General features: G+C 42.3%; 1 protein-coding gene across 9 annotated transcripts; it reads left to right on the top strand.

Annotated features, from left to right (window-relative positions):
- Positions 1 to 122,393: 122,393 nt before the first annotated feature.
- FAT1 (FAT atypical cadherin 1) lies at positions 122,394 to 264,823 on the top strand. Of its 9 annotated transcripts, none has more exons than XR_012435283.1 (30): positions 125,231 to 125,431; positions 139,881 to 143,163; positions 187,181 to 187,495; positions 212,908 to 212,969; positions 215,782 to 216,111; positions 216,493 to 216,703; positions 218,877 to 219,016; positions 224,245 to 224,520; positions 224,641 to 224,851; positions 229,958 to 234,025; positions 234,535 to 234,731; positions 238,100 to 238,253; positions 239,066 to 239,299; positions 240,676 to 241,065; positions 242,258 to 242,472; positions 242,735 to 242,872; positions 245,755 to 245,898; positions 247,688 to 247,885; positions 248,282 to 249,083; positions 249,230 to 249,361; positions 250,821 to 250,978; positions 251,890 to 252,352; positions 254,105 to 254,258; positions 254,440 to 254,550; positions 255,065 to 255,696; positions 256,728 to 256,865; positions 257,349 to 257,399; positions 259,786 to 259,832; positions 262,214 to 262,249; positions 263,388 to 264,823. XR_012435283.1 is itself a non-coding variant. In XM_005556489.4 (29 exons), exons 2-29 carry the CDS (start codon positions 139,899 to 139,901, stop codon positions 264,014 to 264,016), a joined length of 13,863 nt encoding a protein of 4,620 aa, XP_005556546.3. In that variant the 5' UTR covers positions 122,394 to 122,733; positions 139,881 to 139,898; the 3' UTR covers positions 264,017 to 264,823. The 9 variants fall into 9 exon arrangements, 6 of the variants coding, with proteins under 6 accessions (XP_005556546.3, XP_073897007.1, XP_065401853.1 ...); XR_012435284.1 differs by having other exon boundaries at positions 259,786 to 259,845; XM_005556489.4 differs by lacking the exons at positions 125,231 to 125,431; positions 257,349 to 257,399 and adding an exon at positions 122,394 to 122,733 and having other exon boundaries at positions 259,786 to 259,845.
- The last annotated feature ends 23,535 nt before the right edge of the window (positions 264,824 to 288,358 follow it).

Genomic DNA, 288,358 nt, shown 5'->3' with positions numbered 1-288,358 from the left:
ACAGTTAGACAATGAAGGGTTGGCTTTGAAGTGGTCCATTCTTTATTAAGCTAAGGGAGAGCCTGAATCCCTAGCATATTTTACTTAATCCAGGTTCTTAAAAAGTTTTGGATGTGATTCAGATATGGTGAGCCCCTAAGCTGAACATTTCCACAGCTGACGTGACTTCCTGGCTGGTGAGCTCGGCATTAGAAATGTCTGCTGGATACACTCCACGGTGGCACGGCACAGAAAACCGGCACTCCTCCCTCCTCTTCCCAGGCTCCTGAGTGATACAATCAAGAGAGAACTGGGATTTGTAAGAAAGAAACAGAATCAACCTGCCGTTGTGAATTTAGCCTCTAAGTCAGATTTTGAGCAAAAGTAAAGCAACAAAAACAAAAACAAAAGTGCCAAGGAAGAATCCAACCCTTTGTGCAGTTTCTCTTTCAGTAAAACCCCTTCCCAGCAGGCTTGGTTATCACAGTGAGAAGTTAGAGACAACAAAATTCGCTATCTTTGAGAGCTACGTATGTTATGATATATGAGCCAACTGAAAACTAATCAACGGTTAAAAACCATTAGGTTATGGCCAGGCACAGTGGCTCACACCTGTAATCCCAACACTTTGGGAAGCTGAGACAAGGGGATGGATCACTTCAGACCAGGAGTTCAAGGCTGCAGTGAGCTAGGAGCACTCCATCCTGAGTCACAAAGTGAGACCCTGTCTCTAAAATAATAATAATAATAATTAAGTAAATTGGATGTATCAGTATGTAAAAAATAACCAAAAATAATCAAGACATTGAAACATTAAGTGAAAAAAGCCAATTTCCAATTAGAGAAGATAAAAAGATAAAAGATAAAAATTTTTTTTTCACTTCTGTGAAAAAAAAAATGTGGAAAAGCTACACATACATATTTTAAAATTTCTGGAAGAATATGCAAACCATCGTAGTCACTTTGGGCCAGGGGTCCGCAGTAGAGGCACTAAGATCACTCTGGCCCGGATAATGCTTTGCTGTGGGGGATTGTCCTGCGTGTGGTGGGCTCTTTTGCAGCAACCCTGGCTGTTCACTAGACGCAGTAGAGGCAGTTCCCCGCAGATGACCAGATGTCTCCAGACATTGCCAAACGTCCCCTAGGAGGCAAAATCCTCCCCAGTTGAGAACTACTGCTCTAGGGAATGAGGCTGGAAGGATTTTACTTTTCATCTCTCTTCCTCTGACTCATTTGATTTATTCTTGTTTGTTTGATTTTACCCTGAACATGTACTACTTCTATAAGGAAAAAATTCTTGTTTTGAAAAAAATGCGGGTGGGGAGGAGTTTACAGATCTACCTCCGAACTCATATATAACTTGGACAAAATGAACTAGATAACCATAAAAATACTTCATAAAGCTGTGTTGTCAGTTTGATTTATTTAGTAGTTTCATGTGGTTCATTTACTCCAAAGACCTTAAGGCTCTGTAAAAAACACACATTTCAGAAAACACATTCTAACATTTTTATCGCCAAAGAATGACTGCAGCAAAACCAGTGGGGAAAGGGACAGCCAAATCAGGCTATTTAATGCATGCCACCAGCATTCACTTCCGGGGTGAAGAATTCCCTTCCGGCCTGCGGAACCCGCCCTCACAAAACTGCAGGCGAGTGAAGCGTGCTTCAGCCCCTTCCTCCCCCTGCCTGTCAGTTCATCACTCATTCACTCAAGCATGCTGAGGACCAGCCAGATCCTGGGTTCCTCGGGGCAGTGAGGGGACAGATTAATCTATGGCTCCGTCCTCACCTAAGTAATCTATGGCTCCGTCCTTACCAGATTAATCTATGGCTCCGTCCTTACCTAAGTAATCCTTACTTAGGATGTTCAATAGCACTTGAACATCCTATTCCAAGACAGAAAAGTACTCACGGGGTAGCTCCAGGAACCAGCGGTTCCGGCAGGGACCCTCAGGGAACAGGGCTGCCTGCCAACTGGGACCCCAAAGGCCACTGGTGAGCCCGGGGCAAGGCCACTGCACCTATGCCAGGGATGCTTGAAATACACCCAAAGGGGACAGCCACGTGCTTCCCATCAGCGGTGGAGAGCCCGAGTTGGGTGTGGACCTCAACACTTCCTGAAAGTGAAAACTGAAAGTGTTTGGACAAACTGAGGAGAAAGTCACCCACACACCAAAAAGAGCGGAGATGGGGAGGGGAGAAAGAAGGGAGGAGAGAAGGAGTGGGAGGAGGAAAGGAGAAGAGGGAGGGAGGGGGAGAAGGAGAAGGAGGGGGAGAAGGAGAGGGAGGGGGAGAAGGAGAGGGAGGGGGAGAAGGAGAGGGAGGGGGAGAAGGAGAGTGAGTGGGGAGGAGAAGGAGGCAGAGAGGAAGGGGAGGGGGTAGGAGATGGAAAGGGGAGAGGAGTGGGGAGGGGAGAAGGAGGCAGAGTGGGAGGGGAGAATGAGGAGGGCAGAAGGAGAGGAAGGGAAGGAGAGAGACGAGGAGAAAGGAGTGGGAGAGAAAGTAAATGTGGGGAGAAGAGGTAAGGGAAGGGAGGAATGAGGTAGGGGAGAAGGAGGCAGAGGGGGAGGGGAGAAGGAGAGGAGAGGAAGGGGAGGAGGGAGAGGGGAGGAGGAGAAGAAGAGGAGGAGAGAGGAAGGCAATTAGCATGTGTAACTTTCAATAAAGGAGGGGGAGGGAGGAGGGGGAGGGAGGAGGAGGAGGGAACGGGGAGGAGGATGGGGAGGGGTCAAGAGATAGCAGTAGGAGAGAGAACAGTCCAGAAGGAAGGGTCCTAGGGAAATGGGCATCGCAATGTCTCCTGGCAGGAGGGCGGTGGGTAAGAAATTTCGACAGTGGACTTGGATAGACTGGGAAGGGCCTCAAGGCAAAGGGTGTTTTCTTAAATCCTGGAACAAGTGGTGAGTTGTAAGGACAGGGTTGATAAACTCCCACTCAGGAAAGTTAGAGACATGAATAAGTAAGTTCCACTTTAAAAAAAAAAAAAATCGTATTTCTCTTATTCAAGTCACCCTATTTTAATTTCATAGTGTCATCCATTATTCCATCTCTGCTTTCATTAGCCAAGCAGTGACTCTCCCTGTCCCAGTTCCGTGGGTGGCTGGGGTCATGGGGGTGTTCTGTGGCTTTGCTCCCTCTCTCCCACCCCTCTCCTTTTGAGAGTGTGGCCGCCTTTGCCCCACTCCATAAAAGATACTGTCATACATGAACGCCGTCTGTGTGTGGCCCTGGAGCCCCTCCAGCCAGATAGGAACAGCCGCAGTCAGAAAAGGCAAAACATGGATTATAAACTTCAGTGTTAATGTTAGGACTAGCAGTGGCCACGTTGCTTAGGCTATTTCTTCTGAAACAGGAACAGAAAGAATAAATGTTCTGTGTTTTTATGAAATGAGTCATTATTGGCAAAAATTTCTGTTCATTGTATTGCAAGTCATTTGTATTAACTTCTGAAAATATGTTTTCTTAATACATGAAAAATCATAAAGTCAAGAATCTGCCATTAAAAAATAGACAATACTTTCCCTCCCCTCTTTAAATCCTATTTATGGTAACATTTAAATGACTTAACCACTAATTAAAGTGTTAAGAATTATGAAATAGCCAACTGGAGGCTCCCTATATCACTGCTCCTATTCTGAAAGAAATGGAGCTCCTTAAGCCATTTTCAGTATTTCTAAGAGTTAAACAGAAATCATAAGTTCACTTTCAATAAACTTGCACAAGCTAATTGAAATGTCAAGCATCTTTGATTCTGCCTGGGATTGTATTAATGTAATGTGGCAACACCGGTTATCTCTTGCAGATCAAGATTTCTGTTAGAGAGAAAGGAGAAGAGAAGGGAGAAAGGAGGAAGAGAGGGAGAGAAAGAGAAAGGGAGCAACATTTAGCTCTAGATTTGAGCCAATCTGTTACATTAAGCAACTTTTAATCTCAGTAGGTCTCAGTTTTCTCATCTGTAAATTGGACACAATCCTGACTTCATGGTGCTCCAGTGACCTTTGGGAATAATCCATGTTAGCACTCATAGCGTGGAATTACCAACATTTTTTGAGTGCTTACTATGTCCTAGGCACTGTTCTAGGTGCTTTTCATGGATTCATTTAAAAAATTATGAGTTTGGCACAATTATTATCCTCCTGTTAGGATGAGGAAATTGAGATACAGAGCAGTTTGTAAGAACTTATATATAAAGCCACACAGCTAATGAACTGGGGTTCTGACCAAGGGAATCAGGTTAAGAGCCCATGACTCTTTGCTACAAATCCATGTCCTTAACCACACTGTATTGTTACCTTAATAGGAGAAATATGAAGCTGTTGTGTGATCACTCTGTCAGTACTATTATTCCATGTCATTTTTATTCAAAATAAGAAAAAGAAATTGCTATCAAATACATATATCATGTTTAGTAGACAAGCTTTTTCAAATCTCGGGATCTATGGTGGTAAAATGGTTTGTAATCATTGCACTGTAATGGGGAATTTGACATTTTATGGTCAGTCATTAGTTACTAGGATGACTTTGATATAAAATGGACTTCCTATCATTCATTCATTTTTCAATCATTCATTCATTCACCAGCTACATGTCAAGCACTACACTATATGCTGTTATGTGAACAGATTACTACGCCATCAAGTCAAATACAGTGTTATTCTGAAACCACAATGTACTTGTAATTTATGTTTTAATATTCATTAAGCAACAAAACATAGATTCCTAAGTGTATGCTCTGAAATCACAAATCCTGTATTTGATTCACTTTTCCACTTAGTTTATGTTACTAATTTTTACTTACATGCCACTACACATAAAAATGTATTTTCTCAAACACACAAAAGGTCTCATGCTTCCTCTGAAAAGATTTAATGAAGTAATGTATTACAGATGAATTAATGTAATACAAATAAATAAGAAAAAATTATCCACAAATAATCGTTACATACAATGGATTTTAAAACAAAAAATATATAAGGCTACATAATATCCTTTTTCCATGTCCTAATACACAGTTCTTATAAATCAACTTGGAAGAAGATTTTTTTAAAGTCAAAGAATTCTAACTACAACCAATTAGAATGCAATTAGCTACAGTGGGCAGCACATTTCCAATTGTCCAATAGTAAGTTACTCGGTTGACAGGTTAACCATGCTCCTCGTGCTACCATTTCTCATTTTCTGCCTCCCTGAATCTCTTCCTTTAGCCTGGTGCCTTTCATTAACGTGTGAAGTAAGAGCCTGCAAGAACAGAGTTTCGAGGCGGAATTTTGGACACTTTGGCTCCTCGTTAGCAGTTCTTACAGGAAATAGCCCAGTGAGTTACTTTAGGTTTCACATGCCAGAGTGACGCCTCCTTTCAGTAGTTAGGTTGACTGTATATGACGTCTTTACAGCTTGTAAATGAATTCCTACCTCCATACTTAACAGATCATGAACCTGCAGCCCAGACAAGGTAGGTGACTTGCTCAAGGTCGTTCAGTGGGAGAACATCACGGTCAAGGCGAAAACCTAGGCTTTGCTAGTGCCCCACCTGTTCTTTCCCCTACTTTATAATATTTATCCAGATGCATCTTCCCAGGACATTTTATTTCTTCCGTATTTCATTGCAGTGAGGAACTGAGTGACTTCGCATCAATTAGTATTATTAGCAAACAAGTACACTAATGATTATAATAAAATTCATTTATTCAAACAATAGTTTTGATTGTTTTTTTCCATTGATGGGGCAAACCAGTGTTTATCAATCGTTTGCATATAAAGTCCTTCCAATTATTTTAGCAAATAATGGCGAACTAACACAACAGAGAGCAAAAGTTCACTTTTTCCAAGAGCATTTAGTATAAAGCAAATGACTTGAATCTTTTTGGAAGGAGACTTAAAATAGGAAAAGAAAGGTAGGAAAGAAAAAAAGAGAGGGAGGAAGAGAAAGAGATGGAGGTGCTAATTGTATCATAAGGATTCAGTTCTTCAAGGAACTGATATTTGAATTCGCTGGAAATGATTTTTATTATAGATTCTTAGTGTTTGTCAGGAAACTTTATAATATGCAACCATAATCTCCATTTACATTGATCTAAAATACGTTATTTAATAGATTACAAAGGCAGACTCTCTAAACTGACACACTTATAAACTATTATTTATGTGAGACCATCAGCTGCGGAACAAAATTAGTTTCCCAAAGTTTGACCATTAATTTATCTCTGCTTTAGGGAGTATAGTGTAAATAATTCAATATTTTTAAATTGCCTGCAAAATTCTAGGAGATAAATGATTAAGATAATTTAATGTAATTTATGTTTAGAATTATACAATCAAATATATCCTACATTCACATATTATCTAGGGATCTGGTGGTAAGACTTTTCTAATACATTTTGTTCCATTCATCCTTGGCCTACTTTTATTTGTTCATTTTAAAAGTTTGATCATTCACTTCACTTAGATCTATAATTTCTCTAAATTTGATACATATAAAATCTCTAAACGTCTTCAGTTGCCAGTGTAACAAACATTGCTTCAAACATTGTACCTCTAAGAATTAAAAGCAGCTAATTCTTTTTATATATGTTAAAAGTGTGAATAAAAATCGGAACAAAAGATACACTTCATTTCTTATACATAGTGGTAAATTAATTGTATTTTCAAAAATAAAATTGTTAATGTCCAATAAAGAAGCCAAAGAACATTTAGTGCATTTAAACAAACTTTTTTCTGATAAATATTTTTTTGTACAGTTGCTTTTAAAGGTGCACAATTCGGTTTGTTATGCAAATTTTTATTTTTCCTGAGCTATTCAGCTACTTTAAAATATGCATATAAGCTAGCTAGTTATTTTGAATAAAAAGAAAAATAAATGGAGAAATTATTATGATAACACTGTGAGTGTTTATGCCTTTTGAAAATAGAATAAATGTCTAAATATTTGAATTTAGTCTCTGTTGACATAATTTCAAAGACTAGTATTTACGTAGTTTATTAAGTTATATTTCTGGGGACATGAATTCATAGTTCAAATTCAGTGATCATTGTTTTTCTTGAGTTCAGCTGTGGCGTACATAAATGGAGAAATTTTTAAAAATAGTTAAAATAAGTTCCAGCCACTCTGCTGAGGGGTTTTCATGCATTACTTGTTTATTTTCACAATTCTGTGGGGTATAGCTTTTTTAATTTTCCTCACGTTACAGGAGAAGAAACAGGTTTACATGAACAGCTTGCTTCACAGCTCAGCTTACAGGTGTCGGAGCTGGGACTGGAAGCAAGTTGTGACTCTCAGTTCTGTCCACTAGTAACATTTGACTACACAATATATATGTTTACTTAAACTTTACTTTATATATCTATCTAAAAGTCAAAATTCTTCAAACTCTGCATACCCATGCAAGAAAATGGAAAAGATCATTCTCTGGATAATTGAAGAAAATGCTTCTTTCACCTAAACTGACTAGGTTAGTTGGTAAGAAGTTTGATATTACTACCTGGATTATCCTCTTTGCCACCTCATCTTTGAAACAGGTCACCGAATTGGGTAATAAGACTTTGTGAGCATCACACTAGGGAAAACTGGTTAATTTGATCAATTCAGTGATGTAATTCTGTTTTTTTTAATCAACCAAGTTGAATATCTGAAGTTAAATAGTCAAAAATAAAATTTTAATGAGTATTTTTCTTATTCTCACATGCAGCTTTCAACATTTAAAAAAATTTCTGGATTTGTTTTTTATTTGGTTTCCATACTAATACTGGATGCCTTCTACTGTTTTTGTCTTTGCCAATCATAATAATCTCTCTCTCTCTCTCCACACACGCACACAAACACACACACACACACACAGACACACACACACACCCCCCTTCCATCTTTCTTTTGCATGTCTTATGTTTACTTTGTAATCTCTTTTTGTAAATTAGGTAAAATAACCAATTTTTCATCAGATGTTTAACATATTAGATAACCAACATGCTTTGCATAAAAATAAAGAATTAGAAGTCAGAGAGATGGAAGGGTGTGAGCAGGAGGAGAGGAAAGTCACACAGTATTACCATAGGAACACAAGCCATGTAACATTAGCCTGGGATAGAAAATCAAACAGGAGACTTCTAGAGGAATGCCTAGGATAGAACTTTTAGCTTTTTAATTGCTGTAGCAGTATACTCAGCCTTCAATAAGATCTTCTACACACACATATATTGGAAAGAGTTTGGACATAGATTAAAGAAAAATGCTGAGCTCCATGTTTGGGTCAGCAGGAACCTCAAAACCAAAGGGCACAACAGTGAAACAATCCTGAATAAAGTCATTTAGTGGAGACAGAATGAGGAGTGGAGGGAATATGAGAATATATAACCAAAGGAATTTTCAGAAATCTTAGAGATGGCCTTGACCTTTCAATTTTCTCTGGAAAGGAGGAATTATATCAATTTTATCTATATTTTAAGGGGCAAAATGTCCCCAGCTAACTTTGGAATTACCATTTCTTTCAAGAATAATTCATCCTAAAATGAATCAATTGCTGAGTTTTTAGGCAAAAGAAGACACTGAGATTTTTTTGCTTTGAGAAGCAAATATTGTCACAGTAGTCCTCAAAAGGCCAAGAGAATAGTTCTAAATATATAAACTCCCTGCCAAACAAATTTAACCCCTAAAAAGACAGACAAAATACTCTATGGGTATAATATCTCTAGAAAAATGTTTTAGGCTATTTCTTCCTGCTAATATCTTAGAACGGGCAAAAAACAAAATCTGTTTTGACAAATATTTTTCTTTTTATTATGGACTATTTCAAAGTCAAAATTGCGTATATGACCTGGGTTATTACCCTGAATTTTTTACGCACATCAGGAAACGTGATGATGACAAGTTTTCTCTCCACTTTCCCTCCAGTCACCTGCCTCCTGGACTCCCATTGCACACACACAGACCTATTTATTTATTTGCTATTAGATGCTATCCAGGACGAAGAGTGTGCCCAAGAGAAGGAGCTGTCAGTTTCTCCCTATACAAAGCTGGTTGCTACACAAATGACTGGAGTGAGCCATGGGCCAAGAGAATGTGAGGGCACAAGAATGGCCAGACACAATCCTCTCCTTGCATTCCCCAGACCCACTCAGGCTTTCCATTAAAACTTGTCTGCCAAGAACCTTCAGGGCATGAGCCGACCACAGTCTCTTCCACAGACTTAATACAGGAAGAATATGGGAGGAAGAGTGGAAGAAGCTTCCGACCCACTTCTTCAACTGATCCCTCCTCCAGGACTCATTCTTAATATCCTCATTCTTGGCTACCACTTCAGCAGGTCCAGGCTGATGACCTGGTGAAGTAACCCAGGTCTTCATCTCTAAGAATCAGAGTATTTAGTTGCCTTACAATTGTTGGGCATTTATAGTTATTGAGGGCATGGAAGTATGGAGACATCTCATTGAATTTCCTGGCTTCCAGACACGTATCTTCCTGCCTTTGTTATGTAGCAGCAACTCTGACTCTCTGTAGTAACAAACACGAAACTCCATCTTTGTCTGATGATCCACTGTCATGAACTATTCAAAATGACCTGGCAGTGATCATGGTTTCAAGTTCAGTGGTATTCTTATCATATCATCCAGAAATGCATCCCCACCCTTACCCTAGGAACCAGGCCCTCTAATCCGGTACAGCAATAAGTTGACAAGAACAAGAAGTACTAATTCTGCAAATGAGTCACTGGGAGTGATGGAGCCAATCTTACTTCCATTCCTTGTTTCCTGAACCTGTGTATTCTGTTAGACAAAGGACCATATATTGATCATTGCTTCAATAAATACAACTTCACTCTGAAGACAGCAACCCAATCCTGTAGAGTGTGTAAAGTAAACTGGTACTTTACATAAGTCTTTAATAAGTCATTTCCTTCTCCTTCTTTGAGGCCAGGTGCTCCTGGGTTGTGTTCGTACATGATCCAGGGGACCTCAAGGTTACATACCCACTGTTGCATTTCTTCACAAAAAAAAACCAAAAGCAGATGGGGGTCCTCAGATCTGAAGCACTGTTGCAAAAACCAATGCTGGTAAACCAGGCATTCTGAAATGCCACCCTAAGACGGTGGCTCTTGGAGAGACACTGCAGGCAAAAAAGGAAAACCCAAACCCAGAGTTTCCATCATTTCTGGTAAAGAAGATGGTTATCCCTGCCAGAGTAGAGGGTTCGATGATCACACCTCAAACAAGTGACTGGTTGAACCCCTCACAGGGTTTGCAGCATTAGCGTCTGTTGCTGGCAGGTTGGGCACTGAGTAGTGGCAGCAGCTAGGTCAGCCTAGGGCCGTGCGTAGTCCCCCTTCCCGCCACTATGGCCACACAGCTCATAGTCCAATTGCACGAGAATGGGGTAGTCAAGGCCTGCGGCTGGCTTGCCTGCATGATCAGTCATGATGCCCAGTGGGCTATTCAAGGCTCTTCTGTGTTGATGCTCTCTGATGGGAATTATCTTAAGACACAAAGACAGACCATTTTGTGCCCACTCCCATTTATGGATCGATATGCCTCTTCCTCAGATTTCCTTATTTCCAGTGTTCTAATTTTGCTCCTTCTAAGTCCTTGACCAACTGGCCAAGCTATTTACCACTGCCGTGAAGCCCATATTTACCCTAAAGCTCCGTATAATACTAGCATTCCAGTTTGCTGCTTGCAGTTTTGTCCACTGGGAGAATCTTCCTTCATTGCGGTTCTGTAAGGCCATCTGTAAGTGAGCGGCAGTACGGCCGCAGTCCACTTATGGCCAGCACCAACATATTGAGCTGAGCCACCTGGGACCCAGGCCTCATTTTGTTCTTCCTCCGTCGATTTGTCATAGGGAGCCCCCATGAGACCATAGCTATAACAAAGGAGTTATAACATAGAGAACAAAGGATTCTGAGTCACATACTAAATGTGCCTCACCTGTGGCTCCTGAGCCTGCTTGGGGCTTATCGGAAATGTACCATTTCCATCCTAAGAGACATTGCTGCTGCATCCACCTGGACTGATAATATCCAGCTCACCATGGACGTCACCCCAGTCACGATGTACCATGATCAAGTGTTCAGTCCCTAGTAGGGCCCAGTAACACTGCAATAGCTACCCTTCCAGCAGCCAGCATTTCTGTGATGCAGAATAGATGGTCTTGTTCCAGCCCTCTAGTAGGCTATGCTGTAACACTCCTCGAGGGGGTCATCATGGATTTTTCTAGCACCACTGGATATGAAAGTTTCTATAAACACTTCCCTGGGAACTTTTGCTTTCCCAGCATTCCTTGATGTGACTGTTGGCCAGCCTGAGCCTGTGGTTTTCACCGAGATCAGTAACTGTGCTGCTGCTCCTGCATGGAAGGGCTTCCCTGACCTGCCGACAGCGGTGGTGCTCTGATCACTGTCTGGCTTGTGAATGATCCAGCTCCTGATCCTCATCCTGAGGATCTGAATTCTAAGTCACTTCTGGTACCAAACAGAAAGCTGTATGCATGTGCTTTATTTGGGGAATTAATCCTAGGAAACTGGTAAGGAGGAGTAGAGAAAGGAAAATAGGCACAAGGAAAAAGCTGACACATGGATGCAGTTTCCAGCTGGTTACAACTGATGCCAGTCGGGCCTTGACAGCTGAGATCTTGAAGGAGCCCTGTGTCCGGCACCTGAAGCACAGAAAGCAGACCTTTAGCCACTGATTCCATCTCCCCAGTTAGACATACTTGAGCGCAAATAGCCCAGGGTCTGGTGTCAGAAAAGTTCCAAGGAAGAAAGTGAGATATACACAATGCAGTGAGGCCAAATTGCTGCAGAGAACCTGTATAACGCTCATTGCAGCAACAGTGGTTAGAGCAAATGATGGACTAAAAGGATAGGAAGTGAAACACAAGAGATGTCCTATGCAGATGGCTCCAAGGTCATTTTGTCCTGCATACACATTGATTTATAATTCACTGAGGTAGAAAAAGATTGTGTGAGAAGCAGGTTTTGGGGAGAAAAGTAAGAGTTGGATTTTGGACTTGTTACACTTGACATGAATGTCAGGCAACCAAACATAAAGGTAAGTAAGCATTGAGACAGACAAGTTCAGAGTAGAGGTCCAGGCTGGAGAAACAAATTTTGGAGTTGACTATATGGATGGTATTTAAAGACTAGCTAAGGACATGAAAGAAGTGAGTGGTCTCAGGACCAAATGCTGTGACAATATAATGTTAAGAATCCAGGAAAATGAGGAAAAACCAAACAAAACAAATTGAGAGGGAGAGGTGGTGAATGCGGAAAAAAGTTGAATTGTGGAGTTCTGGAGGCTGAATGAAAAAGCGTTACAAGGAAGAAGGAGGAATCAGTTATGTCAAATGTTAGAAATAGGTCAAGTAAGATGAGGACTGAGTTGAACATTTAGATTTGGCAATGTAGAGGTCACTGATGGCTCTTTCAAGAAGATTGTTAAGGGTGCCCCTGTGGGGTGTTAAATGGTCGATTAGAGTGGGAAGAGAAAACTGGAAAGGGAAGGGGAGACATTACTGGCAACTCCTTCAAGGAGCTTTAACTGTTCAAGGATGATGTGGAGGGGAACACAGTCTAGAGAGATTTGCTTGCACATTTTAAGATGCAAGAAATAATATTTCATGTGCTGATAAAGAATGACCCAGCAGAGAAGAAAAGCTGATGATGCATGAGAGAGGAGACAATTACGGGGGTTCAATGTCCTTGAGTAAACAAACAGAAGAGAGATCTATTTTCACTCTGTACAGCTACCATAACAAATGACCACAAGCTTGACAGCTTGAAACACAAATTGATGATCTCAAGGTTTCTGAAGCTCTGTAGGGATTGAGAGGACTTGGCTGATGATGCCACAAGGCCAAAAGCAAGGTGTTGAGCAGTCTGAGCTCTTCTGTGAAGCTCCAGGGAAGAATCCACTTGCAAACTCTCTCGGGTTGTTGGAAGATCAGTTCCTTGTGTTTGTAGGACTGAGGTCCCTGCTTCCTTGCTGGATGACAGCAAAGAGACTCCCTCAGCCTTTAAGATCGCCCACATTCCTTATCACATTGCTCCCTCTGTGATAACCAACAATAGCACGGCAAGTCCTTCATTGAATCTTGCTGACTTCCGCTGCATCTCTCTGTTTTCAGGCAGAGAAAGTTTTCTGCTCTAAAAGCTCATGTGATTAAATTGAGCCCACCTGGATGGTCCAGGATAATCTCCCTATTTTCATCTGTAACCTCAATTACATGTGTAAGATCATTTTTTGCCATGTAACAATGTAGCCACAGGTTGCATGGACCAGGGCATGGGGGTTTCAAGGGAGACCTCTCTGCCTACCATAGGAACAACCACATTGGTTTTAGATAGGAAGTGGAGTAGAATAGGCAGTCACCGTATACGCTACAGATGATAATGGAGCAACACAGGGTGGCAGCTGATGAAGTTCTCTTATGACTGCTCCTGTTTTCCCCGTGATGTCATGTCTTAGTCCATTTGGGCTACTATAACAAAATACCATAGACTGGCTTATAAACTATAGAAACTTACTTCTCACAGTTCTAATGACTGGGAAGTCCAAGATTACGGCATTAAAAGAGCTCATTCTCTGATTCATAGATGGCACCTCCTCGCTGCATCCTCACATGGTGGAAAGGGAAACCGGCTCCCTTGGGCCTCCTCTATAAGGGCACTAATCCTATTAATAAGCTACCTAATTATCTCCTAACAGCCCCACCTCTTAACACTATGGCAGTGAAGATTTCATTTGAACATGGGGATTTTCTGGGGGCACAAACACTCAGACCATAGCATGTGGGTGGTAAGGACACCCACATGAGTGAGGTTTGAGAAGAGAGAAGGTGTGAAATAGGAGGAGGGAGAGGTGAGTGGACTAAATGTAGCATTATATCCAGGCAGGATGAAGGGTTTCACTGATTTTCATGGCCAAGAATCTAAAGAGGGACCAGTTATGGCAGTGGTTATTAAGTATCCTAGCTGCAGGAATAGAAAAGCGAGGATCAAGATAAGAAATATTGCAAACTTAACGACTGAATGAATATGTAACGAGAGGGAAAGGAAGAAATCCTATCTAGGGGATGGGTAACATTTTACACAAATAAGGCACACTTCATAGAAGTAAGAATGTCTGAGGCATAGGAAAACTAATTTGGGGAGCATTGGGGTGGTGATAATTCAATATCAGACGTACTGTGTTTGACGGAATGGTGGAGCATTGTCAGTCAAGCCAAGATGTAGGCTTGGAGCTTGGGAAAGGGATAGAGCCCAGAGATGCAAACAGGGAATTCTTTGAGGAGATTGGAGCTGGAGCTATGGGAACAGATGCATTTTCTAATCACCTACATCTTAGAGTTACAATAAGATTATAGATTATATAATAATACAATAAGATTATAGATAATATAGGTAACATAGATAATGACAGTAGATAATGCCCTATACATACTGCCTTGCATACAGTAAGCATTCAATAAATATTAACTCAATTTTATTTTCATTTTTATTATAAAACGGTAGTGCTGAAATTCAAACTTGGCTTTTTCTGACTTCAAATGCTATGTTTCTACCTATGCGACACTTAGGTTAAGGGTAAACAAGCCATAAAACCCATTTCACATTTATATTATTCCTTCTTTGCTTATCTTTTTTAAAACACAATCTTTGTTTGAAGGGTAATAGAAGTTCAAGATATTACTGATAAATATGAAAGGCGCTAATCAAAATTCTGTATATTCAATCAGTACTCCATATAATGACATATGAACAAGTTGAAATAAGCAACTATCATTTCCAACGCAATGTGTTTTGTGCTTTGTTATGTTAATATATAGTATTTGGCATGAAACTATTAGGAATGTCGATAGGACATATTCAAGACTCCTAGATCTCCATTCTGCAAGCCATTTGAGTTTTTTCTCAGTGACTCATACAAGGCATATTAGTAGGCAATGTACTAGCTGAATGAGACATAAAAGCGTGCTTGTGGTGGTCATCTTAAGAAGTGTCACAGGCAGCAAAACAGTGTTTATTTAGAATTTCTCTGGCTGGGTACTAACCACCGAGCCATTATTTATCAAAGGCATGAAACTGGGAAACTGTGATGCCCACAGCAGCTGTGACATCACAAGCTAAACTCCCTCAGCCTGAGCAGCCTTCTCTCGTCCTCACCCTGCGTGCAGCTGGCCTCCATCCCAACAGCAGCCCTTCTCCACGGCTGCCACCACCCCCTTCACAGGGCCTGCTCTCCTTCTGCGGAGATGCCCACCAGCCCCCGATTCCGTCAACACTCCCAACAGCTTCTGTACTCATGTGTCTCTTCCCCCAGCTCCATTAGCGGCAGGTGCAGCCTGCTTGCCCGATGTCCATCTTTTAGTTTAACACAGAAGTATTGTTTCAGACTTGCTAATGTATGGGAAACACATGCAGTTCAATACATTTGCCAAACAGATTACAGCTTGCTTCATTTGGGTGTGTGTGTATATAATCTTTTTTCAAATATTGACCCATTTGCACTTACTGAATTTCTATTTTGACTTTAGTTTTTTATAATATGAGGAAATCTTACTACTCACCCGTAAGCATTTCAGAGCCCATGTGTCAGCGCTGTTACCATAGACCATTGCCAGATGACGGGCAGAGACTTCCTCAGGCACCAGGAGGACAGCGCGGCCTCTAGCAACTCCTTGCATAAGCGAGTTCTAGAAAACATTTTTATTCCTTTGTATGCATTTTAGAAACTTCCTTTATGCAGGAGTATATTTTATCATTTTTATCTGTGAATGAGAAGGAGGAAGCGAGGAGGAGGTGGTGATAATAATGAAGAGAGCAAATGTCTAAATGACCAGCCCAGTCATTTCTAAAACTGGGTGTAAAATCTCCCAGATTCTATTAATTTTTTTTCTAAGAGGTGACTTTTTCACTGCCCTAGATTGTGTGTGTGTGTGCGTGTGTGTGTGTGTCATCCTAACCCCTGCTTTGCCAATATTCTCACATGTCTTTATCTCCTGATCCACACGAACCTCATTTCCAGATGAAACTAATACCGCAGGGATTAAAGTGAAAATGCAAGTGAGAGTCCACAATACTTTACCAAATGCATAATGATTACAAGGCAATATAGATTTATAATGCCTTGGTTTGAAGGCAATGAAATCGATCACCATGTTTATGCTTTAGACCCGTCCTCTAGGCAATAGCCTCACTTAGAGCAGACGAGACCGAAGCTCACGAAGAAACTTGCCCAGAGTTATGTAGACAGCGTCAGAAAGAATTATATATCACTGACAGTGTTCAACCATTCTGAGCTGCAATTTCATCTAGTTCCGCCTGGTAAGGACCCAGATCTCTTCTTCTCATGCCCCCATGCTTGGATTCTTACTGCATGTTATTTTTTTAATGCGATAATAAAGGTAATGATTAGATTGCCACTATAAAGCAGTTAAAAATAATATTTCTAGCAACTTGTTACCTGCCTCAGCCTTAAAATGAACTTGATTACATGGCCATAAGTTAAAAAGCTTTACACACTAGTCAAGGTAAACAGTGAGGGAAAAGGAGGTAAAACAAAACATTATAGAAGTATGTAGGCTTCATAAAACAGCACAAAATTCTGAGTTTAAATATGATGGAAACAGAAATTTCATGACTCACTCTCTCATAGAAATAACAGCAAAATCATGGAATTTAATCCCCTAGATCTGTGACTGGAATGTTTGTTTTGTGCAGGAAAAGAGGTAGTTACTGAGTTTCTAAAAATTGGGTTTATTAATTATTTTTATTTGAGCCTTTCACTATATGCCTTTTACAACTGTAGTAGTTTAAACATTATTTTTACTTAAATTCCTAAGATATTTCATTGTTCTCTGACTGTATTACTATAGTCCTTGTTTATCATTCATGTATCAGCTTGGTAAATAGGAACACATGTACACACACTGGAAAAAGTGCTTACAATTTGTAAATGAGAAACATAAATCTGGTAATGCAGCCTAGGCTACTGTGATGATAGTTAAATTTTAGCTCAAATTATATCACCACCATCTCCCAAAGTAAAAAACAGTATCTTTTTACAGACACTGCAAAGTAATGGTTTTAAGTACTATAAAATGCTAATTATAATAATAGAATATATTACTTCACATGAACAAATAAGAGAACATTTATGACTCAACCAATTTAATTATTAGTTTATAACTCTTAAACAATTTAATTATTAATTTGATTATTAGTTAATTATTAGATAAAGGAGATAAAATTCAATGGGATCCTAAGATTATTGTTAAAATCACTTTGCTAATTTTGAACATGAAAGACAAAGTTAAGAAATAGCTAGTCTAGCCCCACTCCCATTTTGCAGATGAGATAACTGACCATTAGAACACAGATCAAAAGGATTTTACCAGTTCAAAAGTTTACCACATTCTTTGAACTAAATTCTTATCTTCTAGCTTCCTGTATTATCAACCTCTACCATCACTGGAATTTGTACCAACTGAATAGATAGTAATGAGCAAAACTGAATGATTATGACTCACTTTCTTACTTTTTCTTCCTTCTTCCCCTAAAACTATAGAGAGAAATAACCTTGGGGGAAGACTTTTGTATCTCACAGTATTGCAGCAAGAGGTCTAAAACTTCCTGTCATAAAACACGTAAGAGCGGTAGATGAAGTATTAACACCACTCTTATGAATGAATGATTGAACTTGAAAAAACAATAAGGAAAATAAAAGAAATTAAAACATCTTTCAAGATCAGAAACAAAGTTAAAAGCAAGAGTCCTGGGAGGTAAACAGCATTTAAGCCAATAGTCGACCTGGGTGTGTCTACCAATTTCAGGTGACTTTGAATTTTGGTTTTATGTCTGTACAAGGTCTAAGATCCCTGCATAAAACCAGCACTCAAGAAAGCTATAGCATTAATGACAGAGTGAGACAGGTAATGGATAGAATGCCACTTGGTAAAGCTAGACAGCAGTAAACCTGTATTATCCCACCTTGGTTCCAAGAGGAGAGGAAAGAAAGAATATCTCCCTCAAAGTACACAGCCAGAGAATTCAGATGGGTCTGAGAATTTATGTGGGCTTGGAGCGTGAAGTATTATTAATATTGAATCCCCCGGGGGCGGAGCAAGATGGCCGAATAGGAACAGCTCCAGTCTCCAACTCCCAGCGCGAGCGACACAGAAGACAGGTGATTTCTGCATTTTCAACTGAGGTACTGGGTTTATCTCACTAGGGAGTGCCTGACAATCAGTGCTGGTCAGCTGCTGCAGCCCGACCAGGGAGAGCTGAAGCAGGGCGAGGCATCGCCTCACCTGGGAAGCATAAGGGGGAAGGGAATCCCTTTTCCTAGCCAGGGGAACTGAGACCCACAACACCTGGAAAATCGGGTAACTCCCACCCCAATACTGCGCTTTACCAAGGGTCTTAGCAAACGGGCACACCAGGAGACTATATCCCAAACCTGGCCGGGAGGGTCCCATGCCCACGGAGCCTCCCTCATTGCTAGCACAGCAGTCTGTGATCTAACGGCAAGGCAGCAGCGAGGCTGGGGGAGGGGCGCCCGCGATTGCTGAGGCTTAAGTAGATAAACAAAGCGGCTAGGAAGCTCGAACTGGGTGGAGCTCACAGCAGCTCAAGGAGTCCTGCCTGTCTCTGTAGACTCCACCTCTGGGGACAGGGCACAGCTAAACAACAACAACAACAACAAAAAGCAGCTGAAACCTCTGCAGATGCAAATGACTCTGTCTGACAGCATTGAAGAGAGCAGTGGATCTCCCAACACGGAGGTTGAGATCTGAGAACAGACAGATTGCCTGCTCAAGTGGGTCCCTGACCCCTGAGTAGCCTAACTGGGAGACATCCCCCACTAGGGGCAGACGGACACCCCACACCTCACAAGGTGGAGTACACCCCTGAGAGGAAGCTTCCAAAGCAAGAATCAGACAGGTTCACTCGCTGTTCAGCAATATTCTATCTTCTGCAGCCTCTGCTGCTGATACCCAGGCAAACAGGGTCTGGAGTGGACCTCAAGCAATCTCCAACAGACCTATAGCTGAGGGTCCTGACTGTTAGAAGGAAAACTAACAAACAGGAAGGATACCCACACCAAAACCCCATCAGCACGTCACCATCATCAAAGACCAGAGGCAGATAAAACCACAAAGATGGGGAAAAAGCAGGGCAGAAAAGCTGGAAATTCAAAAAATAAGAGCGCATCGCCCCCTGCAAAGGAACGCAGCTCATCGCCAGCAACAGATCAAAGCTGGACGGAGAATGACTTTGATGAGATGAGAGAAGAAGGCTCCAGTCCATCAAACTTCTCAGAGCTAAAGGAGGAATTACTTACCCAGTGAAAAGAAACTAAAAATCTTGAAAAAAGAGTGGAAGAATTGATAACTAGAATAATTAATGCAGAGAAGGCCATAAACGAATGGACAGAGATGAAAACCATGACACGAGAAATACATGACAAATGCACAAGCTTCAGTAACCGACTCGATCAACTGGAAGAAAGAGTATCAGTGATTGAGGATCAAATGAATGAAATGAAGCAAGAAGAGAAACCTAAAGAAAAAAGAAGAAAAAGAAATGAACAAAGCCTGCAAGAAGTATGAGATTATGTAAAAAGACCAAATCTACATCTGATTGGGGTGCCTGAAAGTGAGGGGGAAAATGGAACCAAGTTGGAAAACACTCTTCAGGATATCATCCAGGAGAACTTCCCCAACCTAGTAGGGCAGGCCAACATTCAAATCCAGGAAATACAGAGAATGCCACAAGGATACTCCTCGAGAAGAGCAACTCCAAGACACATAATTGCCAGATTCACCAAAGTTGAAATGAAGGAAAAAATCGTAAGGGCAGCCAGAGAGAAAGGTCAGGTTACCCACAAAGGGAAGCCCATCAGACTAACAGCAGATCTCTTGGCAGAAACTCTACAAGCCAGAAGAGAGTGGGGTCCAATGTTCAACATGCTGAAAGAAAAGAATTTTAACCCCAGAATTTCATATCCAGCCAAACTAAGTGTCATAAGTGAAGGAGAAATAAAATCCTTTACAGATAAGCAAATGCTTAGAGATTTTGTCACCACCAGGCCTGCCTTACAAGAGACACTGAAGGAAGCACTAAACATGGAAAGGAACAACCGATACCAGCCATTGCAAAAACATGCCAAAATGTAAAGACCATCGAGGCTAGGAAGAAACTGCATCAACTAATGAGCAAAATAACCAGTTAATATCATAATGGCAGGATCAAGTTCACACATAACAATATTAACCTTAAATGTAAATGGACTAAATGGTCCAATTAAAAGACACAGACTGGCAAACTGGATAAAGAGTCAAGACCCATCAGTTTGCTGTATTCAAGAGACCCATCTCACATGCAGAGACATACATAGACTCAAAATAAAGGGATGGAGGAAGATTTACCAAGCAAATGGAGAACAAAAAAAAGCAGGGGTTGCAATACTAGTCTCTGATAAAACAGACTTTAAACCATCAAAGATCAAAAGAGACAAAGAAGGCCATTACATGATGGTAAAGGGATCAATTCAACAGGAAGAGCTAACTATCCTAAATATATATGCACCCAATACAGGAGCACCCAGATTCATAAAGCAAGTCCTTAAAGACTTACAAAGAGACTTAGACACCCATACAATAATAATGGGAGACTTCAACACCCCACTGTCAACATTAGACAGATCAACGAGACAGAAAATTAACAAGGATATCCAGGAATTGAACTCATCTCTGCAGCAAGCAGACCTAATAGACATCTACAGAACTCTCCACCCCAAATCAAGAGAATATACATTCTACTCAGCACCACATCACACTTATTCCAAAATTGACCACATAATTGGAAGCACTCCTCAGCAAATGTACAAGAACAGAAATTATAACAAACTGTCTCTCAGACCACAGTGCAATCAAACTAGAACTCAGGACTAAGAAACTCAATCAAAATCGCTCAACTACATGGAAACTGAATAACCTGCTCCTGAATGACTACTGGGTACATAACGAAATGAAGGCAGAAATAAAGATGTTCTTTGAAACCAATGAGAACAAAGATACAACATACCAGAATCTCTGGCACACATTTAAAGCAGTGTGTAGAGGGAAATTTATAGCACTAAATAACCACAAGAGAAAGCTGGAAAGATCTAAAATTGACACTCTAACATCACAATTGAAAGAACTAGAGAAGCAAGAACAAACACATTCAAAAGCTAGCAGAAGGCAAGAAATAACTAAGATCAGAGCAGAACTGAAGGAGATAGAGACACAAAAAACCCTCCAAAAAATTCATGAATCCAGGAGTTGGTTTTTTGAAAAGATCAACAAAATTGATAGACCACTAGCAAGACTAATAAAGAAGAAAAGAGAGAAGAATCAAATAGACGCAATAAAAAATGATAAAGGGGATATCACCACTGACCCCACGGAAATACAAACTACCATCAGAGAATACTATAAACACCTCTATGCAAATAAACTAGAAAATCTAGAAGAAATGGATAATTTCCTGGACACTTACACTCTCCCAAGACTAAAGCAGGAAGAAGCAGAATTCCTGAATAGACCAATAGCAGGCTCTGAAATTGAGGCAATAATTAATAGCCTACCAACCAAAAAAAGTCCAGGACCAGATGGATTCACAGCTGAATTCTACCAGAGGTACAAGGAGGAGCTGGTACCATTCCTTCTGAAACTATTCCAATCAACAGAAAAAGAGGGAATCCTCCCTAACTCATTTTATGAGGCCAACATCATCCTGATACCAAAGCCTGGCAGAGACACAACAAAAAAAGAGAATTTTAGACCAATATCACTGATGAACATCGATGCAAAAATCCTCAATAAAATACTGGCAAACCGGATCCAGCAGCACATCAAAAAGCTTATCCACCATGATCAAGTGGGCTTCATCCCTGGGATGCAAGGCTGGTTCAACATACGCAAATCAATAAACGTAATCCAGCATATAAACAGAACCAAAGACAAAAACCACGATTATCTCAATAGATGCAGAAAAGGCCTTTGACAAAATTCAACAGCCCTTCATGCTAAAAACGCTCAATAAATTCAGTATTGATGGAACGTATCTCAAAATAATAAGAGCTATTTATGACAAACCCACAGCCAATATCATACTGAATGGGCAAAAACTGGAAAAATTCCCTTTGAAAACTGGCACAAGACAGGGATGCCCTCTCTCACCACTCCTATTCAACATAGTGTTGGAAGTTCTGGCTAGGGCAATCAGGCAAGAGAAAGAAATCAAGGGTATTCAGTTAGGAAAAGAAGAAGTCAAATTGTCCCTGTTTGCAGATGACATGATTGTATATTTAGAAAACCCCATTGTCTCAGCCCAAATCTCCTTAAGCTGATAAGCAACTTCAGCAAAGTCTCAGGATACAAAATTAATGTGCAAAAATCACAAGCATTCTTATACACCAGTAACAGACAAACAGAGAGCCAAATCATGAATGAACTTCCAGTCACAATTGCTTCAAAAAGAATGAAATACCTAGGAATCCAACTTACTAGGGATGTAAAGGACCTCTTCAAGGAGAACTACAAACCACTGCTCAGTGAAATAAAAGAGGACACAAACAAATGGAAGAACATACCATGCTCATGGATAGGAAGAATCAATATCGTGAAAATGGCCATACTGTCCAAGGTAATTTATAGATTCAATGCCATCCCCATCAAGCTACCAATGAGTTTCTTCACAGAATTGGAAAAAACTGCTTTAAAGTTCATATGGAACCAAAAAATAGCCCACATTGCCAAGATAATCCTAAGTCAAAAGAACAAAGCTGGAGGCATCACGCTACCTGACTTCAAACTATACTACAAGGCTACAGTAACCAAAACAGCATGGTACTGGTACCAAAACAGAGATATAGACCAATGGAACAGAACAGAGTCCTCAGAAATAATACCACACATCTACAGCCATCTGATCTTTGACAAACCTCAGAAAAACAAGAAATGGGGAAACGATTCCCTATTTAATAAATGGTGCTGGGAAAATTGGCTAGCCATAAGTAGAAAGCTGAAACTGGATCCTTTCCTTACTCCTTATACAAAAATTAATTCAAGATGGATCAGAGACTTAAATGTTAGACCTAATACCATAAAAACCCTAGAAGAAAATCTAGGTAATACCATTCAGAACATAGGCATAGGCAAGGACTTCATGTCTAAAACACCAAAAGCAACGGCAACAAAAGCCAAAATTGACAAATGGGATCTAATTAAACTAAAGAGCTTCTGCACAGCAAAAGAAACTACCATCACAGTGAACAGGCAACCTACAGAATGGGAGAAAATTTTTGCAATCTACTCATCTGACAAAGGGCTAATATCCAGAACCTACAAAGAACTCAAACAAATTTACAAGAAAAAAACAAACAACCCCATCGAAAAGTGGGCAAAGGATATGAACAGACAGTTCTCAAAAGAAGACATTCATACAGCCAACAGACACATGAAAAAATGCTCATCATCACTGGCCATCAGAGAAATGTAAATCAAAACCACAATGAGATACCATGTCACACCAGTTAGAATGGCAATCATTAAAAAGTCAGGAAACAACAGGTGTTGGAGAGGATGTGGAGAAATAGGAATACTTTTACACTGTTGGTGGGATTGTAAACTAGTTCAACCATTATGGAAAACAGTATGGTGATTCCTCAAGGATCTAGAACTAGAAGTACCATATGACCCAGCCATCCCATTACTGGGTATATACCCAAATGATTATAAATCATGCTGCTATAAAGACACATGCACACGTATGTTTATTGCAGCACTATTCACAATAGCAAAGACTTGGAATCGACCCAAATGTCCATCAGTGACAGACTGGATTAAGAAAATATGGCACATATACACCATGGAATACTATGCAGCCATAAAAAAGGATGAGTTTGTGTCCTTTGTAGGGACATGGATGCGCAGCTGGAAACCATCATTCTCAGTAAACTATCGCCAGAACAGAAAACCAAACACCACATGTTCTCACTCATAGGTGGGAACTGAACAATGAGATCACTTGGACTCGGGAAGGGGAACATCATACACCGGAGCCTATTATGGGGAGGGGGGAGGGGGGAGGGATTGCATTGGGAGTTATACCTGATGTAAATGACGAGTTGATGGGTGCTGACGAGTTGATGGGTGCAGCACGCCAACATGGCACAAGTATACATATGTAACAAACCTGCACGTTATCCACATGTACCCTAGAACTTAAAGTATAATAAAATAAATAAATAATTGAATCCCCAAAGACCACAAGTTAATTTCATTTTTGATTGAACAATACACATATACAGAAAGGGGACAAAATAATAGTGAACAAGTTGATGAATTTTCACAAACTGAATATGCCAATATCAATAAACAAACATCAGCAACACACTGGAAGCCCTTTGGGTAGCCCCTTCTAACCACTCTCCTCCTTAAAGGGGAACCACCATCCTGATTTTGCACAACAAAGGTTTTATTTTTGCTAGTTTAAGAACTTGATCTCAATGAAATCGTGCAATGTTTACTCTTGCATCTGGCTTCTTTCTCAACATTCGTTTAATTCATCCAAATTCCCGTGTGTAGTAGATGCTCTTTCATTCTCATTGCTACACAGTTTTCTATGAGTAGGGTGTGTTGCTGGGTCTTGGCCAGCTTTCAGTGCAGGGCTTTGTGATCTCGGCAGCCATGACCTTGGTAAGCGTATGTGTGCCTCCCTATCTCTTCCACTTTCAAGAGAGACTGCTGGATCACAGGAGATGCATATGCAGCTTTGCTAGTTGGTTCCCATCTGTCTCATTTTACCACTTCTGGTAATCAACTGGTATTTTAAATTTAAACAGTAATCCTGCTTGATAGTGCATCCAGATATCTGGCAGAAGCAAATCAAATACTTCCTGGAGAAACATGCTCTCAACTCAAGCAAATACTCAGAAGAAATCTTGTCTAATTATTTTTATATCAAAGTATTTTATAAGGCAAAAAGCATTTTCAGAGAAAAAGAGGATCTCTTTATTAGGACAGAAGCACTGGTGTGCTGGTAAATTGGTGTTCTGAAGGGTGGAGGGAAATAGCCTTGATGTGTGGCACTTGCTAATTTCCATGGTGTACATGCTACCACCAGGGGCAATTTCCAGCTTCCGCCGTGAAATCTCTAGACACAGAGTTGGGAACAGACATGTGCAATCAGCCCTCCTGAGGCAGTGTATGCTGGCCCCACATCACAGCTGCTGGAGACTTCAATCAACCAGTAGCCAACAGCTTCCCTAATTTACGCAGCTAATAGTTTAGCTAAAAACAAAAAACAAGCAAACAAAAAAACTACAAGCAGTGGCAAATTTGCCTTTATAGTGGGAGATTTTTTAATACACCACTCTCTGTGAAAGTATAAACAAAGTATCAGCAAATATATGGAAGATAGCTAATGGACATAGATTCCTTCATCTAACAACTGAAGGATATGCATTCATTTCAGACACATTTACAAAAATTGGTCCATAAAACAAATTGCAAGGAACCATTGTAACACAAACTGTGTTTTCTAACCACAGTTCAATAAAGATAGAAACTAGCAACACCCACAAAAAGGACTAAACGCCACAAGCATTTGGAAATTGAGAACTGACAGAATATCTTCTGAATGACGGCTCCCATTTCTTGAGAACAAAGTTTACTAAATTCCTCCCCTAAAATTTGGTTGCACTGATTTGTGTGTATATCTGTTATAAAGTTACTGTGTGGCAAAAGCTTAATACTGATCTGCCTGTAATTTCTATATGTTTTACTGGTTCTTACTGTAGAAATTCATGTATTTAAAATATAGGAATATTTTTCCAAACACAAATGCAAATTAGGATTTTGAGCTGGGAGTCTTGACATTGTTTTTAGAAAAGAGAGCAAGAAAAGGCAAGCAGCCTTAAATAAAAGAGGCTGCTTTATCTCAGCCAATCACATGCATTTCCTCCTTCACCAACCTCCCCATTATTGTAATTTTCCCCAAGTTGTTCATATACATAGCTCTATTTTCTTTAATGTTCTTTATTCATTGTCTTACCTCCATAGACCTTCTTAAAAAATTAAACTGCAGAGTTAAACTCTACTCAACAGAGGTGATGCCCATCATTAAACACTGTAAAAATGAAATTACTATTTTCTGTAAATATATCCACCTTTGTTCATTTCAATAGTTACTCAGTCACTACAGCCTGCAAGGTCAATTATTTCCATTCATTCACTTACTTCACAAATATTTAATGATATAAACTATGTGTTGGATACATCTAGCCGTAAAAATACAATGGCCAAAAAGATATACACCATCCCAGCTATCATAGAGCTTACTTTGTAGCCAAGACACCCACAATACCTATTTACTCTTTAATCCCATTTTCTGACATGCAACTCCTGAAAGTCTTAGAATCTCTAAAGTGATGTGAGGACTGGCAGGCCCCAGGTAGCTTCAGGATGGGGCTGGTCACCAGAAAGACCACGGCCTGATGAGATGGGAGAACTTTCAGCCCCACCCCCCAATCTCCAGGGAGGGGAGAGGGGCCGAAGGTAGATCCCCCACGGCCAATGATTTAATCCGTCCTGCCTACCAATGAAGTCTCCACAAAACTACCAAAAGGACAGGGTTCAGGGAGCTCCCAGATAACTGAATAACATGGAGATTCCTGGAGGGTAACAGGCCAGTGTGGGTGGGGGGCACGACAGCTCTGGCCCCTTTCCCCATACCGCGTTCTATGCGTCTCTTCATCTGTATTCATGGTATCCTTTATAGTAACCAGGAAACATAAGCATTTCCCTGTGTTCTGTGAGCTGCCCTAGCAAATTAATTGCACCGGAGGAGGCGGTCGTGGGAACTCTGGTTTATAGCTGGGGTGGGGGCCTGGGGGCTCAGAAGTACAAGTAAAACCACCTGTGCTTGCTGACTGGCGTCTGAAGTCGGGGCGGTCTTGTGGGACAGAGCGTTCACTTGGTGGGATCTGAGGCTGTCTCCAGGTGGACGTCGTTGGAACTGAGTTGAATCGGGGGACACTTAGCGGATGTCTGCTGCTTCGTGTGTGGGAGACACCCTTTCCTGTGTGTGGGAGACACCCTTTCCTATGTGTGGGAGACACCCTTTCCTGTGTGTGGGAGACACCCTTTCCTGTGTGTGGGAGACACCCTTTCATGTGTGGGAGACACCCTTTCCTGTGTGTGGGAGACACCCTTTCCTATGTGTGGGAGACACCCTTTCCTGTGTGTGGGAGACACCCTTTCATGTGTGGGAGACACTCATATGTGGGAGACACCCCTTCCTGTGTGTGGGAGATACCCTTTCCTGTGTGTGGGAGATACCCTTTCCTGTGTGTGGGAGACACCCTTTCATGTGTGACAGACGCCCTTTCGTGTGTGTGACAGACACCCTTTCGTGTGTGTGGGAGATGCCCTTTCGTGTGTGGGAGATGCTCTTTCGTGTGTGGGAGACGCCCTTTCGTGTGTGGGAGACGCTCTTTCGTGTGTGGGAGACGTCCCTTCGTGTGTGGGAGACGCCCTTTCGTGTGTGGGAGACGCCCTTTCGTGTGTGGGAGACGCCCTTTCGTGTGTGGGAGACGCTCTTTCGTGTGTGGGAGACGTCCCTTCGTGTGTGGGAGACGCCCTTTCGTGTGTGGGAGACGCCCTTTCGTGTGTGGGAGATGTCCTTTCATGTGTGGGAGCCACTCTCACACATTTGGTCTCATAAGTCTTCTGTGTTGATGATTGCTGTTGAATGAGAGGATAGAAAAACCGCTTTGAGTTTTAGTGTTTTTTTTTTTCTTCACACAATATTTTATACATGTGTTAAGTAAAAACTCAATGTGACAAATCTGTTCATAAATTTAACTTCTTTTCATGAAAAATTACAATATAGAAAAATGGCACATGCCCAAATCTGTATTTACCAAAAATGAACACACTGCCTTTGTATAGGAATAACTGATAGCCTTTTGGTTTCATAATATATAATCACACTGAATAAAGCTGGAAGTCTTTACTTGCTCAGCACAAATGGAGAAAAGGGTCTCTTTAAAGAACATACAGCAGGCTTTTGAAATATGATCAAGGCACTTTATAACTAAAAATGAAGCACCCAGAGAAACAGATGACTCATTCTACTCAAAAGTGTATTTTTGTGCCCTTGTGACAGTTGTTATATGGTGATACAATCTTCCCTAGAGAGAACAAGGAGGGTTCCCCCAACCCAAAGAGAAAAATCAATTTGCACGTACTGGTTATTCAACTGTGACCTATTTGTATAGCATAATTCCCAAGATATTCAATGCACAAATGGGCCCACTTGTTGGATTTGCTGGTTGGAGCCAGTCTTTTAAAAGTTGAAGAAGGAAATCCTCCTGGGGTGTGTGTAAGAGGAAGGGAGACAGAATCTAATCCTTCATGGCCACTGGCTGCCTGCCAACCACTGCAGAGGAATTCAGAAGCACAGAGCCTGGAACGCAGCCCATCGGGAGGCTGTCTGATGACAGAGAGAGCATCCCATCGAGCTGCTGCGGCCCCTTCATCCATCGCTCCCACGAAGCAGGGGTGGCAAGTACCAATTTCCATTTTGACTTCAAGACACCCTGATTTAAACACTAGGAAAGAGGGAGAGAGAGGCAAAATGGCTTGTCTTTGCCACAGCAATATAAGCAAATGATTTATCTTAATTATTTTTAGATTGCAATATGTTGCCTCATATGTCAAATGTACATTAAAGAGCAATTAGCTTAAATGTCAGCATTAAACGATTCACTACTTAGCATTTCAAAAACAGGAGCAAAAATAATGAAAGCAAGTGTCAGTGCACACCGATCTGAAAAGTTTCCATAACTGTAGGCTCTTTTTTTCTGCTTTGAATTTGGAATAAGGCTATCTCACATCCCATTTAGGATGTAGTAACTATTAATACAAAACATGTACACCCACCCAGCCGCCCACAGACACACACACACAGTCACAGTTATAGTCACAGTCATCAATGAACTAAGGTCCACAGGCCATATCTTGCTTACCACCTGTTTTACTGTATAAAGTTTTATTGGAACATAGCCATGTCCATTCATTTACACATTGCAAGTGCTTTTAGGCTATCATGGCAGAGTTGAATAGTTGCAACAGAGACCATATGGCCTGCACAGCTTAAAATATTTGCCATCTGGCCCTTCACAGAAAAGGTGGCTTATAAAGTGTGTCTCTTCCACGAGGTGAATCCTTCGCAGCATGCCCAAGTGCTGCCCAAAGAGAGAATTCTGAAATCCGTAAAGCCCATTGCTGGAGTATTCAGCAGAATAACACTCAACAATCAAACTACCCAAGACCAGGGGAATAAACATCAGAAGGTTAGAGGAAACAGTGCCAAGCCCTACCACAGAAGCAGAAATAGTTCCTGTTTCTATGCGACATGTCAGAAAACACTACAAATCCGAGGCATGGGGTAGATTACTCTCAGAAGGGTGTTGCCCCAGTAAGGGGAGGATTTATTTTTTTAATTCACTAAATAGAATTTAAAAAAAGACTAGGCATTGCAGAAGAAAATATTCAAGAACTTGAAGACAGAGAAGCACAAACTCCTGAAAATAAAACTCAAAATACTAATACTAATAATAAGTAAGTGAAAAAGCATGAAAGGACTGTGGGACAATATCAAAAGGCCTGATATATGTTTCCTTGAGTCCTTAAAGGAGAGGAGAGAGAAGGGGAAACAAAACAAAAAAAAAAAAAGGAGAACTAATGGCCAGAATATTTCCAAATTTGATTGAGTTGTAAGCAGATTTGAGAAGCTCAACAAACACCAAGTTTAAGAAACATGGAGAAAACTATACCAAAGTCATCTGTTTTCATCATTTCTGTTTGACATTATCCTACAGGTTCTAGCCAGTGCAATAATGCAAAAAAAAAAAAATTTTTTTTCAATTCCAGACAGGAAAGAAAGAAGTAAAACTGTCTTTATGCACAGATGACAAAACTGTCTACATGGAAATTCAATGGAATCTACAAAAAAAACTACTAGAACTAATAAATGATGATAGTAAGGTTGCATGATACAAGATTAATATACGATAATCGACTGTATTTCTATATACTCATGATGAATAATTAGAAACCAAACTTTAACAAACAATACTACTAACAGTAGCCTCAAAAATATGAAATACTTTGGGATAAATACCTGTGTACTGCAAACTACAAAATACTACTGAAGAAATTAAAGAAATAAAAGGAGTGACGTGCTGTTTTATGGGTCAAAGGACTCAATACTATTACAATTTGAATTCTCCCCAAATAAAACTATAGATTCAACATCTGAGGAAAAATCCCAGTAGAGTCTTTTGCAGAAATTTACAAGATGATGCAAAAGTTTATACAAAAATTCAAAGGACCTAGAGTAATCAAAACAACTTTGAAAATGAAGAGCAAACTTGGAAGACTTACACCACCTATTTTCAAAACTTCTTAGATGTTACATTACCAAGGCCATGTGCTATTGGCATCAAAATAGACAAATAGATCAATGAGAAGAATAAGATGCAAAAATAGACCCGTATATAGACAACTAAGTTTTGAGAAAGGTGCAAAGGCAACTGAGTAGAGAAACAGTGGTCTTTTCAAATAAATGAGGCTGGAACAACTGGGATATTTATATTCATCAAAATAAACTTAAATCAATATATTGCACCATATAAAAAAGTTAGCTCAAAATGGATTGTAGACCTAAGCATAAAACCTGAAACTGTAAAACTTCTGTAAAAATACTAGGAGAAAAACCTTTGTGACCTTAGACTAAGCAAAAATTGCTTAGACACAACACTCACAATGAAAACTACACGTTGATTAATGTGACCACATCAAAATTTAAAACTTTTACTCCCTGAATGATACCAGTAAGAAAATAAAAAGACAAGCTATAAGCTAGAAGAGAATACTTGTAAAGTATATAACTGATAAAGGACTTGCATCCAGAATGTACAAAGAATTCTCAAAAAACGATAAGAAAGCAAACAGTAACAAATTGGGCAAAAAGTTTCAACAGACATTTCACCAAAGAAGTTGCACAAATGACAAATAAGCACATGCATAAAAACTTAACATTATTAGGCCGGGCACGGTGGCTCATGCCTGTAATCCCAGCACTTTGGGAGGCCGAGGTGGGCAGATCACGAGGTCAGTAGATCGAGACCATCCTGGCTAACGCAGTGAAACCCCGTTTCTACTAAAAATACAAAAAATTAGCTGGGCGTGGTGGTGGGCGCCTGTAGTCCCAGCTGCTCGGGAGGCTGAGGCAGGAGAATGGCGTGAACCCGGGAGGCAGAGGTTGCAGTGAGCCGAGACCACGCCACTACACTCCAGCCTGGGCTACAGAGCGAGATTCCATCTCAAAAAAAAACTTAACATTATTAGTAATCAGCAAAGTACAATTAAACACAGTGAGACACTGCTATACACTCACTTAAACCGATAAAATTTAAAACACTGACCATACTAAATGATGGTGAACATGCAGAAAAACTAAAACTCATACATGACTGCTGGAAATGCAAAATGGTACAACTCCTTTGGAAAACATTTTTACGGTTTCTTAAAAAGTTAAACATATGTATGCTATATGATCCAGCCATGCCTCTCCTAGATATTTACCCAAGAGAAAAAAAGCATATGTTCTTACAAAGACTTGTACATGTTCATAGCACCTTTATTTTTATTTAATTTTTTTTATTTTTTAAGAGTCAAGGTTGTGCTCTGTTGCCCAGGCTGGAGTGCAGTGGTGCAATCAAAGTTCACTACAGCCTTGAACTCTTAGGCTTCAGTGATCCTTCTGCCTCAGCCCCCCAAATAGCTAGGACTACAGGCACATACCACCATGCCCAGCTAATGTTTAATACCCCAAAAAGTGGAATCAATGGATTAAGTGGATCAATGGATTAAGAGTCAGGGTGGGGAAGAGAGGGACTACAAAGAGACAAAACATTTTACATGGGAATGGATATGGTCACGAGTGTTTTGAGTCTATATGTGTATATATACACACATGTATATGTATATCATCACATATCAAATCGTATGCTTTAAATATGTACAATTTAGTATGTGTACTTATAGAAGGTATACTTCAATAAAGCTGCTCTAAAAAAATAATATATGAAGAGCTACATCACAAAAATGAATTTTACATGGAGCTGGGACAATTGTAATTTTTTTTTTTTTTTTTTAGATAGAGTCTCACTCTGTCACCCAGACTGGAGTGCAGTGGCCCAATCTCAGCCTCCCGGGTTCAAGTGATTCTCCTGCTTCAACTTCCCAAGTAGCCGGAATTACAGGTGTGCATCACCACACCCGGCTAATTTTTGTGTTTTTAGTAGAGACGGGGTTTCACCATGTTAGCCAGGTTGGTCTCAAACTCCTTACCTCAAGTGATCTGCCCACTTTGGCCTCCCAAAGTGCTGGGATTACAGGCGTGAGCCACTGTGCCCGGTCAAATTAATATTTATTGAGCTGCTTGTTTTCCAGGCAGTTTTACATACCTTACCACAATTAATCATCATAACATATCATATGAGATAGATATTATTGTCTTCATCTGATAGAGAAGAAAACAAGGTTCAGAGTGTTTTAGTAACTTCCTTAGTGTCACACAGCTGTGTAGTAGCAGTTTGATTTTGAACTCAAAAGTCCAAGCATACTCTCTCAATACACTTTGCCTCACCAACAACCTCCCTTTAATAAAAACTTTTTTTTTCTTTTTTTTTTTTTCTGTAGAGATGGGAGTCTCGCTGTGTTACCCAGGCTGACCTTGAACTCCTGGCCTCAAATGATCCACCCACCTCAGCTCCCAAAGTGCTGGCATTAGAGGCATGAGCCACTGTGATGGCCAAAAACTATTAATAAATATATTAACTTACTACACATCCTAAAAGGTACTGGACTCTCAACTGATAGAAGACAAGCTTAAATTCCAACACTTATAATTCAAACCTACCTCTTAGAAATATTTATTATAAAGGTCTACATATAGCAAAATGTTAGAAATTTGCTAATAATTACAGCTATTTAGAAAAGAGCTTTCTTATGAGGCAGTAAGTTTGTTTTCTTCCCCTATAAGATAGTAAGTATTAAAACACAACTTGATATCTGTATGCAAAAGAATGAAGTTGGACTCTCACTTCATGTCATTTATAAAAATTACCTCAAAATATACAAAACTGAAATGTAAGAGCTAAAACTATAAAACGCTTACCCTAAGGGTAAATGTTTATGACCTTAGATTTAGTAATGGATTCTTAGATATGACACCAACTTAAGCCTACTTTATAGAAATATGTATCACAATTTAAAGTTCCTACTTGTAGGCTGGCTCAGTGGCTCACGCCTGTAATCCCAGCACTTTGGGAGGCCGAGACGGGCGGATCACGAGGTCAGGAGATCGAGACCATCCTGGCAAACACGGTGAAACCCCGTCTCTACTAAAAATACAAAAAAACTAGCCGGGCGTGGTGGCGGCGCCTGTGGTCCCAGCTACCCGGGAGGCTGAGGCAGGAGAATGGCGTGAACCCGGGAGGCGGAGCTTGCAGTGAGCTGAGATCCGGCCACTGCACTCCAGCCTGGGCGACAGAGCGAGACTCCGTCTCAAAAAAAAAAAAATTAAATAAAGTTCCTACTTGTAGCAAGATAATAGAATGAAATTTGCCAATATTTACATCTATTTAGAAACAGAATGGCTGTCTCATGAGGCTATACGTGAGTATATGTTTCCCATAGGAACTGGTAAACAAATCCGAATTTTACACTATATTCCATAACGTTTGGTTTGCTGGAGGCTTCGATCTAGAGGATTGATACCACCTCTTTCTACTCCTCCTTTCTCCCTTCCAGTCTGCCGCATCAGTTGTAGGAAAACAAACTACTGAAATTTTCAGCCAAGTGAGTAGTTGCTTCCAAACTGTCGTAAGTCTGCAAAACCACCCTATGTGTTGGCACACTATTTTAAAGAAATGAAATTTTCTAAGAATTTAATTAGCCTTGCCATATTGTCTAGCCTTATGGATCTCCAAACATGTCATTAGCTGAGGAGTCTACAAAGAAACGAAAAGTGTTTTGTTTCTCTGTTTCACAAAGAAAAAGAAAACGGAAAATGAAAACAAAAGCTTTAGTTTCCACTCTCTACAGTTTCTTATGTAAGTATATACAAAATCAAAGACAGTTTCTTTGGCATTCAATTCTATTATTAGAATCTCTGTCCAGGTATCAACACTATTTTACACACATTATCACAACCATCTGGAATCCAAGCGTTCTGAGGTCTGACAGAACCTGGACAGAGGTCCGAACGCTAGAAAACATGGTACAAGGACGTCTCAGCAAGTCACAGGTTAAATAAATCCAAGATGTCTAACAGGATCATAAACTTCTTTAAGTTATGGCTTATTCTAAAGTGTTGTCTCTTAATCCTGACAATCTTACTGGACATAGCTATTAGTGGCTTAATCGTGTTGAGGTCTACTGCTATAACCTCAATGTCACTTAAAATACCACATTAATCATAACAAATACTGGATGCACTTATGTTCAACAAACGTGAGTGCACAAACAAGCTAGCATGTTTCATGGTACACACAGATAGAAACAGAGCTAGAGTTACATAGGTATAGTCCTGGAAATACAGATGGATTCTGATGTAAATATGAATACAGCGACCAGTACAGATGCGAATTTTACAGACTCTACAGATAAAGGTCAGGATTTACATATGTTTCTTAGCTTGGAAGGAAATGTAAAGATCTCAAAGTTAACTTCTCATCAAATGTAAGAATTCCCTTTCTTTTTTTTTTTTTGAGACGGAGTCTTGCTCTGTGGCCCAGGCTGGAGTGAGTGGCGCCATCTCGGCTCACTGCAAGCTCCGACTCCCGGGTTCATGCCATTCTCCTGCCTCAGCCTCCGGAGTAGCTGGGACTACAAAGAATTCCCTTTCTTTTCAGTGTTCCTAACTTTGGCGTGAACACTTCCAGTGTTAGAGCTTGTGTTTTTTGTTTGGTTGGTTTTGATTTTGGTTTTGAGACAGTATCTCACTCTGTCTTCCAGGCTGGAATGCAGTGGGTGATACCAGCTCACTGAAACCTCTGACTCCTGAGCTCAAGTGATCCTCCCACCTCAGCCTTTCTAGTAGCTCAAAGCACAGGTGTGCACCACCATGACAGGCTAAGTTTTGTATTTTTTGTAGAGATGGGGTCTCACCATGTTGGTCAGGCTGGTCTCGAGCTCCTTGGCTCAAGTTATCCTGGCTGCATCGACCTCCTAAAGTGCTGGGATTGGAGGTGTGAGCCACTGCGCCCAGTGAAAGTGTGTACTATTTCAAAACCACTTGTTCCTTTTTAGGACAATTAAACTTTATAGAAAGTTAATCATTATAGTTAGGTTGAAATCTGCTTCACATTTTTACCCATTGGCCTTAGATCAATCAACTGAAGCTAAAATGTCTGTTCTTTTATGGGTGAAGGAAGGAAGAGGCAGTCTAGTGGAAAGAAAAGTATTAAAAAAAGAGCATGTCGTGCTGTAAAATAACCGTGGGTAAACTAACTATTAATAGGTAGTGAACTAATTTGAGAAGGTGCTTCCAGAGAATAATGACAAGAAGGGTATGTTTCATTAAGCTGGATGTGCCACTTTCCAGGCTCAGGATCTCATGTATAAAATACAATGACAAACCAGGCATGATGGCATGAACTGTGGTTCTAGCTCCTCAAGAGAAGACAGGTGGGAGGATACCTTGAGGCCAGGAGTTCAAGGTTACAGTGAGCTATGATTGTACCATTACAATTCAGCCTGGGTGACAAAGCGAGACCCTCACTCTCAAAAACATAAAAAATAAAATGATTTAACTTGTCAAGGGCTATAAGCTCACATGGTTTCAAGAGGCAGAGAGGAAAATCAATGAACAAAAGATAAGAGAAAGTACTGGGGACTATCAAACAGAGGAGCTCCTGCACCCCTAAAGACATTCCCAGGCAACTTAAAAGTCATCCCACTGAGAGCCCGAACACACACAGCTACACAATCTGGCTCTCAAGTTGCCAGTTTTGTCCCTTGGATTAGACAAGTTTTCAACCTGCCAGGCTTCTTCTACCTGTAACATCTACAAGTTTATGGCTAACTGACCCCTTACCATATTGGTCTTCTCTGAGCATCCTGCTGTTTGCAGTTTACCTGCACTTCAGTTTGCATTCTGAAATGTCATGAAATTTGTACATTATCCCTCATTTTGCCTTTATGCACTTCGCCATCCTAGCTCTCTTCTTATGGTGTGTTGTTCCCATCCTGTAGCAATTTCATTCTCATGATATAAAAAACAGAATCTGTTTTTTACAGAAATATCTGCTGATTCTAACAAGGATTCTCAAGTGGACTCCACTTAATTCAAAGGTAAAGGCTAAAATGGTGACATTCTGGGCATGCCTCATGACAGGAAAGCAGGGTGAATGTTTGGGGGCAGAGGTATGGCTTTCAGTGTCCTGTAGGTCCCATCATGAATGTGGCATTCCAGGTTTTTTGTTGTTTTACTGGTTATCACTGATATCCAGTGATCACTGATATGGATGGAGACAGGGAAGTGCTGGGTAGAAGAGGGCAGTTCTCTGGCAAAGGCCCCACCCTAGAGCCTGAAGACCCACAGCCCTAAACGGAGATAGGCATTACTCTTTTCGCGCCCAACAGGTTGTCTTTTGGCCCACCACGCCCCTGTACTCAAATAAACCCCAAACCCCAAGCTTCAGAAGCAGACGAGAAGAGGCAAGTAGATGAACAGTGCAGCAGAGAAAGAGAGAAGAGAAGGAATGTCTGAACGACAAGAGGAGTTTGGCTGGGGGGCAGTCAGAGAGGAATTTGGCTGCTGGACAGCCAAACTCCAGGGGAAGATGACCTTCCCACTCCATCCCCCTTTCAGCTCCCCATCCATCCCACTCAGTAAAACCCCCACATTCATCCTTCAAATTCATGTGTGACCTGATTCTTCTGGGATGCTGGACAAGAGCTTGGGATATAGAAAGCTGTCACACAGGCCCTCTGCCCTTGCAGAAAGGCCGAGGGGGCACTGAGCTGGTTAACACTTAAGCCATCTGCAGAAGACAGAGCTAAAAGAGCATTGTAATCCTAGGGTCTGGGGTCACATGCACACACCCCTAGAGACTACCACAGGGCTGGAGCCCAAAGTGCTCACCCTGGCTCCTGCATCTGGCCGTCTGTGTGCTCCCTCTCCCACAAGGGGTTTGAGCTCGTGGTGGTCGAATAGAGAGCCGCACCCCTGTCATCCACTCTGTGGAGGTGAGGGGAGGGCAGGGAACTCTCCAGTTTCATCACACTCAAAACCAAGATGTATAAAATTATCACTGGTCTCAAGTCTGTGATTGATATGTACATATCTGCCCATGTGTTTTTGACTATGTCTATATTTATTTGTTAAAAGTAGATATGGTACACAACAAATGTATAGAATTTTTATTTGTTAATTAAGAAGCTGGAAAAAATTACAGTGTGGTATGCAGCAAATGACCAATTGGACATTAGAAAATTAGATGACACAAGGTCTTCCTCTGCGTCTTAGCAGATTGACCTTTCATACAAGATTTAATTGCTTGGACCCTAGTTTCCTAATTTATAAACTAGAAGGACTGATGCACATCTTGCTTAGTTCATAGAATTGCTGTGAGAATACAAATTGAGATGTCATATTTACTTTCTAAAATATAAAGATTATATAATGTAACATATCATTAACATTTAATTTACTTGGTCTTCACTTCTGAGAGGATGTGGTAGGTTATGAGAGGCCAATGCTTCTACTGCAAAAGCAGAAAAAAAAATTTTAAATATTTTTATAAAGATGTCAGAGAGCTATGGAAACAACAAAGAGTAAACCAACTAAAATTCCGGAGATGAAGAACTGTTGTGAGTCATTTCTGACTGTCTGCTGACAGTCATTTCTGTTCCCTATGGGTATTTGCTGATTCTAACCTCAGGCTTACTATAGGGTATGGCCCAATCAGAGATCATTATCATGGAAAAGAAAAGCCACCAAAGCATGTGGCAGTTGCATAGTGCCAAAGGACAAATTGGAAAACTGGAGAGGAGGAGGCAGAAATACATTGCTGTTTTACCTCCTGGGACATTTGTTGAGTGTTGAGGTTATGCAGGAGGCTGTAAAGCTAAGCCTAGAGTCCTCAGAGGCAGAATGGATCTCCTGCAGTTTTACAGTGTTTAAGAAACACTCATGCCAGGGGACAGAACTGCCTCAAGGGCATGATTAGTCTCTCTCAAGGGTTTTGCCATTTCTTGAAGTTTCATGGGAAAGGTGGCCTGAGAGCTGTGCTGGGAACTTTCAAAGTACAGATCTGGATCTCTTGCAGTCTTTTTGGACTAAAAAGAAGAACAATTGACAAATTCCAGTCAAAATACCATGAGGACCACATTTGAAGAAGAGCAGCAAGTAAGATATAGACTGAATTTTACTAACACTGCAACCCAGTCCCAACCCAATTCAATCTCTGATTGAATTGAATTTATAATCCTCTTACTCTATATCTATGTGCCTGCACAGTGGCAGAAGATAAAGTCATCTGGAACTTCTGTAATTATTTTCTTCACAATATACAGCATAAAATCAAAAATTACTAGGCATATGAGAACCAAGAAAATATGATCAATAATCAAGAAGAAAAAATAAGAAAATTGATGCAGCCCCACAGATTATTTCAATATTGGAGTTGGCAAATACTTGTATAATAATTATGATATATATATTTTAAAGGTAGAGATGTACACAAGAGAAGTGCATAGATATATTCACCAAAAAACATGTACACTAATATCTATAGTAGCACTATTCATGATCGTTAAAACTGAAAACTATCCAAGAAATAAAAAAAATAGAAAAGTTGTGATATATTCACACAATAAAATACATACAGCAATGAATCTTAACAATAGAAGATTACTCATAGTAACACAGATGGATCTAGTAAACATCATGTCAATAGAAAGAGTCCAGATACAAAATAATACATTTTCTATAAATCAGCTCATATAAGCTAACAAAGCCAAAATTAATCCATAATTTAGAAATAAAGATAGTGGCTACTACAGGGATGAGGAGAAAAGAAATACAAGTAGAGCTCCTCAGATACTGGTAATATATTATGTTTCTTGATGTAGGGACTGGACACTACAGTGAAAATTGTAAAATTCATCAGGCTGTGTATATTTAGAATATGTGCACTTTAAAAATGAAATTCAATAGTTTTTAAAAATTAATAAATATGTCTATTAAATTCTACAAAAATTCCCAGACTAAATACAGTCAGATACCACATAAAGACTTTCAGTCAAGACAGACCACATATATGATGATGGTCTCGTAAGATTATAATAGAGCTGAAAACCTCCTATTGCCTAGTGACGTGAGGCAAAGCATTACTCACGTGTTTGTGGTGATGTTGGTGTCAACAGACCTACTGTGTTCCCAGTTGTATAAAATTCCAGCCCATACAATTATTATATAGTACATCAACACTAGATACTAATAACAAATGACTATGTTACTAGCTTATGGGTTTACCAAAAAACTGAACTGTGAAACAGCCTCAGGCCCTCGAGGAGGTATCCCAGAAGGCATTGCTGTCATGGGAGCGGACCCTCCATGCGTGGTGGTGTCCTGTTATCACCCCTGAAGCCCTCCCAGTGGGACAAGATCTAGAGGTGGAAAGCCGTGATGTGGATGATCCGGACTCCGTGCAGGCCTGGGCTAATGTGTGTGTTTGTGTCTTCGTTTTTAAACAAAAAAAATGTAAAAAGTAAAAATTTAAAAAAAAAAAAAATTGCAAATGGTCAAAAGCTTATCGAATAAGTATTTAAAGAAAAAATAACCTGGTACAGCTGTACAGTATATTTGTGTTTCTCAAAAGTGTTTTAAGTGTTATCAAGAGGTTTTTTTAAAATAAAAGTGTATAAAGTGGAACAAGCTGCAGCAAGCTAAGGCGAATTTATTACTGAAGAAAGAAACTGTTTTATAATTTAGTGCAGCCTAAGCGTACAGCGTTCACGAAGTCCACTGTGGCGCACAGCCATGTCCTAGGCCTTCACATCCACTCGTCACCCACGCACTGACTCACCCAGAGCCGCTTGCAGTCCTGCAAGCTCCATTTGTGCTAAGGTCCCCATACAGATGTACAGCTTTTTCTTTTATCCTGTATTTTTGCTGTATCTTTTCTATGTTTAGATATACAAACACAAACCATTGTATTACAGTTGCCTAGAGTGTAGAGTCACCGGCTGCACAGGAGTACAGCCCAGGAGCAATAGGCCGTACCATACGGCCGGGTGTGGAGGAGGCTGTGCCATCCAGGTCTGTGTTAAGTGCACTCTGTGCTTTCCACGCCACGGCAAAATTGCTTGATGCTGCGTTTCGCAGAATGTATTTCTGCTGTTAGGTGATGCCTGACCATATATGTAAGTATGTAGACACAGCCTAATTACCCAGAGAACTGACTTATTACCTAAGTATTCTGTGGAAAAACTTCATCTGGAACAAGTTTCCAAAGGCAACATCAGAGGTTTTAATCTACCAAAGCCAGTCATTTTTTCAAACCACAATGTCCCGCCTCCCTTCTAGTTCTCCATTATTTGATAAAAATCTCCCATGACTCTTCCTTTTCCAAAAATGTTTTCTCTTGCCAAGGCATTCCTTTTGTTCGGTAAGACACTCCTTTAGAACTGTTAAAATTTTACAGGAAATTCTAGCTCATGGCCAAATTTGTTTCAGAATATCTAGAAGGTAAATGGCAATACAGAGATGAATTTTTCTCCAAAGTACTTAAACTTCATCATTTTGCCTGGCACTGTAATCCTCAACTAATAGCCTCTAACTGAAAATCATCCACTCGTAACACCGTGAAAGGATTCTGTTACCCCAGTTGCAGCTGGCTTGATCTGGATCTGCAAGAACTTGTTGACACTGTGTCAGAAATTCCTCCTATCAGGGATATCTAACTCTTTATGAGGTCAAAACTTACATTTATTCACTTGTTTTAGGTTAACAATATAGTTAAACCTGAAATGTTTACACACTGCAGCAATTTTCAAAGAGTATTTATATATGTGTGTGTGTGTGTGTGTATACACATATATATAGACAGCCATATACATATTCTACTAAAACATTCATTCCAAAAAAACGAGTGGTAACTCTCCCATAAATACCACCATGTGCTTGTTTTTTCATAAAACACTTTATGCATTTCAAAAAGCTACACTGTATCTTTAATTCAAAATATTAATAGACATGCTTCCACAAAAAAAGATACATGAGAATATTCTCAGACTTAATGTGTATATAAGCCATTTTTCATTACATTGCTTTAAAAGTCATATTTCTTAGGTGGGTAATATTTTAAGGTAAAACAAAATGTAAGTACATGTAAGGGTGACTAGCTGCGGCACGTAGTGTAGAATCTGTATTCTGTTAGCAGGGTCATTGCCAGGTTCCTCTGTGATTAAAACTACTGGCCCATCTCTTTTCGTTCCAAAGCTGAGGAAGATAATTTACTAGGTCATAAATTTAAAGGTCATCAGATCTAAGACCGTACAAATGAGCAAAGGCGGTCAGAAACTCCCTCAAAACAAGCATTGCTGTGATGAGATCATAAGCACACTAGCAAGAGAAAGTGCTGGGGCCGAGTTACGTATTTACAGTGTCATCATTAAACGAAAATACCGTTTTACATCCAAATGCAGTTTTGTGCTGAGGCAGTTTAAAGAACATCTCTGTGAATACATAAACATAATTAACAAACACCCGGTTGTCCATCACTCAGTAATCTGTGTTGCTTGTTTTTTCCATTACAAAAACTGTAGCTCAGGAACTGAATGCCCAAATCACAGCTCTTTCCTGTAGCTGCTATAGGGATAAGTCTGTGGCAAATTACATTCCTTAATCTGTCTCCCATTAGCAGGCTTATTAGCAGATTTTACAAACAGCGGTTATAAGCTTGTTCTCCAATTCCTTTTCTTCCTTCTGTATATGAAAGTATCATTTATCAATGTCGTCCATCTTCAAGTTTTCAAACATCAGGCTTAAAAGTCAAGGCTCATTTGAAAGAAAAGATACACATTGTAAAATCTTTCCTTATGTTTCAAAAATTTAATTTTCCTTTGAGCCAGAACAAAATGCCTATGGACTATAGAGGAATTTTCAACACTTGACACTTCATAGAAATGGGGAAAATGCAAATTGCAAGAGTTAGGTAATTTGTTGAATGTTTGCAAATTGTCTTTGCAACATTAGAAAAACAACATGGACAACTTTCCAGAAAATGTCCTTTGGAAACAAGTGTAAGCTTAAAAAAATATTTTTGCTACCTGGCAAAGAAAATAATCGCTTTGCCCTAATAACTGGAATTCCATATAAATCTCTCAGTTTCAATTAGTCACAACTGATCACTTACAATGTATTATCCTAGTACAACTTACAATGTATTATTCCAATACATCCACTACTGAGTTTGGATTATATTTCCCTACAAACTTAAAAATGCAATAAAAAGTTGCCTTGATGTAGATTCTGCCTTATTCATGGAATGACAAAAATTAATCTTGAAAAATTTAAGAAAATTTTAGATACATATTTTTTAAAATATGAGGCTGAAACAAATAATATTTTTCCTTTTTGGAACACATTCATTTGGGTTTAAATATATCTTTTTTTTTTTTTTTTTAGATGGAGTTTCACTCTTTTGCCCAGGCTGGAGTACAGTGGTGGGATCTAGGCTCACCACAACCTCTGGCTCCCAGGTTCAAGCAATTCTCCTGCCTCAGCCTCCTGAGTAGCTAGGATTACAGGCACACGCCACCATACCTGGCTGATTTTTGTGTTTTTAGTAGGGACAGGGTTTCACCATGTTGGCCAGGCTGGTCTCAAACTCCTGACCTCAGGTGATCCATCTGCCTCGACCTCCCAAAGTGCTGGGATCACAGGCATGAACCACAACGCTGGCCTAAATGTTATATCTAAAATGTATTTTTAAATCCTTGAGACTGTGGAATTATCTTTGTAAGACGTAATTATTTTATACAACTGAATAACCAGTGCTATAACAAAAGTTCATTGTAAACAAATGTAAGATATATTGACATTTATTTTTAATTTCAGACAATGGAACAATTTACACAACTTCCTTAAAGTGAGTTGTCAGCTTCAAATGAATTGTGAGATTTTGCTGTTGTTGTTTGAAGCAACAGGAATACAAAGTTCATGTTTAATGTTACAGTTAATGATTGATTTCCAGTCTTGACAAATAAACTCTTTTCTTCTTGCTCTCTTTTCTCTGGTGTCTCTTCAACTTTGAAGTGGCTCCTTTGTAAAACCAAGTGAAAATGTACGAGGCTTTCTGCAAGTACTCAGCCTCCTCTGGAAGGTTTCTTTTGTTCTACGTGGGACAGTCCATTCTTATCCCTCATTAATTCTAATAAACTAAGACAGGTGGCTGGCCTTCTCAAAGGTGTTGCTTTAAAAATATAACAAAACCTATGTCTACACATACCAAATGAAGTGGAGAATTAAGCTACCTTCCGTTGAACTTAATTAATAGGAGCTGCCAATCTCAATTATTTAGAGAAAAAAAAATGCTTTCTCCCATAGACAATAAGATTTGTCTTAAATTAACCAGATCAGGGGTCGGCAAACTGTGACTCACAGGCTGCAACTGGCCTCTGTCTGTTTTAATAAAGTTTTATTGGAACACATCCTTGCTCATTCATTTGCGTGTTGTCTTCCTTGCTCACTCATTTGCATCTTGTCTAAGGTTGCCTTCCTGATACAATAGCACAGTTGAGTAGCTGTGACAGAGACCAAATTGCCTGCAAAGCTTCAAATATTTACTTTCTAGACTTTTACAGAAGAAAGTTTGCCAATTCCTGATTCTGATAAATGTCTCATTTCTTCACTTCATATTTTGCATCCACAAAAGTAGCCAAAAGCATGGAAATAACCCATTGGGCAGCTTAAACTAAACAGGTTTTTTGTTGAATTTCTGTGAGCCTTTATTTTAAAGAAGATGTGGGTTATATTTTAATATAAGTCCTGATCAAAATGTTTTACCTCTGCATCTTCTATATATTAAAATGAGTCCTGATCAAAATGATTACTGAAGGTGTGTCTACCCATCTGACTCTGGTTTTGCTGGAGCCTCAAAGGGCGCATGAAAACACTCTCCCTCAAAACAGTCCCTGGCTCAGTGAAGAGGATTTGCTGGTTTGATGTGTGTGGGTTTTTCTTTAACTGCTCCAGGGATTTGAACTGCAGGTGAATCAAAATTCAAAATTCTGAGCATTTTGCAAACTTGTCATTATGCATGCTACAGGCAAGTTAGTGGATTTAGTTATGCCAATGATTGTGAAAAGATACATTATTGCTGCATTATAATGCATAAACAGGTTTTATGTTCTTCTGCATAATATTAGAAACTCAAATTTATGGAGTCACAGAGCTGTTATCATCATCCAGGTTTTAAATAAGGTAGCGATTGGTGATTTATATTACACATAAAGAAGTTTCCCTGTCAAGATGCTTGCAGATTCTTGGCATATTATCTAGATAAATGATAGGAGCCTTTGATGCGGTCATTAGGAATTAGTTGCATCCACGGCTTTTTAAAAAGTGTTTTTGTTGTTGTTAATCTCAGGTAACACCTATTCCTTCTGAACAAGTTTTGGTTGTTTAGATTCTCCACTTGAATAGTTTTTACATCAAAACCTTTAAAATCATAATATGTACATGAAGATCGAAGCATTGCGCAGCAACAGCACTAACTTCACAGCAAGGCGACACACCAGCGGTTGGAGGTTTCCTAATTAAACAACACGAGTTCACCTATGAATAAATCTTGCCCAAAAAAAAAAAAATGAACTTGGGTTTGATCTTATCCCTATACACAATTTACAGAAAATACAGACAGCAAAGGAACAAGGTAAATCACCTGATGGGACTGCAACTGCCTGTCTCCGGATTGCTGGCAACTTTCTAGGGTAACCATCCGGTTTCCTAACCAAGTGAATTTCAAGGGGAAAAAGAGAAGTAAAGTAGAACCTATAGATTAGTAAAGACAAAGAAAGCAGGCAATTATAATGTGTATTCCTTGTTTGGGTCTAGACTCAAACAAACAAAAATATATTCATGACATTTAGGAGAATTAGAAATGTGAGGCTTGGCTAGATATACAATGAAAAATTATTGTTAATCTTTAAATGTCATAAAAGTATTGTTGTTGGCATAAAGATATTGTTGTGGGTATGCCGAGTTGTTTTGTTTTTTAAGAATTTTCATCTTTAGAGACACAGCTAAAATTTTGAGGATGAAATGATAATGAATGCTTAGGATTTACTTCAAAATAATAACAAATAATTTAAATACTAAAATAAATAATAAGGGAAGGAGTAAGGGAGGGTAAAATGAAACTAGATTGTAATGAAATAAGAAACGTTGACACTGGAGGATGAGCACGTTAAGGTTTACTATGCTATATCCACTTTTGCATATATGTTAAATTTCCATAATAAAGAGTTAAAAGTATACATAAGGGATACAATATAAAATAAGATGCTTTTTTATTATTGTTGTTGCCAATTGGTAATAAAAGTAATAGGTATGAGTAATTTATTTAAATATAGAATTCCAGTATTAAAGAAAAAAAATTCACTATCTGATTAGCAGTAATCAATAGATTTTTTTTTTTTTAGAAAACGAAACAGTTTCATTTAATAAAGTTTGAGAAGTGTAGGGTCGGTGGTTATTTGTTCACTTCCAGTATGACTTTGTATTTTGCCTATAAAACTTAAAATCCTTTACACAATCCTACATACATTTTATTCAGATAACACTTATTCTGGGTCTTCCGTGTGAAGGGCAGGTTCGCTTGAGTGGACCGAGCTCCACATCTTTCTCCTCCAGTTCTTCCCCAGGAAGGCAAGAGTGTCTCTGCCCGGGGTTTATGCAGAAACCACCGCAGAGAACACACACAGCTCCGTGCTCCACTTCCTACACTTGCATTCTATTTTCAAACCTACTAAACTTTATCCCCACTCCTCTTGCAGGCTGCTTGTTAAAACTGACCTACTATGCAAGCTCATCCTGCCTCCCCTGAGAAAGGTTTCTGTGAAAGTTCTTTTTTACAGTCACAAGGTGAAATAAATCTGTCATGAACAACCACACACCAACAAAATACGTTGACATTGGCAATTCAGCTCATGTCCAATAAAGTCAACTAAAGAGAAAGATGTTTTCATTATTTCAGAAAAATTGTATGATGACAGATTTGACATATGCAAAACAATAAGGAAGGGTTTTTACCACGCTCCAAAATCTAATTAACAAGGATATAGTTATCATGTCTTTCTGTTTCCCATTTTTTTCCCTCTTGTGAACATAACTTTTGGACTTCTCTATTAATCCTCTTGGCCATCATTTTCATTGTTTAAGGTCTAAATCTTTTTCAGAAAGAATCCATCACAGTTAACACAAATGTAAAGCTACAGTCTTCTGTGTCAGGACAAGCAGGTGAGTGACCGTCTGCTTCCTTTGGTCACCTCCAACATCCACGGGGGCCCAGCTCTCCCTTAGCTCTAGCCTGGACTTTTGAAGCGTCTGCCCAAGTAGATCTTCCCACCTCTGGAATGTCTCAGCCATCATCCACGTCTCTACTGGAGGGGTGGTGCTCTTCCTGCTGAAAACCTGCCATTGGCTTCTATCACTCTGTTGGGACAACTAAGTTCCTCTTCAAAGACTCAACTTCCTGGTCATAAGTTGTGAACAATCCTATGCCCTCTCCTGTTAAGCCTAACCGTTTCTTCTTTGTCTTCCCCACCGACCGCCCCACCCACTCTCCTTTAAAACCCGACTTTACCCTATTGGGAAAATTTAAACTTTAGTCATTTGGGGTCAGCTTAGATTGCGCTGTCCAACCCCCACCAGTAGGGGAAGGACACAGAAACAGGAACTGTGTCAGGGTTAAAAACCCCTTGCTTCCTTTGTTCGGTGTGCTCTTGCGATTATAACAGGTGCAAGCAGCACCCTTCTGCAGAAGTAAAGGTGCCTTGCTGAGGAGGAATTTTCTGTCAAAGTGAGGGTTTCTTTTGGCTACACCAAGCACTTATTTCCAACAAATTACAATTGTACCTCTGCCCACAGTCATTCAGTCTCTGCCGTCACCATCCCTCCAGACCCTCCCGGCTGCTTCTAGCCTCTCCCCAACCACCCCAACTCCTGGCATGCCTTGCTGGTTCTCACCTCTACAGAGAGGCTTTGCTTCGTAAACACGTGCTAATGCCTTAATACCTAGCTCAGAAACGACATCCTCTTGTCTAGAAAATCTTTACCATGATCCACGCACTATCATATCCTACGCTGCTGACATATCACGTTGTATGGCAAATCATTGGTTAGATGTCAGCCTACTATGTCAGGAGCTCCTTAATTCCAGAAACCGTATTTACCTTGATACCACCAGTCCCAGTCTAGTTTTGGGTACAGAGCAAACCTTCAGCAAGTGTTTACTGAATGAATAACTGAATAATTTGATATTATAGTTTAGTAAATCCCTGGCTAATACCTTCTGTAATGGTCTGATCAATTATTTAATAAATATGTATTTGGCATTCTATGTAAGATACTATGTCAGGCACTGTTGTAGGCTACAAAACTGAACAAGCTGTGGCAAAGTACTGTGCTTTGAAAGAGGAGATAACTAATATGCACAGGTCACAGCATTCAAAGTATAAAGGACAAAGCCCTACAGGTCCCATAAAAAAAAATGTAAGCAGGCCAGGAGCAGTGGCTCACGCCTATAATCCCAGCACTTTGGGAGGCCGAGGTGGGAGGATCAAAAGGTCAGGAGATTGAGACTATCCTGGCTAACACAGTGAAACCCCGTCTCTACTAAAAATACAAAAAAATTAGCTGCGTGTGGTGGCACACACCTGTTGTCCCAGCTACTCGGGAGGCTGAGGCAGGAGGATTGCTTAAACCCTGGAGGTGGAGGTTGCAGTGAGCTGAGATTGCACCACTGCACTCAAGCCTGGGCGACAGAGCAAGACTCTGTCTCGATTAAAAAAAAAAAAAAAAAGCAAATTTTTCTGCAAATTAGCAGAGGAATACAGAAGGTTTCAGGAAGGAGGTGTCAAACTTTTTAGAGCGATGCAAAATACTTCACCCAACAAGTTGTCCAAAAGCTGGTAAATGATGTTCACGTTTTTGAATGAACCTTTCACTCTTTTTACTATCCTTTTATCTAATGTTCAAAAACGCCTTTCTAATAGCTGAGAACATGAAACTGAAGAAATGCTAAAGATGTGGTAGTCCAATAACCTTATTTATTTAATCTAATTTATGTTTTCAGACTGGGTCTCGCTCTGTCACCCAGGCTGGGGTGCAACGGCACAACGTCAGCTCACTGCAACCTCCGCCTCCTGGGTTCAAGCGATTCTCCTGCCTCAGCATCCCGAGTAGCTGGAATTACAGATGCCCACCACCAAACCCGGCTCATTTTTGTATTTTTAGTAGAGATGGGGTTTTGCCATGTTGGCCAGGCTGGTCTGGAACTCCTGACCTCAAGTAATCCGCCCACCTCAGCCTCCCGAAATGCTGGGATTACAGGCATGAGCCACAGCACCCAGTCTCAACTGCCTTATTTTATGAAGAAAGAGCAGAATTAGAGCTCAGATCTTCTTTCTCTAATTCTATAACTCCACAATGATATTCTACCTCAGATTTTAAGAATTAACTCAATATGTTGTTTTTTGATTTGTGGTAATTCTAGACACTGACCCTAAAATGTAGACAGAAAAAAAAAAATTGAAAGACAAAATTTTGCTTGTATTTAGGACTACATCCTATTAGTATAAGTTTACTTCAAAATTTACTACTCATATAGCTGTCTTTTAAATGTTAATTACAAAAAAAATTAAGATGAATATCAAACTAATATTATTTAACTCTGACAATAAAGTAACTTCAAAATTGTTTGAAATATGGATAACATATCATGTTTTATGTTTCTCTACGGACTTTTAAGCAAATTATAGTTTCACACTGACAGAAAATAATGTATTATTTTAAATAATACAACGCTGTATAGGATTTTCATTGGTAAACGAGATTGATAGAAACAGAATTCATTCAGTCATTCAAAGATATTATTTTGTGCCTTCCATGTATAAGGCGCAGTGGTATATAAACAAAATAATCTTTTAGTGCTTTTAATATCTATGTGAAAATTGAGATTAGATAACTCCCTTTTGCCTGTGATAGTTAGGAATTACATTTTATACTTGGAAATAACATTGTTTACCCAGACTTTATAAATTCATTCTAATTTGTTCATACCAAAAAGAGTCCTCTTCCAACACTAGTATTTGGCAAAATTATGCATGTTATTTGTTTCATTGTGCATTACACTGAACAGCTAGGTAGAGAAAAGGTCTAACACCATCATAATGGAGTGTCTGAGATGGAAAATCCCCACCTCTTTCTGCAGACAGTCAGATTTACTAAGTAATCTTCTGCTGAAAACCAAAGAGAAAAATATACCCCTAATTCAACATAAACCACAACTCAGAACTAAACTTGGTGGTGAAATCCTTCAACTCAGTTTTACTCCTATTCAGATAATTGCTTAAAAATGGAAAGAAGGTGTTCAAAACTTCTCAAGTTTGTGGCTTGAGTCATATTCAGGCTCAGGCAAAAGCATTTGTAAAGCACACATTGACATGAGATGAGAAGCACAAGACTAAACAAATCTGATAGCCTCTTTCCTTGGAGTTTGACCCAAGTGGCAACTATCTTCAGAGTAAATGTGAAAGTACTGAAGCCGTGATGTATGACCATGTGGCAGGGGCAAATGCTGGATAAAAGATAACAGTTAAGTGAAAACTTAAGAGGTGGTGACTTAGCACCAATCTGTTGTGAAAAATCATCCGTCATATCCTTGAAAATATTTCTAGTCTCTGTTGCCAAGTATGTCCTCTCCCAAGGAAATCTGGAAGTAAATATTACAACAGTTATAGGTTTTGTCTATAGTTATGGTTGCCAGACTTTAAATTTCATAGATCAATGAGAATTTAAATATAAATTTGGGGATTAATGTACAGTTGCCGACCTTTAAAGCTTGTGGTCAGGTAAGAACATTTTGAAAAGAAAAAAATCATTTTAGCAATGATCATATTTTTTTAGAAAAGGATGTTGTAGCAAAAAAATAGTGAAAAGAGTACAATGCCAGAATAAAGAACAATCTTTCAAGTTGAAAAAAAAAACCTTAATTTACATTCCACAGTATTATCCTAACTTTCCTTATTTCAAGACAGACTGAAGTCTTCAACTCATTAAGTGGTTAGGAGCTACTGAAGGAAGGGAGACAAGAGAAAAAGATTCAAGGAAAACTTCATTGAGCAAAGAATGAGCAAAGACTATCTTACTTTGGAACAAACATTTCCTGAAATTAGGAATCGGTTTCTTATTTACATGTCTCCTCATTCGTATAAGAATAGCTATAGCTAAGGAAACCAACTCACTGGGCCTAGTGAGGTACTCACTCCTAACTGAAAGCTCTAAAGAAACAGCAGAAACTCCTGCGTGTATGATAGTGTTTATTTTAACATGTTCAGTTTCTCGGCAAATAATAAAACAGGACCTAAGATACATGGGGCTTACTAATGCTGTAGTTTTCTTTATAGAGTTCCCAAGAAAGACTTTCAAAATGTCCTTTCTAAGATATACTCAAGAAGAAAACTGCTGGTGCTGCATAATACTTGATTCCAGGGCATCTGTAATCTTGCTCTCAGGTGAACCCAGGTCTACCCCGTTGGCGTTCTATCAGCACCTATCATGCCAGGTCCTAGGATGCGCCAGGTCCTAGGCGCTAGCAATACCAAGATGACCTGCAAGTGGCTAAAAGCAGATATGCGCACTGAAGTAATCGAGGCTGACAGAGATTTATTTAAAGCCCGATTATGAATATTCCTTAACAATACTGCATAATAGTTTAGAAATACATGTTTGGAATTTAAATCCAAAATCACCTCAATGTTGATCATTTTGTCCCCAGGCCATATTAGGTAACTACAACAACAGTAACAACTGTTATCCTATATAGAAAGCAACATGCTGACCGGGCTTGGTGGCTCATGCCTGTAATCCCAGCATTTTGGGAGGCTGAGGTGGGTGGATCAGTTGAGGCCAGAAGTTCAAGACCAGCCTGACCAACATGGTGAAACCTCATCCCTACTAAAAATACAAATATTAGCCAGATGTAGTGGCAGGCGCCTGTAGTCCCAGCTTCTCAAGAGGCTGAGGAACGAGAATCACTTGAACCCGGGAGGTGGTGGAGGTTGCAATGAGCTGAGATCACACCACTGCACTCCAGCCTGGGTGACAGAGTAACTCCCTGTCTCTCAAGCAAAAAAAAAAAAAAAAGGAAAGAAAAGAGAACAGAAAAGAAAAACCAGCCAAAAGAAAAAAAATAAGTTGAAAAACATTTTGAATATCTAAATAAGACACCTCTTACACTAATCTAGATTTTGAAAGCTTCTCTCTCTCATGAGACCAGTATTTAGCAATGTATAGGATTAAAGAGAATTTACATAGTGTAATCTATATGGAGATTTTCAAGACATCAAATTGAGGACAATGAACACATCTTGAACAGCCGCAAATAATGCAGCCAAAGTAACACTAAACATAAGAGAAACCCGTATGCTCTATTGTTAGTAAGTTGCAGATACATAACTCACTAAATAAAGCTTACATTTGGACAACCACCATAGTATGAATGTTAAGAGATCTTCCCTCACATCAATGCACTTTGGAGTTAACAATAGTGGCTAGTACATTCCATATAGAGTATGAATGTCTCAAGAACACGATGGCAGAAATGGTCCCATTTAGCCTGGCACTCTTTTTGTCCTTCACACATCCTCTGTTAAGAAATAAATTATTGTGCTGAAGAAAAGAGTCTGTGATATTAAATTAACAGATAGAAGCTAAGCACTTCAGTAGGAAATGCCACCTTTGGAGTTATATCTTTTATAAATTCTTATTGGCAGTTCTGAAAAATCAATTTTAACCTTGTACAGGAACTGAGAGCACAGAATCATGAAGTATATGGAGACAGAAAGGAGCCATAAGCCAAAGAAGGGGAAAAAATGTGGAATTGCGAGGGTGAAAACAATAAATCTTAGTTACATTAGTTCAATTTCCATAGTAAATCAACTTTTGATTTTTTTATATTCTATATACTTTTCTACCATTATTAAAACAATAAATAACATCCAAGAAAAGAAGTAAAACTTATTCCTTAAAAATCCAATTTTATTAAAAGGAAATAAAATCTTATTTTGGAATACAGCAATTATTTGGCTTATGTGAACATATAGTGTTGGATGTTTAATGCTAATAATTCACCTAACCCCCAAAAAAGTTAGTTGTTTTATAAGATTAGCTAATGTCCCATTGATCCTCCCTTATTTTTTCACAGAGACACATAGTCATGCAAATCTGGACTCCCATTTTTGAGCCTCAGCTTCTTCACCCAGATAATTATGACACTAGCCCTCACCTCCTAGGATTGATCTGCAAGTTAAATAAAATAATGTATATGAATGCTTATCACCTTCGGCATTTAAAAATATTAATTGTAGTAGCAGCAGTAGCAAGAGTTGTCATGTTAAAGTACATGAATGAGAAAGAGGGGAAGCACCTGAATTAAATTTTTCATGACATTAGGCATGATAATCAGATTCATCAATCTCACAAATAGTATGCTGCTTCCCGTGGGATCAAATAGTCCGTGCAGAAAGACATTCTGGAATCTTTCTTCATTAGGAATGTCTTTGCTAATAGCATAGAAATAATTGAAGTCTGTTGACTAAAGGCTCTTGTCCTTGGCTGGCTCTGCCGTTCTTTTTTTTTTTTTTTTTTTTTTTTTTTTTTTGAGATGGAGTCTCACTCTGTTGCCCAGGCTAGAGTGCAGTGGTGTGATCTCGGCTCACTGCAACCTCTGCCTCCCAGGTTCAAGCGATTCTCCTGCCTCAGCCTCCTGAGTAGCTGGGATTACAGGCACACACGACCATGCCCAGCTAATTTTTGTATTTTTAGTAGAGGCGGGGTCTCACCATTTTGGCCAGGCTAGTCTTGAACTCCTGACCTTGTAATCTGTCTGCCTTGGCCTCCCAAAGTGCTGGGATTACAGGCATGAGCCACTGCACCCAGCCGCCATTATTTCTTTAATTTTCATTTTCTAGTCTTCCAACATTGCCCAATCTCTCTTTTCACTGATAATTGCTACTGTTTTTTTGAATGTGTTACCACCCTCACAGCAGTTAGAGTCTCACAAACTCAAAAGTAATTTTCCTTTCTCCCTGTCATGAAATGATCAATTCACAAGTTGATCTTATAGCTTATTTTTCTAGAGGGAAATCTTTTCCTCTCCATTTCAAGTTATGGAGTTCAGGACACACTACCCTGAAATATGGCAGCTTTAGCATTTGAGGAAACAGCAAAAGCAAGAAGATCTTTCTGACCTTCTCCCACTCTCCTCCCCTGTTGCAGCCATTAGCGAATTCTCGTGAGAGATATACTCTCCTGTACCCAGAGCAAAGGAACGTTCCTATCTCTGAGGGCAGAGATCTGAACAAACAGGCCTCGCTAAGTTTTCCCAGTTTGCTACCAGTAGAGCATACCCCTTGTCCAATCATACTTCTACATGAAGCCCACTGTTCATCAAACCTCAACCTAAAAACATGCATTTTCCTGTTTCTTTGGGTCTTCATTCTGAAATCTTCTGTATCACATAAAACTTATATTGAATAAACGTGTATGCTTTTCTCTTGCTAATCTGCCTTTTATTATAGGTGCCTCAGCCCTGAACCTAATGATAGGTGAGAAAAGATATTCCTGTTTCTACCCTACCCAAGCCTAAGGGGACAGCATACTGAAACCCTCCCAAACTGTCAAGAATATCTGAAAAAGCCAATCAATTTTGCTTTGCACATATTTGATGTTAGCATAGCATGAACCCCAGTTTGAGCCTGCGTTAAGTTAAGCCTACGATTCGACATGGGCCCATGCCTAAGACCTAGAGAAAGGAACTGTGATAGAACAATGTCCAAAACCCAGGGCTGCTTATTACAATCTTGTTCAGAAACAAAGCACGACCAGGCCGAGCGCAGTGACTCATGCCTGTAATCCCAGCACTTTTGGGAGGCCGGGAAGCCAAGGCTGGTGGATCACAAGGTCAGGAGTTCAAGACCAGCCTGGCCAACATGGTGAAACCCTGTCTCTACTAAAAATACAAAAATCAGCCTAGCGTGATGGCGGGCGCCTGTAATCCCAGCTACTCGGGAGGCTGAAGCAGGAGAATCGCTTGAACCCAAGAGGCGGAGGTTGCAGTGAGCCGAGATCACGCCACTGCACTCCAGTCTGGTGACAGAGCAAGACTCTGTCTCAAAAAAAAAAAAAAAAAAGCACGACTAGACAGCACTGCTTTCTCATTTCTGCAAGAGTGTAGTTCAAGTCAAGTGTCCGAATTGTGATGCCCTAGACTGCCGAAGACGGTTGGACCAACAACTGCCGGGAAGCCCAGGGGAGGCCTGGTAGGCAGATGCCCATGAGGAAGACCTGTCCGCCAGTGCCACTCAGCAGAGCCCTCTGCACAGAATTCATCACAATGAAGAGAAAGAACGACCCAGAAGAAAAATCCAAACACCTCATGGAGTCTCCCCCAAGAGCATCCCCCACAGGAATCAAAAAGAATTCGAGCTGGTTGGGATGTCCGTAGCGCGTGCCAGGGAGACGGGAAATCATGACTTTGATTCTGCTATGGTAGCTTTGTTTTTACCTCCAGGCAGCTGTGAAAGAGGTAAATATGGAATATATTAACATATTATTTCAGAAAATTTTAGCCATTTGGCTCAGCTTGCCTGTTTTTTTCTTTGAGACAAAGTCTCACTCCGTCACCCAGGCTACAGTGCGGTGGTGCCATCATAATTCACTGTAGCTTCCAACTCCTAGCCTCAAGGAACCCTCCTGCCTTAGCTTCCAGAGGCGCTGGGACTACAGGCACATGCCACCACAGCTGGCTAATTTTTAAATTTTTTGTACAGACAGGGTCCTGCTATGTTTCCTAGGCTGGTCTTGAACTCCTGGCCTCAAGTAATCCTCCCGCCTTGGCTTCCCAAAGTGTAGGGATTACAGGCATGAGCCAGAGTGACCAGCCAGGCTCAGATTTTTAAAACCATTTCCTCATCCTTCATAATAAGCCATAGTTTGGACATAGAGAGGGAATTCTCTTGTTATGCCAAAGAATATTTCACAGTCCAACCACAAAACCAAGTTAAAGGATTAGAACACAGTGCTCTATTCTTTCAAATTACCATTTTTGTATACATTATCAAACCAGCCAGGTGTCAAGAACTTGGGTGCTAAAATAAAATGCATCTGTTCAAACACCAGTGAAAGCTCTTACACCTGTACAACCCTGAACAAATTCTTTAATTTCCGGTGTCTTACTGTCCTCATTTGTAAAGTGAAGCTAATAATTTTAGCTACCTTATGGTTGTGTTGTAAGGATTAAAAGGGTTAATGCATTTAAAGCACTTAGAACAATGCCAGGTACCTACTTAAGCTTAGCTCAGTAAAAGTTAGCCAATAATGAAATACACATTCATTCTGAGGTAAGAGACCAGCAGGATTTGTTTTCTGGTCATAACCCTGCTGACCAAAACAGGATCTGGTCCACAGAGGAGAAAGTGAAGAGATCAGCAGAAACCAACAGATGGCAAAGAGGCTGATCGCTGGCTGCCCTCATTGCTCAGTTACATAAGACACTTCCACCCGCAGCATCACAGTTTACAAATGCCATGGCAGCAAACCAGAAGTTACCATCCCTCCCGTGACCACCACCGGGAAGTTACCATCCCTTTCCTGGAACATCCTAAATAACCCACTCCTCAATTTGCATTAACCTGCCCCTGAGTTTGCATATAATTGAAGTGTGTAAAAGTGTGTGTAAATATAGCTGCCAACAGCCCATAGGTTGCCGACTCTGGGCCCACTGCCTACGAGTTAGCCCTGCTCCACTAGGAGCAGTACCATCCAATAAAAGATTGCTAACACTACTGGCATATCCTGGAATTCTTTCCCGGGCAAAGCCAAGAACCCTCCTGAGCTAAGCCCCTATTTTGGGGCATCAATTCCACGAGTACTTGTGGAATGCATGTATATGATGAACACTTTTTCACACTGGAGATACGGGAGAGAACAAACTATACAAGATTATCTTCCTCAAGGAGCTCATATTCTAAATATTCTCTAAGTGGATCAATAGCTCAATACTCCAGTGTACATGATTAAATACTTCCATACAATCAGGGATTCGGAGTTCATAGCCTCCCACTATTACAAATAGCATTACTCACAATCAAAATGTTTGCCTAGATTTTGAATTTTTTTAGAATGGATATCCAGAAATTGAACTACTGGGTCAAAAGTTTCCAACATTATTTTAAGGACTATATACCTGGTCTTTAAAATAATTCAGTTAGCATCTATCTGTAAAATATAAAAATGTAAATGTATATCAAAATGTAGTAAAATAAAGTTTAGTGAAAACATTGTTAGTTCATTTTGGAAATCAGATAAAATGATGATTCCTGACACTCTAATTTTTGACCATGTAGAGAATAAATTTAGTCTTTGGTAAAGTATAAGTAACCTAAGACCTAAGCTAAGCTAATATAGTTTGGTTACACTGTCCTCAAAGAATAGCTTTGCACAGCAAAATGTTTTTTGGAGGGTAGATTTTATATACAAGCGATGAACTGTGATTAGAAAAAATTGTGTGAATTTCCAGTATTCAGATATACTTAAAAGCTTCAAGAAATAATATGTTTCTTGGATACAGGGAGGGGAAGAACATACACTGGGACCAGTTGGAGAGTGGGGAGCTAGGGGAGAGAGAACATAAGGACAAATAGCTAATGCGTGAGGGGCTTAAAACCTAGATGACAGGTTGTAGGTGCAGCAAACCACCATGGCACACATATACCTATGTAACAAACCTACATGTTCTGCACGTCTAAAGTAAAAATTTAAAAAAGAAGAAATAATGTGTTTCAAAGCATGAATGACCCATATGAAAAAAATTTCAGTGTCCTACTTAACCACAGACAACTTCGATTGTGGAATACGACACATTCATGGGTCAGAAAAAAAGAAATTGAATCATGTAGAAATTGAATGACTTGGGCAATAATTTCCCATTTGGAGTAGGTTATCAATTCATTTTCTGAAACTTTTATTAGACAATTTTAACAAATATAGTTTTATCAAAAAGTATATCTGTTTCAAGTCAAATATGAAAAATATTCCTTTGAACCCTTGTTTAAAAGCCGATTTCTGTTTAAAACCCTAAAATCTGAAGGCATTGTCTATTATTTCACTTGGTTTCCCTTATTTTCGAGCCCTGTTGGACATCATCAGTAGTTTTCTCTCCAGAAAAGCTCATATGTTTCCATCTGGGGAGGACAGTGGGAACTATAGAAATCTTTGTGTTTCCTTTGTCAAGAACTCAGGGCTAAATTTAGGACTTAGCTGATCCAGTAAACGAACTCTACCTCAGATATATCTATTCATCTTTGTGTTTAACTGCATTTCTTTCTCTTCTTTTTAACTGTCCACCTTGTATGTATTTGAATATTCAAAGCAATATTGAATCCCTTTTGGAAGAATTGAGCTCAGAAGTCATACACATATTATATAGAGGTCAATTATAATTCCTCCTCCAAATCATATAGTCAGTGACTGACACTTCTCCATCACTCCCAGTCTCACCATGCCACCCAGTTCAGCTCAACGTGGCACTAGAAAGGGTCTGAGAACCATTCTGCCACCAAGTATATAAAGCCTGCAATCTAGCCTCAGTTTGCAACTACATGATACAGAATCTTTGGGAAGGAATTAATGCCTGTATATGGGTATAAATATGAGTTGCTTAACCCACATTCTAGAACTGCTTTCAAAAAAAATAGTTCATTTCTTAAACAAATAATTGGTCCCAATGAACTAGCAAATTTAAAAGAAGAGTAGGCTGGGCACGGTGGCTCACGCCTGTAATCCCAGCACTTTGGGAGGTTGAGGCAGGCAGATCACAAGGTCAGGATATCGAGACCATCCTGGCTAACACAGTGAAACCCCATCTCTACTAAAAATACAAAAAAAAAAAAAAAAAAAATGAGCTGGGTGTGGTGGCGGCGCCTGTAGTCCCAGCTACTCAGGAGGCTGAGGCAGAAGAATGGTGTGAACCCAGGAGGCGGAGCTTGCAGTGAGCCGAGAGGGCACCGCTGCACTCCAGCCTGGGTGACAGAGCAAGACTCCATCTCAAAAAAAAAAAGTAACATGCAAGGTTGGTTAAGGTGCGGGAAGCAGGAATTCTCACATTGCTTCTGGTGAGCGTGCCAATTAGCACAACCTTTCAAAAAGCAGCGAGTGATTGGCAACAAGGGTTCGGTATCAGGAAGGCCTGAGTCCCGCTTCTGGTTTGCTTACTTACTGGTTATATGACCTTGGTCAATATTTTAAGTCCTTCAGGTCTCTTTATTACTAGGATTATTTGTTTATTTATTTTTGTAGAGACCAGATCTTGCTGCCCAGGTTAGTCTCAAACTCCCGGGCTCAAGCTAAGCCTCTCCTGCCCTGGCCTCCAAAAGTCCTGGGATTCCAGGCATGAGCCACCAGGTGCCCAGGGAAGCCTCATTTTCTAATCGTCTTTAAAATGGGTATGATGATAACACTGAATCTGAAATGCTGTCATAAAGACTGAGACGCCGAGCTCAGTGCACTGTAAGCATTCATCAGTTTGGTTTTATTATGATTATGATTATTTTTAATATTCTGGTTTGCCAATACAAATAAAACCTTTTAAATTAAACATTAGCTTTTGACCCAGAAATTCCACTTTTAGGAATTCAGTCTAAAGAAATAATTAAGGATATAACTGTCAGAACACTGTGGAATTCCAGAATCATAATTCTGAACATTGGCTGTGTGTGTTCAGTCCCGGAGCTGAAGCCAGACGGTACAACGAGACGCTGCAATGACTCTAGGTCTTACCTGCTGTTCACAGCCTTTCTCTGATTCTAAGTGGAATGAAGAACGTTAAATTTCGATTATGAGAATTTTATTTTTTTGATGATTTGATGATTTTGATTATAAGAATGATACTATCTGGAATAGGAGACTTAGAATTTAGGAGAAAAACATTTACAAATAATCTTCAATTTGAAAGTTTTACTGACGCTTTAAGTTTGGGTTTTATCCTCATCTCCAGTGAAGAAATGCTTTTAACTGACAATAAGCAATTAATAACAAGATTAGCCCTGGGAGAGTGTTTACTTTGTATAATTTCCTAAACCCCCTGTGTTAAAAATCCACTGGTTTGTTTGTTAAACATGCAGATCCGTGTTTTCATCCCAGGCCAGCTAAATCAGAATCCTGGACAGGGGCTTGGAAATCTGTCCTGTTTCAAAGCACCCAGAGCTTAACCTCCAGGCTACAGTTTCAGTTCTACTCCCTGGGAGATGAGGAGCACGAGTCCATCAAGGAGAGCAGTCCAGGTCTTCTCAGGGGGTTGCAAGGTTCAACGCTGTGGACAGTCATGGCATTATTTGAAAAGAGAAATATAGAAATGAATTATTTATAAAGGAAAATAGAAATAGGCTTTTTATTGCACTGTTCTTGCTTTCGAGGATCTATTCGATGACTTAAAATAGTGTCCCTTATGCCTGCATCTGTTTCTGCACATGGATGTTTACAGGATTCTAGCAGTGGGTCTTTCTTACAGTGTTTCATCGACAAAGAATGTTCATGTAAGCATTTCATTCTTTGAGGGGCACTTTCTTATAAACTCTTACATCCCTTACAAAACCCTAGCAGCTGTCCAGCCTAGCTCTGGCAAACGGTTTCATTTTTCCCTCTCCACTCTCTTCACTGGTGTAAGCCTTAAATTTATTGTCACAGATGAATGCAATTGAAAGATTGGCTTTCAAAAGGCAAATATGGTCCACTCCAAGGCAACCATTCTGCAGAGCAGAGGAATCTCTTCTGCATTCTTTCTACATTGTGAGTTGCTTCTCTTTTAGGTTGTTTAAGATTACAAACCAAAAAAGGGTTGAATAATTCCTTTTAGCTTTTACTTCACTTTCTCAAGCAAGCCAACTTCAAAAAAAAAGTGAGAGTAGCATCTTAGCAACCCAGACTGTCTGATCATAGACCTGTTAAAAAGAAGGTGGACCTTTGCTTTGGTGCCTTCCATATACAATGCCTCAAATATCAGGTGTTTAAAGACGACAGTTCAAGAAAGCTGCTGATGGAAGGCAAAGAAAGAGGTAGCAGTTCCAGCAAACATGAAATTCCTTAATTGAACAAAGGCGTAATATGTGCACGGAGGCAACTCATATATGTTAGATATATGTGTATTTCTTTGTCTATACAGTACGATATGCAAACATATTAATCTATATAATTATTCTCCATATATGTTTAAAAGAGTTTACAATAACAAAACAATTTTACTTTCGCAAAGTTTTGCTTTTCTTTTATATTCTAATATCCAAAATCCAAGGCTAATATGTAAAATCTGAAACCATGCAATTTTTTATTCATCTTGGTCAAACTGGCACCAACTATCCCAGCCACCCTACCTCATCTCCTGTTTTCCCCAGTCACACGCACCCACCTACACACAAATTGCCCACACGTAAGCAGGTAAAATCTTCTGACGCAATTCTCATTAACTGTAATTCCCTCTCTCCCCTTTCAGCCGTCATATCCAGATCTTAACCTGAGATTCCTCGTGCTTTATAAAGGGCATTACGTGTCTGCCCAGTGCCTCCCTCTCTCTCTCACAGTGCCCGCATCCTTGGAGCAGTAGGCCAGCCTCCCAGCCTGGAACAGTGAGAAGTTCCAGCCAGGGTTCAAAGGAGTAGTGTGAGGAGAAAAACTCCAGGAGAATGTTCTCTGAAGTGTGCATCTGGAAATCTTGAGGCAGAGAGATGGCCTGGGGGAGGAAAAGAGGAGGAGAGCTAAAGTGGGGAAGCAAAGAGGGGACAGAGCAAAGGGATGGCTGTAAAATGTAGCCATAGCTGGTCATGTGTGCCCAGAGCCTCGGCATGAAGCCCTCAGGCCTGCACGCAGACCACAACCTCTTTAGGCAAATAGGGAGGCTGGAAAGGGACATTTCTTATATGTTCTTACCCAAGGCCTTGAGCATTCTTTGAAAGGTAAATTGTTTTCAAAGTTACCATTGTCCCAATAACCTACTGTTCTTATTTACAAATTTAAAATAAAATAAATGTTGGTGTTCAATTTTTATAGAAATTTAAGAAATTTTTTTTAGCCTGCAAAATTACACTTTGGCATAAACACATTTTCTATAAAGAGCAAATAACTTGGCCAGGTGCAGTGGCTCATGCCCGTAATCCCAGCACTTTGGGAGACCGAGGCGGGCGGATCACCTGAGGTTGGGAGTTCGAGACCACCCTGGCCAACATGTGAAACCCCATCTCTACTAAAAATACAAAAGATAGCCAGGTGTGGTGGTGGGTGCCTGTAATCCCAGCTATTCAGGAGGCTGAGGCAGGAAAATCACTTGAACCTGGGAGGTGGATCTTGCAGTGAGCCAAGATCGTGTCATTGCTCTCCAGCCTGGGCGACAGAGTGAGACTCCATCTCCCCTCCCCCCCAAAAAAGTAAGTAACTGTAAATATTGCCTGTCTTATTTCACTCGAGAGGAATCTCTGTAGCTAACTATTAAATAGGAGCTGCACTGGGGCAGGGATACCAGGGGAGGTGAAGAAACAGAAAGGACAAGCCAAAGGCAGATGGCACAATTCACTCCAGCAGTTCCCAGAGTTCACAGTCTCAGTGAGGGCCTGACTGTCTCCTTAGTGATGGAAATGGAAGATAGGCAGAGGCACTTTTGGTATTGAAGATTCTGTATGGCTGGGAACAAAGTGCCTTGACCTACATTCTGCCTGACATTGCCCAGGCGGGGCCAGCTCCTTTGCCTGCTGGGCCAGTACCACCTGCTACTTCATGAGATCTCCTCTAACCTGCTCACGCTCCTTCACATGCAACAAGATACTATTACGTGATTCATCTGCAAACTCTATCTCACATCTCTGTCCTCTTTTGGGAGCTGTCTTTCAACATCTCTCTGTTCCTCCAGCCACCTAATTTTCTCAGTCCAAAATCCAGGAGGTCTGTTTTGTGCTTCTCACTCTAGCCATTCTCCAGAGATAATCTTATCCGTTCCCATAGCTTCACTAATGATCTTTACACCCAAAATATCCCCCCCTCAAGTCTTCCCCTTGGAGCTGTCTTGATTTCTAGGCCCTAATGCCCAGCTGTGCACTGGACAACTGCTCTGCAATACCCAGCAGACCCCTCCAACACGATGTCAGTAATGGAACTCATCGTCGTCCACCCTCCCCGAAGGCTGAGTCCCCCATCTCAGCACAATGGTGTTACCATTGCACTGGGAATTCACCCTGGGCCTTTCATTTCTATTCATGGGACTCATCTTTCTCCTACACACACATCTAAACAATCACTTGGTCCTGTCATTCCGAAGAATTCTACAGCTCTCTATTCCACTGTTTCAAGCCCACTACACACTAACATCATCTCTTGCCTCTGTGGAAGCTTCTAACTCCTGTTTCTATATTATCTTCTGCCCTCATCAGCCTCCACCCAAAAGATCCAGAATGTTCTTTCTGAAAAATGCAAAACTCAGGTCGGGTGCAGTGGCCCACGCCTGTAATCCCAGCACTTTGGGAGGCCGAGGCAGGTGGATCAGCTGAGGTCAGGAGTTCGAGACCAGCCTGGACAACATGGCGAAACCCTGTCTCTACTAAAAATACAAAAATTAGCCAGGTGTGATGGCAGCCACCTGTAATCCCAGCTACTCGGGAGGTTGAGGCAGGAGAATTGCTTGAGCCCAGGAGGCGGAGTTTGCAGTGAACCAAGACTGCGCTCCAGCCTGGGTGACAGAGCAAGTCTCTGTTCCCTCAAAAAAAAAAAAAATGCAAAACTCAGCAAGCCAATTCCCCACTGTAGTATGTCAACACTTTCCAGTTATTCACGGGTTCAAATACCAAAGTCTTAATATTGCATGAAAGTGGCCGGGCGCGGTGGCTCACGCCTGTAATCCCAGCACTTCGGGAGGCCGAGGCAGGCGGATCACAAGGTCAGGAGATCGAGACCATCCTGGCAAATATGGTGAAACCCCATCTCTACTAAAAATACAAAAAAATTAGCCGGCGTGGTGGCGGGCGCCTGTAGTTCCAGCTACTCGGGAGGCTGAGGCAGGAGAATGGCGTGAACCCGGGAGGCGGAGCTTGCAGTGAGTAGAGATTGTGCCACTGCACTCCAGCCTGGGCGACAGAGCGAGAAACCGTCTCAAAAAAAAAAAAAAAAAAATTGCCTGAAAGGCTTTGCCTAGCTTTTCTTTCTTTTTTTTTTTTTAAGTACCAAGCTCCAACTCACCTCAGTGTTTACTTCCATTCCAGATGGTTCTCTCGGCTTAAACCTAACTTCACCCCAACCCTTGCTTTGGCCAGGTGATTTTTTTTATTTTTTCTTAGCATTGGTAATAAAATTCATTTTTAAGAAGCAAACAAGAAAACAGAGCTGTGGTTTGTCTGTGCCCCTCCACATGGCACATGTTGGCACTGAATCCACAAAGCAACAGTATTAAGAGGTGGGGCCTTCAGGAGTGCTTAGGCCATGAGGTCTCCAGTCTCCTGGGTTGGATCAGTCCCTGCAAAAGAGCTGGAGGGAAACAGGTAGGCTTTTTTGCCCTTCCCCTTTTTGCCACACGCACAGTTTGTCTTCTCCAGAGGACACAGCAGCAAGGCGCCATCTTGAAAGCAGAGAAAGCAGCCCTCAGAAGACACCAAATGCTGGCACCTTGAGCCAACACGTCCCTTCCCCAGAACCTGAGAACATCAATTTCTGCTTTTTAAGAATTACCCAGTCTCAGGTTTTTTGTTAGAGCTACCTGAACAGACTAAAACAACAAATAAATAAGAAATGACTTGAATAAAAAGTGAGCAAAAGACTTTAATAGATATTTCTCAAAAGAAGACAGACAAATGGTGAGCAGGTACGTAAAAAGGTGCCCAACATCACGAATCATCAGGGAAATGCAAATCAAAACCACGAGACATCACCCCATACCTGTCAGAATGGCAATGATTATTAATAAAAAGATAAAAAGATAAGTGGGCTGGGGCTTGGTGGCTCATGCCTGTAATCCCAGCACTTTTGGGAGGCTGAGGTGGGCAGATCACCTGAGGTCAGGAGTTTGAGACCAGCCTGACCAACATGGTGAAACCCCGTCTCTACTAAAACTACAAAATTAGCTGGGCGTGGTGGCAGATGCCTGTAGTCCGAGCTACTTAGGAAGCTGAGGTAGCAGAATTACTTGAATCTAGGAGGTGGAGGTTGCAGTGAGCCAAGATTGTGCCATTGTACTCCAGCCTGGGCAACAAGAGTGAAACTCTGTCTCAAAAATAAATAAATAAGTGTTGGTGAGGATGTAGAGAAAAGAGAATCCTTGTATGCTGTTGGCATGAATGTAAATTAGTAAGCCATTATGGAAAACAGTATGGAAGTCGTTAAGAAATTAAAAATAGAGCTACCATATGATCCAGCCATCCCACTTCTGGAGATATGTTTGAAGGAAATGAGATCAGTGTGCTCAAGAGATAGCTGCACTCCCATGCTCATTGCTGAGTTTCTCACAATAGACAAGCTACGGAATTCCAAGACACTGAGGAATCAACGTCAGCATCCATCACTGGATGAACACATTTTTAAAACGCGATAAAATCAATACACAGAAACAGAGAAGAACCGTGGTTCCCAGGGACTGGGAAGTGGGGGAAATGGGGAGATGTAGGTCAAAGAGAAGCTGCTTTTAAATAGGAAGAATGTACCTGGAGCTCTCGTGCGCACCGGGAGGACTTCAGTTAATAATGTTGTGTTGTATACTAGAACTTTGTGACAACAGTAATTTCAGATATTCTAACCACACACACACAAGGGAAAGGTAACTATGTGAGATGGTGGTTACTTTAATTTACTTGAGTGAAGTAATCACATCACTACGTGTATGTATATCAAAACATCATATTGTATGCCTTAAATATACCCAGTAAAAAAAGGAGATGTGGTATGTATACATGCAATAGGATAGTATTCAGCTTTAACAGAAAGAGAAAAGAAATTGTTATTTGCAACAATATGGATGGACCTGGAGAATATTGTGCTAAGTAAAATGAGCCAGGCATGAAAAGTCAAACGCCACATGCTCTCACTTATCTGTGGAATCTTAGAAAAGTTGAACTAATAGAAGCAGAGAGTAGAATGGTGTTTACCAGGAACTGGGGAAGGAACGTGGGGTGTAGGTGAGGGGGATATGGGGAGACGCTGGTCAAAGAGAACAAAGGTTGTTAGACAGTAGGAACGAGCTCTGGAGATCTGCACAACACGGTGATCATAGTAATAATCACGTATTGTTTTCCTGACAGCTGCTAAGAGAGTAGATTTAAATGTTCTCACCACACACAAAAAAGATAAATATATGAAGTGATGGATATGTTAATTAGCTTCATTTAATCATTTCACAGCCTATACATAGATCAAAACATCCCATTGTGCACTGTAAATATATGCAATTTTTATTTGTCAAATATATCTTAATAGAGCTGGAAGAAGGAACAAACTCAGCCATCCCCAGCTTTCAGGGGTTCCGTCACTTTGGCAGACATGGCTAGTTTCCCATGCCAAATTCACTCTCCCATCTTCCATAATAACAGAATCTAGATTTAATTCAGGGTAGCAATGTGCTCACCTTCTAGGTCACGGTGATTATGTGACCCACTTCTGGCCAATAACAGGTCATTGGAAGTCTTCCAGTGGGGCTTACCAAAAAGATTTTTTTTTTTTTTTTTTGAGACAGAGTCTCGCTCTGTCACCCAGGCTGGAGGGCAGTGGCGCGATCTCAGCTCACTGCAAGCTCTGCCTCCCCGGTTCAAATGATTCTCCTGCCACAGCCTCCCGAGTAGCTGGGACCACAGGCGCCTGCCACCACGCCTGGCTAATTTTTTGTATTTTTAGTAGAGACGGGGTTTCACCGTGTTATACAGGATGGTCTCAATCTCCTGACCTCGTGATCTACCCGCCTAGGCCTCCCAAAGTGCTGGGATTACAGGCATGAGCCACCGTGCCCGGCCCCAAAAAGATTTTTTAAAGAGAGAGATTGAGTTGGCCTGTGTCTACAGCCCTTCATCTTTGGCACGCTGTCTCCTCCTCTCCCTTCCGTCTGAGCTCACCAGTGACGTCTGGATGTAAGGGAATAAATGACAATTTAGGCCCATGAGGACGCTCACATTGTGATGGTGGAGGAGGAAGGTAAAAGGAACTCAGGTCCTTGATATATTAGGGGGAAACCTCTTACTTTCAAAAGCTTACTGCCTTGCTCATTACCACATGCCTGCTACAGTGCTTGACGCAAAGTAGAAACAGTAACTGTGGAATGAATGAAGGAACGAAAGGGAAGGGAAGGTGCAGTCCATAGTAGCAGTGAGTATGAGCTTCCTCCAAGCCCAAGTTTCTTCCTTCCTTTTAAAGGTTTAAAGGTTCTGTGGATATAAACATATAAATATTAGGATATGAATATCTAATATTCTCTCATCGGTCATTCATCTGATCTGAAAGCCTAAAACTTTGGTTAAAAATGCAGGTATTATATGGACAGAGAAACATGTTAGATTAATGCTCCAATTAGCCCATCTGGTTATCTATTTACGATTTGCTTACCAGTAACTTGGAGGTATAGGGCCAGGACCCCAGACAAATGTTCATGGGGAAAAGGAAGCAAATTGGAGAAAATGGGAAGGAGATGTCAAAATATAGTCTGGAATATGATGACGTGTTCCTGTAGCAATATCTGTGTTGGCAATAAACAATGATGCTTCCTTAGTTCACACAGGACAGCTCTCTAAGAATCTCTGGGTATAACTGTAATCTCCTCTACATTGGAAACATTTGCAATACCAGGACAGCCACCAGAGGAGTGGTATCATTTTTACTAACTGAAATAGAGTTTTATAACTACATTGAGAACTGCTGCAGGACAGGGATTCAGGGCTGTGACTGACGTGTTGGTAGAAATGGAAATGTTCTTTTTGCTGCAATTGTCAGTCTCAGATACCATTCATGGGAATAACAGTGAACTGTGAACTGATTGCCTATAGCCGCTTCTCATATTGTTACAGTTAAGGCACATAGCAGTGAGTGTCCTATCTCAGACTGCTATAACAAAGTGCCATAGACTGGGTAGCTTGTAAACCGCAGAAATTGATATCCCACATTGCAGGAAGCTGGAAGTCAGAGTGTCAGCATGGTCAGGTTTGGGGAAAGCCAGCTTCTTGGTCCATAGATGGCTGTGTTCTTGCTGTGTCCTCAGTTGGTGGAAAAGGGGCCAGGGCACTCCCCAGGCTCTCTATTGTAAGGGCACTAATCCATTCATGAGGGCTGCACCCTCGTGACCTAATCACCTCCCAAAGACCCCACCTTCTAATACCATCATATTAGGTATTAGGTATTAGGGTGATTTCAACATATGAATTTGTTAGGGGCATAAACTGTCAGTCCATAACAGTAAGTAAAAGGAGAAAAAGTAAAAAAGAATAAAATAGTATCTTCTGAGGGATGTTACTTAGTAATAATTGTTACTTAAAGAGAAGAAAGTACCAGAATTAATTTTCAAGGAGTTTATCCTTAGTTCCTAAGAAGAGAAACTGGTGAACTCCTTTAAAACATATGTCACTGAAAATGTAGATACGTAATAGGAAACAGAATACAAAGAGAAAAGAACCAGGTGCCAAGAGTTTCCTAGTCCTTTGATGCTAAGCCTACATTTTTAAAAATTAAATGATATTAAAAATAAATAATATTTTGATCCAATGACTACCAAATACCAATAGAGTGAACAGCAGAATTTGACAGTTGACACATTATCACATTACGTGTCTACAGGAGCCAAAGTAAATAAAATATAGATTAATTGGGATTATGATTTTTTGAAAGTACTTCTGTTCAGCTTTAACAAATAAAAAAATGCTGTATTCACATAATTTGTTTCTGTTTTATTTAATATTCACAAAATATTGTTTCTGTTTTATTTATTTATTTTTTAATGAGAGGAATTTCATGAATGTTCTTCATTTCCTGAATAGCTACAGCAGCTATCTCACCATGTCAAACACTGTGGCCCATGACTCAAAAAAGACACGTGGAAACATAAACCTCTTGTTAACAATTGAAGTACTGTTAGTAGGGAAAGGGGCAGGCTTAGACAAGACAAGCTAGGTATGGCATTTATCTTCTTTTTTGGAGGAAAATAAACAATTTGGATTGGTTGGAGAAAAAGATTGAAAATGTATTGAAAGACAAATGGAAGGCCAAATAAAAAATGTGATAAACACTTGTCCTCTGTATGGAAAGACAAACTTTACATCTTCATAGGAAAACATGTAGCTCAAAATCCAGCCCCAGCAAGCCAAGGAAGCTGTCAAAGATTGCAGAGAAGCAACTCTCAGAAAACTCTTTCTTGTGCTTTGTCCCTGAATATGCTTGAAGGGAGTGAGTAGAAAGCCCTGGGGCCTGGGTAGCAGATGTGTGGCCACACTCTCATCACAAGACATACAAGACAAGAAAGAGTCTTTCTGAAAGTTGATGGCAAATGATATTTATATCTTACCAGCCTAAATATGCATAGTTTATATGGGCTTCAAAAGGGGATCTCTACAGCTAGAGATAATACTGATTGATTGAGGAATTCACGATATGGCAATGGACAAATTGCTTTCATATGCACTATACTGTCTGAGGTCCAGTGTGTAAGATTTATCTAGATGGGCACCATATTTTGAAAAGACTAATTCAGGATACGGGAAGCTTAAGATTGCCTTCATATGCACTGCTATGTCCTAGGGCCAATATAAGATTATCTGGATGAGCACAATATTTTGGAAAGAATAATTCAGGAAATATCACTGCCTAAGAAAGGCATGTTATTTTTTTAGCAGAAACTGCAGTGAAAGACAGATGATGCATACACTGCAAGCTTCTAATTCTAGCAAAGGAGTACAGGTCCCACCGTGGCCGCTCCAAGTCATCCTCAGACAAGCATGACACGCATAGCCAGCCCCTGAAGGGAGTTTCCCAGATGAATGTGCTCTGCCTTCGGGAACGTACTGTTTTCTCCAATTCCTTGAACTCTTCCCCAGGTCTATATTGGGCAAAAGGAAGGGATTCAGGATCTCCATGTGCAATGCTAGGCCCCATCTCCACTTGCCTCTGCAGGGATAAACTATCTCTTCTGTAGGAGGCATGGTGCAGAAACTTAAGGAAAATAGGCGGGGCAGCAGTCTTTGGTGGGAGGGTGGCTGAAGCAGTTTACCTCTCTTCATCATCTTCCTCAAGGAGAGCCACAAGCAATAAAAAGATTAGGTCATCAGGTATTAGATTGGGCATGAATCTTAAACAATGGTACAAAGTGCAGTGGAACCATCATAATTATCAGGCTCCTCCATAAGGCACTTCCTGGTTCCTTGAGCCACAGTTGGCTAATCCCTGGTAATTGCCACCTCAGGACTTTATGTCTACTTTTATTGAAACACTTAATGAGTTGAAGTCAAACGATTTATTACATTATGTCTCTTTCGTCTCTTGCGGCCTGTTAAATGATGGGTCTTCCATGGCACAGTAGATGTCTTCTAGATCATTATTTCATCCCTAACCTATCCCCCTTGTCCCCAAACCTACACATGCCTAACATTTGTCTGGCACTTACAAGGCAGTAGTAAAACAGTCATTTGTTGACCAAATAAATTAATTACTTGCAATCTGAGCCAATACATTATTAAAGCAAAGTTTCCTGGGCGGGCACAGTGGCTCACATCTGTAATCCCTGCACTTTGGGAGGCCAAGGCAGGCAGATCACCCAAGGTTCAAGACCAATCTGGCCAACATGATGAAACCCTGTCTCTCCTAAAAACACAAAAATTAGTCGGGCGCAGTGGTGACTGCCTGTAATCTCAGCTACTTGGAAGGCTGAGGCAGGAGAATCACTTGAACCCAGGAGGCAGAGGTTGCAGTGAGCTGAGATTATGCCACTGCACTCCAGCCTGGGCAACAGAGTGAGATCTGTCTCAAAAAAAGAGAAAAGTTTTCATATAGAAAATCAAGATTGACCTAACACGTTTTTGTCCCAGAAAATTGTATTAACTTCAAAGTTAGAAAATAAAGGAACTTATTTTTTCCAATATGTTATTATTTTGAGTTTAAATATTCCAATAGAATTCTAAACAAAATTCCATATTTCTGTTTGTGAAATAATTTTGTATTGAATACTTCATGCATTAGTCCATTTTCACACTGCTACAAAGATACTACCTGCGATTAGGCAGTTTATAAAGAAAAGAGGTTTAATTGATTCACAGCTCTACATGGCTGGGGAAGTCTCAGGAAACTTACAATTATGGCAGAATGGAAAGCAGGTACATCTTACCTAGTGGCAGACAAGAAAGCATGAAAAGAAAGGGGAAGAGCCTCTCATAAAACCATCAGATCTCACGAGAACTCACTATCACCAGAACAGCATGTGGGAAACTGTGCGCAAGATCCAATCACATTCTTCCCTCTGCATCTGAGGATGACAGATCCCTCCCTCAACACGTGGGGAACTACAATTCGAGATGAGATTTGGGTTAGGACACAGAGCCAAACCATACCATTCTGCCCCCGGCTCCTCCCAAATCTTATGTCTTTTCACATTTCAAAACCAATCATGCCTTCCCAACAGTCCCCCAAGTCTTAACTCATTTCAGCATTAACTCAAAAGTCCACAGTTCAAAGTCTCATGAGATAGGCAAGTGCCTTCCACCTATGAGCTTGTAGAATCAAAAGCAGGTTAGTTACTTCGTAGATATAATATGGGTACAGGCATTGGGTAAATGCTCCTGTTCCAAATGGGGGAAACTGACCAAAATGAAAGGGCTGCAGGTCCCATGCAAGTCTGAAATCCACTGAAGAAATCATTAAATCTTAAAGCTCCGAAATGATCTCCTTTGACTCTATGTCTCACATCCAGGTCATGCTGATGCAAGAGGGAGCTCCCACCCTGGGCTTTGCAGGGTACATGTGGAAACTGCCAAGGCTTTGGGCTTGCACTTGACCAGCTCAATGTACTACAAAATGCATATGTAACGGGAAGCCTAAACTAAGAGCAAATGCCGAATCTCAGATCCAGGATGTGATGAGTGCACTTAGAGAGCAAGCAAAAAGCAAATAAAAATACAACATAAAAGGAAGAACCTCAAACAAGCCCAAAAAGGGAAAGAAGGGGGCCTAGGTGGGTTCTCCTCCAGGGAAGTGGGTGCCCCAGTGTTTGTCTGTCACTTGCTTGGAACTTGGGAGAATTGTTTTCAGAGTCCTTCAAAGAAACAGCCACTGCTCACCTCCACCCTCCCAAAACTAAGGTAGACTGCACCACTGTGGACTCGGTCCTAGAGAAACATGTCAGAAAGGTGGTGGTCCTCAGAGGAGAAGAACGAATGGAAGCTCAGAGGAAGGGGCTGGGGAGACTAGGGGACCTTGGGCTCCATGTGCCAAGTTGGGTGGGGGCGATCTGCCTGTTCTAGCGGTTTATGGAAAAGTGACACACAGAGGGAAGAATGTGATTGGATCTTGCTCATAGCAGGCCACACAGCCCCCCACACCAACTCCCTTCTGGGTGGATTTCAGAGTCTGGTGTCCTCATTACTTCCTCTAACCCCCTTTTGTTTTAGTTTTAACAACTTTGTCAACACGCTACAAGTCTGGTACAAAGGTTTCCTTTAGAACTGCCAAGGAAGAGAAACAACCTCCCCTGCTCCCGACTCGCTGTGGTTTTGGTGGTGCTGATTTGAACGGCAAAGCGGAGAACGACGGGGGGAATGATGGACGGGCTTCCTGATAGCAGCAAGTCACAGCAGAGATTCCAGAAAACTCCAAGCCTGCTATTGAAAAGCAGATGAAAGCTCATGGGTAGAGGTACCCTGCCCAAGGAGCACATGGGGCTTCTAGAATCAACAGTCCTTGGAGGCAGGAAAGAGAGTCTGCAGTGTCTCCTTCTGCTGGGCGGGCATGTGCCCGTGGGGAGGAAGGACGGGGTGGGGCAAGACGGGAGGGAGAATCCTGTTCCCTCTGCCATTGGAGAGACTTTGATGTCAATCAGCAGTTACTCATCTAGCCTGAGTTACAAGTGCTAAATATGGTTCATTTTGCTAGACAAAAATGTAGCCAAATAAAAATTCAAGTTTATTGTAATAATACACACTCATTCGGACAAAAATACGTTGTTTTTCATTTGGGGAGATACAGATCTATAAATTCTTTCGTTTGAAAAAACCCTATTAGTAAAACAATTATAGATAAAGCACTCAGTCTTTGATAAGATGGTTTCAGCATTTAATTCTGAAGCCCCTCAGCAGAGATCAGAACACCTTGTTTCTTCTGGTTTGTCTAACTCTTATTCATCCCTAGAGAATGCTAATGACTGTATTTTTATATGTCAATTTGCCTCCTGCTGAAGATTGTCTTCTAATCCTCTTTAAAAATTCTCTTGTTCTAATCAACTTCCAGAGGAATTAATTGTCTGAACAGAGGTGTTCTTGTTTTGATTTATACAAACCACTGTGCAATATCAACAAATGTTTGCCTGATGATTTCACTTGCACAAATTTGCCTGGAAATAATGAATACCATCCACCGAAGCTTCCAAAAGAATTGACATGCTCTGTTGTGGCATTTCCACCTGCATTTAATCTTTGTTCTGTTTTAAAGATGAGGGAAATCACTTCTTTCTATGTATCAAATATTTTAGGTACTTTAATATTTGAGAGATAGCACATTTATATCCATTTCTTTTCCTTCATTCTGTAACTAAAGTATGCAGTCATTTTGAATATTAAGAAATATAGACCAGGCACGGTGGCTCACACCTGTAATTCTGGCACTTTGGGAGGCCGAGGTGGGCAGGTCACCTGAGGTCAGGGGTATGAGACCAGCCTGGCCAACATGGTGAAACCCCGTCTCTACTAAAAATACAAAAAATTAGCCAGGCATGGTGGCGGATGCCTGTAATCCCAGCTACTCAGGAGGCTGAGGCAGGAGAATCGCTTGAACCTGGGAGGTGGAGGTTGCAGTGAGCCAAGATCATGCCACTGCACTCCAGCCTGGGTGACAAGAGCGAAACTCTGTCTCAAAATACATATATATATAATTATTATAATCAAATTAAAATTAAAATTTCTTATAACTATTTTATTACATTCATGTGCTTAGTATTATGTAGGCAGGTTTTACCTTAACTTTCGGTTATCACGTCGTTTTGTTGGTGGTAGTCAGCAAATACTTACTAAGTAAATTCTATCTACAAGTTCTTTCTGGTGATCGTTATAGCAAATAAGAAAAAACTGAGCACATTATTCCTATTTCTAAGAAGCTTAAAACATATTTAGGAAAATATATATTTGGCATGATAATCATAATAATGAGTATTTGTAAAGTATTTAACAATTCACCAACCTCCACCACATACCTGATCTCATAAGATTCTTTGAGATTCTCCTGAACTAGAATAGGTATCACTGTCTCCATTTTATAGAGGAGGAAATGAAGACTCAGCAGTTAAAATAACCTGCTCACTTAATGGTAGAGCCAAGATTGGAGCCAGTAATTGCAGTATGAGACATCGACTATTGTTTCCATTGCACCAAATAACATTTAACTCAGAAAGCATTGAAGGGTGACATGAGAGTGATTCAGACAATTTGATGTAGTGTTTACCTGGGTGACGTTTCATCTGATGAAAGAGGTAGCATGAAGATGGAGTAAGAATTTGTCCTATGGAGGCAAGGGCAATAACATTCCAGGAAACAGAATCACATAAGGAAAGGTGTGCAGGATGGAAAAGACAGGACGTACTCGGGAAAGATGAAGGGATCAAATTTGGCTGGATTATGCCATATCTTGTGCAAAATAGGGCTAAAAGGCATTTTGAAATGACAATGCATAGGGCCTTTGAAGTCAGGCAAAAACGTCTTCACTTTACTAAGTTAATAGGGAGCTTCTGGAGATTATTTGGTTGGGAAAATAATAAACTAAGATACAGACAATAGGAAAATTACTATGACAGTAGTTTATGAATGGGTTTGAAGAAAGAATGATGTAGAGATGAGAGGAATATTGCAAAAGTCCAGGAAAAATAAGAATGAAGACCTGCATGGAAGTGTTAGTGGGAGAAAGGTAAACACAGGAATGGATAGGAGGATTATTTCGAAAGTAGAAGCAGAAAGACAAAAGGACTGCAGACATAGCACATAGTTAACTGTTGAGAAGGAAAATAGGGAGACTTGTTAAAATTTATTCTAAAATTTCAAGCCTGGGTGTGAGGAAAACAATGTTAGCATGAACAGAAATGTGGAAGTCTGTTCCACAGATATGTGGAGTAAGAAGTTGTTTGGGTGAGAAGAACGCGATTTCCATTTTGGGGATGGTGAGCTTGAGTTATTGGTAAGGTATTCATGTAAATCTATAACATAAATACATAATGGATGGAGTTCCACCCCCATGAGAGAATGCATAGTAGTAGGCAGAAGAGTCAAAGGAGAGAAGAGAAAGAGAGTTAAAAGAAGTTAAAAGAATTTAGGAATTACAGAAATGTGCTGAGCCAGGCAGGAATGAAATGGAGAGATGGTCACTTCACTTGCAGGTGAGCAGTCAAAGGAAGGAAGGAAGGGTCAAAGAAGTAGAGCAAAAGAAGAACCAAGAAGTAGAAGAAAAAGATAAGAGCCATCAGTGCTGCAGAATTCATCTAAAAGAATAATAATTCACTCAAAAAACATGATTGGATTTATGGCTACTAAGTAAGGAAAGAAGTTTCTGTGGCCAGGCGAGGTGGCTCATGCCTGTCATCCCAGGCATGGGATGACAAGCACTTTGGGAGGCCGAGGTGGGCGGGTCACCTGAAGTCGAGAGTTCGAGACCAGCCTGACCAACATGGAGAAACCCTGTCTCTACTAAAAATACAAAATTAGCCAGACATGGTGGCGCATGTCTGTAATCCCAGCTACTTGGGAGGCTGAGGCGGGAGAATTGCTTGAACCCGGGAGACAGAGGTTGTGGTGAGCCAAGATCGCGCCATTGCCTCCAGCCTGGGCAACAAGAGTGAAACTCCGTCTCCAAAAAAAAAAAAAAAAATTGGCCAGGTAGGATGGCATTTGCCTGTAATCCCAGCTACTTGGGAAGCTGAGGCAGGAGAATCGCTTGAACCCGGAAGGCAGAGGTTGCAGTGAGCCAAGATAGTATCATTGCACTCCAGCCTGGGTGGGTGACAGAGCAAGACTCCTTCTCAAAAAAAAAAAAAAAAAAAAAGAAGTTTCTGTATAAGGATGGGGTTGGCAAACTAATTGTGTGAAACTGGAATGGGAAGGGTTGAACATGCTCAAAAACTTTGAGAAAGATAAGATAGGATAAAGAAGGAGAAAAACAAGGAAAGCAACAAGATAAAGTGGTAGCTTGAGATGGAGGTACAACTAAATGAAGATGCTTTAGAATATACAGGAGAGCTGAGTAGAAAAGACAAAGGAAGGGAATATGATACCCAACACAGAGGAGGGAAAGCCAACAAAGCCAGTAGCTGAAGGCGTAATGTAAAGATTCTGGGTGAAAAGAATATAGAAAGAATATAGTTAGAGAGAAATTTTGATGGGGAGAGAATTTAAGGGTGCTTGTACAGAATGGCCCCAATTTTTATTTTTCCACTTCTCAACACACTCTTACACTGAACAGAGATTATGGTATGTCACCACAATCCAATTCTACAGGTAGATTTCACCTACTCCACAGAAGCAGAATAGATTGATTAGGTATTATAAATTATCACTGAGGATCAGAAATAATTTAAAACTCTACTTGATATAATGTAATTTCTTCAACAACATATGAACAAGCCAAACTGTAGCACAGCCCCCACCTAATAAAGAACAAAGGAGTTTATTTCTCCTTCAAGTTACAGTCTGAAGTGAGCATTCTTTGTCAGAGGTCAGTTCTACTCCACACAGTGTTTCTGGGACCCAGGGTGAGGACAGCGCCTCCATCTTTAACACATGGTTTTCAGGGTTGCTCTGGGCATCATTCGTTGTCCAGGGACAAAAATCTCCTCTTAAGGAAGTTAAGCAGAAACAAACACATCCCTTCCATTTATATTTCTTTGGTGTGTCCAAGGAACAAGCGACAAGCTTCATTGCTAAGAGCTAAGAAAATGTAGTCCCTTGCTGCACAATCCCTTCCCAACTAAAGTTCTACTTCTAAGGAAGAAGAAGCAAAGAGAAATTGGTGGTGAACAACAACAACAATCATTGCCACAAATATCTTCAAAAAGAAACTTAACTGTGGTTTGTGCTCTAGAACATTCAAAATTAAATAACAGAAATGGTTTCACTTTTGAGGAAATCTCTCGAGTTGTAAAGAAAAGCCTAGAGCAGAGAGTGAAATACAAGTTTATTTCTTACTAGCTGAGCTGTAGATAACATTCCCCCGTTTGGAAGGACAGATTAAAACCCAATAGACCATAGATGCTTATTAATTATTTACAAAAGTAACACTTACTATACGTCGCTTGTGCGATCTGAATCTTCTCCGGGTGCAATTAATTAGAAATGAGATCAAAGCTACACACTCCTTTTGATGTCCTACTTATGTAACTTATTTCTGTCAGAAGAAAATAATCACAACGTCATGTGTCATGTGAATATATGCAAGTTCTGTCAAACATGGTTGTTCTGCATTTCTTAGCTTTTTCTCACGAAGGATATGCCCTGTGATGTGACATCTTGTCTATTCTCACTGCATCCTTTTATGTATACAGACTTGGTGGTCTCTCTAACTGTGTACATCTTCTAACTTATTTTTACTTCGTTGACGTCACATTTCTGGGCTTTGCATTGTTCACTTATTGTTCCTGGACCCTGAGTCCTGTCTTAGGTAAATAGCACAGTAAAGAACATGATGACACTATTTGCTAATGTGCTTAAATTGTGATCCTAATGATTATTACTTATATTCACTGCCTATATCATGTCTTGGAATGTTGATAGGAATGAGGTTACACATTTCAAAAGCTATTTACATAGATTGGATATCTGGAGAACCAGTTATTCCTAATTTAAACAGTTACCAGTTAATAACCTACCAAATGTTCTGAAAATAACCAATTGCATGTTGTCAACAAAAATGTGCTCTTTTAGTGGATGTGTATTAAATTGGTTTTTAGTCTGGCCCTGCCAGAAAATAGATATATCATTTCAGTCAAGTCTCTTACGCTTTCTGGATTCCTGGCACACCCACACTGGTCAAATGGAAATGGTATCTTCTCAACCTACCTTATCAAGTCATTAGAAATTTTAAAAATAAAAAATAAAACTACATTAAAAGGCCAAATCAGAAGCATAATTATTTTAATTCCTCAAAATGATTTCAATTTCCTGATAGATCCAAACAGTGACAAGAATTAACAGAAGAGTTAACAGCAAGCGATCACACCAGTAATCACTAAAACAAGTACTCTAAGGACTAAGAAAATCCTATTAAAGCCATTTTCCCCTTTAAGGCAGAAAAAAAAATCTCAATATTAGTAAGAAAAAAGGTTTAATTGGAAAAAAATAAATTTTCCTAAAACTATTACTAATTTTATTTTGGCCCTTTTTCATTAAAAATCCAATGAGATTTTTATGTCTTCATTAAATCAATTAAGAAAATGGCTTTAAAGTCGTCCTCTAATCTCAGAAGAGAATCTAAGGATAGCATTAGTTGATTGTGTTAGGTACATGTGGGTTGCTGTAAAAAGAAACCCTAAACACAGTTGATTAAATAAGATAGAGGCTTATTTCTCACAGACGTAACAGTCCAGAAGATAGGCACAGCCCACTCCGGCAAGACAGCTGAGCTTATGAACTCATTCAGAGACTCATGTTTCTTCCATCTCACTCTGCCATTTCTTAGAGCAACAATTCTCAAACTTTTTGGTCTCAGAATGAATTTACACTTTAAAACACTACTGAGGACTCCAAAGAGCTTTTGTTTGTATGTGTTATATCTACCAGTATTCATCCAGTCAAAACGAAAACTAAAGCATTTATTTGACTCTTTAAAATACAACATTATACTCAGTTCCTATTTCTGTTGTAAGTAATTACCACAACCTTGGGGGCTCAAAGCAACACAACATGATTTGCGTAGAGTTCTGGAGGTCAGATCTCTAAAGTCGAGGCATCAGCAGGGTTGAATTCCTTCTGGAGGCTGCAGGGGAGAGTCAGTTTCCTTGCCTTCCTCAGCTTCCAGAAGCTTCCTGTATTACTTGGATTATGACCTCTTCAATCTTCAAAGCACATCCCTATCCCTCAGTCTACAGCTCTTTCTTACTTCCTCCCCCTTTTTTTTTCTTTTTGCTTCTGACATTCCTGTCTCCTTCTTTTAAAGATCATGGTGATTACATTGTGGCCACTTGCATAAACCAGAATACCTTCTCCCTCAAGATCCTTAACTTTATGCATCTACAAAATCCCTTTGCCATATGAAATAACATATTTACAGTTTCCAGTGGTGAGGAAGAGGATGTCTTCGGGGAGGCTGTTGCTCAGCTTACCACAAACATTAATTCAGCCATTAATGTTAACATGAATAAAACAGATGTTTATGAAAAAAACTATATTTTCCAAAGCACAGACTATAGTAAGAAGACTGACATTGTTTTATAGTTTGCAAATGTCTTCCATGACTGGATTAATAAAAGACAGCTGAATTCTCATACTTACTTCTGTATTCAGTCCATCCTGATGTGTTATTGTGGTTAATTATATGAAAAAAACTATTTTCCTACAGTCACATATCTGCAAAACGGAGAAGCATTTTAGAAAACTTCTCAGATAATGTAGATATGCTTATTTAACACCACACCAAAACTTAACAAGAGGTAGGTTTTTAAAGGTTGGTTGCAATGTATTATCTGAAACCATGTTCACGAACTTCTCATACTCTGTCACAGGAAAATTGGTTTATGTTGCAACTTGAATGTGTCTTTTCCCCATGAATTGCGCATACCTTTGGAATTTAGAAAATTATACAATGTTTTAAAAATTCATTAATAGCAACACCAATCACATCCGAAAAGTCTTTAAATGCAGCATTGGGAAGCTATCAAGCTCACAGCAGCCGATACAGGTTTTCCAGGTCTGATTTCCTTTTGATAGAGCTTGAATTCTATCTCTGGCAACAAACACCATCAGTTATTTTCCTTGAAGCAACAGGCTCCATCGCTCATTTCCAAGGAAATGTCTGCCAAGTCCCCAGGTCTGAATAACCAGGATTTGTTTGTCAGTTGTTTTTGCGAGTAAAATGGTGTTACAAAAAAAAAAAAAAAAAAAAAAAAAAGAATGGTTCAGTTCTCAGCTGGAGGAGTTGCACAAGCACTTCTCTTCCAAACAATCCTTCTGCTTCATATGCACAACGGTTGTCTGCACACTCCTTATATGTTTACACACACTACTTAAAGCCAGGTACTCTTCATAATATCAATCATTGTTACAGCTTCTTCAAGGATATTTCTAAGTGCAACTGGCACTTTTCTTCTGTGGGTGTACGGCAGTGAAGAATTCAGGGACTACTTGGTGTCACCGCCTTGATTCAAGGAATCACCATTGCCACCATCAGTGCAAAGGTCAACTCAGTGAAAAAGACCAACATCTTAGTGCAATTATTGAAATGGCTCTGACAATTCAGACCCACTGAAACTGTCCCAGGGGTCCCTAGGGATCCAGGGATGGCAAATTGAGAACTGCTGCCTTAGGGCATTCTCTTTGCCTACCTCATTGAATCTGTGCCACATCCATGATCCAGCTTTCAGGAAGAAAAAAAGACCAGAATTGGAGGGCAAGCAGTTTCCTTCCAGACAAGGGATAGAGCAGTTTTGCCCATTACTTCCACTCACATCCCAAGAGTAAGAACACAGTCATGTGATCAAACCTGGCTGGGGGCTGATGGGAAATGGGGCCCCAGTGAGGCCAGGCTGCCCTTTGGCTAAGGTGGACTACTGTTAACAAAAGGGAGAACAAATTTTGCAGGAGCAAGAAATGTTCTGTGGCATTAATCCCATCCAATAACATCAGCTAAGTTTCTATATAATCACCTTCTTACATATTAACTTTAGCACATGTATAGCTTTCAAAGGACCATAAGCTGGCTATGTAATTCATTTTAGGAGTCGAGTTCTGCTGAGAAACAGCCATGAAAATGCTGCAAATACAAGATTGCAAAAAGTAATATTCCTGAAGTGGGGCCACTTAACACTGGGACTCGCTCTGGGCAGTGGTTCTGTGGGGAGTGGGGAGGAGAGAATGAGGGCAGCAGATCATATTTTTCTGTAGATGGAACCAGATTAAAATAAAAATGTGGATAATTTTAAAGAAAAAACAGGCTGGGTGCAGTAGCTCACACCTGTAATCCCAGCACTTTGGGAGGCCAAGGTGGGAGGATCACTTGAGCTCAGGAATTCGAGACCAGCCTGGGCAACATAATGAGACCCCTATCTCATTTTTAAAAAATTCTTTTTTAATTAGCCAGGCATAGTGATGCATGCCTGCTGTCCCAGCTACTCGGGAAGGCTGAGGTGGGAGGATCCCTTCAGCCTGGGAGGTTGAGGCTGCAGTGAGCTGTGACTGTGCCACTTGCCCTCTAGGATGGGTGACAGAGCAAGACCCTGTATCAAAAGAGAAAAGAAAATCTCAATATATTTCTATCTTGTCGCCTCCCCTCATTCAAGACAAGAGCCCTCACAGTAGTGGAAGGAGCATGGGCCTTTACACAAGACAACGTCAAAGTTTTTTCTCAGATGCCACATTTGTAAATGGGAATAAATAAGATCCAACTAATAAGTAAGATCTAACGGATCCAGTGGCATGACCTGCGTGGTGCCGTCACCACAGGCTACTTAGCGAAAACATCAGCAAAACGCATGCGGATCGCCAGGCAAAGTGATTTTTCTGGTTAGGAACTAAAGCTAAAGTGATTGAAAGGTCTCTGGTTTTCTAGTTCTGACACTACCATTTAATGGTTCAAGTCTATACACAAAAGAAGTTGGCCTCTCAAATATCCCTAAACCATTAGGTGAACAACAGGAGGCTTCCCAAGGCCAAAATTTTCTGTGCCACAAGGTTGACCACATCCCTGACCTGTGGACTCTTACGCATTATAGATATGTTTTGTTTTGAGACGGAGTTTTGCTCTGTCGCCCAGGCTGGAGTGCAACGGCACGATCTCGGCTCACTGCAACCTCTGCCTCCCGGGTTCAAGAAATTCTCCTGCCTCAGCCTCCTGAGTAGCTGCGATTACAGGTGCCCACCACCATAATGGCTAATTTTTGTATTTTTAGTAGAGACAGGGTTTCACCATGTTGGTCAGGCTGGTCTCAAACTCCTGACCTCAGGTGATCTGTCAGCCTCGGCCTCCCAAAGTGCTGGGATTACAGGCATGAGCCACCACACCCAGTTGCATTGTAGATATGTTTTAAGAGCCTCTCTCCATCTAGGTAAATAACTCTAAGATCGTGTCAGCCAACCCACCCTGCCACCTCTCCCCACAGGGTAGCGGGTAAGAATCAAGGCAGTAGCTGGGTGAGAAAGGACCAGAGAAGCTGGGATCCTGCCAGCTGCTCCCTGACATGATCTGGTCTCTGGGATGGTAAATGCTAGTGTTCCCAGTCACTGATTTATCAAGGGTCTTCCTGCTCTTTCACTTCTGCCACTGGAGAGGTGACCTGGGGCAGCCTTCCTTAATAGCTCCTCAACTTCCCAGGCAGGCCCTTTGCCTTTTGTCCCTGTTAACAGAGGAAGTATCTACCACCTGTGCAATAATTGCCAAATGCTGGGAACCTTGGGGACAAAGATGAATTTCTTCTAGATTACGTGGTTAGTCTCTGGATTCATGAGCGAGAGGCTGAGCACTTTGATTATGTAAGAGCAATGGCTTTTCATGAACTTAGGTGCAGGGGTTGAAGGCCATTTCCTATTAGGCTTCTGGCCAGTCAGGGCAGAGTGCAGGGCATACAGAGAGCGCTGTCATTCAACTGTCTGCAGAGAGGACAGGACGCAGGCCGCAAGCACACCCTAGCACAGTACAAGGAAGACAAAGGGCTAACCACACCACAGGGCTGCAAAAAGCAAACATGGTTAACCCAGTTCAGCCCTGACAGTCTCCAAGATGAATAAACAGCCTATGGTGTTCCCTCAATCATGTAGTGATTCATACTAATCATTAATACCAGGAAAAACTACTGCTTCTGGTATATTACATTTTAAAAAATATCTGCATCAGCTACATAAACGGTAGCTCAAAAACATGTTCTCTTTCTAAAAGGAAAAGAACTTAAATTTATAAGAGAGTAGGAAATGGCCCTCTCTCCTGCTCACACAGGGTGAGATGGAATGGAACATCAACTACATAAAAACACCAAAATTCGCAGCTCCTTTTTGCAGCCCCCATCCTGGATGCCTCAGGCCCATCTGTCTGCATGCTTGCAGATTTGAGGCAGAGCCATGGCCAGATCAGCCACACCCACATTCACCAGCCACACCCACATTCACCGGCCACACCCACATTTACCAGCCACACCCACATTCACCGGCCACACCCACATTCACCGGCCACACCCGCATTCACCAGACACATCCGCTTGCAGAAAGTTGGCAGATGCAATGCCTACCACCAGCCACTGCTAAGAACCCCTCAGGAATCCAAATGTGCTGGCAACTGGGCACACTCAGGGTTGCTAGGCAACAACAGGACATCAAACACATACAGCTTTATTCACTGAGCCTTTTCCCCCTTTCTTAAAAATGTTGTAGTATGCCAACAATAACCAAAGGATAGCTTATTATAGTCTAAGCCACTTGCACAATAATAATATCTATTCATTATTCTGTAACTCAGTAAATAAACACAGATTGTAAAGCAAAATTTATAAGCAGAGAAATGGAAAGTCAGAGCACATTAGAAAACATAAATAATTTACAAGCGATTACTACTTATAATTTTTTTTCTGCTAAGTTTTGAGGGAGAGCCATTTCATAATAATTATGGACTTCAAGGTTCATTTCTCCTTTTCCAATAGCACCCTTTCTTTTACTGTATTAAGAGAATACATCTAGGCTGTTTTAAAATGCTGCAAGTAGCATGGTGGATCAAACCCATAATCCCAGCACTTTGGGAAACCGAGACAAGAGGATTTGTTTGAACTTAGTTCTAGACCAGGCTGGGCAACATAGTGAGACCCTGTATCTACCAAAAAAAAAAAAAAAAAAAAAAAAGCCAGACATGAGCTGTGATCGCACCACTGCTCTCCAGCCTGGACGACAGAGCAAGACCCTGTCTCAAAACAAAAAACAAAAAAATACTGTGACAAAATGAAAGACCCTCCCTCTCTGCCTGGACTGAAAGTTTTTAAACATTTTTGTTTTTACCATTACTTGTTTTAAAAAGAACACTCATTCAAATAATACACTAAAGACAAGATTCAAAAACAATTCAGAACCTACCAAACATTGATTTGTAGCCATTACCTTTGGATTTTTTTCCCCCTGAACAATTATATTCTCTGGAAATGAGAATCTAACAATTCATCTCCATTCTCCTTCTTGCAGGTGTTCATTTTTCTAATTATGGATCAAAATGCTTATTTTGTTCAGTCCATCAACATCAAATTATCAGTACTCAGAAACTTATTGTTTACAAATCACACAGAGAGAGTGGGGAAAGCATTTCATTTTGACCATACCTGAAATGGAAATCACTTTGTTTGTTTGTTTGTTTGTTTATGTTTTGAGATGGAGTCTTGCTCTGTCGCCCAGGCTGGAGTGCAATGGTGCAATCTCAGCTCACTACAAACTCCGCCTCCCGAGTTCGATTCTCCTGCCTCAGCCTCCCAAGTAGCTGGGATTACAGGTGCCTGACACCACACCCAGTTGATTTTTGTATTTTTAGTAGAGATGGGATTTCACCATGTTGGCCAGGCCAGTCTCAAACTCCTGACCTCAAGTGATCCGCCCGACTTGGCCTCCCAAAGTGCTGGGATTACAGGCATGAGCCACTGCACCCGGCTGAAATCACGCAGTTTAAATGAAATTTTAATCAAGATTAGTGATTAAGTCAATATGCAATTATTTCGGATTTCAAAACTTTCCTTTTGAAACACATTATAATCTGTAACTACCCTATGAAAATTTGTGACATAGTTGAAATAATTAGATATCTTGCTTCCTATAAGCAGGCTGGGAGTCAAGTTGCTCCATGCTATTATTTTTTATACTTTATTTTCTGGTTTCCCAGACTGTTTATAGGAGGCTCCACAACATCCAGGTCTGTAGACCCTTCTGCTGCTACACTCCTACTTGAAACATAATGAGCACCCAATTAGTGCAGGTCATTACTATTATTAAAATAGTTATTAAGATTAGAACACTAACCCTATTTCATTTCTCCACGACCCAATGCTAGAAAGTTTGCTAAAGTCAAAATTTAGGCTAGCCTGTCAGTGGGTGCTACCAAGACTAGCTCTTTGTACCATATCTTATTCTTATTAAAGTAGACCTTGTAATATTTTTAATGCCCTAAACCTAAACGGTGGGAGTCTCACGTTCACCTGCAAGTAGAAGTTCGGCCTTTGCAAACGTTGCAGATGTCAGGGAACAATCCAAAAGGGCAGATGTTAATAATCCACTGTGATCTTTGGGTTCTAGGTGACATTCGCTAGCCCTCTGTTTGATGGCATGTCTCCAAGTGTCGCTCAGTCCGTAAAAAACAAAATTTACCTCCCTTTCCTTTCCAAGCTCTAGAACATATGACTCCTCTTGTTTTATATTCTCTATCTGATGATAAATATTACCCCAGGATAATATTTGTCTCTCAGGCAGAATACATCAAACATTTTTAATCTCTTTGACATACTCTATATACCTCATGAATAATTAAATAATGATTCACAATTGGCCAGTTCTTCTTCCTCTTCCTCTTCCTCCTCCTCCTCCTCCTCCTCCTCCTCCTCCTCCTCCTCCTCTTCTTCTTCTTCTTCTTCTTCTTCTTCTTCTTCTTCTTCTTCTTCTTCTTTTTTTTACTTTGCAGACTTCAAAGGACTTTTGGACAGGTAGAAGGTGAGGCTGGTGATAAAGAGCAATCAAAACTATCACTCAATATATGTTTTTGCTAAGGAGAAATTCATTCTTTAGCAATGATGAGAGGAAGCCAAATCTTCAGCTTCAAAGTTCGAAAGTTTTTAACAAATCCTTGTTCGCTTCAACCCGTAATTCTGAATTGCACCTGTATCTGCTCAATCATCTGAGTCAAAGTCTGTGTGCCATCACCTAAATCCATACACCTCACTAACCAAGGCTGAATTCTCCTACTGAGCAAAGTTGTGCAAGTGGAGACCAGATTAGCCAAGGTCAAAACACATAGCTTTTATAGCAGCAGTCCCACTTTCAAATGCATGAGGAAATGCAGGCTGTTCAGTTTATGATAAAATCTGTAGTTCATGCTCTTCACTAAATATTTTGTTTAATGGGTTAGCTCTTAATAGCAAAAAGCTAAGTGAAAACAATCATTAGAACAAGTCCTCAGCACATCAATTCACTACTTATTTTAGAAATTAAGGTCGGGCATTATAGCTCATGCCTGTAATCCCAGTACTTTGGGAGGCCTATGTGGACGAATTGCTTGAGCCCAGGAGTTCAAGACCAGCCTGGGCAACATGGTCAAACTCTGTGTCTACAAAAAACACAAAAATTGGCTGTACATGGTGGCATGTGCCTGTAGTTCCAGCTACTTGGGTGGCTGAGGTGGGAGGATCACTTGAGCCCGGGAGGTCAACGCTGCAGTGAGCTGTGACTGTACCACTGCACTCCAGCCTGGGTGACAGAGTGAGAATCCAACTCAAAAAAATAAAAAATGTAAAAAGAAGTGTTAAGTGAACTGCTAAATTGAATCAATCAAGGTGGATACTAAAACAAAGTATAGTTCAGAAATGTGTTGCCAATACTAATGTAGTATTAATTATGACATATTTGGCCTTCAATGGTTCATGCTCAGTATTTATTTCATGAGACTTTTAGATCTAATTTACTTTTTCTTGTTTTCTTGCTTTAATCCATTGTTCTTAATAAAGGAAGTGTTCAGCTCCCATGAATAGGATTAAATCGACTCTGGCAAATCCATGCTGGCCTCAGGCCCCTGGGTCAAACTTTGGTAGGGATCCCTATGAGGACTGACATTGGCATTTGGTTGCCTGGAAACTGTTCTTGGACTCAGGCAAAGATGCAACACATAATCTGGCACCCTCTTAGGCAAGTTTAAGACTGGCACAGGCTTCAGTGCATATCTCTTATGAGTAGACTATTAGTACCTTCCCTCTGGGATTGTCATGCAGATGAAATGTCATGCGGATTAAATAAATTCATCCATATAAAATGCTTAGCACAATGCCTGCTCTCTGGAAAGCCTTCAACACTATTAGCTTTTATTTGGTTAGTGTTGTTGTTATTGCCTCAACCCATGAAAGGACAATTAGAGAAACAAATCTCTATCTCTGTCACTTGCTGAATCTGAGGCCCTGCAAGGCATGGGTATACCCAAGGGGAATGCACTGGAATATGACAATATTTTACAATCAGTTTCAGGTGGAGATCTCAAAGAAAGCCTTTTCTTATAACACACAATATATGATTAATATTATACATTGAATGTATGAATAAAGGTAGCACATATGGAGGTCACTGTGCCAGATTCAGAACAAACTTTTCTCTACAACCAAGAAAATGTATTTCAGTGCTTGCATTGTTTTAGTTCTGGATGAGTGCATGGCCAAAGTTGATAGAAGTTGTCGAGAAGGGAAGACGGGGAGAAAGAAACACTAGATGTATAATAAAGGGAAGGAGCTCACATCGTTTGCAGTGGTGCCTTTTGGAATGATGATAGGACAAATCTGGGTATGTCACAGTCCAGCACCATGCATTCTGCATTTTCAAAAAAAAATCAATCCTAAGTTTTCATTCAATTCCATTGTCTTAACAAAACAATTCAGTTCATCCAACCATGCATCCCAGTGTTTAGTAAATCTGTATTTAGTCACTTCATTAGTCAGAAGATCCCATTTTCCCACCCCTCTTCCCCTCCAGTCCAGTATAAAATGCTTTTCCATACCAGCTTGCTAACGCTTCACATGCCAGCAACAAATGGTAAAATCCTCCATTTCACAATTCTAACCTCATGCACAACAGTTGAGTACCTCGGATCCCCTTTGACTTTAAAATTCAAATTGGGTTATACACCGCTGGATTCAGCACACACCCAGGAGCCAGCATTTAACAGCATTGGTGAACACAGACACACGGGCTGAAGGGTGGTGGAATGGGGATTGTGTGCTCTGGAGTAGGTAACGGGTAAATAAAATAACAATAATAAAGAGTAGAGACCCAGAGACAAGTTTGTAGCCTTCAAAATTGTTCAAACATCAGACCTGGACAGGAGTGTTTGTTGAATAGGAGTGAGAAGGTGGCTGAGGCTTAAAACTAGACGACCATTATTTTTTATAAGGCTTCGATTTTTATAGAATCTAGAGAGTTTTATTTACTAGTCTACTTTCTAGGGACAAAATGGATTGAAGAGGCACCAGTGTCATGAACTCCCCATGAGGAGAGTTGTTGGCAATCTTGTTGAGAGCAGATCTTGTTGGTAATCAGTCCACAAGAATCGACAGCAACGGATTCTGAGCTCCTTTCCTTAAACTAGGCCCTCTGAGCTAAGCCCACAGCCCCCTCGGCGGGTGACTAAGGGAAAGCGAGGAAGTGATTCTCTCTCTGTCCTAGCCAAGTATACGCCCAGGGTTGGAGAGGACTGCTAGGACTTGCTGCAGCTTGTTCTAGAATCAGTTAGTAAGAACAAAAGATTTACCGAAATGTCTTTTTTCCCCCTTCACTGCACTAAATTCCTTATTAACTACAGCAATCTGCACGTAGCCACCCACAAACACTGGAAGCGTTTGGCAGATAGGCTAGCTTTCGTCTGTATGCCGTGAGGAGGTTCTTTCTGTCGATGTTTTGAAGTCCCCATTAATATCAATGCAATGCTCAATAAATATTTCCGTATTCGTCTCAATATCTTTGGACTTTTCTTCATAGCTAGTTTTTTTTTTTACTCCCATAAAAATTTAATATCAGTGTGTTGGGCAAGGAATGGAGCTAGGTATAAATAAGTGAAATGCAAACCATAGTTGTTTGTATGTCATTTCCTTCTAAAAAGAAAATAAAAATAAATGATAGACATCTAAAACATCCTTACGGTTTAGAAGAGGATCCTCCCAGCTACAGAATCACAGATGACGCGGAGCTGAAATGAATGCCTCTGTGGGCGAGTCGCACCAGGGAGGATGAAAAGCAAGCGCCCTGAAGGGTCCGAGGGCCGAGTGCAGGCTCACGGGACACAGCCTGCACCAATGATGAACGAATTGAATCAGCGTCAGGAGGCGCCAGTTAAATGTTTCAGCTCAACAAGACCTGCGAGGTGGTTCCTATTTCTCCAGTTTTCCGTGTGAGTAAACCTGGGCTCAGGAGAAGTGATGCACCTGAAGTCACATGGCTAATAAGTACCCTACTGGAGGAAAGATTTGAACTTGAGTCATGCCCATTCCCCCGATATGGTTTGGCTGTGTCCCCACTCAAATCTCAACTTGAATCGTGTCCCCGAGCATTCCCACGTGTTGTGGGAGGGACCGGCAGGGGGAGGTAGTTGAATCAAAGGGGCGGGTCTTTCCGTGCTGTTCTCGCCAGAGTCAATAAGTCTCACGAGATCTGATGGGTTTATCGGGAGCTTCCACTTCTGCTTCCTGCTCATTGTCTCTTGACGCTGTCGTGTAAGAAATGTCTTCCGCCTCCCACCATGATTCTGAGGCCTCCCCAGCCGTGTGGAACCGTAAGTCCAATTAAACCTCTTTGTCTTCCCAGTCTCTGGTATGTCTTTAGCAGCATGAAAGACTAATACACCCCCACACCACGGTGCCGAAGGAGGGACACAGCTGCTCTAGTGATTAAATTCAACTGACTTGAGGTTGCAGCTATTCCATTCATATATTCAGCATCCCATTCTTGATGATGTCCCTCAAGCTTACTAAACTTGCACGTGGATGGAGAAGAAAGGTTTCTTTTGAAAGACTGTTGTAAATAAGAGTCTGCAGTGCTTGTCTTGTTGTTTGTTGACTGACTATAAAATAGATCCTTGCTGATTTGTACATTTGATTTGTCACGGTGCAGTAACAGTATGAAAGTAGGATTAAGGCTGGGCACAGTGGCTCACCCCTGTAATCCCAGCACTTTGGGAGGCCGAGGCAGGTGGATCACTTGAGGTCAGGAGTTCGAGACCAGCCTGACCAACATGGTGAAACTCCATCTCTACTAAAAATACAAAAATTAGCCGGGCGTAGTGGCACGTGCCTGTAGTCCCAGCTACTCAGGAGGCTGAGCCAGGAGAATCGCTTGAACCTGGGAGGCAAAGGTTGCAGTGAGCCGAGATCATGCCGCTGGGCAGCAGACAGGGTAACAGAATAAGACTCCGTCTCAAAAAAAAAAGAAAAAAAAAAAGTAGGATTATTATGTGTTTTTCCACACTATTGTCTAATTGTCTTTGTTCCCCTTCCTAAGTGTTCTTTTCAAATCGCACCAGGACAGGGTTAGGATCACGATAATAAGCCAACCTCAGGAATGTCTCCCATGACACATGAATTAAGTCAGCTGTGGCTTTTTAACACTCTTCTCCCAGTGGCTCCAGGTGCAGAGCTGGGCAGGCAGGAAGGGTCCCAAAGGACCATGAGGCAGTGCAACTCCTAGCCATGCCCTGAGCTTTAAGAGCCTGAGTGCCTGGATTCGAGAATTCCAACCTCGGCATTGCAGCCTTTTTTTTTTTTTTTTTTTTTTTTTTTTTTAAATAGTATGCCCATCTGTTGGCCTCATGAGCAAGCAGCTGCACAAGGGCCTGAGTATCAACATTCTTAATGTCAGGGGGTTGTGAAATTTTGCATTTGTGACAAGAAGTCTTCAGGGCCGTAATTAACAGAGTAGGGAATTTCAACTCAAATACTATAACTTCTTTAAAACCATGCCCATCTGCTGGCCTCATGTCCTCAACAGAGCTTGAATCCTGAAAGCGGCAGGAAAGGAAAATTACAAAATGTAATTGTTATTTCAATACGTTTTACAGAGAGGAGGGGATGCGGTGGTGAAGTGGTGAGGAAAGAGGGATGGGCATGTTTGTAATTTACAAAGGAAGTAAGGGGAACTGTTATAATTGGATTTCAATTCTGCTTTTCAAAATGTTCTCAGTAGGGCCAGGCACATTGACTCACAACTGTAATCCCAGGACTTTGGGAGGCCAAGGCTGGAGGATTGCTTGAGGCCAGGAATGTAAGACCAGCCCGGGCAACAGAGTGAGACTCCATCTCTACAAAAAAAAAAAAAAAATTCTCAGTAGAAATTGGGCTGTAGGTTTGGAGAGTCCTGGATTAATGTCTTATAGTTAGCAAAGCTCATGCTCTTTGTGCTTCCCTTCTCCCCCTTGACCCCACTTCTTTCCAGCCTACCCCAAAATTTGAAAAGCAGCTTTATTTCCTTATGTAATATAGTAATGTGAGTAAACCTCACACTGATACTTTTTATGGCCAAAGTGGGAGAAAGTTCCAGTAAAATGTTATAAGTATCCAGTCATGTTACTTGGGTATCCTTCCAGTCTTTTTGTCTTTGTCTGTATATACATCTAATTTTCCCCCAAAATTGAGATCACATCAGCATCATTTATCGAGCAACTATGGCTGGGATTAAGGATATAAAGATGAATAGGACATAATCTCTGCCCTGAGACAAACCACGTAACAGTTAAACAGATCATTCACCCCAGGGTGATAATGCTTCCTCAAGGAAGGCCCAAAGTGCCACAAATGAGAGCCCTCCTGGACCCAGGATAAACAAGGCAGACAAAGCTTCCCAGAAGAGGTATCACCTACATGGAAGGATGAGGAGCTGATCAGATGACAAAGGGTGAAGAGGGTGTTCCGGGTCAGAGGAGCAGGTCGATGTTAACAGCATATTAATAACTGTTCAGAATTGCTGGAGCATGCACTCTCCACAATAGTAAAGACTTGGAACCAACCCAAATGCCCATCAATGATAGACTGGATAAAGAAAATGTGCCACATATATACCATGGAGTACTATGCAGCCATAAAAAAAGATGAGTTCATATCATTTGTAGGGACATGGATGAAGCTAGAAACCATCATCCTCAGCAGACTAACACAGAAATAGAAAACCAAACACCACATGTTCTCATAAGTGGGAGTTGAACAATAAGAACACATGGACACAGGGAGGGGAACATCACACACTGGGCCCTGTCGGAGGGTGGGGGGTTGAGGGAGGGATAGCATTAGGAGAAATACCTAATGTAGATGATGGGTTGATGGGTGCAGCAAACCACCATGGCACATGTATACCTGTGTAACAAAGCTGTACATTCTGTACATGTATCCCAGAACTTAAAGTATAATTAAAAAAAAAAAAAGGATTGCTGGAGCCTGAAATGCCAGTGTGGAGGCCCCTCCACTGAGCAGAGGCCAGGTTGTGGAGGACCTAGACAGGCGTGCCAAGGAGTGTAGATTTTATCCCTTGGAAAATAGAAGCATTTCAATATGGTGTTAAATTGCCATTTTGATAGTTGCCATTTTGGTGGAACCATGTGAGGTTTGGATTTGAGATAGGAGACACTACTCTGGAAGACCAGTCAGGAGGCTAGAATTAGTCCAGGGAGCAGAAAGCAAGGAAGAGGGAAAGAAATCCGGACTATTGGTGGTTAAGTTCACTGGACTTTGTGACTATTACATGCATGTAGGAGTTGCAGGAGAAAGAGTTATCCAGATTACCACCAAGGATGAGGTAATAATTATCTAATTCAGTTAGACAAGACAGGAAGTGAAGCTTGCCCTATGGCAGTGGAGGGAGACCAAAGCTGAGTTCAGTTCTCTGCATGTTGCGTGTAAGGTAAACATATATACAGGATCAGGAGATCTGCAGCTTCAGTTCAGACAGGGGTTGAGGGATAGAGATATAAGGACAGAATTTATCTGCATGCAGGTAAAAACCATGAGAGTGGATGGATTGAACTAAGGAGCGTGTACAGAGAGACGAGCTGCAATCTATGAGCCCTAGGCTTCATGCTTCAGAGGCTCCTGGGGTGTCAAGCTTTGTGATCAGTAGGTTGAAGAGTCTCACCACACACCTGTGTAGTCATAAATCGAGATGTACCCACACTCCAAGTACCAGAGATAATTTATGAGTCAACCTTTCCTAAAAGGTTGTTCCCAGTATGTTGATTGACTATATGAATCATTCATGTATTTGACAAATCTTTATTAAACTCTGTAAAGCAGGCAACATTCAAGACCCTGTGGGTGATGGTAGGAAAGTAACGGACGTTGCAATGTGGAAATATTGCTGCACCAGAGGGTGTATCACAGTGGTTCTCAACGAGGGTGATTTTACTTCCCAGGAGACGTTTGAAAATATCTGGTGACACTTTTTGGTTGTCATAACTGAGGGGGAAGTGAAAATGGCAACTAGCGGGTAGAAGCCAGAGAGATTGGTAAACATCCTACATCAGGAGAACAGCCCCCAACAGCAAAGAATTATTGCTCCCCAAAATGTCAGTAGCACCACGTTTAAGAAATTCTGGGATCTAGTCAAGATTATGGGCTCCCTGCCAGTTTCCCCACCCCTCCGTGGCCTCTTCCTAGGTTCTGCCCCTCCCACTTTCTCCATACAAGCCACTGAAGTGTTCACGTATGCCTCAAAGTGAGCCTGCACTACTTTGTTCAGCTTTATGGCCAGTGTCTGTTCTGATTGGTTGGTGCCTGAGCCTTATCAGTTGTTAAATGTCTTAAATATTTTATAAATATTCCTTTAAGAAAGATAAAACCTTCTACTAAATAATATGTATGGCCAGAAAAATGAAGCTTTGATACACCTAGCTCTTTGTGAGGAGTTGGGAAAATATAAATTAGTGGTACATGATAGTACAAAAGAAAGAAAATAACATAATTATTGCCAACATAAAGGAAAATCTGGAAAAACTCTGAGAAATGTAAAAGGCAATGACCTGGACTCAGCTAGTTTATTCAAAAGTATATTAAAGTTAAAAATTTAAATAATACTCAAAAAGATATTTGCAATGTAGCAGGTGATAATAGGAAAGAAACTTTCCCTAAACAGTTGTTGAGCCAGCAATTTTCCATCCTTACACTTTTATATCAAGTTTATTAAATGTGAGGTACTAATACTATTTGGATACATTGTACAACATTTTAAAAGCTTTAGCATAAACACTCTTAAAAAGAAAATACCCCAAAGAAATTGCATAGCAAAGGAAGTCTGTTTTGAATATGTTGTTTCTTTCAGAACACCTTCACATATTGACATGGTTAGTTACTAAAGATAAACATAAAATATTAATCAGTCACCTACAGTGTCGCTCTCTATTTGATGCTACCGAGAACTGAACAACTGAATTATGCTTATTAAAATGCACTGTGAATGAGAAAAACAGTTTGGTAAAGGCTTATCATTTTCCTGGTCATACAACTTAAAACAGGGTGGCATGCCTTTTAACAGCCCTCAAAGTTCTCCATTTCATCACAGCATTTAGACCTAAATAGGCAGTATTTGCGTAAAAGAAGTTTTCCCCAAAAAATACCTTTTTAGCCAACAACCCAGACTCTTCAAAAAATGTGCAAGTGACAGCTGCCTCCAAAGTACACTTTTCTTTTGTTACTTGTAAAAGCAACTATTCTTTTTAGCCAGAAGATACTATTGAAGAAACAAAAAGGAAAACAAAAACAAAACAAGTTGTTTGTCTCCACATAAAATTTAAGTCAATGTTTACATCAAAGTGTCTTTCAATAACATATAAAAAAAAAGTTCCAGTTTTTCTGTACAAAAAGAAAAACATAACATATACAAATCTAGTGAGATATAATCAAAGTGCTTTTAAAAGTGTAAAGTAGGCCGGGTGCGGTGATTCACGCCTGTAATCCTTGCACTTTGGGAGGCCGAGGCAGGTGGATCACTTGAGGTCAGGAGTTGGAGACCAGCCTGGCCAGCATGATGAAACCCTGTCTCTACTGAAAATACAAAAATTAACTGGACATGGTGGTGGGCACCTATAATCCCAGCTACTCGGGAGGCTGAGGCAGGAGAATATCATGAACCCAGGAGGCAGAGGTTGCAGTGAGCCGGGATCGCGCCATTGTACTCCAGCCTGGGTGACAAGAGCAAAACTCCATGTCCAAAAAAATATATATATAAAGTTAAAAACTAGTATCAGTACTTTCTTTGTCATGAGGAAATTGAAAATTTAATCTTAAGAAAACACAGGTCTGGTTGGGCACAAGAAAAACCATGAACAACCATGTACTTATTGCCCTTATAATTAACATCATTTATTGCCACCTGAAATCTCACTTGCTGAAATGGTCTGAAACTTGTCTATGTTTTTTCAAAAGAAGAATATTTTCACGTTAGCTTTCATTCAATGTTTACTCACCAAGTACCTGTTAAGATTCTGTGTCATTCCCCACATACAGTTGGACATTGTGAACTTTCTCATGGATGCCAAGATACTAATTACAGAATCTGCATTGTGTGTGGTCCAATAGGGCCATGGCCTTGGAAATCAGGCAGGGAACAGGCTCTAATCCCATCCAGGTAGTTCACGAACCACATTAAAGACTCAAATTCATTTGGAACAAAAAAAGTCCATCGTGGTATATGCTCAGTAAATATTTGTTAGATTCATCAACTTGATATTTTAGAATGTATGTATCTTTCTGTGTTTTGTCAGACATCTCAGATTTAAGACATACTATTGATTCATTACTGCCCTTGAAATTTTAGGAGACTGACTTACATGCATACATACACGAACCCAGCTGGAAAGAATCTATTTTGTAGAAATGTTCTTATATGTTATAAATGACTTGTATTGAGATACAAAATTTTCATAACATTTAGAGAAACCAAACTTTTCTAATGTTTCAGAGTTTCAAAAGACTTCAGAACCTTTGGGCCTCAACTGCTAACAAACTCTACAGCACACATGAAAAGTCCATGGCTGGATATTTTCATGGAGACTCAAACTTGGGCCACACCTAAAGTTTCATTTTCCAACATCTATTGAGAACCTCTTTGTCAGATTACCCCTTCTTCCTAATTCTCAGTTTCTGTATCTGCCAATAGTGAATAATAAAGTTACTTATATCATAATGTTGCTAGGTGTAAATGAAATAGTGCATGCATTCGTGTAAATGAATAGTTCTAGGATACTCCTACTTAGGCACATCAAAGCAGCTGCTTCCAGTCCTCTAAGTCCCTCCTGACATGACCTGAGCACCCCATTTCATTCCTCAGACTGTAGGTGTAAATGAAAATAGTGCATGCAAATGAGTAAATACATTTTTATTCATAGACAAATAGAATATTAGAGCTGGAAGAACCTCAAATATTTAGTCCTTCTTCTGTTTAGAAATGAGAAAATTAACCCAGAGAGGGTAACTTGAAGAAAGTCACACAGCTTATCAGTGGGAGGTCTAAAATCAAAACCTGGGTCTCAGGACGTCCAGCTTGGTGCTGTTTGCAAAATATTATACTAGGGTACAAGCTAAACTAACTTTGAAATAACTAATAGTAAATTTTGTGCCATAAAATACACCACAAACTTCTACCCCCAAGCTAGCCACTCATCAAAAAGTTTCTCTTATTTTAGACTATAATGCAAGCCCTCGACAGTGACTAATTTGATTTATTTTCTGGATTAGTTACTATAGATGCTCTTAAAAATGTTTTTCCACAGGCTTTCTCATGGAAACAGAGCTAAATATTAACACTCATTAATCTTTTCCCCAAATCTGCAGAGGAATGTTAATAGATCTACAGGCTGTAACATCGAACGGGTTCTCTTGCATCCTGAATCCCTCTGCACCTCGGCCCATCCCTGAGATTGTCAGCCCTACATAGAAATCTGGGAGTGGAAAAGCAGCTGAGAGTAGAGGGGCTGAGATTCTGGGGGAAGAGGGTTGCTGGGAGCAGAGGGTAGTACCAGTTTCTCTGCACTCACCTCTGCTTTGTTCTGAGGTCCTCTCTACCTGGGTCCCAAGGCTATTCGATTCATCAGAACCACTGGGGAAGCTTGTTTTGTTGGCTTAAAAAAAATTTGTTCATGTATTTTAATTTTTAAACCTTTGATTATGGACATTTTCAAACATTCACAAAAGTAGACAGTACTACATAATGAATGCCATGTATCCTCCCCCAACTTCAACAAACTACCAACATTTGTCCATGTTTTCTCATTTATTCCTCCCCCCTTTTTTGCCCACTTTAAAATTTTTAAAAGTAAATCCCAGTCATCATGTCATTTTGTCCGTAAGTTCATCAGTGTGTATGTCTAACAGATAATAGACTTTAAAAAGGGCCCGGGCACGGTGGCTCATGCTTGTAATGCCAGCACTTTGGGAGGCCAAAGTGGGCAGATCATTTGAGGTCAAGAGTTCGAGACCAGCCTGGCCAACATGGTGAAACCCTATCTCTACTAAAAATACCAAAATTAGCCGGGCATGGTGTGGGTGCCTGTAATCCCAGCTACTCAGGAGGCTGAGGCAGGAGAATCGCTTGAACCTGGGAGGCGGAGGTTGCAGTGGCCCGAGATCACACCACTGCACTCCAGCCTGGGCGACAGAGCGAGATTTCATCTCATAAAGAAGGAAAAGAGATAATCACAATGTCGTTATCACACTTGACAAAGTTAGCAATAAATCTAATACATATAAGATTTAATTTGTGTTCAGTTTTTCCACATTTTCTTTAAAACATATTTAAAAATGGGTTTGAATCAAACTCCAAACAAGATCCTAACATTGTATTCAGTTTGTTTTCTAAGTCTCCTTAAATATTTTACTTTCTCCCCTCCCCTTTCACCTACTCCCATTTTTTCCTACGCCCTCTGTTCAAAAATGGGTTAGTTCGTCTTTTAGGATTTCCCTTATTCTGAGTGTGGGAGATTGCATCCGTAGGGAGTCAGGTAATATGTTCCTCAATCCCTCACATTTTCTATAAACTGGTGGATCAAGATGCTTAGTTAGATTCAGGCTCAGTCTTCAGGCTCTAATACCTCATAGGAGGTGGGACATCCTATGTGCAGCTGTCTATCCCCCTTTCAGGGACACGATTCATCAGTGGGTTCAGGTGTTGTCAGACTGCCCCACCGTTATAAGGTTTCTCTTCAACCTTTTACCTAATGGTTCAAAGAGACTTTGATTAAGCACAGTCTCCAGCACTCTCCTTCCTCCTGCATTTGTAAACTGGGATTCTATTACAAGGAAAGAATGTAGCCTCATCCACTATCTGGTTTTCCTGAAAGAAAGTACAGGGAAGGCAAGATAGATGCCTTTTTTTCCCTTTCTAAAGTTTTATCTTCAATTCACTTTTTGGGATATCACTATTGTCTCCTGAATTTTTATTTTACATATTTGATATGTCGTAATCCACTGCCCGTATTCTCTTTGCTGCTGAAATTGCCCCGTTTTTGACCAACAGGAGTTCTCAAATTGGCTCTTGTGTCCTTTTGACAAGACCGAAGTTTGGCAGCCTCCTTTCTTTCTGGCATGCTAAGATGACGGAGTATCATGTCGTATACTGTCTGCACTCGGTGTGTGCCTCCCTGGATTGGTTTGGCCATCGTCTTTTGCTGTGCTGTTGAAGACCCACTGGGCTGGCACTGACCACAGCTACAGGGAGCTCTGGTTAAGAACACTCATTAAGTTTCATCACCCGCTTCGTGGTGGGGCCAATAGTTCTAGGACACTCCTGCTTGGTCGGTCAGGCACGTCGAAGCAGCTGCTTGCAGTCCTCTAAGTCACTCCTGGTGTGACCCGAGCAAGCCATTTCATGCCTCAGACTGTGTGCCTCCGTCCTCCCACCTGGAGTTTGTAGGTCATCACTAGAGCGCAGCTGCTCACCTGGCTGCCTACATGCTGCAGGCTGCAGCCAGTGGGGCCATAACTTGCACCTGCACACTAGTTTGCTTGGCATACCAAGGCTGTATTAGTCAGGCTGCCCAAAGGGCCCCAGCCAGAGAGCCAGGAAGTGAGGCAAACTTTGACCAGTGGGAGAAGGGAGACAGGAAGGGGCTGGCCAATTATTTACCCTTCCTTCTTGCTAACATTGTTCCAAGAGGCAATGATTTCATGTCACCTCTCAGACGATATCCCTGCTGACCTGGCAGCCAGCTACGTTTTCTAGAAGAATTCCAGCTGGTCAGTGATGTACTCTTTTATATTTGCTTCTCTTCTTCTTTGCCTTTCTTTTATCCTCATTTTTGCTTCCCTGGGGTTACACCACACACACCCCTCAATAAAAAGCATGTACGTTTTCTTTAAGTTTTAATAAAAATATATTAACATTTCAATAAATAGCCACAGCACATTTCCTTAAGAGCACACAAATACCTTCCTTAAAAACCTGTAAAATCATTGTTACAATAATTTCAGTTTGAAAGACATCAGCTGACAAAACAATGCTCTCCTAAGCTTTGCATTTTCTTACCCAACACCTTGAACAGAAGAGTTATGGTGCACACTTTTGACAGAAGGCTTCCAAACTGGGGAACGCAATGCTCTTGGGACAGCTGCAAGGAAATCCTTTACATAACTCACTCTTAAATAGAACTCAGAATCCAGGTCTCAGCAGGGTAACTCTGTAATTGGGTTGCTCTCCTCTTAACAGATTCACCTAAGTTTATAACACGTGCACAAATCAATTTATAGATAGTGTTATTATTTGATATGTCTTGGTTTGCTTTGTTTTTAGCATTTGCTTTTTTTATATACAGTAAATTAATTGGACTGCAGCCGGCAGTGAGTGGCAAATCAAGGAGGTTTGATTGTGGAAAGCAGTATGGCAATTCCTCGAAGAGCTAAAAGACAGAACGACTATTAGACCCAGCAATCCCATTACTGAGGTATACACTGAAATGAATGTAAATCATTCTCCCATAAAGATACATGCACGCGGATATTCATTGCTGCACTATTCACAATAGCAAAGAAATGGAATCAACCTCAATGCTCACCGATGGTAGACTGGATAAAGAAAATGTGGTACATCTACACCATCAAATACAATGCAGCCATAAAAAAAGAACATGATCATGTCCTTTGTAGCAACATAGATGGAACTGGAGACCATTGTCCTTAACATACTAACACAGGAACAGAAAACCACATATCGTATGTTCTCACATGTAAGTGGGAGCTAAATGATGAGAATGTATGGACACATAGAGGGGAACAACAGCCACTGGGGCCTTTTAGTGGGTAGAGGGTGGCAGGAGGGAGAGGATCAGGAAAAATAACTAATGGGTACTCATCTTAATACCTGGATGATGAAATAATCCGTACAACAAACCCCCATGATACAAGTTTACATAACAAACCTACATATGTACACCTGAACCTAAAATAAGAGAAAAAAAAAAGGTTTGGGGGATTTTGGTTCCTTTTTTGGTTTTGGTTGACAGTAACTATAGGAAGCCTTTGTAAAAATAAAGATTCTCTACTTCATATTTGAGAAATTCAGATTTAGTAAGAGCTGAGATGGGGCCTGGACAATTGTACCTTTCTAGAGCTCTCCAGATTATTCTGTTGTACAATTGGATTTTAGAAGCAATTCTCATACCCTTGCCTTCCTATTGAAGGGGAGGGAAGAAAGTGGATAAAGTTTTGGAATAATCACACCTACCCCAGCTATTCTCTTTTCTTGGCTCCACTTTTTTAAAATGGGAGAAAAATTGGGCTTCATGTGTAAGCTCTTAAGTGTATTCAAGCATTTTTACAGAAATAATCAAATTTTCCATCCAAGTAAGTGAATCTGCATTCAAAACAGAAGAAATCATGGGTACTGAATCCTTATTGTCACTGTACAACTCAATGTCTCTGTCCATGCTGGACATACAAGGCTAAGCTGCAAATGGTTTTGAACCCTTATTGCTATTGTTTTGTTTTTTAACCAGTGAGACTCTCAAAATCCCAGCCTCACTCATCTGCCAACACCAAAAACTGCCGGAGCTAGTAAGTTGTCACCAAAACATTACTAAAGGAAGCTACTTTGTTTAAAATGTGTTTCACTGTGCTATGAACAACTCCAACCATACAGAAAAGTATATGGAATGGTACACAGTATCATCTAGTTTTGTCAAATCATCTAGTTTTGTCAAATCTTGACATCTATTCCTCTTCTTTTAAGAAACAAAACATTATAGATAAGAAGCTTTGTTCCCCACTCATCAATCTCCTTCTCACTCCCTTTGGAGACATAACCAGTTTTCTGAATATAAATAGATTAGATTAGGTGTGGTGAGTCACGCCTATAATCCCAGCACTTTGGGAGGCTGAGGCAGGAGAATCACTTGAGGCAGGAGTTTGAGACCAGCCTGGGCAACATAGCGAGACCTTGTCTCTACAAAAAAGAAATAATAAAAATGTAGGCACAGTGGCACATGCCTGTAGTGCCAACTACTTGGGAGGCTGAGGCAGGAGAATCACTTAAGGCAGGAGTTTGAGACCAGCCTGGGCAATATAGCAAGACCTTGTCTCTACAATAGAGAAATAATAAAAAATTAGGCACAGTGGCACATGCCTGTAGTCCCAGCCACTTGGGAGGCTGAGGCAGGAGAATCACTTGAGCCCAGGAGTTTGGGGCTGTGATGGCTGCTGCACTGTGCTCCAGCCTGGGCAACAAGTAAGACCATGTCTCAAAAAAAAAATTCTACTTACATTTTAACAATTTCACTACATATGTATCCACAAGTAATACAGAACAGTATTTGTCATTTTGTAAAATTATGTTTTATTATACTGTATTTAGCCTTCTGCAGAAGGCTTTGGAATAAACATTATGTTTAATACTTACATATTTTGACATATATGGCCTTTGTTCATTCAATATAACTACCTTTTATTCCACCATCTGAATATTCCACAATGTATTTAGTCATCTTTTTAAATGGACATTTAGGTCATTTTCAAACATCACTATTTAAGCAATGTTGCAGTGGACTGATATGCCTTAGTCAGCTTGTGCCAGAGTAATAAACAACCCTCAAGTCTCAGAGGCTTACAACACAAAACGTTTGTTTTTCTCTCAGTGAGATCGTGGTTTGGAGATAGTTCAACTGTAAACCTGGGACATGAGGGGCCGGATGCAGTGGCTCACACCTGGAATCTCAGCACTTTGGCAAGTTGAGGCGGATGGATCACTTGAGGTCAGGAGTTTAAGACCAGCCTGGCCTCCATGGTGAAACCTGGTCTCTACTAAAAATTTAAAAAAAAAAATTAGCTGGGTATGGTGGCGGGCGCCTGTCATTCCAGTGACTTAGGAGGCTGAGGCAGAAGAATTGCTTGAACCTCGGAGGCAGAGGTTGCAGTGAGCGAAGATCGTGCCATTGCACTCCAGCCTGGGTGACAGAGCATGACTTCATAAAAATAAAATAAATAAAACTGGGGCATGAGGGAACAGAGAAAAGGAAAAGAAAAACAGGAAATCTCCATCACCTAAGAATTATACATTCCCTTTCCTCCTCTTCGAGCTGGACTAGAGTGTTCTTCTGGAGTGCTCTGTCCTCACTCCAGAGCTGGCCAGGGAGAGTGGAAGAGGAAACATAAACTGTCAACTCACTACCAGTTACGAGCTACTGGAATTCTGATCTGTGTGCTGCCTCCTACCGTTTACTTTCCAGGATCCTCAAATAGCTGCTCCATGCATTCCGCCTTAGTTTTACGGCTGCAGTTCAGTGGGAGAGACGTCGAGTAGAGTGTACTTGCTCCATATTATTTGGAACCAGAATCTGCTTTCTAAATTTTAAAAAGTTATCTTGTGAATTGCATTGTTGCATGGTAGATGCACCTGACAGGAATAACTTAACACACCTGAGAATGACCCCGTATGGCCGACACACCTGAATGTGTGTGTGGAGCTCTGAAGGAAGGAATCCCAAAGTGCTGAACTCCGAAATTCATTCCTTATCTATGAGGAACAGCTGAGACCCAGCGCATCCCATGGAACGTGGGCCTTATGAAGGGATTGAGGCCTTTTGGGTTAATTGAGGATTGCCACATGCAGGTTGCGGGGCAAGGGTGCTAAGTGAAGGTGCTAAACTACATGCTTGCTGCACGCATATAAACCACAAGCTTCCTGCACACGTATAAACCACAGGCTTCGTGCACGCGTATAAACTGCAGGGTTCGTGCACGCACATAAACCCCATGCTTCCTGCAGTGGCAGCAGTTCTCCCATCCAGCCTGCCATCACTGCACTGCCCTGTATGTAAGTTCCCTTCAATCAACCCTATATCTCATTTGCTGGCTCTGGGTGTCTTCTTTGGCCTCTCAAACCTAGTGCCATCTTATTGGAGTTAATAAGGGTCCAGCATGACAATTATATAAGGAAAGTAGTCAATATTCTATTAATAGTTTGATATTTTTTGAGGCTTGCTTTGTGGCCTAGTAAACATCAATTATTGTGAGGGTTTATTTGTGCTTGCTTAGAAAACAAATGCTCATTACCATCTCTTCCTCTCATTTGCTTTTATAATAACACCACAGCTTGTTTCAGTGGAGTGCTAGAAGCAGCAACCACCAGCTCATCCTTGGGACTGCATAAAACACCCTTCCCAGCTCCGCGTAATTCCGCGTAAAACACCCTTCCCAGCTCCGCGTAATTCCGCGTAAAACACCCTTCCCAACTCCGCCTAAAACCACCCTTCCCAACTCCGCGTAAAACACCCTTCCCAACTCCGCGTAATTCCGCGTAAAACACCCTTCCCAACTCCGCGTAAAACACCCTTCCCAGCTCCGCGTAATTCCGCGTGAAACACCCTTCCCAACTCCGCGTAATTCCGCGTAAAACACCCTTCCCAATTCCGCCTAAAACACCCTTCCCAACTCCGCGTAATTCCGCGTAAAACACCCTTCCCAACTCCGCCCAAAACACCCTTCCCAGCTCCGCGTAAAACACCCTTCCCAGCTCCGCAGGCAGATGTTACGTTGACAGTCTGAGGTCAGCCATGGTGGGAATATCTACACCACAGATACGAGAGCTCTCCCTTCGCCTCCCCCTACTCCAGAGCTGGTTGTTAAGCATTGCTCAACACACCTTACACCTTTTCGCTTCCACAAATACCTCATCTTCTTCTACCTCAACCAAGTCATAAAAACGTCCCCATAATTACATGTTTAAAATGATAGGTTTAGAACACTAGACTTGGTAGGACTCGAATAGTGGTATTTCAAAGCCTGCTCTCTGAACCAGCAGCATCAGCATTACCCGGGAACTTGTGAGAAATGCGGATTGTCAGGTCCCAACCAAGTCCTCCTAATTCTGAAAATCTGAGTGGGTGGGAAAAACTAGCAACCTGTGTTTCAACAATCCCTTGGGTGGTTCTCATGCCTGATAAAGTCCCAAAACCACCAGCATAAAAGAATAAAGAATTAACAGTAGGCCGGGTGCGGTGGCTCACGCTTGTAATCCCAGCACTTTGGGAGTCCGAGGCGGGCGGATCACAAGGTCAGGAGATCGAGACCATCCTGGCTAACACGGTGAATCCCCATCTCTACTAAAAATACAAAAAATTAGCCGGGCGCGGTGGCGGGCGCCTGTAGTCCCAGCTACTCGGGAAGCTGAGGCAGGAGAATGGCGGGAACCCGGGAGGCGGAGCTTGCAGTGAGCCAAGATCCGGCCACTGCACTCCAGCCTGGGAGACAGAGCAAGACTCCTTCTCAAAAAAAAAAAAAAAAAGAATTAACACTAATAAACATCCTAAGATCAGTAGTAAAGTGAGAACATATATGTGCTCCTGAATGTCCTGAAGGTAGAAAAATGAATAGATATTTATTAAAGAATGGGATTCTTTTTACACTGCAAAGGGTTACATTATAAAGTATTCGCAATTGCATAAACTATGAAACATGAAGAAACCAAGAGATACTATACTACTTATTGACATCTTAATAAATAATTCTGATTGATGTGATGATAGCTGAGGGTACTGCTATTAATTTATAGGAAGATTCTACTTTGATTTGGGTTTTTGTTTTATTACTACTGACCTTTGCGTGATCCCATTTTGTGACAAAGTTCTTTGGATCAGAGTACTACAATATTGGTCTCTAAATGAACACTTCTACCGAGTTCATTTTCTGGCTAATTTGCATCCAAATGGCCCTATCTGAAACACTGATAACAGGGCTGAAGATAGTTTAAAGACCCAAATCTATGGAAGAAAGCTTATTGGAGTTCAGTTGAAGAGTTGTATTATGCCAGGAGATCAAATTTCCTATATAACAATTGTCTAATCTATGCTTTTTAAAGATATAAAGAAGACTTTCAGGTTATTGCTCAAATAAATAGAATTTGAATACATTTTACAATAGTCAATAGGTAACAAATACATGAAGAATGGAGAAAGTCGGAACCTATATTGGAGTACTTGTTGTGCCTCAGACTTTATTAGGTGCTTATACATGTTCTGTCAATACGAGCCTATTAGGTAACTACTATTATGTACATTTTTAGATAAGAAAACTGAGGCTCGGAACCGTTAAGTAACTTATCCCAAGTCCCAAGTGGCAGTCTAACCTCAGTGTGTCTGACGGCAAAGCCCACATTCTTGCCCTATCATTTGCATTCTTCAGCAAAACAATCTTTCCGTGACGTTTCCACGAATCACTCCCGGGTAAATGCATTAAAAAGGGAGTCTTGGCACATGAAAAATGCAATATGAACTTAGCCAAGCAAGAGTCAGATCTGAGCCTAAAATAAAATTGGTAGGTGATTTCATAAAATGCATAAAAACATTCGCCATAGGTTATTCGGGTTTGTTTGTTTTTTTAAGTGGGTATTTCAGATTAGCTTTCTACATTTGGCTATGTAATCCTGTCCAAAAATGAATCCGTGCAGCATGCCAAGGTAATGATCACAGTGACACAATTAGTTGTGGAACTGCTGCTTAATGAACATAGCAAGTATTCATGGCCACTCTCCTGGATCCCGCGCCTGCCTTGTTCCTTTTCCAGAAGCATCTGGATCACAGTCACCGTGTCCTGTGTGCACAGCCTGGGCGGAGCAGCACATGTGAGGGTGATGCTCGGTGGTCTAAGCACCGTGATGTTTACACCACTACTCTTGCTTCTTGTTGAATATTCCCACAGCTAATTGTGAAAATACTGAAGTTTTACAGAATAAACATTTGAAATACATTGCAATACCAAATACAGATGGCCCGCATAGTGGAATTCAAAAACTTCATCCTTTTCAGAAGAACATTAAGCTTCACAAAAAAAGAATCCTGAAGATTTTCAGAAATGGATTCACTTGACTTGGCAGACTAAAGTCTACCAAAAAGTTATCCCGCTTAATACAATCACTATATTTAAAACACACACTAAAATAAAACCACTATTCAAAAATAACTATCCAACAGGAAATAGCTGGACATAAAGGGAATCTAGAATGTTCCCACAGCTAAACCTGTTGAAAACATATACACAATCAAAAGGCATATTAGATATGTTTTTACCCAAATAGGATATCTTGGAATTCGAATATTTCCAGAAAATGGATGCCTCTTAAATATATTTATACAACCTTTTTCTCAGTCTCTTAAATTTACAGGATAACCTCAACATTGCCTCTTCACAATAGAAATAGACCAGAGATGACACACATAAGTTCAAAAAAGAAAAACAAACAAAAAAATAAACAGAGGTAGGCCAGTTATTGAGGCTTCTGCTGTCAAAGAACTCAACTCATTTCCAGAACCTTTCATTTCACATCCAAGCAATACAATATTAGAGAGCCACTGCCAAATGAAGCACATGTAAATGCATTTTATGGCTACTTAATCAAAATGTGCTTTACCTCAAAGAGGCATTAAGAGACATGATTAAGGAGGCTTTCCAAAAAAAAAAAAAAAAAAAAAAAACAAGAAATGTTAAGAGTGAAGGAACAGTAACTTTTATTAAAATAAAGATTAAGCAATGAGGTTTTGACGGGTTTATCTACACAGGTGCTATGCCATATAGGAGACATTAAACCCAGGCTGGGTGTGGTGGCTCACCACTGTAATCCCAGCACTTTGGGAGGTAAGGTGGAAGGGTTGCTTGAGTCTAGGAGTTTGAGACCAGCCTGGGCAACATGGCAAAAACCTGTCTCTACAGAAAATACACAAACTAGCCAGGGGTAGTGATGCATGCCTATAGTACCAGCTACTTGGGATGCTGAGGCGGGAGGATGGCTTGAGCCCAGGAGGCAGAGGTTGCAGTGAGCCGAGATCATGCCACTGCATTCCAGCCTAGATGACAGAGAGAGACCCTGTCTCAAAAATAAATGAATAAATACTGAACCCCAAGAAGGCCTTCCTTCCTGGGAGCTGACTCCAGGGGTGGTGGCACCAGTCTTGGAATATTATGCTATCAATCATTTAGGGGGCCCTGAGAAAATAATTAAGGGGGTCCTATTTTTTCATGAGCTCATTTGTAGCCATTATGTGAAATGCACAGGACTTTAGGGAACTGTTGCTAGAGCTCTTATGACATCTCCCAAAGGTGGTGATATTACCCGCTTGCACTGTAGGTTTATCATCTCTCTGCAAAGCACTGAAAGCTAGTAGGCATATCAAAGCCTCCTAAGACATTCCCTTACATGGAAAATCCTCTTGGAAGATAAAAAACGCGCCCCTCCTTACTATCGCAGTTCTAGGTGCATGGTAATAACTAATCCACAAAATGAACGTAGTGAATGCTTATCCCCTCAATAAGCTACCAAGCGATTTCCTGAACTCAAGGTACTAGACCCGGGACCACCTTCGCTCTGTTATTGTGACTAATTATCACAATCGTTTTAGTGATTTCCCCCCCATTGCCAAATGTGGGGAGGGTATGGGCTATAGAATTAGATGATGGGCTGGGGGCAGGGGCTCAGGCCTGTAATCCTAGCACTTTTGGAGGCCAAGACGAGTGGATCACCTAAAGTCAGGAGTTCGAGACCAGCCTGACCGACATGGCGAAACCCTGTCTCTACTAAAAATACGATTAGCCAGGCTTGGTGGCACGTGCCTGTAATCTCAGCTACTCTGGAGGTTGAGGCACGAGAATCGCTTGAACACAGGCGGCGGAGTTTGCAGTGAGCTGAGATTGCGCCATTGCACTCCAGCCTGGGCAACAAGAGCAAAACTCTGTCTCAAAAAAAAAAAAAAGAAGAATTAGATGATGATCTCATTAACACGACTTTCTTCAAGAGGATCCCTCAATTCATTAATCTCCAAAAAAGTAATCCGTTTAGAAGATTGTTGAAAGAGCCTTGAGTCACTTACGATGATGGCATAATGATCCCCTGAGACTCGCTTCATACGAAATCCGTCCACAGGAAGTATGTTTCCCTTGTCTTTAAGCTTCCCTCCTCACCTCTTCCATGTCTGCAGTATTAAATTCTGTAAAGATCAGTCATCCAACTCAGACGGTGCTACTCCTAGCATAAGATGAGAAAATGGCACAAGCACTCAGGGTTTATGTTGCTGTCTCTGGTGCTATCGCCTCACCCTCGATTCTCAATCTTGAATGTGGGCTGCTAAGACAAAGGCAGGGATGGCCTAATACCATTCGCTTGCCTCTACCTTCCACCCTTATGCAGTCTGCTCAGCGCATCGAGCTGCTCCTGTCAATGCACCTCCTGCTATTCCTTGCTTCACTGGGAGCTCAGATGGGAGATGGAGGGAGGGAGGCTAGTGAAGACGTGGTATTTGTTCCCTGGGAAGCTACGTGGGGCTGGCTGTGGCCTTCAGTGGCACATGGCTGCTTTCTCAAGGCGGCACAATCTGACTTTTTCTTCCTGGGTTCCAGGAAGGTCTCCCTTCCCTCGTCCCTCCAGGCTGTGTTAAACGTTCAGACGCTACTAGCATCACGATGCCGCCTATCCCTCCCACTCCCCTGCGCTAATGGTTCCTCAGCTGTAGACTTATCGTCAGCACCCGAAGGGCTTATTAAAGCAGGTGGCTGGCCCCAACCCCAGCGTGTGGGATTCACTAGGTCTTAGGTGGGGCCTGGACATGGGCAGTTCTCACAAGTCTGAGGCCACCTTTGAAAACTGGTGCCGCTCTATAGACACCTTTGTTTACAAGGAACATAGGCAGAGAGTGGATGGCAACTGCTGCCAAGAAACCACGCCCACAGTCGCCAACAGCTGGTTTGAGAGAGATAATTAATAGGCCTGCTTGTATCAGTTAGGGTCCCAACTGGAAACAGATGGTGCGCTTCAAATAGGATAATTCCCTACAGCCAGTCAGGGAATGTGCAAACCTCTCAAGGCCCTGGGGTTTTGTACTAAAGACCTAAGCACTCAGGTAAGAAATTGAACTCTGCCCATCTTCACCCATTGAAAAGAGCTGACACACGTTAGGTGAACAGGCGACGTGGATCTGCAGGCTAGCTAAAAGGCCTAAGTGGGTCTTCCAGCTGTACCCTCTGCAATTTCTGTTTTTTTCTCCAAGAGCATTTGGTGGCCTTTTCCTCTTCATCGCACTAATTCATCTTTACTCAAAGCATGACTCTTGTGATTTTAAGCATCCAGAAAAGCTTTTTTGTGATGGATAAAACTTTTATCTTACCAGCGGATCTACAGCGCATTTCTCCATTACCCACAATAACAGCTTTTCTCACTTCCACACATGTGCAGAGCATTTTCCTTCCCATTTCCAGACTTGAGGTTATATCTATTCTTGCTACTCTGTTTCTTCATATACTTGTGAAAAGGGTATTAAACTGACACACTGATAGCTTTCAGGTCACAGATGGTCTCGGTGTGACCCTGTCCCATTTTCTAGCATTCTCTTTTTATTTATTTATATTTATTTATTTATTTATTATTTATTTATTTATTTTTATTTTTTGAGATGCAGTCTCGCTCTGTCCAGCCCAGGCTGGAGTGCAGTGGAGTAATCTCAGCTCACCACAATCTCCACCCTCCGGGTTCAAGCGATTCTCCGGCCTCAGTCTCCCAAGTAGCTGGGATTACAAATTCCTGCCACCATGCCTGGGTAATTTTTTTGTATCTTTAGTAGAGACAGGGTTTCACCATGTTGGTCAGGCTGATCTCGAACTCCTGATCTCAGGTAATCCACCTGCCTTGGCCTTCCAAATTGTTGGGATTACATGCGTGAGCCACTGCGTCCGGCCTTGTTTTGATATTATTTTAATTATGATAAATATTTTAAATAACATATAAAATATTTTTAAGTTATGTACAAAATATATACCAGATACTAGAAACCCATTCTCCATCTCAGGACTAGAATATACCCCCTTCCTGCGTATCTCTCCTCATCCTCTTAAAAAATGAATATGGGGCCGGGCGCACGCCTGTAATCCCAGCACTCTGGGAGGCTCAGTTGGGAGATCACCTGAGGTCGGGAGTTGGAGACCAGCCTGACCAACGTGGAGAAACCCTGTCTCTAATAAAAATACACACACACACACACAAATTAGCTGGGCATGGTGGTGCATGCCTGTAATCCCAGCTACTCGGGAGGCTGAGGCAGGAGAATTGCTTAAACCTGGGAGGCAGAGGTTGCAGTGAGCCAAGATCGTGTCATTGCACTCCAGCCTGGGCAACAAGAGCGAAACTCCATCTCAAAAGAAAAAAAAATAGCGAATATGCTATCTCTTCTGTATATTTCCCTAAGCAACATATTGTTTAGTTTTGCTGGTTTGGGCACATTTTCTGCAATTTGTATTTTCCACTCCATTATAGTTCTAAGAATTATTCATATTGTTACATGTAACAACAGAACATTCATTTTCACTGTGTAAATTTCATAATGGGAATATGGTATAAATTATTTATTCATTCTGTTGCTAGATACTTGAGTATTTTCCAGTTTTTGTTATTATAAACAATGCTGCTATGAATTTTCTTATGATATTTCCTGGTGTACATGTTTTAGAGTTCCTCTTGGGTCTCCTAAAACTAGAAATGGAATTGCTAAGTGATAAGATACATGCAGGTCCATCTTTATAAGGTAATATCAAATTGTTTTCCAAAGTAGTTGCACCAACTTCCAGTCCTACCAGTATTGTATGAGTTCCTGCTGACCCATACCCTCACTGCCTGTGATATGACATCTTGACTTTTTTGCCAATATAGTTTTTGTAAAAGGATATTACATTTCTCTAATAGCTAGTGAAATTAATTATCTCAGTCAGTCATGGTGGCTCACACCTATAGTCCCAGCACTTTGGGAGGCTGAGGCAGATGGGTTGCTTGAGCTGAGGAGTTTGAAACCAGCCTGGGCAACATAGTAAAAAGATATCTCTACAAAAAATATTAGGATTAGCCAGGCATGGTGGCATGCACATATAGTCACTGCCCAGCTACTCAGAGGCTGAGGCAGAAGGATCACTTGAGCCTGGGGAGCTGGAAGGAGCTACAAGTGAGTTGTGATTGGGCCACTGTACTCCAGCCTGGGTGACAGAGAGAGACCCTGTCTCGAAAATAAATGATTTATTTTTACATACTATATTAGTTTCTCAGGGCTGCCATAACAAATGACCACAAGCTGGGTGGCTTAATAATATCAAAAATGTATTCTCTCACAGTTCTGGAGGCTAGAAATCCAAAATCAAGGTGTTGGCAGGGCTGTACTTCCTCTGAAGGCTCTCAGAAGAAGCCTTGCTTGCATCTCCACCTCTTGCTGGCTCCAGACGCTCCTTGGCTTGTGGCTGCATACCTCAGTCTCCACTCTGCCTGCAGGTGGCCTTCTCCTCTGTGTGTCTCTCCCTGGGATGGCTCTTGTAAGGATGCTTGTCACTGGATTGAGGACCCACCCAAATAATCCAGGATGATCTAATTTCAAGACTCTTAATTTCACCCGCAAGGACCCTGTTTCCACAAAAGGATTCACAGGTTCTGGGGATTAGGACATGTCCCTATGGTGGTCACCATTCAACCCACTGTATGTACAATCCCTATTCATATTTCTTCTTCCTGAAATACAGGTTCATGATTTTTTCCATTTTTCTATCTAATCTTTGCCTATTTTTCTTTTATTTTTTTGAGACGGAGTCTCTCTCTGTCGCCCAGGAAGGCGTGTAGTGGCATGATCTCGGCTCACTGCAATCTCTGCCTCCCAGGTTCAAGCAATTCTCCTGCCTCAGCCTCCCCAGTATCTGGGATTACAGGCACACGCCACCACGCCCAGCTAATTTTTGTTCTTTTAGTAGAGATGGGGTTTCACCATGTCATCCAGGCTGATCTCGAACTCCTGACCTCAGGTGGTCCACAGTATTCATATAATAATATAGTATTGCTTGAATAATACAGTATTGTATGAATAAGTACAATTGAATCAAATGTACTTATTAAATGAATATTTTCCCAGTCTGTATGTTTTCACATTTTAATAGAGGTTCTTAATTTTTATGTAATTGAATTTGTCAATCTTTTCTTTCATTTTAAAAACACTTTGTGTTTTACATAGTAAATCCTTCCATAGTCTCAAATACATTATTTTCTTATATTTTCTTCTAAATCATTTGACAATTGGCCTTACAGGTTTACATCTTTAATTCATCAAGAAAATTTTTATGTTTATAGTGTGCAGTAAGGATGCAATTTTTCTTTTTTCCATGAGTGGAGATAACCGATGCCCCCATCCCGCCTTGATGAATGTTGAAGCAGCTGTGGTTACCTTGTAATAATGTGACTGCAAGCTCGAGAATAAAGGCATACTTGACATGACCAAGGGATGAGATGCCGTCAACACTGAAGTGACCATTAGCTTTATTACAGAGCACAACTCAAAATATATCATTGTAATCCCAACACTTTGAGAGGCCGAGGCTGGCAGATCACCTGAGGTCAGGAGTTCAAGACCAGCCTGGCCAACATGGTGAAACCCCGTCTCTACTAAAAATACAAAAATTAGCTGGGCATGGTGGTGGGTGCCTGTAATCCCAGCTACTCGGGAGACTGAGGCAGAAGAATCGCTTGAACCCAGGAGGTGGAGGCTGCAGTGAGCCGAGATCACAACACTGCACTCCAGCCTCCTGGGCGACAGAGCGAGACTCTGCCTCGGGAAAAAACAACAAAAGAGGAAGAATAAACAAATCTAGATCAACCTCCCTACTCTGACAACAGCATGAAATACGTGCTGTCCTATAAGCCCTAATACAATTTTGCATACACTGGAGTCTCTCTCTAGTCAAGTTTTGCTATAGCCACAAGTAACTTAGTGCTACTCGAGCTGTATTTTGTGTTGCATATTTGCCAAGTGATATCACTGAATAAATAGAGTGTGGCCAAGAAGCCCTCAGGTTTTAAGTCGTTCTCATCCACCAGGTGGATGAATCAGCAGTGCCCGGTGTGGTTAAGGAAACTGGGCACAGTTGCATTGCATGCCTCTTCAATTAATCATGCAAATTAGCTAGTTGGGTGAGACAATCCATTGAATCCATAATTTCATGTCTGATAAATTGAACATGTACATACAAAGAGAAATCTGAGGTCTCAGAAAACCCAGTTTTACAAAATGCATTGTTCTTTTTTAAACAAGGAAGGAAATAATTGTTCAATGTAACTCAGTCCATCACTTCTGGACCTCATAAATAACACAAGTCTTCCTTTTAAACATGCCCACAAGCTGTATGTACTGTATTCTCACTGACCAGATTTTGCAAGTTATTTGTTGGCTTAGAAAGTCTCTAGACCTGCTCTGTCCAAAATGGTAGGCGTTAGCCACATATAACTGTATAAATTTAAATGAATTAAAATTAAATAAAACTTCAGTTCCTCACTTTGCACTAGCCACATGTCAGGTACTCAGTAGTGCCACCCAGGGCAGCATAGACGGAACATTCCCATCATCACATAGTCTTTGGATAGAACTATTCTATACATTTTCTTCCAGTCTATGCACAGGGTTCCAACATTCGTGGTAGTCCTAAACGGTTTACCAAGTGTTTCCTCATCCTCATAACATTATTGGTAGAAAGCCAACAATATTTTATTAATAGTCAATAATATGTATTCCAAATTTCTTTGTCAATTGCTGAGTAGCAGATTCCCTCAAAACTTAGCAATTTAAATAACAAACATTTGTTAACTCTGATCATTTCTGATGGTCAGGGGTCTGGGCATGGTCAGCTGGGTGATGTGGCTCAGGGTCCCTCATGAGGGTGCAAGTCAAGATATCTGCTGGGGCTACAGTCATCTGAAGGTACAGCTAGGGCTGGGGACCCACTTTCTAGCTCACTCGTGGCGCTGTTAGAAGAAGGCTTCCATTCCTCGTCCCGTGGGCTTCTGGCTTTCCCCAGAGTGGGGAGAGACTGTGAGAGAGCGAGCGAGGAGAGATCTCAGTGTCTTTTATAACTGCTGTGGGTTGAATGTGTCCCCCAAAGCTCAGGTGTTGAAAACATGATCCCCAATGTGGCAGTGTTGGGAAGTGGGGCCTAGGGAGAGGCATTTGGGCATGGGGGCATCACCCTCTTGAACAGATTAATGCTATTATGGAGGGAGTGGGTTCCTTATAAAAACACAAGTTCAGTCTCCTCATGTTCTTTCTCTTGCCTTCTGTCACCCTCTCACCTTCTGCCATGGAATGCTGATAAACAGAAGGCCCTTGCCAGATGCTGGGCCCTCGGTCTTGGACTTCTCAACCTCCAACAGTGTGAGCCAAGCAATTCCTGTTCATTGTAAATTACCCAGTCTGTGCTATTCTATTACAGCAGCACAAAATGGACTAAGACAATAACCTAATCTCAGAAGTGACATCCTGTCCTTTCTGTATTATTCTATTACACAGACCCTGGTGGGTAAGAGATGGAGGAGACGACACCAAAATGTGAGGATCAGGAGTTAGGATCGCTGAGGCTCAGCTTAGCGTCTCAGCTAATCACATTTTAGCTAATCCCATTGCCACTTAAGAAGCCAAGTAATTTGCCAGGTTTACACAGCCCGTAAATGTTAGTGGCAGAACCCTAACCTCAGTCCTCTGACTTTTAACTCCTTTTCTCCACAGAAGTCTACCTTTACCCATCTAGGTACCACCCCAACCCCCTTCAACAATTTGGCTTCTAATAAATCGATGACACGGATGAAGAATGTCAACCTGCAAATGTTACAGCTAAGATTCAAAAGGTCTCAGAAGCTTGATTAATAACAAATGTCCCTGTCCTTTCATTGCTTTTTCAGGACAAAATAATTATAAGAGAGTAGAAAAAACAGAAAGAGCCTGCTACTAACAAAGACTTTCTCCTGAGCCGAACTTTAGTCGGGCTCCTGCAAGCTCCCCAGGCCGTGACCTTGGTGTCTGTCCTTGCTGGACCTGCACTGACCACTTGCAGCAAGAATCCTGTGAGTCGCTTTAACCGGAACTCCTCTCACTCCTGATGTATCATTGTCCTTGTTTTCCATCCACAGAGCCTCCCCACTTTGCTCCCTGCCTATAAATCCCGTTTTCCTGGTTGTGTTTGGAGTTGAGCCCAATCTCTCTCCCCACCGTAAGACCCCACTGCAGTGCCCTACAGCTGTCTCAGTAGCACTGAACATAGCCCGCCTTTCCATTTTCACTCTACTCTGGAACAAACGTCTAGCAGAGGGAAAAATCTCAGGGAAAGGCTGTTATTTGTTCTGGATCTTTCACACACCTATCCACACAGGAGAGGAAATATTTCACAAATTGTTGCATAGAAAAGGATGGGGTGGGGACAGGGCAAATGATGTTCCTTCCTAAACACGCAAAACAACCAAGCCCGCTTAAAGAAGTGGCGCGATCTCCACTCACTGCAAGCTCCACCTCCCAGGTTCACACCATTCTCCTGCCTCAGCGTCCGAGTAGCTGGGACTACAGGTGCGTGCCACCACGCCCAGCTAATTTTTTTTTTTTTTTTGTATTTTTAGTAGAGACAAGTTTCACCGTGTTAGCCAGGATGGTCTCGATCTCCTGACCTTGTGATCTGCCTGCCTCAGCCTCCCAAAGTGCTGGGATTACAGGCATGAGCCACCGCGCCCGGCCAACACGGCACAAGTCTTAATTTTTTTTTTTTTTTTTTTTGAATGATTCTATTTCAAATAAAGGACAAAGTGTGAACAAAGTGGGCCATATCACCAAATATAAGCTGACTTCACTTTTTGGCTTGAAATTTGATATTGACAGTTACAGGTACAAAGAAATTCAAATTCCAAATGTCCATTGATTTGCTGACGGTCGGTGTTTCCAGCTGACTAGTTTATCCTCTGGTAAGTACTGGATATCTGAGTTTGGTTAATATTCACTTCCAGGAGTTCCTTTATAAAACTGGAAAATATACTAGAAGGTTTTGGGCACTTGAGGAAAGAGCAGTGGGAGTGGAGAAAAATCTTCTGGTTGAACAAATAAAATTTCATGTTCTTATTTTGTCTGCCATTATGATAGAACAATAGTCTGCAAGACTGAATAATTTTGCATCTAAAAACTTCTTTTTTTTTTGAGACGGAGTCTCACGCTGTTGCCCAGGCTGGAGCGCAGTGGCGCGATCTCGGCTCACTGCAAGCTCCGCCTCCCGGGTTCCCGCTATTCTCCTGCCTCAGCCTCCTGAGTAGCTGGGACTAGAGGCGCCGCCACCGCGCCCGGCTAATTTTTTGTATTTTTAGTAGAGACGGGGTTTCACTGTGGTCTCGATCTCCTGACCTTGTGATCCGCCCGCCTCGGCCTCCCAAAGTGCTGGGATTACAGGCTTGAGCCACCGCGCCCGGCCCTAAAAACTTCTTTCTCACTGCTATGGACTGAATCTTTCTTCCATCTCCCCAATTCATGTGTTGAAGCCCTAACCCTCAATGTGACTATATTTGGAAACAGGGCCTTTAGGAAGGCAATTAAGGTTAAGTGAGGCCATAATGGTGGGGCCTTAATCCAACAGGACTCCTATCCTCATCAGAGGAAGACAGCAGAGCTTGCTCTCTCTGCAGGCATAGAGCAAGGCCATGTGAGGATACAGAGAGGATGTGACCACCTACAAAGCAGGAAAAGAGGCCACACCAGAAATGACACTGTGGGCACCTTGATCTTGGATTCCTAGCCCTCAGAAACATGAGAAAATACATTTCTATCATTTAAGCCACCCATTCGATGGCATTTTGTTATGGCAGCCCAAGCAGATTAGTACACTCACCATTAAGAGAAAGCTTCAAAAATCCTTCAATCTTATCATTGGAGTTAGGCCCAATTCCTGTTGACCAATGAGCTCAAGTATATCAATTTATTTTTTTAAAAATAATTCCTAGAATATTTTAAAAGGGATTGCTTAGCTGAAATAGATGATGTCAACTGCAAGTAATGCTAATCCCAACACAACTCAGATTAAACAATATGGAAACTTATGCTCTTCCATTAAAAAACAACAAAACAAAAAAACCAAAACAAACAACAAAAAAAAAACCACGTCTTTAGTTTGCGTGGCCTACAGGGATGGTTCATTCAGTGTCATCGAGGCCCTTCATCTGCCTTCCTTGGTTTAGGCCTCATCCTCACTAATCAAGATAACTATTGTAGTCCCAACCATGACATCCTTATTTTTGTCCGCCATTATGATAGAACAATAGTCTGCAAGATTGAATCATTTTGTATCTAAAAACTTCTTTCTCAGATAATATCTCTTGTGGTTCTTTCTTAGGAGGGAGGAATTTTTTTTTTTTCCAGAAGCCTCCAAGAAACTTCCTCTAATATGTCACTGACTACCATTGATCAACATGCCCATGACAAGAAATAGAGAACTACCCCGATGGGTTCAGCCAGATGATCTGTTAGAGAATGGATGCTGATAAAATATCGCCATACCTCATTAAAGTTTCTATATAAGATTAGCTTTTGTGACTAAAAAATTCTACCAGGAAAAGGAATGAGATTTAATAGTAAAGAAGTATAGATACAGGGAATATGCCAAGGGTAAAATTACTTGTTGTCATATGTAAAACAGAAATGGAGAGAAAGGAGAATTGGAGAGAGAAAAAAAACAAAACACTAGTGGTTCCAGTACAGGAAAGAGAAAAGCAAGGTCTAAATTGAAATGCTGATCATGAAATCATGTGACATAGTCCTTGTCAGAATTCATTGAGAATCATTGGTGTGTATTTTTCTGCTGTTCAGCCTAAACAAGTTAAAAGTCAGACCACAATTTTAGAATTGAAAAGCAATGTGTCTAAGAGTATGCATATATATATATATATATATGAAAATATGTAATCCAAACCAATAATGGCTGTATTTTATATATGTATTCCTAAACACAATCACTGATGTTCTCACTCTGATTAAAGGACCTACTTTTACACAATTATTTACCCAAACTCGTAGCTGCTACAAGAGAGCATTTTCCTGCAGCTATTATTTGATAGTTTTTTGCTCCCCTCCTAGGCCAATTCTTAAACCACAACATTGCTGACCTTTAGTGTAACATTGGCATGGTTTCTGAAGGGTGCAAATGAGGTGCAGTCTATAAGGAGCTCGTGCACTATAGCAGGCAAGAGTGTTAGCTTTGGAGGCAGCCAGCCTTAGGTTTCAGTCTGAAAGGTGACCCAGTGTGTTATTTAATCTACCTCAAACCTCAGTTTTCATCTGTAAAATGGGGGTAGGGCATTAATTGCTAATGCTTCCCAGGATTTTGTAAGAATGACATGAGATAATGCATATAAAGAAGTTGGAACCAAGTCTGGAGCATAAGTGGCAGTAAATACATGTTACTGGTCATTGGTTCTACAGACCTTCATAGCTGAGATGGGAGTGGCATGGTGAGACACAGTAGGTAAATTTGAGGAGAATAATGATATTGTAGTCCAATTCTTTTTTTTTTTTTTTAAGACGGAGTTTCGCTCTTGTCGCCCAGGTTGGAGTGCAATGGCACAATCTTAGCTCACTGCAACCTCTGCCTCCTGGGTTCAAGGGATTCTCCTGCCTCAGCCTCCTGAGTAGCTGGGATTATAGGCACACACCACCATGCCCAGCTAATTTTTGTGTTTTTAGTAGAGACAGGGTTTTGCCATGTTGGCCAGACTGGTCTTGAACTCCTGACCTCAGATGATCCACCCGCCTCAGCCTCCCAAAGTGCTGGGATTACAGGTGTGAGCCACTGTGCTCGGCCACAATTATTCTTGACTGGCATCTCTCACAACCAGTGAGGTAGATCTTGTGTGTGTGTGTGTGTGTGTCCATTTTAGAGATCTGTCTTTATAGAGGAAAGTGAGACTCCCAAAATTCAGTTATAACCAAATAAATTCAAACTATATATGTCAAAGACAAGATTCAAAACAGGTTTTCTAACCTCAAGTCTAATGCTCTTTCTACTGCATACTTCTATTGAGAAAGTAGCTTCAACAGTAAGTTGCTGGACAACTTGTTGTCTACTATTCAAAAAGTTAGACTCAGAATCCTTCAATCACTGAGCTGGGAAAGCATCCCAAAAATTATATTTATCTTGCAAGATCTGTTCCCAAACCACTTGGGGATGTTTATCTTATATTTGAGGGACAGAATGTCTATAGCCACCCTACTCCACAATGGATCTTTCTTTAAAATGAAAGTATACTTTGTACCATTTTTAAAAAATGGTTAGCCATTAGTAGGTGATTTGTAATACCTTCAAATACTTTCCCAAGTGACTGTTTATGGCATCAGAAATTTCATGTTTTAAGTATAGCTTTGAGAAAGCCCTTGCTATAATGCACTGGGAAGGAAGGAATGGTATTATCATAACATACTCATACCCATAGTTAACCAGCACTGATTCCCATTAGATTGACTAGGTGTCTATGTTTTTTGTTTTTTGTTTTTTGAGATGGAGTCTTGCTCTGTCACTAGGCTGGAGTGCAGAGACCCAATCTCAGCTCACTGCAACCTCCGCCTCACTGCAACTTGAACCTCCCAATTCGAGTGATTCTCCTGCCTCAGCCTCCCGAGTAGCTGGGATTACAGGCACCCACCACCATGCCCGGCTAATTTTTTTATTTTTAGTAGAGACAGGGTTTCACCATATTGGCCAGGCTGGTATCAAACTCTTTACATCAGGTGATCCACCTGCCTCGGCCTCCCAAAGTGTTGGGATTACAGGCGTGAGCCACGGCGCCCAGCCAGGTGTCTAATGTTCTAATGGCTCCCTCTGAGAGTACAAGCTGATTCCAGAGAAGAGCTGTATTTGAATGCAAAGGGTAAAATAATTCCAAGGCATACGGGAGGTGGAGAGGGCTGCTACTTCCTCTCACCTCCAGGAAGGGGAAGCCGCAATGGGCACGCAGGCACATGAGTAAGCAGTGAAAGCTGCAGAGAGGCTGGGATGCCAGGAGTCAGTCAAGCGTACTTACAAGTATTTGGTCCTCGGGCTATTCCAAAAAATGTCTTAGAATTGTTTCTTGCTTTAAATCTATGATTTCCCCTGGTTTTATTAGTCAGCAAAGAGAGAAAACAACTAAAAGGCCATGTTAATATTTCTTAATTGCTAAACACACCTACCTCATTAAATCTTGGTCTTACATACTTTCACCCAGCATATTGTTGGTACTTGATAAATATCTGTGGAATGAATGAACCCTTCCATGATTCTGGGTCCTCCCTTATACTTCAGAAGTGACTCAGTATTGGACACACTGGAATTTTAATACTTGGTGTAGCCTTCCATAAAATAGCAGCGTTTTTAAAGGTCTACACCAAAGTGTCCATACAACTCTGTCATGATGAAAATATTCTTTCATCTGCTCCGATCAATACAATAGTCACTAGCCACACATGGTCACTGAAACTTGGAATGTAGCTAGTGAGACTAAGGAATTACATTTTAATTTAGCTTAAATGAAAGTAGCCACATGTGGCAAGTGGCTACATACTACATTAGACAGCACAGCTCTAGAGATTTTAAAAGTTTTCTGCCCATCTCACTTTGAAAACTAGCTATTTTGACTAATATTATCAATTGTTATTCATAAGTTCCTGTCATTTGTGATTTTTATCTTTTTGAATATAAATAATTTGGTTTATTTATGGCAATTTTAAAGTTAGTATAGTAAACCAAATGGACTTCAACCAGAAGCCTCTGGGGGTGAATTTATTGTGAATCATTTTGAGGACTTGCAATATGTGGTCAATTTCTAATTTCAACTATTGACACAAAAGGAGAGAGCCTGTGCAGTTGAAACAGGGAAGCAGGAGAAGTCTGCTGGGCACTGACAAGCTGGCCTCTCAAGCCAGCCTCCTCCCTCCTCAGGAATCTAGCACCCTCTAGCTGCCCCCGGGGTCTGCAGGAGCTCTAATATCCCTTCCCATATCCCTCCATGTCCTAGCTCCCTGGACCCTCTCCTCCCTTCCAAATCAAAATGTATCTTGAGGGAGAGGCTTAGGCAGGAGGATCTCTTGAGCACAGGAGACCTGACTTGAGTTTGCAGACCTGCCTGGCAGAATCCCGAATCACGGTGATGATGCTGATTTTATGGATTAAAAACTGAGACACTGCAAAGAAGTGAGGGAAGGGAGCGAGGGAGAGCAGGAAAACGAATATTGTTTAAGTGCCTAGTATGTGCGTGCTAGACACTTCATATGATGCTCAGTAAAAATGCTTTGCCTGCATGAATAACTGTTATCTCCCTGGCAAGTAGAGTTCAGTATGTTTTTTTTTTTTTTTAATGGATAAACACATGAATACATTTTTACCACAAGAAGCAGATATTAGTCCCATATCACAGATGAGGACACTGACATTTAGACAAGTTATGACTTCAAGGCTAAACACACACAACATTCCAGTCACCTAATCTTGTTCTCTCCTTACTGTTTAGCTCCCTGCCCAGTTTCCTCTGTCCTCAGGATTTTGCTCTTGACTTTTGAAAAAGAACGACCAGCTAAACTGATCAACATATTTATACCAACGGATGCAAATATATTGATAGAACCTCCCCCAACCGCAGGGATCTTGAATTTTAATGACAATCTTCTGGGGACAATGTCAACTCACAGAAATGGCTCCCTCGGAATTTCACGCTGTTCAGGAGGTATTTTGGTACTTTAGTGGCATTAAAAATATATTCCACAGCAGATATTTTCCTGGAGGCTGGACACTTACATAAAGACGACGCATCCTTTATAAATTAACCCTCGACAGCCTTTGCATTTATCTAAATGGATGTTATTTCGAGGAGGACACAGTGATTTGTGTATTAGCCCCTATCACTACAGAAGACTTGTAAGATACGTTGGGAATTGGCTCCTCCCCTATCCTTTCGCCCCCTCCTCTCAGAACCTTATAAGCTTCAGAGTACGGTCAAGGCAAGAGGAGCATTGGGAAAGAATTTGAAAACAAAAATAAGGCTCTGATTATCAACACAAAGACCACGAAGACCGTAAGTCGTGAAAAAAATTTTCACATCCAGAAGTTGGAGGGCCACAAAGTACAAGTCGTCCAGGCCAGTCTGCAGAGACTGTTCATGCTTCCGCCCAGCAAAAATCTGGCAGGCGACACGTCGCGACGAATTTCAGCTGCAGAAGAGGAAGAGCATCACCTGCAGTCCGCGGCGTGGGAAACGCCGCCGGAGGGGCTCCGCGAGCCGGGAGGTGCGCGCAGCGGGGCTCCGGGCGGCTCAGGCGCTGAGTGCGAGGAACGCCCGCGCTCGCCGGCGCCTAGGAGACGCTGCCGAAGGAGGAGGGCAGGCGTTTCACCCGCGCCACAGCTGCAGCGGGCCAGAGAGACCGCAGAGACCGGGACCCCACGCAGCCGCCGCGCCCGCTGCTGCGACTGCCGGGGTGGCGCGCCCAGCCGGAGAATCCCGTCCGCGCCCGGGGCGGGGGGCGAGGCGGGGCGCTGACGTCACCTCCCCTCCCCCACCGCCTCCAAGAGGGAGGGAGCGGGGAAAGAGGCAGCGAGTCGCCGCAGCCGCCGGCCGCAACTCCTCAACTCGGCGGCTGGCTGCCCGGGCACGTCCTGACAAACTTGGTTGCTCCCGGGCCCTCGCTCCGGCCCCGCGCACTCTCTTTTCGCCTCCGTTTGGTGCTTAAGTTTGCCCTGGTCGGAAGCCTCCGGAGATGCGGCCGCCTGGGTCCCAGCGGCACGGACGATGGCAGTCTGGTTAGGGACATGTTGAAGATCCCGGGGAGGCAAACTTGGTACTTCAAACCCGGCTCCTAACACATATCCACATCGCGTGGGGATCACGGAGCTGCCGGGGACTTTAGAGCCCAGGGTCCAGGACTCGGCTAGACTGGTGAGTTCTTTGTTCAAATTGTGCATGCCTTTTGGCATTTAAGTTTAAACATAAATGAAATTACGTGGGGTGTGTGGCTCTAAGCGAGTGCGGGGAAGCATGTGCGCCCTACGGGTTCTCGGCTCCAGGAGCTGCGCATCCCTCTGGCACTGTGCGGCTCGGCGATGAAAGATTCGTATGCATAGCTTTGGGAATTCATAAAATACATATAGAGCACTGTTCAAAAGAACTTGAGAGGCGATGCTGTTTGTGCATTATTTTGAATGTAACTTATTATAGCAATGGTGCCTAGGGAGGGCGCATCGGGGCTGCGAGATTTGCAGGGGCGCAGCGCCCTCTAGTCTTGCCACCTGGCGAGGCGCGCTCATTGCCGGGTTCTGCGCGGAGGCGAACCTGGACCTCCCCGGCGCTCGGCGACGTGGGCGCTTGCTCACCCCAGTCTTCACTGCCCACCCACCCGGGCCCATTCTTTATATGAGTTACAAAAATCAACTTGGGTGGACTGGATGGAGAGGCCGTGCTGGAGGAAAGCGTTTTGTTTCTGGAACCGCCTTCCCAATCCCCTCCCTAATTTCCACGAGCCTTTGGGAACAGGGTTAGGGAGGGTCGATTATTTAAAGGACAAATGTGGAACTTGAACCACATTTCTCTCTCTTATATGAAAATAATTCGATTTGTGATAGCTAATAGGCATGTCCATTTCGTTCTGCTGGCGCTTAAGGATCAGTAGAATCGTGGCTGAGTCTTAAGTCTGAAATCTCCATCCCTGGCTCTCGGCGGCTCCTGTGGCGACGAAGTGCAACTTCTTCCAGGCAGAGATTTCTCAGGGAGCCTGGAAAATCGGGATTCCCAAACATGTAAAACATCTAGTAAGCCCTAGGAAGCGTTATTATTTATTAATTAATGGTCATCTTCTCCAGGAATTCTTTTGTGCCATTTAAAACAAATCCCGTGATTTTATGTCAGGGAATGGTATCTTTGTACTTTTTTACTGTTCTTCTTTTCCCCTTTTAGCACTACTCCCGCTCCCTCGCTCCCAGGAAACGGCTGGAGTTCCGGTGTGGTTGGGTTTTGCTGAGAGTTACAATTCGGCAAGCGGCACAAGCCGGTTGGGCTTGGAGATCAGGTCACCCACTTTCGAGGTGTTCCATGTATGAAACTGACCTGTAAGCACTTGGAGCAATTATGGCCGTGGCAAACACGTCTTTGGATGATGGTGTTTGCATTTGCTGGATGCGCGAATCTGTGTATTCTAACTGGTGGGCAGGGAATATAGGGCTACGAATCGGCACACTCATCTTGCAGGCTTTATTTTTCCTTCCCAGCCATAACCTGCTAGACACCTTTATTATTATTTTTTTCCGGTCACCTCTAAGATGGCTTATAAGGTGACTGCGTTAACTTTGAAGCAAGGAAATTCTTTCACACTTGACTGCCCAGCCGTTCCCCTCCCCGCCAAGCTCCCTCCACCGGTCCCAGGGAAATCGGATCTCTTTGTCTTCCCAGTGTTAAAATGCCTGAATCCCACAAACTTTCCGAGGTCAAGTCCGCCCTCTAGTCCGGGATGCGTCCCAGCGCCTCCGGCTCTCCGGGCTTCGGCCGAGCCCGCCCTGCGCCGAGCCTGCGGCTGGAGCTCTGCCCGCGCCGGGGATGGGCTCCGCGCCCGGGACGCTCAGGCTGGGCGCCCGGCGCGGGGAGTTCTCGGAGCGGGCGTCTGGGCGCTGGGGCTTCCCCTCTGCCTAGGAACTTGCAGTTGTCGGCCTGGGGTCACGCTCCGGGGCCCCTGGGGCCGACTCCCGGGCTAGGAAGCCCGCGGGACGCCGCGGCTGCCTTTTGTCCCGCAGGCCTGGGCGTCCGGGGTGTCAGCGGGGGAGGCCAGGCGCCGGCGGCGGGGAGGGCCTGGGGTCTAACCCGGCTCAAAAAGGTCGCGGGGGAAGCGTTTCCATTTTCTGGGGACTCAGTGTGGATTGAAGGAGGAAGTAGATTCCGACCTAGCTGCATTCCTTTGGAGACCTGGAGGACGGCTTCAGCCCACCAAACCGTCGCGGACTCGGAGCCGCGCCATTCAAATGCAGATTCAGGGACTTCCAGAAGGCTATGGAAAAGCTCAAGGGATGCCTCTAGGAAGCTTTCTCATTAGGCCCCAGCTTTTTTTTTTTTTTTTTTTTTTTTGAGCTTAGCTAACGTTTCCCTTTCTAGGCAGGGAGTATTCCCCAATTCCTTGCACAGCGCCTATGGTTGGCCGTAACTAACCTCGGCATCACAAGCCTCGCCCTGCCCCTCGGAGCCGCGCTAGACCACGCTGGGCGCCTTCTTGTCTCCCAGCACGGAGCTGGCGTTCGCAGGGTCTGGGGCTCTTCGGGCCCGGGAGGGGCTGCGTGGCAGGACCCGCGGGCCCCGAGCCTGCCGGCGGGGAAAGTCGGCTGGAGTTTCCGCGCCCGAGAAACGAGCGCCGGCGCCGGCGGGCGTGGCCGGGGCGGAGGGATCCCCTGCACTCGGAGAGCGTGAGGCGCCGGCGCCGAGCTGGGCGGCCGGGCGCGAGCGCGGGGAGCCGGCGCGGGAGCGGGGCGCGCGGCAGGTACCATGCGGGCGCGCGAGCCCGGCGAGACCCCCGGCAGGCCCGCTCCCCACCCGGGGGCGCGCTGAGACGGCAGGTGAGCTCCCCCAGAGTGCCGTCGCCACTTCGACCAACTTTGCGGTAAGTTCGCTGGGGCGCGGGGGCGAGGGCGTGGAGCGCGCTGCGGTGCGGGCTCTGTGGGTGCCCGCCCGGTCCCCGGCTCGGGCTCCGGCGCTGCCGAAAACCGATGAGTGCGCGACCTTGCGGAGGGTGCAGTGACTCGGTCCTTCCCCCTTGGGAAGTTCAGCACTGGCTAGTGGGGTTCCGGCGGCGGAGTGGGAGGAGGCGACCGCGCGGGGCCGGCCCGGAGCCATTGCTGGGGTCCGATCCTTTCTGGCTCGCCGCCTTCCCCCCGTGAGCTCGCCGCGTTGCGCCGGCCTCGCGGTCTCCTGGGGCATCCCGCCGTCTGCGAAAGACCCTCTCGCTGAGAAGGGCACGCGGGAGGCCCGCGCGGGGCTGCCGGGTCCCTGGGTCCCTGGGTGTTTGCGCCCTGCAGGAGCGCTGCTTGGAGGTGTAGATGCAACCGGTGGACTGCGGAGTGAAGGGCTGCGAGGCTGCATTTCGCGGCTGAACATCTGCACAATGTGCGGTTTGTCAGTGTTTTCTGTCTTCTCTGGAGGAGGAACTTTTAAGATCTTTTTAAAAGAAAGAGGTTTTGGTCTTTCATTGCTTAAAAAAGAAAAAAAAAACCTCAGTGCTTTCTTTTACAGAGCCAACTTTCTGCTGTGTGTGAGATTTTTTTGTTCCCGCTGATGTGAATTGCAAGGCTTTGGAAACAAGGACGCAATTGTATGAGTTAGGAAAGTAAACTCATAAATATTTTCTATGCAGTTAAGTTTTTTTTTTTTTTTCCGTGTGTCTGAACTGTGGTTTCATTAAGTGGCTTTTGTTAAGCAATTCCCGGGTGCCTGATATAGGCGATTTTTTAAGTGGATATTAACAGTGATTATTAGTATGAGAAAAGGCTGAAAAGAAAATGACCTTCAGCTATTCACTTCTTTTTCAAAAGCAGATTCTTAATACCTCTTATATTCAGATACAGGTTTCGATAGTTTAATTTGTGTGTGAGAACTAGGTAATAGTGATGTTTTTCATACTGTTCTTAATGAGTTTGGTTATGCTGTCAAACACATACAGTTGTTACAGGGACGTTTGAAAAGTTGTTTCTCGAGTTAATAGTTAATTGTGATATTTGTCTTTGTCTTTTTGTCTTAGGAAGGCAGCTCTGATTCCACAATTAGAATTATTCCTTCGTATTTAAGATGTAAAAATACTTAAAACACTATGTAATTTTTTAAAACAACAATTGGTATAAGCCTTGAGTTATGCTAAACATGGCATTTAACAAGCGTAAGGTAAGGTTTGATTTGAATAAAGTTTGCATTTGTATACCCATTTTTTGAAAAATGAACACCTTAAATGAGCCAAATTCTTTGGCACTCTGAAAAGAAGCGAGGTTGTTAGAGGACTTTATAAAATCATTTTGGGCCACCTGTATATTCATTTGTCTCTTTTAATTAGTCACTGGAAGTATCCCCGTTGGGTTCTTATCATGTTAGTAGATCATTTAAATCCATGGTCCGGACAGGTGCCAAAAGAAAAATGTTTAAAAATTATGGCCAGGCACGGTGGCTCACGCCTGTAATCCCAGCACTTTGGGAGGTCGAGGCGGGAGGATCACCGGAGGTCGGGGGTTCGAGACCAGCCTGACCAACATGGAGAAACCCCCGTCTCTACTAAAAATACAAAATTAGCCCGGTGTGATGGCGCATGCCTGTAATCCGAGCTACTTGGGAGGCTGAAGCAGGAGAATCGCTTGAACCCGGGAGGCGGAGGTTGCAGTGAGCGAAGATCACACCATTGCAGTTCAGCCTGGGCAAAAATAAATAAATAAAATAAATAAATGAAAAGAAAAGAAAAATCTTATGCACAAACTAATTCTGTTTTCATTCCCCTGATCATTCATTCACCTTTCCATTGCCTTTAGACTTTGCTTTGAGGCCCCTTTGAAGCAGTCATTTCTTTGAATGTTAGAGGTGGATAGGATCTTAGAGATTTATGTTTTAATGCTTTACCCACTTGCTTTCCACCCAAGTTTGGCTGATTTTACGTAGAATCAGTAAGCCAAATCAAATTAGTACATTATTATTGCATTAAATTCTGTCTCAGTGGCATGATTTGTAGCCTAAAGGACCTGATTTAATAGCAGGGAGCCATAAGGCTAGATGTGCTGTTTAATCTTTATGAGTGGGGATTTGCAGTAGATAATTGTTCTTTTGACCAGATTATATAGAAGTTGAAGCCAACCTCTGTCTTTTGGTCTCACTTAATTGTTCAGTTTGCAAGGGCTCATTTATCCTTAGACACTGGAGAAGAGTTTTTGAAATGAGTGATATATGTCAGTTAAGATCAGGAAGTTGCCACTTTCTCTTATGTCTGAGGGGAACTACTTTTCATTTCAAAAATATATTCTGATGAGGAATCTGCATATTTCACTTAAGTTTTTAAAGTCATCTTTCTTTTACTGTAAGTCCCAGATTTAAATACGTTGCCTGAATTCTTGCTTAATTCCAAGGGTTCATTATGTATGTGAAGATAAGTCTATAAAGTAAAAATAATAAAGTCTTCTATACACTGCTTAGGAAAATTAGTCATGATTTAATCTGTATCCTTCATAGAATATTAAAGATAGAGCTTCGTGATAATCTGCAAAACAGACACTGATCTGACATTATCTATCGCCAATTTTGGGGCAGTGTAAGGTGGGTGGTGACCTCTTTCTGAGCTACTGGAAATCAGTCCTCTACAGAGCAGCCGTCTGCAGTGTTGTTACCGGCCTCGTGGTTGCGCCTGGATTTTCTGTTAATTTGAGAAGGATGGATGTTTTATTTTCATATGTTATCTCTCTCTAGATCCCCTCCCCAACACAGTCCTGCCTCCCATTTCTCACTCTTAATGCTTCGTTCATCTGTCCATTTACCAATCCAACAATAGTGGACCTCCTCTGTGTCAAACACTGAGCCAGACACAACATCTAGTGAACAAATCATGTTTCCTGCCCTCAAGCAGCTTGTAGTCTGATAAGGGAGAGGACAAGTACACAGTCTCTTATAGACCTGTATAATAAGAGATCCATTCAGGTCAAGGTGGTCCATAGCAGCACCTCATTGAACTAGGGGATCTGGGGCAGGTGGATTTAGAATAATGTGAGTTCTGAGGGAAGTGTGATTCAGAGGGGAACAATTCAAGCAGAGGAAATGATGTGTGCAGAGCAAGTTATAGAAAACATAGTGTGGCTTGTGGCGTGATGAGTGGACAGAAATTCTGAAGACCTCATCATACCATGTTATGTTAGGAAAAGGATTGGCTTCTTTTTTTTGCCTAGGTAGAACAGATAATCTTGACTATGACTTAAATAATCTTATTAAAAAAGGGATTATTATTTTTATGAGGCAGAGGTTAAGGAGAGAGAAAAAGAAGGAAATGTTGAAAAGAAAGGTGAAAATAAATAAGCTGTATGTGAGAAGTAGAGGGCGGGAAAAAAAGAAAAGATTGATGTTTGCATTACTTTCCGAAGAGAAGAGGTCAAGATGTTACATTAGTTTAGAGCCTTCACCACTAGGTGGTGTTATTGGCTCAAGACAGCTTGGTTACTGAACTTGCGGCAAGTCTGGGAAGTATCCCTTTTTGTTTTGAAGTAAGAAATAGTGTTGGGAAATTAGGTAGAGGTCAGATTATCAAAGGTCTTTAATGCAAGGTTAAGAAGAATATACTTAGCAGGCTAAGGGGAAATACTGAATATTTTCAAACTAAAGAATAATGTCACAAAGAAATTTGAATAGGTTGACTGAGATTGGGGGCAGAAAGCAGGAATACCAAAAGACTGTGGGAATACTCTGCATGAACAAAATACTCATTCGAACTAGGTGGCAGCAGCAGAAATGCAAAGGGAACCATTTTGAGAAATTGAGAAAGAAATGTCAAGTCTGGATGACTTTTAAGAAATGAAGGTTTGAGAGCCAGGAGACTATAAAGATTTTAGTCCATCCTTCAATTTCTTGAATAAATGGAGTCGAAAGGATTAAGCAAGTTCCTTGAATTCACCCAGTTGATTAGTGACAAAGCTGGAGCTAGGTTTCACATTTGATGTTCTCCCAAACCCTTCCTTTTTGTTTGATTTGTTGGTTCGCAAACTTGGTTGATTTGGTAAGTGGCGAGATTGGAAAATACACTGGAAGAGCTGTTATTTTGCAATGGCAAGTGGGTGAAAAGTCTATATAGTTGTCCCTTGGTCTCTAAGGGAGATTTGGAATTTTATACCCAAATCTGAGGATGCTCAAGTCCCTTATATGAAATGGGGTACTATTTGTATTTTTACTGTTTTATTGTTTATTTTAAAGACTTTCTCAACCTGAGGTTGGTTGGATCCATGGATGCAGAACTCCCCTATAGTGAAGGCCAATCATATAACTTAGGTTTGATGGTATTTCAGGAGGAGTGTTACAAGGCGTTTGAGAGAGATTAGAGCTGAGATTTTAGATTTGGTGCACTGATCCTTCATGATTGGAGGCAGAGTGGATGAGATCTTTAAGGGTAGTAATACATGCATGTGGAAGAAGAGTTGGAAGAAAAGTTTGTAATGCTAGCATTTTAGGTGAGTCAATGTAAAGTGTAAAAGAATATGGAAGAGAATCAGGAGAATGTTGTCATTCATTTTTCATACCTATAGATTGCCTCTTTGTTTTGAGGGACTCTGTGACTGTATGAGAGATCAGGAGTGTTGGGGAGGGGAGTGAGTAGTGTCAAAGGTGTCATGAAATCAAGGAGGATGAGCACTGAGAAAGGTCATTGGTTTGACATTAGCTTGTGATGCTGGAACAGCTGTTCTGCCAGGGTGGCCTGCAGGATCTCGGTGGAGAAGTGTTTAGTGCAGAGGGAGTTCTAAGGAAGCCAGGGCGGTGCCGTGAAACTCCTTTTCTTGCGATCTTTGCCAGTATAAAAAAAGAGAAGAATAAGAGTGTTTGTTTGAAAGAAGTGAAGGTTTGGATGAAGTTTATTTATTTATTTATTTATTTTGAGACGGAGTCTCTGTCACCCAATGGCGCGATCTCAGCTCACTGCAACCTCCGCCTCCTGTGTTCAAGCGATTCTCCTGCTTCAGCCTCCTGAGTAGCTGGGACTACAGGTGTGTGCCACCACGCCCGGCTAATTTTTGTATTTTTAGTACAGATGGAGTTTCACCAAGTTGGCCAGGATGGTCTGGATCTCTTGACCTCATGATCTATCTGCCCACCTCAGCCTCCCCAAGTACTGGGATTGCAGGCATGAGCCACCGCACCTGGCCAAGTTTATTTTTCAAGGAGGGGAAGAACCTGTGTGTGTGTATGGATTCTACACAAGGTGTCAGGAGTGGGAGGAGCTGTAAAAGAGGCGAGATTTTGTGGCATCAGAGTATCTTTATTTGCAGTTAGGGTGGGTGGCATCTCTTCTGAGGGGTAAAAAGAGAGAACAGGTGAAGAGAACATTTTAAGAATAGTAGGGAAGATGGACTTTTCTCCCTGAAGATTTCCGTCTTCTTGCTATACATGCAGCATTCACTTTCCTGGCCTGTCATTTAGTGAAGGGTTGACGGAATCTGATTATACAGGGAGCCCAATTCAACATATAAAATCAAGCCGTACCAACTTGGGAGTGGAGGAAGTGGCCATTGTTGATTATTGGCTACTCTGCCAAGATGTCATTTAAGTTTCTTCTGTGTGTGGAGAAAAATACATTAGATGAGATGATCTCCACTCACAAGAGGTCAAGAGTCTGTTTATTGGCCTTCTCCTTGGGCAAAGTTTGCCCTGGAATGTGGATGAGGAGAAAGTAGTTGGAGGATAAGGAATATAGAGAGAGGGGAAAGAAGAGAATAGCACAGGAGTGCCTCCCCCTGCCAGGAACAGGCACACAGCCGCTGCTTACTCGTCCTGTCTTGCGCCAGGGAGCACAGAACAACTAGAACCCGTCATCTTCATGATGCCAACAGACATGTTTTATAGGCTCACGTAGATAAGCAGGTTTTATATAGAGGCTGTTTGAAAAATAGGACGTCTGTTTAACTTTCTTAAGGACAAGAACACTTCAGGAATCTATTTTTGGATTGATTAAATCATGTACATGCTGAAGTTTTCTGAAAAAGTCAGATTGTAGTTCCACACTGTCACTATCAGTAAAGACCATTCTCAGGGTTAAATTGGAACCAGTCGTTGATCACGTGAAGGCAATATTTAAATTATGTCTTGCTAGAGTTATCAGATTATTGCAGCTCCAGTGAAAGCTAGCAACATATAAATGGAGTTAGCAGAAGTAATTAAATGACATCTACCAAGCCTACAGCTGCTGCTTAGTTTCTAGGGTCACAGCTTCCTCCATTCATACTGAAAATCATATGAAGATGGGTCGAAAAGAATTAGTATACACCCAGAAAATAAACAGGATCTACTCATTAGTATTTCAGTGTAAGAATGAAGGCTTTTAAAAGTACCCACATGGCTAAGATAATTGAACTAGAAAAATTGAGAGTTTTTTTTCCTGTTCTAAATTTTATCTGGAATGTCTGAAATTTTAGAACTCATTCAACATTTTATTTAATATACAGTATTTTTAAAAAGCCATTTATGCTGGGTGCGGTGGCTTGCGCCTGTAATCCCAGCACTTTGGGAGGCGGAGGTGGGTGGATCACTTGCAGCCAGGAATTCGAGATTAGCCTGGCCAACATGGCGAAACCATGTCTCTACTAAAATACAAAAGTTAGCTGGTCATGGTCGTGCATGCCTGTAGTCCTAGCTACTCAGGAGGCTGAGGCACGAGAATCACTTGAACCTAGAAGGCGGAGGTTGCAGTGAGCCCAGATTGCACCACTGTGCTCCAGTCTAGGTGACAGAACAAGACTGTCTCACAACAAAACAAAACAAAAAAAACTCATTTGCAATTCGTAATCTCTTGACAACTTCATGTGTTTGCCGACCAGGCAGAGTGTCTCACAACTGTAATCCCAGCATTTTGGGAGGTCCAGGCAGGTGGGTCAGTTGAGCTCAGGACCTCGAGACCAGCCTGGGCAATATGGTGAAAACCCATCTCTACAAAAATACAAAAAATTAGCTGGGCATGGTGGTACGCCCAGGTACCCGGGAGGCTGAGGTGGGGGGATCACTTGAGCGTGGGAGGTTGTGCTGCAATGAGCTATGGATGGTGCAACTGCTCTCCAGCCGGGGAGACAGAGCAAGACCTTGTCTCAGGGGGAAAAAAAAGATGCTTGCAATTTAGAGATCTCTTAAAAATACTTTAAAAATGTGACACTGAACTGAACTTGATGTTCCAGACTTTAATCGTGAGTTAAATTCTACTGACGCTTTCACTATGTGGATAGAAAATGAGAGTGAGGAAGAGCACAGTGAGGGAGAACACAAAGTTCTCAACTTAATAATTTTGTGTTTTTATCTTAACATGTGGAATGAAAAGTTTAGTAATGTTTTCCTGTTCCATAAACGGCTGGAATGACTACTGGTGTTTTTAGGAGTTGTGACCTGTCAGTAGTAAACGTGCAGCGTTTAACAGAAGTGATGCACTGTGCGGTGCCGCGTCCCACCTAATGTCCTCTCTCTGTGGCTGGTAAAACCCTTCGAAGACTTGAGCTTGAGGTTGTCTAAACACTTGCATATTTGCAGTTATGTTTTCAGCACAGGGGCTGTGTTTTGTTTTGTGAAGAATGTGCAGTCACAGTAATGGATTGAAGCATTTTACATGAAGGTCTCCCTAATGAAATATGAAGATATTAATATCTGGTTTTTACTGGAAAAGTTATTTTTCTTCCGTATTTATAGATTTTCAGAGATCTATGCTAAAGATATTTAAGCTTTGGACCGGGAGCCCTTCTCCCTCAAGGCTGAACTAAGTAAACACACTTTGTTTTTGCTTTGGAAAATGCATTTTAGAAATCCCAAATTACAGTGAGTTTAAGCAGTGTGATCACCTTCTAAATATCAAAGTATAGCCCTTGGCTCAGATGGTCTTTGGAGTTTAATTTGCATAAGCAAGGAGTCTAGGTGATAAGGTCCTTTTTAGATGAAATGGTGTTTGAGTCTTTCGCCCCCTTCAGCTTTTCTGTTTGTTTTGTGGAAGAGCCACCCACAGCCATTGTTTTGATCAGGGTGGTTTTTATAGTGAAACCTGCGTTCGTGGTTCTTGGTTACATTATTGCAGGGTTAAGAATATCTCCCAAAAAGTGTATTTTTTCATTTAATAATTTAGTCTAATCACAGTAGCATTCTGTTAGTCAAGTTTGCGGAGTACATTCAGGGTTTTCAAAGGTCTCAGCCATGAATGTGGTCCACAAGTCCATCCCAGCTGTATTGTGTCCCATGAGAACTGGTGAGTAGGATGTGGAAGGTAATTGGGTGTTTGGTAATCCAGTTGGGGATGAGTGGGTAGTGGCAGGGGCTGTGGTGGGACTGAGTACCTGAGACACCATGGGGAGAGAACAGCCATAGCAATCTGATGTGTTGGGCATGGTCCATGTGTCTTGGGGGATGGAAGAGTGCCAGAGCCTTTTGGCAGGGTGGATGGGGGGAAACAGCATGGAACATTTGCGAGTGGGTTTTTGTTGTTGTTGTTGTTGTTGTTGTTGTTGTTGTTTTTTGAGATGGAGTCTTGCTCTGTCACCCAGGCTGGATTGCAATGATGCGATCTCGGCTCACTGCAACCTCCGCCTCCCGTGTTCAAGCAATTCTCCTGCCTCTGCCTCCCAAGTAGCTGGGACCACAGGTGTGCACCACCGCACCCAGCTAATTTTTGTATTTTTAGTAGAGACGGGGTTTCACCATGTTGGCCAGGATGGTCTCCATCTCTTGACCCTGTGATCCGCCCACCTTAGCCTCCCAAAGTGCTGGGATTACAGGCGTGAGCCACCTGCTGGATTACTGAGTATTTATGGGTTGTCTCCAAGTTGTAATGTTAGGCTTCAACTGCACAAAAATCTTTATTTACTCACTATTTCTTATCACACCACTGTGTTGTGGTTCCCTTTGCTTCCTCAGTGGCCACCGTCTCCCCTTGGGCCTCCCACTTGGGCCCTTCGAATCTTGGGGCTCTGCTCTTGGATTTTTTTCTTCCGCCTGCTCTCTTCCTTGGTGACGTCATTCAGTTCTGTGGTTTTAAATACCATCTTTCATATTCTGACAACTCTCAAATTTCTGTCTGCAGACTGGAGTCTCCCACTTATCTGCTGCCCACTCACAGTCTTTTTATTTTAATTTTTTATTTTTGAGACGGAGTCTTGCTCTGTCCCCAGGCTGGAGTGCAGTGGCACCATCTCGGCTCAGTGCAAGCTCTGCCTCCCGGGTTCCCGCCGTTCTCCTGCCTCAGCCTCCCGAGGAGCTGGGACTACAGGCGCTGCCACGTCACCCGGCTAATTTTTTGTGTTTTTCGTAGAAACGGGGTTTCGCTGTGTTAGCCAGGATGGTCTCGATCTCCTGACCTCGTGATCTGCCTGCCTGGGCCTCCTAAAGTGCTGGGATTGTAAGCGTGAGCTACCGCGCCCGGCCCACTCACATTCTTTACTTGGATAGCCAGTGGCCGTTCCCATCTTACCCTGTCCAAAACTGACCCCCCAATCTGTTCCCCAAGGGTTCTGCTCCTCCTGTCTCCCTCTTGCTTCCTGGCCCACTTGTTCTCTACGCTCAGCACTTTGGCATCCTCTGTGGTACTGCTGACTCCTCCTTTCCCTTCCTCTCTCCATTCCAGTGCATCAGGAAACCCCGAAATAGATTCAGAGTCTGCCCCTGCCCCCGTTGTGCCCTGACCCGCAAGCCCTCTGCCTGTGTTGTTGCCGCAGCCTCCGACTGCTCCGGTCGCCCTCCAGCTTCTGCTGGCTGCCTCGCAGGCTTTTCCGTTTTGCTTAGACCATGGCACTCCTCTGTTCAGAATCATCCGGGGGGCTTCTCACTTTGTTTATACTAAACTCTAAAGTCCTGAAAATCGTCCTTTATCCATGAGTCCATACTGATCTTTGTTTATCGAGACGGAGTCTCGCTCTGTGGCCCAGGCTTCAGTGCAGTGGTGCGATCTCGGCTCACTGCAAGCTGTGCCTCCCGGGTTCACACTGTTCTCCTGCCTCAGCTTCCCAAGTAAGTGGGACTATAGGCGCCTGCCACCATGCCCAGCTAATTTTTTGTATTTTTAGTAGAGACGGGGTTTCACTGTGTTAGCCAGGATGGTCTTGATCTCCTGACCTCGTCATCTGCCTGTCTTGGCCTCCTGAAGTGCTGGGATTACAGGCGTGAGCCACCGCGCTCGGCCCATACTGATCTTAAGAAAAAAAAAAAGATTCAGGCTGGGTGCAGTGGCTCACATCTGTAATCCTAGCAGTTCGGGAGGCTGAGTCGGGCAAATCGCTTGAGCCTGGGTGTTTGAGACCAGCCAACATGGTGAAACCCGGTCTCTACAAAAAATACCATGCTTGGTGGTAGTCCCTGAGTATCTAAAATTCTGTCAGTCTAAATCTACAGGCACACCTGTATAGTCCCAGCTGCTCAGGAGACTGAGACTGGGCCCAACAAGCTCAAGGCTTCAGTGAGCCGAGATCGTGCCACTGCGCCCCAGCCTGGGTGAGAGAGCCAGACCCTGAAAAAGAAAAAAAAATTGAATAAATAAATAGGGGAAGATAGACAAATCAGTTTCATAGAAGAATTCTACATATTTCGGGTAGCAAAACTCTCCACCTCTTAAGCGTGGGCTGCGTGTGGTGACCTTACAAATCATACAGTACAGGAAGGGGTGAAAGTAACCTGACTGAAGAACCTGGCGGACGCTACCTCAGTCACGTGGTCGGGGGCAGCATCAACACTGACACATCGGGTTGATTTTACCCCTTGCTACGGTGTGATGGAAATGGCAATCTACGTCTGTGGCTTTCCTCCCCAAAACCTAACCCCAGTCGAATGAGCAAAACATCAGATTCCAGTTGAGGGACATCCTACAAAATACCTGACTAGTACTTGTCGAAACTGTCCAGATCATTAAAAGCAAGGAAAATCTGAGAAACGTACCTTCCAGAGGAGCCTTAGGAGACATGACAGCTAAATGTAAGGTGGAGTCTTGGAAGGGATTCTGGGATGGAGAGAAGGTCTTGGGTGAAATCTGAGCAAATCTGAGTGAAGTACGGACTGCAGTTAATGATGATGTATTGGTACTGGTTCATTAGTTGTATGTAGTATAATGTACTCATGCGAGATGTCAACAGTAGGGGAAGCTCTCTTTGCAACTTTTCTGTAAATCTGAAAGCATTCTAAAATAAGGTTTATTTAAAAAAAAAAAAAAAAGCCCCCTTTCATGATAGGTTCTCTCCCAGCATGTGCCCCGGCCTTACTGCTGTCCTTCAGTCGCTGTGCCCCAGCTGCGTGGTCCCTTTCTTGCTTCCTTCATCTAGTGCTTCTCTGCTGGTGTGACTTTCTGCCCTGGAGGATGTTTGACAATGTCTTGAGATAGAGGTATTTTTAGTCATCACAGCTGGGTGATGAGGGAGATGCCACAGGCTTCTAACTGGTGGGGACTGGGAATAATATTGAACACTCTCCATTGCTCCAAAGAATCTAAGAGTTGCCCAGCATGTCACTAGCGTAAGCCCTGGCCCTTTGGATTTAGGGTTCCCTCTTTTCCTTCAGGTTCCGGACCGTGGTTTTTCTTTGCCCTGCTTTAGTTTTCTCCTTAGCACTTACTTATGGGCATCGGATATACTCTGTTTACTTGTCTGTCTGTCTGTCTCTGGCCAGGAAATGTGTGTTCCGTCAGGACTTGTTGGAAATTTGGTTCACGTTTGAATCCCCAGCATCTAGAGCTCACCTGAGGCCTAGTATGCGCTCATTAAACCTGTGTAAAAGGAATTAAATAATTAATGGAAGGGGTGAATGGATGGTAAAGATAACACATACTCGTGCTAAAAAGTCCATGGGAGAGACAAATGCCGCTGTAATCACTTCCTCAGCTGCCTGTTTCTCTGCCGGTTCTCTAGAAGTTACCGCTGTGAACAGCTGCTTGTCTGCCTCGACTTTTCTGTCCATTTTAAACTGTATCCGTGGGTACGTTTTATCTGCGCCCCCTTCTCCTCTTTTTTAAACAAACATACATAGGATCAGCTTAGTTTTTCCAGTTAATATAGCTAGACATATGTCCACATACAGAGTGCTATCTTACCTTTTTAATGGCTGCATGATAACTTTGTATGTGGAATTAAGCAAAAATACTTCAAGTACTTGCAATAGAATCCTAGTATAATACTTTGTTGTACAGTGGATGATGGTAAAAATATCTCCTAAAATATAATGTGTCTCCTGAAACAAAAGACACTGCTTGCTAAACATCATCCAAGTGTTTTGGTTTTGTTTTTTTGTTTTTGAGACAGAGTTTAGCTCTGTTGCCCAGCCTGGAGTGCAATGGCGCGATCTTGGCTCACTGCAGCCTCTGCCTCCTGGGTTCGAGTGATTCGGTTGCCTCGGCCTCTGGAGTGGCTGAGATTACAGGCGTGCACCACCACATCCTGCTAATTTTTGTATTTTTAGTAGAGACAGGGTTTCACCATGTTGGCCAGGCTGATCTTGAACTTCCTAAGCTCAAGGGATGCGCCTGCCTCGGCCTCCCAAAGTGCTGGGATTACAGGTGTGAGCCACCGCGCCCGGTCTCTTTATATGTATTTTTATTTCTAGTTTGTAAATCCCTCGGGATTAGGATCTTTGTCTTTTATTCTTTAACACCATACAAGGTTCTGTCTAAGAAGGTCCTCCATACCTGTAGGTTGAATTGAACTTTTCATTTGTTTTGATAAAATTACAAGATTATTTTATAATATTCAGATTTCCCCAAGTATTAGAACTGTTGACTAAATGGAGATACTTAAAGAGATAGTTTTGGGAAAAAATTGTTTTCTTATTTTGTTTAAATGATAACTGTTCTCCTGGAAGCCAAAAATCTGTCTAATTTCTGACTTTATCTGGAGAGGAGAAGGCATCATAGCGAAAGAACAAGTTAGGGTGACCAACTTGAACGTGATTCAATATCAATTAAGCTTTAATTGCTTTAAGCACATCAGGTCTTTTCTTCCCCCTAAGACAAGGACTTACGGGGCAGAGTTGGCAGTAGCTAAGTTAAGACACTATAAATGTTGTTGTACCAATTTCAACTGGGCTGTCAAACCCACCCTCCAGTTTGCTATTCGTTTACCTCTGGTGGCATTCACATTTTGTGAATATTAATTTGAGAGTAACTTTGCAAGATCACAGTGCTGTCCTCTACCAGCCGTGCTGGGGCGTTTAGCGAAGCTGCATTGATTTACAAGATGAATTTGTTGGCAAAGGGGAACAGTTGATCTGAAAATAACTGTCCTGCTTCCCTGGCCAGACCTCAGCCCAGTGGACTTCGCCCACCTTCCCATTTGCCATTTGTTAAAGGCAACGTTTTCTTCATTTCTTCAGTTTCCCTCTTTCCTCCCCCAGTCACCCAGGGACTCCCCTGCAGGGTCTGCCACCATGTATTAATACATCGATTTGACCCTTTATGTGTGTTAGCTTAGAAGATTTAGCTTTTATGTGTGTGTGTCATCTTCTCATGGAGGGGCCTGGGGAGACAGGTTGTTCGGTGCCCTGAAGATAGGAGGCATTCGGTGAACAACTGGATGTTGACAGCAGTGGTGATAAAACATTGATATAGTTGGTAAGATTTGCTTCATTGACTTAGAGAGGAAAAGTGCTGCTTGACATCAAACTGCTGAATTCTGGTTTTTCTTTTGTAAATTGCCTTTCTTTGGGGCTTATGTTGGTGTTAAGTATCAGACTTGATGATATAATTGTTTTAATACCTTTAAGTAGTTATACAGAGCTGAATGAGACAGTAAACCCTTACATTATGTAGGGAGTGAACTTAACCATTCTTATACAGAAATAACATAATTTCAGGATAAATTTTGAAAGGAGATTACAAGCTGTTGTTATGGGGCACCATGTAAAAGCACTGCTGGCTTTTGTTTTTTCTGAATTAGTTGTCAGAAGCTTTGCATTCTCACAATACTGTAGGGGCATTAAGTTTGCCAGCTTTTGATCATTTAATTCGTTGTATGTAAGTAAATGTAAACAATGTTCATTACTTTTTAATGGTTGCTTATATTTGCCTTAACCCTTTAAATATAAAAATATAACTTGATTGTTACAGTTAGTAGTCCTTCATTTGATACTCATGAAGATTTTTGAGTTGTTTAAATATGAAAGATAGGACCTTGTCATTCAAAAATGAAGAGGAAGTTTTTGTTAAGTTTAGTAATTCTACACATGTTATAAGAATGTTGATACTTATATTGGAAAACATGAAAAAAAGCCCAAACTGTTGCATTTATTTATATTCCATGTGTATGGAAAATATTTGTTTAAATGAGAGTTTTAAAACAATTACACACTTTTGCTTGTTTTATTCCCCACGGTAACGATTCTGATTTCTTCTGTTTCAGATTCCTGAGAGTTAAGCAATGGGGAGACATTCGGCCTTGCTTCTGCTCCTCCTCCTCCTCCTCCAACATTTTGGAGACAGTGATGGCAGCCAAAGACTTGAACAGACTCCTCTACAGTTTACACATCTCCAGTACAATGTCACGGTGCATGAGAACTCTGCAGCTAAGACTTACGTGGGGCATCCTGTCAAGATGGGTATTTACATGACACATCCATCGTGGGAAGTAAGGTACAAAATTGTCTCCGGAGACAGTGAAAACCTGTTCAAAGCTGAAGAGTACGTTCTCGGAGACTTTTGCTTTCTAAGAATAAGGACCAAAGGAGGAAATACAGCTATTCTTAATAGAGAAGTGAAAGACCACTACACATTGATAGTGAAAGCAGTTGAAAAAAATACTAATATGGAGGCGCGAACAAAGGTCAGGGTGCAGGTGCTGGATACAAATGACTTGAGACCGTTATTCTCACCCACCTCATACAGCGTTTCTTTACCTGAAAACACAGCCATAAGGACCAGTATTGCAAGAGTCAGCGCCACAGACGCAGACATAGGAACCAATGGGGAATTTTACTACAGCTTTAAAGATCGAACAGATATGTTTGCTATTCACCCAACCAGTGGTGTGATAGTGTTAACTGGTAGACTTGATTACCTAGAGACCAAGCTGTATGAGATGGAAATCCTCGCTGTGGACCGTGGAATGAAATTGTATGGGAGCAGTGGCATCAGCAGCATGGCCAGGCTGACGGTGCACATCGAACAGGCCAACGAATGTGCTCCCGTGATCACAGCAGTGACGTTGTCACCGTCAGAGCTGGACAGGGACCCAACATACGCCATCGTGACAGTGGATGACTGTGATCAGGGGGCCAATGGTGAAATAGCGTCTTTAAGCATCGTGGCAGGCGACCTTCTCCAGCAGTTCAGAACCGTGAGGTCCTTTCCAGGGAGTAAGGAATATAAAGTCAAAGCCATCAGTGGCGTTGATTGGGACAGTCATCCTTTCGGCTACAATCTCACACTACAGGCTAAAGATAAAGGAACTCCGCCCCAGTTCTCTTCTGTTAAAGTAATTCACGTGACTTCTCCACAGTTCAAAGCCGGGCCAGTCAAGTTTGAAAAGGATGTTTACAGAGCAGAAATAAGTGAATTTGCTCCTCCTAACACTCCTGTGGTCATGGTAAAGGCCATTCCTGGTTATTCCCATTTGAGGTATGTTTTTAAAAGTACACCCGGAAAAGCTAAATTCAGTTTAAATTACAACACTGGCCTCATTTCTATTTTAGAACCAGTTAAAAAACAGCAGGCAGCCCATTTTGAACTCGAAGTAACAACAAGTGACAGAAAAGCCTCCACCAAGGTCTTGGTGAAAGTCTTAGGTGCAAATAGCAATCCCCCTGAATTTACCCAGACAGCATACAAAGCTGCTTTTGATGAGAATGTGCCCATCGGTACTACTGTCATGAGCCTGAGTGCCGTAGACCCTGACGAGGGTGAGAATGGATACGTGACATACAGTATCACAAATTTAAATCATGTGCCGTTTGTGATTGACCATTTCACTGGTGCTGTGAGTACGTCAGAAAACCTGGACTACGAACTGATGCCTCGGGTTTATACTCTGAGGATTCGTGCATCAGACTGGGGCTTGCCGTACCGCCGGGAGGCCGAAGTCCTTGCTACAATCACTCTCAATAACTTGAATGACAACACACCTTTGTTTGAGAAAATAAATTGTGAAGGGACAATTCCCCGAGATCTAGGCGTGGGAGAGCAAATAACTACTGTTTCTGCTATTGATGCAGATGAACTTCAGCTGGTACAGTATCAGATTGAAGCTGGAAATGAACTGGATTTGTTTAGTTTAAACCCCCACTCTGGGGTATTGTCATTGAAGCAATCGCTAATGGATGGCTTAGGTGCAAAGGTGTCTTTTCACAGTCTGAGAATCACAGCTACAGATGGAGAAAATTTTGCCACGCCGTTATATATCAACATCACAGTGGCTGCCAGTCGCAAGCTGGTAAACTTGCACTGTGAAGAGACTGGTGTTGCCAAAATGCTGGCAGAGAAACTCCTGCAGGCAAATAAATTACACAACCAGGGAGATGTGGAGGATATTTTCTTTGATTCTCACTCTGTCAACGCTCACATACCACAGTTTAGAAGCACTCTTCCGACTGGTATTCAAGTAAAGGAAAACCAGCCTGTGGGTTCCAGTGTAATTTTCATGAATTCCACTGACCTTGACACTGGCTTCAATGGAAAACTGGTCTATGCTATTTCTGGAGGAAATGAGGATAGTTGCTTCATGATTGACATGGAAACAGGAATGCTGAAAATTTTATCTCCTCTTGACCGTGAAACAACGGACAAGTACACCCTGAATATTACCGTCTATGACCTTGGGATACCCCAGAAGGCTGCGTGGCGTCTTCTAGACGTTGTGGTTGTCGATGCCAATGATAATCCACCTGAGTTTTTACAGGAGAGCTATTTTGTGGAAGTGAGTGAAGACAAGGAGGTACATAGTGAGATCATCCAGGTTGAAGCCACAGATAAAGACCTAGGGCCCAATGGCCACGTGACGTACTCAATTCTTACAGACACAGATAAGTTTTCAATTGACAGCGCGACTGGTGTTGTTAAAATCACGCACCCTCTGGATCGAGAACTGCAGCATGAGCACTACTTAAAGATTGAAGCCAGGGACCAAGCCAGAGAAGAGCCCCAGCTGTTCTCCACGGTCGTTTTGAAAGTATCACTAGAAGATGTTAATGACAACCCCCCTAAATTTATTCCCCCTAATTATCGTGTGAAAGTCCGAGAGGATCTTCCAGAAGGAACCGTCATCATGTGGTTAGAAGCCCACGATCCTGATTTAGGTCAGTCTGGTCAAGTGAGATACAGCCTTATGGACCACGGAGAAGGAAACTTTGATGTGGATAAACTCAGTGGAGCAGTTAGAATCGTCCAGCAGTTGGATTTTGAGAAGAAGCAAGTGTATAATCTCACTGTGAGGGCCAAAGACAAGGGGAAGCCCGTTTCTCTGTCTTCTACTTGCTATGTTGAAGTTGAGGTGGTTGATGTGAATGAGAACTTGCACCCACCGGTGTTTTCCAGCTTTGTGGAAAGGGGGGCGGTGAAGGAAGACGCGCCTGTTGGTTCGTTGGTAATGACAGTGTCGGCTCATGATGAGGACGCCGGAAGAGATGGGGAGATCCGATACTCCATTAGAGATGGTTCTGGCGTTGGCGTTTTCAAAATAGGTGAAGAGACAGGTAAATATGTTTTCATTGCTTTCATTTGATACCCTCTTCCATGTTTTTTTTTTTCTTTAACCATCTGCCCTGTGACAGCTTCTTCACAATTCCCGGTTGCTCTTTGGGCTCGGTGTAGATGTGCATGTGAATATTGTTTTGGCCCGGCCGCTGTATGTAGGTGTGTTTATTCGTCGTAAGCCATGAAGATGGAAACAAAAGGGCCTGAATGATTTAAGTGGCGTAAAGTGAGTAAAAGACCAGGAATATGTTGAAATTGTTCCCACTGATACTGATCTCCAAATTTGTACTCTATTGTCAAAAGCATCATTATGGTTTTTTTCTAACTTTGAGAAGCCTTTCCAATGTTTTTCAGTCAGTGTATTTGCAGGCTCATACTTAGAAAAACTGTTACTATCATCTGGCATGCCGTTCAGAGGTTGCTGTGCACCTGCAGAGTTATCCAGTGCATGCAGAGATTATGTGCCAAAACTTCTCTAACGTGGTCTTCACTTAGTACCTCGTCTAGATTTTGGTTGAGAGGCAGAGGCAGGATAGTGGCGTGTTGAACTGAAAAGACCTGGCTTGGAATCCTGGCTCTTCTAGTTGATAATTGGTGATCTTGGCCAAGCAAATTACTTCTTAGAACTAACTTTTTCCTCTCCTATATGGGGACACTTAGAATTACTAGAAGGTTTAAGTGAGGGTAGAGTGAAATAACTCGGGAAAACTCCTGGCGTGTGGTAGGTTTATTCATGGTAGCAGTGCTTTGTTGTAATTCTGAAACCAGGACCTCCAAGGCAGCAGTTCAAGCTAGGAAGTGCCTGTGCTGCACTTTGTACATACCTCGGTCTTGCTACACAGATATTGTTTAGTTATGTGTCAATATGTCCTGATGGAGTGTGAGCCTTTCAGGGCAGGCTTTTAGCCCCTGCATCGTCTATCTTTAGCACCTAGCAAAAAGCACCTGGCACATAAAAGCTGTTCAATCAGTGTTAAAAGACTACATGAGTAAATGAATGCGTGTGTTGGCTTTTCATGTCCTGCCCTCTGAGAATGATAGTGGAAATAGAAAAGGGGTGATCAAAGCACTCATCAGCAATAGGTGGGGGGCTCAATTTGTTTACTAATCTCATCCATGTATACTTTATAAATCTGTGCGTTTTAAAAGGGACCTTTTAAAAATTACCTTTAAACTTTATATATTCAGTAATACCACACACAAAAAAACCCAAAAAAGTCTTCAATCAACACCCACCCTGGGATCCATGCCCACATGTAATAGGTGTGTAGCACATGAAAAATGTAGCTACTGTTTAGAAATCCATTATTTTGGGCTGGGTGCGATGGCTCACGCCTGTAATCACAGCACTTTGGGAAGCGCAGGTGGGAGGACTGCCTGAGGCCAGGAGTTCAAGACCAGCCTGGGTAACAGCAAAACCTCATTTATACCAAAAGAAAAAAAACAAAAAAGCTGGGCTGGTGGTACACCTTTAGTCCCAGCTACTTGGGAGGCTGAGGTGGGAGGATGACTTGAGTCCAGGAGGTCGAGGCTGGAGTGAACTGTGATTGTGCCACTGCACTTCAGCCTGGGCATCAGAGCCAGACTCTGTCTCAAAAAAAAAAAAAAGTTATTTTGGAAGTTGTAATATATTTTTGTGCTTCTATTAATGCAAGGAATTCTTTTTCTATTGGTTATATGCCACTAGCATATGGCCTATGTATTGTCTACAGACTATATATATCACTATCTAAAATACCCATAATTAGTTTATTTCAAGAGAAAATAGCATAATCAACAGCATTTGATAATCCTCTGAAGAGTAAAATGTCTTTTTTATCATTTTATCTGTCAAATATAAGTTAGAATTTTCAGATACAGTTTCAACATAGGAAAATACCCCAAATTTAATAACTGATGCTAAATCAAACTGTTTTTGTAAAATTTTTGAAGAACAGTTGTTTCTACTTTTTTTTCTTCTCCAAAGTAGGTTTCAAAAGCCTATAAAGAACTGTTAAAAGTTAAAGTTGAGACAGAAAATGGAACCAAAACCTTAATTTAAATTCTCCTCATGACTTTAGATGAACACTGGCTTTTGGGTTTTTTCTTTCAAATGAGGAGTATTTTTATTGTTGCTTTTTAAGGAATCATTTGGAAGCTAGTGTTTTTCACCTATACATTTAAGACATTGGGATATTTTTACTACCGAGAAAAAAAAAATAAGGAAACCACCAGCCAAACGAGGTGGTGTCCCAAAATAGATTTATGGCATTTTCCAGAAAGGGCAGTGCCAGACTTTTCCAGTAGTAATTTAGTGGGAGGGCGGGCAGGTGTTGGGATTATGGCAGTGGGGTTGGTAAGTATATAAGAAACTGTTACACATTTGTGTAAATACTGAGATTTAAAGGCGAGAGAGAAGCTGGAAATTTGCAGGTCATTTATTCTTTGGTCCTTGCTTTACAGAGAAAATTAGTGTACAGTAGACTTATGTTTATATGCTTTTGGAAATGAATAAAAGTGTTAGAATAATATTTACACATTGGACCTTGTATTCGTTACAAGATACATTTTTTGGCAGAAGAATTATCAGTCCAAGTTATTTCATCAGGGATTCCTGGCAGGACAATTGGTATCACAGTGTAGAAACTCCTTTAGGAAAAATCAGTATATTTTGTTGGCTAAAATTAGGCATGCTCATTATTCACTTGGAGTGTGTCTTAACTAATTTCTAGGGCATGACGGAAGTGTGGAAAGATGCATGTCAGGTGAAGAAGTGGAGGGGCGGTTGAGGACCCACTGTGGGGGCCGCCAGAGACGGCACTACAGCTCGGTGTGCGCGGGCGTGTGCCCGGCCCAGGCCAGGTTGGTGCTTGCTGGAACTTCACATGCTGCCCATCGCCCGTTTCCGCCAGGGTCTCGCTTTGCCTAGTTGGTGCATTTAATATTGCGCCAATTAATATGAGCCTGTGCAGGAGTGCTGTGGCTCTGGGAACCAACAACCTGTCCACGTAACTGTTCGCTTCTTGCCTTTGTCTTAACTTAAAGCTACTAGTGTTGGTTGAGAATTATAACCAAATTTTTGTCATGTTTTACCTATTTCAACCTGGTCAAATACGTGTATCATTTATGTGCTTCTCACAGAACAGAGAACCTATCCAGCAAGCTGAATGAAGTTCTATTTTAACATCTTTCCTTTTCTTCTCTTTAAATCCGCTTAAATTGGAAACCTCTTCTGAAAGGTAGTTTTCTGTTTTTGTAGAAGTAGAAATTCTATGGACTACCTAGAAATCTGTTACCAAACGGACCGTCCTGTTAGCTCTGTGTTTTGTACATGTTTTGCAAATGGCTTTGCAGCGAGAGAAGGCATAATGGCAGAGTGGGGATGGCGGGCGCAGACTCCCGCAGGGCTTGCAGTGTCATCTGCCCTTCCTGGAGAGGCCTCTGGACGTTGGTGAACTGTTCTGACAGATCCATGCCACGTGACTGCCCTTCCATGTGTGGTTTGGAGGGGGAGAGTGCCATGTGAAAAATTATTTGGAAAGTCGGTCTTGTTAGAGAGCCGGTCTCCAGAGCTCTAATTAAGATTCGCCACCTCAGATTGCTGTCCGTAAGGCCTGCAGTGAGGATTATAGAGTAGATTTAACGAAGATGTTTAGTGGAGTAAAGATCTTGGAAGCCCGTGGAATCTCACATTCAGGGACTGGTTTGCCCGGCGTGCTTCTCAGCATCCAACCCCCTCTTCTACTTCAGATCCATTCTCTGTTGCTTTGTTGTAAGCTTCAACAGGTTTTCCTGTAATGTAAGCAGAACAGAATCTGGAGCATCGCTCCTGTGAGTGTGTGGAATAAATTCGGCTAAGTGTTCTTAACTGATGGGTACTTACTAAGTTAATTATTGCTTGAGCACCAGTAAAATGCTGCAGCTTTTTGTTAATTTTTAAAACTAAGGTAATGTCTAGAAAAATGCCTGGCCAGAAGATTTTGTAGAAATTGCAAATAGAAGTTGGTGTTGGAGCAGTGTTGAGCTGAGGTCTGTTCCCTGATGTGTGTATTGCGTGCAGGATGCCCTGGAATGAATTTGACCTTCAGTCTAGAGTAGTTTGGTTCTGTTTTTGGCTGTTAGTGTACAAAGCAGCCAGGACGAGTGTGTCCCCTTCTGACTCTACTTATGTGGGAAGACCATGTTTTTCATTAAGATAAGAGCAGATTTCTAAACATATTACTGCTGTGTTACTTTTAGCATCCCGGTCCTGGTTTCAGGATTGAAATTTACATTTTGATGAAAAGACTGGGAATGAGTTAATATGGAAGTGTAGCCGTTGGCACAGGATAAGTCAGCATTCATGAAATACGGGAGGGGAAACGAGGACATTTTTCTTAAGAGAAAATGACTGCATACACATGATGGAGGGTGTTGGAGCACCATCCCTGTGTCACCTGCGTGGAGGTTGGCTCCCGGCCTCGTCCCTGTGTCACCTGCGTGGAGGTCGGCTCCCGGCCTCGTCCCTGTGTCACCTGCGTGGAGGTCGGCTCCCGGCCTCGTCCCTGTGTCACCTGCGTGGAGGTCGGCTCCCGGCCTCGTCCCTGTGTCACCTGCGTGGAGGTCGGCTCCCGGCCTCGTCCCTGTGTCACCTGCGTGGAGGTCGGCTCCTGGCCTCGTCTCTGTGTCACCTGTTTGGAGGTCGGCTCCTGGCCTCATCCCTGTGTCACCTGTGTGGAGGTCGGCTCCCGGCCTCGTCCCTGTGTCACCTGTTTGGAGGTCGGCTCCTGGCCTCATCCCTGTGTCGTTTGTTGGGAGGTCGGCACCTGGCCTCGTCCCTGTGTCACCTGTGTGGAGGTCGGCTCCCGGCCTCGTCCCTGTGTCACCTGTGTGGAGGTTGGCTCCCGGCCTCGTCCCTGTGTCACCTGTGTGGAGGTCGGCTCCCGGCCTCGTCCCTGTGTCACCTGTTTGGAGGTCGGCACCTGGCCTCGTCCCTGTGTCACCTGTGTGGAGGTCGGCTCCCGGCCTCGTCTCTGTGTCACCTGTGTGGAGGTCGGCTCCCGGCCTCGTCCCTGTGTCACCTGTGTGGAGGTCGGCTCCCGGCCTCGTCTCTGTGTCACCTGTGTGGAGGTCGGCTCCCGGCCTCGTCCGTGTGTCACCTGTGTGGAGGTCGGCTCCTGGCCTCGTCCCTGTGTCACCTGTGTGGAGGTCGGCTCCTGGCTTCCCCAGTTAGGTGCACACAAGGCGAGTGTATTTCTACAGTGGAAACGTAAGGGAATTCCGGCCCAGGCTTACCTGATTGTTGACCTCCGTCAGGGAAAATGTTTCTGGAGCTTCTTTCTGGTTCTGCAGAACTCTGGATATTTCAGCTATTTATTATTCATTCAAGTTAGAAGCCCTTTTCCTAATATAAAGTAGGATATTTGACACACATCCTAGGAACCCTGCTCCTGCTGCGTGTCCTCCTGTGACAGGAGATGGAATGTGGAGGAGGCTGCTGGGCCTCGATCCTTACTAAAGGGTCTGCAGGTGGCTGGGAGCTGGGCGGCTGCTGGTAGCCTGGCCTGCTGTGGTGGGACCCGATGCCACTGTGGGAGCTGGGGCTAGAATTCCTGGCAGCAGGAACTTGATTAGAGACTGGTGGGAGGCCCGGCAGGGAGTTAAAAAATGTGCTGGTGAAAGGGCTTTTGTGTTGCCGGCTCCTCCCTGAAGTGGCCGCAGCTGCTGTCCTCTTCGCTCTTTTTGTTCCCCTCCGAGCAAAGCTTAAGAGAAAAGAAACTGATTTCCCAGCCACAGGGAGACTGGAAGTTGCGTTTTGGCAGAAATGATGTTACCACAGTGTGCTGTTGCTGTGTTCTGGGATACAAATCTTTTGTGTGTCTGTGATTCTGAGTCAAGCAGGGCATGGTGATAATTTCTACCAGGGGAAGGGTCCTTCTTTGAAGCAGGAAGATGTTAAAGGTGAAAATAGGATCTAGTCGAAATCCTAAGGAAGTTCCACTTTCTTACTAAACAAAACAGGGACTCAGCTTTTCTTTAGTTATTTGTATATTTAACACGTTGATGCTTTACTGACTGAACAAGTCTGGTCTGGAAAGGCTCTGGGATGGGGAACTCGGGCACCGTGATTCAGGGCCGTCCCGTGCTGTGGAGTAGCACGCAGTGACGCTGTGCAGCGCTGTGATGTAATTCCCGTGCTGTGGAGTAGCACGCAGTGACACTGTGCAGCGCTGTGATGTAATTCTCAGCAGTGTGCAGGGCCCAGGACCCGGAGGTGTGGGGTGGAAACAGCTTATGTCACCCAGGCCCGCTTTGTCCTCACGCTGTCCGTGGTAATGACACTGGTGGTGAACATCCGTGTAGTAAAAACCACAACAGTGTCAAGAGCCGGGTACCGTGCCCGGCATTCTGTGTGTGCCAGTCCATTTAATTCTCACAACCACCAGGTGGACTCTGTCACCCCTACGTTACAGGACGAAATGTGTACAAGAGGTTAAGTAACTTGCCCAAGACTTCTTGGATGCTAAGTGCCAGACCACATTTTACTACTCTCACTCCTTTTTTTTTTTACTCTTTTTTTTTTTTGAGACGGAGTCTCGCTCTGTCCCCAGGCTGGAGTGCGGTGGCGCGATCTCGGCTCACTGCAAGCTCCACCTCCCGGGTTCACACCATTCTTCTGCCTCAGCCTCCTGAGTAGCTGGGACTACAGGCGCCGCCACCACGCCCGGCTAATTTTTTGTATTTTTAGTAGAGACGGGGTTTCACCATGTTAGCCAGGATGGTCTCCATCTCCTGACCTCGTGATCCGCTGCCTCGGCCTCCCAATGTGCTGGGATTACAGGCGTGAGCCACCGCGCCCGGCCTTCTCTCACTCTTTCAAGAATGACCTACAGATGCTGTAAGGGAGCCTGTTCAAAAGTGACTCGTTAAGTGGGTTTCTGTGCTAAGCTGGGTTAGGCCAGGTTGCAGACTTGAATCCTAGATTCGAAGCTTGGTCCTGAAGGAGTCGTGAATGTAAGAATCTTCCAGCATTTTTACTCCGCATGACATATTGCTATGTAGCACAGTTAGGAGGATAGGAGTTTGAATTCCATGGCGGTGGCATTCAGCAAGTCAAGATCATGCCAGCGAAGACGTGGGTGAATCCAGGTGAGTGCAGTTAGCTTCCCTTGTGTCATTGGCCACTGAAGAGACGGACAAGTGTTGTATTTGTGTTTGCAGTTGTGAAAGGATGATTTCATCGGTAAAAATGCTACCTGTCCAAACTGGACAGGACGTTAATTGTTGGGAGGCTTTTCCTGTGGATGCCACGTTTAAGATGGTGGTTAGGGTCCCAGCTAACCTTCAAAGGCAGTTTCCTGCCCGCGCAGCCAAAGCTAACCTGATTTGTACCTCCCTCTGCATTGAGTTACACGAGGGCCATCCTTCCCTTGCATTGTCCTCCTTGGTGCCTCGGCGTCAGCAGCTGTCCTCCTGGCCGTGTGGTGCGGGGCGAGGAAGCCAGAGCAAGCTCACTCAGTGTCCCCCTCGCCAGGGAACTGTTTGGTGTTCTAAGGATGTTTAAGGATTAGGTGTTTGTAATTTGTTGAATGACCTGTGTGTATACAGGTTTAATGTTCACTTAATACCTGGTCTGTTCTTTCCATATATACCTACTTTGTACAACTATGAAAATTGAAAAGTTTTTAAACTTTAGGTGTCAGTTGAAATGTTGGAGATTTTCTAACCATTTAGTTCCCGTTGTTTTTACTTTTTGGATTATTTTAGTTCATAGGGCTGGATTTGTCATGTTTTTATCTATTAGTGTGTGTTTTGTGCGCTGTGTTATTTTGCAGTTAACTTTCTGGCTTTTTTTTTTTTTTTAAACAGCAGACCGTGCTGCTTATAAGTAGTGCATGGTCACCGTACAAGACGTAGTGCCACAAAGCACAATCTTTTATATCTTTGTTACTGGGAATAAATGGACTTGGAAAGATTGCCATTCGAGAGCACATGCCTGTACTTGTTGAATTGGCAGTTCTCCAGGTTCACAGCAGTGATAATAAGTCTAGGCAACTATTCACATACATACTTCAAGGGCCAGTCTTATCAATTAACTTGCCTTGCCAGTTCAACAAAACCATATCTCCTTCGAATATCTGATATCACATTGAACCCGGTCCATTGCTAGGCCTCCAAGTGGTTCAACCTGTTGAATGGGATTCTTTAGACTGTTTTACTCATTTCATGTTGGAGAGAGTCTACTAATACAGTCTTTCTAGTTTTAAACCAATTGGCTTTTTTTTTTTTTTTTTTAATACAAGTTACTCAGCTATTTACGTAGTTTCTAAAGACTTCTTTCTAGTTGTTGATAATTTAACCATATTCTTATCACCGGTAAGCTTTTTCTTCTTAATCATCATCAGCATGTAATTATAGTTAATGTTTGGTGAGTACTTGCCCTGTACAGGCCCTGTTTTATGCTCTTTCCATAGACTCTCATTAGATTGTGGCAATAATTAGTGAGTAACATTAGGTGGTGTTACACTCTGCGCATGTAGTTCTGTCTGTGCTAAATTAGAGAAACACGACAAGTGATGGAAATTATGATGCACATCGACCTCGCCATTGAAGTTTGAAATATTCTGTTGCCTTTTTTAAATACAGTAGTGCAGTGCAAGTTGCTGTAGTTTACGGTGTGATGCATTAGAAGGCATTCTGATAATTCAGACAGGATTCTTGAGCCGAGGTGTTCCACCTGTTACAGACTCTTCCTTAACCCGTTTCACTGTCTCCTGTGGCACAGGGTCCAGTCTCTCCTCGGTGGAGCCACGTTGCCCTAACAGGCCTCCGTGCTCTCGCAGTTAACACCACCTGTGCATCCCTCGGCTCCTGCGCAGCCCTGGTGCCTCAGCCCCTGCCCTGTGCAGCCATCTACCCCTCTGTGCCTCACCATTTTCCGTCTCCCTGCCTTTGGGCACACAGTGGTCAGCTCATATTATCTCATAACTCTGCTTGATAAAGCTTTCTTGACAGCCCTCTTCATTACATGGAGCTATTTCTTATCTTTTATGTACTTAACAATATTCCTGCAGTATTACTCTAGTATAATTGTTGATTTACATGCGCTTTTCCTCTAGATTGTCAGCTCTTTGTGGGTGCATCCGAAGTCTTTCAGTGCTTGATTTATGTAACAGGCACTCAGTGCATAATGGTTAGGCTGGCCTAGTAAACCGTCCTGGGGTCTCCTGGGAAACCTTTCCTACAGCCAGGGAGCCTTTGCTTCTCTTTGCTGCAGGGGCACTTTCTGTGTGTTCCTCTGTTGTAGCGTGTGACTCAGTGTGCAGCCTGTGTGTGACTTAAATCTGTCTCCGTGAACTCAAGGACAGAGTCGAGTGTAATCATCTTTCCGCCCTCTTCTAAGCACAGTGGCTGATAGAGCAGTCAGTAGCCCTCATTTGTTCTGTGAGCAAATAGATTGTAACATACAGTAATTGTAGTTGTGAAGGTTGAGTGAAGCTTCCTTTCTGCCACGCTGGACACCTAACTGTAGGCCTCCAACACAGTGGTTCCTAATGGTTTTAGCATCACAGAAACTTTGAGAATCTGCTGAAAGCTGTATATTCTTTCTTCAGAGAGACAGTGATTTGATTCAATACCAAGGGGCTCAGTGAAGTGCTGAACCTGTGTTCAAGCATCGTCAGTCTTGGATGCCTGGTTTTGAGGTCCTCTATTTTGGAGGCTCCGGGGTTGTGAGTCCTCACAGATTCCCATAAAGGAGGACCGGCGGGTAAGGATGATGGTGATGGTGATGATGACAGTGATAGTGATAAGCATTTTTACAATGCCTTACAACCTGCAAGTATTTCTACATACATTATATGGTGCTTAATGTAATACAGAAATAAAACCTGTATAAAAATTATAAAGGAGCTAGATAAACCTTTAGAATGGACAGATCACTTTTCTATATATTTGTACATGTGCCTGAAATGATTTAGGAGAAACTGTCATTCAAGGCTGTTTCCAAGTGAAATAAGAACTGTAGTTCTTTATACATCTGTTTCATCAGATGTTCTGTCTCCCCGTTGAGGTATACAACACAAATAAAATAGATATAATAAATAATATGCAGTCATCCCTCAGAGAACGTGGGGGTTGGTTTTCGGACCGCCTGTGCGCACCCACATCTGTGCATACTGGAGTCTCACAGCCGGACGCCCACAGACGCTGTGGTTTGTGTGCTGTGAGGACTGTATTTTTGACTTGCCTTCGGTTGAAAAGAGTTCATGTGTAAATGGGCCTGTGCAGTTCAAACTCGTGTTGTCCAAGGGTCATCGGTATCTTACTAAGTTAAGCAGCTTTTTCTAGGCCAGGCTTTGGTCTTCAGTTTTGCCAGCTTACCGTGGAAAACCCTTGTTGCCACACCACTAGTATTCCTTTCCTTATTAAGGTAATCTGTCAGGAAACCCCGGCCTCTCATGATAAAGTTAGGCTTCGTTGGCTGATAGAATGTTTGTTTGTTTGTTTGTTTGTTTATTTATTTATTTATTTTTCTGAGACAGTCTCGCTTTGTTACCCAGGCCGGAGTCGAGTTGCAGTGGCACAGTCTCTGCCCGGTGCAGCCTCCACCTCCAAGTTCAAGAGATCCTCCTGCCTCAGCCTCCCAAGTAGCCAGTATTACAGGTGTGCACCACCACGCCCAGCTAATTTTTGTATTTTTAGTAGAGACAAGTTCTTGCCATGTTGGCCAGGCTGGTCTCGAACTCCTGACCTCAAATGATCTGTCCACCTTGGCTTCCCAAAGTGTTGGAATTACAGGCGTGAACACCTGTGCCCAGTCCAGAATTTTTATTTAAATGGACTTGCCGTCTGTTTTTTGACCTCTATGGAAAAATAGCCCTGCCATCATTTCTCAGTTAAAAGATTCTCGCAAATGCATTTGTGGGTCCTGGTTTGCTTTTAGCCTTCTATTAATGTTTTTACTTGCCTCTTTGTTCTTAGGGCTGCTTGATGTTAGAGTGTCTCAGGCGTCCGTGTTCCTCTTATCACAGTGCTTGGCACACTGCTGGTACCGAGGAACTGCCTGCTCAGGGGGCGTTCATCTTTTCATCGATCCTGTACATGTTTGTCACGTGATGCTCTTCTTCTGATTGTGGCCCAGCTGAAGGTGTTCACATATTTAAGTGAAAAAAGTTGGGTTTGTCATGTAAATACCAAGTTAGTTTGTTGGTTGAGGCAACAAAATGGAAATCAGTTATTTTTTAAGGATCTAAAACATTTTAAAAAGAAGTGTTTTTTCTTAATAGTGTGGCGAGCTTATTTAGAAAATGGAAACTGATTAGGAAAGTATGAACATGAGTAATATCGTATTTGGTTTTAATTGGCTGAATGTTGATTTCAGAAAGAAGTCACACGAAGTATCATATCTACAAAGTATCAAGTGTAGAGTTTAAGGTCAGTGATTTTTAAAGTAAGTGTTCCACGGCCTACGGCCGGGCGCCGTGGCTCCGGCCTGTAATCCCAGCACTTTGGGAGGTGGAGGCGGGCGGATCATCTGAGGTCAGGAGTTCAAGATCAGCCTGGCCAACATGGTGAAACCCTGTCTCTACTAAAAATACAAAATTAGCTGGGCTTAGTGATGCACACCTGTAGTCCTAGCTGCTCCAGAGGCTGAGGCAGGAGAATTGCTTGAACCTGGGAGCCTGGGGTTGCAGTGAGCTGAGATCATGCCACTGCCCTCCAGCCTGGGGGACAAGAGTGAAACTCCTTCTCAAAAACATACGTGTGTGTGCACTTTATATATGGTATATGTTAAAAATTATTTTAGCATGTTTAAAAAATCTGCTTTTGTCATTTGACTTCCACCAGAATATAAGGCTGAAACTTGACTCTGTCCATGTCTGTATTGCTTGCTTAGGAACTGACTGGCATCTAGGCATCCAGCCAATACTGGTTGAATGCGTAAAATTAAAAATTGAAATAGATTATAACAAAATATTGAAGGGAAACACTTATCTAAATAACTGTTGTTGGGAAAGCCCTTTTGAATTTGTCCTTTTTAATATAGTTAAGGCTGCTCTTCCACTGGAGACACCCTGTCTCCCATACCTTCCAAAATTACAAGAATAGGAACAACAAAACAGTTAAGTAGCAATGCGGATTCCTTTTTGTTTCTGTTTTGCCTTACCTGGGAGCAGCCTCCTTTGTGAGATTGAGAATCTAGATTCTGAGGCTTTCCAGGTTTCCATGCCTGAGTTACAGGTTGTGTCCTTGCGCTGTTGAGTAGTGATATTACTTGTATCATCCTCTGGATTGTAAAGTATTTCTTGTGTTTTAAGTATAAAAGATGAGTATCCATTGACATTGCACATTATTCAGCAAAAACTTGAACTCTAAAAAAATTCAGATTAGTAGGATCTATTTTTGTTAGTATCATTTCATTATTGATGAATTTCTTAAAACGGAAGAAAATAGTTACTTCTGGAGATTCACAGATTATTTTTGAAACTGTTGGTTTTCTGGATTAAATTGAGCGCACCCAACTATCCTTTGAAAAAGCTGTTTTGTGTTTTTGTTTTGAGACGGAGTCTCGCTCTGTTGCCCAGGCTGGAGTGCAGTGGCACGATCTTGGCTCCCTGCAACCTCTGCCTCCTGGGTTCAAGTGATTCTTCTGCTTCAACCTCCCAAGTAGGGATTACAGGCACCCACCATCATGCCTGGCTAAATTTTGTATTTTTGTAGAGGCGGGGTTTCACCATGTTGGCCAGCTGATCATGAACTCCTGACCTCAGGTGATCCGCCTGCCTCAGCCTCCCAGTGCTGGGATTACTGGTGTGAACCACTGTACCCTGCCTGTTTTGTATTTTAAGTGTCTTGGTTACTTCTGTAGATAGATGCAATTTACTTACAACCAAACCTTTTCTTTTAAAGCCTGGTTGAATAATGGGGGGGAATTTAGTGGCCAGACTATTTTAAGAAAAATAATATGTATGTAAACTAAAAGTAGTTTTCTTATTTTAGTAACTACATCTAAGTAAAAGTTTTTTAAAACTCATTTGTTCCTTGTCTACTTTTCTTGCTACTTAGGAACTCTGATTCTAAACCGTCCACTCATATAAATAGAAAATTAGCAGTAGCTAGTTCAGTTAACTCCATTCTTCTAATTTAAAAGTAACTCTCTAGGATGATTAAAGGAAGGAAAGGAAACCATTCTGGAAACTGATCGCTATGTATTTGGGTAGAAATTGGCTCATAGCAAGTTGTGTTTGAGAGAGGTTGAGCGTTATGAGAAATGGGGAGACGGTGGTTAGGTTAGATGAGAGACAGGTTGAGTTTGGGAGAGGGTGACGGTTGTGAGGAATTGGAGGATGGCAGTTGGGTTAGATGAGAGGCAGGTTGAGTTTGGGAGAGGTTGAGTGTTATAAAGAGTGGGGAGATGGTGGTTAGATGAGAGGCGGGTTGAGTTTGGGAGAGGTTGAGTGTTATAAAGAGTGGGGAGATGGTGGTTAGATGAGAGGCAGGTTGAATTTGGGAGAGGTTGAGTGTTGTGAGGAATTGGAAGATGGCGGTTGGGTTAGATGAGAGGCGGGTTGAATTTGGGAGAGGTTGAGTGTTGTGAGGAATTGGAAGATGGCGGTTGGGTTAGATGAGAGGTGGGTTGAGTTTGGGAGAGGTTGAGATTTGTGAGGAATTGGAAGATGGAGGTTGGGTTAGATGAGAGGTGGGTTGAGTTTGGGAGAGGTTGAGTGTTGTGAGGAATTGGAAGATGGCGGTTGGGTTAGATGAGAGGCGGGTTGAGTTTGGGAGAGGTTGAGTGTTATAAAGAGTGGGGAGATGGTGGTTAGATGAGAGGCCAGTTGAGTCTGGGAGAGGTTGAATCTTGTGAGGAATGCGGAGATGGCTGTTCGGTTGGATGAAATAGATGAGAAACTCAAGTGGAGTAAGTGTAGGCAAATCCAGAGCTGAACTGAAGCGTTTTGTTGTCTTTGGGCCAATATTAAGTATTGTGAAGGAAATTACAGAGAATGGCATTTAGCCTTTTGTTGGGAAACAAACCATCCCAAAACCTCATAGCTTAGAACAGCCTCCACTTATTTGGGTCACCGTTCTGTGGGTGGGCGATTTGGGCTGGGCTCAGCTGGGTGTTTCCTTGGCTGTTTTCCACGGGCTGACTCATGTGTGATCAGTTGCTGTTGAGCTCGAGGGCCCTGCTCCTGGGAGGTGGCTGGGTGTTGGCTGCAGGCAGCAGCTCGTAGGCCCTGTGTCTGTCGTCATCCCGCAGCCTGTCCTGGACCCGTTCACATGGTGGTCTCGGGGTCCTGGGAGCTAGAGAAAAGCAGCAAGTCCTCTGGGCCAAGGCTGAGAACTCCTCCCCTGTCATCTCCCACGTGCTGTGACACAGTTCGTTCATCCAGCCACAGGTAGGGAGGTAGGTAGGCTGACCTTGCTGAGAGGAGCTGCCGAGTCCTGTGTTCATGTTCCTTCTGCCAGAGGCACTTTTACCGGATCTTCCCTTCTGAATGTTAAGTGTGCATTACTATATAAAGGCTTTTGAAAATTGTGAAAATATCAATATGGTCTTAAAACTTTTCTGTCTTACGTAGTCAGCGATACTTTAAATTTTGTCATACTGTTCAGACATGTAATGGCATTACAGGATACCTTCAAGTTATTTTTAGCACATTTCTATTTAAACTAGAACCTAAGCAGAGATACCAGGGGGATGCTTGAAGTCTGAAGATATCAAAGCAATGCCCCTCCATTTTCTCCCTACTTCATTTTCTATCACAAAGATCTCTGAAGTTTCTTACCCCCAAGGGAAGTGGAGAATTCTAGTTATTGTGCTTCTAAAGTGAAAGGCGGAGAGATGGAGTGTTTGGTAAAGGGCAGCAAGGGGTTCTTCACAATAGACTTTGGCCTGCAGATGTTCGTTTTTCTCATTAGCACCACTTCCTGCTAATTAATTTGTCACAAACTATCTCATCGATTTATTGCTGTCCTGTAGAGAATGGAATACTTGGGGAAATGGAATTGGAAGTCCATGGAAGACTTTGGGGGGTGTGGAAATAGACACTGAAATGAGGAGAGAATATAGGAGTGTTGATTTGGTATCTTTAGGTTTCATGCAGTCCTCTGACCTCTCTGCTTAAGTTTCAGCTTAAATGGAAATGTTTTAAAAATAACCTAAGATGTATTTTAATACCACTTAGTATTATGCTAAATTTAGCTTATATTAGAGTTGTTATGGGACATATGTGCAACAGTTAATAGGAAATTACTCTGTGGTAAGTTGAAATAGAAATCTTAGGATTTGAAACAGAAACTTGTAACTGCATTGACTCACTAAGCGTTTTGACAGTATTTCATATGTTTGGAAATTTCGGGAGTGGATGTCTTTGATGAACACATTGACATATACATGGGGAGAAAAAAAACAAACTTGTGGCCTTCTTTAACAGAGATTTTTAGAGAAGTAATAAGTCCCAGCTGCCATTCTTCTCCTCAGAGAGATTAGAAAAAGAACCACATAAAAATAATCATTATTATAAGTAAACACAATAAAGCATACGTGTTTATTGCTTGTAGAAAGGTTCAGTGATCATTAAAAATCAAAACGAATGGCCTTGTTTCTGTTTTTTTATATTTTATTTTGTTTTTATTTAGAAATGGGATCTCACTTTCTCAGGCTGGAGTGCAGTGGCCTAAGCAGGGCTTCCTGCAGCCTTGAACTCCTGGGCTCAAGCAGTCTTCCCACCACAGCCTCCTGAGTAGCAGCTGGGACTACAGGCACATGCCACCATGCCCGGCTAATTTTTTAAATTTATTTTGTAGAGTTGGGGTCTTGCTATGTTGCCTAGGCTGGTCTCGAACTCGTTGGTTCAAGTGATCCATCCTGCCACCTTGGCCTCCCAGAGCGCTGGCATTACAGATGTGAACCGTCACGCCCGTCATGCCTGGCTCAGTGGCCTTGTTTCTAACAAAAAATTTTCTCATGACATGAAATGAAGATTCTGTAGCAAGTTAGTTGACAAACTTTGTTAGAAACCTAATATAGAGATGGCGACTTAAAATTTGATATTCTCATAAACAGTAAGTCTTGAATATAGTGTATAGAAGATCATGTTAGCTAAGAGAATAAAAGTCTTACATTGTTTGTTTTGGCGTTAAAGATGAAGCTGCATTAGAGGCACCCAATCAGTGCGGTGTACTCTGTATAAACTAAAACAAAACACAATAGTGATTTATGTCCCAGAGTAGACCATGAAACCACTTATTAGAAATATTCCAAAGTTTAGTGTTTTTAGATACAGGTGCTTATATGTGAAAGGTGAACTGATTTTTGCAGTTTATATTAACACAATTGTGCAAATTCTGCTACTTTTTACTGTTACTTGTTATTTTTTAAATCAAAGGGGTTTAACAGGTCAAAGCAGCATTGCTCAATAGTACTGTCTACATATGTAATGTTACATATTTTAGTAGCCACAATAAAAAAGAATATAATAGGTGAAATTAATTTTAATAATATATTTTATTTAGTCCAGCATATCAAAAAGTACAATTACAGCGTGTGATTAGCATAAATAAGTATTAATGAGACCTTCAACATTTGTTTTTTCCTGTGAAGTCTTTAAATCGGTGTATATTCCACACTTACAGCAAATTTCAGTTTCTCCTAGCCCCATTTCAAATGCAGGTTTAGAGACTTATGTAGAGTTCAACTGCCTTAAAGATATTTGTGACTTTACATTGGGATAGTGGGCTACTAGATTTTTTTTTTTTTTTTTGAGGTGGAGTCTCACTCTGTCCCCCAGGCTGGAGTGCAGTAGCGTGATCTCCCCTCACTGCAACTCCTGGGTTCGAGAGATTCTCCTGCTTCAGCCTCCCAAGTAGCTGGGATTACAGGTGTGAGCCACTACGCCCAGACAAATTTTTGTATCTGTATTAGAGACGGAGTTTTACCACGTTGGTCAGGCTGGTCACAAACTCTGGACTGCAAATGATCCACCCGCCTCGGCCTCCAGGTGCTGGATTACAGGCGTGAGTCACCATACAGGCTGTTAGATTTTCTTCTGTGAATGGCATACATGAAATAATTGACTTAGAACTACTTCTCTGATCATTCACTTTGATTAGTTATAATTTTTTGCAAATCACCTATGCTGGAATCTTTTGGGGTTGGTGGGAATGGTTTTGTTTCTGATTGTTTTTACTTCCTCAGCTGTTCTAAAATTACCAGCATTCTAATGAATAGTAAAATTGAAATTACTGCTTCATGCCTAACAAGTATAATTTATCTCCATAGTCTCAAGTATTTGCTCTTCTTTTAAAATGTTTCTTTTTAGAGAAATACAGCTTTGAATTCTACATTTTTCTGTAACGCAATGCAGTGATATGTGTTTTGTTTATTTATAGCTATCCTATAGAGCTAGGGAAGATGTAATTGAATAGTAACTGAGGAAGGGACTACTAAAACCTGAGAAGAAATGATAGGAAAGTTACTCTTTCCCTTCATTTGGGTCATGGGAAAAAGTAGGTATGAGATCTTCTAATGGGCTTGTGAGTGCGGTAGTCTTTTTAAAGAGTCACATGGTGCCTTAATTCTCCTGTAGATGTCTTGAGATCACCACCAACAAAGCAAGGCTCAGTCGCCCAGGTGAGGGGATGTGTGGAGTGTGATCCTGGGGTGGGTGTGTGCACCCTTGTGGGAAAGGAGGTGGAAGAGTTAAGTAGTTCTGCCTGTTGAATTAGCCTGGTGTGGGTGAGTGCCAGATACCCTGGGCTAAGGGCATTCAATGAGGACATTAAAAGACTATTATGCCGGTGTTGCTGAAAATTTATTTGTTGAAGAGGCTGGTGGCCTAGATCCTGGCATGGCTTTAAAAATATTACAGTGAAGCAATTCTCGTGATGTTAAGCGAGTGTCTGAGCTCATTTTGCAATCTTTTGACTTGGACTCTCTCTTGCTTTGTGTTAATTAATGTGGAAAAACAGCCCAGAAGTTAATTTCAAATCAGAACTTTGTTTTCAATTAAAAATTGTCCATGATAGGTCATTGGATGTGAATGCAAAAAGAAAAAAAAAGTCCAGTGATAGCTTTTGTAAAATTCTGAGTAAATCATACATCTTTTTGAGGATAAACATTTGTTATTGAAGTTGCCTCATTTAAATAGTTTTTTGGGGGGCATAATTTGGATTGGTAGCATAATTCTAATTTGATTTGACGTACAAGATACAAATCTTCTTTATGTGAAAGTATATGACATCTTAAAGTGATACTTTGCAGAGTGATTTTCCAAAAGATTTATTTAGACCAGGTCCGTCATTTCCAAGTTAAGTGAAGTCTTTATTGATTAACTGTAAAGTTCCTGTGGGCTTCCAAAATTGCTCACAAGTATGATTAATTCAAAACCCATACTTTTCACACTTATTTTTGAAAAGTAGTTGCTTTCTGTAAACTTGACCTTTCTGTTGTTTCAATGGCCTGTTTGTTCTTTTCAGAGTTAAAAAGGTCATTTTCAGGTTTATGGAATTTTCCATGTAAATTTTGGGATCTGCATGCTGGGGTGATTTTCTGCTTTATATTTATTATGATACTTTTCGTGTCATTGGGTTTAAATGAATACAGACTATTAAAACCTGCCATGCCGCATTGCCACTGCTGCCTTTGTGTCTCACAACTACACCTGTTTCATTTGGGCTTCATCAGTTTCACATCAAGAGTTGTGACTGAAGCTTAAGTAAATATGTTTATTTTGTGCTGGCTGCCGGCTGGAAAGTCTGCTGTAGCAGCTGAAGGGTGGTTTTTTTTTTTTTTTTCCCTCGGGGGACTCTTGCTGGGTGAACCATCACTGTGACAGGTAAATGGAATTCGTCAATAAAGCTTGAATTCCGTCCCCCTTCATTTCTTCAGAGCTGTTGAATGTAGGGATTGTCTTGCTTGGAACGCTATTGATTAGGTCACAGCCTGGTCTGCAGAAAGCAGAGCTGCCCAGGGGCCATCTCACTGCAGGGGATTTGCTAAAGCCCCTGTGAAAGGACCACGTGGGGTCTCGCGATTACCTTATGAACAGGAATCAGTTCAGGGAGCAGATACATATTAAGGACCTATTAACTTCTACAGGCTTCTCTTTGACGTGAAAAGCACTGGAGAGTGAAGGAATAATGAAAGGAAATTATTGCCAAAGCCACTGAAGGTGCATCTTGCCATATCTCTGTGGGTGCCTCTGTTGAGTTGCAAATTTATTTCCTGCTGGGGCATCTGCTTAGCTTTAGAAGTCCCGTTTAAGGTCATGAAAAGGGAATTTGGAAGTGATTACATAGTGTTGGTTTTTTGTTTTTTGTTTTTTTTTAGCTTTGAGACTCCATAGCATTTGGACAGAATTAGCGAACTCCCCTCATTTAAAAAATGATCTTTATTTCCAATAAAAAAGCAGTATATAATCATTGTAGAAGCCTGGGAAAATGTAGACGACTGGAAAGGAGAAAACACAACTAAAATTTTACTGCCTAGAACACTGGTGAACTTTTTCCCTAATTCATGTGTGCTTACACAAACATACCTTTCCGGTGCCGGGTACTGGATTTGTAAAAATGGTGAACATAAAACATATACCGAACGTGTTGTTTTGTTGACTACCTTTTGGTAAGTATTATTAAAGAATGTGATTTTTGGTAATAGGGAGTGCCAGCACAGAGGCAAACTAATAGAAGTTGAGCAACTTTATCTGAAATACTTGGGACTAGAAGTGTTTTGGATTTCTTTGGATTTTGAGAGATTTGCATTATACCAGTTGACATCCCAAATCCAGAAATCTGAAATCCACAGTGCCCAGCTCACCGTGTTGGTGCTCCAAAGTTTCAGATTTTTGGAGCATTTCAGATTTTTTTATTTGGGGCAGTCATCCTGTTTATATAGTAATACTCAATTTTTGAACATGTAAGTTCCTTGTTTGTGTATATCTCTGTTGCCTTACCGTAAATAACAGGAAGTGAAATTGCTGGGTGAAAGGTAATGAAATTTTTAAAAGCTTTTTTTTTTTTTTTTTAAATGAGAAATAGACATCCCATCAGCAGTTTGTGAGTGCCCATTTCTCTGTGTTCTTGCTGCCAGTGAATATTTGGATTTAGAAACAAAAATCAAAATGAGGGCAGATTTATAAGTGAAAAAATAACTGCTTCAGTCAGGGAACCATCATAATGGAAACAGTGGTTGTTAGTTTTGTGGCTGTAGTTCTGGTTGTGTGTTTAAAAATTCTGATTTTTATAAGCAACTTTTTGGGATCATATTCTTTGATTTAACTTACTTTTTCTAGATCTTTGTCCCCGTGCATATTGAGGCTTATTTCTTTACATTAATTAATTTTTTAAAAAGTGTCTCTTGTATGCCAGATAAAGGTTAATGGGGGATGGACAGACTGTAAAATATGCTTTCACTTTTCATTTCATTGGCTAGATGCTACTTACTCCATAAAATCATAAGTAGTTGAATTTTTCGTTTTAGCTGCTATCAGGCTTGTCAAATTAAAAATTGTAATTTTGCTGTTGAAATCAAGAATATAAGTTCTCTTTTCCTTCCCAAGTGTCCCTATGAATTAATTCACTCACCTTTGTCCATAGTGTATAATCAGCAGTGTAGTGATTAGATCCAAACAGATAGACAGTTTCATGGGATCATCTGAGAACAGATTATCAAGGATGTGATACTAGGCAATAAGCAGTTCCTTGGCAGCTGTTAATTCATGTTAAGAACTTGGAAAAGAGTATGAGACAGGTAAAAGGCACAGGGTTCTGTTCACAATTCAGTTGGGAAAAGAACAGCTTAAAAAAAAAAGGGCTAAGTAAACAGTTTAAAGTTGCCGACTTTAGGCAATAGATTCAATAATTAAATATTAAAATGAGATGTGTATTGAGGCAGAGGGTTGCATTTCAACAGATCAGGCCCAGATGTTACGAGATTACTATATTGATTTAATTATGCCAAGGTGCTTTCATTGAGCCCTTGGAAAAAAGAACACTCATTCAAAAATTGACAAATATTTTATTCTTCGTTAGCTTCGTGTTGCATACTTACATAATTCTGGTAACTCATAAAAACTGCAATATAGAGTCTGATTTACCAATAAAATGGTGAATGTGGAGGAAGAATGCAGAATTTGTGGCGGGGGGGGAGATGAAAATTCACAAGTAATTATGGTGCACGAACTTTCTGCCTTCTGCACTGTGGGGAATTCTTCTAAAGGCAGCGGTACCAAATGGATGCATCTTTAATCATCTGGAAGGAAGAAATCCATTATTTTTCTAAAGCAGACAGTAGTTGTCTGTTTGATTGGAACAGTTGGTTGATTACAGCTCTTCAGGCCTTTATTTGCCTGCTGCCCACAGATATCTGAGTTCCAGCTTCCAGGATTGTCATAAGTGAGTCAGAGTCCAAGAATTTAGAGTAGGAACCCGAGGTTGATGAATTTACTTTGGTGTAGAGAGTTTAACTGCGGGAAGTAGATTTCCTTATAGAAATTCTCACAACCGGTGTGCTTAGAGCTTGCTGGCTGCTTAGAGACGGACTCATCTACATATGCCACCTACCAAATACAGCAAACCTCGGGACCTGCCAGCATTCTCTTTTGTAGTAGAGAGAACATTGCTCGCCTCAGTTGAAGGGAACAGGAGTCTCTTACAGATGCCTTGACTGTCTTTTCAGTAGCCAAATGTACGTTGGTTTCATAGAAATCAGCGTTATGTTTTAATTGTAGAATACCATCTATAGAAGGCATTATGCAGGTCGAAAATAACCACTGGGTAAGTGCTTCGAAAAGTTAAAGGAACCTCTGAGATGCGTTCAAAGGAAAAGTTAACCAAAGTCAGAAAATACCGACTGTGTGATTCTTACCTGAGGAATGTAATCAGAAACACTAAAGCAACCCCAGGCCACATACGCTGGTTGGAAACTCTGCTGTGAATTTTAGAAAATCTTAGTGAAGATGTTTCATTTGAGGTAGGAATTTTTAACCTTCATATATTTTATGGTGTTACTGAAAAACAGAGGAGTTTGGCTGAGTTGCTCTCATTGTAGCGGTGGTTTAACGTTCTCTGCAGTTCCATATCCTATCAGTTATTCGAAATTTTATTTAAGGACATAGAAATGCTTCATTACAGCTGATTCATTCATGAAATGTAAGGCTTATTCTTCCTTTCCCTGGGAGAAGAGCCTTTGCCTTTCTGGAATGCTTTGTTTGATCTCAGTGCAGTGCCCTTGGAGTGCCCTTCCTGTCATGAAAGAAAGGTGAGGTGAATCAAAGTAACGCCAGATAAGGCAGGAATGCGCGCTCCTGGTTACTCCTGTGTCATTCCGGCTTTGAGACTGTGGCTGTATACTTTACCTTTCTTGCCCAAGGGATTAGCGAGGGCGCTGGCTGACTTTCTTCCCTTTAGATAATGTTTCATGCACAGATCAGACTTGCCTGCTTCCTTCCTGAATTCATGACTTGGTTGTGGGCATGAAAGGAGTTGCCGAAATAAGAAGAGATGGACATTTCCAGTTAGTCAAAACTAAACAGAATAGCTAATGAAAACCACACCTCCTCTGTTTAATATGTTACACCCTATCCAGAGGTGACCCTTTTTGTTTACATTTGTTAAATTTAAACAAGTGTTACCCTGTTTGTATTCCATGTCTGAAGGTGTTTCACTGCTGCGTTAATACTGGGGGGGTAAAGGAAGTTTGGGGTGTTTTTGTTTGTTTGTTTTTTCCTGTTATCCCCCAAGTTAGTGATTAACATCCAGTCGTTCACTTGTGAGAGGAATGTTGGTTGCTTTAGAAAATACATGGTAATTATTTAAAGTGTCCTAGAGAAATGTGGTAGCTGTTTCATTCTGTTGAAAATGGGCCGAGCGTCGGTTGCACTTTCTGTGCATGGCAGTGTTCCGGTCGAGGCAGGTGCGTCCCGGGGAGGAGCAGAGTTCATGGCCCAAGTAAGTCTCGTATGAGAGCCGGCAGGAGATCTGCAAGAGTACCCCCTCCCAGGTACTGTCCTGGCCCTTCTAAAGCATCCCCTTCCCAGGGTCCAGCACGGAAGCACTCCTCTAACTGTGCAGTGGATTGGATATAGGTATAATTGGAGAGGAGATTCAGTCTAGATGAGAGGATTAAAAAACAAGAGAATGTGGTTTAATATTGTCAAATACCCATAGTTCATAACTGAATTGGTAGTTAAGACTCCTATGTAATGAAGAATTTCTTACAGATTTAATACGTTCTTAAATACAGTAAACAAGAAAAATCCTGGCTTATTTTCTTAAGTAGGTAAGCATATGTTTATAGTTCTATCTAAACTGTTAATTTACTTATTCAATTATTTGCATAAGTGAATTATGTAATGCCTGTGTGTTGGCTCAGTGGATTTAATGAAGTAGCAATCTTACTGTTCTGTAACTATTGAAAAACAGCTGAAAAGCTCAGTTTTGTTAAATATTACGTGCAGTATTTTGTGATTAAAAAAATTAACTCTGAAGCTTTTTGGAGGCGTCACTGAGGGAATTTAGCCGCGTATGCATTTTTTATAGGGATCTCTGATACCCGAAAGGATTAATAATAACTCCAGAAAGAGTAGAATGAAGCTCTCCATTCTGATGACCCTTGATGGGTCCATGACCACAGGGAGAAGTGCTTTATCGGGCTAGTCTAGAACCCTAGGAGGAAGCTGTGGGGAAATGAGAGTGAAAGGGAGAAGAGTGTCAAGTGTGCCTGCTCCAGGGGCCGCGGGTCAGAGCTGCAAGTCCCGCTGTAGGTCCTAGAAGGGAAAAGGCTTTGGAGAAATCACCAGTGGCCTTTGAAGGCAAAACTTTAGGAGAATTTCACAGAGGCGAGATTTCAGAGGGCGCAAGAGGGCTTGGGTGAATGCCCTTCCATGCATTCGTTCATTTGGTAGTTGACGTTTATTGATCGCATGTAGGATGCCAGAACCTGCTGTAGGTGCCCAGGACTCCACAGTTTACCAGGTAGACGATGCTGTGCCCTTCTTGGAGCTTCCCTTCTGGAGAGAGGAGACTTGAGTCAACACAGCGACGAGGAGAAAAGCACGCACAGTTTCAGCTGAGTGGTGCTGTGGAGGAAAACAGGGCAATATGTTAGTGGATTTTTGCAGGATGTGCATGGCCTCCTTAGAAGGAGTGGTCACCTGAATGACAAGAACGAAGAGCCAACTCTTTGAAGAAAATTTTTAATCAGAGGGAATAATAGTAGCCCCGAAACACAAGCTTGTGTGGCAGAAGGTCTGGGATGAGGTAAGTAAGGTAGGTGCGTGGCCAGGACATGAGGCTGTGGTCTGTGGCTGAAGGTGAATGGTAGGAATACCAGGGCAGTCAGTCCAGGACCCCTTACACGGGAGTGACCCTGCCTTACCACAGGAGAGGACTCCCTATTGTGTGGCACATGCTCTTCCTTTTTCCTGCTGCTGACTGTCCTGCTGTCCCAGAGTCCCATCGCTAGTTTTTATCCCAGTCCAGGCTTTCAGCCTGGTCCCCCCTTGGGGCCCTCAGTGATGTTTGTAGTCACTGATGACAAGGAGAAAAGAAGGAAGAAGCTCCTCTGATCCGTTGTGCTGTTCCTTTCAGTGGCCATGTCCTGCCAGACCCAGTGTCCTCTTTGCTAACAGACTTTTGGATGTAAACCCTTGAAATAAGATTGCTGTTTTAACTGCTTTAAAAGCAAATCATTAAAAGCAGTTGTTTTCTTTCAGAAGCATGTTTTTATTTCCAAAAAGTCTGTCTTCATGCATACGCATCTTGTTAGAAGCATTTACAACTTTTTTTTTTTTCCCTGAGACAGAGTTTCATTCTTTCGCCCAGGCTGGAGTGCAGTGGTGTGATTTCGGCTCATTGCAACCTCCACCTCCTGGGTTCAAGCAGTTCTCCTGCCTCAGTCTCCCGAGTAGCTGGGATTACAGGTGCCCCCCACCACACCTGGCTAATTTTTGTATTTTTAGTAGAGATGGGGTTTCCCCATGTTGGCCAGGCTGGTCTCGAGCTCCTGATCTCAGGTAATCCACCCACCTTAGTCTCCCAAAGTGCTAGGATTACAGGCGTGAACCACCACGCCCGGCTAACATTTACAACTTTTAGCAATTCAGAAGATAAGTAATAATATTTTGAAAGAAATCTTAGGAGGTGTCTGATTCCTATTCCTGACTCTGGGTGGCAACTAGGTTTTCTTCCCAGCCGTTAGATAAGGAGATCATCCCGCATCCCTCATCTCCTCCGTACGACAACGAATAGTTTTATATGTTTGGTGACTAAACACGAACCATTATGCTTTATTTTTATTTTGGTAATCATGATATCTTCTAGCAATGACTTCTTTTGAACTTGGTTAGTCTTTAGTTGTAGATCTGTAACCAATTCTGGAAAAGGAGTTGTGACAAAATGTAATGAAAATAAGTGGGGAAAGATAGTTATGGAGGCGAAGTTGGACTAATGTTCCTTTCTTTGTCCCAGAAATTCCTCATTTTACTTTTCCTAGTTTTTATTATCATTTCATTGAAATGAAACTTGGAAATGTTTTATAAAAGTAGCTCTTCACTGGGGCTGGAGGGAAAGTTCATGGCAGACCTCACTGCTGCCTCAACGGTATTGATGTGTACTGTGCACGTTTAAAAGTTTTTTATACTGTTAATTGAAATAACCCATTTATGTGTCTCAGTGAACAAAGTTGCTGCAGGATTCTAAATTTCTTTTGTGCTGCACGTATGTATGTATCTCACTTTAGAGCACTGCTAATGCCGGTCCCTTGTCTTTATAAGGAATAGTCACCTTGTCTTTAAGTGATTCTGAGTTCTATTCCGAATACCACTTTCATAATAATGTGATTTCTGTTAGTAGTCGGTTTCTGTCTTGAATAATAGCATCCTTTGTTAATACAGAGGTTAGGGATTAAGGCATTATACCTCTTTAAGAATCTTTCTAAATCTTGGTTTTGCTTTAGTTTCTTGAATATCAAAATAGATTTAATAGATTAAATACCTTTATTTTTATAGTAATTCTTATAACCCGTTTATCTCCCACTTTTAAATAGGAGGAATAATAAATATAGATATAAATAGTAAATATAGAGAGGTATAATAAATTGTCAAAGTCATACATTTATTAAAATGCTGAGTTGGGACAGTTAACAGGCATGCTGTAAGGATGATTGATTATAAGACCAATACTTTGAAGTAACAGACTTTGAGAATAAAACCTACATTCACTCTTGTTTCCCTCTCCAATTCCAAAATAATTCAGTAATATTCTTGTCTAGTGATTGGGATGTGTGACTAAGTCAGTCATTGATACCATGTTAAGGTAGAGCGGATTATTTTTTAAGCTTTCTTAGGATTTGGTTGGCAGATATTAACTCTGAGATAGTATCATTGACTCTTGCTTTTCCTAATGTTAAGCATTTCCCTCACCAATCAGAAAAGCCGATTTCAGTCTTAGGAGATTTGTGTTAATGCAGGCATGCACCTCTCTCCTAGGTGCCTCTCTCAAAAGTAGACTGAGATTTCAAGAGACTTCGGTTCTGGTTATGGCTTTGATTCAAGCTCTGCAACCTGATAACCTATGAAGTCATTTATTCCCCGGACCTTGGCTTCCTTATCTATAAAATTAGAGGGTTGCACTAGATGATTTTTATTGCGCTCTTTTAATTCTTGTTCTTTGCTGATTCTTTGGTTTGATTATTTAAGATAACCAAACACCATGCTTTAGAACTTACGGTAGTCTTGGAACGTTATGAGGTAGTGTTCATGTAGGAGGGCAACTGTCCACTACATGTGCCTTTGTAAAGGTGTTTGGGCGTGTTTTCTTCCCTTCCACATGGGCAAGGGAGGAGTGGTGTCTAAAGAGAGAAACATTACAGAAATGATCGTGTGTAATTAAAGCCTGTTCAGTGTTTTCACGGTGGTGTCACCAGCAAGGATAAATTCAGTCATAGTCAGATTTCATGGTTTTGTTATATGCTATATTACTTGAATTTGTTAGTTTTATCTTACTACAGAACATAATAGGATGGCATAGCCTTTGCTTCACAACGCTAGTACCTCTTTGCATGTCTCTTTTGAATAGATTAGGTTAGTCTGTTGAATTGTGTTTCTTTTTTAAAGACAATAATTAAAGCCAGGGAGCTGGGCGCGGTGGCTCACGCCTGTAATCCGAGCAATTTGAGAGGCCGAGGTGGGCGGATCACGAGGTCAGGAGATCGAGACCAGCCTGGCTAACACGGTGAAACCCTGTCTCTACTAAAAGTACAAAAAATTAGCCAGGCGTGGTGGCAGGCGCCTGTAGTCCCAGCTACTTGGGAGGCTGAGGCAGGAGAATGGCGTGAACGTGGGAGGTGGAGCTTGCAGTGAGCCGAGATCGCACCACCACACTCCAGCCTGGGCGACAGAGCGAGACTCTGTCTCAAAAAACAATAATAATAATAATGATAATAATAATAATAATAAAAGCCAGGGATATGCCAGCATTATTTCAAAATAGGCTTATCAAGTGAACATCTTTAAAATTTCTTTAATATTAGGTTAAGTGAATCGAGGCTTTAAGTTTCGTCATGTTGGGATTTTTCCCTTTTCTAATTATGTAATGCAAGCATTGGAAAATACTTATTATCTTCTGTTACTGGGAATAGTTAGCGGTAAACAGGTTAGTTTACTGGGTCTGTGAATTATGGTTGAGAATTGAAGTAGTTGTTTAGATGGCACCTTTAAAAATTTTTTTTGAGTTTCAGATGTTAATAAATAGCCTGTTACATCAAACCAACCAATGCAATAAAATAAGTGGGAAAAAATATATGATTGCTTCACCACCTCTGTCATAACTTACCGAATGAAAAGGCAATTTCTATTCAAGAGTTTAGCACAAAGTCATTTTTCAAAAATCATCTTTACAACTGTAGACTTGATAACAAAGCATGCATGCTTTGCCTTTTGAACCTGTATATCTGATCCTCTGTCATGAGCTGGAAATATCTGAGCTTTAGGAATGGCAACAATGTTTTAAGTACTATGCTATTTTTTTTCCTGTGTTGAATTTGTATTTAGTTTTTGGAAAAAGCAGAGTTTTCTAAATAAGATGTGAGATACTTCCTGCCTATGGATAGAAAACAAACTCAGTTTCCTGAATTAGACTCTCAGAACATGCTTCTGACACCAGATGTGTCCCCAACCCCCCAATTTTTTTTTTTTTTTTTTTTTTTTTTGCGACTCTAGCTCTGTCACCCAGACTGGAGTGCGGTGGTGCATCTCGGCTCACTGCAAGCTCCGCCTCCCGGGTTCCCGCCATTCTCCTGCCTCAGCCTCCTGAGTAGCTGGGACTACAGGCGCCGCCACCACGCCCGGCTAATTTTTTGTTTTTTTTTTTGTTGTTGTTTTTTGTTTTTAGTAGAGACAGGGTTTCACCGTGTTAGCCAGGATGGTCTCCATCTCCTGACCTTGTGATCCGTCTGCCTTGGTCTCCCAAAGTGCTGGGATTACAGGCATGAGCCACCACGCCCGGCTGATTTTTTGTATTTTTAATAGAGATGGGGTTTCACCGTGTTAGCCAGGATGGTCTTGATCTCCTGACCTTGTGATCCACTTGCCTTGGCCTCCCAGAGTGCTGGGATTACAGGTGTGAGCCACCACTCCTAGCCGACCCCCACATTAAGCAAGCAATCACTTCTGCCACAGACACCAGCTGGGTGTCCTGTAATTCAGTTGTGATGCCATCTACCTGGGGACAGTCACAGAGCCCACAGGGTGGGGCTCAGTCCCACAAGACGGCTCCCACTTACGACGCTATGTGCACCCTCCAGGTTGTTTCACCCGTGCTTCTGACAGAGTGGCTGTAAACCAGCTTCTCCTGTTCCCTTCCTTGGGTTTCATTAATTTGCGAGAGCAGTTCACCAAGCTCAGGGAAACATGTTTACAGTTTACTGTAAAGGATACAAATGAACAGAGCCAGATGAAGCGATTCTTAGGGCAAGGTCTGGAAGGGTTCCAAGTTGCAAGTGCGTGAGCGTCCCTCCTGAGGAGCTGGGGTGCACCACCCTCCTGGCTTGGGGATGTGTTCCTTTCACCTTCTGGGAAGCCCCTCTCACTGGGTCCTGTAGGGGTTTTATGGAGGCTTAATTAGATATGTGAGGTTGATAAAATCATTGGCCAGTGGGGGTCAACTCAACCTTCAGATCCTCTTCCTTCTTAGAGGGCGGGGTGGGGCTCTGAGTTCCAGCCCTCTAATCACAGGTGGGTTCCCCAGCAGCCAGCCCCCATCCTGTAGTTATAGTGATTTTCTAAAAATCACTTCATTCACTTAAGCCCAGGCATGCTTGAAAGGGGCTTGTTAAAAATAACAAGATTCTCTTCTATATTCTGGAGCTGTTGAAGGAACCAAGGACAAAAGGTTGCATTTTTTTTTTAATTTTAATTTTTATAAAGACAGCATCTCACAGTGCTGCCCAGGGTGGTCTTGAACTCCTGGGCTCAAGCGATCCGCCCACCTTGGCCTCCCAAAGTGCTGGGATTACAGGTGTGAGCTACCGCACCCAGTCTGAATGTTTTTTAAAACAAAAGGTACTTTTATTGATCCAATCACTGAAGAAATTACGGGGCACATGATCTCATTCCTTTTTGTGACCGTGCAGTATTCCATCGCGTATATGTACCACGTTTTCATCTAGTCTGTCACTGATGGGCATTTGGGTTGGTTCCATGTCTTTGCTGTTGTGACTAGTGCTGCGGCAAACATACGTGTGCATGTGTCTTTATAGTAGAATGATTAATATTCCTTTGGGTATATACCCAGTAATGGGATGGCTGGGCCAAATTGTATTTCTGGTTCTAGATCCTTGAGGAATTGCCACACTGTCTTCCCTAATGGTTGAACTAATTTACACTCCCACCAACAGTGTAAAAGTATTCCTGTTTCTCCACAGCCTTGCCATTCCCCTGTAATTTCTTACGTGCAGGCCTGTGTATATATATTTATGTATATAATATATATGATATATTAATAACATATAATACATAACATATAATTGATATTAATGACATAATATATGTAATATATGTACATATCTATACATGTATAAAATAAAGTGATAATAGAATATATTCATCTATAATATGACATATTGTATAATGTTCTATTACATTAATTTATGATAATAAATATATATTTAGTATTATAATAAATTAACACAACAGGCCAGGCTGGGCTCAAGGATCCTACTAGGTTGGCCTCACAAAGTGCTGGGATTACCAGCATGAGCCACTGCGCCTAGCTATTTATTTGTATTTTTATCTTCTCTGAGACATATATTTTAGTAACCACCGTGTTACTTAATTATAACTAGTGTGTTATAATGAACATTTGTGTGTTTTTGAATTTGTTTTTTCTAGTGGTTAGTTTGAATATACACTTTTCAAATACCTTCAACTGCTTGATATCCCTGTGATGTTTATTTTCATATTCTACGTCTTCTGTTATCACTTTATTTTATTAATGGTTAGTATTAAAGAAGAAAATGTCACTCTCAAATGAAACGTTGATTATGACTTTGTTAAAGAACAGCTCTCTTCATGAAGAACTTTGCCCTCAGAGGAAGTTAAGGACAGAGATAATACAAGAACTACTGAAGTGATTCTCTGCTTTTCATTTTTTCTTGTTTCAGTTCTGTGCTTTAATTTTTAGTAATGTAGACACATGACAGTTATTTGAGACTTGCCAGTCTGTTCTTACGTAGTCTTTTAATGTCTTCAGCAAGAATTGTCTTCATAGTCTCTAAACTGATGAATTAGCAGTAATCCATTTTCGTCCTGTTGAAATTCTGTTTCACAGTACTTTATGAGATTTGTTTCCTGTTTGCGTAAAATAGTGCAGATTAGATACTTCATTTGTCTGCCCCGCAGTTACCACTAAGAAATCTTGGTTATGATTATTCCATTTCTGAGGATATACTGGGTATCGTAGGAGGTTTGTTGAGTTCTGATTGCTTACCTCTCAATTTTAGAATCCTGATACATACAGGTGTGCCCTCTTTTGTGATTTCAAAAAAGTACCAAATTAGTGCTCGCTTCGGCAGCACATATACTCAAAAAAGTACCAAATTAGACATCTTCAGTTATCTAAGTATGTTACACCATTCTTCATAAAAAGAAAAAAACAAAAACCTGAATTTAGAAAACAGGCGAGTTATGGGATTAATATGCATTTACAAATTGATGTTTTGCTTTAACAAAGATTCTTCGCAAGTTTTAACATCAAATCTTGCAGTGCATTTAGATTATTAGATAGGGATGTTTGATTTAACATGAAGCGTTAGCATAAAAGGACATACCTGGAGTTTCTCCTAGGTTATCAGTGTCAGCGATTCACTTCATGAGTAGGTCAGCTTGACCTAACTTAAGTTTCTGAGGTCTTACAGGTATTGGGTTTGGCAGCAGATTGGATATTAGAAGTAGCTGAATACTGCTTGTAAATAGTTCATCTTCAGTTTGCAATTTTTAAAGTTTAAAGATTTGAATTAAAATTTAAGAACTGCTTTGTGGTTGAAATAAAATTTAATAGAAAAAATTTTTAAAAATTTGATAAAAGTGGAGGCTGGAGTAAAGGAAAATGCTACTTGGAAATGGATGGGCAGGGGGGCAGCTTATACATACAGTCCATGACCACAGGGACCAGAAAGTCAATAGGACTTTTATTTGCTTCAGTCGGCATTCATTTCCTGTAAAACGCACCTTCCTTTTTGTAGAGCTGAATTGCGTATAATTCTTAGGTTTTATTGTGAGAGCAAGAGTTGCGGTTTTCTGTATTTGTAATCTGTTTGCAGGTGCTAAACAGACCTTAGACACAGGGAAGCTGGTTCTCCTACCAGCTGTGTGCATTCTAGGACTCCAGAGACAACTGTCTCTTTGGAGAGAGTTCTGTTTATACAGTGACCAATGCAGTGCTCGACTGTAGCAGGAGGAATCTCATTCCATTCCTTCTTTAGCAAGGGAGTGCTTGAAGGAGTTTGGCATGAGGCTTAGTCATTTCAACTGACATTTTAATCGTTGAATAGTGCCTTGTCTTCATGCTGGAACACACTTTGCAGTACAAGTGCTTTAGCCAGTTGTTATTCAGCCTAGGAAAACCTGTAAGTCACTCTGAACTTTTAGAAGTTGCTTTTACATTTCTGAAATTCCTGGAGTTCTCCTAATGTACTTCAGATTAACCCTTTATACGTGTTGGTTTAAAAAATAGTTTTATATAATGCATATATAGTTCTTCTAGAAGCATTAGAAAATATTAACAGGAAGAAGATAAAATTAACTCATCCATATAACTCACCATTTTTCTTGCATATCCTCTTCTTGTTTTGTTTTTCACAAAATGAATTGACATTTATTTTTAATCACTTCATTACATTGCATTATACAATTCAAGCAGGAACTCATAACTGAAGAAAGGATTTATTTGGCCTTTGTGTAAAAGATACTTAAATAATAAATGGAAAATAATTCCTAAGGTACCTCGTTGTTAAAATACTATGTTTCCCTTCTCAAACAGGCACCCTACTTTTCCTTCTCTCTCTGCTGGTCCAAGGAATAAATTACTCTTTTATTTAACTGTCTTCTCATGAGACCCCATTTGCTCTTCTTTTTGCTTCTTTTGCAGCTTGTAGCATACCTGGCACATGGTAGAAACTCATTCTGTGTTGAATGAATTAAAACAGGTGTAAATCAGTAATGCCAGGTTCCAGATTAAGATCCAAGCCAGTACAAACAACATTAAGTCACTTGTTGGTGAAGAGGATAGTATAAGGTACAGTTTTTAAAAATCGGTTGTGTGTGTGGGTGTGTGTGTGTATTTTAGACAGGGTCTCCCTCTGTCACCTGGGCTGGAGTGCAGTGGTGTGATCATGGTTCATTGCAGCCTCGGTGATCCTCCCACCTCAGCCTGGAACTACGGGTGTGTGCCACCCTGCCTGACAGATTTTTAATGTATTTTTAATAGAGACAGGGTTTTGCCATGTTGCCCAGCCTGGTCTAGAACTCCTGGGCTCAAGTGACCCTCCCAACTCAGCCTCCCAGAGTGCACAGTGGTGGAATTACAGGTATAAGCCACTACATCTGGCTGGTTTTTTTGTGTGTTTTTTGTTTTTGTTTTTTTAATTGCCCAGGGTGGAGTGCGGTGATGCAGTCTCAACTCACTAAAACCTCCGCTTCCTGGGTTCAAGCGATCCTCTTGCCTCAGCCTCCTGAGTAACTGGTACTACAGGGCGCACCACCATGCCTGAGGCTAGTTTTTTTTTTTGTTTTTAATGAGATTTCTTTCCTGAAGAGGGTTTTTCCTTAAAACATTTCTGTTGATCTGCCACAGAACTTTTACAGCTGATTTACAGTTTAGAGCTCTAGATCTGCCACCTACCACTCAGTTTTTTTATAGTTAATAACAGTATTCAAGACTCAGTTATGATATTCTCACAGTTAGATTCAGTATTGTTAGTATAATGCCTTATACCTACTTACACATAGTATATTTCAGTTAATATTAATTTAACCTATATGGATTTTTTTTCTTTCTTTCTTTTTTTTTTTTGTTGTTGTTGTTGTTGTTTTTCTTTTTTTTCTTGGAGACAAGGTCTCACTCTGTTGCCCAGGCTTGAGGGCAGCAGCAGCACCATCTCGGCTCACTGCAACCTTGACCTACCAGGCTCAAGCAATCCCCCTGCCTCAGGCACCCAAGTAGCTGGGACTACAGGTGCCTGCCACCACGCTTAGCTAATTTTTTAATTTTTTGTAAAGACGAGGTTTCGCCATGTTGCCCAGGCTGTACTCGAATTCTTGGGCTCAAGTGATCCACCCACCTCAGCCTTCCAAAGTGTTGGGATTACAGGCCTGAACCACTGTACCTGGCTGCATTTCAATACATAAAGATGATATGATAAACACAGTAAGTTCCTAAATAGAGAGCAATGTTGGATCCTTTTTTTATATCCTTTTTTCTTTTCTATCCTAAATGGTCCAGGTCACATGGAGTTCTTGAACTTTGTACATGGATCTGTTTGGCCTTCCTTTAGTTGAGTTATAATTTAAGTTCCATCGCTCCTCACCACAGGCAAGTGCTGGTCCACCTTGGTGGATGTGTTGCCTGTTTTTCCACTAACAGTGATTGATTGAGGAGAGTCAGACCTGACTGTTGAATCACAGCTCTGCGTCTCATAGTATCCTGTGGTTTTATGTGTGGGCTCTGGCGCCAGTCAGGTTTGAGGTTCTGGCTTCTCTGCTACTAAAGTCGGATAACTTAGGATGACTCCCTTAACTTTTCAGGCTAGGTTATTAGATGCAAAGCTCTAAGATGACTAACTGGTAAGGTAATCCATTAATTCATTGGTTACTTTATTACTGGGTAAATAACTTTAGACCAGTGACTTTTGAGCCTTAAGCCTCTGCTTCTGAGTATGGAGAATGAGGAGAGACCACTGGGCTAACCAATGAATTGTGAAGCTTAAACAATAGGGCATATTAAAGCTTTTGCATCCAGTCCGTGTAAGGTGGGAAGAGTAGTCAACACTGAAATTGCGTATCTTCTGAAATTTACAGCAGACTTCTAGAAGCATTGCCACTGGCAGGTAAAACTGTATCTCAATGCCCAAAGGCTGTCTTGTGGGTGTCATTTTATCCAATTAATAGGCGTCCAGATGATAAGTGTTGCTACCCAAGGGTGATCCTCTTTAAAAGGAGAGCTTATCCACAAAAGCCATCTTTAACAATATTAATGATTCTGACAGGGAAGTCAGAACTTGGAATCATTCCTCAACAAAGTGGGACGACATGGTTTAGCAGAGCTTACCCTGGCAATGACTCTTTGCAAAGCTAAAGAAATCCCTGGCCTTGAAACATGATGCTTAAAATCTGATTATGCTCTTAATTAATAATACGTTTTCGTAAGTTTGCAAGTCAGAAAGCTTCCTCAGCTAATTTTAAAGTGATTGCAGCAATTTTAATTAAAAGAATTGAAAGGTATATGTTTTAATTAAAATGATTTAAATGGGCAATCTAAATAATGGAAACAGTGACAGTTGCGTTTTTGCTTTTCCTTTTATCATTGACTTACGATCTAACTCTGGACAATGTGATTATAGAATTTCTTAGACCTAAAGCTTTGTGTAAGTAGTTACATATATAATACTTTAGTGTTAGTTATCGAAGCTGCCAGAATATCCATTGTCATACATCTCCTCAACTTTAATGAAGCAGAAATACTTAAAAGTGAAAGTACATCTAAGACATATACAGAAAAAGAAGAAGGTTCTATACATAAAACCTTCTGATATTGGGCTGCAGGTATTGTTTTGTTTGACTTTTGTTGTATACATTTTAAATACAGATTTTTAAATCCATGGTTACAGAAATTTACAGATTAAAAAGTCGCTGTTCACTGGATTGATTTTATCTGCTGATCACCTTGTTTATTTCAGAACTTTTTCCTCTGCATGTATAATTGCGTATGTGTGTTTAAAAAAATTTTTCTGAACAGCAGTAACAAACATCATATTTTATATATTATGCATTTATATTTTTCACTCAATTTCTGTATCACTGACATTCTTCCATGTGATTCATATACATGTCTTCTTTTTTAAAGCTGTGTATGTACCATCGTGTAATAAGTCCATTCCTTTTCCCTCCTGATACAATGAAACTCGCTTTAGCCCAGATTTTCAAATGTTGGGAAAACAGCATCTGGCAGCTACATTTCTGGATTTTGCACTCAAGTCACAGCTCCTCTGGTGAGGTTTGCAGGTTGCGTTCAGTTGCCCGTCATCTTGGCTCCAACTGAGGGGCAGCCAGGGACTCCAAAGCGTTTAGCATGGTTGTCTGGAACCTGACTTGTAGGGTGGAATCCCAGTTCCCCGCTAATGAACTGTGTGACTTCCGGCAGGTTGCTTGTACTGTTTCCTCTCTATGAAATAGGATATGATAAGGTTACCTACTACTTCTTAGGGTTGCTGTAAGGAGTAAATGAGCTGATGTCTAAGAAGTTCTTCTCTGCTGTATCATGAGTCCATATATGCTGTTACGTTGCCATCCCCATCAGTCATCATCGGGCCTCTGAGTCTGCTCACAATACAAACGACTTCTCACAAAAGAGCACTCATGGCGCATCCCTGGTTTTGAAATATTGGGTCGTGGTGGTCACTGACGTGACTTCAGTTAAACTGGAGAGAAGGAAATTATACGTGATTTACTGTGTTTTTATCAGTAAGGGGGCGGGGGTACCTGTCCGGTACACGAGTATACTGCCTAGCAGTTTGGCCCGTGAGGGATGCTTCTTAGTTGACTTATTTTCTTTTACTTATTTTGACTTTTTTTATTATCAAAAGCATAAAATATTTATGGAAGTGGTCTCTAGCAATTAAAATTTTAATTATTAATATACGTATACACACATAATAGAACATTCTGTTTTTAAAAGTACTAGAACTTGTTTTTCTCCTTCTCTTGCAAAATAAACCATTAAACATTGGTCTTTACATATTCCTTACGTTTTATGATTAGCAACTCCAGTGATGTAAATAGTAATATCTTATAAACTTTGGGTGAAAGGAAAGTAAAAAATGTTGATTTTAGTTCTGAGAGCATTTCCTGTGTCATTCCCTGAGAAAGTAGATGAATAGCCATTATTAGAGTCCTAAATGCCTTCAGCCCAATAGACTCCTCTTTTTTCATTTCTTGTTCTGTTTTAGTCCACAGTAGTAACATAACTTTGCCAACTGATGGCAGAAGCAAGAACATTAAATGTATATTTACACACACACATACACACACACACACGCACACACACGATCTACTGTATTGTTTCTAAAAGAATTCAAATGTTTTGATTTATGATATAATACTGCATGTCAAACTGGTATCGTTATTTTTATTTATTTTTTTTGAGATGGAATTTCACTCTTGTTGCCCAGGCTGGAGTGCAATGACACTAGATCAGCTCACCGCAACCTCCGCCTTCCGGGTTCAAGTGATTCTTCTGCCTCAGCCTCCCGAGTAACTGGGGTTACAGGCGCCCGCTGCCTCGCCCAGCTAATTTTTTGTATTTTTAGTAGAGATGCGGTTTCAACATGTTGGCCAGGCTGGTCTTTAACTCCTGACCTCAGGTGATCGCTGGCCTCCGCCCCCCAAAGTGCTGGGATTACAGGCATGAGCCACCCAGCCCAGTTATTTTAAAGAAAGGCTAAACTGCAGAAATTTTGCTTTTTATATTAAACTCATTTTACAGCTGTTCTTCGTATATAATAGGCAAAACAAGTAATAATTTTTTCTTAATTTACAGTAAATTATATTTTGAATTAGATTGTTATTTAAATCTTTAGCCTTTAACATGTAAAGTTTCTTATACACACATGAGGCTCTCTCAAGGTATCATCAAGATGTAGAAATATTAACATTATCAGTCTAAATCTAGTATTTAATGAAAACGAGATTAAAAACAGGTAAGTTCAAAAAAGTTTTTAATTGAAGGAAGGAAACAATCTACATATTATGAGCTCTCATAGACAACCTTTTTAAAAAAATAAAACATTTGCAGAAAAGTGGAGCAGAAGGTAGAGTGCTCATGTAACTCCCGGCTCCCTGCCCCGCTTCGCCTGTTGTTGACATCTTACATTAGCATGTAAGATGTTACAATTACAGAATCGGTGTTGGTACATTGTTACTAACTAAAGTCCATAATACATGCAGATTTTCTGAGTTCTTACCTAAGGTGCCTTCTGTGGTCCAGGCTCCCACATGACATTTAGTTACCTCTCTCTGGGCTCCTCTTGCCTGTGACTGTTTCTCATCCTTTCCTTGTGTGTAATGGATAGCCTTCTTTTAACACCTGCTTCTTAAGCACTCACTGTTGACCCGGCCTTGAACCAAACACGTAGCAATTCTTTGTCCTTAAGAAGTTTGCATTCTAATAGGAAGCTTACAGTCTACTTTTAAAATTTGATTTTAAGGAAAAATTGTTGTCTTTTAGTGATTAACATGTAATATGACAATTCGGAGATGTTTAGTCTTTGCATAATTAGCAGGAAAAATTGAATAACCATTTATAGATTAATTGCAGCAACAGAGAGATTGGCTCTCCAGTGTGTTGATGGTATGTCTCTTCTTTTTCAGTGAGTATTGTTTTCATATTTGGGAAAATGCTTATTTTCAAAAGAGTTACTCTGTTTACGCTGAGGATATTGAATTGGAGAAAAGAGTTTCTAGTAGTCTGTTGTTGCCTGGAGGGAAAATATCATTAAAATTATATCTCACATTTAAGGTTTTCTTGTGAGTGAACAAAGCAGCTTTTAATACAGTTGCTGCCTTAAGCAATTGTATGAAAAGTTTAAAAAATTAAGTATGTGACGTGATATATTGCACATTTATGGTGCTGGGTTGTTGCTGATGATAAGTATTTTTGAGCTGAAATAGCTGAAGAATCAGAAATAACAAGGCTTTGTTGAAAGCCTTGGCATTAAGGCTTGACTGGGAACCAAGGCCTGTTAAACAAAGAAAATAGGAAAATTCTCAGAGGAAAGGTACTCTGTGGCCATGGGAATTTGAATCAGTTAAATTATTTTTGGCACACATCATAGCTGTAACTTTATTTTTGCCTTAAAAATTACTGTGTTGCAAGAGTCCTGTTCCACCTGTGTCAGCTGGAGGGAATGCTGGCCTTTCCTGATCCAAGACTCTTCCTTAGCAGCAGTAGCCAGCAGTGGCAGGGAGTGTAGAGTTAGTTCAAACTTTGATTTACTTTTGAACCATTTATTGGAGCAACCTTATAACCTTTGAATAATCAGGCTGTGGAAAGACAGCAGCATCTGTTTAATTAAATAAGTGGGCATTAATGAATCCTTCCATAAAGAAATTTTGCTGTGAACTGTATTTTCAACTATATTGGTCAAGCTCTTTTAGAAATTACATTTTCCCCTTCAATCTAGTTCTCCACTGTATGCATATTTAAAATGAGTTTCCATAGTGACATCTGGTGGTGGATTTGAAATCCTGGAGAGTATGTATGTTTGGAATGATAAATATTCTTACTTAATAACTCCAAATTTCCGGCTTCTTTCAGATTTTTCGGGTTATTAACAACTTCATTGTATTCTCAAGGTTGGAAAGCTAGGCATTTATTCCTTCTGTAATGCTTCATTCCAGTAAAGGCATGACTTCTGACGGCACTGCTGAGTGGCACACGTAAGAAGCCTGTCTCAATCTGTCTTCTGTGCTCCAGATTCGCGTCATAGCATCACGCAGCAGCATCACGCCCGCTCGCACTGCGCGTGCATGGCGACCTCCTGACAGGAGTGGCGGAGTTTCCGTGTCACCCCTCTCACGGCTCTGTTGCTCCTGGCGTCTGGCTGAAGGGAATCCTGCGGAAGGCCTGGGCTGCACCCCTCCCTCCTCACAGCCTGGGCCCACGCACCTGCTGGCCGCATGCTGTGTTTGCTTTCAGAAAGGTGGAAGGAAGGGAGCGCAGAGAGGAGGAGATGCGGAAGATAGGAGGGAGATCACGGAGGAGAGTGTGGAGGTGGATATACATAGGTGCCCAAACAGATGAGGTAGTGAATATGTGTAAATAGAAAGATACCTGTAAAAACTATAGTTTTTGTTGGTTCCTTTTGTCTCCAGCATGAGTTTATAACCCACTATATAAAAAAAGTACTTACTGAAAGTTGATTGGTAGACATTCATGGATTAAGAGAAATAGATTGGGATAGAGGTTTGAGGATGACCACAGTTTGATTCACATCCAGTGATGGCTGGACGTCCTTAGTTTTATTTTTGTTTTTCTCTGTGTTAAAGGCACTAATTAGAAGTCTTCCTGATGGAAATGTGAAAATTTGTTTCCTTTATGGAACTGAGGTAACTGCTAAAGTTACAGAAGAAATCTGTCTGTAATCTGTAAATGCCAGTTGAGGCTTTAGGAAGGACTGGGGAAAGGATGGTAAAGTGTAGGAACAAGAACTCCTAGTGACTTAACAAAGGCAGCTTTGGGTCAGACTCAGAGACAGCCGGTGTGTTACTCCCTGCAGAAACCAGGGCTCCCTTGAAGAATGGTTTGGATCGGGATGAACTCCTGATTAAGGAGATCCTTCACTCTGGATTCTGAAGGACACCTGTTTAGCTTCTTGGAGTTGGACAAATCATTTCAACGTTCTTTAAGAACAAGGGGGTTGCACTGGAGGGTTTTGAAGGCGTTCCCAGTCTAATGCTTGATTTTGAGATGGCGAAGGCTAGCTCTGCCCCTGGTCTGTCTTCGCACATTATCTAGACTCTCACTCAGCCATCCTGGACCTTCGTCCTGCCCCCGATTCAAGATGGGAAGCTTCGGGGCTTTGACCTAGAGATCTCGGGCTAGCGCGATAGGTCCACGGGAAGTTTCTGCCCAGGGCTCCCGAAGAGTGCATCTTGCAACTGGGTTGACAGATTAAAAAGTGGAAAACAAAGTAGCTTGGCATGCTTAAGGCTTCCCTCCACCCACTTTGTGCATATACAAAGGTTTTCTGCCGTGACTAGAATAGCACTTAGGTACTGAACCCCGAAACTCTGAGCCGAGTCCTCAGATCCTCTCCTCTCTGTTGTCCTGCACGAATGAGGAAGAGCCTTCTTTCCACACTGGGAAGCTCCTTGTGGCCTTTCCTCATGGTTGTAGCCCCACCAGGTCCCCAGCACCTTTGGTGTCCCACAGTGTTGCTGTTGATTGATGGTGGTGACAGCCCACCGCCCAGTGGAGAAGACCCTGAGGCCTGGAGTCCGACCGTCCGGCTCAGCTCCAGATCCTACCAGTTAGCTGTTGACCCTGGCCATGTTTCCTCCTCACTCCGGGGCTTAAGCAAGTTTCTTAATGGATCTAAGCTTCTCTTTCCTCTTGTTTAAAGCGGGGATGAAAATCATGCAACTTCCATGTTCTTTCAGTGATTTAGTGCATGTAAAGCATCTAGTAACGTGATTGGCGTCCATGAGGAATCTGAGGATTTTGGTTACAAGATGAGATTCTTCGACGTGCCCTCCTTTCCCTTTGGCAGTTGAAATTTATAGTTCTCCTTAAGTTGTATTCAATAATTTTTTTATCTTACAAAGAGGTAATAATTAAAATGCATCGAAGCAGAAGCTTATCTCAGCAGTCATGATAGGCATTCTAAAAGTACACAGTCATGAATTCACGCAATAGGAACATCCAGCATCTCACTCGTTCATATTGACTATTTTACCTGCAAATTACGCAATCCTAGTTTTCTCCCATATTTGAATAGAGCCACTTTGTCGCGTCAGTCTTAACCTTTAGTAATATCCACAGATTACCGGGGACTCTGACCGTCCCCTCCTGATGGACGTGGCCGTCCCCCACCCCCTGGTGGTGCAGTGGCTGGGTCGGCAGGGACCGCTCCTGGCAGAAACCATCTCAGAATTGCACACTGCAGTCTGGACGCTTACGGCCCAAACTAGAAATAGGGCACGATGGAAAATCGTAGCTGTTTCTGGCTGTGATTGCACACCTCACATGTGCTGGTGATATATTTCCATTTCTATTTCTTTTTTCCCTTGAGATTAGAGAAAGCTATCGTGTAGGAGTGAACATTTAATACATTCCTACTTCAGATGGATGAAGTAGGAGTTTGACTCACCTTTCCCGAACTACCACGTGAAGTTTTGCTTACTCTTTTGTCATAGCAGCCATAGGACTGACGAGGATGTTGCTGGTGCTGAAGGCAGAGACTTGTGGCATCCACACTCCAGCTCTGCCGTTCACCGTGGCCCTGGGGAGGTTCCTCATCTCTCTCAATCTGAGTTTTTCGTTAGTGAAATGGAGTTAATAGCATCACATAACTAGGCAGGCTGGATGTAAAGATTATAGAAGATAATGCATATGAGACACTTACCACAGGGCCTGACATTTAGTAAACACTGAGCAAATTGTTTCTGTAATTACCATTTTTAAATGCCTGTATGTCACATTTGGAGGGGCACATTTTAAAACAGTAGATAGAAGCATGAACTATTGGAGGATTAGAACTCAAAAAAGGTAGATAAAAGCATCATGTACCTGTCTTCTTGAGATTTCCTAATAATACTTCACCTGTCAAGTGAATTTTATTGCATTTTAATGAAGTGGCAGCGCACAGGGGGAGCTGTGTACATTTTGTTAATGTGTGATCCTCCCGGAGAGAACATTCTGTTATCCCCTGACGTCTTTGTATCTGTGGAGAGATGTGATGAATCAGAGAAACGGAAAGGTTATTATTTGCGCCTACAGACAGATATAATTTTGTTAATTTAGCAGACCAGTTGAGTGTGCGTAGGTTATGCTTGGGTTAGAGAATGAGGGAAATATGTTTGAGCTCATTTTCAGTTGTCTGCTGTGCAGAGGAACCAGTTAGGTCCTTTTTGTTTGGTTCTGAGGTTTCTTCCATGTTTCTAGAAGCAGTATTCTACAGCCTTTCTGAAGTTCAGTATGAATTAATGAAGCAATAACAAATCATTGTAATGTTTTTGAATGGCAATAAAGATTCATTAATTTCACATTTTATTTAGCTAAGTTTTCTGTTTTTAAGTTGTAAGTCCTTTTGGGGGTATTAGATATAATTATCCTTCATTCAAAAAATGAGTTTTTCTGATATTAACCTGGAGTAAGTTATATTTAATTTTAACCTGGAGTAATATTAATGTTAACCTGGAGTAAGTTAATATTTAATTTTGTGTGATCAAAATTATGAATTACAACAGTGTATTTTTGTCAACTAAATGGGTCATTGCTGAGCACAGGTGAAATTGGTAATTGGTTATTTTTCTCACAGTATTTTGCGTTTAATGGGAAACTTCAGGGATTCTAGAGCTTCAACATTTGCAGAGTCCAGCCTGTACCATGGTGTAGAACACGGGGAGTATTGTTAGTTCCGAGTGATCAATCCGTGAGAACAAGTGCAGTGAGATGTTTTTGGTAGACAAAGGGCGAGACAGCACCACTGAACAAAAAGGTGGGACTTGCCAAAGAGAAATGGCTATTTTTGCTTCTTATCCCCAGAGGAGGTAACTCCTGGCTTGAAGTTAAGTTTTGACTGGTTTCAGTGGCTGGACCAAAACATTACAGATACTCTAACCCTCTTTGTAATCATATAATTTCATCTCTTGCTAGTTGACTTACTAAGAAATGTATCCTAGTTTGGGTCCCAGTTGAGGACTTTTCTCTATCAACCCTGTATAAGATACTTCGGTATTTCACTTGTGTATTTAATACATTATTGTGCGTTATGTAAGGTGCTGGGGATACTGGTATTGAAGATGACGTGGCCTCTGCCCTTTTGGAGTTTATAGTGTAGCTGAAGAGTGTATATTTTTATAGCATGCTGGTTGTCTTCCCATTTGTTTGAGGCGATTGAAAGAAATGGAAGGACCTCAACACTCAGGAGATCTGAGCAGCCCGTTATTGTGGACTTTGAAGGTTGCACTTTGTTTCCTTTGCCACTGTGAGAAGGGCTATGCGTGCAGACCGAGCTGTCCGGAGGATGCTGCTGCTCCTGCCTTTTTCCTTAGACAGTGGCCGCCACACGGACACAGCGTGGGGAGCGGGGTTGCTGGACTGTGGGGTCTGAGATCTGGGCCATGGCTCTGGCGTCCTGAGTAGCCTCCAGGAAAGTCAGCACATCTCTCAACCAACTATAAACTTCACGTATCAAAAAATGAAGTGTTGGGCCGTTGGATGATCTCTTAGTGCTCACCTATTTTGACACTTCAATGAGATAATATTTTTAAAGTGCGCCATTTAGTGCCTGACACCTGATTCTAATAACAAACACTTTCATAGCTTGTATTATGTCCCAAGTGTTCTAACCATTATACGCATGTTAGTTGAACATACTATGGTTTTCTCATTTTAGAAGAAAGGAAGCTGAGTCACAGAAAGGCTAGTGACCTTGCTCAAGGTTATGCACCTAGTAAGAGGCATATAAAGCCCTCAGTAAGCCGGAGTTGTTGACACTTTCTCAAGCTGGCAGTTTTGGTTGTTGACGTGCTGCTTTACGTTTTTCTTTTTTCTCTCTAGGTATCATAGAGACGTCAGATCGACTGGACCGTGAATCGACCTCCCATTATTGGCTGACAGTCTTTGCAACCGATCAGGGTGTCGTGCCTCTTTCATCGTTCATAGAGATCTACATAGAGGTTGAGGATGTCAATGACAATGCCCCACAGACATCAGAGCCTGTTTATTACCCAGAAATCTTGGAAAATTCTCCTAAAGATGTGTCTGTGGTCCAGATCGAGGCATTCGATCCAGATTTGAGCTCTAATGACAAGCTCGTGTACAGAATTACAAGTGGAAATCCGCAGGGGTTCTTCGCAGTACATCCTAAAACAGGTATGTGTTAATACTGCTGTGTGCAACGTTCATGCTTATGCTCTTCTGTTAGGGGGAAAAGTAAGAATTAGCATTGATCTGTTACATGCTTTCGTTTTTTGTTAAATTGTTTTCCTTTTGAATTATTCAAAATAAGCCTTTATTTTGGATAAAAATTTAGCCTAACAGGGTGTGGTGGCTCGCGCCTGTAATCCCAGCACTTTGGGAGGCCAAGGCAGGTGGACCACAAGGTCAGGAGATCGAGACCATCCTGGCTAACACGGTGAAACCCCATCTCCACTAAAAGTACAAAAAATTAGCCGGGCGTGGTGGCAGGCGCCTGTAGTCCCAGCTACTTGGGAGACTGAGGCAGGAGAATGGCAATGGCTTGAACCCGGGAGGCAGAGCTTGCAGTGAGCTGAGATGGTGCCACTGCACTCCAGCGACAGAGCGAGACTCCATCTCAAAAAAAAAAAAAATTAGCTTTTTTAACTTTGAGTTTGCTTTTATAAAGCTATTTTACAATTATGCTCATTAGTAGGGTTTCACTTTCAGGTTAAAAAGCAAACATTGTTATTTCAGTAATAGCTCCTAAATTAGTGATATATCTTAAATTTACAGCAAATTCTACTGCTGCTAAGAATTTGAATTGTTCTAAGTCCACTTTTTGTAAAGAATATTAAAAGAGTTTATTTCACAGTTCGCTAGTTTTGTAATGTTTTAAGGTTCTCCCATAGAGCAGTGCTGTATGTGCAGGTGGTAAGGGATTGGGATTAAACAGTTTTCAGACTGGAAGCGGTTGCTTTCCTGAAATGACACCCCAGGCCTTTTGCTTCTAACATTTTTTCCATCGATGTCTGTGACCGACTCCCCTGCTTCCCAGAAGACAGCTCCTTGACCTCAAGATCCTCCTCCAAAATTTTTATAAACTTCTAATCTTTGTTCCTTACTGCACAAGTGATAACTGCGTTCACCCTCCTTGTGAAATAAAGGAAAAGTGAGCTAAAAACTAAGTGCTGAAAAATCAGAAGGCATGGCCAAGCATAAGAAAGTCAGAAGTGTATAAGCATTGTGAGGATGCATTTGGAGTCCACAGTGTATGCCTCTCTACTGCAGTCCCAGACCTCGAGAGAGAAATCTAGAAGTAAAAGCCTTGATTGATGCAATGTGGGTGTGAACAAAAACCCTCAAAGAGCTGTTTTCCTATCCTCTTCCCAGACCCCAACAATCATCCTCACGGAAGATTTCTGTGAACAAGCGTGTGCTTGGGGGTTGGGGGGAGATTCCACGCACACCGAGCAGCGCGCACCTTGGGAGCGCTCTCATTCAATTCTGACGGGTTTTCTTGCCTGGACAGCCTCAGATTCTCAGTTCCCAAGAGTGTTCCCTTCCTCCCCCCAGCTGCAAGCCCAGGCCTCCGAAACTCCTGACGGACCAGCTCCAAGTGAGGGTTCGCGTGACCTCTCTTTGGGTTCTGTTACTCTATTAGAACAGCTCACAGAACTCAGGGAAACACTTATATTTACCTGGTTATTACAAAGGACATTTTAAAGGATACAAATAAACAGCCAGATGAAGAGATACACGGGGGCCAAGTCTGCAAGGGTCCCACGCACAGGCCCTTCTGTCCCAGTGGAGTCGGGGTGCACCACCCTCCCAGCACCTGGATAAGTTCTTGTTCACCTTCCTGTAGCCTCCACGTGTTCAGCGGCCAGAAACTCTGAACTCTGCTTTCTTGGGCCTTTTATGGAGACTTCATTACCTAGGCATGATTGACGCACGGACAGCCATGTCAACATGTGGCTGACAGAGGCCTGTCTCTTCAGATTCTTGGCCTCTGTCTGCAGCGTTTCCGCCTCCAGGATGTGGAGCGGGACCCTCTCTGGAATGAGGGGCTTGTGACGCACAGTCAGATTGGAGTCCTGCCTTGGCAGGTGAAAGGAGAGTGGCAGGTGGTCCGGACAGAGATTCTGTTTCCTGAGGCAAAAAGTGCTACAACATAACCGAAGACTGTGACAGGGGTATGGGAGTGACAAGCCAGAAACCGTGGACAGAAACAAATATACACCCCTCCCCACAACACACATGTGTGTCATATCACAGGTGGCAATTCAAGACCAGAACTACCCCTATAGTAATTTGTGTGATGAATTAGGCTAAGCAGTGTTTTCCATTTTCTTGTGTCTTCTCTCTTTTAGATTAGATTAAGTCCTCTGTGAAGAGACAGATGAGCAAGCAATAAATATTATTTTGGATATCTAAGCACATGGCATAGGTCTGGGCATAATACATATTTGAGGAGTAGGAGAAAGAAACTGAGGAGATGATGTAGCTTAGCATTGCTGTGGGGAGCCTTGAAAACCCTGGGTTCTTCCTGGGGCCCCAGAAATGATGATGTGGCTGCTATGGTGTTATGTCTTGTTGTAGAAACATGATTAACATGACATTGCCTCTCCCCTTTAAATCTCTCTATTCTGACAACTCTAAAGAAAAGGTGTTTGCAGCTCTATGCTGTTACCTTCAGCAGGAGTAAGCCCTCTCCAGGTGTCCGCCGCCAGCCCCCAGCCCCGGTGGGAGTACAGGCATTCTGCTGGCAGGGCGGCAGGAGGAAATTCAGTGGACTGCACCCAGAGGCTTTCTTTTCTTACGAGTTGAAGTCAGGTAATAGTGGAGGATACCATAGTTAGTACACCGCAGTATTTGTTGTGAAGTATGTTAAAAACTATGATTAGTAAAGAAGTCCCAACGTTCCACAAATCACCTAAAGTCTCTGAAGATGAAGAACCATATTTTAGCATGGGAATTATTAATATAGGAAATATAGCTTCATGAGATCGGTTTCTAGATGATTCTCTTCCCCCAACTCAGCAGCAAATTGGGGTGTGATCCTCAGGACCCAAAGTGCAGATGCCTCATGTTCTCACAGCCTTTAAAGCAGACTGACTTTTCACAGGTAGGTCGGTGTCGTGGCGGCTTGATTGGGAAGGCTGATGAAAGTCTGTCTGGCAGAAAAAAGTGCTTGAGAGTTACTGACCCATCGCACCACCTGGAGACCCTAAATCGTGTTACTTAATGATTAATGGCTGAGCAAGGAAATCACTGGGCTGGAAATCAAGAGATCTGGGCCATAGGGAGGCCTTCCCTCTGGGATCCTGGGGCAAACTGACTTCTGGGTTCTTCGATTTTGTGATTCGGGGTGTTTCTGCACCCCTGTTAAGGCTTGTGTGTGTAGAGAGCAGGAGCGCCCAGGGTCGTTCAGGGCACAGGTGCCTCAGCTGCTTCCACTTGCAGGTGTTACAGTTGCTCTGTTAATGAATATAAGACAGTCAAGAATCTAGTAGATTGATAAACTTGTGCCTTTGAATAAACAAATTTGCTGGAATAAAGTGGATCTACTTGTTTCTTAGTGGGAAACATGAATTTGGGACCCGGGTGATTATCCTCAGTGTCCAGCAGGCTAGAGAGTGCTTCAGTTTATCATCATTTAAAGTGTGTGTTTGTGCATCACGTACAGTCACGCGTGGCTGAATGCCAGGGATGCATTTTGAGAAACGCGTCATCAGGTGATTTTGTCAGTGTGTGGACAACATAGAGTGTACTTACCCAAACCTAGATGGTCTAGCCTACTACACACTCAGGCTGTATGGGATGGCCTGTTCTAGTCTACAGACCTGTATACCATGATCCTGTACTGAACACTGCAGGCACTTGTAACGCATTTGTGTGTCCAACATAGCTAAGTATAGAAAAGGTGCAGTAAAAATATGATATTAATCTTTCACAGCCACGGTCGTATGTACAGTTTGAGCGTATATGCAGCCTGTGGTTAGCTGAAACGTCATTACGCAGTGCATGGCTGTATTTATTTACTGAACTTTGAAATTATTTTCCCGAATCTTTGAAAGTTCGTCTACAAAAGTGAAATAACCAAGAGGAACTGGTGTGTGCAGCAGTGTGGCACAGGCCCTCACGGGTCTGGTGGAAGTGCGGCACGGGCCCTCACGGGTCCGGTGGAAGTGTGGCACAGACTCTCATAGGTCTGGTGGAAGTGTGGACAGGCTCTCACGGGTCCGGTGGAAGTGTGGCATGGGCCCTCGGGTCCGGTGGAAGTGTGGCATGGGCCCTCGGGTCCGGTGGAAGTGTGGCATGGGCCCTCAGGGATCTGGTGGAAGTGTGGACAGGCTCTCACGGGTCCGGTGGAAGTGTGGCATGGGCCCTCGGGTCCGGTGGAAGTGTGGCAGGGGCCCTCAGGGATCCGGTGGAAGTGTGGACAGGCTCTCACGGGTCCGGTGGAAGTGTGGACAGGCTCTCACGGGTCCGGTGGAAGTGTGGCATGGGCCCTCGGGTCCGGTGGAAGTGTGGCATGGGCCCTCGGGTCCGGTGGAAGTGTGGCATGGGCCCTCAGGGATCCGGTGGAAGTGTGGACAGGCTCTCAGGGATCCTGTGGAAGTGTGGCATGGGCCCTCGGGTCCGGTGGAAGTGTGGCATGGGCCCTCAGGGATCCGGTGGAAGTGTGGACAGGCTCTCAGGGATCCGGTGGGAGTGTGGCATGGGCCCTCGGGTCCGGTGGAAGTGTGGCATGGGCCCTCGGGTCCGGTGGAAGTGTGGCATGGGCCCTCGGGTCCGGTGGAAGTGTGGCATGAGCCCTCAGGGATCCGGTGGAAGTGTGGACAGGCTCTCACGGGTCCGGTGGAAGTGTGGCATAGGCCCTCGGGTCCGGTGGAAGTGTGGCATGGGCCCTCGGGTCCGGTGGAAGTGTGGCATGGGCCCTCAGGGATCCGGTGGAAGTGTGGACAGGCTCTCAGGGATCCGGTGGAAGTGTGGCATGGGCCCTCGGGTCCGGTGGAAGTGTGGCATGGGCCCTCAGGGATCCGGTGGAAGTGTGGACAGGCTCTCAGGGATCCGGTGGAAGTGTGGCATGGGCCCTCAGGGATCCGGTGGAAGTGTGGACAGGCTCTCAGGGATCCGGTGGAAGTGTGGCATGGGCCCTCGGGTCCGGTGGAAGTGTGGCATGGGCCCTCGGGTCCAGTGGAAGTGTGGCATGGGCTCTCACGGGTCCAGTGGAAGTAGGAAACCGGCAGTGGGTGTGACTGTGAAGATGAGGCCCTGTGGAACAGGTACTGGGCTGATTGTGAAGGTGGTAACAATAGATTGATGGAGAGGAGGTAGAAGGTGTTTTTATGTTGGGGGCAATTTGAAGGAATGGTGAGTTGGAGACCAAGAAATAAGTGTACGGGAGATGGCTACACTCAATGGAAAACCTCGAATGCCAGAATAAGGGTGAAAGAGGTTATTTGTTATTTTTATGAATAAAAGTGACCTCTTTTTGAGAGTCGGTATAAAGTGCCTTGCAACATTTTGGATAAACTTAAATAAAATGACCTCACTAAAAGTCTTTTTGGAAAAGAGGAAGACATCTCGGCAATATTTTTCTCTCCTTACCCTTTTGTCATAGTATAACAAAATATTTTAAAAGCCACAACCAGAAACCTTCCTAGGAGTGGGTTTAGTGAGTGATCTTACGAATTTTGTGCTCTAAACAAGTTTGAGTGAACTTTTTTGAATGCTTTTTCTCTTTAAGGTTTTTGTGCTTAATTGTGGTGCCGAGAACTGTCCGTCTGCATTTCAGACCATTCTTATTACATTGTTTACAAGTGGGGGGGCAGTGGGGGGAGCAGTGGGTTTTCATTTTTAGGAGATACAAGTGGAAGACCATATCCATTTTCCTTTTGTGATATATACACTTCTGTTGACATCACTAATTTTTATAACATTTTTTGTTTGTGTCCATTATTAGTTATAGGGTAAAATGTGCTTCTTTTAACATAAGCTGCACGCTTGTTCCAGGTGGAAGAGAGACAGGAGCGTAGAATTCAGATTGTTTGGCGCCTTGGCAGCTCCGGCGCCTGCAAACAAAAGCGTCACAGCTTTGTGGTATGTCAAGGACAGAGAAGAAAGGGAGTCCCGAACAAAAGGGACTAGTGTGAGCTTCTCATGTCTCATTATTCACAAACAACCTCTGGAAATCAACACCACGCTTGTAGAGTCTTTTTAAAGTTACTGCTTTGAACTTGGAGGAGTTGATATGCAACTTACAATTCACGTTTATTAATACTTTTGAAGTGTTACTTTTAGACATGTGCGTCCTTTAGAAGAGACCACCGTCTTACTCTCTTATCTGTATGTTTGATATTTTTCAAGTTTTTGCTACAAACCAAGTAGTGAATCTTTATTTTTAAAAAGCTTTTTTGAGGTGTAGTTGACTTACAGCAAATTGCACATATTTAAAGTCTACAAATTGATAAGCTTTGACGTAGCTTTTACACCTGAGAAAGCACCACCACTCTCAGGGAGTGAACACACCCATCATTCCCAAAGGTCTGCTCACACTTCTCTATTCCCCCTTCCAGCCCTCCCACCTGCATCTCTAGTCAACTGCTGGTGTGCTTTCTAGCACTAAATAATAGTGTGCATTTCCTAGAATTTTATATTCATGAACTCACGTGGCATGTACTCTTTTTGGTAAGGCTTCTTACAGTTCGCATGTTTATTTGAGATTCATGCATGTTTTAGCGTGTATTAGGACTACGTTTCTTTTCATTGCTGTGTATCCTTTGTGTAGATAGATTAATTTGTGTATCCACTCACCTGGTGATAGGCATTTGTATTGTTGCCAGGTTTTGGCTGTTTATAAATAAAGCTGCTGCGAACATTGAGTACAAGTCCTTCTGTGGACGCCTACTTCCGTTTCTCTTGGACGTCACCTAGGGGTGCATAGCTGGCTGGAAACTGTCTCAAGGCAGCAAGCTGCTGCGATCGCGGCTCTCCCCTCGTCTGTTTCTCTCAGGGATCCCTGTCTTTCTTTGCCTGATGTCTAGTGTCGTGTCACCAGCCAGTGCATTCATTTTGTCTGCTTCTTGGTAGTTTTATGTTAAAGCGTAAATCTGATCCCCTCACTAGAAGTGGAAGGTCAGCTATTGCATTTAAATCAGAAAAAGATGCCTTTTTAAGTTTAGAAGCTCCATCAACGTGGATGGACTATAAACACCTCCTTTAATAAACAGTGAATCTTCTTAGCCAGGGTTTTTGTGTCTTTAAGGACTAAAAACTGAATTTCTAGGTTTATTTTAAATGGAAACTTAGCAATATCCTGGGTATGTTTCTGGAGTTTGTGGAAATACGGATATATATGCACTTTTTGTCCCTCCCAAATTGTGCTGTTGTGTTGTACCCAGTAGCCAGGATGGCACTCCTCAGTCCTCCTTCCCCGGAGTACCGTTCACATCAGTTTACTCTGCTCAGCAAGGCCGGAAGGCAGATGTGTGTTTGTGATGTGTGTTTGTGATGTATGTGCACGTGTGGGTAGCACACTTCATCATTTCTATCACTTGTTTTAAATAGGTAATGCAATCACATGGTAAAACATGCAAAAAGTACAAGAAGATACCCAGTCAAGTTTTACTTTTACCCAGTTCTCCAGACACTCAGCTCCCTTCCTTAGTATATTCACTCTATTTTCTTATTTTCTCTATCCTGAATGCTGTGGCATCTGGGCCCTCACTGAGTGGGGAAGGACTGCCCCTTCCGGGACTCGGGATAGCAAATGACGGGTGCAGGACCATGCCTTTCATACACAAGCTGACCAGTCCGGAGTCCCGCTCCACACCACCACCTGTGTCATACCCAGGTCATCTCAGAGCCAGCGCTAGACAACTGGGGACAGCTATGCCCCAGAGCCTTTGAAATTGCGTAAACCAGCCAATCCATAGCGTCTCGCTCTAGCCTTTCTGTGAGATCCTCAGTCCAGCTTTCCCAGTTCCTTCCACCTCCAGACCGACCCTGGCACGGTCCCGTGTGGCCCGGTACAGCCTTTGCCACCTTCAGTGGGGGTAGCGTGGCCTCCTCTTGGGGAAGTAGCAGACTGCCTTTTCACTGGCGGTCATACCTCATCTGTTGTCTCACCATACCTGAATAATAAAATCTACTACTTAAAGACAGCTAGTGTTTGCATTTTCTTTCACTTGTATGCAGGCAAGAAAGAATATGTTGGTTTTTTCCTCACCTTTGGACACAGATAGCGTACTGTATACATGGATATGCATCTTGAATTTTTCTGTAACACTATTGGATGCTGTGCTTTTAAGATCACCTTGGCCAAGTGTGGTGGCTCATGCCTGTAATCCCAGCACTTTTGGGAGGCTGAGGCTTGTGGATCACTTGAGGTCAGGAGTTCGAATCCAGCCTGGCCAACATGGCGAAACCCTATCTCTGCTAAAAACAAAAATTAGCTGGGTGTGGTGTTGCACACCTTAATCCCAGCTGCTTGGGAGGCTGAGGCATGAGAATCTCTTGAACCCGGGAGGCAGAGTTGCAGTAAGCCGAGATCACTCCACTGCCCTCCAGCCTAGGCAACAGAGTGAGACCACATCTCAAAGAACAAACAAACAAAAAACCCCAAAACACCTTATTGTGGTTACTGATGAATTTGACACATTATTATAGGAATATATATGCATATCCACATACCTTTCACTGTCCATTTCACTGATCTTCTGATTTTATCTAATCAATGTTTACTTTTTACCTCTTCTCATTCATCTTCCTCTTTGAGAACAAATACAGTAAGAAAGACTTTTATTTATGACTTTAAATAAATTTATTAAAAAGTTTAGTAGTTAATGGTACAGGGCATCCTCTTTGACTGTGTATGTTTGTGTTTGTGATTTCTGTGTGTCTATATGTGCATCTTAAAAGGTTTAGGCTCTGTAACAGCTGCTACCTGTATTTCTGTCCTCTTGAGATTTTAAATAGGTAATGCAATCACATAGTACACAATTCAATATGTATATACCATAAAAACCTCATTTGTTAAATACTGAATCTTCTTAACGGAGGTTTTGTGTTTTGATTTCAGCTTCATGGTTCTTAGGTTTTCAACCTTCATCGATCCTGTAGAGTGATTTTTTTTTTTTTTCTTCGAGACAGTGTCTCACTCTGTCGTCCAGGCTGGAGTGCAGTGGTGCCATTTGCCTCACCGCAGCCTCAAACTCCTGTGCCCAAGTTCTTCCTTCCTCAGCCTCCTGAGTAACTGGGACCACAGACATGCACCACCATGCCCAGCTCATTTTTATATTTTTTGTAGAAATAGGGGTCTCGCCATGTTGCTCAGACTGGTCTCCAACTTCTGAGCTCAAACAATCCTCCTGTCTTGGCCTCCCAAAGTGGGATTTTTACAGGCGTGAGCCACCGTGCCCAACCTGCAGAGTAAAAGTTTCCTGTGTTTTGGAGGCTGATCCTTACTCAAAATCCCGTCTCATTATCGTGGAGCACACATTGCACTGTTAGAATCTTGTTGGTCCTGCCGGTTCGTTCTCTTTGAGCAGACTTCCATCAGCTATCTCATGCCTCTTCCCTTGGAGAGCTGAGCTGGAAGGAGACAGCCCAAGGGAAACCAGGAAAGCCTAATTTTCCTTCTTTTGCCACCTTTTTGTCTTATTCTCTGAAGTTTTTTTATACCACTCTTCCACCTGTCTGCTGTGTCTTGCCATCACTTTTGGATAGGGCTGGAACAGAACTTTCGTTAGGAGTCAGAGGAACTTGACAAGCGTGTCTCGTCTGTTACAAGCAGCTTCCACAGACTTCATCTTTACAAGAGCCCTGTGAGATGGTTACTGCAGATACCAGTAGCCTGCTGCGTTCCTTGTTTACATTTTCTTCATTTTACAAATAATCTGAAGACTTCACAGAGGTCAGAGCTGCCAGAGGTCAGGCAATGTGAATTTCCTGGCTGCCGCTTCTCAGTGCGTGGTGCCAGTCTCCGTCCTGTGCCTTTGCGTTTGGGTGTGAATGTGGCTGTGCAGCCAGTTTTTCTGTTTCGTATCTACTCTTTGTATTGAGGGATTCTGTTTCATATAATAGTTGCTTTTCAGGCTAATCTTATTCCTATGGTGCCATCAGACCAAAAATGGGAAACTTTTAAGTAACGCTAGATTTTTTAACTTAGTTTTATGAACCATGGACCTCGGGTCATCAAACTGTTCCTATAAAGGGCCACACAGGGCTTTTGGGTTTGTGGGCCATTCAGTCTCTGTCATACCACTCAGCCTTGTCACTGTAGCCCAGAGGCTGCTGTACATGATATGGAAATGAGTGAGCACGGCTGTGTTCCAGGAAAACTTTACAAATAAATAAATAATTCAATAAAATTTGAATTTTCTGTCCTTTTCATGTATCACAAAAGTTTTTTTCAACCCTTTAAAAATGCAAAAGCCATTCTTCACTAGCCAGCCACACAAAAACAAGCTACGGTGGTTTCCTGACTCCTGATGACTTGATGTATTTACTGGTGGGACTAGTTAAGCAATTTCATTGATTGCTAATTTTGAAAATTATTTTGAAGGGATAGACTTTTATATATCTGAAGTAAAAATTGAATCCCTCCCGTTGCTGTAAGCAAGAATGCTTAGAAAGGATTATTTGTATTTTGTTTCTCTTGGTTGTTAATAATACAATTATTCTTTAAAGAAGAGCATTTAGAGTATCAGTTATCAAGGTTGAAATCTCAGATGAGATTTCACAGGTTGGTTAGTAGACTATTAGATCTCTTCCACATTGGGAAGTAATTGTTTCTCACTAGAAGATAAATTTTCCTAGATTTTGAGGTTTTCATACTTTTTTTGTGTTCATGTGTCCTGTTAAGAAGTTTTCAGAGCTCCCAATTTCAGCTCAGACACTTGGCTCTAAGTATACTTAGCAGGTCTTTATCGGTTCCCCCATTTTGTTTATTCTCTTATTCTGTGTTGAGATGTTATACTCAAATTACTCAGTTTCCATTTCGTATGCTTTTTAGAGGACAGCGTTATACAGTGGTCCATTTTTTATTCGCTTCTTTACATGTAAAATACTGTAGTATAGAATTATTTATGTTTACTGTAGGAAATGTGATTTGTGATTGCAGACAGATTGGGTAGAGATGTGTAGTTTTTGTGTGGTAATCCCTGAAGCATGTAGTAAAGTTACCAAACGGTAGAAGAACTAGTAGGTATACTGGGTGCCCATCAGGTGTTAGTCCAGTAACACTTTACAACTATTTTTTTCTGAACCAAAGTAAATGGCATTTTATTGTGGCTGGAACGAGTACTGAACAAAGTGCAATAGGAAATAGCTAAAGCTGCAAACAACTTCCAGGGGTTTCCGGTAACATTTGATAGCTGCAAAGGAAGGAAAGGATGGGCCAGTCGCGTTACAATGGCAGGAATTCATTTAAAAAAAATTACCTATTTGCAGTCTTTTTACCAAGATAGGCAAATATTTTAAGGTGGAATCTGTAGATTTTTTTCCTACCTCTTTTTCATGCTCGTTATTATTTTATAAAATAAGTGAAGTATATTATCTCCAAAGTTTGCAGGAAGTCACATTTTATTCAGTACATTTCTGCCGATGTTGATGATGACAAGCTTTTTCCTCCTTAAATCGGTTAACTTGAATCTTTATGATAAATTCTGTCAGGAGCATTTGGTTTTTCTATAGCTGCTGAATATTATTTGCTAAAATTATAGTTAAGATTTTGCATGTGGGTGCCCGAGATTAGTCTTTTTATGTCAACATGATGTTAACCTTATAAAATGGGTTGTGTACCCTACTCTCTCTTTCTCTCCCTGCTATATCTGGCATTTATAAGATCACTGAAGGCAGTTCCCTGTAAATTGAGTTTTGCCGTCGATCTTATGTTTTAACGCCATCAATTTTCAACAAGAAACAGCTAGTGAGATAGAATTGAAGCCAGAAGAGACGTCTGAAGACTGTAGGGTACAGGCTCCCTGTGTGACGCCCCGTGTGACTTTAGACTAGTCATTTGATTAATTTTATTAGTGTTTTCTTTGGAACTCTGAAAGTTTGAACCAAATGAGTTCTGAGCGGCTTTCCAACCTTGCCATTCTATGAATAGAATTCCATTTTTGGCTCCACGCCTAATCCTGCCGGCACCAGTACTGCAGTGACAAACAATAGCTGCTCAGATGGCCACAGCTGCCAAACGAGCTCGCAGCAGGCTGTGGTGAAATGCGGTCTTAGAACAGCACCGAATAAAGACAGGGTGGCGCTGCCGAGGATCTCTGAGCTCACAGTCTAGGGCTCTGAGGGGCTGGATGCTGAGTGATGAGTGAAGGAAAAGTTGCGTGTTTGCTCATGGCCAGCAAGGCAGTCTGTTTTGCGGAAGCGGAGGACGTGATGCCTTCCCGCCAGTGGGCAGTCGGCTTGTCGGCTCTGCGTGGTCAGTGGTGACTCTGGTGTATGTTTCGGGGGGATCCAGCGTTGGCTCAGGTCCTTATGGGCCAGGGCCACCCTCATTCATTATTGTATCCACCGCAGAACCAGGCATGATACTCATGAAAGATTTTTAAAAGCAGCCACATTTGAAGGACTTTTCCTTTCACCCACTGGAAGAGGAGGCCTAGCAGTTGAAGCAGACAGTCGCTGCCCTTGGTGCCGTTTCTGTCACTCCCCGCTCACCTGCGCCTTCTGCCCACCCCACTGTACAGCTCTCAGGCCTGCACCGTGATCTCTCAGTCACATACACAGCCTGGGTCTGGGGCCGTTTCCTTTTATTTAAGCTGGTTGGGTACAGATCAGTAGACTAGAATGTTCCATGGATGACGTGTTTACAAAGGCACAGTCAGGTGCTACCTGGAGTTCCACAGTTAGAGTCTGTTATTTCTGCATCTCATGTTGCTTTATTTTACTTTAATACCTCATTGTAAAAATCAAAATAATGACCGGTTTTGTGGCCCTCTTTGTTTTCCAGGCATCTTGTGGGTCCCTGTAGTTTTCTGGTAGCTTTTTTACCTAACTCCGAGCAAGCTCTCTTTCAACACTGAACCGCGGACCTTTAAAACAATTTTTAGGAGCCCAAGATTTGTAACGTGTCCTATAAAGTTCTAAAGCACTTTTACTTAAATCTCTGACCTCTGGTATCTTCCCTGTTTATGTAATTTATGTTCGTTTTTCCTAGTATTAGGCCTTTTTACTGTTCTTTCTTCTGTGTAACAGAAGCAACAGGTATGGTTAAAATCGGAAGGACAGTTTGGGTAAACACGGGGTGAGCACAGGTAAGTTTTTGTGACTAAAGACAACATTAGGCAAATTATTTTTGCAAACACATTTTGATTAAGCCACTGTACCCCCAGGCCCGTGTTGCTGGTGGAGTGAGCCCTCGAGGACATAGAGGCTGTTTTACTTTCCTCGGAATTGAAGCGTCTGTTCTGTCTTGGTTCTTACATGAAACAGCTTTAGAGCTGGAACTTTGTGTGTTACAGGCTTTAAGCTAGAATTTATTCATATGAATAGAGTTGCTAAGTCAATATTTAGGGAGTTTTTCTATTATGGAGGGGAAATAATATACTCAGAACTGATGTGTGGTTTGTGTCATATTTTATATATTCGTAACTGAAAACAAGACTTAGCTGAATTGTGGTTCTCCGCCAGCGATGTTGAGGAAGCCCCATTCCAGAGCCGCGGCATCCTGCTCTCTCCTCCTCCTGAGGGATCCTGTTCTCTCCTCCCCTGAGGGATCCTGTTTTCTCCTTCTCCTGAGGGATCCTGTTCTCTTCTCCTCCTGAGGGATCCTGTTCTCTCCTCCCCTGAGGGATCCTGTTCTCTCCTCCCCTGAGGGATCCTGTTCTCTCCTCCTCTGAGGGATCCTGTTCTCTCCTCCCCTGAGGGATCCTGCTCTCTCCTCCCCTGAGGGATCCTGTTCTCTCCTCCTCTGAGGGATCCTGTTCTCTCCTCCTCTGAGGGATCCTGCTCTCTCCTCCTCCTGAGGGATCCTGCTCTCTCCTCCCCTGAGGGATCCTGTTTTCTCCTTCTCCTGAGGGATCCTGCTCTCTCCTCCTCCTGAGGGATCCTGCTCTCTCCTTTCCTGAGGGATCCTCTTCTCTCCTCCCCTGAGGGATCCTGTTCTCTCCTCTCTGAGGGATCCTGTTCTCTCCTCCCCTGAGGGATCCTGCTCTCTCCTCCCCTGAGGGATCCTCTTCTCTCCTCCTCCTGAGGGATCCTGCTCTCTCCTCCCCTGAGGGATCCTCTTCTCTCCTCCTCCTGAGGGATCCTGCTCTCTCCTCCTCTGAGGGATCCTGTTCTCTCCTCCTCTGAGGGATCCTGTTCTCTCCTCCTCCTGAGGGATCCTGTTCTCTCCTCCTGAGGGATCCTGTTCTCTCCTCCTCTGAGGGATCCTGTTTCTCCTCCTGAGGGATCCTGTTCTCTCCTCCTCTGAGGGATCCTGTTTCTCCTCCTGAGGGATCCTGCTCTCTCCTCCTCTGAGGGATCCTGTTCTCTCCTCCCCTGAGGGATCCTGTTTTCTCCTCCCCTGAGGGATCCTGTTCTCTCCTCCTCTGAGGGATCCTGCTCTCTCCTCCTCCGTGGGATCCTGTTCTCTCCTCCTCTGAGGGATCCTGTTCTCTCCTCCCCTGAGGGATCCTGCTCTCTCCTCCTCCTGAGGGATCCTGTTCTCTCCTCCTCTGAGGGATCCTGTTCTCTCCTCCCCTGAGGGATCCTGCTCTCTCCTCCTCCTGAGGGATCCTGCTCTCTCCTCCTCCTGAGGGATCCTGTTCTCTCCTCCTCTGAGGGATCCTGCTCTCTCCTCCTGAGGGATCCTGTTCTCTCCTCCTCCGTGGGATCCTGTTCTCTCCTCCTCTGAGGGATCCTGTTCTCTCCTCCTCTGAGGGATCCTGTTCTCTCCTCCTCTGAGGGATCCTGTTCTCTCCTCCTCCGTGGGATCCTGTTCTCTCCTCCTCTGAGGGATCCTGTTCTCTCCTCCCCTGAGGGATCCTGTTCTCTCCTCCTCTGAGGGATCCTGTTCTCTCCTCCCCTGAGGGATCCTGTTCTCTCCTCCTCTGAGGGATCCTGTTCTCTCCTCCTCCTGAGGGATCCTGCTCTCTCCTCCCCTGAGGGATCCTGCTCTCTCCTCCTCCTGAGGGATCCTGCTCTCTCCTCCTCTGAGGGATCCTGTTCTCTCCTCCCCTGAGGGATCCTGTTCTCTCCTCCTCTGAGGGATCCTGCTCTCTCCTCCTCTGAGGGATCCTGTTCTCTCCTCCCCTGAGGGATCCTGTTCTCTTCTCCCCTGAGGGATCCTGTTCTCTTCTCCCCTGAGGGACAGCATCATGACTTGACTTGGGAATTTTATTTTTTTTAAGTGATCCCAGATCACCTTTGGAGCTGAGTTACTTGTTTAATCCTCTGCTTTTTGTCTCGTATGTGGAGTGAGAAGCCTACAAAGCCATAAAACATTTCAAGTGAAGACACTGATAAAATACAGAAAGTAATAAAAGTGGCTATCTCTGAATTACAGAATTGTTTGCCAGTGTTACCCAATTCTTTTAGAAAATATGTTTTCAGTACTTTAATTTGCTGTCCAAATAAAAAGATGTATTCGTGTGTATATCCAAACTCATCAAATTATGTACATTAAACGTATGTAGTTTTTTATATATCACTTATACCTCAATAAAGCCATCAATGTATTAAAAAACAGGTGTATTTCCCTAAGGCTGCTTTCCACAAATTTAAACGACAGAGGTGGATTCTGTCGCAATTCTGGAGGCCAGAAGTTTGAATTCCAGGGGCCGTGAGGGCCTCGCTCCCTCTGAAGGCACTGAGGGAGGACCCATCCTCGCTTCTCCCGGTCTCCAGGCACCTGCTGACTTGAGACAGCACCACTCCAGTCTCTGGCTCAGTCATCAGATGCCCTTCTTCCCTGGGTCTCTGACTCAAATCTCCCTCTACCTTTCTCTTAAAAAGACTCTTGCTCTTGAATTTAGGGCCACCATAAATCCAAGGTGGTCTCCTCTTGAGATTCTTAATTACGTCTTCAGGGATGCTTATCCAAGTCAGTTCACGCTCACAGCTTCCAGGAGCCACCATTCCATCTACCACAAAGGTATTTTCAAAAAGACGGAAAATAGGCTGTTCAGTGGAAATGTATATAGCCATTTAGATTCTTTTTTTTTTTTTTTTTTTTTTAATGTTGTAAAGACTACATTTCACTTAACTTACGTTCTAACAGGCTTTAATGATTTGGTCAGTAGTTGCAGACTTGTCAGGAGGATTCTGGGTGATGTTTCAGGACTTAGTAAGCAGTTGAAGAACAGGTGGAGGATTCTGGGTGATGTTTTAGGACTTAGTAAGCAGTTGAAGAACAGGTGGAATCTTCAGGTGGGCTCTTCTGGCCACTTCTTTGTTGCGTTTTTTTTGCAACGTTAATTATGCTTCTTATGGTACGTAAGAACCATACTTGAGAAATACTGTTTATTTCTCCTATGTCCATAGTACTATTGTGTTTCTGTATCTCCAATAGCATTTTAAAGAAATAGACAATATGCTTTGTTCCAGAATAAGTCCAGTAGTCGTTATTATAAAGACTGAAAACAAAACTGTTAAGAGTGAATTTTTTTCAACTTCGTTCAGCACCTGTGCTGAGGTCAGCATGGGATGGAATCACCGGGAAACCTTTATGAGATTGTACAGTCTGGGTCCTCGTGAGTGAAGAGCGTGATTTGGTGGCCCTGGCCCGGGGCGGGAAGAAGGGGGGTTTGGCGTTCACACCCCGTGATCCCGATGCACACCTCTGCAGGAAAAGGCTCCAGCAGTAGCGCCTTCCGAACAGTGTCCTCGGTGGGAGCGCCACTCTTCTGCTGACTCAGACCTTCAGGAATTTATTCCACATGCCTAGACCTCATTTCCTCATGTTTTAAGGTACAGGATTTGGGCTAGAGCGTCGTGAAAGACATTCTGGCTTTAGCAAACTTTGTTTTTACAGTAAGAGGGTACTTAGCACCCATGACCCATTTCATTAAAAATCTGCTGCAACTCAAAAACATTAGAAAAAGTCATATAGAGGATATGCCACTTTAATATTTCTAAGAAGTCTGAGTTTTTTGTATACATGGCCGTATATTAATGTATATATTTAAGGCTTAAAAAATAATGTATTTGAGATTTTCGAGCCTAAGTTTAGTTTTCAGCCATCGAGTATTTCTATATTTTCACTCTGAGCTTTAAAATGTTTTAATATTTAAATTTATTTGAGTAGTATGCTCGTTAAAGATTAAAGATTGCCACAATAAAGTAGTGTATAAAATGAAGTTCTCCTCTTCTCTTCCCTCCAGCCACCTGTTCCATTTCCCAGGAGTAGCCAGAAGTAATATTTCAGGGTTTAACGTGTCACAACTTGTGTGCACAGGAGTGTGTGTACACGTTACATCTGTACACATATATGCATGTCTCATCAGCACCTTGCCTTGCTGGTTTTTGTAGTACTCCTTATCTAAAAGTTACCCGAGCAGTGTCAGTTTCACAGTCTGCCCTTGAGTGTATTAGGGGTGTTTTATTGTAATTGTCCTTAGTGTTGCTGATTCTTAAAGCACACTGAATGTCCCTGGGAGCAGTCCCTGACACAGTCAGGATTGAAGGGTAGAAATCTAACTTCCAGATCCCGGTAGTAACAACTCCTGAAGAAATTACACTGAAGACCCCTACAACTTAAACGAGACACTTCCTTTACCACCAAATATACTATGATTACAGTTCTTAAACTTAGTATAGAGTAAATATATGAAAGTGTTTCAGAGAAATCATTGGGTGAAAATGGTGTGTACCTAAAGTGCATGCTTGCAGTCAAGGGTTGGTCAAAATAATGCTGTGCTTAATAAAACATTGCGAGAAAGGGATGGATCCCAGAGGACTCCTTCCTGCAAAAGGACCTGGGCTTGCTGGAGAGAACGTTCGAATCCTAGAGGAAAGTGAGATCACTGAATAATTTTGTTGTATAGTCATTATACGTATTAAATAGGATTATGATAGATACATTCAGAGTTGTCTATGTGAATTAAGAGCTTGGACTCTGGAATCAGACTTGGGGTCAAATCTCAGCGTTGCATTTAGCTGGCTATGATTTTATCTCTCCAAACCTCAGTTATCTTAAAAATAAACATAGTATATTGGTAGCTCGCTTCTAGGGTTGCTGTTAGTACCCAGTGAGAATGACGTATGTAAAATGCCTAGCCCAGAGCTGGGTCTTGGGAAGCACATAATTCGTGTTGGCTAAAAAGCGAACTGTGAGAGAACAGTTTAATATTCACCTCTGCCTTTTACATGTAGGGGTTGTTTCCTTAAATAAATTGTATGCCTTTGAGGACAAGAGCCTTGACTTTCGTATATGTCTCTCATGGTGACATTCGGGAACAGTATTCTGAGCAGTTGAATAACGGTGCAGACTGAACAAGTGGGTGACTGAGATCATAAACATTATGACATCACTACTGTTTATGAACATAGATTAATTTATTCACTTTTAGTGCTTAGGAAAAAGAAGCAAAAACAAAACAAAAAACTAGTAGTGATTCTCCGAGTCACAGCTAAGCACAGAGCCTCTTGGTTGTTACGTGTTCAAGTGAAGCAGCAAAGCAGCGATTCTGAAGCAGCCCTCTTCGTTGCCCGCTGAGCCAAGTGGAGACGCACAGCAGAGAACGGTGGGCAGGAGCGTGGCAGGGCAGTGTCAGCACAGTCAAAATCTGGGAAACTTTTCCTTGGTTTTTTTTTTTTTTCTATGTAGGATTAAGACAGATGTCTACAAAAATTTGGATTTAGATAAGTATTTTTGCTTCAAATTTTAACCACAGAAAAAGATTTTGAATATTGCAGATGTTAAAGTTTTTAGTTTTGACATTGGAGGTGCTATAAAGGATCAGACATAATGGGTGACTATTTAATTTAGATTATTTAAATTTAAAATTCAGTTCTTTGGTGACATTAGCTCCATTTCAAGCACGTAGTGGCCACATGTGGCCTGGTGCTACCATATTGGACAATGCAAATTATAGAACACACAAATCGTCACAGAAATTTCTGTTGGACAGTGCTTTTCTAGAACGTGTATGGCTGTGGTTCATGAATTATTGTAAAATAAAAGGGTGGAAAGGCTGAAATCATTGTAGGGGGTAGAGGAAAATAACCAGAGTAAAAGAAAGGTATCAGGTGACCAGATTTTTACCTTTTTCCCTTGATCTTTTCCCTTCCTCTGCTCATTCTCTAGTAGAGTGATTGAAAAGTGGTTCCAAGTAAGTTTCCTTCCAGGTGAGGTGAACACAGGGCTGCAGAGTTTCCTTCCTTTAGAGCCAGGACCCTGTCCTTTACAGTATGGGGTTGTCAATGACTCTTACTACAGATCGCAAGTGCTTGCTCTCTCGTTGCAGTTGGACCTGAATCCTATTCAGAAATCCTATATTTTTCCTTCTCTAGCTGCCATCTTTCATATATATGAATGGGACAGTCTCACTCTGTCACCTAGTCTCAATTGCAGTGGCCTGCTCTTGGCTCACTGCAACCTCCGCTTCCCAGGTTCAAATGAGTCTCACGCCTTAGCCTCCCAAGTAGCTGGGATTACAGGTGCACGCCACCACACCCAGCTAATTTTTGAATTTTTAGTAGAGATCGGGTTTCTCCATGTTGACCAGGCTGGTCTCGAACTCCACCTTCAAGTGATTAACCTGCCTTGGCCTCCCAAAGTGCTGGGATTATGCCATCTATTTTTATCCACAGTGCTGATGTTGCACTTTATTTTTTACAGAACCAAAGTCTTCATGCCCCCCTGGTTTCTTTCACTTTTAATGTAGACTTACTAGATTTATTGAACCCCCAACTTCAGTACTTTGCTAAATGACATTGAGTAAGCAACTTAATCTCTCTAAGCCTGTAAAAACTGGGATATCTTCACATATTTACACATACATATGTGAAGATATACACATATACATATGTGGAGATATCTCAATTTTTTACAGGCTTAGAGAGTTTATATATATATATATATATATATACACACACACACATATGTAATGAAGTATATATTAAAACATAATACCTTGGCTAACAAACTGTCAAAATTGAGTGGCTTGAAATAACTGTCATAATTTAGGTTAGGGCTCTGCTGGACGATTCTTCCACTCTTGAAATAACTCATAATTTAGTTTAGGGTTCTGCTGGGCGCTTTTTCCACTCTTGTGCAGGGTTGGCTAGTGGCCGGCTGGTCCTCGGTGGCCTCACTCACATATCGGGCAATGGTGGGTGGGTTGTCTGCTGGAGCAGCACGAATGACTAGACCACATGTCTTCTCATCCAACCAAGTCCACACTTTCCTGGAACACAGAGTTGCTGGCAAGAGCCTTCTTCCTGCTTCCTGTTTTCTGTGTGTAGCTCCTGTGCTGTGTTCTCTGTTAGTGCCCTATAATCTAGCCTGTCTTATTGTTTCTCACATATAAAGTAGTCTTTGCCAACTTCTAGCCTTCATCCCGGTTTCTTGCAAACAAGACTGTCTTATCTCCACTTTCTGAGTGGACAGTACAACACAGTAGACTGAATGCACAGATCACTTCAGCTGCGTGGAGCATGTCACAGGACTGTCTTCACCTGCTAGTCCTTTGATGTTCACTTTTACATCTATCTACTTTGCAAAGTCTATTTTATCTCTTGAATTTTGAGAAGTTTGGAGATGGTTTTGCTATTGATTTATAATTGAAACATTATAGCTGATCTGACATTCTTTCTGTTCTAAATGAACTCATCTCTAAATGTCTAAAGTGGCATTGAAAGGCCATGAGTGGTTTTTAATGACGTTCATCAAGTGCCATAAAGTTTGGTTCCTGCGTTGTGCGTACATTTATGGGGTGACCTGGTAACTGCTCATTGGTGAGAATATACTGTGTCTGCTGTCTCAGCCCACCTACATTTATCGTGGTTTTGTTATATAGAAAGCGTTTTTCTGGACCAAGGAAAAAAAATTTCTCGTTTTTCTTCCTTTCTATTTTTAATTATCAGTGCTTGGCAGAAGAGGAAGATAAAACACAAAGTTACAAAAAGAAAACAATTGCGTATATGTTTTTCTGCTTTTGCCTCCTCTTTTATCTCCTAACTTGCTTTTGTGGACCTATTAAATGACTGATGATGAATCATTCCTGTTTTTTCCTTACAGTTTATGAAAGTCACAGTTCAGAGTTCATGGAGAGTTGGAATACTATAACGCAGCCGATTACACAGTTAGGTGTGAAAAATAGGGAGGAAAAAAACGCTCATCTGAGCCTCAAGAGAACGAAATCCTACTCCTGGTTTTGTTAATGACTTACTAGTGGACTTGGAAAATTTTAACTTCCCTTTGGTTCAGGCAACTGAACTTGATAATCTTAAAGGTTTCTCTTTAGTTCTGAAGTTCTGTACAGTTTCCTTTAAGTATATATCTTTCTGGAATTTGGCAAAAATATTGCAGATGAGCACAGATGTCGAAAATGAAAGAAGTGGATATACTTACGAGGACACTTCCTACCTACTAGGCTACTAACAGGTAGTGGGTACATGGAGCAGTTGTACTTTGGAAGTATGTTTGAAGTAGATGTTTCAGGTGGGCAGGGGTCGGGGGGTGATGAGCTGGAGTGATGCTCACAGAGGCATGAGTGGGCGTGAACACAGAACGCGTTCGATAGATTGTTTCGCATGACCAGCGTGCAGGGGGTTCGGGTAGCATTCCCGGGGGTCAGGCACACAGTGTGCAGATTGCTGTAAGATAAAGTACACCTCTAAAAGACACCCAGAATGCCTAGTATTTCATTGCTTCATTAGGAAATTCTGTTTTCATTCTGTATGAAAATCCCACAAGAAGCCTTAATTTTACCCTAATTTTTTTGCAGAGGGGGTGCACCACCTAGTGCCGCCCCCATAGGACACTCGTGCACGGCCTCTCTCTGGAGATGGCATTAGGGAAAAGCTCTATGGCAGCCTTGCTAAGATTCTTTTTGCTAAGAGTGTTGTGAATTCAGAAAGGTTTTTTTGTTGTTATTTGTTTTGTCAGTCTGAAATATCTTATGTGTTCTTCACAGAGAAGTAAATGCAACTTCCAGGGTTTCTTGCAGGACCTTGATTTGTGAATTGTGTCTCGTGTGTAGACCGGTGCTGTCCAGCAGCTTCCTGCGTGGGGAGCACATCTGCGTCTGCCTTGCTCCATGCTGTCGTCACTGGCCCACAGGGGCTGCGGCACCCTGGAAATTTGGCTTAGTGTGATTGAGAAACTGAAGCGTAAACTTTACTGAATTTTAATTAATTTAAATTTCACTGGCCTCGGGTGGCGACTGTAGTTGTTAGCGGGGGTCTAGATCTTCGTCTTCTCTTTTGTCGTTTACGGTTACATGTGAGACAATCTCCTCTTCGTAAAAGAAATACTTCTCCAGGTCTGCTTCCTGCCTCACTTTCTCTTTCCTTCCAGGCTTCTCTGAAGTACGTCCTCCTTAAAATCCCTTGCTTTTGGCTTCTGGGAAACCAAGCTTCTCTTCCAGCAGATTGCTTCCTAGGCTGAAAATCAGCCTGCTATTTTCTTTACCTTTTTTATAGGTCCACTGTTCTCTTTAGTTTTCATACTCACTTCTGTGCTTGTGGTCTGAAGCACACCTGTCTGTGTGCCCACAACTTCTTCCCTGCACTTCAGATCTGTGCTTCTTAATACCTGCAGCGTGCTGCTGCCGGCACCTGACGACCCATCGCAGAACCTGGTACACACCCTGCCTATAAGTATGTACTAAAGGGTTCTCTGTTGGCTCACTTATATCATTTTCAGGTTTACAGGAGTTTATGTATCTCTCTCACTCTAGATCATATTTTTAATTCTGCTATTTCATGGTTTTAAGAAATTCACATGTTCACACATTTAAGTGTTTCTTGAGGGTAAGAGAGAGAGAGAGCTGCGTGAGCAAGCTATGCAAGAAAGACAGTCTGTGTCCTCATGGGTTTTCCAGTATAGAAAAGAGACTTATTTTTAAATGAGGGGCTTTAATACTGTGGAGTAATATTATGATAGAAGAAATATTAGGACTTGGAGAATCCAGCAGCAGGAACCCACGCGAGTCCCCGCAGTGAGTTTAAACCCACTTCAGTGTAAACGGAGGGGTGAGACAGTGACTCGGGGTAGTCAGACTGAAATGGAAAGAAAGGGGCATTACCATTCATTGCATTGGGATGGGATTAATGGTCCATCTGAGTTAACAGAGGAGAATTAATTTGAGGCCTATAGAACATGCAGATAATTTCAGACCCAGGAAGGAGGTGGTCAGGTAGCCTTTTGACTTTTTGTGGATTTTTCTTTTTTTTTTTAGACAGAGGCTTGCTCTGTCACCCAAGCTGAGTGCAGTGGTACAATCTCAGCTCACTGCGGCCTCCTCCTCCCTGGTTCAAGCAATTTTTCTGCCTCAGCCTCCTGAGTAGCTGGGATTACAGGTGCATGCCACCATGCTGGCTAGTTTTTTGTATTTTTAGTAGAGACAGGGTTTTGCCATGTTGGCCAGGCTGGTCTCGAACTTCTTAGCTCAGGTGATCCGCCCGCCTCAGCCTCCCAAAGTGCTGGGATTGCAGGTGTGAGCCAGCACGCCCAGCCTTTTGACGTGGAATTGGTAGTAGGGACACAGGTACAGCTTTCGTTAGCCTTCTTGTGTGCTGTAAGTAAATCGTAGAGTGAGGAATTGTATTTGCTCACAAGTATTTGCACAGTGCTGTCTGGTGAGTGATTAAGTGCCCTCCAGAAGAATACTGTTTTCCTGTGAATGTGTCAAGCTGCTCTTCCACGTGATGTTACCATCGATCACGACTTCCTGGTGGACACATTACAATAATTAGATGTGGGACTAATCAAATGGCTTCTTGTTGTTCCTGAACTATTTACAACCACAGTTAGGAGAGGGTGGTACATTTTTGGTAGGGGAAAAAAGATTTAACTTAAAAGGTTTTTGACTAATGAAAATTAAGCTTGTGCCACATTTAAGTGTCATTTTTACACCCTTAAGCAGTGTGAAGCATTTCCCTTTAGCCCCTTTTAATCTATACGTGTGGTCTGGGAAAACCCCAGTGTGGAGGTATGATATAGTCTTCTGTTGTCCTTGTTAAAAAGAGAACACTGTGTCGAATTGTGAGGAAAATAGTGTTGATTTAGATTCTTAGTAACTACTTAAGGAAAAAAGAAACCTTTGAATTAAATGAAAACACAAAGCTTTCACTTACAACTGCAGAGAAACATTTTGAATATCCCTTAATTGATAGTTCAGTGAAATTAGTTAAGATTATGGGAGAAAATAAATTAGATTAATAAAGTCTATTCCTAAATGTGAATTATTTGAAGTATTTCCCTATGGAGAAAAAAAAAAAAAAAAACAACGCTGGCAGGAGAGCGTTTAGCCCTGGTAATTGTCCTGCCACACAGGCTCCACCTGATTTTAAGGTCAGAGGTGCAGATCATGCTGGATGCACCTGTCACCATCAACACAGATTGGGGATGACATTTTAGTGGTTAGGGGAATTTTGTTTGTGGTTTTGGTGAAGCACAAGAATACATTTTATAAATTGTAATTACCTTCTAGTTCCAACATATGCTGACAGTTGAGCAGTTATTAAAGTTCTCAAGAGAGTTCAAAACTCGTACAGATATCCTAGTTTGATAGGAAATTTTTTTTTCTAGAATATGGAATTTGAGAATCATTAATTTTCTTGTATGAGAAATTAAATGAGCAAGATTACCCAGAAAATTACATTGCTTTTTATAACAGTTCTTTATTTATGAGAGTGGATAATTCAAAGATAATAAATTAGAGTTAACATTTTATTTTCAATAGCCCTTTTTAATACAGTTGTAGAAGTTATTTCTGTCAACTCTCAGTTATCTCTTGAGCAGTTAAAGGAGATGGATGAGATTGAAATCCTGTATAACTTCATCTCACTTTTAAAAAATCTTTTCTGACAAAATGTGTATTGAAACCACTAACAAACAGAAAATGTAACTGATTTGAGTTTTTCTACTTTCTTACTATTTGTCATTTATCCAATATGTTTATGAGTCATTAAAGTAAGAAAGTATAAAGTATGCTATTGTTTGTAGACAAAATAACTAACCATACCTGGAAATTAAATTTCTTTAGTAAGAAATTTCTTTCTTCTTTTTTTCTTGAGAAGAAATTCGCTTAGACTTTTAAAAGAGTTTGGTTTTGTTTTATATTTTATTTTTGAGACGGAGTCTCACCGTGTTGCCCAGGCTGGAGTGCACTGGTGTGATCTCTGCTCACAGCAACCTGCACCTCCCAGGTTCAAGCAGTTCCTGCCTCAGTCTCCCAAGTAGCTGGGATTACAGTCACGCGTCACCTCGCCTGATTAATTTTTGTATTTTTTGTAGAGACAGGGTTTCACCATGTTGGCCAGACTGGCCTCCAACTCCTGACCTCAAGTGATCCACCCGCCTGGGCCTCCCAGAGTGCTGGGATTACAGGCGTGAGCTCCCTGTGCCTGGCCAAGAGTGTGATTTTAATTGCAATATTTTGTAATTGACCTTATTTTGTGAGGATTAATGAACTGTTACCATTTTACAGGTCTCATCACAACTACATCAAGGAAGCTAGACCGAGAACAGCAAGATGAACACATATTAGAGGTATTTTTTTTAATCTTTAATACTTAAAGATTCATAGTTATAAGTATCATGAAAGAACAATCTTGTTCCCATAAACCAGTATTCTTAGCTATTAATATTTTGTTGTATTAATATTATTTACTGGTTATTAGGAAAAAGGAATATAAGGAAATTGTTAATGAATGTAGCTCTTGTGCCCTTTATCCGTCAATGACATTCCCAGAATGCATGGCCACTGTCATGGACCCCATTCCGATCTTTGTGTTTTATGCTCACGCAGACACACGGGGCAAACAGAACAGTAAACAGTGTCACGTGGCATTCATTTGCATTTACCTAAGTGATATTTTTCTGTATACATCTTTTTTTCCCCCTTACTATTATGTTTTGAGATATATTTATGTTGGTGTTTATAGATCTATTTCAACCTTTTTAACTAGAGGTAATTTGTTTCCAGATTCATTTTGTTGCTCTTAAACAATTGCATTATTTTTGCATTTTAAACTATGAATTACTTAGTTGGTGCTTCTTAAATGCCTCAAAAGTAAAAGTAGATGGAAGTCTCAGATGTGCTCTTCTAGAAAGTTCTAATAAGCCATTCTCATGGCTACTTTACAATGCCTTTTAGGCCTTAGAAAACCCACAGCTGCTTATCATTTATTGGTCACCTGGTTTTTGGCTAATAGTAAATCCATTGCAGAAAAAGACCACGAGTAACTTGGAGAGGGAAGGGGGAGCGTAACGTGGACGGAGGTTGATGAGATCGCGGGTCCGTGTCATCAGGAAGCGGCTAAGAGACAGGCAGAGCGCGGAGAGGCCCCGTAGAGAGATCCCTGTGTCCCGTGTGGAAGGCTGGTGTTCACTGTCAGAGTCAGGCTTGGAAAAGGCCACCTGCCTTTGTTTAATTGAGTTATCAGCGCTCTTCTTCCACTCTAACAGTATAAGTGACAAAATTCTAAACTGTAACTTCTGAAAATTTCTTTTAATATTGCTCTTTATAATGCCTGCTTAATTTCATTTTATCCTTGGTCAAGTTTTCTTAACGTTGTCAGTAAATACTTAGTTTTTTGTAGTTGTGCAGTGTGTGTCTGTGTGCGTGCATGCGTACACATGTGTGTGCATGGGAATTGGGAATCCCCTCTGGGAAAGGTGGTTTCACGGCCACGGTGCTTTCCCCGTTAGGAACTGCTTCATCTACTACATCTGAGTTTTTAGTTCTTAGAGTGTCAAGGTCCCTTGAATTCATTTTCTTTATGATAGAGCAGAGTTTTGAATGTTCATTCTCTCACTACAAGGATTGACAGAAGGGGCGAGTGCGGTGGCTGACAAAAATAAACAGATGGGAAGATAGGAGAGCAGTAGTTACATTGACATTTTGCTCCAGTCCTTGCAAATTTCACATTAATTGCATACCTCACTCCAGAGCCCTCTTTTCTCAGTGAGTATCAAAGGCTAGGTGGAAGCAGATACCAGATGTATAGCACTTTGAAAGTAATTTTTGGACATTGATGGGAAATAAATTTCCCCTTCAGCATACATAATTTGTGTGTTTTTCGGTAGGGTCCTTTTGGTGTGGTGTATTTGAGAGCCAGTGCTGGCATTGATTTGGCTGTCTTACAGATAGTGTGTCTGCATTACGTGTTGAAAGCTGTGACTAGCTACTGGTTCTTGAACCCAAAGTTAGGAACAATTTGGTGATGAATACTAAAAAACAGTGCTTGCTTGTATTTCTCTTTCTTGTTTTTCTAAAGCTCATATGCCAACTGATGAAAAGGAAATGTTTCGAGAGTTTAAAATTAGAGTAGCAATACTTTTGTTTTGAAAAAGCTTAGGAAGGTAAATAATAGAAAGTAAAGCAACTACTTAAATATTTTTGACAAGCACCATCAGGGTATAGTCACACTTTAATAATCAGGATTTACAACTGCCAGACTTCAGTCTACTTTGCTGTTTTTAGTGTTTTGGTAATTCATTTGGAAGAAGGTGGGGTGTGGATGAGGGGAGAATAAGCATTACTAATATCATTACTTTTAATGTACCCATTGACATAAACGTGAACATTTGATTTAAGGGTGAAATGGTCTCTTATGGATATGGAAACAGTCATCAGTGCAGTCCTCAAGACTCTCTGATATTTTTTCCGAAATAGAATATAAGAATGTATGGATAGTTTACTTAAAATGAAAGTTATTTTATCATCATTTTACTGAAAATCTTATTTAATGAGTTGGTCTTAAATTTAAATGTTTAGGTCCACTCCTATAAAACATCTGTAGAGGAAAATAGCCAAAATAAAATGGTGATTACTAGTATTAAAAGGTGTGCTATTTATTTAACACATACTTTTAAATGGACAATTTAGTATATTTTATTGATGAAGTTTAACATTTTTTACGTGATATTTGGAAATTTTAGTTTTAAGTATGTAGAGTGTATTGTTTTTAAGAAGACTCTTTAAATGTGTAAAGCCGAATCTTCACGTATCTCTTTCATGGCCTAAAGGTATTAAGTTTTTGGTAGCTTAACGTTTGCGTGAGGTTCACTTTCCAAGTTACAGTAGTGTGAGAAGAGAGCCGGCATGGTCAGGAAGGCGTGCAGGGGTGCGGCTGTTTCGTTCTTAGCGCTGTCTGCCCCCCTGACTCTCTCCCTGTAGAGATAGGAGGTGCTGCCTCACCTCCTTCCAGCGCTGTTGTTGGAATGAGGAGCTGCTGTGTCTGAGTCCTCGTGCCCTGCAAAAGGTAGAGCTTTACACACATGCGGAGTAGCATTAGGAAGAGGATCCTTTTTATATAGTGTATCTTAACATGTTTATCTGTTAACTTTAAAATAACAGGTTACTGTGACAGACAATGGTAGTCCCCCCAAAGCAACCATTGCAAGAGTCATTGTGAAAATCCTTGATGAAAATGACAACAAACCTCAGTTTCTGCAAAAGTTCTACAAAATCAGACTCCCTGAGCGGGAAAAGCCAGACCGAGAAAGAAATGCCAGACGGGAGCCCCTGTATCGCGTTATAGCCACCGACAAAGATGAAGGCCCCAATGCAGAAATCTCCTACAGCATCGAAGAAGGGAATGAGCACGGCAAATTCTTCATTGAACCGAAAACTGGGGTGGTTTCGTCCAAGAAGTTTTCAGCAGCTGGAGAATATGATATTCTTTCCGTGAGTTAAGATTGTAGTAGTGTAATTTTTTATATGTTGTGACTATAAACCTTATTTTGCATTTCTTCTTTAGTAACTTTATTTCTGTTTTGTAAATGGCTGAAGTGTTTGTGACCTAATGGCCCCATTAGGCAGTGCCGGATGATGTTGGAGAAGCATGGGTTTGTTTTTCCTTTTCATCTGTCACTCAGGGTGCTCATTGTTTCTGTTGCATGTGGTCATGAAATCATTGTTCTTTCATCAAGCATTCAGCACACAGTATACAAATGTTAAATGTTTGAAATTGGCTCAGTTTAAGACCAAACCAGTCTGTGCTCCATTCATTTCTGGGTGGTAACTTCTGATTTGCTGTTTTAAATCCCTTCTGCCCAAATGTTACAGATTAAGGCAGTTGACAATGGTCGCCCTCAAAAGTCATCGACCACCAGACTCCACATTGAATGGATCTCCAAACCCAAACCGTCCCCGGAGCCCATTTCATTTGAAGAATCATTTTTTACCTTTACTGTGATGGAAAGTGACCCCGTTGCTCACATGATTGGAGTAATATCTGTTGAGCCTCCTGGCATACCTCTTTGGTTTGACATCACGGGTAAGCATTCCTCCTCGTTTTCGTTGTCCTTACGGGTTACACTGAGGAGAATCTGCATACGGTTTGATGAGTTTTGGGCACGTGTCAGGATTTAAAATTGGGAATACGATTGACAGGTGGAGAATTTGCTTTAAACCATAATATTTTGATTGCAAAATTTTTCACAATATATAGCATATATTAAACTTGTTTAAAATAGGTCCTCTATTCTACCAAGTTATTAATTTAAAAGTAAAATTTTTTAAAAGTTCATCAAAGAGTTACAGACAAAAGCCCTGAATGTTTTGGTCCAAAAGCACAACTTCTTAATGTTTAATTATTGATAACATAACCACTAAAAACATTGTTATTTTTAGTGAATATGATTGGAACATTTGAAGTAACTATGCCTGTGTGACTGTCACATGTCAATATTTAAGAGGGAATAAGCTTACAAATTTTGATTCGTGTACCTTTAAAGTTATGGTACCAGCTATGGGTTTTTAGTTTTATTTACCTCATTTTCAACAGGAATGAGGATTCATTAGATTATTTCGTCCTCCAGTAAAGTTTACTTGCTAAAGCCATTTCTTCTTATTTGTCATGTAGTTTAGGTAAGACATTGAATGTAATACCCTAGTCAACATATTTTTTAAATTTCACATTAGACTTTGGCATCTTAGATTTTTTTTTTGTTTGTTTCCTCACATTTTAGTTACAAGGGTATTTAAGAACAAGTGTATCTGTTGCGATTCACTTCTCTAGGGGAGACTTTATGTCCGTTTTTCCTCTTCTACCCCTTAGTCATGTTACCCCCAAGCCCCCAAAGTTGCGGCTGATGGACCCGGACCCCTGGGCGTGTCGGGCCAGGCCTTACCTTTGGAACTTTCATGCTAAATGGTTGGGCTCTTTTACCAGTTTGGTGATTGTATGAAATCCATGTCATCAACACCTATGAAACTCTTACGGCATACTTTTAAGGGAAGGGGAAAAAGAGACTGTTTTCATAGTTAACGATACTCAAAATCGTTTGTTTGCTTTCTGTTAACTTTTATCACATTTCCAGATCGACAGGCTGCTGCTGTGCAGTACCTGACCTTGCTGTGTAACCTTGCTGTGCTTGGACCTGGTTTGATTGATTGCTCTTATTCTGTGCTTGCTTTCCATGCGTGCTTGCTTCTTTTTGGCTGTGCCAGGAGACACGCTTGCTAGAGAAGTTTTTTACATCTTTCAGATGACTTGTGACCCGAACTGTACAGCAGAAGGTATCTGCTGAGATCACATAATTTGCCTCAGATTATGAGATCTAAAATAAAAGCCTTGTTTTTTTTTTAACTTTTTTATTTCCAATGACTATCTTCCATTGCTGTTTTTTTTTTTTTTTTTTTTCCATAGTGTGCGCATGGTCACCCATCCCATTCGCCGGCGTGTTGACACGTAATGCTCACCTTGCCCTGTGGTTTTCGGTTTCTCTTAAGACGTCGTGTGTGTTGTTTTGTTTCTTGGTTAGATTTAGTAGTAGAATTTCATCATGACATTAAGCCTCTATTTTCTTTCATTCCATTTCATTTTATATCTAGGTCAATGGATTTGAAAAGAGAGTTTTATCAAAAATATTTGGATAATATTAGTAGGATAGAAACTGTTATTTCATTAGGCTTTGTGTTTGTCAAAAATGAGAAAAAAAATATTTTCAAATAGTTTATAGTAGCCAGGACTAATTGAAGTTAACTACCACTATTTTTTTTTTAGAGTTAACATTGATTTTTAATAGCTATTTTATTAGGCCAATTTGCTCAAAGTATCAGAAAGTTTTCTTAGTAAGTAAACTTTTAAATGGCCCAGTGATGGTTTGTATAACTACTAAGATACAGATTGAAGAGAAATTCAGAACCCCTGAAAAAGCAAATTGAAAGTAACTCACTGGCAGTATTAGCAATGTCTTTGTTTTCAGAGTTGCTTTCTTGCTTTTTTTCAGTTAGTTGCTTCCTGGACAATTAGGGTTCACTTTGCCATAACAAGCATTGTCTTTCTAATTGGCCACTCTTGTCTTTCAAAATGCTCCTCCTTGGAAACTCTTTGCTAGTACATTAGAAGTTTTTTTCAGTGCCATTAAGTATTAGAAAGCCACAAAATAAACTACAGAGTGTTATCCTGTGACTGTTTTTACTTTTTTTGTCCCAATTTAAACTAGGTGGCAACTACGACAGTCACTTCGATGTGGACAAGGGAACTGGAACCATCATTGTTGCCAAACCTCTCGATGCAGAACAGAAGTCAAACTACAACCTCACAGTCGAGGCCACAGATGGAACCACCACTATCCTCACTCAGGTAAGTGAATTACTAGTGATGCGGCTGTCAGAGGAGGATGGAGACAACATTCTGACTTGGAGGGGTCCACAGGAAGTATGAGCGGTGGATTCTGCCCTGTGAGGGTCTAAAATCAGAAGAGTTTGTGTGTTGGTAAAGTTTACAGACATGCACACTAAGAATTTTTATTTAGGGAAAGAAAATTCCATATCCCAATTTAGGTTTTGCATATAATTAAGCAGTTTTGATAATTTTGAGGGAAGACTTCAAAAACAAAACCAGACCAACGTTATGCCATCAAAATCTTCGAATTTTATGCTCATTTTAAACTATATTAACGTAAAGTACATCACTATTGAGAATGAATTGTTTAAATCAATTTCAGTAAAACTGGATAGAGTGATTCATCTTCTAAATCACTTTTTTTGGATTCCTCCTGGCTATGTAAAATAACTAATAAAATTGTTCTCATCATTCCTTTAACACCTTTATTTGCTCCTATCTGATAATTGAGATGGCCAGATTATGGGGATTTCACACTTACGTGTTAAAATCCTGTAAGTTAAATTTAAATTATCTTCTTTCTTACTACTTTTCTTTGGTTCTCAGTGTGGGCCGTTTGAAGTGTACAGAAGGAATATTCCTAGAGAGAAGAATCATCGTGAGGTTTCAGGAGCGAGCAGAGTGTCATTCACTCATTTGTTTAACAAGTATTTGTTGAATACTTGTCACATGCCAGGTACCATTCTGGAAGGTGAATAGCAGGAAACAAAACAGGCAGCAATCTTGCCTTCTTGGAGCTTTCACGAGGCTGGTAGAAGCTAAAGGTGTATTTATAACCTACTGTGGCCTAAATGAAAAAGAAAGAAGTTAAATGTCAGAGAACAAGATGCTTCTGAGTTTCAGTTTTCTAGCATTAGATTATACTGTTTTAAATCCTAAGCGAGCCAGATCATCTGCTAAGTCATTGAGCTGCATTAAAAGATAAAAATTATCGTCTGTGCTGTCTTTTCGATTAATAAATGGGTAGATAATTTAAAGCCATTTACAAAAATATTTCTCTAAATGCTTGTGATTTTTAGTGTATATAAAATTGATATATGTATGCTGTATGCTTTTGGGGTCATTTTGAGATTGTCTTGTAAAAGTTCTAGTATGGTGTGAAAATTTCAATTTAGTTGGTAGCTGTTCTCATTCTAGAAACAAGCAAAATCTATTGATTTTCTCTCTTTAAACATAAGCCCTTGTAAAATTTTAGAGCACAAAAATGAGAATAAAAACATCATAAATTATAATAAATCTAACAGGATAATTCTGAGAGAAGGATTTAAGGGGCATAACTGTAGACCAGTTCACAGAATCGACTACCCAGAAATCTAACAAAAGGAGCTTCATAAACAGTGGCGATGGCCGTCTTTGCCAAGCATTCTCATTACTAAAGGCAACACCTCTATGAATAATTAGCAGTGCAACTCTTTCCCAATAATTGTATTTTTAATTAGTGCAGTGAAAAGTTTAGCATGAAATATGATGTGTATCGACTAAAATTCCTGTAAAACCCAGGAAAGAGAGTCTAGTTTTCTTCCTTGGGAACACAGAATATCTTAAATTTCATTGTTTCAGAAGGATAAAGATACTTCTGTAACTTATTTTGGGCCATTTTCATAGGCTCTAGATGCTATCCTAATTGCTGACAGGGAAAGGCAGTCAGACTGTAGGAGAACGGTGAGCCCAGGTTGACCTGTTAAGGTGTGGGACAAAGGGAATGATTTGTGTTTAGATTATTTTTCCTCTTGAGCTGAGAACCTGGAAATACGAATTTGGGCGGGAGCAGGTGGAGCAGGGCAGCAGCTGCCACCTGGAGAAGAGCACAGGACTCAGCTGGGCAGTGAGAGGCACCAGGATACAGCGGGGATGGATTGAAGAGCAGAGGAATTAGCTGGGCGGTGAGACGCTAGGATACCGCGGGGATGGATTGGCGCTTGGAAGTAACACTCAAAAATCAACAGAGCAGCCATTGTGTCTCCAGGTCAGGGGCAGCAGATGCCTATTTGAGAAGGTTTAGGTGAGCGTTGGTGGGTCAAGCAGGCAGCCTCCAGCAGAGGTAGGCGGCAGGACGGTGGGAGAATTGCCAGTGCCCTGCGGAAACAGCTCTTCTCCCGGCTTGCCTGTCCTGCGTGTGCGGCTTAGGATGCTGACCGCTATTGATTCCAGTCACTTGGCTTTCTCTTGTATCTCCAGGTAACTTACCAAATCCAGTTACCTTTTGTTTTCTTTCTTTCAAACAGCTTTGCTTTCATATCTTCTTTCACTTTCTCTCGAGCATCAGCATCGTGGCCTCTGGAGCAGCTCGCTTGGTCGGAATCCCGGCTCCACCTCTTGTATTCCTTTCCAGAGGCAAATAGCTGTAACTCTCTGTGTGTCCATGTTCTCACCTGGAAAGTGGGGGTGGTGGTAATCATCCTCTTGGAGGTGTTAGGAAGGTTGATGAGATGACCCGCAGGGCGCTTGTTCTTCACTCCCCGAGAGCCTGTCACCCAGTAAGCACTCAGAAAACCATAGTTTTGTTGCACATCAGCTCGGGTTTGGGCTCTTGTCCCACCGACACTCAGTTCACCTTCCAGTGCCATTCTTCATCCCTGCCGCTCATCTTGGAAGTGAGTTTCTTCTGACCAAAAGGAGCTGTGTAATCCTCCCACATCAGTTCTGGAGTCGAGGCTCTGCATATTTGATTCTGCCTTCTTCTTGCTCCTTTACTAGATCATCCCTGAGTTCCAGGTCCTCTCCAACCTCTAAAAGGCAGGATGCTCCATCCCACTGCTTGCCCTCATGTCTTTGAGGCAGCCCTTCCTCATACTTACTCACCTGCCAACCAAAAATACATCCAAGAAATCATTGTCTCCCTCTTAAGAGCTTTCTGAACATCTCAGCCAGTCTCCGGACTCTTAAAAACTTACTTGATAGTATATGAGACATGGTTAGGCTGTGCACGTGCAGAACATTGCCTGGTGAGCCTGGTGGCTCTGTGGGGGCAGGGATTATTGCATGCTAATTTCACACCCACTGTGTTATGTAGGCAAGCATTGGGCATGGAAGTGCACGATCAGTGTGTTTCAATTGAATTTTGCTTTTACTTTCAGTTCCTTCTACTTAATAATAGTTGAGCTTGGAGCAGGATTAAACTTCTCTGCCCAGTACCCAATACATGGGAAAAGTAATTTTTAAATGTATAGTGGACATTAATATATAATCTAATTTGTGGTAATTGCCTTTATAGTCATCCCTTCTGGATCATCACTGACCTGTAAAAGTGAGGCGTCTGTAGTTTTAAAGGTTTACATAGCTTTCACATGAAACCTTTCCATGGTTTGGTGGATGCATTTAGAATTCATACAAAATGTCATGGTATGTTTTTTTTAACTAAAACATCCTTGATGTTTTGGTCTTCTACGAGAACACTGATGTGGCCCTCACGGAAGGCCTCTGTTCACGGCCTTCTCCACGTGGTTAACAGCTCTGCCTGGGTCTCTGGCTCCTGTGCTGCTGGGACAGCGGATCCCTTTGTTCCGTGTGCCCCACGAAGCGCACTCCTGTGCTGCTCGGACAGCGGATCCCTTTGTTCCGTGTGCCCCACGAAGCGCACTCCTGTGCTGCTCGGACAAAAGATCCCTTTGTTCCGTGTGCCCCACGAGGCGCACTCCTGTGCTGCTCAGACAGCAGATCCCTTTGTTCCGTGTGCCCCACGAGGCGCACTCCTGTGCTGCTCGGACAGCAGATCCCTTTGTTCCGTGTGCCCCACGAAGCGCACTCCTGTGCTGCTCGGACAGGAGATCCCTTTGTTCCGTGTGCCCCACGAAGCGCACTCCTGTGCTGCTCGGACAGGAGATCCCTTTGTTCCGTGTGCCCCACGAAGCGCACTCCTGTGCTGCTGGGACAGCGGATCCCTTTGTTCCGTGTGCCCCCACGAGGCGCACTCCTGTGCTGCTCGGACAGCGGATCCCTTTGTTCCGTGTGCCCCACGAAGCGCACTCCTGTGCTGCTCGGACAAAAGATCCCTTTGTTCCGTGTGCCCCACGAAGCGCACTCCTGTGCTGCTGGGACAGCGGATCCCTTTGTTCCGTGTGCCCCACGAGGCGCACTCCTGTGCTGCTCGGACAAAAGATCCCTTTGTTCCGTGTGCCCCACGAGGCGCACTCCTGTGCTGCTCGGACAAAAGATCCCTTTGTTCCGTGTGCCCCACGAGGCGCACTCCTGTGCTGCTCGGACAAAAGATCCCTTTGTTCCGTGTGCCCCACGAGGCGCACTCCTGTGCTGCTCGGACAAAAGATCCCTTTGTTCCGTGTGCCCCACGAAGCGCACTCCTGTGCTGCTCGGACAGCAGATCCCTTTGTTCCGTGTGCCCCCGCGAGGTGCAGTTTTCTTCTTCATAAACTCTGAACCATGTTTTGTAATTGGCAGTGATTTCCGCTGTGCCAAATCCATAGGTTTTTTCATCATGAAAATTAATCCTCTTACTGTCAAAGTTTTGTTTGTTTCTAATTTAGCTTAGTACCAAGTTTCTTAACATTTGCTTTTTTTCCTCCAAAGGTTTTTACTTTATGTGGACACAATTAAGAGAGTTTATTTTTTCAGTCTATTAACTAAATTGCTTTTAGGGAGTAAACATATTTACTACATACATGTAGGTTTATGATTACAGAAATACGGTGATTTCTAAACACATTTCTTATTTTTTCTTTTTACATATTAAAAAAACCTATGATCTGGGGCTTGGGATGTCAAAAATGAGAATGAGAAATTTAGATAGTGTAATCATCTATCTTACTCACCTCAGTAGATTGGTAGTTGCAGATTCCAATCTGATATAAGAAATTAGTCTTCTATAAATCCTGGTAAAGTAAATTGTTATCTGTACATGAGTGATCTACAGATACCTTCTGTGTGGAGGCATATTAAGCCACATAAAGACGTGGCAAGTGTGAAAAGTATACACATTTTGTCTTCAGAGTTAGTTATAAGAATTCAGAAAGGTCATCATTATCTGACTCATATTTAGATAAGTAATATACCAGTGAGAAATGCTATAAGACATGTATGATTGTAGGTTTTTGTTGCCTTTCTCCTATTTGTATTTTATTTTGCCACAGTGTCATCTTTCAATGTGCTTGACTTTTGTTCATGGTTCTTTAAGTATTAAAACATCGTAATTGAACATATTATTGTACGAGCCATTTTGTCATCCATTACAGGTATTCATCAAAGTAATAGACACAAATGACCATCGTCCTCAGTTTTCTACATCGAAGTATGAAGTTGTTATTCCTGAAGATACGGTGCCGGAGACAGAAATTTTGCACATCAGTGCTGTGGATCAGGATGAGAAAAACAGACTAATCTATACTCTGCAGGGCAGTAGAGATCCACTGAGTCTCAAGAAATTCCGTCTTGATCCTGCAACCGGCTCTCTCTATACTTCTGAGAAGCTCGATCATGAAGCCGTTCACCAGCACACCCTCACGGTCATGGTAGGCGCTCTGCCTCTCTCCTCTCACCATTGGTCCTGAGGCCTTTGTGGGATTAACTGTGATTTCCAATTAGTTATAAGGAAAACACCAATGGGATTGATAATGTGTCGATTCCTTTAGGTACGAGATCAAGATGTGCCTGTAAAACGCAACTTTGCAAGGATTGTGGTCAACGTCAGCGACACGAATGACCATGCCCCGTGGTTCACCGCTTCCTCCTACAAAGGGCGGGTGTATGAATCGGCAGCCGTCGGCTCGGTTGTGTTGCAGGTGACGGCGCTGGACAAGGACAAAGGGAAAAATGCCGAAGTGCTGTACTCGATTGAGTCAGGTATTTTTGGAGCATTCAGTGGCATTTTAAATTTGCAATTGTTAAAAGTCTGTTTCTACTTTTCCAATATCAGTTCTGGGTATTGAAGCATTTCTGTGTATCTGCCGCAATTGCTTAAATTGATCTCTAGATACAATTTTGCATATTAGGAGAAAGAGGATTTTTTTATTTTTATTTTTTATTTTTTAACTTTTAGCCCATCAGACAGTTTGGGGAAGTTCTGGGGGATTCACAGTATTAGCCCAGTTCAAGGCTCTGAGAAGCCCCACAGTATAGGAAACTTTATTTGACCAATTCAGTATTTCTGAAATTATTTTAACCACACTTTCTTCTATAATATTGGTTAAACACACTTAGGAAGATACTTGCCTAGTAATTTAACGTTTTACTTTTTTGTCAGAGAGTATTTTCTCTTCAGCAGAGCAGGAAGCTCCATATCAGTGTTGACTCATCTCGTTGTAATTGGCTCAAACCTCAGGAAGAGGTGCCTGCCCCTCCCACCCCTTCCACAGTTACCTGGATTTTTGCCTCTTGCCTTTAACAGGTGGATTTCCCTCATGGAACTGGGTTGAGGACTAGACCCCAGAGCTGGGGCCTGCTGGGGTGGGGCTTGAGGCAGTAAGGGCAGAAAAAAAAACAGCTGGAGCTGTGGGCCTGGACGGTTCCACAGAGGCCAAGAGATCCAGAGTCGGTTTATGCAGGGGGATCACCAGGAAGCAATCCCGGCATAGCAGGATGTTTTTGGTCTGTTTTCTGCGACCATTCTCTCATTCATTCATTCATTCATTCATTCATTCATTCTTTCCGTGGGCTGATGAAGCTCACTTATGTGCCAGGTGCTGTGTTAGGAGCATTTATCCCTGGGCATGGTAGGTGAGGGGTTGCCATTGGGTCCACAATGCATGTCTTGTGAAAGTTCCACCCCAGTGGAAACGGTTCTGTGCAGTCAGAGCTCACATTGCTTTAGGACTTCCTGCTCAGCCAGATCCTCTGAAAGTGATGAAATGTTGAGAAGACAGTTGACAGTTTTCCATCTTCTTCAGCACCATTGTTAGTACAAGAAATATAGTCCCTTTCAGTCTTCTTTGTAATGAGTTTAGAGAATTAAAATCTTCCATTTAACTTGTGTTTTTTTTTTTTTTTTTTTAAGTCTGTAGCTCTGCATACTTAGAAATGGTCTCTCCTAGGCGTTAGACTTGTTACAGGTACAGATTAACTATAGTTCAGGTCATCAAAATTGAGGGAAATGGAGAGTCATTTTAAGAAACTTACTGATGTGTTCTAAGTGGTTAAACTATGTTTATTTAACATATTTGAAATTTCATTTGTTTCCCTTAAAACAACCAAATTGAGTTCATTAATCACAAATAAGATCTCATGCACTGCCTGTGATTGCAGCGTTAAAATGTAGTGTAGTTAGTGCCTTGAATAAAGATGGAGTTTTTTCCACTGGTCCAGAAATTTGCAGTTAGAAAAACAGTGCATTCCATTTGTGCATGCCTGAGTACTGCAGTAAAGTAATTCTGCCACAGACAAACTGACTGGGTTTGTGTAGGAGAAAACGTTAAACTTCCCCTTAGCTTTCACCGAATTTTCAACAACTGGGTGGTTAAAATGTGATTGTTGGTGTCTGAGTAAAAGCATGTGCATTCTTTGAATGCTTCTAATGACTGATAGGGTTAGGAATCTGGTATTCTGAGAATGGAACTCCCTCCTCAATGAATAGATAATACCAGTGGCCTATTCTGGCATAGAATTAGGGCTTTTAAGAAGCTATTTTTATAGTTTTGGTAATATAAAAATTATGCTCGGCAGTTACTTTGTAGGAGACCACTGCCATTAACATGCAGTAGAGTTTTGTGGAGGGTGTGTGGGCGTATGCTGGGGATGGAGGAGGTGGACATCTGTTGGAATAGTACAAACTATAAAATGTTCATACAAATGCCTTTCATTTAAGTTTATTCATATTTACCTGCTTCTCATTTGTGTCAGATTACATTTAAAGTTCAAAAAGACTAGTTATAAATTCAGTACATAACACTGCATGTTTAACTGGCAGCAATTAATTGAGTAAAAGGTATTTTACCTGCTTCTCATTTGTGTCAGATTACATTTAAAGTTCAAAAAGACTAGTTATAAATTCAGTACATAACACTGCATGTTTAACTAGCAGCAATTAATTAAGTAAAAGGTTTGGTCTGATTAGGAGTCTTCAGGGAAAAAGGAATTAATTAGGAGATATTTTCAGTAACCATTGAGTTATATGCTAGAGACATGGCAGTGCCATACTCCGCATTGAGTTATATGCTAGAGACATGGCAGTGCCATACTCCGGTCTGTATGGTGTTTTCTTCTTATGTCTTTTTTAAAAAGTAGATTATTAGAGCACTACTTCTAAACCATTTTAATACCTGGAAATAGAAGATACTCCATAAGTAAATATACTTGTTGATTAGAATTGGTTTTCTTCGCCAAACTTAAGTTCAATATAATTGCCTCTAGAGTCAATAGAGGGTGCCACTCTGCCGGTCAGTGGGCCCCAGCTGAACATCCAGAGTGTGTCCACAGAGGAAGAAACAGACTCCCCTTCACAGTTCTGTGTAATACACTTAATAGCTTAAGAGCAAAAATTAACCTATTTGTCTAGTTAATTGCCCCTGTTCCCATACAGGGAACAATTTGAAGTTGTTTAAAAATCACTCATATTGTAGCTAAAGTCAGTGAATAAGCCCCCAGCCTCGTACAGACCTTTTCTGCCACCGTAGGAAGTCGTTGACCACCACCCGTGCACCTCGGCGTCTCTGCACGTACCTATCGTTAGGCCAGGCAGGGGCACTCTCTGCCCCTCAGCAGCCCTCATTGTTTCTTCATGTAAACGTGATGCTGCTTTCCCGTCTGCAAATCTGATGACTTCTGCCTTAATCTGTATGTATGTGGGATCCATCTATCGCATGACGAGCTGGGTTCCTGTTTCACCTTGTTACCAGTGACATGCTCCAAGCTGTGTTCATCAGAGTCACGATGCCCCAGATAATAAAGGATGTTTCTGAACCTTGCATGGCCAATAAAGAGCAAGGTTGTGATCCATGCTGTAAAGAAAACACAGGGCGATGAGATGGAAACAGAATAGCGGGAGAGGATGCCTCAGACACTGGGGCTCTGAGATGAGTGTGCGCTCCTGATTGAGGACGAAGAGAATGCCCGCTTGGCTGCAGGGCCGGGAGCAAGTTTTGCAGAAAGCAGTGTGCTCTAGCGTCACCAGCCTCCTCCGCAGCAGAGAGTCTGTTCATCCCTCCACTCGAGGCCTTGCGTATTTGAAGCTTCATTGGCAAGATAAGATTATCCTGTACAAAGTAAGAGAGAAATGGATGTAGAAGAATGAATATAAAATATGCTAGGTCAGCGGGTGAGTACAGACATAGGGAAGTCTGAGGGGTGGGGATGAAGAATCACTATGGTTGCCCCAGTCGCCTGTGTTAGGCCAGGCAGTCAGTAACAATTTTAGACAGTGAGGATGATTACAGGCGGGATGAGAAAAGGATCTTGGAGTTCTGACGACAGCCGAAAATGCAATCAGGAAGGACCTGGGATCACTGACTCATACATACAGACGGGCCGGAAATTAGTGTCTCAACAGCCTGGCAGAGGCAGCAGGACCCAGTCCTCGGCCGGGGTTCAGCTCAGAGCATCAGGACCTAAGGAAAGCCTGGGCCTCTGCCCTGTTGCAGACTGAGGCACTGCCTTGGGGCCTGGATGCAGAGCCAGTAAGACTTAATGAAAGCCAGGCTGGATCTGCTCTCCAAAAAATGGCCATGGATTTTTGGAAAATGTCTTAAAGAAAGGAAATGAAGACTGTAGAGGAAGTGTTTACTGTTCATGATGTGGAGAAAGAAGTGCTTGGTTAATCCCCCGGTTTGCAGCTCACACTAAGTAGTTCTGGTCCGTGAAATGCCACACGCATGGCAAACCTAGAGCAAGAATTTGAGAAAGCAGTTAAGTGGCAAGTGAGCTTTGTTTTGGGTAAATGTAATAGTTCATTTGGGGAAAACAGATTCTGTGCTATGACGAGGATGGTGAATTCTGGATGCTTGTTTATGAGACAGAAAAAGGATGGAGGGCTTGTGGATAGATTAAACCTGAGAGCCTGCAACGCTGCCCTGATTTATCCAAAAGGGCTGTAGAGAACTGCTCATCTCTTTGAAGATTCAGTCGATGATACGAAATTATAGAATATTCTGGAGCTGTGGTTGCAGCTAAAGATACATATAGTATAGCCTGAAAAGGTCCAAAGAAAAGGAGGTGAGACACTCGATATCTTCAAGCAGCCTCTCAGTTGCAGCACTGCTGACGTTTGGAACCAGATATTTTTTGTTGTGCAGGGCTGCCCTGTGCGTTGTAGGGTGCTTAACAACATCCCTGGTCTCCACCCACGAGACGCCAGGAGCACCCTCTTGTGATCAGTAGTGACAGCCAAAAATGTCTGCAGGCATTGCCAGATGTCTCCTTGGGCGCAGAATCGCCCCCAGTGGAAAATCACTGACCTAGAGGATCAGTTGACCTGAAAAAGATAAGAAGGGAATGTTGTTGCAATCTTCAAAACTTGCAAAGTGGGACAGGTTACACACATCTCTCCATGGACAATTGTCTCTCGAAGCTTGATGTCAATTTCTTATTGAATCGAAATCTTTTGTAATGAATACACATCTTAAGAATTCTTAAGTCATGACCGTTGAAAATACAAATGTGGTCCAGGAGTGTTTTGAGGGACTCCTGGAAAAGGACTTACTCAACTGCTCTGTGGAAGGATAACCTTGTCTTCCCACCACACATTCCCAGTGCAGCCCAGAGAGGGAGATTTGGCTTTAAGCGCAGAGGGCTGTTTCTTCTGTTTTTTGTTTTTCATCATTCATGATCAAAATTCTGTAAAATATTAGGTGTATAAAAATAAAACAAGTTGAATATTCCATTCAAATGTTGACATCCCTGAGTTCCTGCTTAATTTCAGAATATAATTGTTGAGGATACCTTTGTTTCTGTTTCTCTAACTACTACTTCTATTGCTCCTTGTATTTTTGTCTAACATGTATTTTTTTCCTCTTCTTCCAGGAAATATTGGAAATTCTTTTATGATTGATCCTGTCTTGGGCTCTATTAAAACTGCCAAAGAATTAGATCGAAGTAACCAAGTGGAGTATGATTTAATAGTAAAAGCTACAGATAAGGGCAGTCCACCCATGAGTGAAGTAACTTCTGTGCATATCTTCGTCACAGTTGCTGACAACGCCCCTCCGAAGTTTACATCCAAAGACTATTCTGTTGAAATCAGTGAAACTGTCAGCATTGGGAGTTTTGTTGGGATGGTTACAGCCCATAGTCAGTCATCAGTGGTGTATGAAATAAAAGATGGAAATACAGGTGATGCTTTTGATATTAATCCACATTCTGGAAGTATCATCACTCAGAAAGCCCTGGACTTTGAGACTTTGCCCGTGTACACATTGATAATACAAGGAACGAACATGGCTGGTTTGTCCACTAATACAACAGTTTCAGTTCAGCTGCAGGATGAGAATGACAACTCGCCAGTTTTTATGCAGGCAGAATATGCAGGACTCATTAGTGAGTCAGCCTCAATTAACAGCGTGGTCCTCACAGACAGGAATGTCCCTCTGGTGATTCGAGCAGCTGATGCTGATAAAGACTCCAATGCTTTGCTTGTTTACCACATTGTTGAACCATCTGTACACAAATATTTTGCTATTGATTCTAGCACTGGTGCTATTCATACAGTCCTCAGTCTGGACTATGAAGAAACAAGCACTTTTCACTTCACCGTACAAGTGCATGACATGGGAACCCCACGTTTATTTGCTGAGTATGCAGCTAATGTAACAATACATGTAATTGACATTAATGACTGCCCTCCCGTGTTCGCCAAGCCATTATATGAAGCATCTCTTTTGTTGCCAACATACAAAGGAGTAAAAGTCATCACAGTAAATGCTACAGATGCCGATTCAAGCGCATTCTCACAGTTGATTTACTCCATCACCGAAGGCAACATCGGGGAGAAGTTTTCCATGGACTACAAGACTGGTGCTCTAACTGTCCAAAACACAACTCAGTTAAGAAGCCGCTACGAGCTAACCGTTAGAGCTTCCGATGGCAGGTTTGCTGGCCTTACCTCTGTCAAAATTAATGTGAAAGAAAGCAAAGAAAGTCACCTGAAGTTTACCCAGGGTGTCTACTCTGCAGTAGTGAAAGAGAATTCCACGGAGGCCAAAACGTTAGCTGTCATTACTGCTATTGGGAATCCAATCAATGAGCCTTTGTTTTATCACATCCTCAACCCAGATCGCAGATTTAAAATAAGCCGCACTTCAGGAGTACTGTCCACCACCGGTATACCCTTCGATCGTGAACAGCAGGAGGCGTTTGATGTGGTTGTGGAAGTGACGGAAGAACATAAGCCTTCCGCGGTGGCCCACGTTGTCGTGAAGGTCATCGTAGAAGACCAAAATGATAACGCACCAGTGTTTGTCAACCTCCCCTACTACGCCGTTGTTAAGGTGGACACCGAGGTGGGCCGTGTCATTCGCCATGTCACCGCTGTAGACAGAGACAGTGGCAGAAACGGGGAAGTGCATTACTACCTTAAGGAACATCATGAATACTTTCAAATTGGACCCTTGGGTGAAATTTCACTGAAAAAGCAATTCGAACTTGACACCTTAAATAAAGAATATCTTGTTACAGTGGTCGCCAAAGATGGAGGGAACCCGGCCTTTTCAGCGGAAGTTATGGTTCCCATCACCGTCATGAATAAAGCCATGCCCGTGTTTGAAAAACCTTTCTACAGTGCAGAGATTGCAGAGAATGTCCAGGTGCACAGCCCCGTGGTCCACGTACAGGCCAACAGCCCGGAAGGCTTGAAAGTGTTCTACAGCATCACAGACGGAGACCCTTTCAGCCAGTTCACTATTAACTTCAATACCGGAGTTATCAACGTCATAGCTCCTCTGGACTTTGAGGCCCACCCGGCGTATAAACTGAGCATACGCGCAACTGACTCCTTGACGGGCGCTCATGCTGAAGTATTTGTGGACATCATAGTGGAGGACATCAATGATAATGCTCCTGTGTTTGCTCAGCAGTCTTACGCAGCAACCCTGTCTGAGGCATCTGTGATCGGAACATCCGTTGTTCAAGTCAGAGCCACAGATGCTGATTCAGAACCCAATAGAGGAATCTCATACCAGCTGTCTGGGAATCTCAGCAAGAGTCATGATCATTTTCATGTGGACAGCAGCACCGGCCTCATTTCACTGCTCAGAACTCTGGATTACGAGCAGTCCCAGCGGCACACGATTTTTGTGAGGGCTGTCGACGGTGGTATGCCGCCGCTGAGCAGTGACGTGATTGTCACGGTGGACGTTACCGACCTCAATGATAACCCACCACTCTTTGAACAACAGATTTACGAAGCCAGAATTAGCGAGCATGCCCCTCATGGGCATTTTGTGACCTGTGTAAAAGCCTATGATGCAGACAGTTCGGACATCGACAAGTTGCAGTATTCCATTCTGTCCGGCAATGATCATAAACATTTTATCATTGACAGTGCAACAGGAATTATCACCCTCTCAAACCTACGCCGGCACACCTTGAAGCCGTTTTACAGTCTTAACCTGTCAGTTTCCGATGGCGTTTTTAGAAGTTCCACCCAGGTTCATGTGACTGTCATCGGAGGCAATTTGCACAGCCCTGCTTTTCTTCAGAACGAATATGAAGTGGAACTAGCTGAAAACGCTCCCCTACATACCCTGGTGATGGAGGTGAAAACGACGGATGGGGATTCTGGTATTTATGGTGACGTCACTTACCATATTGTAAATGACTTTGCCAAAGACAGATTTTACATAAATGAGAGAGGACAGATACTTACTTTGGAAAAACTTGATCGAGAAACCCCAGCGGAGAAAGTGATCTCAGTCCGTTTAATGGCTAAGGACGCTGGAGGCAAAGTTGCCTTCTGCACTGTGAATGTCATCCTCACAGATGACAATGACAATGCACCACAATTTCGGGCGACCAAATACGAAGTGAATATCGGATCCAGTGCTGCTAAAGGGACTTCAGTCATTAAAGTTCTCGCAAGTGACGCCGATGAGGGCTCCAATGCCGATGTCACCTATGCCATTGAAGCAGACTCTGACAGTGTAAAAGAGAATTTGGAAATTAACAAACTGTCCGGCGTAATCACTACAAAGGAGAGCCTCATTGGCTTGGAAAATGAGTTCTTCACTTTCTTTGTTAGAGCTGTGGATAATGGGTCTCCATCAAAGGAATCTGTTGTTCCCGTCTATGTCAAAATCCTTCCACCAGAAACGCAGCTTCCAAAATTTTCAGAACCTTTCTATACCTATACAGTGTCTGAGGACGTGCCTATTGGAACAGAAATAGATGTCATCCGAGCAGAACATAGTGGGACTGTTCTTTACAGCCTGGTCAAAGGGAATACCCCAGAAAGCAATAGGGATGAGTCCTTTGTGATTGACAGACAGAGCGGGAGGCTGAAGCTGGAGAAGAGTCTTGATCATGAGATAACTAAGTGGTATCAGTTTTCCATACTGGCCAGGTGCACTCAAGATGACCGTGAGATGGTGGCTTCTGTAGATGTTAGTATCCAAGTGAAAGATGCAAATGACAACAGCCCCGTCTTTGAATCTAGTCCATATGAGGCATTCATTGTTGAAAACCTGCCAGGGGGAAGTAGAGTAATTCAGATCAGGGCATCTGATGCTGACTCAGGAACCAACAGCCAAGTTATGTATAGCCTGGATCAGTCACAAAGTGTGGAAGTCATTGAATCCTTTGCCATTAACATGGAAACAGGCTGGATTACAACCTTAAAGGAACTTGACCATGAAGAGAGAGACAATTACCAGATTAAAGTGGTTGCTTCAGATCATGGTGAAAAGATCCAGCTGTCCTCCACAGCCATTGTGGATGTTACCGTCACCGATGTCAACGATAGTCCACCACGATTCACTGCCGAGATCTATAAAGGGACTGTGAGTGAGGATGACCCCCCCGGCGGTGTGATTGCCATCTTAAGTACCACAGATGCCGATTCTGAAGAGATCAACAGACAAGTTACATATTTCATAACAGGTAAAAAAGTTTCAGGCAGTTTAAAATGATTTTTAGAAGCATAAATTGTAAGATAATGTATTATATGGAAATTGAGGGCTTAAGGGATGATTTTAGTTAAATATCTAAAATAATAAGTAGAAATCACGTCTGTTGAGCCTCATTTCAAGCTTGTTACCTGAGCAAAGCTACCAGTTGTTTCATTAGACTGTTTTTGATTTTTGTGACTCATTCTTTTGAACCTTATATTTACTGTATTATAAATATATTATCATTAAAAAATCTATAGTTTTAATGCAAGCTAAATTATTATTTAGTAGTCTTAATGCTATGTTTATACATTTTAATGCTGCCCTTTTTTTTGTAAATTGGAAAACTAATAGATGCCAAATTGATTTTTTTAATGCTCAATTCTTTTAAACGGTAACATTTATATATTGTTAACATAAATAAACGGTGCAGTTTATTTTTTCTGTTACTTTCATCCTTTCAACAAATTTGACTGTCATCTTCCTCCATTGATTTAATAGGAGGGGATCCTTTGGGACAGTTTGCTGTTGAAAATATACAGAATGAATGGAAGGTATATGTGAAGAAACCTCTAGACAGGGAAAAAAGGGACAATTACCTTCTTACTATCACAGCAACTGATGGCACCTTCTCGTCAAAAGCTATAGTTGAAGTGAAAGTTCTTGATGCAAATGACAACAGTCCAGTTTGTGAAAAGGTAAGCAACTCTTCCCTTGCATTTGTGTGTTATGAATTTAAATTTCTTAATGACCATCATTTGGCACTGCGGTGTAATTGACATGTGTTTTATGATTGCTTACTGATTAAGCAGAGGTGTTAAATGGGGTAAGACTTGGAAAAGCTTCAGAACTATTTCCAGGAATGCTAAATAAATCAGAAACCTCATTCTAAATAACTAAATTATGGACAGGACTACAGTTGTGTCTAACACTGAAAATGCTCTGTAAACTTTTCATGAGGGGATTCTCTTAATATGGGGATACAGCTATTTTGGGGGAAGGATCTGACCGGAAACAAAGTGCCGATGTGCCGTGGGACACTGTTTTGGGGACATCTGCTCTTCTGCATGCTAGAGAATCTCAGAGGTGGACAGCGTGCTTCCTGCATCTGCGGGACTCACCATTCAGTGAGAACTAAAAGCAGACATAGGAAGAGATGCTCCCTCCAAGATTAGGTGAGGGCCATGTGGCTCGAGCAGGGGTGGTCCCTGGGGCCAGAGGGCGAGAAGGGCTGGCTCAGCCTCGGGGGCGGTAACTGAGTCGTCAGGGGTGGGTGGGGAGGAGCCGTGGAGTGTGAGGAGGGATTGTGGGAATCGCCACTGAGTTTTCCGGAAGTGGGGAATCTGCACTGAGAGTCTTGGAAAAGGGTGAACTGGATTACAGTGGCTGGTGGCGGTCGCTCCAGGAGATTTGAACTCTATCCTGGGGAAAATAGGGACTTTGGAGCGTATTGTATCAGTAAGGTAGAGATGCTATGAGACAAATTCCTTAAGAAGCTTAATTTGGGCCGGGTACAGTGGCTCACGCCTGTAATCCCAGCACTTTGGGAGGCCAAGGCGGGCAGATCACAAGGTCAGGAGATCGAGACCATCCTGGCTAACACTGCGAAACCCCGTCTCTACTAAAAATACAAAAAATTAGCCGGGCGAGGTGGCGGCGCCTGTAGTCCCAGCTACTGGGGAGGCTGAGGCAGGAGAATGGTGCGAACCTGGGAGGCGGAGCTTGCAGTGAGCCAAGATCGCCCCGCTCACTCCAGCCTGGGAGACAGAGCGAGACTCCGTCTCAAAAAAAGAAAAAAAAGAAGCTTAGTTTGGAAGCATCGTGCCCATTATTTAGACAGGGAGGAGTGGATGCAAGGGGGCCCTGGAAAGCAGAGGTGGGCAAGGAGTGAAAGGACCAAAGCCACTACCAAGGAAGACCATCTGGTGTGCCAGCCGGCGGGCATGCCATTGAGCCCGACTTTCTACAGGAGTAGAGGGAGCGACCAAGGCCATGGCAAAGAGGAGTCTGAGCTGGGGACTGGCTTTGGAGGAGTTCCGTGTTGAGTTCCAATTCCAGTTTGCTAAAGTAATGGGACATCCAGTTGACCGTGTTTTTTTTAGACACTGAGAGAAGGCGAGATGTTGGATGGGTATCAGGGAAAGGTGTGGGAACTTAGCGTTGTCTCTGGATAGCTGAAAATTGAATTCATTTGAGAGGATACTAACAAAAAGGGGAAAAAAGAAGAGAGAGAGATTTCCAAAGGGAGAAGGGGGCTGAGCTGGAAGGAGAAAGAGGACACCAGTGCAGTGCCACCCTGGGTAGGGGAGAAGGGGACTCTGGGGAGGCAGGGTGACGAGTGGAGCTGGGATGTTTGGGGTACGAAACAGACCATTTGGGTCCCATGATGGTGTGCAGGTGGCAGTCTGGGTAGCATGTTGTGGATGGATGCCTGATGAGAGAGTGCAGTGATGAAGAAATAGACCTGCCCAGGGACGAAGGCCGAGAGTGACAGGGAGGAGGAGTGCACGGGGCCAGGAGAAGGCTGGGTAGAGAGGAATGTGATTGTGAAGAGGATGGAGGAGTTGGAACCCACCACAGATTCTGTGAGTCTGAGATGCTTGTGGCTGTGGAAAGTGATAGGGCTGTTCTCAGGGAAAGACTTAAGATGGAAGAACCCTTAAATTCGGTCGTGAAAGGAAGGGGAACTTCTAAGGGCCGAGGAGTTAATTCCAGTTCTTATTTGTACTTTGTATTTTCGGGAGGGGTGCGACATTCTCTCTTTCTTACAGCAACTAAGTGTCTTTGGTTGTTTTTTAGCCCTTTGATATTATTATTTCGATACAATACTGTATCATCTTCAGGAATAAGACGGGGACACTAGATCCTTTAAATTCATCCTATTATGAAATACCCTTTTTCCTGAGTCCTTTTCCATGAGTACTTCACTGATAGTTGAGTTCAGATTAAGAAAATCAACCAAATCTTAATCTTTTTTTAGGTTTTAATTTATGGCATGGATTTCTAAATAATTGGAGCTAGAAACAGCTGTTCACCGTGTTTGAGCATGAGGGCGCCAGGATCACACAGGGCAGTGGAAGGGGCTGAAGAGAGGGCACCAGGGTCACGCAGGGCAGTGGAAGGGGCTGAAGAGAGGGCACCAGGGTCACGCAGGGCAGTGGAAGGGGCTGAAGACTGGGCACCAGGGTCACACAGGGCAGTAGAAGGGGCTGAAGACTGGGCACCAGGGTCCCGCAGGGCAGTGGAAGGGGCTGAAGACTGGGCACCAGGGTCACACAGGGCAGTGGAAGGGGCTGAAGAGAGGGCACCAGGGTCCCGCAGGGCAGTGGAAGGGGCTGAAGACTGGGCACCAGGGTCCCGCAGGGCAGTGGAAGGGGCTGAAGACTGGGCACCAGGGTCCCGCAGGGCAGTGGAAGGGGCTGAAGACTGGGCACCAGGGTCACACAGGGCAGTGGAAGGGGCTGAAGACTGGGCACCAGGGTCACGCAGGGCAGTGGAAGGGGCTGAAGACTGGGCACCAGGATCACGCAGGGCAGTGGAAGGGGCTGAGCCTTCACGCTCCCTTCTGTGGCCTTCAGGAATCTTCGTTTTCTCCCATAACATGAAACTTGCTTCTCTCTCAACTGCAATTATTTATGTTAGGAACACTTGCAAAAAATAAAATTCCTGTATTTGGAAATAAGCAGATATGATATAACCGGTATTCTCTGCAATTTTTAGTTAAACATGGAGTGGTACTTAAATTTTCGATTACTGCTTACGTTTTCTCATAGGGATTTGAATATGAAATCAGCTTAATGACATATAGTAGCATTTTGTAGGTTAAACATCAGACCAGGCTCTTTCAGGGATGTAGAGTTGGTGGCTGCTCCACGGCTTCTCCTTGTTTCACATGTGTTTTATGTTTTATGAGAAAAATCGTTTTCAAAGCTCTTGGGATTTTATCTTTAGTCATTTCCCATGTTTTCTGTGGTCAAAGATGAGTGATTTCTTTTCCGTTATTCCCTTGACATTTGTGCTGCCTGTTAATGTTTTTATGTGACAATTTTTGTTAAACTCTTTGCAGACTTTATATTCAGACACTATTCCTGAAGACGTCCTTCCTGGAAAGTTGATCATGCAGATCTCTGCCGCAGACGCAGACATCCGCTCTAACGCTGAAATTACTTACACATTATCGGGTTCAGGTGCAGAAAAATTCCAACTAAATCCAGACACAGGTAATGATGGAGTTTGGGACAAAATTGTATATTCCAACAGTATCATATATGTGGGTGATTTTTAGATCACACACAAAATTTGAAATTACATTTTGCCCTTTTCAAATGTATTCTGATGCTCCGAAGTTGACATCTCTTAGAAATCTTACCAGCAATTTAGTGTGTAAAATTCAAGGTGATATTTTTTAAAAACAGCAAGAATATCACCTAATTGAACCAAGGATTTAAAACTTAGAAGGCATTTATGCCACTTGTTTAAAAAAAAAAACCCTCAGAAGTTAAACTCAAGCTTTCTGCTTTATCCATTTTATTTAAATAGCATATTTTCTTGAATTTGTGACCATGAATTTATAATTTAGCATAATTTAGAATTTTCACAAACAAAATGATTCATGGTATTTTATTTTAAAATAGAGTTGTTTTCCTTTTGTATTTTAGTAAAATTGGGATCAACTAAGTTTCCTGTTAAACCTTTTTATTTTCCTCCTAAGGAACTAATTGTGAACATGTGAATCTAAATTTAAACATTTTTTAAATTTGGTAAATTAGGTAGCTGTTTTACCTGTGCAGTCTTAAACGCAAGGTGAGAGGCCCTCAGACCTGCAGGGCTTGAAGAGCCAGCACCTGGCAGGGTTGGAGACCTGGCTCTCACTGCCTCTTGCAGCTGTTGAATCTGTCATTGATAATATTGGTCTCAAGAGGAAGACTGAATACTCAGACTAAGTAATTGAAAGAGAAAAGGGGAAGAAATAAGATGTACAGCTGCAGGTCACATCTTAAATTACAAGTGAGTCATTTGTTTTTGTTTGTAGGTGAACTGAAAACGTCAGCCCCCCTTGATCGTGAGGAGCAAGCTGTTTATCATCTTCTCGTCAGGGCCACAGATAGAGGAGGGAGATTCTGCCAAGCCAGTATTGTGCTCGCGCTGGAAGACGTGAACGATAACGCCCCTGAGTTCTCTGCCGGTCCTTATGCCATCACCGTGTTTGAAAACACAGAGCCCGGAACGCTGCTGACGAGAGTGCAGGCCACAGACGCCGACTCAGGTATCTCCTGGGGGGTGCTCTTGCCCTGCACTGCTCACTGAGACCCTAGGAGCCTCTGTTTCAAAACACACCCCAGATTCAGCCTGTGCCTCTCACTCCTCCTCACGCATGCTCCGTAGCCCTTGCTTGTTGTGGAAGGAAATCTTTAGAATCATTAATTAATTTTTAATGAATATTTAAAGTTCCAAAGTTGTGCCCAGTGAACCTACTGCTGTGAGATATCTACAATTCTGATTAATGACTATATTAACTGATCTTCATACCCCATTGAATTAATTAGTGATGTGTTACTTTGTAAATAAACCATTAGTGACAGAGAGAGCTTTTAGCATCATTGGACCATAATGGAAGCAAATGCTTTATTATTATAGGTTTACAAATCTTTCAGAATTTTTTTGGAGAAAATTGGACTATAGAAGATATATTTATAGCATTTGGTAGCAGAGAATAACTTCTTCAGTCATACCACAGGTTGAGTATTCCTTATTTATAATACAGTTGGAACTAGAAGTATTTTTGGATGTTTTGATTTTTGTCAGATTTTGGAGTATTTGCATTATGTACTTATCATTGGAGTATCCCGGCTCCAAAAATATGAAATCTAAAATGCTCTAATGAGCATTTTTTTAAAATCATCGGTTCTGCATTCAAAAAGTTAATAGATTTTGGAGCATTTCACATTTTGGATTTTCAGTTTAGGGATACTCATCCTGTGATCCTGAGAAATTTCAGAAGAATAGCAAAAATTTTGCTTTGTTGCTTTTCACATCTTTATCACTGAAGCCAAATGATAAATAGATTTGATTTTTAAAGGTTTGTTAGGTACGGTAGTATTGGCTCCTATATAGAATAGTCTAAAAAGGCAGATTCCCATGAAATTATATTTATATTTGTTTTAACAAAGTAAGTTGTTAATCTAATCCAGAAAGTTTACTTTTTAAAGATCATAGTCATACAAATTTGCAAATAATGTATATTAGCATTTACCCCACTAAAAAAATTATCTACATGTTTGTCTTTTTTAAAAATATGTGTTGGCTGGGTACAGTGGCTCATGCCTGTAATCTCAACACTTTGGGAGGCTGAGGCAGGTGGAACACAAGGTCAGGACTTCAAGACCAGCCTGGCCAAGATGCTGAAACCCCGTCTCTACTAAAAATACAAAAATTACAGCGCGCCTGTAACCCCAGCTACTCGGGAGGCTGAGGCAGGAGAATCACTTGAACCTGGTGGGCAGAGGCTGCAGTGAGCTAAGATCACGCCACTGCACTCCAGCCTGGGCAACAGAGCGAGACTCTGTCTCAAGAAAACAAAACAAAAAATGTGTTTAAATGTTTTTATGTAAAATCTTTTGACATCATTTTATGTCTTGATAGGATTAAATCGGAAGATTTTATACTCACTGATTGACTCTGCTGATGGGCAGTTCTCCATTAACGAATTATCTGGAATTATTCAGTTAGAAAAACCTCTGGACAGAGAACTCCAGGCAGTATACACCCTCTCTTTGAAAGCTGTGGATCAAGGCTTGCCAAGGAGGCTGACCGCCACTGGTACTGTGGTTGTATCAGTTCTTGACATAAATGACAACCCCCCTGTGTTTGAGTACCGTGAATATGGAGCCACCGTGTCCGAGGACATTCTTGTCGGAACTGAAGTTCTTCAAGTGTATGCAGCAAGTCGGGATATTGAAGCAAATGCCGAAATCACCTACTCAATAATAAGTGGAAACGAACATGGGAAATTCAGCATAGATTCTAAAACAGGTAACCAACCATGTATCTGAGAGGAAACCCTTCATTCCCCTAAAAGGACTAGATTTGATTACCATGTTGCCTTATATGAAGTGACCCTGTGTTGTCAGTAGATGTTCTAAAAAGGTAAATCAAGTTTTCTTTTAGTTGTTTACAGTGGGATTGAATGTTGTTTGGAAGACTTCAGATTATAGTTCCACCTAATACATTTTGGGCTTGTTCATTAGAAAATACAAGCAAATTAACTTAGAAAATCAGAGCATCACGTTCTCTTAGTTTAGTTGAGATGTGAGGTATAGCAACTTAGTAAAGATAAGAAGGGGGGTCAGTTAAGGTCCTTATGTAATCAAACTCACGGAAAGTAACTTCCCAAGTGAAATAGTAATTCCAGTCTTTTTTATTTTAGTTTCTGTAGTGGACTTCTGATAATATATTAAGTTGACTTCATTATCATGCTAGTTATCTATAACAGTTGGAGTACTTTGAATCACACTTAGGGAAAGACTGCCAACAAGCTCAAAAGGCGTAAGAACTGCTGACTCCTGCTGCGTGAATGTTTCATTGTCTTGCTAACCTGTGGTCGAACGTACTCCTAAGTCTTACAATACTGTAAAAAGTTGCTCCATTCAAATTGTATTTATAATACAATAAAATTATTTTTAGGGCTCTTCAGGACTAGAGTGATGTGAAAGGAAAGATGTGAAAGGAATTGTTAAAAAAGGGATTTTTGAAAACGATAGGTTGTAAATAAAGGGTTATCTAGAAGTTAAAAGGATATAAATCTCTATTTTAAAAATATGAGAAGGAAAATATTTTAAAAAGATGAGACAGAAAATGAAATGAAAAGACACAATAGAATTTTTATGTTTTTATTTTATTAAACTAGAGTGAAGTCGAGTGAGCTATGGTATGGAAGGGATGATACAATAATCATGTTTATAATAAACAGGGATGTAGGTAGTGTTGACTGGGAAAGCAATCTAAATATCATGAAGAATATCATGAAAATTAAGAGAAAGATCCAGGGATGGGCAGATTCATAGTTTTTAATTGTTGAATTAAGAAAATAGGAAACATACATAAATGGTGAGTAAACTTTTGAAGTGAAAACTAAATGTACTCAAAAGTGTTTATCTGTTTCAGTCATAGTAGGAAAATGTGGTGGCATTACAAAATGCTGGAAGTAATTTTGGTTTCTATTCAGGGGCCGTATTTATCATCGAGAATCTGGATTATGAAAGCTCTCATGAATATTACCTAACCATAGAGGCCACTGATGGAGGCACGCCTTCGCTGAGTGACGTTGCCACTGTGAACGTTAACGTAACGGATGTCAACGACAACGCGCCAGTGTTCAGCCAAGACACCTACACAGCAGTGGTCAGTGAAGATGCCGTTCTTGAGCAGTCTGTCATCACGGTGTGTATTTTCCCCAGTACAGTGAAAACTGTGTATCTTCTGGACCTTTGCAAAAGCTTTTAGTAAAATCAATCTGTTTTTTGTAGTGATCTTTGTAAATATTTTGAAGATTTGAAAGTGTCCTTTGTTAGGCCAACCAATTACTGACTTCGTTGTGGATAATTGTGTTAAAACAGCTAAGCTATTAATATCACGAATTTTGTTTAATAGGTTTCGGCCTCTTCCTTAGCTGTCTCCTAAACAGGAGTGTGGTGTGTTCTAGGTTCTGGCCGACGATGCCGACGGACCCTCAAACAGCCACATCCACTACTCAATTATAGATGGCAACCAGGGAGGCCCATTCACCATTGACCCTGTCCGGGGAGAAGTCAAAGTGACCAAACTTCTCGACCGAGAAACAGTAAGTGGAAAAGTTTGTTACATTGTTTACAAATTACCACCTCAATACCTAGAAATGCCTCGTGCTTCTGTCTGCTGGGCGTAGTGTGAGCAGGACCCACTGCCTCAAGAACTGACGGCAAGACGTAAACACTCGAAAAGCAGTTACACTGTGGAGATCTCAGCGTGAGAAATGTGTTCCATGCTGGGATGAAGGTTGGATAATAAAGCTTTGTATTCAGGAAGAAATTACTGTTGGTTCCAGAGTTCTGAGACACTTCAGAAAGCTGGAAGCTGGGTTTTAAATAATACCAGAGATCTGGAAAATCATAGAGGTTGAGAGAAGGGAATTTCCAGTGAGGGGCTGCATGGACACAGGCACGCAGACAGAAGCCAAGAAAGTTATTGAGGGGACTTCACGCAGTTGTATTGGAGTAATCATACAAAGAAAGTAGAGTGAGATAAAATAGGAAGGTATTTTACATGCAGGTTATTGGCCACATAGAAAACCAGGACCGGAGGTTTGGAGCTGATGCCACCGGCACTAGGGTATGAGCATTTGTGAAGTCAACCCACCACGAATCGAAAAGTATTAGAGAAGACAAAATGCCGGGTGTGGTGGCCTCCTCCAGTAGTCTCAGCTACATGGGAGGCGTAGGTGGGAAAATTCATTGAGCCCAGGAGTTTAAGACCAGCCTGGGCAACATAGTGAGACCCTGCCTCCAGAAAAAGAAAGAAAAACAATAAAAAATACCAATACAACAACAACAGAAAATACAACCCCCACTCCCGGTATAACAACCATTTACATTGCATCGATACCGTATTAGCTACTATAATCTAGAGATGACTTAAAGTGTGGGAGGATGTGTATAGGTTATGTGCAAATACTGCCATTTTCTATCAGGAACTTGAGCATCTGTGGATTTCGGTGTCTACGAATACCAAATGAAGAAACGATTGCAAAGGAAAAATTAGAGTCCACACAGCTTAGATATGGGCCCATGTAGAAAGCATTGGTGTCAGAGGCAGCCTGATTTTTTGGTCTGTCTTTGACCGGGTATTACCATTAAAGAAAAGTTATGAGGTATAAACGTGTAAGGGGTGGGAGAGGCTAATGAATGTGGCTTTCGATATGCTGGTTTTTATGGGGAAATAGCATATTCAGGCAGAATTACTCAGCCAGTATTTGGAGATTTTAGTCAGATTTTGAGACTGGAAAGCCCTAAATGTAGATAGGTACTTGCCCTTGGAGATGTTGATAGAAGTGACATGAGGGATTGAGATAAATATGAACAAATGAGGAGAGGCAGCAAGGCTGAACATCCACCCACCCATTTATCCGGTCATCCATCCGTTCATCCATCCAGTTATCCAGTCATCCATCCATTCATCCATCCAGTTATCCATCCACCCATCTGTAGTTATCCATCCATCCACCCACTGACCTAACCACCCACCCATCTATCTAGTTACCTATTCACTCAGCCATCTACACGTCTCTTCACTTACCCATCTATCCAGTCATGTGTCCGTCCACCCACCACCCATCTATCTGGTTATCCATCCATCCACCCACCCACCCATCCATCTGGTTATCCATCTATGTAGTTACCCATCTACTCACCCACCCACCCATGTATCCACTTACCCATTCATTCACCCATCTATACAGTTATTCACTCACCCATTTATCCACCCCCCTATCTATCCAGTTACCCATCCACCCAACACCCATCTATCCATCCATCCATCCATTCATCCATCCATTCACCTATCTGTGCAGAGTCATGTCCAGGAAGGGAAGCTGAGCAGGAACTACCTCAGAGAGGTAGGCCTGTGAAGGAGAACCAGAAAAAGCCTTCGATTTGGGAATGAGAAGGACACTGGTGATGATAAAGAATGAAATTTCAGAAGAATAATGGGTATATCTAAGATTAAAGGAATTTGGGGGGAGATAGTGATGACATATCTCATTAAAGTCTCAATTCTTTAATTTCTCTTTTGATGTGTGAATGTTGAGAAGGGACTTTCTAAGGATTTGGGAAGCATGCCTAGGATTGCCCCCACTGCGGGGCAGAATAAATTTAGTATCTTTGACTAAAGAACCCAGAGCCTTTAATACACTTCTGTCCCTTGTGAGATGCCAAAGGAGCCAGCCTGTGGTGGTTCCCAAGCTAGTGTGCCAGCAGAATTCTTTGTTGTTGGAGCGTCTTGCAGGACCAGCGTTCTGTAGAACATGCTCTGGGATCTAGCCAGCTTTCCGGCTTCTGCCACAACTCATTCTAGAAGGCAGAGCTTTATAGGGAACTGCCGTGAAAAAGAAGCTATCTCACTTGACTTTATTTCTTTGGTAGGAGGTCATGGCGAGCTAATCCTGAGGGATTTAGACAGCTGAGTATAATCCGAGTGTGAAATCGAGGGGAGGGTGGTCTGGAGTGCCCTGAGGCGTTGGAAGTGAGGCAGCGCTGCGGTGCGGGAGGCAGCTCACGTCTGTCTGCGTCCACGGAGAGCAGACTTGGGCCCTAAGGAAGGCTGCTGCCATGTGACCAAAGCCGCAGCATTTGAGATAGGTTAACTTTCTGTCCTAATCATTTGTATGACTTTTATGTCTTAATTTCTATTGATAGAACTGCAAGATAAAACACTTTTGCAAAACAAGTACGTTTTTGAGAGGCATCAGAGAATCTAATCGTTACCGGTAGTTCTTGCTGTTAGGAAATGGGTGTTACTTGCAGTGCACTCGTTTGTGGGGGTTAGGGCATCGCCCACAGGCAGGATGCAATAGATAATGGCAGCTCACTGGGACCTGCCCTTCGCGACTCTCAGGAAGACGCTCCTGATTGGAGCTCTGTCTGTCGGCCTCGTGAAAATGAACGTGCATTCTGCCTTTTCCCTGAAAAGATTTCAGGTTACACGCTCACGGTTCAAGCTTCTGATAACGGCAGTCCACCTAGAGTCAACACGACGACTGTGAACATCGATGTGTCTGATGTCAATGACAACGCGCCCGTCTTCTCCAGGGGAAACTACAGCGTCATCATCCAGGTGGGCTTCGAGTGCCAAGTGGGTCATGGGGTTCTTTGGAACAAGCTTTTCCATTGGCCTCTGTTGCTTTTCTTTCTTATCCAAAGGTTTCTTTTTAGAAAAATGGGAAATGTAGAATTCAAGAAGTCTCTATCAATATTAAGAGATGAGCATTTTAAAGATAAAGCCAAGCTTGTATCTCTTTTCTTTCTGTGCTTTGATTTTTGAGATATTCTCACTGTTCTAGGATTCCTGAGAGCTTACTGTTTAATCAGACCTGCTGCCCCTGGTGCTTTTCTCTGCCCTCTCCTCTCCCTCTTGACCTTCCTCTCCTCTCCCTCTTGACCTTCCTCTTCCCTCCTGCTCTTCTTCTAGTCCCCAACCCTCCTTCCCGCCCCATCTACTCCACTTTCTTCACCCTGCTCTTCTTCCTCCCTACTCCTCCTCCCTCCATCTCTTCTCCATTCCTCCTCCTTCTCTTCCTTCTCCCCACTCCCCCCTCCCTCCACCTCTTCTCCATTCCTCCTTCTTCTCTTCCTTCTCCCCACTCCCCCCTCCTTCCACCTCTTCTCCGTTCCTCCTCCTTCTCTTCCTTCTCCCCACTCCCCCCTCCCTCCACCTCTTCTCCATTCCTCCTTCTTCTCTTCCTTCTCCCCACTCCCCCCTCCTTCCACCTCTTCTCCGTTCCTCCTTCTTCTCTTCCTTCTCCCCACTCCCCCCTCCCTCCACCTCTTCTCCATTCCTCCTCCTTCTCTTCCTTCTCCCCACTCCCCCCTCCCTCCACCTCTTCTCCATTCCTCCTTCTTCTCTTCCTTCTCCCCACTCCCCCCTCCCTCCACCTCTTCTCCGTTCCTCCTCCTTCTCTTCCTCCTCCCCGTACTTCTCCCCACTCCTCCTCTTCTCTCCACCTCTTCTCCACTCCTCCTCCCCACTCCACCTCTTCCCCACTCCACCTGCTCCCCCACCTCCTCCCTACTCCACTTCCTCCCCATTTCACTGTCTCCACTCTTTCTCCTCCTGTCTACCTCGTGGCCACTCCTCCTCATCACCCCTCCTCCTCACTACTCCTTCTCCTCCCCCTCCTCACTTTTCCTCCTCTTGTCAACTTCTTTTCTTTCTCCTCCCCACTCCTCCTCTTCCTTCCTCTCTTCCTCTTTTTTTCTGAGATGGAGTTACACTCTTCTTGCTCAGGCTAGAGTGCAGTGGTACCATCTCAGCTCACTGCAACCTCCACCTTCCAGGTTCAGATGATTCTACTGCCTCAGCCACCCAAGTAGCTGGGATTACAGGCGCCCGCCACCACACTCAGCTAATTTTTGTATTTTTAGTAGAGATGGGATTTCACCATGTTGGCCAGACTGGTGTCGAACTCATGATCTCAGATGATCCACCCGCCTTGGCCTCCCAAAGTGCCGGGATTACAGGTGGTGAGCCACCGCACCTGGCCTCCTCTCTTCCTCCTCTCCTCCAGTCCTCTTCCTCTCCTGCACTCCTACTCCTCTCTGCTCTTCCTCCTGTCCCCAACTCCTCCTCCTTTCTGCCTCCCCTCCTCCCTCCTCCTCCTCACACATCCTTTCTTACCACGTTTCCTTCCTCAGCCTCCTTTTCTTCCCTTTTTGCTACACCCCTTCTCCTTTCCCTCCTCCTCACTACCACACTCCCTTTGCCACCTCTCTTCTCTTCCCTTCCAATAGAGCAATAAGGCTTTGTTTTGTATGTATTTTATATTATAGAAACTCATGTGTCCATCCCAGATAGATCTGGCTGTGTTCCGGGATTTTTGTGTCATTTTGTTTCTAATCTTGTGCAGGAAAACAAGCCAGTGGGCTTCAGCGTCCTGCGGCTGGTGGTGACAGATGAGGATTCTTCCCATAACGGTCCACCCTTCGTCTTTACCATTGTGACTGGAAATGATGAGAAGGCGTTTGAAGTTAACCAGCAAGGGGTCCTCCTGACTGCATCTGCCATCAAGAGGAAGGAGAAAGATCATTTCTTACTGCAGGTTAAGGTGTGAATGGCTTTCTTTGTGGTTTGGTTGTGGATTCATAGAGAAGAGCTGCTTGGCACGGTTACCCTTTTCTGTTTGAACAGCTTACATTTTATAGAAAAACAAACATTCAAAGAATTGCTGTCCTTGTTTTTTGCCATACCTTCCATTTTTATCCCACCGCGCTTTAAAGGAGCTCATTGTTTATTTTTTCATAGTCATTGACAGAGCTAGGTTTTCGTGTGAATTAGTGAAGTGCTATAAATAAATCTATCCTTTTCTTTGATACGTTTCTTGTGTAGAGAAATGGATATCTACCAGTTAGTAATCTTTTGGGAACTTGAGTAATATAAATTTTTTAATTAAGTTATAAACAGTGCCATAGGCGAAGGTGGTTTTATTTTTCCTTTCTTGTAGGTGGCAGATAATGGAAAACCTCAGTTGTCATCTCTGACATACATTGACATTAGGGTCATTGAGGAGAGCATCTATCCCCCTGCGATTTTGCCCCTGGAGATTTTCATCACCGCTTCTGGAGAAGAATACTCAGGTGGCGTCATTGGGAAGATCCACGCCACAGACCAGGACGTGTATGATACTCTAACCTACAGTCTTGATCCTCAGATGGACAACCTGTTCTCTGTTTCCAGCACAGGGGGCAAGCTGATAGCACACAAAAAGCTGGACATAGGGCAGTACCTTCTCAATGTCAGCGTGACAGATGGGAAGTTCACGACGGTGGCTGACATCACAGTGCATATCAGACAAGTCACACAGGAGATGTTGAACCACACCATCGCTATCCGCTTTGCCAATCTCACTCCGGAAGAATTTGTGGGTGACTACTGGCGCAACTTCCAGCGAGCTTTACGGAACATCCTGGGTGTGAGGAGGAGTGACATACACATTGTTAGTTTGCAGCCCTCTGAACCTCACCCACATCTGGATGTCTTACTTTTTGTAGAGAAATCAGGTGGTGCTCAGATTTCAACAAAACAACTTCTGCACAAGATTAATTCTTCCGTGACTGATATTGAGGACATCATTGGAGTTCGGATCCTGGATGTATTCCAGAAACTCTGCGCAGGACTGGACTGCCCCTGGAAGTTCTGCGATGAAAAGGTGTCTGTGGATGAAAGTGTGATGTCAACACACAGCACAGCCAGACTGAGCTTTGTGACTCCCCGCCACCACAGGGCAGCGGTGTGTCTCTGCAAAGGTAGCGCCCATGAGTGTGTGGAAGTCGGGGTCATAGATTGTTTCAGACGGCCTTGGAAGCCTTTGATGGTTACACATGCAAGGCCATGTTCTTGAAATGTCTGTTAATTATCGTTTCCCTTCCTCCCCTCTTGTCTTTGAATGAAGAGGGAAGATGCCCAGCTGTCCACCATGGCTGTGAAGACCATCCATGCCCTGAGGGATCCGAGTGTGTGTCTGATCCCCGGGAGGAGAAACACACCTGTGTCTGTCCCGGCGGCAGGTTTGCTCAGTGCCCAGGTGAGAGTTGAGTGGTTGGGCATGCTTTTCTTTTTAAAAATCAGTTTCATTGTTTCTTATAATTTTCTTCTTTATTGGACTCTAAACATACTGCAAAGTATGTTTATTGTAACAAGACAGATGTGGAGATGAATGAAGAATGACAGTAGTCAGTTTTGCTTCCTCTTGTTATAGCACAGCCCTTGGTTCATATTTGGTCTTCCTCCTCCTGGGTCTTCAGTGATTGTGTAAACATGTATAGCTAACAGCGCAGCGCCGTATGTAGCAGTTTGATTTTCCTAGAAACTCAAGAGTGATCCTATCTCACGCAGTTCTCTCCCTCTTGCCTTTTCCCTCCGCTTAGCAGTATGGTAAAGAGCAGCTTTCATGTTGTTCCAAGCCAGTACCTATACACCTGATTCTTTTGGATAGCTGGATAATGTTTTCCAGCGTAACTGTACTTATTCAACATGATTCTTATGTCTAAAGATTTAAGTAGTTCTGTTTCTTTCAGATAAACAGATTACATGTATCTTTACATACTGATGCGTTCATTTATATACAGCATATACATTGTAAAACTAGAACTTGCTACATCAAAGATCAGTGACATTTTAAATTTTTTGATATCACTATATTAGTTTTCCAGAGAGTCATATTAATTTTTATTTCTTCCAGTTATGTATGAAGGTTTCACTCTCCATTCTCTTGACATCATTGAACATTTTTTATTATAAAACGAATTCCCCACCATCTATTTGATGGGTGTGAAATGATATCTAATTATTATTTTAATTTGTATTTCTCTGGCTACTTTAAAAGTTTTCATCTCATTTGTTCATTTCCTATCAGTATTGCCTCTGCTGTGGCCTACCTGTTCATGTTGTTTCATGGTCTGGGTTATTTGTTTCTTAGTATCAATGTGTAGAGTTATTTGTGTATTAGGAGTATTAACATTCACAATGTTGCAGTTTCCTCTGTCTTTATATCATTTATATTTATATTTTTTGATTTGTTAATAAGTCTCTTGTCATTTTGAAATTTATTGTCATTTAGTCAGTTCTACATCATTTTATATAACAGTTGCCATCTCTGGAGATTGATGACATTTTCGTCTTCTTTTGCGAATGGGGATTGTTTGATTTTGCTTGAAAAGATTTCTTAAATCACCTTGAGGCCATATATAACTATTTTCTGAAATTTTCTTATAATTTTATACTGAACGTTTTTATATTTAATCTTTCATTAGAATTAATTTCTGTGTGATGCAGTAGTCAAATTTATTCTTTCCAAACAGAGAGCCAGTCATGCTGTGCTTTTCATTAAGCAAATAGACATTTTCCCACAGAACTGGATATTAAAATGTTACAATCTTAAGTAAAACCCTAAATCAGTCTCAAGGGGTGCAGGGGGGTCATACTTTAAAGAATATCCTTCAACTTGGTTCTGGTTTATTTTTTCCTCTTTACAATATTCACAGGGAGTTCATCTATGACACTGACTGGAAATAGCTATGTGAAATACCGTCTGACGGAAAATGAAAACAAATTAGAGATGAAACTGACCATGAGGCTCAGAACGTATTCCATGCATGCGGTTGTCATGTACGCGCGAGGAACCGACTATAGCATCTTGGAGGTATGTTTCTCCAGTGTTGCGTCTCAGTGGAAGACTTTCAAACCATACATTTCATTTTATGTTCAGATTGTTAATTTGCACAGATAATAAAGTAAGTGAAATGGTTGAATTCCACATTTAAACAGTTCATTGATGCCTGTCTAAGTTTTAGACTTTGTGGGATGAAGAGCTCTTTTTGCTCTGCCATGACATAGAGATTTAGGTCCGTGTGACAGTTAACATTCAAACTGTAGGCCATACTACATTTTAATGGTGGTGGCTGGGTGTGGTGGCTCACACCTGTAATCCCAGCACTTTGGGAGGCTGAGATGGGTGGATCACTTGAGGTCAGGAGTTTGAGACCAGCCTGGCCAACATGGCGAAACCCGCTCTCTACTAAAAATACAGAAAATTAGCCACATGTGGTGGCGGATGCCTGTAATTCCAGCTACTCGGGAGGCCGAGGCACAAGAATCACTTGAACAGGGGAGGCAGAGGTTGCAGTGAGTTGAGATCACACCACTGCACTCCAGCCTGGGCAACAAGAGCGAAACTCTGTCTCAAAAAAAAAAAAAAAGTGACAGTTTATAGAGACATCCCACGTGTTTCCAGTGACACATATCTTGCCCACCTTTTCTAAAAACATAATTCAGTTTTGACTTTTCGCTATTACCTAATGCTGTATGTGTTCAGTTAATAGTTAATTATTTGCTTCCGTGATGCTTTGTGGATGTGCATTATGACTTGATATTCCTAAAAGACGCATTTTAATGATCTGTACAGTGGACAATGAATCTGCGCTCTGTAGTACTTAAATGCAAGGCCTTATCCTTCTACCCTCACTCCCAATCCGTCTCCTGTAGATTTGTGATCAAGTACTCTCACTGAAGGGTCTCTGAGAGTGATGTGAACAGTCGTTGTTTTTATCCTAGATTCATAATGGAAGGCTGCAGTACAAGTTCGACTGTGGCAGTGGCCCTGGCATCGTCTCTGTTCAGAGCATTCAGGTCAATGATGGGCAGTGGCACGCAGTGTCCTTGGAAGTGAATGGGAACTATGCTCGCTTGGTTCTAGACCAAGTTCACACTGCATCGGGCACAGCCCCAGGGACTCTGAAAACCTTGAACCTGGATAACTACGTGTTTTTTGGTGGCCACATCCGTCAGCAGGGAACACGGCATGGAAGAAGTCCTCAAGTTGCTAATGGTTTCAGAGGTTGTATGGATTCCATTTATTTGAATGGGCAGGAGCTGCCCTTCAACAGCAAACCCAGAAGCTATGCCCACATGGAGGAGTCGGTGGGTGTGTCTCCAGGGTGCTTCCTGACGGCTACGGAAGACTGCGCCAGCGGCCCTTGCCAGAACGGAGGCATTTGCAGTCCGTCACCTGCTGGAGGTAGGCTCCGTAACGCCACCACCTGTAAACCGTACACATGTGTGCATTTCAGGGGAAGCCCCCCAGGTATTGTTTTTATTTTTCTCTCTTTTGATTCAGATAATATTGTCAGACACTGCAGGCAGCATCCCTCATACGGGAGCAGAGCTGGGTTTGGTGCTCTTCCGGTGCCCGGGCTGCAGGTACTGCCCCCCCGACTGCCGCACGCCTGCAGTGCCGTCCCAGCGCCCGAGCAGGAGGCACCCCGGTGACTCCGAACCCTTCTTTAACTCCATAGTCATCGACCCAGGGGAATTTAGAATTCGTGCCACTTACCCCTTCTTTGTTCTTTGTATCACCTTTTATCTAATGGCGCAGCGTAGAGGGCCTTCTAGAGTCTTGCTGGCAATAATAGTTGGGAATATGATTTTCTAGAAGGCCCTGCATCCCTCCGGAAGTGTTGCTGTATCTGTCTGTCTTGAAGCCCCGGCCTAGTGGGGTACTCTGGGTCTTTTGCACCCTGGACTCCTGCTAGGCCCCCTTACCAATAATAGGGTATAGTTAGGAAAATGACAGTTGTCATGCCAAACAGAATAGAGCAAAAACAATGCTGTAATTAAGTGGGATTTCCAAAGCTTTGGTTTCCTCCTGTTCTCTTGGGAAGTGTATTTGCAAGCCGTGTGCATAGAGTGGGCCAGGCCATCCCCACAGAAACGCTCTGGTTTATACTGTGCTTGTATCAGTTAACACGTCCAAACCAGGTTAGCAAGGAGGCTGTCCTCATTTTGTCACTTAGGGATGAGGCTGAGAGGTGTTTTCCTGGCATGCACTCCCGTGGTCCCGAAGCCGGAGTAGAGGAGCGTGGCAGCCGTGCCCTGGCTCCTGCAGGCCCTGGCCCGGGGCACCACAGTTCTTCATCCTGAGAAAAACCCACAGCCACGCCAGCTTTGGGGGGCGCGGGGAAGCGCGGTGCTGCAGTGTGCCCCAAGGCAGGCAGGTGGAAGATCTACCACACCACCTGTCACAGGCTTGACAAAGTAGAGTCGACATTCTTCCTACTGCTTTGAACAGATACGACGATCTCCTTTCTTCAATCTTTACACGTTTGAGCGGCTGAGGCCGGAGGATCGCTTGAGACTAGGAGTGAGGCAGCCTGGGCAATATAGGGAGACCCCATCTCTACAGAAACTTTAAAACTTAGCCAGCCATGGTAGCATGCCTCTGTAGTCCCAGCTACTCAGGAGGCTGAGGCGGGAGGATTCCTGAGCCCAGGAGTTTGAGGCTGCAGTGAGCTGAGATCGAGCCACTGCACTCCAGCCTGGGTAGCAGAGCCAAGACCCTGTCTCAAAAAATAAAAATATTGAAAGGTAATTTATAGTCTTTGAAGTGCTTTTCACATTCATTATTTTCTCATTTAATCCTTCAATGCTTGTGAATTGCAAATAACTTGAGATGTGAAGTGGTGCTGTCTATGTACATGGTCACTCAAGTAAAGAACTGTATTTTCCTCCTCTGGATGTTTGACCTAATGATCTTAATGCCAATTGTGATGAACTAAAGCTAACAGTTCTCTCTTCAATTCTGTGTGTTTCGGTTTACCAGCAGCTGAAGGCTTGTCGACATAGCCAACTTTTTTCCCAGAGAGAGTGAGAATTTTACGAGCTTTTACGGACCTCGGAGAACTAAATCTTAAAGATAAAAAGCAATATAATTAAGACCAGGTTTCTGAGTCATTGAGTGATAAGACTTTTTTGTTCCTTTTTGCCAATTTAGGTTATTACTGCAAATGCAGCGCCTTATACATAGGGACGTACTGCGAGATAAGCGTCAATCCGTGTTCCTCCAACCCGTGCCTCTATGGGGGCACGTGTGTTGTCGACAACGGAGGCTTTGTTTGCCAGTGTAGAGGGTTATATACTGGTCAGAGGTATGTGTGTTTTTCTTAGCTTCCGTAATTAATTGTAGCATAAAATTCTTTTTAAACATAAAATGGTGCATGTAAAAAGTCTCCACGTTGCTTTGCTAATGTTTTCTGTGTTGCTTTCGTTTTGCTGTATTTATTTGCAATCGGATCGTGAGGTTTACGTCTGTCTCTCCTTACTCTTCAGGTGTCAGCTTAGTCCGTACTGCAAAGATGACCCCTGTAAGAATGGCGGAACATGCTTTGACAGTTTGGATGGTGCCGTTTGTCAGTGTGATTCAGGTTTTAGGGGAGAAAGGTAAATGGTTTCTTTCAAAATTTAGATTCACACCTTTTCATAGTGTCATATTGACCGGCAGATGCAACAGACCTTCAGTGACTTGAACTACGTTGTGTCAGATTTTGATAATCCTCATATTGGCCCCTTATATAATTTACAATCTTTTCACTCTTTAAAATGAAATATCAAGCAGATGAATATACTTGAGAAATATAATACTTGAGAAAACTAATGTTTAGACAATGGGGTTGATGTAGTAGTCTGTTGGATCCTAGGAAAATGGCCATTAATATTGGCTTGATAGGTTTCCTTCCCAAATAGACATCGAAAGCATGTGATCACATGATTGGTTTCTCCACAAAAGGTCTTTTGTCGTGGTTGTCAATGTTGCACTTTTTAGTTGTTTCATGTCTGGGTTTGATCTTCACATAACTCAGCAAGGAGGGATTCGTCTTCAGTCTCTAAGGATTAAGCCTGGCATATGCTGGCGTGTGCTACACACGTCTCTCCTCATTCCTGACTTTCTTGGCAGGTGTCAGAGTGACATTGACGAGTGCGCTGGAAACCCCTGCCGACACGGGGCCCTCTGCGAGAACACACACGGCTCCTATCACTGCAACTGCAGCCACGAGTACAGAGGACGCCACTGCGAGGACGCTGCACCCAACCAGTACGTGTCCACGCCGTGGAACATTGGGCTGGCGGAAGGAATCGGAATCATTGTGTTTATAGCAGGGATATTTTTACTGGTGGTGGTGTTTGTTCTCTGCCGTAAGATGATGAGTCGGAAAAAGAAGCATCAGGCTGAGCCTGAAGACAAGCACCTGGGACCCACTACGGCTTTCTTGCAGAGACCGTATTTTGATTCCAAGCTAAATAAGAACATTTACTCAGACGTACCACCCCAGGTGCCTGTCCGGCCTATTTCCTACACCCCGAGTATTCCAAGTGACTCCAGAAACAATCTCGACCGAAATTCCTTTGAAGGATCTGCCATCCCAGAGCATCCCGAATTCAGCACTTTCAACCCCGAGTCTGTGCACGGGCACCGAAAAGCAGTGGCGGTCTGCAGTGTGGCGCCAAACCTGCCTCCCCCACCGCCTTCGAACTCCCCTTCTGACAGCGACTCCATACAGAAGCCCAGCTGGGACTTCGACTATGACAGTAAGAGCCATTTTCTCATCTCACTCAAATGTCACTTGAGGTAAACAGTCAGGTTACAAGTTCTGTCCAGTCAGAACGTGTGTACTGTTTGTTAGAGACAAGTATGCTCAGACTGAAATCCTTAAAATGATTGGAAACTTTTCTGGATGTCCTGAGTGCTGGCTGAGCATTGTGGCTATGTTGTTATTTTAATTAAGAAATTGAATCTAGTCATGTTTTAGTTAATATTCTGGAGAGGCTGTTTCATTTTATAATTGATAAAGGTTCTCATCTATAATTTTTGAGTTTATTAATATGTAAAAAAAAATAATCGGGAGCATTTTCATTCTAGGATGTGTTTTTTTTTTTTTTTTTTTTTTGAGACGGAGTCTTGCTATGTCGCCCAGGCTGGAGTGCAGTGGCCGGATCTCAGCTCACTGCAACCTCCACCTCCCAGGTTCACGCCATTCTCCTGCCTCAGCCTCCCGAGCAGCTGGGACTACAGGCGCCCGCCACCTCGCCTGGCTAATTTTTTGTATTTTTAGTAGAGACAGGGTTTCACCGTGTTAGCCAGGATGGTCTCAACCTCCTAACCTCGTGATCCGCCCACCTCGGACTCCCAAAGTGCTGGGATTACAGGCTTGAGCCACCGTGCCCGGCCTTCATGCTAGGATTTTTTAAAATATGACCTGGAGAAGTGGAAATATTTATATTAGTGACCTAACATATATTTGATGCTTTTTTTTTTAAAGCTGTACCTATTATTTTAAAAGAAAATGTTAGCAGTCTTTATTATCTAATGATATCCATAGGCATGCTTATGGGCAATTTCTACTCTGAATAATCTCTGAGATGATGCGTAGGTCTTTCTGTGCGGGGTGTTTTTTATGTCTTCGTTTGAGTTTGTAAGGTGTTTCTGTTTTTCTTTCAGTCGTTCATTTATTCCGTAAATCTCAGGCCGTCGTTGGGTAGTGCATGGTGCGTCTCAGGATTCAGCGGTGAACAAAACCGTCCTGGCCCATATACTTAATGTTTGTCATCCTTCCTTTTAGCTAAAGTGGTGGATCTCGATCCCTGTCTTTCCAAGAAGCCTCTAGAGGAAAAGCCTTCCCAGCCGCACAGTGCCCGGGAAAGCCTGTCTGAAGTGCAGTCCCTGAGCTCCTTCCAGTCCGAGTCGTGCGATGACAATGGTGAGGCAGCAGTGTGCCGAAACGCTGTGCTTTGCTTGCTTGTTGTGTTACTGTGTTCTCTCACAGTGTAGACGCACTAGCTACCCGTAAGAGCCTCACTGTGTTTTCATTTTTCTTGGACCACTTTTAAACACCACCACACATACTTGCATGAATGTCTGCTGGGGAAAATCGCTAAACTGTTCTTGATGAATAGGTGTTTGAACTTGTCAGTAAGAGAAAAGAACATGTTTGTTGAAGGATCTGATTGACTAATCTTGTATTGGCTTTTTCTCACAACAGTAAATATTACCCCAGTTTTGTGGGTTTTTCAGAAATCCTCCTCACAACTTTCTTAACCATGCAGCACACACACAAACACACACACACACACACACACACCCTCTAAGAAGAGATGTGATAGTCTGAAATGTTCGATTTCCGTAGCACCTTTGGTATTACAAGGTTTTATCTGTCTCCTCCCCAACCCCACTGCGGCCCCAGCTCCCGTGTGGATCAGAGCGTACTGACAGAGCACAGTTTAGGAGATTGCTAGTAAGTTGGATTATATTTCTAATGAAGAAAGTTTGACAGTGGGATCTTTGCCACCAGTTATGTTGATCTGATTTCCCCAGGGTAAATCACATTGATAACCAGCTTTGCCATATTAATATATACCAGTAGAGAAAATTGTCAGTATTCAAATAGTAATACAGTGTAGTTTTTAGTGGAAATTTTCAAATCTCAGAATTAGTAAGTTGAATGATAATTTTTAATTGTATAATCGTGTAATATGTTTAATATGTTATTAAACATATTGATATGTATATTATACATTTCAAATATTTCATTGGTGGAAAAAGGTAACCCACTAATAATTATTCAATCGAGAGTAATATAGTCCATAATACATTGTATATATAGTCCATAAATCCATATATTCATTATCTATTGAGGAGTCGTTTTTCAAATGACTAAAGATAGCTATAAGTGTGTGCTGTCATTTCTGATTTCAAGTGTGTGTGTGTGTGTATATATATATATATATATATGGTATCAAAATATACCTGTGTTTATTAGGAATAGAGTGTATGGACATAGCTTTGCTTGTTAAACCAACAAGATAGAATTATGTCTTTTATCAGTTTTAATTCTAAGAAGTTCCTGTTTCCAGTTTATGTAATAATTTATATCTTGGCCCCTAAATGCTCTTTATAAATACATTTCAGAATTTTATCAGCATTGTCTTTCTAGTTCTTGTTGTTGAAACATCAGTCTTCTCAATAATAGTCCCAAGTGGCCAGGCGCGGTGGCTTCCGCCTGTAATCCCAGCTCTTTGGGAGGCCGAGGCAGGCGGATCATGAGGTCAGGAGACCGAGACCATCCTGGCTAACGCGGTGAAACCCCATCTCTACTAAAAATACAAAAAAAATTAGCCAGGCATGGTGGCAGGCGCCTGTAGTCCCAGCTACTCGGGAGGCTGAGGCAGGAGAATGGCGTGAACCCGGGAGGTGGAGCTTGCAGTGAGCCGAGATGGCGCCACTCACTCCAGCCTGGGCAACAGAGCGAGACTCTGTCTCAAAAAAAACAAAACAAACAAAAAAACAAAAAACAAACAAAAAGTCCCAAGTGCTTTTAATAAGTTATGGTCAAATTAATTAGGAAAGCTAGCTTCCATGCAATGCAGAGAAAAATACAATGCAGAGAAAAAACATATATACAGGAGTATTTTTATTTTACTCATTACCGTAATGTAATTATCAGTTGTAAGCTGAAAGTCTGCTGAGAGTCTGTTCCTGCATCGTATTCTCAGTTTTCCGGGGCCATTGTTACCGATTACCACAGACTTTGTGGCCTAAAACAATGTAGACTTGTCTTGCTGTCGTTCTATAGCTTAGAAGTCCAACCCCTGTGTCTCACAGGGCTAAAATCGTGCGATCAGTAGAGCTGTGTTACCTTCTGCAGCTCCAGGGAAGAACCTGTTTTCCTTCCTGTCCTGGTTTTTAGAGGCTGCCCACATTGTTTGGCTCTTGGTCTCTTCCATCTCTCAGAGACAGCAACACAGCGTTTCACTGACCACCCTTCTGTCAGCAGAGCTCCCCCGGCCGTAACTGGGCAAGTCTCTGTGCTGAAAAGTGGCCCTTATGATTACATTGGGCCCACCCAGATAATCCAGGGAAATCCCTCATCTCAATTTCCTTACCTGCACCGCATCAAGTCCCTTTTGCCAATGTACAGTGACATATTCAACAGGCTCCTGGGATTAGGACGTGCACTGTTTTGAGGGCCAGCCTTCTGCCTACTACATGCATACATATTTACCTTGGCATAGTTATTTTAAAACAATCTGATACACAAACAAAAAGGGAATTTACACAGGAAACAGGCAGAGTCTCCTCTCCTGGTACGTTAGCTCACCAGCGATTCATCCATCTGCAAACAGACAAATTTGCAGGGAAAACAATCAGAACAGGGACAAAACCATTTTTGTTTTAGATTGCATATGTTTCTCCTTCGATTTCCTTTTTTGGGGGACAATGTATGAGTGATTACACAGCCAGAAGAGTGGCGTGCCACAGATCGTAGTCTTGGAATGTCGAGGCTTGCCTGTAAGATGTTAAAATAAGCATCGTTCTGGCCTGACATGATCCATAATTGTAATTGTGAAACAATTTAAAGTTAAAATGTTTTGTCTAAATTGCAATAAAATATGTTTGCATGATTCCTTTGATTAATAGTAACAAATATATAGCTTGATTAGAAAAGTCTCTGAGACACACAATTAACAGTGAGGAGACCACGCATCATTACGTGGTTGTGTTAAAGCCCTCCTCAGTTTGAATTTGAGGTATAATGGTATAATATGAAATTCTGTTTCGTGCACTGTTTTCTAACTAACTGAAGATGTTCCTAATTGACTGCTTTTGTACCTTTTTGCAAGCTTCCCTAGTGACTGTAATGCACCTTGTCAATGCTGTGGTTGACACGGTGAGCACAGAAGGTACAGTTGTAAGTGCTCGTGCTTGTGTCTGTGTCTTGCGGCAGCTGTGCCACGGAGCGCGGCTGCATTGCCTACTGCAATGGTAGGAAAACACAGTTTGTGGTTTTGAGGGGGTTGAGTCCTTTTATTTTATGCAGGTGTGTAGATAAGTAATACGGGTGCTTTGCAAAAAATATTTTGATGTATGTTATGTCTTTGTTGCTTTTTACTATTCATAGTGATTTACACAGACATCAGAAGTAACCATGAGATCTTGAGAGCTTATCTGTAGGTGGTGCAATATAAAAAAAAGTTCAGAAGTAATTTTACCTAAAATGTTTTGAAACAAAAATCCCTCTTCATGTGAACAGGAATAAGACTTGAATAACATAAGGCTTTCATAATTAAACTGTAACTGACTCTTCACTTTTGGTTTTTCCCTGAGTATGGTCAAAGAAAAGGGTGTAGAGCATGGTCAGAGCATATTTTCATATTTAGTTTAGTGAAAATTATTTAATGTGAAGCTTTATCTGCTCAGAGTTGTAAGAAAGGACATTGGCCACCTTCCCCAAATTATTTTAAATTAAAATAGCCCTTTATTAGTGCACTGAAATTCATCACATGGGGAAGGCACAGGCTAGTACTTTTCAAACTGTAATGTGACATCTGGAGGACTGTTAAAAGCCCAATTGCTGCTTCTCAGCACCAGCATTTCTGATCCAATAGGTCTGGGTTGGGACTTGAGAATTTGTATTTTTCACCAGTTCCCAGGTAGCTCTGATGGTACCGGCCTAGAGATCCCACTTGAGAACTGCTTACATCGGCTGTCGAGTACACAGACGTCGCCATCATAGAGCTCGGGGCATCCTTTATGCTCAGACATGACGCTGTCAGGAGGAGGGAGGCGGGAGGATAGCGCTGTGCCCCGTTTGATATCAGGCGGAAGAGGCGGGAGGATAGCGCTGTGCCCCGTTTGATATCAGGTGGAAGAGGCTAGATGCTCCAGTGTTCATCGTTACAGTTACTGATGACGCCTATGCTTCTTTTCCTAAGAAGTACCATGTTTTTACTTGGTGAATCAGAAACATATCTGTATTTTGTCTAGTGAAGTTTTAGTTTTAAACTGATGACCTTCAGTGTTGTAAATATTACTGAAGTTTATAGAAGCAGAATTTCAATAGTTCCTTCATTGCAGTCTTCTTCACTGAAAAATATTTTTTGGCATATCCAAGAAGTGTACATTGAATTTAAAGTTGAAAGGTATTACTTTGAATTTAAATTTGAAAGCTATTACTAGTGCCTAAGTAACAAAAGTTGTTGATCTTTTTTTGTTTAAAGGAATTGGTACGTTTGTTACTAGACTTAAAAATGATTCTGTAGATACATGTTACCTAAATGCTGGCTTATTCAATTTTTTAGAGACACCACAGTCTTTTAAAATTATTGAAATTTCCAGAAGTGAACTATCAAATATTTGTCCCAAATTATAACACTGTTGAATGCATAGAAAGCTTTGTTTGAAAAAATCACTGATGTGACCGTTTTTCCACTGTGATGTCTACTTTTACAGTTATTGATAGTTTCTAACAGTGCTTAACCTGCATTATCCTGTTTAATCCTCATAACAACTCTAAGGGATTTTCACCCCATTTCAAAGAGAGAACCTGAAGGTTAGCCAGGGCCAGGGCAGGCGTCTCATGGCCCTAACTGATAGTGGGATTTACATACATTTAGTTATACTTCCTGCTAGGCTTCTGTGTATAGATGCGGGGCGCTGGCAGAGCAAGTGTAGTTACAGACATGGGGGTTAAGTGTAGCCGTGGTCTCTTTAGGGAATGGCTCACAGTGTAAATATTAAATCATATTCAAACTACATACAGTTTGGAGAGATCTTCAGCTTGTAGACCTGTCTTTAAGTATCTAAGTTTGCCGATGAGTTCCTCTGAATTTAATGTCCTTTGAAGTTGCAATGTGCTATAAAGTGTGCATTATGTAGCTGTAGATGTATTTGGATTATCACCTATGTAATCTGATCAGTTTATATTTTATTAGAGCCTGAGTGTTTTAATTATTCCTAAGAAAATTCTGTGTTTTCAGGCAGTGATTGTCAGAAACAAGGAAAAGAAAATAATATTTGAGTTTTCTAGCCAAATCTCTGGTTCATCATTCCTCGGTCTTTTTCCTCCACTTCCATATTCCATTTTATTTGTGGTACATACGTTTCTCAGCCATTTGGAATTGTCGTAGATACTGGCGTAAGGACGTGTTGTATGGCTGATTGGTCCTTTGTAAGCAGTTTTCATTGTTCTGTGTACTTACCTTTATTGCCTTTTCAGCGGTCTGTTTTAATTACAAATGTTTTCTTTTTTTTCTACTCTGCCACCAAAAGAATCTTTGGCTGCTCCTGACCTCAGCAAATCAAGAGGTGACTTATGCATGCCAGTTATTCATTGATATTCACTAAAAACAATGGGTCAAGCCTTGCCCCAGTGCCAACTGACTCACTGGGTCGCCCAGCGTTTGCAGCAGTAACTAAGTACACGGCCGCATGTGTGTGCGCTTTGCATTCAAAGCACGGATTGCCTAACCTTCTCCCGCCTCTCCGAGGATTTTTTTAAATCCTAAGGAGGAAAAAAAAAAACTATTCCAAAATTGGAAGTTTTTTTTTTTTAATAGTGATGCTTTATATAGTCCAAAAGGATCACAGTCCTTTTGAAAGTAACACAGATTGTTACAGTGTATCAGAGGCTGTGTTATAATCTTGCAATGCTTGTTCAATTGTATTTTGCTTGAATTGGGGGCATGCTTTGATATATACCTATATTAAGTTAATTTGTTGTCTGAGGGCTAATGAAAAATAGTAATTTTAATATTAAACTTGCTACATTATTATGAAGGCAGCTTCTTTTCTCAACTTCAGCATGTTAAAGATTACTTTTATTCCTTTAAAAAGTTGCATTGGCTGGGCCTGATGGCTCAGGCCTGTAATCCCAGCACTTTGGGAAGCTGAGTTGGCAAGATTGCTTGTGGCCGGGAGTTTAAGACCAGCCTGGGCAACATAGTGAGACCGTGTCTCTACAAGAACTAGAAATGGAAGTTTTTTTAAGTTGCATTGATCAGTATTTTTTAGTGAGTAGTAGTGCAGATCAAGTGACACTGGGTAGTTCGCTAATGTCCTAAGACTGAATCAATACTTCTCTTCCTATAGAGCAATGGGTTCTACATTACAGAAGAAAAGTTAAAAGGCTGGTTAGAATCATTTGTGGAAACATGTATATAATTTAGATGCTAGCATCCCATTTCTCTTAGGACTCCTTTTGTTTCCGTGAATGTTAAGTTGTGTACATAAAACTGTAAGTCCACATTTTAGAAATCGAGCCTAGGTCATAGGGTCTTTAAACTGGAGTGGTTGGGGGATGTCTTCAAAGCAAAGACGAGGAATTTCCACTGGTGAACTTTGAATGGAGGCAGAAATGCAGTTGTGTCTTTGATACACTGAGCTCTTTCCATGGCACAAAAGCTCAGGAGAAAACACACTGACATCTCATTTCTTGTCTACCAAGGGTATCACTGGGATACATCAGATTGGATGCCAAGCGTTCCTCTGCCGGACATACAGGAGTTCCCCAACTATGAGGTGATTGATGAGCAGACACCCCTGTACTCGGGAGATCCGAACGCCATCGATACGGACTATTACCCTGGGGGCTACGACATCGAAAGTGATTTTCCTCCACCCCCCGAAGACTTCCCCGCCGCCGACGAGCTGCCACCGTTACCGCCCGAATTCGGCGATCAGTTTGAGTCCATCCACCCTCCTAGAGACATGCCTGCCGCGGGTAGCTTGGGTTCTTCATCAAGAAACCGGCAGAGGTTCACCTTGAATCAGTATTTGCCCAATTTTTATCCCCTCGATATGTCTGAACCTCAAACAAAAGGCACTGGTGAGAATAGTACTTGTAGAGAATCCCATGCCCCTTACCCGCCAGGGTATCAAAGACACTTGGAGGTGCCCACTGTCGAGAGCGTGCCCATGTCCGTGTATGCCTCCACGGCCTCCTGCTCCGACGTGTTGGCCTGCTGCGAAGTGGAGTCCGAGGTGATGATGAGTGACTATGAGAGCGGGGACGACGGCCACTTTGAAGAGGTGACGATCCCGCCTCTGGATTCCCAGCAGCACACGGAAGTCTGACTCTCAACTCCCCTCAAAGTGCCTGATTTTAGTGAACCTAGAGATGATAGGAGCATCCGCGTTGCTCTTGCAGCAGTGCTCCCAGGCTTTTTTCGGTGAGCTGAATGGCCATGGCTGCGCTGGGTCCCGCGCCTCTGGACGTGCTGGCCATTTCCAGTGTCCCGACTACTGTCATCGTGAGGTTTCCATCGGCTGTGCCATTTCCCAACATCTTTTGGGATTTACATCTGTCTGTGTTAAAATAGTGAAACGAAAATCAGTCCTGTCCTCTGTCGTCAGCATGATTCATGTATTTATATAGATTTGATTATTTTAATTTTCCTGTCTCTCTTTTTTTGTAAATTTTATGTACAGATTTGATTTTTCATAGTTTTAACTAGATTTCCAAGATATTTTGTGCATTTGTTTCAACTGAATTTTGGTGGTGTTAGTGCCATTATCTAGCACCCTGATTTTTTTTTTTTTTTTTTACTATAACCAGGGTTTCACTCTGTCTTTTCCCTTTTCCCACTGAAGTATGACATTTTGTTGGTCCATTTCAGTGCATTTCTAGCTGTACATAGGATGAGGGAGTGATATGATACATGAACATGTCTTACATGGGTTGCTGTATTTAGAATTATAAACATTTTTCATTATTGGAAAGTGTAACGGGGACCTTCTGCATACCTGTTTAGAGCCAAATCCACCATGACACAGTTTTTATAGTGTCTGTATATTTGTGATGCAATGGTCTTGTAAAGGTTTTTAATGAAAACTACCATTAGCCAGTCTTTCTTACTGACAATAAATTATTAATAAAATCCATGAGCTTTACTGCCTCTGTTTCCTTCCCACTGATCCTCCTGTTCAGGATTCCGTGGCTGAGTTGAGAGAGAAGAATGGATGAATGGAAGGTTGGATATTGATGTGTTTGCTTGTGGTGGACGAGGCGTAAAGGTTCGTGAACATCCTCTCTACCCTGACCAAAAGCCAGGCTGTCCACGCGGAGCTGGCCACCAGGTGGCGGTATAGAGCTACTTGATAAGGCTCAAAACTATAGCCACAAAAGTAAAAAGCGTAACTTTTTACTATTTTTAAACAAAACCAAGAAAATTTTATATTTTTAATTAGTATGAATTTATTGGTTGTAATTTTAATGCTTACATGTTTTTCACCTTTGTCAATGTTTTGTATCAAAAACAGTCTCTATGAAGCATGCCTTTCTGTTGTCAACTTACACAGTACTCTATGATTTAATGTGAGATCCAGAAGCTATTTTTTGTATATTTTTATACAGTCAAAATCCATCCCTACTTCCAACATATTTCTTGAGTACTCACTATGTGCCACCATGATATGAATGACAAAGAATTAAGCTTTCTTAGAACTTCGGAGAAACATGTTTTCCCTTTAAGTAAATGCCTTTATTTTTATCAAATAATGTAAATACATAGTTTAAAAACATCAAAGAGAGCTAAAATATATACAATAAAACAGCAGTCCCATGCAACCTGCTGTACCCACTTATAACTCCTTAAGCTGTTTTTCTCATTCTTCCTTTCCTATTTTCAAATGTGTATATTATTCTTTCTTGAGTCACTAAATTTAGAAATTGCCTAGTGACTCCCTATGATGTTGGAGGAAGACCATGTAACCTAATAGACCTCCATTGATCTTGTTTTCCTACATTAGTTATAATGTAATTAGTGTTACACATACAGTGTTTCCATTATTTTGATTATGTAAGTATTCACTGCTGTGCCAAGCAGTACACTGTGCCAAGCAGTTTATTTTCATTTACTTAGCAACGTTTTTTTAACAATTGTCTTTTTATTTTACTCATTTTTTAAACTTGTGACTATTCATGTATTCAGAAAACATTTTCCCTCAACAGTACTATATTATTTTGCCTGAACAGACAGACAAAAAACTTCTGCCATCTTGGAGTTTACATGTGGTGGGGACAGGTGGTAGAGGAGATGATCAGGAAATACATGGTAGTGTTTAGAGTAGTGAGTGCTGAGAAGAGAGACTGAGGAAGGAATATGTGACATTGTGATGGGAAGGGACAGGGAAGGGGTTGCGATGGGAAGGGACATTCTGAGAAGACAGGAGGCCTCAGTGGCGAGCGGCATTTGAGTCCAACCCTGAAGTTGATGAGGAAGAATACCGTATGTTTCTCTGGGGAGTGTTCCAAGCAGAGAGATTAGCTACTGCTGTAAAGGGAGGAGTGTGAAAGCGCCCAAGAAAAACACAAGTGCAGCCTCTCATGTATATGGTCAAAGCGGGAAGTCTGTCCGCTCCTTTTTTCCCCTTGGACATTCTCCTCAGGGAGCCCCTCAGCTTGGTGGCCCAGACTCCATTTTTTTGTTCTCTTTGGCATCTATAGTTGTTCCAGAATATTCTCCTTACCAGGGACTCTATAATTTTCTCTTGGCCTAACTCTTGTTTTGATAGAGCATATCCCATTATTGTCTGAGAAAGAGTTGCATGGGAAGTAATTTTTTGTGACAGTCTTTCTGAAAGTGTCTTTATTCTACTCTTGATAGCTAGGGTGTCAATTTCTGTTTGGAGGTAAATTACATTCAGAATCTTGAAGTCATGGAACCCACTGTCTTCCGGCTTCAAATGTTAACATTGAAAAGTTCAGTGTCATTCCTATTCCCAGTTGATTATTCGTGGCCTAATATTACTCTCACAAATCTTTGGAGATACTCTTTTGGGGACATGCTACTTCTCTACAACATTGTGAGATGTCCTGGTGATGTAGCTCAGCGTGGGCCTTTTCCAGGGGTTGCGACTCAGTTTTACCATGAAAACCCATCTTGTGGGGACTTTTCTTGTGTTATTTCTTTGATCATTTCTTTCCCTCTGCTTTCTCAGTTCTTTTTTTAATTCTCAAAGGAGGTGATCTCAGTTCTGTTGTCAAGACTCGTAACTCTAGGTTGCTTGACTTGCTAAATTCTCTCATTTTTTTATTGAATTCCTATTGTCCCTCTTTGTTTTGTTCCCCTTCTGGGGTTCATTCTACTTTTGTCTTCAGTTCCTTCTGGTGTCATTTTTAATGTTTAAGAGACTGGTCTGGTCCTGATTGTCCTTTTGCTATATTATTATTCCTGTGTCGGAGCTCCCTAGTATCTCATTTTTGCTAACTGTATTTTAGAATAAATCCTTCCATTTTGCCTGGTTTTCTCCTGGGCTGCTTCTAAACATTCCTTTCAGGAGGCCTTGCTCTGTTTTCACCTTGCAGGCTCTCCTCTGGCTTGACTTCAGCCTGATGAGGCACTCAAGCTGACCGAAAGCTGCAGGTATGCTCCTTACTTAGCTCCCGGACTTCTCTGTGGCATTGTGGGCCAGCTTGCTTTGTCAGATTCTTTGTCTTGTCTTTGAAGAGTTTCAGTTTCTCCCGAGGAAGGACCTTCTGTTTCCAGCCTGGAAAATATCATTGCTCTTATTTTGAAGTTGGCCAGATAAGGGGACTGGGGATTTGTCATTCCCTTAGTCCTCTAGTTCTGGCTTGCGAGAACATTCCTGCTTCTTTCTCCTTGTCTATTTTATCATCGAGGTGGCTCTGGATAAAGCTGAGAATCTGCATTCTGACAGCTTGAACACAGTTCAGACAGCATCGCTGCCACTCGCCCCATTCTTCACTACCTTCCGTGTGTCACAAAGGGGCCTGTTGCCGTGGCCTCAGGCTCTGCTGCCCAGTCCTTTGCTAATCTGCTGTAGCGTGGTTTACAGTTAACAACGCCTCTTAAATGCATTGAAAATGGAATTGCTTTTTAACGTTTTCCCCCATGTCCTGTTTCAGATTCATTTTCCTTTTTTAAAATAATGTTTTATTTACTTAAACATTTATTGTTTGATTGATTTTCAGGAGAAGAAAGGGGCAGAATGCAGCCCTCTGCCATCTGGACTTGGAAGCCCAGAATGTGCTGGCACCACCAGTTTCCAGTATTTGGAAGAACATTGGGATATCAGTGTTCTATTGCTCTACAGCACATAACCATACCCTTAGCGGCTTAAAATCACCCCCATTTATTACTTCTCATTGCATAGATCAAAACCCCCGGGCATGGCCTGGCCAGGTTTTCTGCTCAGCTTCTCACAAGGCTGGAATCAAGCTGTCAGCTAGGCTGTGGTTTCATCTGAGGCTGGGGAGCTCGTGAGGTTCTTGGCAGAATTCAGTCCCATGCAGTTGTAGAACTGGTCTCATTTTCTTGCTAACTGTGGGACAGAAGTTCCCTGTTTCTTGCTGGCTGTCCCCGCTTTTTTTTTTTTTTTTTTTTTTTTTTTTTTTCCTTCCTGAGATGGAGTCGGCTGTCGCCCAGGCTGGAGTGCAGTGGAACAATCTTGGCTTACCGCAACTTCTGCCTCCCAGGTTCAAGCAATTCTCCTGCCTCAGCCTCCCGAGTAGCTGGGATTACAGGCGTGCAACACCGTGCCCAGCTAATTTTTGTATTTTTAGTAGAGACGGGGTTTCACCATGTTGACAGGCTAGTATTGAACTCCTGACCTCAGATAATCCACCTGCCTCAGCCTCCCAAAGTGCTGGGATTACAGGCATGAGCCACCACGCCTGGCCCATCCCCACCTTCTTGACAGCTTCTCTTGAGTCAGGTCCTAGCTCCTCGGCCCTTTCACATGGTAGCTACATCTTCACCTGCTTCCTGACCTCAGGAAGGGCAATCCCTTGTTAAAGGCTCACATGATTTGGTCAGGTTCTCACCCAGGAGATAACTAAAAGTCAGCTGGTTAGTAACCTAGCCATGGGAATTCCCATCACATTCACAAATCCCATTCACCTTCAGGGGGGATTACACCATGTACCCCAGGACGGGGGTAGGTGGGTTCTCTGAGGCCATCTTAGACTTCTGCCTACCAAAACCGGCACTGTTTGTTGGTTTTTGGTTTTGTTTTTTGTTGGTTTTTTTGTTTGTTTTCTTGTTTATTTTTTGTTTTTTGAGACGGAGTTTCACTCCTGTTGCCCAGGCTGGAGTGCAATGGCGCAATCTCGGCTCACCGCAACCTCCGCCTCCCGGGTTCAAGTGATTCTCCTCCCTCAGCCTCCCGAGTAGCTGGGATTACAGGCATGTACCACCATGCCTGGCTAATTTTGTATTTTTAGTAGAGATGGGGTTTCTCCATATTGGTCAGGCTGGTCTCGAACTCATGACCTCAGGTGATCTGCCTACCTCGGCCTCCCAAAGTGCTAGGATTACAGGCATGAGCCACCGTGTCTGGCTGGTTTTTGTTTTTTTCTAAGGGATAATTCCCTTATTTAGCAGAATCATTTTTAAGAAGTTTAAGGTTTTAAAATGCCTAAACATAAATGTTATAAAAGATTTAAATATCTTTAATCCCTTGGGGGAAATGGGGAAATGTTGGTTAAAGGTTACAAACTTTAAATTACAAGAGGAACGAGTTCTGATGTCCCTGGGTTTCACCTGGATTCTATGAGACACACACACACTAGATTTCAAAACCACTTACTATTTGTTACAATCTTTATTTGGAACCCTTGGAAATTATGGTTCAGCTTAAAAGAAAAGATATACGGGTTAAATATCCATTAGAAAAAAGGCTAGTACATATTTAAACTTTTAAGTTTCTATTTTTCTTAATTCTACCTCTAAAATTTTGGGGGTTTTTTTGTTTGTTTTTGTTTTTGTCTGATGGGAAGAATAAACTGAAGTGATTGTGCATGTCACGTTCATTTTTATTCTAGAGCGTGTGGAGCCATCCTACTCAACCTGCTGAAAAGTGAGGTAGACTTTGCCACTGCCTAGAAACAGCAAATGTTTTTCCAGAAGCTGCATTAGCCTTTGGGGGCCACTTTTTATTGGGGGACCCACCCTAATATTTCCACATAGGTTCTTTCTATTTTCCATAAGTGTTGGCTGGCTGAGAAATAAAGAGAGACAGTACAAAGAGAGGAATTTTACAGTTGGGCTGCCAGGGGTGACATCACATATCGGTAGGCCTGTGATGCCCACCTGAGCCTCAAACCAGCAAGTTTTTATTAACGGTTTTAAAAAGGGGAAGGCTGTAAGCACAGGGAGTAGGTACAAAGATCACATGCTTCAAAGGGCAAAAAACAGAACTACTAATAAGGATCTAACGAAGCTCACATGCTTCTGAGGGAACAGGACAAAGGGCAAAAGCAAAACTACTAATAAGGGTCCAACAAAGATCACAGGCAAAGGGCAAAAGCAGAACTACTGATAAGGGTCTATGTTCAGTATTGTGCATGTATTGTCTTGATAAACATCTTAAATAACAGTAAACAGGGTTTGAGAGCAGCAAACTGGTCTGACCACAAATTTACCAGAGTGGAGTTTCCCAACCCTAGTAAGCCTGAGGGTATGGCAGGAGACCAGGGCGTATCTCAGTCCTTATCTCAACTGCACAAGACAGACATTCCCAGAGCGGCCGTTTATAGACCTCCCCACAGGAATGCATTCCTTTCCCAGGGTACTAATATTAACATTCCTTGCTAGGAAAATAATTTAGCACCTTCCTCCCTACTTGCACGTCCATTTATAGGCTCTCTCAAGAAGAAAAATATGGATCTTTTTGCCCAACCCCGCAGGTAGTCAGACCGTATTGTTGTCTTCCCGTGTTCCCTAAAAATCGCTGTTATTCTGTTCTTTTTCAAGGTGCACTGATTTCATATTGTTCAAACACACATGTTTTACAATCAATTTGTACAGTTAACACAATTTATCACAGTGGTCCTGAGGTGACATATATCCTCGGCTTATGAAGATAACAGGATTAAGAGATTAAAGACAGGCATAAGAAATTATAAAAGTAGTACTTGGGAACCGATAAATGTCCATGAAATCTTCACAATTTATGTTCCTCTGCCACAGCTCCAGCTGGTCCCTCCGTTCGGGGTCCCTGACTTCCCGCCACAACTTTTAAAGCACAGAAGCATTAGAAGTGGATGCTACCTTGGTCTGAATGCACTTTCGCAAAGAAACTAAGCATTAGCCTAGGAAATAAGGAACTCATTCTAAAAAGGTAGCAACTGAAGAAGGCTGTGCCCATGCACACATTGCTAATGTGGATGACATGAACTCAAAAGCTTCAATTTACCCCTTTTAATGAAAGGAATAAACTATTGGAAAGCAGAGCTTTGAGTTGCCAAATGAACTGTCATAGAATTTCACCTACTTTAATACTGGTATTAATCGATAACCAGAACTCAAAATTGGGGCTGGGCATGGTGGCTCATGCCTGTAATCCCAGCACTTCAGGAAGCCGAGGTGAGACGGTCACTTGCGGCTGGGAGTTCAAGACAGCGTGGGCAACGTGGTGAGATCCCATCTCTAGTAGAACTTTATAATTTGAAAAAAGAGCTGTAATCTTCAGACATATAGGAATTAGGGCTAGCTATTATTTAAAAAAAAAAAAAAAATAGTAGGCAGGGTATCAATAGGGATTAGGAGAAACTGAACATACAGATTATCTGGTACCTAAGAGTGTAGGGAACTCGGCAAACCAAGCTATGAAATGCCACCTCCCGGGAGCTGCCACAAGCTTACAGGTTCGCTTTAGGATGTTTCAAGTGCAGCACCAAGATGCAATCTGAAGTCCTTAGTTTCGAGATGGGGTGGGGAGAAATTAGTCTCACCATCTCCTGCTAAAAAGAGAAGGAAGGACATTGTGGGGACTGTGGTGACAGGAGTGGAGGAGGGCTGAGGGAGAACAGTTGGGGACATGATGGCAGGGCTGCAGGAAGGAGGGAGGTGGGATCCACTCTGCACAGGGTTCAGCCAATGTGAGCAAATGAAAGGCCATTAAAACTGCATCAGAGGAATGCGCGGCTGCTTGCTGAAGTCAGTGGCAAGTTAAGCCAAGAATGTTGCGGACAGAGAATGCATCCTCATGTCATCTACTTGAGTGCATTGAGTGGGAAGGCTTGTTGGCATGTTCGTTCCTGCCAGCATCTAGCAGGTATTCGCTGAACCTTCACCCTGGGCCACACTGCCTTCCCTGATCTCTCTCTTCTGGTGTCATCTAATAATCTGGGGATAGATCTCTTACTAAGCAGGATTGTTTTTTTCTTGAAGTTTAGAGTTCTAAGATGTCTAAATATGAGCATTGTAAGAGATTTAAATCTCTAATCTGTTGTGGTAATGGGGCGATGTTGGTTAAAGGATAAGATATGCAGGTTCTAAGGTACAGCATAGCGATTATAGTTAGTGCATACTTGACACTTACCGAGAGAGTAGATCGTAAGTGTGTTCCCCACGGAAAGAAAGGTGATTATGGAGGGGATGGATATGCTAATTAGACAGATTATGTAATAATTTCACAATGTACATGCCTATCAAATCATCACATTGTACACCTTAAATACATAACATTTTTATTTATCCATCATACCTTAATAAAGTTGGAGAAAAATTAACTCCCCAAAGTTAAACTCCCCAACGAGGGGGAAAACCCCAGCTTCCTTCCATGGCTTTTTAGCATTCCTGCTTCCAGGAGATAATACAAAACTAGCTCAAAAAGGCACCTGGATTCCAGACAGTCCCCTTTATGTCTCATGATGACATTCCTGGTTCTTCACAGTTTCTTTCTGTTCAAATCACTAGACGTCAGTGGAACAGGCATGTCATCTCTCCATTTTGTCAGTCATCTGCGCTAGAAGGAAGTCCTTTGCAGTGTTGTATATATTTTAATTTTTTAAAAAAGGACATCCATCCTGTATTCCCAACCATGTAAGTTATAGGTATATAAAGTAGAAACTAGGCTGGGCGCGGTGGCTCAAGCCTGTAATCCCAGCACTTGGGGAGGCCGAGACGGGCGGATCACGAGGTCAGGAGATCGAGACCATCCTGGCTAACACGGTGAAACCCCGTCTCTACTAAAAAATACAAAAAACTAGACGGGCGAGGTGGCGGCGCCTGTAGTCCCAGCTACTCGGGAGGCTGAGGCAGGAGAATGGCGTAAACCTGGGAGGCGGAGCTTGCAGTGAGCTGAGATCCGGCCACTGCACTCCAGCCTGGGCGACAGAGCGAGAGTCCGTCTCAAAAAAAACAACAACAACAACAAAAATAAATAAATAAATAAAGTAGAAACTAAATGATTAGACACATTTTCTTAAGATTTCTGGGATACAAGTAATCCTACATTTTAAAACTGCCATCTAATAAATTACCACGTTTTTATTTTTATATTTTATTTTATATTTAAGTTGAAAAAAGTGAACTATTTTGAAAAAATACAGGATTATAATCATATCACCCAGAAACACTATTTTGCATGCAATAATCTGATTTTGTTTTCTGAGTGTGGTTTACAAAATCAGTGTCTTGTATCAAATTTTGTGCTCTGCTTTTCTCACTTTAAAGTACATGTCCTTTTCAGAAAAAATTCCATTTTAAAGAGCTGTATACTATTTCATAGCATGAATTTACTGTAACTTATTTACCGCTACTTTGAAGATTTTTTTAATTTTTTCACAACAATGACATCTTTGTATATTCATTTTTGTTCCTCTTCTGGACAGATTTATAGATGTGTGGATTATTTGTTTTCAAAGTACTACCTATAACATAAAATTCTAGAACTGCAGCCCTGGGATGCTGATGGGCTTGTGTTCAGATTTCCTTAACACTGATGCAGTCCTCTGCCGTTACTTCCATGCCAATGTTTTCCCCACCTTTTCCATGTCATGGCATACGTAGAAAACTTTTTTATGGCAATCATGGGTGACATAAAGGCCGTGGGCTGCTCTAAACCACAGATTTCAGAGCAGTGTGGTTACAGTGGGCTCCTCCCAACCACCCAGCCTGCCCCAACGGCCTGGAGGGCTGGAGGACCAGGCTCAGTGCATGGAAGCTCTGCTATAGACAGCTCTGGATAATCCTGCCTCCCCATCTCTTCCTGTGAATTTCTTCTTCTTTCTTTCTGAGATAGTGTCTCGCTCTGTCCCGTAGGCTGGAGTGCAATGGCACAATCTCAGCTCACTGCAACAACCTCTGCCTCCTGGGTTCAAGCGATTCTCTTGCCTCAGCCTCCCAAGTAGCTGGGATTACAGGCATGCATCACCACGCCCAACTAGTTTTGTGTTTTTAGTAGAGACAGGGTTTCACCCTGTTGGCCAGGCTGGTCTCGAACACCTGACCTCGGGTGATCTACCCGCCTCGGCCTCCCAAAGTGCTGAGATTATAGGCGTGAGCCACCACACCTGGCCTTTTTTTTTTTTTTTTTTTTTTTTTTTTTTTTTTTTTTTTGAGGCAGAGCCTTGCTCTGTCACCCAGGCTGGAGTGCAGTGGCGCGATCTCAGCTCACTGCAAGCTCCGCCTCCCGGGCTCAAGCGATAATCGTGCCTCAGTCTCTAAGTAGCTGGGATTACAGGCGCCGCCACCACGCCCTGCTAGTTTTTATATTTTTAGTAGAAACGGGGTTTCACTATGCTGACCAGGCGGGTCTTGAACTCCTGACCTCGGGTGATTCGCCCGCCCTGGCCTTCCAAAGTGCTGAGATTACACACCACGCCCGACCTGTGAATTTATTTCCGTGAAAAACAAAGTCTAGCCCAGAATGGAATCGTCTTTGTGAAATTTGCTTTAATTTGGATTCAGTTTTCAGCAACTCGGGTAAATGTGAGGCTTAGGTCTGCTGTCCATCAGGCCTATTGGAAAACCGTCCTGCCCCAACGCGCCACCTCCCGTCCTCTTCCGGTCGATGGGCTCCCGTCACCGCAGTCCCCACTTTGCCTCAAGTCTACTGCCTTGTGTGAGCGGCTTTCTGAAGGTCACCGTGGCTGCGCTTTCTCTTTCGGTCGACCGGCGTTGCCTGTACTTTCTGACTGCTCTTCATGAAAGGTATTAGGCTGCATTTCAGTTAGTGCAGCAGCAGAGAGAGAGCTGTTTGTCAGAACGTAATTTCCTCTCCAGCAGTTTACTGCCTCTACTGCAAACAGAACGAGCCACTTGAATAGAATGGCAAGTATTTTTTTTTCCCCAAGCAAATCTCTGCTGGTGTGAACACTTAGGCAATTAGTGCACTTGTCACGGTGCCGTTAAAGTGTGGATGTGTAAGAGCTGCATTTTCCAATGATGCCAGACTTGAGGAGAAAGAGCGTGCGTGACACAATTGAATGAAAATGTTATCACACCAAGTATATCCTGTAGGGAGCTAACAGTGCAGGTCTCTATAGAAGAGATGATAAATATGAGCTCAGGCCTGGCTCAGTGGCTCACACCTGTAATCCCAGCACTTTGGGAGGCCAAGGCAGGCAGATTACCTGAGGTCGGGAGTTCAAGACCAGCCTGGCCAATATGGTGAATCCCTGTCTCTACTAAAAATACAAAAATTAGCTGGGTATGGTGGCGCATGCCTGTAATCCCAGCTGCTCGGGAGGCTGAGGCAGGAGAATCGCTTGAACCTGGGAGGCAGAGGTTGTAGTGAGCGAGATAGTGCCTCTGCCCTCCAGCCTGGGTTACAGAGTAAGACTCTGTCTCAAAACAAAAAGCAAAAAAGATAAATATGAGCTCAGATTCCTAAATTCCAAGCATTATCCAATTATCTCAAGGGATAAAATAAAATTCTCAAAATGTCTAATGACTATCACTTTGCTTGGGTTTTTTTGTGTGTGTGTTTTGTTTTCGAGACAGTCTCACTCTGTCACCCAGGCTGGAGTGCAGTGGTGCCATCTCGGCTCACTGCAGCCTCTGCCTCCCAGGTTCAAGCAATTCTCCTGCCGCAGCCTTCCCAGTAGCTGGGATGACAGGCACGCGCCACCACACCGGTTTAATTTTTTGTATTTTTTTTTTTTTTCTGAGTAGAGACAGGTTTTCACCATGTTGGCCAGGATGGTCTTGGTCTCCTGACCTCATGATCCACCCGCCTCAGCCTCCCAAAATGTTGGGACTACAGGCGTGAGCCACAGCGCCCGGCCACTTTGCTTCGTTTTAATGTTCATGAGCACTACCTAAGTTTCAGGGTAAGGGGAGAATATGGAGAGAGGAACCAAGGGCTGGCCCCGGAGACTGTGTGGGCCCTTCCCGCCTGTCAGCCTTGGAAGCACAGTTCCACGTCTTTGTCAAGCTCGAAATGTTAGCCCACCTGCAAAGTAGGATTACAAACACATTTTTAAATGATGCTCTTGTTTTGTGATTGGTGTTCTTAAAATTTTTATTTTAAATGAGTATTTTTCTCTTCTTTTGAAAGAAGAGAAATGAAGGTATACTTTTTAAAATTATACATATTTAAGGTATAGGCGATGTTTATTTACATATACACACAAACACATAGATGTTTACTTCAGTCAAGCAAATTAACATGTCTACCATTTCACAAAGTCACCCTCTTCGGTGTGTGTGGTCAAAGTACCTAAAATCGACTCTCTTACGAAATTTCCAGCATACATGATGATTTGGATGTGTGTCCCACCAAACCTCACATTAAATTGTACACTTAACTGTTGGAGACGGGGCCTGGCAGGTCATTGGATCATGGGGGTGGAGTTCTCATGACTGCTTTAGCACCATCCGCCCCCCCACCCCACCCCCGGGTACTGTACAGTGAGTTCTCTCAAGCACTGGTGGTTTAAATGTGTGTAGCACTTTCCCCCCGTCTTTATTCTTCCTGCTCCAGCCACGTGAGAAGCCTGCTCCCCTTCACCTTCCACCATGACTGGAAACTTCCTGAGGCCTCCCGAGAAGCAGAAGCTGCCGTGCTTCCTGTACAGCCGCAGAACCATAAGCCTGTTACACATCTTTTCTTTATCAGTCACCCGTCTGAGATTTCTTTAGAGCAACGCAACAACTGACTGATACACCTGACAATATTATTCACTGTAGCCTTCATTCTTTACATCTCCAGGCTTAGTCATCCTACACAGTGGACACTTTCTACACTTCAACCTCCATCTCCTCATTTCCCGCCACCACCCCCACCCCACTAGCCCACCACCCCACCCAGTGGTCCCTGGTGGCCACGGTTCTGCTCTTTGCTTCTGTGTATTTGAGTTGTTGTTTGTTTGTTTAAATTGCACACAGAAGAGGGATGATGCAGAATCTTTGTTTCTGTGTCTGGCTTATTTTGCTTATTTTGCATGATGTCCTCAGGTTCATTATACATTATATTATAAATCACAGAATCTCCTTTTATAGGGCTGAAAAAGTATTCTAGTGTGTACACATACCTCAGTTTCTTTTCCATCCATCCATCAATGGCCCCACGGGTTGTTTACCTATCTTGGCTCTTACGAATCATGCTGTGATAAACAGGGCTTCAGATATTTTTACGAGGCGGTGATGTCATTTTGCCAAGAGGGATTGCTGGGTCATACGGTAGTGCTATTGTAATTTCTTTAGGAGCCTCCATACTGTTTTCCTTAACCGCTGCACCAATCTGCAGTCCCACCAACAGGGTGCTGGGGTTCCCTTTTCCACACACCCTCACCGACATGCATTTCCACGTCTTTTTAATCATAGCCATTCTAACAAGGGCTCATTGTGGTTGTCATTTGCATTTCCTTCGTGATTAGTGGTGTTGAGTACCTTTTCCTACACCCGCTCGCTGCTTTTATTTCTTCTTTGGAGAAATGTCTATTTAGGTTCTTTGCCTTTTTTTTTTTTTTTTTTTTTTTTGAGATGGAGTCTCGCTGTTGTCGGCAATGGCTGGAGTGCGATGGTGTGATCTCGGCTCATTGCAACCTCTGCCTCCCAGGTTCCAGCAATTCTCCCGCCTCAGGCTCCCGAGTAGCTGAGATTACAGGCACCCACCACCTCACCTGGCTAATTTTTGTATTTTTAGTACACACATCCTTTCACCATTTTGGCCAGGCTGGGCTTGAACTCCTGACCTCAGGTGATCCACCCCCACCCTCTCGGCCTCCCAAAGTGCTGGGATTACAGGCATGAGCCACCATGCCCAGCCCTTTGCCCTTTTTAAATTGGGTTAGTTGGTATTTTGCTATTGAATTGTACGAGTTCCTTACATTTTTCAGATATTAACCCCTTATCCAATATGTGGTTTGCAAATATTTTCTCCCAATGTGTTGGCTGGGTTTTCATTTTGTTGGTTATTTTCTTTGCTGTGCAGAAGCTTTTCAGTTTGATGTAGCCCTGCTTATTTAAATATTTTCTCTTTTATTGCCTGTGCTTTTAGTGAGATATCCAAAAAATCCTTGCCAAGTTCAATCTCAAGAAGCTTTCTAGTTATGTTTTCTTCTAGGAGTTTTACGATTTCAGGTCTTACATTTAGGTCCTGAATCCACTTTGGGTTGATTTTGTACATGGTGTAAGATAAAGGTGCATTTTCATTCTTTTGCATGTGGATATCCAGTTTTGCACACACCATTCATTGGAGAGACTGTCTTTTTTTCATTGTGTCTTCTTGATTGCTTAAGTATACTTTAACATAGATACTTTAAATTAGTATGGACAAAAGAAAATGATATTCATAAGTCTTATTAAAAACAATTTCTTCTAATTAAATAAACTGATCAAGATGCAGAAACTTCTCCAACTAAAAGCTCTTATTGGTTAGAAATGGTTTTTAATAATAATTTCTTTAAAATGCTAAGTTTTAACTTCTAGTGGAGAATTTCACAAAATTTAAAAATACACATAGGTCCTTGAAAACTGAGATCATACCATGTGCTTGGAGCTGTTACTGCTCACACTGAATGCAGGGCGAGCTCCGTGCTTTTTATTAAAATATCAGCGAACTCTGCTGAGTCTGGGCACAGGCTCTGTTCAGTAAGCTTTCGCTGCCGTTCATCCTTGGGGCTGTGGTGGCTGAGCCCACGCTCTTTGCCAAGTGCCTCTGCTGCCCCTGGTGGAGTTTCTGTTTCACCGCTGAGCTGGACTGCGACCACACCTATGTTTGAGTAGCTGCAGAGTCTCTGGGTTTGATCTATTTAATGGATCAAAGTTCAGTCCATTCTCTCTGTTGGTCAGACTGCTGCATTTTAAAACCATGTACCCTCAGGGTGCACTTTCAAACTCCCAGACCTTTGGGCACCAGTGGCAGGCAGGGACAGCTGGCTTCAGAGCACACACCTAAGTTCAAATTAACTATTGAACTCTGCAGTCATTTCTTTTTTCTTTTTTTTTTTTTTTGGAGATGGAGTCTCACTCTGTCTTCAGGCTGGAGTGCAGAGGTGCGATCTTGGCTCAGTGCAAGCTCCACCTCCCAGGTTCAATCAATTCTCCTGCCTCAGCCTCCTGAGTAGCTGGGACTACAAGCGTGTGCCACCACGCCCAGCTAATTTTTGTATTTTTTTTTTTTTTTTTTTTTTTAGTAGAGACGGGGTTTCACCATGTTGGTCAGGATGGTCTCGATCATCTTGACCTCGTGATCCACCCGCCTCGGCCTCCCAGAGTGCTGGGAATACAGGCGTGAGCCACCGTGCCAGGGCCGCAGTGATCCACCCGCCTCAGCCTCCCGGAGTGCTGGGATTGCAGGCGGGAGCCACCGTGCCAGGGCTGCAGTGGTTTCTTAGCTGGAGGATGTTGAACCAACCGCTTACCTTCTGCTTAACTTAGTTTCCGCAGCTGAAAGGAATGTGACTGATACCTCGCAGGAGTTTTGTGAGGAATCAATACTGACAATCTCAGTGAGAGCTGTTCTCTGTCTCTCTCTCTGTTTTTGTTTTTGGAAACAGAGTCTCACTCTGTCGCCCAGGCTGAAGTGCAATGGTGGGATCTTGGCTCACTGCAACCTCCACCTCCTGGGTTCAGGCGATTCTCCTGCCTCAGCCTCCTGAGTAGCTGACATTACAGGCTCCCACCACCACACTCGGCAAATTTTTTGTATTTCTTTTTTTTTTTTTTAAGAGAGACAGGGTCTTACTCTGTCGAGCAGGCTGGAGTGCAGTGGTGCGATCACAGCTCACTGCAGCCTCAAACTCCAGGCCCCAAGCAATCCTCTCACCTCAGCCTCCTGAAAAGTAGCTGGGACTCCAGGCGTCCACCACCATGCCCAGCTAATTTTTAAAGTTTTTTTGTAGAGACAGCAGTCTCACTCTGTTCTTGAGGCTGGTCTCAGACTCCTGCCCTGAAGGGATCCTCCCACCTATGCTTTCCACAGTGAGCATACTTTGGGAACACAGGTGTGAGCCACTGTGTCTGGCGGCAAGAGAAGTGTTCTTACTGAACGCTCATGACATACTAAGCATTCTACAATTACTAACTGAATCCTTCCAGCAACCCTCCTCAGTATCCCCATCTCCCAGATCAGGAAATCGAGGCACAGAGAGGATAAGACTTTTTTGAAGGTCACACCAGAGGTCAGTGTTGACACTGAAACTCAAAGCCCTGGCTCTGGCCTCAAACTTGTCCCCTCAGACCTCCTCCCTGGACAGTCCCTTGTGGAGTGAGCCAAAGGGCACAAAGGCAGAGCCCCTCACACCAGGGCTTTTGGCACAAAGAAGAGGTGCAATAAATGTTTAATTGTTTTGTTACTGTTTCCCCCAACCCCATCCCCATCTTCAAACATGCATTTTAATAGTTAAATATTATTAAAATGTGTCCTAAGAACATGTAGTTTTGTAAGCGCCCTTTGAGAACATGTCACACGTCCGCATTTTCTAAATGGCTGGTTTAGGTCATTTGAGGAATCATTCGCTAGTCCAGAGGAGCCCTGGCGTCGAATCCTTGTTATTTCCATCCATTCAGTGCATCCAACACCGGAGACTAGACAGGGTGTGGGGTGCGATGAAGGCTCAGGGTGCTGTTCACAAATGACTGTTCGCAAATGACTCTTGCTGTTCATTTATTCATGCTCTTTCTGAGTATGTACCGTGAAACATTCTGTTTGCCGTTAGTGAAGGAGGAACCAGGTCATCCTGGCTCTTCCACCTCCCAGGTGCAAGCAGTTCTCTCCCTCAGCCTCCCACGTAGCTGGGATTACAGGCGTCCACCACCACACCCAGCTAATTTTTTTTTTTTTTTTTTTTTTTTTTGTATTTTTAGTAGACATGTGGTTTCACCATCTTGGCCAAGCTGGTCTTGAACTCCTGACCTCGTGATCCACCTGCCTCAGCCTCCCAAAGTGCTGGGATTACACCACGGCACCCCGCCTGTCCCTGCTCTTTGTGACGACTAAGATAAAGATGTACAGGGTCAAACCCACCACTTCCTAGGGTAACAGTGAAAAGGAGGCTGGGACATGACCAACTCCAATTTGCTCCTCACCCGCCCTGCCCTGCAGTGATTTAGGCTAACTGATTTAGCTGATCCCTGCACATAGGCCAAGCTCACTATGGGAGAAACTGACTGTACAGTTTAAGGCAAGGATGAGAGCAGCCCCTTCCCCTAATCTACCCCCACAGAGATAAGGAGGGCCACACACAAGTAGCAACGTTATGTTAAGGATTTACAGGTGCACTGTGGCCTGACCAGGAACAAAGAGGCTTCCCAACCCCCTCAGACCCTTACTAGGGCCCAGATGTCTGTGGTCATCGGTCACCTCTTGGCCTCATCTCCCTCCCTCTTCTCCCTTGCCCTAACCTGAAAGGAGCCTGAAAATTCGCATTCCCTCCAGACGGTTCTTTAGGACACTAACATCTTCTCGGTTTGCTGGCTCTTCCAAATAAAGTTGCCTTCTGTGCTCCACTACCTTGCCTTCCAACGTATTGGCCGTCATGCAGACAGCAGTGCCAGCCTGGGCTCGACTCCACTAGCCCATGCCCTCCCATTTTCTCACCACCTTCATTTCACACAATAAAAATCTCCCTCCCGGCCGGGCGCAGTGGCTCCTGCCTGCAATCCCAGCACTGTGGGAGGCCGAGGCGGGCGGATCACAGATGAGGAGATTGAGGCCTTCCTGACTGACACGGTGAAACTCCATCTCCACTAAAAATACAAAAAATTCACTGGGTGTGGTGGTGCGGGCCTGTAGTCCAGTTACTTGGGAAGCTGAGGCAGGAGAATCCCTTGAACCCAGGAGGTGGAGGTTGCAGTGAGCTGAGATCGTGCCACTGTGCTCCAGCCTGGGTGACAAAGCAAGACTCCGTCTCAAAACAAAAAACAAAAAAACAAAAACAAAACAAAATCACACTCTCTTCTTTATCTTGGCTCAAAGCACTGGTGCTGCTGAGGCTCCGACGCTTCCTCCCTCTGCGTCTCATCTCATCCATTCATTCTTCCACTCACCCAGTTCAGTGCATTCGGTGGGTTGCATTGATAAGGTATTAATTTAATCTGTGTGGTTTGTTATGCCCTGTGCACATAAAAGTGAACAAAACTTGCTTAGTAGCAGTCATGGCCTTTAACTGAGAGAGGATCGTTTGCTGTGGCCAAGGAGTTATGCACTGTGAAGCAATAGGTTTAATAAAAACTGAACTGTGGTGTTGACGGCTTTTTTTCTCCCAACTCCTAAAAATCCCTCACATATGTAAGTGCTGAAATAACAGTTCCACGTTTGGAGTAGCAGAGAGTAAATCAAAACCAGAAAGTGTTCCTAATCACTTACGAATTTCCTATATGTTGACTTGAAATGAAAGCAGCGTGCTGCTCACTCAGCCCAGCATTGCTGCAGAACCTCAGGCGGGACAGTAATTGGGGGCAACAGGAATATTTGTAAGTAATTTGCAGTTCTAGATAGAATAACAGACACAACGTCCGCTCTCATGGATTGCTGATGCTCTCATGCCTTCACAGAAAGGAAATATGAACACGGAGATAAAACACTCCTCCTTCAGTCAACATGTGTAACAGAGGCGAGGGTGATGGGCTTGGAATGCGAATGCGCCGTCTGAGAGGCGGACGGGGAAGTGATTTCCGTGGGAACTGGCCGGGAGCGCTGTGCCAGCGTTTGTAGCTCGTGCTGAATTTGCATGTGGCCAGCTCCAGATAATGAGTCTCCTTCCCCAGCACAGACACACACATCGCGTTCAGCTGCTTCTCCGTGTGGGAAAACGCCTAATCCGCACTCACACTTCCTGGGTCACTAACGTTCAGACTTACTGAGATTTCCCAGAAGTGCCCAGTACATACTTGATATGAAATCGCTCAGGGCAGGCAGCGTGGGGCCCTAACACAGGCTGTGGACCGACGCCCCTCACTAGGGGTTGAAGATGAGGCCCCCGGGGTTGAACTCGTGGCTCACAGTCAAAGTTACCCTGAAGAGGACGCAGCTGCTCTAACCTTTGACAAGTCTGCTGCTTTGGCGCGGGGAAATCCTGATGGCTCTGAGCCCAGGAGTTTGAAATCAGCCTGGGCAACACTGGGAGACCCATTGCCACATAAAATTTAAAAATTAGGCCTGCTGGTGTTCGCCTATGGTCCCAGCGACTCGAGAGGCTGTGGGACTTTGGCTTGTGTGCTGTGTGCACGGTACTCTATCATTTGAGTACAATCAGCAACCCTCACACTTGCTTGTGGCACCTTCTCCCTGGATTACAGAAAAAAAAAAAGTGTCTTGATGTATTTAACTCTTGTGTTCAGTAATGTCTTTGAGGAGCAGCAAATCCATTTGTAAAGAAATTAATGAGCCCATTTTCCACCTCTACTTGAAAAACAGATCCCTGTCTACAGGTGACAGTGACAGATGAGCTCCCTCTCCTGCTGGGACCAGCTTATTCCTTTCCCTACACCGAAAAAAAATTTTTTTTGTAAAGGTGGGGTCTTGCTATGTTGCCCAGAGTGGTCTCAAACTCAGGCTCAAGCAATCCTCCCACCTCAGCCTCCTGAGTAGCTAGGAGGACCACCACACCCAGCTAATTGTTAAATTTTTTGTAGAGACAAGGGCCTTGCGATGTTGCTCAGGGTGGTCTCAAACTCCTAGGCTCAAGTGATCCTCCTACCTTGGCCTTCCAAAGTATTGGGTTTACAAGCATGAGCCATCATGCCCAGCCTCATTGCACTTTTGATGATGGCGTGCTTCTCTGTTTGAAATAGCACCCACATCCTTTTTTTCTGCCTATCCAAAACTTGATATATTCTTACAATTTAGGAAAAACTTTCCTCGATTTTTTTTCAGTTTTATGTACCTTTCCACTTCATCTTTGCTATCAGAAATATGATTAAAATATATACTTTGAAACTTGATCATAATTTCACTGGCATTCTTTTCTATGTGCTCAAATTGCCTCCCCCAAATCACCAAAAGGCATAAATAGACCCTGCGGTGCCCTCAACGGCCGCTATTCTTGAGCGGTGAGCAGGTGAGACTGAACCAGAAGAGCAGTCCTAGGACTTTCTCACCAAACCAGCCCTTACTTGCCAATTCCTGTTCCAGGCGGTCTGTTTTTACACAAGAATTATGGGCACATGTATTTCCTAACCACCATCATAATGCACACAGTAGGCATGGTACTGAGCTGCTTTGGGCATGTATTTTTATGTACGTCAATGGGAAAACTTGAATTATTTCTAAGTCATTTTTTCCTGCAGGCAGTGTTTTACTTGGGTTAGTAAGAAATGAAACCTTATGAATAACACTAACTACTATTAAAAGATTATTTATTTTATGGTATATTTAGGTCTTGAAATTAGGGTACATGTATATTTAGTGAAAATGCATGTACTTTAAATAAAATTGAAATTCTCATGTTGTTTTATGTCTTCCAGAGGACCGAATGTAGTGTTATCTTTATAGCAGGCAAGGAAATAAGATCCATATTAGCTCACTTTATAATGGAACATAAAAAATTCTTTGGGCCAGGCGCAGTGGCTCACGCCTGTAATTCCAGCACTTTGGGAGGCCAAGGCAGGTGGATCACCTGAGGTCAGGGAGTTCGAGACCAGCCTGGCCAACATGGTGAAACCCTGTCTCTACTAAAAATACAAAAATTTGCCATGCGTGGTGGCACATGCCTGTAATTCCAGTTACTCAGGAGGCTGAGGCATGAGAATTGCTTGAACCTGGGAGGCGGAGGTTGCAGTGAGCTGAGATGGCGCCACTGCACTTCAACCTGGCGACAGAGCAAGACTGTCTCAAAAAAATACAAAAAACAACAAAAAAATTATTTGAGTGAAAAATGTGCGTTCTCCTTCCTGCTATTGACTGGAGAAATAAACATGCGGAAAGTGTCTCAAGACTTGAGAGTGACAAACACATTAAAAATCCATTTGCCTGTCAAATAGTATCTTTTTCTGATACATTAGAAGTTTCCAAATATGATGAAAGACATAATTTCATGAATATTATGTTATTTTATAGCCACCAGACAATAATGGATTCATTTTTTCTCTCATTTTATTCAACAAGTACTTGTTGGTCAGGCATAGTGGCTCACGCCTGTGATCCCAGCACTTCGGGAGGCCAAGGCAGGAGGACTGCTAGAGCCCAGAAGTTTGAAATCAGCCTGGGCAACACTGGGAGACCCATCGCCACATAAAATTTTAAAATTAGGCCTGCTGGTGTTCGCCTGTGGTCCCAGCGACTCAAGAGGCTGAGGTGGGAGGATCTCTTGAGCCCAAGAGGTTGAAGCTGCAGTGAGCCATGATTGCCCCACTGCCCTCAAGCCTGGGCAACAGAGTGAGTCCCTGACTCAAAAACACAAAAAACCGAACCAAATAATTGTTGGTGTAGGCTGGATGCCAGCTACTGTGTTGAGTACAGGGGATACAACCGTTTACAGGCCCCAAGCCCTGCCTAATTGCTGCAGCATTCCAACAAGAACACAGAGGTATCGTGTGGCAGGTGGTGAGTGCTAGGATAAAGGACATATAGAGAACTTCAGGGGCACAAAGGAGGAAAATGGAACCCGGACTTGGAAGATGACCTCACAGATCAGTTATCCCAGGGGGGTAACTGGGGATGGGAAGGGTGTTTCCGGCGGAAGGAACACATCTGGGGAAGCTGGGAGGAGGTGTTCACAGGGTCGGAGGGGAGCAGGTTCCCTGGGGGAGGGAGAGGATGGGCAGGAGGGAAGAGGCTGGAAAGGCTGGGTCATGGAAGGCCTTGGAAAACTTGTGGAGTTCGGTTAGAATCCCACCCAGGAGTGATGGGCATGCATGGATGGGTTTTATGCGTGCATGTGGCTATGCGTTTATCTACTTATTTTTATACAAGGGAATATTGTAGTTAGATGTATAATTTTAGAAAAGATTCTTGGCTTTTGAATGTTTTGAAGGGGAGGAAGATGGGAGCCGGAGGGATTGATTAGGAGGCTGTGATACTAATTTCTGTAAAACATAATGGTGGCCCCAACTTGGTTAGGAGCCCTAGGGATGGAGATGAAGCCGTGGATTTGAAGCTATTTAAGAGCTAGAATAGACAGATTTGGTCTATTTGGTACAAGAGGCAGAGAAGACTGCGAGACCTAACTTTCACGCTAAGCATGCCTCTGCCAACACACACACGCACAGACACACACGCGTTCACTGAAGGAGCTCCTTGTGGAACTTAGAAAACGTTGCCCACACATCCACTCACATCCCTTCCTATCTTCCCAAGGGATCATCCATGATGTGATACCAAGGAATTTACTAAAGGCAATTTTTTATCTTCCAAATAAATGCAGAAACTAATTAGCATTCTACAGGTTAAATGATAGATCCTTGCTTAGAGTTAAAAAGAAAAAGTGGTAGTAGACCTGAATCACATAAAGCTTGAGTTTTAGCAACTGCTGCTTAGTGTGATGCTCTAATTGCAGAGCGAGGGTAGGAAGAATGCTGTATCATTGCATAGTGAAATTTCCAACCCAAATCCTAAACAGGAAAGTCAGTATTTTAGAGGAATGCCAGCAGGCTAATTTAGCTGCTTTGTATATTTTTGAAATAAATGTTATTGTGTATAAGGTATATAGCATGAGGTGATGAGACTCACACACACAGTAAAATGGTTACTATAGGGAAGCACAGAATCATTTGGCAGAAATCCTGCATATGGCTCAGCATTGTTAACTGTCATCTCCTGTTGTACATTACACCTCTAGGCTTGCTCATCCTACATACCTGCTACTTTTTCGTCCATCCTACAAATCTGATTCTTCGACCTACATCTCCCATTTCCTCCTCCTACCCTGCCTCCAGCAACCACTGTTTTATTCCCTATCTCTGTATATTTGACTTTTTTTTTTTTTACAGATTCCACATATGAGATCATATACTATTTTCCTATCTGTGTTTGGCTTATTCACTTAGCACGAATCCTCCAGGTTCATCCACATTGTGGCAAATGGCAGGATCTCCTCCTTCTTTAAGGGTGAATAGCATTCATACCTTTGTCTACATTATGTCACAGTTTCTTCACCCATTTGTCTGTTGGTGACACTTATTTTGCTTCCCTCTTGGCTGCTGTGAATAATACAATGATAAACATGGGTGTGCAGATATCTTTAGGAGCTGGTGATTTTATTTCCTTTGGGTACAGACCCAGAAGATGGATTGCTGAGTCACGGAGTAGTTCTGTGTTTGATTTCTTTAGAAACCGCCGTATAGTTTTCCGTAATGGTTGGACTAATCTATATTCTCACCAATGGTGTACAAGGGTTTTCTTTTCTCCACACTCTCAGCGACACTTGTTAACTCTTATCTTTTTGATGACAGCCATCCTAATGGGTGTGAGGTAGCATAGAGAATTTAATAGCTTAATGTATTATTAATTGTACACTTTGGGACACAACACTCTCTAAATGAACATCAGGAATGTACTAATAAAATTAGTAGATTATGGCCAGGCACAGTGGCTCACACCTGTAATCCCAGCACTTTGGGAGGCTGAGGTGGGCAGGTCGCTTGAGACCAGGAGTTTGAGCCTAGCTTGGGCAAGATGGCAAAGCCCTATCTCTGCAAAAAATACACAAATTAGCTGGGGATGGTACGTGTGCCCTCAGGTACTTGGGAGGCTGAGGCAAGAGGATCACTTGAGCCCAGGAGGTTGAGGCTACAGTGAGCTGTGATTGCACAACTACATTTCAGCCTGAGTGACAGAGAAAGATCCTGTCTCCAAAAAAAAAAAAAAAAAAAGGAAGAAATAAAATAAAATTTTAAAAAGTAGGCCAAGCACAGTGGCGTACGCCTGTAATCCCAGCACTTTGGGAGGCAAAGGCAGGCAGATCACCTGAGGTCAGGAGTTCAAGACCAGCCTGGCCAACATGGTGAAACACCATCTCTACTAAAAATATGAAAATTAGCTGGGCGTGGTGGTGGGAGCCTGTAATTCCAGGTACTCGGGAGGCTGAGGCAGGGGAATCGCTTGAACCCGGGAGATGGAGGTTGCAGTGAGTTGAGATCGCACCATTGCACTCCAGCCTGGGTGATGAGAAACTCCATCTCAATAAAAAAAGAAAAGTAAAAATAAATTAATAGATTTACTATCAATATTTAGAGATAGAGAAACTATAAAAAGATAGCAACAACAGACAGTATGATCTTCAAACCTTCGAAGTTTGTGATTAAAAACAGGCACTTATAGCTACCTGCAAGGCTGAGGCAG

Source organism: Macaca fascicularis, chromosome 5, assembly GCF_037993035.2.
Source record: "Macaca fascicularis isolate 582-1 chromosome 5, T2T-MFA8v1.1".
Classification (NCBI taxonomy): Eukaryota; Metazoa; Chordata; class Mammalia; order Primates; family Cercopithecidae; genus Macaca; species Macaca fascicularis.
Note: the sequence above shows the minus strand (reverse complement) of the source record. Positions and strands in the feature narration are given on the sequence as shown.

What these genes read in the sequence shown, in the direction of transcription:
- FAT1 (XM_005556489.4), top strand. Translation starts at nt 139,899, where the DNA reads ATGGGGAGACATTCGGCCTTGCTTCTGCTCCTCCTCCTCCTCCTCCAA. An exon ending in AAGATGAACACATATTAGAG is followed by an intron (nt 212,970 to 215,781) that starts GTATTTTTTTTA and finishes TTAAAATAACAG; the next exon opens with GTTACTGTGACAGACAATGG. An exon ending in TTGAGCAGTCTGTCATCACG is followed by an intron (nt 242,473 to 242,734) that starts GTGTGTATTTTC and finishes GGTGTGTTCTAG; the next exon opens with GTTCTGGCCGACGATGCCGA.